Source organism: Ictalurus punctatus, chromosome 16 (genome assembly GCF_001660625.3).
Source record: "Ictalurus punctatus breed USDA103 chromosome 16, Coco_2.0, whole genome shotgun sequence".
NCBI lineage: Eukaryota > Metazoa > Chordata > Actinopteri > Siluriformes > Ictaluridae > Ictalurus > Ictalurus punctatus.
This window is the reverse complement of record NC_030431.2, coordinates 25,550,012-25,823,082: the sequence shown is the minus strand read 5'-3', so window position 1 is coordinate 25,823,082 and position 273,071 is coordinate 25,550,012. Positions and strand designations below refer to the sequence as shown.

General features: G+C 41.7%; 13 protein-coding genes and 1 long non-coding RNA gene across 24 annotated transcripts in view; 6 read left to right on the top strand and 8 right to left on the bottom strand.

The window, feature by feature from the left end:
* Window positions 1-31,082: 31,082 nt before the first annotated feature.
* On the bottom strand, window positions 31,083-37,081 carry LOC128635245 (uncharacterized). Its single transcript, XR_008398168.1, has 3 exons — window positions 36,934-37,081; window positions 36,638-36,703; window positions 31,083-31,436 (listed from the first exon to the last, which is right to left on the bottom strand). It is a non-coding gene; the product is annotated as an uncharacterized LOC128635245 (long non-coding RNA).
* Window positions 37,082-42,358: 5,277 nt separating this feature from the next.
* On the bottom strand, window positions 42,359-47,995 carry ndufa8 (NADH:ubiquinone oxidoreductase subunit A8). Its single transcript, XM_017489225.3, has 4 exons — window positions 47,826-47,995; window positions 46,857-47,020; window positions 43,414-43,579; window positions 42,359-42,684 (listed from the first exon to the last, which is right to left on the bottom strand). The coding sequence occupies exons 1-4, from the start codon at window positions 47,874-47,876 to the stop codon at window positions 42,547-42,549; spliced, it is 519 nt and encodes a 172-aa protein (XP_017344714.1). The 5' UTR covers window positions 47,877-47,995; the 3' UTR covers window positions 42,359-42,546.
* Window positions 47,996-48,261: 266 nt separating this feature from the next.
* morn5 (MORN repeat containing 5) lies at window positions 48,262-63,608 on the top strand. Its single transcript, XM_017489223.3, has 6 exons — window positions 48,262-48,522; window positions 48,788-48,935; window positions 49,222-49,333; window positions 49,553-49,684; window positions 60,162-60,246; window positions 63,241-63,608. The coding sequence occupies exons 1-6, from the start codon at window positions 48,476-48,478 to the stop codon at window positions 63,266-63,268; spliced, it is 552 nt and encodes a 183-aa protein (XP_017344712.1). The 5' UTR covers window positions 48,262-48,475; the 3' UTR covers window positions 63,269-63,608.
* Window positions 63,609-63,718: 110 nt separating this feature from the next.
* lhx6a (LIM homeobox 6a) lies at window positions 63,719-85,279 on the bottom strand. Of its 3 annotated transcripts, none has more exons than XM_017489216.3 (8): window positions 84,993-85,279; window positions 81,121-81,309; window positions 78,115-78,236; window positions 66,488-66,705; window positions 66,240-66,340; window positions 66,042-66,137; window positions 65,599-65,773; window positions 63,719-65,485 (listed from the first exon to the last, which is right to left on the bottom strand). In XM_017489216.3, the coding sequence occupies exons 1-8, from the start codon at window positions 85,068-85,070 to the stop codon at window positions 65,406-65,408; spliced, it is 1,059 nt and encodes a 352-aa protein (XP_017344705.1). In that variant the 5' UTR covers window positions 85,071-85,279; the 3' UTR covers window positions 63,719-65,405. The 3 variants fall into 3 exon arrangements, with proteins under 3 accessions (XP_017344705.1, XP_017344704.1, XP_017344707.1); XM_017489215.3 differs by having other exon boundaries at window positions 66,488-66,708; window positions 84,993-85,278; XM_017489218.3 differs by lacking the exon at window positions 84,993-85,279 and adding an exon at window positions 83,987-84,330 and having other exon boundaries at window positions 66,488-66,708.
* A 2,438-nt stretch (window positions 85,280-87,717) lies between these two features.
* On the bottom strand, window positions 87,718-104,294 carry rbm18 (RNA binding motif protein 18). Of its 2 annotated transcripts, none has more exons than XM_017489224.3 (6): window positions 104,155-104,294; window positions 102,496-102,609; window positions 96,683-96,809; window positions 95,686-95,766; window positions 91,888-91,976; window positions 87,718-89,151 (listed from the first exon to the last, which is right to left on the bottom strand). In XM_017489224.3, the coding sequence occupies exons 2-6, from the start codon at window positions 102,600-102,602 to the stop codon at window positions 88,986-88,988; spliced, it is 570 nt and encodes a 189-aa protein (XP_017344713.1). In that variant the 5' UTR covers window positions 102,603-102,609; window positions 104,155-104,294; the 3' UTR covers window positions 87,718-88,985. The 2 variants fall into 2 exon arrangements, with proteins under 2 accessions (XP_017344713.1, XP_053542684.1); XM_053686709.1 differs by lacking the exon at window positions 104,155-104,294 and adding an exon at window positions 103,063-103,382.
* Window positions 104,295-104,334: 40 nt separating this feature from the next.
* On the top strand, window positions 104,335-122,232 carry mrrf (mitochondrial ribosome recycling factor). Its single transcript, XM_053686708.1, has 7 exons — window positions 104,335-104,474; window positions 110,165-110,329; window positions 110,650-110,802; window positions 114,652-114,770; window positions 119,805-119,896; window positions 120,960-121,119; window positions 121,617-122,232. Exons 2-7 carry the CDS (start codon window positions 110,167-110,169, stop codon window positions 121,692-121,694), a joined length of 765 nt encoding a protein of 254 aa, XP_053542683.1. The 5' UTR covers window positions 104,335-104,474; window positions 110,165-110,166; the 3' UTR covers window positions 121,695-122,232.
* A 13,379-nt stretch (window positions 122,233-135,611) lies between these two features.
* On the top strand, window positions 135,612-143,919 carry anxa3b (annexin A3b). Of its 2 annotated transcripts, none has more exons than XM_053686565.1 (13): window positions 135,612-135,699; window positions 135,943-136,064; window positions 137,655-137,736; window positions 137,863-137,957; window positions 138,312-138,425; window positions 138,705-138,795; window positions 138,884-138,963; window positions 139,057-139,113; window positions 141,618-141,711; window positions 141,820-141,915; window positions 142,116-142,174; window positions 143,066-143,188; window positions 143,635-143,919. In XM_053686565.1, exons 2-13 carry the CDS (start codon window positions 136,050-136,052, stop codon window positions 143,692-143,694), a joined length of 966 nt encoding a protein of 321 aa, XP_053542540.1. In that variant the 5' UTR covers window positions 135,612-135,699; window positions 135,943-136,049; the 3' UTR covers window positions 143,695-143,919.
* Window positions 135,681-155,454, top strand: LOC124629034 (annexin A3). Of its 3 annotated transcripts, none has more exons than XM_047160981.1 (14): window positions 135,681-135,699; window positions 148,513-148,553; window positions 149,507-149,554; window positions 149,654-149,735; window positions 149,910-150,004; window positions 150,468-150,581; window positions 151,233-151,323; window positions 151,412-151,491; window positions 151,585-151,641; window positions 152,276-152,369; window positions 152,476-152,571; window positions 152,763-152,821; window positions 153,249-153,371; window positions 155,053-155,454. In XM_047160981.1, the coding sequence occupies exons 2-14, from the start codon at window positions 148,539-148,541 to the stop codon at window positions 155,116-155,118; spliced, it is 1,020 nt and encodes a 339-aa protein (XP_047016937.1). In that variant the 5' UTR covers window positions 135,681-135,699; window positions 148,513-148,538; the 3' UTR covers window positions 155,119-155,454. The 3 variants fall into 3 exon arrangements, with proteins under 3 accessions (XP_047016937.1, XP_047016936.1, XP_047016938.1); XM_047160980.1 differs by lacking the exon at window positions 135,681-135,699 and adding an exon at window positions 147,964-148,119; XM_047160982.2 differs by lacking the exons at window positions 135,681-135,699; window positions 150,468-150,581 and adding an exon at window positions 147,965-148,119.
* A 1,095-nt stretch (window positions 155,455-156,549) lies between these two features.
* On the bottom strand, window positions 156,550-163,471 carry paqr3b (progestin and adipoQ receptor family member IIIb). The gene is made up of 7 exons (XM_017488925.3): window positions 163,084-163,471; window positions 162,135-162,346; window positions 161,847-162,009; window positions 160,798-160,953; window positions 160,397-160,594; window positions 160,212-160,302; window positions 156,550-159,034 (listed from the first exon to the last, which is right to left on the bottom strand). Exons 2-7 carry the CDS (start codon window positions 162,317-162,319, stop codon window positions 158,901-158,903), a joined length of 927 nt encoding a protein of 308 aa, XP_017344414.1. The 5' UTR covers window positions 162,320-162,346; window positions 163,084-163,471; the 3' UTR covers window positions 156,550-158,900.
* A 130-nt stretch (window positions 163,472-163,601) lies between these two features.
* On the bottom strand, window positions 163,602-183,369 carry antxr2b (ANTXR cell adhesion molecule 2b). Its single transcript, XM_017488924.3, has 17 exons — window positions 182,826-183,369; window positions 179,468-179,539; window positions 179,013-179,084; window positions 177,548-177,629; window positions 176,895-176,999; window positions 175,891-175,959; window positions 172,947-173,027; window positions 172,636-172,696; window positions 172,447-172,545; window positions 170,438-170,507; window positions 169,387-169,465; window positions 168,299-168,394; window positions 168,151-168,207; window positions 167,444-167,539; window positions 166,829-167,005; window positions 166,410-166,490; window positions 163,602-164,149 (listed from the first exon to the last, which is right to left on the bottom strand). Exons 1-17 carry the CDS (start codon window positions 182,954-182,956, stop codon window positions 164,111-164,113), a joined length of 1,467 nt encoding a protein of 488 aa, XP_017344413.1. The 5' UTR covers window positions 182,957-183,369; the 3' UTR covers window positions 163,602-164,110.
* Window positions 183,370-183,869: 500 nt separating this feature from the next.
* Window positions 183,870-196,010, bottom strand: rasgef1bb (RasGEF domain family, member 1Bb). 4 transcript variants are annotated; one of them, XM_017488922.3, is made up of 14 exons: window positions 195,730-196,010; window positions 193,859-194,050; window positions 192,795-192,917; window positions 191,844-191,981; window positions 190,719-190,955; window positions 190,336-190,410; window positions 189,568-189,660; window positions 189,282-189,384; window positions 189,101-189,180; window positions 188,889-188,984; window positions 187,269-187,364; window positions 187,039-187,162; window positions 186,682-186,754; window positions 183,870-186,358 (listed from the first exon to the last, which is right to left on the bottom strand). In XM_017488922.3, exons 2-14 carry the CDS (start codon window positions 194,039-194,041, stop codon window positions 186,337-186,339), a joined length of 1,443 nt encoding a protein of 480 aa, XP_017344411.1. In that variant the 5' UTR covers window positions 194,042-194,050; window positions 195,730-196,010; the 3' UTR covers window positions 183,870-186,336. The 4 variants fall into 4 exon arrangements, with proteins under 4 accessions (XP_017344411.1, XP_017344412.3, XP_017344410.1 ...); XM_017488923.3 differs by having other exon boundaries at window positions 195,975-195,993; XM_017488921.3 differs by lacking the exon at window positions 195,730-196,010 and adding an exon at window positions 194,541-195,013.
* Window positions 196,011-215,068: 19,058 nt separating this feature from the next.
* LOC108276592 (chondroitin sulfate proteoglycan 4) lies at window positions 215,069-234,461 on the top strand. Its single transcript, XM_017488379.3, has 10 exons — window positions 215,069-215,144; window positions 217,484-217,647; window positions 219,557-223,039; window positions 223,900-224,364; window positions 224,959-225,135; window positions 227,754-227,952; window positions 228,051-228,182; window positions 228,367-228,548; window positions 229,361-229,538; window positions 230,070-234,461. The coding sequence occupies exons 1-10, from the start codon at window positions 215,120-215,122 to the stop codon at window positions 232,169-232,171; spliced, it is 7,107 nt and encodes a 2,368-aa protein (XP_017343868.2). The 5' UTR covers window positions 215,069-215,119; the 3' UTR covers window positions 232,172-234,461.
* Window positions 234,462-238,550: 4,089 nt separating this feature from the next.
* Window positions 238,551-248,202, bottom strand: snx18b (sorting nexin 18b). Its single transcript, XM_017488881.3, has 2 exons — window positions 246,517-248,202; window positions 238,551-241,246 (listed from the first exon to the last, which is right to left on the bottom strand). Exons 1-2 carry the CDS (start codon window positions 247,949-247,951, stop codon window positions 241,008-241,010), a joined length of 1,674 nt encoding a protein of 557 aa, XP_017344370.1. The 5' UTR covers window positions 247,952-248,202; the 3' UTR covers window positions 238,551-241,007.
* A 2,545-nt stretch (window positions 248,203-250,747) lies between these two features.
* Window positions 250,748-273,071, top strand: part of arl15b (ADP-ribosylation factor-like 15b) — a 72,695-nt gene continuing 50,371 nt past the window's right edge. Inside the window, exons 1-4 of one of the 2 annotated variants that reach the window (XM_017488882.3) lie at window positions 250,748-251,174; window positions 251,260-251,432; window positions 267,356-267,500; window positions 268,157-268,216. In XM_017488882.3, coding sequence (XP_017344371.1) covers window positions 251,325-251,432; window positions 267,356-267,500; window positions 268,157-268,216 — 313 coding nt within the window. In that variant the 5' untranslated portion in view covers window positions 250,748-251,174; window positions 251,260-251,324. Of the gene's footprint in view, window positions 251,433-267,355; window positions 267,501-268,156; window positions 268,217-273,071 lie in introns of both variants that reach the window. The other variant, XM_047160788.2, reaches the window with a different exon arrangement.

The window sequence follows — 273,071 nt, the reverse complement described above, 5'->3', positions numbered from 1 at the left end:
AAAAAAAAAATCCATCTCCATAAACCGTTGCTGAACCGGAAGCCATAAACACGCTCTGAGTGTCTTCCTGCTTTTGTCTCATGCTTTAGCTTTTTTTTTTTTTTTTTTTTTTTTTCTCTTAATGCGTTCCCTTTTTAATCTCCTTTATCTAAAGTCATTCTTTCCTGTTTGAGCAGCTGTGCTTCATCCAGATGCTGCCAGGCTGTTTACTGTTTGCGCACCAAAGTGACCACTTTGCGCAATTACGCACAGGCGCGCGGGCTTATCTTAAGAGAGGAAGTGTACGTTCAGCCACGTAGGGACCGAGTGGAGTGCACTAGCGCGCAATCTGTAAAGACCTCAGTCCTGTGCAGATCAGATGGATGATAAGGATCTGGTGGAGCTGCAAGCAAATACAGACAGATGTGTGTGTGTGTGTGTGTGTGTGTGTGTGTGTGTGTGTGTGTGTGTGTATTATACACTGGAGGAGGTCAGCACCTGCATTTGCATTTCTCTTCACCACAATCTCTTTTTTTGGGATGGAAGAGATTATCATCCCCCCCCCCCACCCCCCACCCCCCACCCCACGCACACACACATACACAACGCAGGTTCCTTAAGCCTCAAATGTCCACTTGGTGGACCACGAGTAAATGTGTTCGAGTAGTGAGTAAGAGATCTGTATCGCAGGTTCTGGTACCACATTTGGAGCGGTAAGTGTGTGTGTGTGTGTGTGTGTGTGTGTGAGTTTCTGCTCGATTCATCTTCCATCGCCTGAACAAAAGCTCAAAGCTATTCTGCAATTCACAATCAGCCTAGGCTCAAGCGAAGTACGTCGCCGATGCACATTCGCGCCATAGCGAGCTGCAAATATATCCTAATAATCACAAAACGTTTTCATTTTAGCGCGATACTGAAATCACGTGATCCTCACACAGAGGTGGTCTACAACGACGCGAAACGTTAACAGGTCCGAGTCCGACACGGCCAGGTATACAGCCTTCCGTCACGTCACACAACAAACACAACACACAGAGCAGGAAGAATTCAATCCAGCTTTATTTCTAGAGCGCTTTGAACAACGGGCAAGAAATATATCAATTTAGGATCAATTTTAAATCGATAAATGTATGAATTTATCCTTAATGGGCGAGCCACGGTGAGGCGACGGCGGTGAGGGAGGGAAAGAAAAACCCCCTGAGATGATCCGAGGAAGAAACCTCGAGAGGAACCGGACTCGGAAGGGAACCCGTCCTCATCTGGGTCACGACGGAGAGTGTGAGAGTAAAAGAAGGTTCATTATGGTTTAATATGAAGTCTGTGTGTTGAACTAGTCCACTGTTCACTAAAGGAGACCCGAGTGTAAAACTGCACGCGGTCATCGCAGTCCCGAGGCCATCGCGGCGACCGTCGTCCCGGCGACCACAGCGAGAACGTCCGTGTGTGATTAGTGAGTAGTGTGTTTTTTAATCTTATCAACTTCAAGAGAGGGAAAATTGAGAGGCTGGTGAGGGAACGAGCGTTTACAGCTGCTATAACGTACGTGAGAACACGAACTGACATGTTTCACAGACAGTAAATGTAACTTAAATGTATATTTAGAAAAGAAAAAAAAAGCATGACGTGACGTTCTTTGGAAGATTGCTGTGGTATAAAAGGAATAAAACATCTCAGACTGTGCTGTTGTAGGAAAGTAATCAACTTCAGCGTGGCAGCTGTGACTCCGCTTCATCACGCCACCCTGCCGTCGATTATTTTCCTCTAACAGCGCCTCTCTTCCTCTTTATTGCACACGATGGTTTCATCGAATCACACAATAAAACGCCAGTTTAACCACCCAAGGAAACGTGGAACCTATGTTCATTACAGAACTCAAAGAGTTATTAAAGCGCACCTGTAATGGATTTGAAACGGGCCTAATTTTGTCTTAAAGCTCTCATACGATAGATTTACGCACATCCGAGATCAAAAAACACTTCTACGTGCTCGTCATTTAAACTGCAGCGTTATCTTCTTTCCCCCCAGTGTCACAAACGACTCGTTAAATGATCCGTTCTAAAGGATTCGTTCTAAACTCCTCCTTTCAGAGAGCATACTCTGCTCTGATTGGTCAGACGTCCCAGTCTGTCGTGATCGGTCTACCGCTGTCAGCGTGTTTCAAAAAGGAAACGCCCATTATGGTGAAGAGTTTAAGCTCCGGCGGGGCTGTTTATTACGAACCTACGTAGGTTAGTACAGGAAGGAAGTCTGGAGTCACTAACGACTCGATTCAGCTGTTCAGAATCGATTCCTGTCTGTCGTGCGCTTTCGTTTTTGAAACTCTGCAGACGTTTTACGTCCACAAACAGCTACGTATATAACTCACTACATGAAAGGGAACATCTGAAAAACCCTAATAGGCGCACCTTAAAATCGTTCTATGCAGCTTTGTGTAATTTATAGCGCCACCTATTAACACAGGACTGAAGCGCAGGTCATATTCTCTCTCTGACGCCTTAAAAACCCAAACTGAATATATTTATCTTTGAGTCTTTGCTGATTTAACCTGAGATGAACCTTCACTGTAATTACAGCGTCCTCATATCATAGCGCCTGTCCCATAATGACATAAAAAAAAATGGACTTTCTTTAACCACCATTCAATTTAGCAGTCTGGGTTGAAAACACATACAGAGAGAGAGAAAACATCGCAGGAAAAGCCTCCAAAAGCCAGCAGGACTGACAATTAAACGAACAGAAAGCCTTTGATCGAGTGAGTTTTTATATATATAGCCCTTAATAACTGTGATTGCATGTCAGCTGAGTTAAACCGCAGCCTTCACAATGACACCGTGAGCTAATTAGCCTTCACATGTGAGCTGGGATTATATTTAGCTGCTGTAAATGTAGGCCAGTTTCACTCAACGGACCTCTTCGGGAAAGATAAATACAAGATTAAAGTTTGCTAGTTTAGTTTAGCACTGGAGCGATGTGGCTAATACTGGATAGCTAGCAAGGAATGAAAAAAAACTTGTTCTTTCAGTGATGTCACGCTGACGTGCTGTAATCTGTAAACGTGAACCGAACGTCAGCGTTGCACACGATGGCGGCCATCTTGGATCGGTTTTGATTCACTTTGTCCCCTCGGCGAAATTCATGGCATTCGTTACTGTACTTAAGTACAGTTTTTAAGTATCAGGTAACTTTATTGGAGTATTTGCGTGTTTGCGGACTTTTACGCCACTACGGTTCAATCCAAAATATCCTACTTTACTTTCTGCGGTATGTCAATCAAATCAAAGCTCACCCATCACGGAGAAAGAGCTGTAGTGCTGCCTTCGACTAAAGGTCCTAACTCGTTAGATCCGACCTCTGGCTTGGAAGAAGCAAAGGATACGCTCCCTCAAATGCCCGAATTCCTACTCAGGAACTTCGTGCCCGAGTGCCCTGGGATCAGCTCCAGGATTAGCGGTATGGAAAATGGATTTATGGATGGAATAAATATATTAAAGTAAATAAAATCAATAAATCAGTACAGGCATTACATACAAGCTACACATTCCAGGCCAACCGTATAACCAATTGATGCTAGATAATTAACTTACTTTTAAAAAAAAAACCCCAAAAAACCCCAAGGCATTAAGAGCTCCATATTACATTACAAGACCACTGAGTGAAAAATAACAAATAAATAAATAGGGAAATAAAAAAATAACTTCAAGGATGAAGAAAATGATCAATATATTCAGGTAAATGATATCAATAAATCAGTTCTGATATATTATATTATATACAAGCTACATATTACAGGCTAACAACACGATGCTAGACGCTAGGTAAAATAAATCGGCAAATTAATAAAGAATAAACCTAATAGACTAAAACGTTTACGTCTCGGTCAGGGTGTGTTTTGATTTCTTCACAGTCTCATAATTCTGTATTTTTCAGTGATGAAGCTACACATAAATCCAGATTTACAGTTTAACGTTCTTTTAAATGTATATGTCACATGCTTAGATTGGGCTCTTTAAATCTATAACTCTATAACTCTATACCTATAAATCTATAACTCTATAATTCAATACATCTATAACTCTATATCTCTATGACTCTAAAACTATACCTCTATAACTCTATATATCTATAACTCTATAACTATTAATCTATAACTCTATAACTATAAATCTATAACTCTATAATTCAATACATCTATAACTCTATATCTCTATGACTCTAAAACTATATCTCTATAACTCTATAAATCTATGACTCTATATCTCTCTAAATCTATAACTATAAATTTATAACTCTATATATCTATGGCTCTAAAACTATATCTCTATAACTCTATATATCTATAACTCTATAACTATTAATCTATAACTCTATATATCTATATCTCTATATCTCTATAAATCTATGACTCTATATATCTATAACTCTATATCTATAAATCTATATCTATAAATCTATAACTCTATAACTCTATAACTATAAATCTATAACTCTATAATTCAATACACCTATAACTCTATATCTCTATGACTCTAAAACTATATCTCTATAACTATATAACTATAAATTTATAACTCTATATCTCTATAAATCTATAACTCTATATCTCTACATGTCTATAACTCTATAACAATATAACCCTATATCTCTATATCTCTATAACTATAAATCTATAACTCTATATATGTATAACTCTGAATCTCTACATCTCTATAACTCTATAACTACAAATCTATAACTCTATAACTCTAAATCTATTACTCTATATCTCTATAAATCTATAACTCTATAACTCTAAATCTATTACTCTATATCTCTATAAATCTATAACTCTATAACTCTAAATCTATTACTCTATATCTCTATAAATCTATAACTCTATAACTATAAATCTATTTCTCTATAACTCTATAACTACAACTCTATAACTCTATAAATCTATTACTCTATATCTCTATAACTCTATAAATCTATAACTCTATAACTATTACTCTATATCCCTATAATTCTATAACTCTATAACTATAAATCTATAACTCTATAACTATAAATCTATAACTCTATAACTATAAATCTATAACTCTATAACTATAAATCTATAACTCTATAACTATAACTCTATAACTCTAGGACAGTTGCAAATAAACTCCTCGGGTTCTGGATGTAATCGAGTTCATGCCTCACACTCGACTCCTGACCATTTCCATCTTTACATTTCCATCTTTACATTTCCATCTTTACATCGTCCAGAAGCTTTTTCACTTGTTATTTACCACGAGATGAAATCCTCGTCCCTGCTCCGAGTTTGAGAAGTGAGAAGATTATGAGAAGTGTGTGTGTGTGTGTGTGTGTGTGTGTGTGTGTGTGTGTGTGTGTGTGTGTGTGTGTGTGTGTGTTTCTGCATCATTCTCTTTCCTCTCTAACCCTCCTGCTTTGTTTCTGAGAAGTGTTTACAGGAACGTTCACCACAGGAATGCAGTCTGCTGGAAGATGCACTGGATTCTCTATTTATATCTCTATTTATATCTCTATTTATATCTCTATTTAGATCTCTATTTAGATCTCTATCTCCATTTACCACACGCATTTTATTTTCTACCCAATGCCAAAAAATTGTTGGTTTCGGATTTTTTTTTTTTCCCGCAGTAAAATATTTGCTACCCGTCATCATCATCATCATCATCATCATCATCATCATCATCATCATCGTGCATTCTGGGAGTAATCTTGGCTGTGGATTTTTTCTCCGTTTTTTCTTTTCTTCATGGTTGTAATGATGTTTTCACGTCGGCAAATGAGCCATTGTTGGACATGAAGTGGCTCTTTTTGAGGCTGCCACTGGATTCTGGCAGGCGATTAGCCTCGTCCTGGAACAAACACACACACACACACACACACAGTTTGTATTCCTCATGCCACATTTCCTTTTACAAAACTCTCACAGATTTCTTTCTTAATTGCCTGCATTATTTATCTCCTTTCTATAATTTTATATTTATTTAAACTCCCTGTAATTACGCTTACGATCTAAAGCTGTGCAGTTTCCTGTTTTACTTCAAACACAGCCGATCGGCCAAAACCGGTTCGGTGTCCAACGTTTGCTTCTTTGTTTTTATACCCAAGCTTCAATAACACAGTAATGCAGTTCTATAATCTCAGGCAAAATCTCTCCTATAAGTCCCGCTCAGAAATGTTTATATACGCAGACGTTTGCGCATGCTTAAATTTATTCCCAATTGATATGCATGTACATTTCTTTCTAAATTAATTGCATTACTGGTCCTGGTTTGGATTTTTACAGATATGTATTAATCATTAATAGTTTTTCATGAATTCTTTTTTTGTTTTGTTTTGTTTTGTTTTGTTTTACGCCAAATCCCTGATTAAAAAATAAACGGCAGCTCGTCATGTCCCGAGGAATCGCAAAAAACTTCAACTCCTCTGTCCTGAAGATGCGAAAAATAAACCGTTACAGCTTTACCTCTGACCGTTACAAAGCGCTGACACTGGAGACTCCTTCCATGAATGTTACATAAACGTCTACTAAAACATCAACGTTTTATTATCTGTGTTATTATTATTATTATTATTATTATTATTATTATTATTATTATTATTATTATATGGGGTGGGGATGTCAACTCATCACAGGGCACAATCACACACTCACACACTCACACACACTCACACACTCACACACACTCACACACTCACACACACTCACACTACGGACAATTTGGAATACGCTAGTCAGTGTTTGGATCGGGGGAGGAAAGCGGAGTACCCGGAGGAAACTGCCGAAGCATGGGGGCGCATGCAATATACCGGGAGAGCAATAAATATAGACTACATATTTATCAATGTAATTATTTATGTTTTTTTTATTTATTTATTTGTTATTTTTCACCATTTATTGAATTATTTATTGGTCATGTAATATGTCGCCTGTATGTAATGTCTCTTCTGATTAATTGATTGTATTATTCATTTACTATATCATTTTAAAATGATTTAGATATAATTAATATATTGTAGGCTATATATTTTTTTATCCTTTATTGGTTTATTCGTGTTGTTATTTATTTATACTTTTTAATTATTACTTTTAATTTATTATTATTATTACTATTATTTGTCACTTAGTGGATCCATGTCATATGGATCTATCTATCGATCGATCTATCTATCTGTCTATCTCTCTGTCTGTCTGTCTGCCTGCCTGTCTGTCTGTCTATCTCTCTGTCTGTCTGTCTGCCTGTCTGTCTATCTATCTCTCTGTCTGTCTGTCTGCCTGTCTGTCTGTCTATCTATCTCTCTGTCTGTCTGCCTGTCTGTCTATCTATCTCTCTGTCTGTCTGTCTATCTATCTCTCTGTCTGTCTGCCTGTCTGTCTATCTATCTCTCTGTCTGTCTGTCTGCCTGCCTGTCTGTCTGTCTGTCTATCTATCTCTCTGTCTGTCTGCCTGTCTATCTATCTATCTCTCTGTCTGTCTGTCTGCCTGCCTGTCTGTCTGTCTATCTATCTCTCTGTCTGTCTGCCTGTCTATCTATCTATCTCTCTGTCTGTCTGTCTGCCTGTCTGTCTGCTTGTCTATCTATCTATCTCTCTGTCTGTCTGTCTACCTGTCTATCTATCTCTCTGTCTGTCTGCCTGCCTGCCTGTCTGTCTCTCTGTCTGTCTGTCTATCTATCTCTCTGTCTGTCTGCCTGTCTGTCTATTTATCTCTCTGTCTGTCTATCTATCTCTCTGTCTGTCTGTCTATCTATCTCTCTGTCTCTCTGTCTGTCTGTCTATCTATCTCTCTGTCTGTCTGCCTGTCTGTCTATCTATCTCTCTGTCTGTCTGCCTGTCTGTCTATCTATCTCTCTGTCTGTCTGCCTGTCTGTCTATCTATCTCTCTGTCTGTCTGCCTGTCTGTCTATCTATCTCTCTGTCTGTCTGCCTGTCTGTCTATCTATCTCTCTGTCTGTCTGCCTGTCTGTCTATCTATCTCTCTGTCTGTCTGCCTGTCTGTCTATCTATCTCTCTGTCTGTCTGCCTGTCTGTCTATCTATCTCTCTGTCTGTCTGCTTGTCTGTCTATCTATCTCTCTGTCTGTCTGCCTGTCTGTCTATCTATCTCTCTGTCTGTCTGCCTGTCTGTCTATCTATCTCTCTGTCTGTCTGCCTGTCTGTCTATCTATCTCTCTCTGTCTGTCTGCCTGTCTGTCTATCTATCTCTCTGTCTGTCTGCTTGTCTGTCTATCTATCTCTCTGTCTGTCTGCCTGTCTGTCTATCTGTCTCTCTGTCTGTCTGCCTGTCTGTCTCTCTGTCTCTCTGTCTGTCTGCCTGTCTGTCTCTCTAGCTATCTCATGGTCATATAGTAATATGTAGTTTGTATGTAATGTCTTTATTGATTGATTGTTCATGTTTATTTTAAGTATTATTTTATTGCTGAATATTGTTCACCTGGTGGTCATGTGGTTGCTGTAACATACAGCCTGTCAGTAATATCTGTCCGTTTAATGTAAGCTATTTGGCATTAATATATAATGTCTAACACATAAAAAAGGAGAACATGTATTAAATATGATTTTTAATAAGACCTGATGCGGCCTAATCATGTTTTTAATTCTATTACGTAAGAAGAAAGTACAGAGTTACGGCTGCTGAAGTAGTTTCGTGTGATTCTTTTTTTTTTTCACGCAGAAAATCACAATGAAATGGAAAGATTATATTAGAATAAAGAATAATACTACTAATAAAAACACGAGCTCTTTCCTGAATGGAGCCGAGAGAGTGACTGAGTGACAGAAACAGAAACACAAAAACTAATCTAATGATAAGTGTGTGTGAGAACAGTAATTATAATCATACTCTTTTAAATCCAGAGCTGCTACGAGCACTCTTTACACCGCCGAGCCCTGATTACACAAAACCGCAGCAACTGGAGTTATTTTTCCCTTTTTGGTTACTGGATTTTCATTGTTACTCATATTCCTGCACATGGCCTCAAGTTCGAGTTGAACGCACGCCGTAAGTGTGTGTGTGTGTGTGTGTGTGTGTGTGAGAGAGAGAGATAGAGCTCAGCTTCATAAAGCAAGCAGAATAATGTAATCATGGGATGAATGGCTGCACTTAATTGCTTGATTTGATGCGTCTTTAGCTGAGCTCTTTAAGGTGATGACTAAATGAGTGGATCAGGGTGTGTGTGTGTGTGTGTGTGTGTGTGTGTGTGTGTGTGTGTGTGTAGAGAGAGAGAGAGAGAGAGAGAGAGAGAGAGAGAGAGAGAGAGACGGGTGAAAAAACGAGACATAAGAAGAATGGGAAAAATCTCCTGTTTGTGTAGACAGCATGTGAAATGTGTGTGTGTGTGTGTGTGTGTGTGTGTGTGTGAGATAGAGAGAGAGAGCGAGACAGAGAGAGAGAAAGATTTGAGATAAGCTCCATTATGCATGTCGTGTTTTGAAGAATGATCATTTATTCCTGATTTAATTTTTTCCCCCTTAAATCGTCTGCATTTAGAGAACGTACTCCTAAAATAATAAATAAATAAATAAATAAATAAATAAATAACACACCACGCTTTATTTGTTTAAATATTGTACATCAAATACAGTATTATTATTATTATTATTATTATTATTATTATTATTATTATTATTACTACTATATTTTCGTACCATAATACGCACTATATTATACTTCTTTAAAAGTAAATACAAATTAGATACAAATTCCTAATCGCAATAATTACAATAATTACAACAGATGCTGGTTGGAATTACAATATTATAATTATATAATACATATTGTTGTAGTCAAACAATTGGGGAAATTTTTTTTTTTTTTTTTAATCTTAGAAGCTTGGGATTTCATAAAGCGGCTGCTGAGAGGATTGTTACAAAAAGCACAAAAAGAACTTTTTTTTTTGATGCGAATCGTAATCTGGGTAAATAGACTGCAACATTTTCACTGAATAAATTGTCACATGTTGCTGTTGATTTTTAATAATAATAATAATAATAATAATAATAATAATGATAATAATAATAATAATAATTACCATCATCATCATCATCATTACCATCATCATCATCATCATCATCTACTATGAACTCGAACTCCAGATCGAGGTTAAAGAATAGGACGCAACATGTGTACAGTATATGATATTTTATTATGGTAATATACAGATGTAGTGTAATACCGTGTGTGTATTTAACAAACACTCTTAGGGAAAAAGGTTCAATCGAGAACCCTTTTTAAAAAAAAAAAAAAAAATACCATTCAGAGAACGAGACTGAAGATTATATTCAATGTCAAATCTAGAACCCTTGATGTTTTTGTTAAGTGAGGCGCATTTAACAATTCGAGCTAGAACCCTACTGCATGTGTTCTTATCAAAGAAGGTTCAAAATAGAACCCTTTTTGGAAGCTAAGAACCTTTAACTATTCAGATATAGTGCTATTTGTGTGTGTGTGTGTGTGTGTGTGTGTAATAGACAGTCTTAAGGGGGAAATGTGAAACCCGATGTCCCTTTGAAGGAACACTTGACGGTTCTACAACAGAGTGCTCAGAAGCAGAACTCTTAGCTATTCATATAGTGTAATGTGTTTGTAACCTGCGGTCCCCTCCGAAACTATTGGAACGGCGAGGCCGATTCTTTTGTTTGTGCTGTACACTAAAGACATTTGGGTTCGAGATCGAAAGACGAATGTGAATATTTGATTTCCTGGTATTTACACCTTTGGTGGCAGACCACTCAGTTTTTAGGTGAGCAAAAGTATAGGAACAGATCGGTCTTTGAAGAAAATAACACTTAATATTTCGTTGCGTATCCCTCGCTTGTAAGAACTGCGTCAATCCTGCGACTCACTGACACCAAACTGTTGGTTTCTTCTTCTGCGTTGCTGTTCCGGGATTTTACTGCAGCTTCTTTCAGCTGTGGTTTGTTTCTCTCTTCAGTCTCCTCTTCAGGAGGTGAGGTGTTGATCAGTTGTGGTTTATTTCTCTCTTCAGTCTCCTCTTCAGGAGGTGAGGTGCTGATCAGTCGGGTGAAGGTCTGGTGATGGACGTGTCCAGTCTAAAACCGTCCACTTTCCCCCGATGAAGTCCTGTGTCGAGGTGGAAGTGCGTTTCGGATCACTGCGTGATGAAGTTCCTCCTGATTCATTCGGATGCATTTCTCTGTAAAGTTCCTGTAAACTCCTGAGTTCGTTCTGCTGCTACCATCATGAGTTCCATCATCAATAACGATTGGTGAGAATGTTCCAGAAGCGGCCGTGCGAGCCCGAGCCATGACGCTACCTCCACCATGTTCCACAGATCAGCTTGTATGTTCTGGATCATGAGCAGATCCTTTCTTTCTCCACACTTTGTCCTTTCCTGGTTCCTTATCTTGGTTCCAGAATGTTTGTGGATCGTCTCTGTATTATTACGAGTGGTCTGCATCTTGTGGTGAGGCCTCTATATTTCTGCTCTCTAAGTCTTCTTCAAACAGTGGATTGTGGTACCTTCACCCCGCCCTGTGGAGGTTGTTGGTGATGTCACTGACTGTTGTTTCTGGGTGTTTCTTCACAGCTCTCACAATGCTTCTGTCATCAACTGCTGCTGTTGTTTTCCTTGGACGTCCTGTTCCATGTCTGGTTGTTAGTATACCAGTGTTTTCTTTCTTTTTCAGGACATTCCAAACTGTTGTATTGGCCAAGCTCAGTGTTTATGCAGTGCCTCTGATTGATTTTCCCTCTTATCTCAGCTTCAGAATGGCTTGGATTTTCTCCCACAGACAGCTCTCTGGTCTTCATGTTGGTTTATCCTTTTTAACAACAAATGCAGTCTTCACAAGTGAAACCCAGGGCGCAAACCAAGAGTAGACCGTCAGAGCTATTCATTGTTTAAACAATCATTTTAACACTGCACACCTGGACAACAACAAAAACTTATCAGTCACATGTTCCAATATTTGTGATCACTTGGAAAAATGGGTGGCTTCAGACAAAAGGTGCTGTGTTCTGATGTAAATATCAGGAAACTAAAGCTGAAATTCGGATCTGTCGTCTCATATCCATCTTTTGATCTCAAACCCAGATGTCTTCAGTGTATAGAAAAAACGAAAGAATTGGCCTTGTTGTTCCAATACTTTCGTAGGCGACTGTATATAACACACTTAGCAGGTAGAATCTAAAACCCTTAATGTTCTTAATGGTCTCTCTAGGGAAACATTTAAAGGTTCTGTGTAGAACCCTGCAGCGGTGTGTATGTTTATCAGAGAAGGATTGATGAAGAACCCTTTTAGGAAGGTAAGAACACTGTAGATTGCTACAGTCAAATAGATGTTACTTACAGATGTTCTATACGTATGTTATGCACAGATGTTAGCCTATATGCAGATGTTGTACAGGCTACAGATGTTGTTGTGCATCGATTCTTTAAAGGAGATGTAAAAATAAATACACCGCCTTGTGACATTGTGACAATTCTGCACCCCGGGGAAGGAATACCTTCGACTTCCCACAAAGACTTTTTAAAAAAGTCTCCTCGGCACGAGCGGCGGAGTTGCTGATCGATATGCAAATCAGTGTGATGAATATGCATGAGCGGGCGCCGGTAATTGCACGTCAGCGCGGCGGCGCGCGGTAATTTCGGCGGCTCGGGGATCCTGCAATCAGCGCTCTATTCATTAACACCGGAGCCATTTCATCACACGGCCACTTGAGTCTGCCAATCACCCCCCACCCTGCACACACACACACGCGCGCGCACGCACACACGCGCGCGCGCACACACACACAAGCAAGTCACCGCGTGCAGAAAGCGACGTGGAAATAGTTTCAATTAGCAGAACGAGCCAGGGGCGCGTGGCGTGGTGTTAACGACTCTAAACACCGTATTTACGGAGCCTTTGAAGCCATGAATGATCCGTTAACACACCGCTGGGGTGGGGGGGGGGGGCGGCGGTGTTAACGCAAAACTTAACGAAACGGCATCATTTCACGTGCGGCGCTCGTGTCACCTTTTTGCCCCCGCGCGAGGCTGTTGGCCCCGGTTGCCTGCAAGCTCGCGCTCGTTAGATGCTTGTTTCGGTGGAGAGCAACAATTACCTCCGAACACAAAAGGAATAATGTGGACAAAAATTTAATGTCCAATTGAGTGACGCGTGCGCGAGGCTCTTCTGGCGTCTTTGTCCCGCAGGCAATCTGGAGACTGGGCACGCGCCAGTAGTGAGACGGTTTTCTTTTGTTTTTATAAAAGCTTCACAGACTTATAAGAACTGGGTTTTTCTTCTAGACTGCGATTTAACACTGATATTAATCATCTGAAGAGAAACGTGTAGTTTAAAACACTGACCTTTATTCATCTCTCTCTCTCTCTCTCTCTCTCTCTCTCTCTCTCTCTCTCTCTCCCCGTCTCTGAGGGAGGCCCTTTCAGAAAAATCACACACTTCACATATGAATAATTTCTAGACATGCAGTGCATGCGTTTCTCTCTCTCTCTCTCTCTCTCTCTCTCTCTCTCTCTCTCTCCAATGATTCATTTATTCTCACATACTGTCACAGGTGTACTTGTGCTCGCGCGTGCAATTTGAAGGTACTTGAACCTGTAGGCATATAACGCGTGTGTAGAACCCTTTCAGGACACTAAAGAACCCTTAACTCTTCACATACAGATATAATATAATGTGTGTGCATTACTTGCAGTAGTCTAAAGGATATATATATATATATATATATATATATATATATATATATATATATATATATATATATAAAGCAATGTATAAAATGCATTGGAGAGATAACCAAAAAGGGCAAGATAAAGGATGATAGCTTAAGGGGGGGGGGTGGGGGGTGGGGGGGGGGGGGGGGGGTGGACAGATCAGCCAGATTCAAAATCAATAGTGAAAAGGTGTATATTTGAAGCAGGTTTAGCGTCCAGGTGTGGGGAGGTCCTCACACTAAGTGTACCAATCAGAGGTGAAGCTGTAACTTTGTAAGTTTGACAGCTTCAGGACGCAGGGGCTTACGCTTCTTTGTGTTTTTCTCAGCAACATGAGCTTACGCTGTGTTTTCTGCGTTGTCTTATTAACTTCAAAGACAGAGCGAGAGAGAGAGAGAGAGAGAGAAAAGCTGGTGAGGGAACACCTGTTTAACATAAGTGAGAACTTCTTTCATGGATATTCCACAACATTATGTAAGTGTAAATGGATTTTTTTTTTTTTTTTTTTAAAGTATGATACATTTTTAATAAATAAAAATTGTAATCGGCACATTTCTGTGGAATAAGAGTGGTAAAACACTTCGGGATGTGCTGTTATAGGACAGTAATCACCTTCAGTGTTGTAACAGTAACTAATATAGCTTCATCACACTGACTAATTTCCTAGAACAGCATGACATGCAGAGTGTTTAATTCCTGGACAGATTTCTGCCTAACGGTCTTGACAGGCTGCAGTTCCTGTTCTGTGACGGTAGGGGCGCTGTTGCAGTTGTTCAGGTTTGGAGGTTTGGGTGGAACACATGGCTTAGGACCAGAACCCATCCGGCTCCACATGGCTCTCAGTGAAACCTCTCATCCTCTCTCCGCCCGCTTGCCGCCTGCCGCATTCTTCGCTGTTTATGTTTGTTTCCATACAGATTCCACAAGTACAGCTGTCCGTTTTCCAGCCAATCATCAAGCTCCGTAAATATATCCTCATGATGTCATCGGTAATGGCTTTCGATTTTCAGTTACACCCAACATGTTTGCTTTTTCTCACAGTGTTTAGCTTTGCAAATATGCGCACACGCATGCAGCTACCAGTCAATCAGACACGGGCCGCTTCACCGTACCCTCCATCCCGCCGTCTCTTATTTGACGAGGAGCTAAAAAACGTCTTCAGGATTAAACCACGTCCATTTGTTTTTTCTCATGTCTAGCTCACCCTCTGAGGGATTTGCATGACTGCACACCTCGTTCCTTCTCACATATCAGAACCCTGTGTTCAAATTCCACTAAAACGTCAAACCCCGGGGTTCTGCTACCTGTGCTGGATTATGGTCACGCTATCGTTAGATGTTCTACCATAGCACCTTACATTTTATTACCAGTAATAAATGCGGAACTGATAAAGTACCAGTATATCCTATGTAAAAATGTAGTTATCTACCAGACTGGAACTGTGCTATGCTCTCTTTTGTTTACTTACAAGGAAGTTTGAGGTATTTTTACTCTTATCTCTCCTTTATAATCACTTTTAAACACAGTTCTGTTAATACTAGGTCTCAGGGTGACCTACTTTTAAATCCTCCCCATGTTAACATAGACCTCGCTAATCATATATCAGACTCTATGCTCCTCTGAAATGGAAGAGTCCCCGAAACACGATCAATTCATCACATTGAATGATTTTAAATCTAAAGTTTATCTCCGTAACGACGTCCGTAGATGTTTTCAAGCTAAAACGTCTCAGCTTTTATTCGCTCTTGCCATGTAGAGTGTATGCCGTAACGTCTGTTTATTCGATCGGTTTTATTCGGATTCGTTACATTTTGGTGGACAATTTGTTGCTAGTTTTTCTTCATCACTTGACAGACACCACACCCGAGAACGCGAAGATTCACACAGGCTTCCTCGGAGATCTATGAAGCCCTTACATCTTCTCAAACTGGAGCTGATCTCAGAGAAACAAGTTCTTCACGGGTTCTTTCGGTGAGAATGGAGTTTTGCTTCTTGAAGGACTTCTACCTGGTACATTTTTTTCGGATAGTGAAACACTGAATCCTTAAGGGTTCCCATCAGAGAGACCAACCGAAGAACCCCTCAGCTTCATAGGCTACGCTCCTAGAAAAAAGACCCTGAGGGTAGCTTGGACGGTTATGGATTTGTAGCTTCCTATATATGACATGGGCCTTTTTGTGATAAGGAATATTCTGGGCTACTCTGTAGGTTGTTTTTTTTTTTTGTTTTTTTTTTACATTGAATCTTTAAGGGTTTTTCCCAGAGTGACAAACTGAAGCACCTTTTATGGTTCTAGAGTTGGCGCTGTTTTCCACAGAGTGTAAAGTGGCTGTACACATTTGGAGAAGACTTTCACTGTCCAGTTCTGTATAACTGTGTTGAGGGACACTCACGATCGGACAGCATCACTCTGACTGAATTGGAAAACCGACTGAATTTCCAATCCCATTATAGAAACAAAAATTGGAATCTGGAACCCTTCATGGTTCTTAAGCTGGTCTCTACGATGAAGCCCTAAATGTGTTCTGTGTAGAACCCTACAAAGGAACGTTCCATATAAACCGTTAAAGAAGCCACAGACCATGAAATATCCAAAGAACCCTAGAAAAAAACGTATGAAGGTTTCTTTTATTCAAGAGTTTTAGCTTCCTAAAGAGATTTTATTTGGAAGTATTTCAAATGGATTTCTAGTTGTAGTAGGGTTCTATGTAGATCCCTCAAAGGTTCTCCCAGAGGGACAAAGAAAATATGTGTTTTTCTTCTTTGGGAAAAATCGAGGGTGCACTGTTGAAAGTGTTCATTGGATGGTTAAATTCTACGTAGGACAGTTAAGAATTCCCTAGAGGGACGTACCAAATAGCCCCTTAAGGCTCCATATTAAACTAGTTTTCTAAGCTACACTGGGAGAAAAAGGGTTCCTTGAGGCTTTTTGAATGACAAATGACTCTAGAGGTTATACTTGGAACCTTTTCAAAAAGGGAAACACTCTGTTGAAAGGTTATACATAGAACCTTCAAAGGTGTTTCCCAGAGTATACCAACAGGGTATTGGTATACACTGTCATAAGAGGATTCCTCATGGGTTCTTTGGATGGTAAAGTGTTCTAGATTCCTGTACAGATCCTACTTGGAACCTTTTCTGAAAGGGAACCAATCTGTTTTATGGTTCTATGTGGAACATTTAAGGGATACTCAGAGGGGCAAACCCAATAACCCCAATAATATTCCCGATTTAACTTCTTTCTAGCATATATAGGCTACATTCTGGGGATGTTCTTTGATGGGCTTTGATTGGCAAAGGACTCTAGCTCCTAAAGAGATAACACTTTTATACAGGGGCGGAGTCTAAAGCAAAAACAACAACGAAACATGAGGAAGCCAAGAAAAACAAGACACGAGAACCGTAACGCGTGCTAAGAGGGGGAATTCGTGACACACACTGTGAGAAAAGGTTCTTATAAGGTTCTTTAAGGGTTAATTGGATAATTAGGGGGTTCTTAGCTTCCAAAGAATGGTTCTACTTGGAACCTTTTCTAATAGGACAACACTTTGTTGCAGGATTTCCCATAGAACCTTTAAGGTTTTCCCAGGGACACCATTTTAAATATGTAGAAACAATGATATAGTAGTTTAATCATTTTATGCTTTGATAATTTAGTAATTGAGAATTTTATTTTAGCACCCAAAATGGTTCTCTAAATGTTCTGGGATTTAGCCCTTCTGCTCAGCATAGGTTCCACTCTCTCCTTCCGTAGCGCATTCATTTCTCTCTCTTAAGAGGTATCTGTCCTCGTTGTCTGTTCTTCAGGAAGGGACTTCCCAGTGGTAGGAAAAAGGGGGTCTGGGGAAGAGAAAGCGTTTGTCCCGGGAAGACCAGCGCTCCGTGGATCCTCCATTGTTTACTCTGAGACTGACTGCAGTTTCCTCAGCAATAAATCTGCCCCGTCAGGGGGCAGGATCGTCCCCGTGTTGCCCCTTCCATTGTCTCTCACAGGAAACCTTGGCGAGGAGGAGACCGGCGTGTGTCTTTGGTTCTGTGAGAGGGCAGGAGGGCAGCAGGAGAGAGTGGACTGGAGTGGAGACCGCCCGGTTAGGTAAACAGCAGCCATGCTTCCTCAAGTTCAAATGCGTGAAGGACGGGATTTTGCCGATCATTACACGGAGGGTTCCGTATTCCCTTTTAAGATTATGACAGATCTTTATCATTTCTCATCAGAACTACAAGTGAAGATTACTAAAGTTATTCATGGAGCTTAAGTGCAAAACAAAGACCAGTAGGTTCTTCAAGAGTTCCTTAAGGATTCAGTGGAAAACTAAGGGTTCTTCCTGGTACCGTTCTGATCGGGAAGCTCCGTCACAGGAAAGTTAAAGTGAAAATGCTCAGTGCAATGCGAAAATGCTTCCGGATGCTTGAACCACGTGACATTTTCCACATTTTTTCTCCTTTCTCTGCTAATTGATTTGAACGCATGAAGCGGAGAGGCATGCGGCGAACATGCGGATTTCAGAAGGAGTTTAACGTTGGCACGGAGGAGCGACGAACTGGAGCGCCATCGTCTCCGTTCTACTCTCTCGCTCCAAAGAAGGAGACTTTGACTTTGAGATTTGACGGACAACCAGAAGAAACGAGAACGCACGCGCGCTGCCCCGGCCTTCGGGAGTCTTTGGGAATCGGCCAGTGGAGCGACCCATCGACGTCTCGCTGACTCAAAACCCTGACACGCGCTTGTCTTTTCCTGAGGCTCAGTGGGTGGCATGTGAGGAGGGATGATTTCATTTGACAGCAGTTATTGCGCTAATCCAAAACAACGGCTGAAATGCAGGAGAAAGTGTGCGTGTCTGTCTGTGCATGTGCGTGTCTGAGGGGAGGTGGGGGTGAAATTAAATCCCGATGTCAACAGAAATGCAAAGGAACACTAATGTAGAATAACGACAAGGAAAAGGGAACAGGGGGAAAAAAAAAAGAGGTGGTGTGAGTGACAGGATTGACTTGGCTGCCTTGTAATGGAGGCGTAGCTCAGGGCCAATAAGCAACACGGAAATGAGAGGCGAGCCGGGAAGGTCCGCGGGGTCTCTGTAAGACAGCCGAGGTCTACGTTAGGGCTGCACGCATTAGCATTTACATGTAGCCTGTCACGAGACAGGTGAAAATAATTACTACTACTACCGGCCTCATTACACATCTGGTTAAGTTTTGGGGGAGAACTTGGTGCTAGGGTGGTCCTCTCACCGCAAGCAGAATGTCCTTTTAATGCAACGCACTCCGGTCTCCTAAAAAAAAAAAAAGTGAACATTTCTTTCATGCAGGTCCACGCGATAGCGATATCCATTGGTCCCGCTCCAATTATTGATCAGTGAAGGCTAGTTCAAAGGAGGCATCTTTGGAGTTGACTGCGTGCCTGTCAAATTGATTAATTGGTTCATTAACCGTCAACAGGATACGGCGAGGGGCTCGGGCCAAGAAGGGGAGCGCAGATGTGCGTCCTCGAGACGGGCTCGGCTGCCAAAACCGATCTCTCGGGCCGGGAAGCTCCCTTGGTGACAGCGTTGGCAGAGGCCAGAAGGCTTTCCTCAGTGGAAGTGCATAAATGTGTACTCATGCTCAAGAGCTGAGATAAAAGAGCAGGGAGGGGAGCGCTGTCGCTGGAGTTAAACATCAAGCAAAATTACGCCTGCTCAATTCGGCAACGGTGCGTGGAGACTTCTTATTCGGTAGGCCGAGAAACGGCTTCTTTTTTTTTTTATCTTCGCTTCTGAGAGAAGTATCTTCAGATGGCTCCGTATCAATGAGTAAACCGCGACTAGCAACGTCTCAATGCAAGATCGACATCCGGTCAAACGTTCGTCGCGCTGAACCGCAGTGCTGTTGAGTTCCGGATTGCGATTGGTCAGGAGGTGTTGATTCATTTTCCATAACAGCAGCTCTGACCGTAGCGCATCTATACGTCACAGGTTTGTATGAATTCACGCGTTCTAAAACCTTATCGTTTCTATAGTAACAGCTCGATCGCAGCGACTTGGCTGACACGGTCGATGAGTTCTCTGTAAAGATGCATTTATTTAACATTTCTGGAAGGAGTCTCCAGTATCAGCCATTCGTAACAGTCCGTCACAGAGGAGTTCACGTAGCATGACAAGCTGCAACAGAGGCTGTTTGTAGCTGCTAGAACGTAAGCGAGAACGGGAACTGACTCGTTCTGCCGACGTCCTACAACATTAAACGTAACTATAAATGGATAAAAAGTATGACTTGTCACTCTTTAATAAAAAATGATAATCGTAAATGGTATTTTCTAGCAGATTGCCGTGTTATAGGAGGAATAAAACACCAGGGGACGTGCTGTTAGAAGAAAATAATCCACTTTTGGGGTAATGACAAGAACTCGGCTTCATACCTATGTTTATCCTGGTAGCTATAAATTTATCCTCAGGCACTTGAAGGTTTATAAGAGTTTTGTGAAGCCAGTGACCTCCTTATTTGGTCAGATATTTGGTGTGTTCATTCTGACTGATACTCACTTTTAATTATTGCGCATAAAGGATGATATCTGGCACACAGCAAGACAGTCTTGCGTACGTACATGGCTCAAACCGAAAGGTCATAGGAATTACACACACACACACACACACACACATACATACACATACACACGTACATACACGCTCATGTTTTGCGAGGCCTTTGAAGATGCTGTCTTTCAGATCTGATTGCGAGGTCTTGTTCGCCATGGCAACACACACAAAGCAGCGCTTGCATCTTGGACATAAGTAGCAACAGATGCTGAGCTGACCTCAGCTGCTTCCTGGAAACGCAAATTTGTCAAAATACAAAAAGTTAAGTTAATGTGGACGGGCTCGTTCTTCCAAAGGAACGCGAAAGAAGGTGGCGGGGGATGGGCAGGTTCTTATTCGAGTAACTGTTTAGACGCTGACGAAACTGAAAACAGGGACCGCTCTGCTTAAAAAACGACGGTGTTTAATTCATCGTGTCGTCCCTGCGAAGCTTTCCGAGCACTTATTATTACCTCGCCCGGAAGCAGTCGTCTTCGACTTCCATAAACGAATCCTAAGTAAATCTTCTCAGGTGTGACGGAAGCCGAATTTCCAGAACAGAACCGGAGTCCATCATACTTGCGGTCTGTGATTACGGCGCTTGCTCGATGCGATCGAGAATCGCGGATCTCCAGCACCATGCGGTAATACCGTGCAGTCCTCCTTCTCCAGGGCCGGCCGCGGCTGGCGGAAGCAATCACCGTATCAGAGGAACACTCTTGACCGCGTGATACCACCTCCTATAATAGAGGAAAGCACACCGGCCGTGTCCACATGCAATCAATTATTTCTTAAAGAAAGAAAGAAAGAAAGAAAAAAACATGTGCACAGGGGGAATTTCGGCCATTAGCTGCATGGTGGGATCATATCCAGGGTAATGGTGGCTCCCAGAACAAACACATTTAAGCAGTAGGTCACAGGGAACAAGCCTGTAGCGGAGGAGATCGCCATTTTCAGTCTGCTGGACCTCCGATCGTGTGGCAGAGTGAGAGTTTAAGCAGCACTAATTGCACCATTTCCAATAATCCCATGACCCTTGACCTTGTTTTCTGGCTCCTCCTGCTTCCCGAAATCCCGAAAGTTTTTCCAATCCAGGAACGTGCCAAAGAAGACAAAGAGCAAATGCAAGGAGAATCAACCTAGCTTCGATGTCTGGGAAAACATTAGAATGGTACAATGGTGTATTTGAGAGTGTGTGTGTGTGTGTGTGTGGGTGTGTCTTTTGTTTAAATGTTTAGTTTGAGAGATATTGCACGGATACACGTTTTTGTTTTTAAAAAATGATCAAAATCATCCTGTTTGTAAAACTTCCACCGGGGGTTTCCATTATATCTTGACATACAACAATTTATCGTGAAATCTTTCTGCAATAAATTAATTCTGTACTTAAGATTTACTTTAATGATGCTGACTCGGTAATTATTACAGAAATGTCCATAGTTAACAAAAGCTTATAATGTTGGGAAATACGTATAAATATAATAATCACGTCATTAATTAAACATTAATACAGTTATATAATGGCGTCCAGCAGAATTCTGGACTGTGATTGGTCAGAAGGTGTTGATTAATTCTCTATAACAGCAGCTCTGACAGTAGCGCAGCTGCACGTCGCAGGTTTATATGGACATTAACGCGTTCGTTCTAATACGTTATTGTTTCTACGGTAACAGCTCATGCACAGGGACTTGTACGGTGGATGATCCACATAAACGGTGAAACTGTTAAAGTGCACCTATTACGGTATTTCAGATATTCCCTTCCATGTAGTGTGTGATATACGGAGCTGTTTGTGAATGCAAAAAGTCTGCAGAATTTAAAAAATCAAAGCGCACGACAGACGGAGTTATCGACTCCCAAAAGAACGAATCGATTCTGAACAACCGAATCGAGTCGTTAGTGATTCCAGACTTTACTTCCTGTACTAACCTACGTAGGTTTGTAATAAAAAGCCCCGCCTCTGGTCTTCATCGTCTGCTCGCTGACGGGCGGAGCTGAAACTCGGTACGGTAGTGGGCGTTAACTTTTTGAAACACGCTGACAGATGAGACGTCTGACCAATCGGAGCAGAGCATGCTCTCTGTAAGGAGGAATTTCGAACGAATCCTTTAAAACGGATCATTTAACGAGTCGTTTGTGACACTGGGGGGAAACAATGTAACGCTGCAGTTTAAATGATGAGCACGTTAAAGTGTTTTTTAACCTTAAATTAGACACGTTTCAAAACCATAACAGGTGCGCTTTAATATGTTTTTTTCCCCCCGGTATTTTCTGTATGGAAATGTTTATTTAACACGTATGGAAGGAGTCTCCAGTGTCAGAAGTACAGCTGTAACTTGACATTTTCTGACATTTTCAGGACAGAGGAGTTTACGCTTTGGAGTTTCTTGGTAACATGACAAACTGCTGGGTTTTTTTTTTTTGTCTTCCTGACGTCAGGAGAGAGGGAATGACTGTTTATAGCCGCTATAACACAAGTGAGAACTTCTCTCATGGATATTTCACATCATTAAATGGAACGATATACAGATACAGAATGGAGATTCCTTTCTCCAAACATAACGCTTCTCATTTAAAGCAAAAGGTTCTATTTTGGTCTCATCGGTCCACAAAACATTTTTCCATCAGTCTTCTGGCTCGTCCACGTGATCTTTAGCAAACTGCAGAAGGGCAGAAATGTTCTTTTCGGAGAGCAGAGGCTTTCTCCTTGCAGCCCTGCCACGCACACCATTGCTGTTCAGTTTTCTCCTGATGGTGGACTCAAGAACATCAACATTAGACAATGTGAGAGAGGCCTTTAGATGCTTAGAAGTTACTGTAGGTTCCTTTGTGACCTCGTGGACTATTATACGTCTCGCCCTTGGAGAGATCTTTCTTGGTCTGCATCCAGGGGAGAAAAACAATGGTCTCGAATTCCCTCCATTTGTACACAATCTGTCTGACTGTGGATCGGTGGAGTCCAAACTCTTTAGAGATGGTTTTGTGACCTTTTCCAGCCTGATGAGCTTCAACGACTCTTTTTTTTTTTTTCCCCGAGGTCCTCAGAAATCTCCTCCGTCCGTGCCGCGATACACTTCCTCAAGCACGTGTCGTGAAGATCAGACTCTGATAGATCCCTGTTCTTTCAATAAAACAGGATCTCTCACTCACTCACTCACACCTGATCATCATGCCACTGACTGAAAACACCCGAGTCTAATCTCGCCATCAGATTAAACTGATGTATGTAACATCGGATCATTTTCCTCACTGAATAAATGACCGAGTGTAATAGTTGTTTTTCTCGTTTGTTTTCTCTTGATCTCTTTCTACTTTGAGGACTTTGGAAAGACTTCCCAAGCTTTCAAGCACCACTGTAAAAGTGTCTTCGTTTAACTAATGAGAAAGTGTCACTGTTATCAAACTGCTGTGGTGGAAGAGGAATAAAACACTACAAAATAATCAACTTACAAAAACATGTATAGTCTGGACTCGATTTCAGGGCAGATGCACTGGTTTTTTTTTTTTTTACTTCCCTGCCTGTCAGATTAACATTCCTCTCCCGTGAAATGGGTTTTAGGGCATTTTCCAGAGCAATTTAATGACATTTGGGAAAAGTCTTTCTAGCTACGCCAAAAATAAGCATTTAAATGTGGTTATAACTCTAACCGAACACCACCCCTCAGTGTTTTTTTGTTTTACAAACGGACCAATGTGTACATCGTATATTACGTCCTATTGAGTACAATGGAAAAGCCAGATAAAGATATAAGTATTACTGCTATGTGACTGTGCACTGGGTGACGTGTCGGTTCTTGGGCCGCTGTGGGCCAAGTCTGTCGTTGTGTTTATTCTTGTTGCAGCGCAGCCAGGCTCTGGAGCCCAGAGGAGCTTGTTTCTCAGGCACAGGCCAGCTCTCCTCAGAGCCCATATCAACACAGTGTAAAAAGAACTGGGCTGATATTTCCCAGTGCGCAAAGCCGCCAAACGCTTCCAGACTCCCACCGCCGGCAATGTAAACAAGGCCATAGTGGGAACCGGATTTTTCGTGCGTGCCGTGAACCTGTTGTGCTCCGACACGGGCTCGGTGATAGCACAAACCAGCCGCCTCACCTGCGGCTCGCCGAGTCCCAGAACTCTGCAGAAAAAAACAGAACAGAAATCCATCTCAAGATCTGAAGCCAACACGGTGATCGGCTCCAAATGTGCACGGAACTCAGAGGCGGCGCCTCGGCCCGAAACACGGCCTTGGCCGCAATAGAGGGATGAAAGTGGGTTTTTCAGACCACGCCAGCCAGAGCAGATGTGTTCGGGGTTTGGGAAGAGTGTTAGCCGTGTGCCGAGGCCAAAAGAATCAGAGCGTTCCACCGAGGCCGGCTTGGACCGTATGAAAAATGTTCTTAATTCTATTAAGACACATTACTGTGGTTCAGGCCAAGACATTACAGATCCTACACACACACACACACACACACACACATAATCCTACACTCCTAGAAAAAACAAAAAGGTTTCATCTAACATCCTTGAGTGTAGAACCCTACAACTGAGGGTTGTCCTTCAAAAATAATTCCAAAGAGAACCTCTGTACACAGCTGGACCTGCAAATGCAAAAGAACCACTAAGGAACACTACACTCTTTAAAATAAGGTAAATTCTTCAGCGTATCCTATTTCGGGAACCCTTAAAAGGTTCTATGTAGAATCCTGCAACAAACGGTTTCCTTCTCAGAAAATCAACAACTATTAACTATCCAAAGAACCCTTTGTGAAGCCTTTTATCGCAGAGTGCTACGCTGTAGGGTTCTTTGGCTCGTCCATCTGGGAGAACTCCTAGAGCATCTAAGAAGAATGGGTTCTATGTAGAACTCTGTGACGGAGTGTTTCCCTTTTAGAAAGGGTTCCGAGCAGAACCTTTAGAAAGGTAGAACATTAACTATCCAAAGAACCCTTAAGGAAAATGTTTTTCTGTGAGCGCAAGTGAATAATCTGGAACCGTGAAGGTTTCTTTGGCATGTCCTTGCTGAGGAACCCATAAAGCTTTGTTGAAGAACAGATCGTGCCTCTTTTTCATAGAGTTCCATGTAGAACCCCTTTAGGAAGCTAAGAACTTTAGAAAGAACCCTATTGGAAACCCTTTTTTTTTTTTTTTCTTCTTCCTATGAATGTAAAAGCAAGTTCTGGGTTCTTTAAGAAAATCCTTAAAATCTCAAGATTTTCGTAAAAGGTTTTTTAGACAATTTTATAATCCTATGTAGAACCCTGCATCGGAGGGTTTCCCTTTTAGAAAAGGTTCCATGGGAACAAAAAGCTAGAACCGAGAATATCAACAACAACAAAAAAACAAGCCTTAAGAAAACATTTTATCCCCATTGGGAATTTAAGAGCCCTTAAGTATCTAAAGAACCTGAAAGAAACCATTTTTATTCTAAGAGTCAAAGAGTGTACACTTTTAGAAAACCACGTTAAATCTAAAAGCCAATGAAAAAGGTTCTGTGTAGAACCCTGCAACAGAAGGTCTTCCTTTTAGAGAAGATTCCATGAAGAACCCCTCTAGAAGGCTAGAACCATAACTGTGTGTAGAACCCTTAAAAACGTTATATTAAAAATAATAATAATCTAGAACACTATAGGATGTTTCAAGTTACTCACCTGGGAGAATCCATGAAGCTGCTGTGTAGAACTCTTCAACAGAGCTGAGAACCCTTAACTATCTAAAGAACTTGAGAGGAACCTTTTTTTTTTTCCAAACAGTGTAAACATGAACATGATCGGAACGCAAGCAATCTTTGGGGAAACCCTTAAAGGTTCTATGTAGAACCCTGCATGAGAGGGTTTCCCTTTCAAGAGAGAGTTCAACCACAGAGTAGAACCACAATTGGAAGCTAAGAACCCTTCACTATCTAAAGAACCATAGAGGAAATCTTTTATCTAAAAGTGTTTTACACGAGACATTTAGAAATCAAGCTTCGGTAATGAGGTAAAAACCCTGAAATGAAGCATTTTCCTTTCCGAAGAAAAGGTTCCACGTAGAACCCTTTATGAAGCTAGAAGAATTAACCCTGACAAGCAATACGTGACTATTATTTATGTCAGCTTGCTATCTAACTGGTGTAGTTAATAACGTTTTAATGTTGTAATATCGGCTCAGCTTTCGGCTCACCAAGAACACTTGAGAACTTTTCGGAGAACATGTCTTTTATTTTTATACCTGTGAAGTCGTAGAACCAAGATGAAGAACCAAGTTCCTGCCGTAACTCATTTTTCATCTACATCTTTTTGGTGGAACTTAAGAAGGATGAACCTGACTTTCCTGACGCTGCTATTCATGACTGGACCGAAATCCACCCTCCGAGTCCTGATTGGTCCACTTTACACAGCTGTTTTTTCTTCATTTGCATAAAGTAAAAAGTGGACCCATCTTTATTCCCCTCGCTATCCCACAATTCCTTGCAGACTAATTAACAGCAGAAATTTCGCCTAGCGACTTCCTATTCCGTGCGCGGGAACCCGAAGAACCGATGAGGAGCCCTCTGTCTAAGACGCACCGCGTTTTCTTTTGTTTCGAGGAAAAGCAGTAGCTGGAGTGCTTTTGTGCTGATATGAAAGTTGTGCGCACTGTAACCATGGCAACGCTCGTAGTATTGGCGAACTAACTCGCCTATATAACCTCTACCGGTGTGTTATCGTCAGAAATAAAGCTCGGCGTAAGTCTAATTATTGAATTCTTTTGACGCTCTATTTATTCTTATGCTTCTGTTCAATGGTTTCATTCAGACCCGAGTGCAGTTATTCCACGTGCGATGCTAAAATAAACACCGCTTTCACACATTTCAGATTATGGCCATAATTAAAACAAATGGCTGAAATAAACGACTGAAATGGATGGATGGATGGATAAAATCAGGTCAGGTCTAACAGAGGATATGGCTGTTGTGTTTTTTCTAACAGGTCTGCGATGGTGATGGATGGAAGCGTGTCAGAACGGAGCAGACACGCCGCCTGCACCACCCGATGTCAAGAAACGGTGGTTGTTGGGTTTTTTTTTTTTTTAAATATGGCGGTATGAGTGAAAAATGGAGAATTAAAATGTCGCAGTCACGTTTTTCAGCTCACGAAGACTCTTTGACTGATGGTCTGATGTATAGGCTATTGATTCTGACATTATATATATATATATATATATATATATATATATATATATATATATATATATATATAGAGAGAGAGAGAGAGAGAGAGAGAGAGAGAGAGAGAGAGTAAACATTGTCATTGCTATGCTGTTAAAATGTGCAGTGTCCAGGCTGTATACAGTCAGCTCCAGAATTATTGGCACCCTTCATGAAAATAACGAAAAATGCCAATACATCGTTTTAAAAAGCAGCTACACGAATTTTATTTTTGTTAGATTTTTAAAGCATTTTTGAAAAATGATTTCTTCTTTTAATTTTTGCTTTACAACTAGACAACTCTATTTGATATATTTTTAGCGCTTTCTGATAATAATAATAATAATAATAATAAAAAAACACCCCTCAATTTTTATATGATTTCTTCTGTTTTTATTTTTCTCATTTTTGTTTTTCTAAATGATTTATGTCTATGATGCATTACTATTTATTACCGATTTATTATTATTATTATTATTATTATTGCTGCTCATATTATGTCTGTGCTTGATACTTATGCTAATGTCTTTTTAATCTGAGCTGCATTTTGTGTAGGAAAGTCGCTCCAGACGTTAAAAATAGCTTACTTCATGTATTTACTAATGTTTACCAAGGCATGAACAGAATTTTTTAAGCAATTTGTAGTTATTAATTATATAGTACTTTATAATTATGAATAAAGTTTTGTCACCAAAGCTCAAATTAAAGAGACATGAAAACGACGAACACGATGACGTATGATGATTCACCGACTTATAAAACGGCACTTGATCCAGCACGTCCTATTATTTTGCTCTGCCACGAGACACTTAACTGATGTCATGAAATTGTAATGTGTGCTGTGCGTGGGAGGGAGGGAGGGAGGGAGGTTATTTTATCGGGCTTTTAATTTGCTATTTTGATTTAACGAGCAGGATTAGGAAGAAAGAAAAAAATACCCCTAAATGCTGGACATTTGCGCATGACATCATGATTGTGTGCGTGAGCCTGGGCTGTGCTTCAGGGGTCTGAGAGGTGAAGGCCGAGCACCAGCAGAGGGACTTTCAGCCATTTCCTCTCGTCCTTATTTATTTTTTGCTGCGTTGTTTTCTCAGTATCGCAATGCATCACTTGACATTACCCAAGCAAGCTGGAGCTGCGCAGCATCAGCTGAAAGCAATTTGGCTCCGGAGCAGCACAGCTGCCAGGCGGATAAGACTCTCACTCTTTCGTTTACTTTGAAATGCTTTTCTTTTTTTTTTTCTCTCTCTCTCTCTCTCCCCAACATCCAAAATACACAAGGCAGCCAAATTGCTGACATGTGTGCGAGAGCCTGGTGAAATCCTGCATTCTTTCATGCCCTTCTATGCAAAACTCCCTGTTGTTTATTTAAAGAACACAGAACACTTTAGCACTATTAAGAAACATGTTATATAGTAAACTGAAGGTTTCCTCGCAGGAAAAATCCTCCGCTGTTTATTTTCCTATGCCACCAAAAAAGTTCGTTTTGATTAGGGAAAAAAAAATCTATCTATCTATATATATATATATATTGGCCACGTTCACAGTTAAAAGGACAAAAGGAGCTGGAGGGAGGTGGACGGTGCGTTGTTGGTAGTGGGTGGTGGGCCGGGAATGAGGGGTGGGTGGGGATTTGTACCGAGGCTGTGCAGCGTCTGACATTAACAGGCAAGGCAAACGTGGAAGTGAGCTGTTTATTTGTGCTCGGGGAGCTGGACAGCTCGGCTGGGTTCCTTCTCTCAATGAGTCCACACATCACTTCATATCTCGGTGTTCAGCCAGCTGCTGGCCACCGCAGACCTCCTGACAAGGTGCAGCTCTGTTCCTAACCTCCAGCTACTGCCCGTGACACTCCGCTCCACTCGACGGTTAACTAATGTTTCCTCTGGAAGTGGTCTGAAAGCTTAAGAGTGAGTCAGTCAAAATGTTCCCCGTCCTGAAAAACGTGCTCTGATGATAAAGATCTTATTGCGTTTGCTAACCCTTATAGAAAACTTCATTACACGTCAGACAAACGTCCGGCAAAACGGGTGGATCCAGGAGGAGTTGTTATTGACCTCCGATGAAAACTCGATTAAATTGTGATGTAACAATAATGCACTTCCATTCAAAGGCATCATTTGGCTCCTGAGTGCCTCAAAAGAAAAGCATTCGACCCTATCTTTGGGAGATCGCAAGTTCGTATCAAGATGATGCCACGGCTGTCTGTGACCGCGGGCTAAACTGGTCGGGCGCTCTGGGTGGGAGGGGCATACTCTCTCTTCTGTCATTCACGGCCAATCGTGTGCGTCTGGGAGCTCATGTATGGAGAAGAGGGTGGATAGCTCTTTCCTCTGATCATTTTACGCTCGTAGGAGATTGCTTTAAGACCACGCCTGGCTGCGTCCGCATTATTCATGACTCTTGGTGGAATTCAGTATTTTAGCGAATCACATATCTCACTGCAATATCGCACCGCTTGTTCGTTTGATTCAAACTGTTTTCGGCGGACAGCGCGGCCTGCGTCAAATAAGTCCGTCGAAGCCCCTGGTACAGCACTGGGAGATGCCACACTTCTCTTGCGTTCAAGTACACTGTGTTTTAATGGGAAGAAATGGCTTTTAACACGCCGTTCTGAGATGCCTTGCCTCTCTGGGCCTGAAGGCAAGTGCGTGTAGGTGGGCTCTGTACAGAAAAAAAAAACATCCCGGCGTTTATTAGACAGTGCGCTCGTCACATGTCCCACCTGGACGCACGCCTTCTCGTCATGTTGACCGAGAGAGCTCTCAAAGGGGCGGAACCTCATAAGCGATTGCCAATCACTGACACGGTAATGAACACGACTGACACCTCAAACTTATCGGCACCAGTCTGAATCGCTTGGACCTGCAGTACTGGTTGGTTGAGAAGCTTAATCCACTAGTATACGTTGTCATTTTTTAAATCTGAGTTTAAGTTATATAGATTATTATTATTATATACGTAACGTACGGCATATTGCTAACGACGTTTCATGGTCACTGAGATACTGAGATAGGTTTGAGGCAAAAACATTTATTAAACTAAAAACAAATGGTACGATAACCTTCCTGTAAATATTGCATAACAAATACTACTTTTTCTTTGAAATGAATTTGTCTTTTTTTCCTTGCGTACTCACAAAGTACTCATGTAGTATTTCTTAATAAAAACTAAACCAAACAGTCCAAATCTACCTGGACCCTTGAATGTTTTGCTTCCAAATATGGTTTCATTATTAGTGAAAAGTCATTAAATCGTTAAAATGGCTAGACAAGTAAACTTCATTTAATTCTCAGTAAATTCTTTAGACTTTCTCGAAGTTAATAAGACACAACAAAACACAGCTTGTCACGTTACAGAGAAACCACGGAGAAGCGTAAACTGTCGCGGGTTCGTGCGTTCACAACATCACGACTTGATTACTGCAATTGTTTGTGTTTTGGCCTCCCGTCTAAGTTGATTACCAAATTACAATGCATTCAAAACTCTGCAGCACGGCGTCATCACCCGTACAAACGCTTCAAACATGTTACTCCCACTATGGCTGGTTTGCACTGGATGCCTGTCTCCTGTCGCATTAAATTCAACCTTCTCCTCGCCTTCGGAGACTTAAATGTTCTCGCGCCGCAATGCCATGTGACTTACTGCACATATACACACCGACACGCTGCCTTCGCTCAGCAAGCCTAGGACTTGTAGCTTCAGTGTAGCTGCCCCCAAGTTATTGAACTCACACCCCTAAAATCTCCGGAACATATCCTCCACATCCTTATTCAATCACAGATTAAATTCTTGCTCTTTTTCCAACACTACCTCTCTACTTCTGACGCCTCACTTTTTTTTTTCTTTCTCGTCTATATGTTCGGTTGTTCTTTGTTCCTGATTGTAAAGCGTCCTTGAGCTACGGAAAGGCGCTATATAAATAAAACTTATTATTATTATTATTACACTCCGCCGTCTTGAGGATGTCGGAAAACTTTCCAAGTTCCAGCTTCACCTCTGTGTGTTACAAAGTGCTGACACTGGAGACTCCTTCCATAAACGGTACATAGACATCTCCTTACCCTGGAGAAAAAAAAAAACGTCACCATATCAGTTTATCCATATAGGTTTATGTGGAGCGTCCACTGTACAAGTCCCTGTGAAGGAGCCGTTACTATAGTAACGAGACGTTAGTGATCCTAGACTTTACTTCCTGTACTAACCTACGTAGGTTCGTAATAAAAACCCTCGCCTCTGGTCTTCATCGTCTGCTCGCTGACAGACGGAGGTTACGGTGGTGGGCGTTTCCTTTTCAACACACATTGACAGAGGTGGACCGATCACACAACAGACTGGGACGTGTGACCAATCAGAGCAGAGTATGCTCTCTGAAAGGAGGAGTTTAGAATGAATCCTTTAGAACGAATCATTTAACGAGTCATTTGTGACACTGGGGGGAAAAGGTAGTGCTGTGATTTGAATTAGGAGCACGTTAAAATGTCTTTTGACCTTTTATCGTATGAGACCTTTAAAACAAAATTAGGCGCCTTTCAAATCCATAATGAGTGCGCTTTAAGCGTTGGTGATGATGTAAGCTCACAATCCTTACATACGATGTCAGAATCAAACTTTGTTGGTCACCTTTAGCACGTTAAACTGGCAGGATGATGAAATCCACACATCCTCCTTGGAACAAAAGAATGCAGGAATTTCCACACAAGACGGAGGAAGGTCCGTGACTAAGCTCTCTTCACTTCCTCAGACGAGCTGTTGACCCTGCAGGTGCTCCGAGCGGGCGATGAGGAGTAAACAGGAACGTGTTAACGTCTTTCAAGTGCTTTAATGAAATCTAATTCATGAAATAAAACCACTAGGTAAAAACATCACAAGTGCCTCTGTTATCAGAACATCAGAGCTGAACGCAAAAGTTTGCGCGCCCTGAGTGAGATTGATTTTACGGATATTCCTTTGTTCCTCTGGGCACAAAGTATCTGTTAAAAACATTAACAGTGAAACTGTGATTTTGGACCAACTTTCTTTGCTCCTCTGCGAACGTTTCATATCATTCGACTTTATGTTTTAAAAGTTTTGTGATGCTTTCCAGCAGTTTTTTTTTTTTGGACATCGCTCATGTCTGTGTCTTTCATGATTCTTCCAATTCTAGCTCTGTGAAAAATCGATGATTTCAGGTTAAGATCCGTTTTCATGAATCCAATTTAGTCCAATTTAGTCCAATTTAGGAAGGGCGGGGGGCGGGGTTGGGAGGCACAAACTTTTGCACTCGGTTACATAAACACCCCAGTGTCTTTGTGGAAGGTGGATTACAAATAAGTTTAAACAGGAAACGGATCAAACCTTTTCGACTATGAACGTAGTCGGTGTGTGTGTGTTTTGGGGGTGCACTCAGGGTGAAAGTGGGGTCCTGGCCCACAGTGACTGATAAACCCACCGCAGTCTCAGAAACCCGAGCTGCAGGAAAAGACTAACACACCTTGACATGTTCAGGAAACTGCAGCATGATGCTGAGCTCGGTGAGATCCGCTCGCCACCGAACACGCCGCGCAGGACCACTTTTAAACTCGCTGTGCTTAGATGAACACAGTGGCGAGGAATGTCTTCATCACACACCTCCTCCTCCTCTTCTTTCACTCTGTCTGTCTAAACTGTGGCGTCCTCCATCTCCGTCAGCTTTGCCTTATATGGAGTTTCGTGGGCGTGGCTGAACGAGCTAGGTCATTTTTCTTTTTTTTCTTCAGTTTTGGCTACGAAGTCATTTACACACAACTTTACTGTCTCAAGGCCCACTTTGCGAGTGAGAATAAAAACGGTGATGTATACAGAAAGAAATGTGACGTGTAAAGAAAGCCTTGGAGGAAAGGAAAGACGAAAGAGGAAAGGAGGTGTAGAGAGACGGCAGACGAAGGTCGTGCAGAGAGCCATGGCCTGGCCTTCTTTCTTTTCCGCGAAGCAAAAGTCATCCGTCAGAGCTAAAATTTCAACAAACACCCTGTATATGAGCCAGACAGAGGAAAAGATAGAGTGAGAGAAAGAAAGACAGAGAAAAAGATTTGCAGCTCGCACGAATACCGAAAGCAGAGCGTGTAAATAGTGCTTTGCTCTGTATCTCAGGAGGAGTAATGAAGGCCTGGGTACGAGCCAAGACAAACAGAGCCGGCTGTGCACCCTCTTTCCTCCTTTTCAAACCCACACCCCGGTTCTCTCCGTCATCTGCATCCCCCCTTCCAGCTGTCAGCAGCTGGACCTGTCACTCACTGCAACCTCTTCGACCAGCAATCAATCACTCCCTCTGTTTGTTTACGTATCTATCTACAGTATGGCACGAAGCGAGCCCCGGCCCTGGTCCAGCCAGAGATGCGTGCGAGACAACAAAACGCGTCGCCAAGCGTTCAGGAAAATAAACACGCCGCAAACTTACAAACATATCGGCAAAAAATAGAACCTGTTTAGGACAAAACCAAACAGAGGACTCGCGTTAAAGCAGCGATACAGTACAGTGCTAAATCATTTTTACTCGATCTCTCTCGATCTCTCGATGTTCTCCAGTGATTTTGGTGTCAGTTAAGCACACAGTGGAATCTATAAACAGGAACGAAAGTTCACCGTGTAGCTCAACACTGCGATATTCTTTATGAGGGCGGCCATCTTAGATCATCGACATCCTTTTTTTTTCCCCTCCTTTCACTGTGCAAATTTTTTTTCCAGACGTATTTTGCGGTCACAGGCAAAATCGCACAAGAATTCATCGGTCGTCGGTCGAAAGCCGATTTGGTTTCACTCCAACCTGAGAAAGTCTTTCTGCAGTGTTGGAATAACGATAAACGGAACACACTAATGGACAGAAAAACTCACTCTGAAGAATGTTTTTGTTTACGCAAGATTTCCGAATCACTTTGACTGATGACGTAAGCATACTGTGCGTTCAAGTCCTCCTGGAAAGTTCATATTTACGGGTTGGGAAGTCGTAATTACGACGTAAGGTGCGCTCATGTCACTTTGTTAGGAGCGAGATGGCGGTGTACCTTCTCACAGCAAGGTTTTTAAACTCTACTTCTAGAAAACGAAGAACAAAGAATGCGCATCAGGTGCGCTTTGACTTTTTTAGATTTTAAATCAATTCACGAAGCCGCTGTAAACTTTAGCGTTATATATTATATCCTGTTATATTGCAAATAAAAACGAAATAAATAATAACTGAAATCAGCTTCTGAGACGAGCCCATAGAGTCCACCATGTTTTTTTTTTTTACTGACACGCCCCCAACTCGGAAGCTCTGAGCTCAAAGAAAATCCAGAGTTTCCCACCTGTAATTACGACTTTGTGGTGGCGTTCATGTGCGTTCAACTCGTAAATACGATCTTTCCGACACGAACGCACCAGTAGTCATTTTCTTTAATCGTAGATCTATCGTTAGAGGATCTCACATCATCACACGGTCTGTTATAGAACTTTTATTGGAATCTTGTACATTTTTACTGAGTAAAAATCTCTAGCGCGATTTGGCGTCGCATCTTAAAGTTTAAAAGTTCTACTTTAACCTTAAATTAGTCAATAAAACATCCTTAATATTTCACTTAAAAAATGACATTCTGTCGCTTGATAATACTGTATAAAGTGGTGAGTATTGATGGACACTGAGTAAAATTATTTGTACGCTAATGTCAGACCACGCCCACTAGGCGACGCCGCCCAACGTTTGAATGCAAGCGGGTTACGAATTGAACAATGTCGGATGAGGTACACTTAACAATGAACCACAATATCCACAATTAGCTTTGTAGCTCTCAGGCTAATAGTTAGCTTCATATTAGCTAGCTAGCATGATGCTGCCGAGCAATGTTTAACAATAACTGTAATGCCAATGGTACGCCTTACAACTTCGTGTAATATGAAATGTATTGGCACATTTTGCCAATTTTGATAATTGGTTGAACATTAGCATGCTTCCTAGCAAACATGGGCGATGGTTTTAGCGTTAGCTAGCTGTCTACCAATATAAAAGGTAGCCTATTGCTTGCCAGCTTGCTAGGATAACGGTTTTTAATAACACAGATTAACGACAAAAAAAAAAAAAAAAACTGTAGTATTGTTTTAACTAGCTTGTTAGCAATGTTTTAAATAACAAGATATGATAGTTGGTCTAATGTTAGCTCGCTTGCTAAGAAAATTAGCCATTGGTTTTAAAAGATTAGTCACATTAGCAGCACCAAACACGTCTTGTCTGATGGACTGCGTTTGTGATAAACGTTACGTCAATGTCTTTAATATTGCGAAATGACCTCAGAGCTAGCGCATGCGTTAAGGCCCGGGGATCCGTCAGCGCATATTCAGTGGCATGACGACCCCCACAGTCGCTCACACACTGTTTAGACGGCTCATGTCATAACACACGAGCGCACGGCGGTTTGCTCAGACTGCTGGTGCGGCTTCTTTTTTTCTTAAGTTCAGTTTTGAAATTTTTACAAATGATATTTGAAAAGTAGGACAAAGCGTTTTCTGGATCCACAGCCAAAGAACACAAACACTCGGCAAGCTTGGACACATTACGCATACACGCGGTACCAGGTTCCCCAACAAGCGCTAAGATCACACCTCTCAGAGTCACTCAGGTGCTTCAGAGCGCTGCTCTCGACGCCCCGGCGTTAACACTTCACTCCAAAACATACCGGCCATACAGCGAACCTTTCACGCACCTCCTCGAGCACAAAAGAGCTTTACAGTAGTAGCCATCAGCTGCCAGATGCTCGACATTCTCGCTTCAGTGAGGAGCAGAACAGTGTAAATACGGGGGAATATGGCCGACATTCCGGCATATAACATTCCCTAGTTGGTAAAACACTCAGAAAAGTCATATAACCCCACACACACTCAACACTCTTTCTAAATGTAGAAATGTTTGGTCAAAAACATATCAACAAACCATGTTTACTGCTGACCAGCTGATACTGTAGATCAAGACACGCCCCTTGGGGTGGGACATATACACTCTAGAGAGCATTCAATTGGACGAACACAAGACTAGTACAGGACGAGTCGTCAAAATTTTTAAATTATTTCCCCGGCAGTGATGAACTATAAAAAATTCAACCGTGAATATCACCAAAACTATATATTTTTTTATTTTTTTTATAAACATGTTTTCCTAGATATAATATAGTTTCGGTGTCCATAACAATATGAGGAAAGTACAGAACACTCGGAAACACCTATTTTGATTTCAGGGCCACTTTAAAATCATTTTACATCATCCGCAATTTTCCACTTACCCCAGATGTAGTTGGTCAGCCACAACATGGTTTGCTTCTTCATGGTTCTGCACTGGAGCCTCGATGCTAGCGAACAAATAAACAAAATTTATCTCACTCAAAATAGCATTTTTCATAAAATACATACCTTCAAATTCTTCATAAAGTTAAGAGGCAAACAACGTTGTATTGTCATTTCAGTTTAGTTATTACCAATTTCACTTGCTAGTTAGGTCTCACTCTAATACGAATACTAATACTCTATAATATTAGCTAGCTGTCATGTATGGGCTAATATTTGTAATAACAAGACCTACCCTTAATGTTTTAGCTAGCTTGCGTACTAATTTTGACAGCAGTTGTAATAACAATATATAATTAGCTTTTCTGTAAAGCTGCTTTTGGACAATGTCCTTTGCTTTACAAATAAAATTGAATCGAATTTTGTTGTATTAATAGTTTGTTTGAAATTAGCTAGCTTGCTAGCAAACGGGTTTTTAGTGATAGCTACAGTAGCTTGCTAGCTAGCAAACATGGCTACTGATTTGAATTGCACAATATAAAAGTTGTTTGTTAGCTTGTAATCACGGGTTTTGGGCTATATTACACACAATAGCACGATGGCTTCGCATTATGTTAGCTTGCGTGTTAGCGATGTTTTTATAACCTGCTAACAAACTTGGCTAATAGGTTTAATGCTTGCTAGCTTGTTAGCTAGCCAACTTGGCTACTACTATGTTCATGTATTAATTGCATCTATAAATGTTAGCCTTTTGATGGCTAGCTTGCTCGTAAAGATATATAATGTTTTTTTTAATAACACGGGCTCGCCTATTAACACCGTTAACACGATGTAGCTAGCTTGTTAGGGATATTTTAATAACCATACGATGGTTAGCCTAATATGGCTAAACGTCAGCTAGCTTACTAGTAAACTTGTAACCTTTATGATTTTAATAGAGCTAGCTCGATAGCTAGTGAACTTAGCCCATTGCTCGTTAGCTTACTAACAATTTTGGCCGCTTGTATAGTATTAGAAATAGATTTTATATTTAATATATGGAGCTACTATCTTGGAAAATCTAACATTATTTATATATATGAAATGCATTACATTTATTTTTCAGTATATTCTTAAATGTGGGGATATTTGTGTGTGTGTGTGTGTGTGGAGGGGGGGGGGGGTCATTTAAATTATTTTTTAAAAATATATTGCTTTTCAATATGGATAATTATATTCTAATTTTAAAACACTACACAACTTGTCAATATCTGTGAATATTAGGAGCAGTTTATTCACACTCGTTGTACTTGGAGCTTGATTCTTCTGATTGCCTGGGAATCTGTGGTTTAGTGGTTTTGTGTGTGTGTGTGTGTGTGTGTGTGTGTGTGGATTCAGTCATTCCCTTCTGTCAAACACCTGACACTAATCTCATTAAAAATGCTAGCTTCATTATACATATGGTATGGATCAGACGTCGCAGTATCCCGGAACGTCCCGTGCATTGTTCGGTTGCGAGGAGAACCATCTGGGAGGTTTAGGGTTTTCAGCTCGACCTGCAGGAAAGTTCAAAGTCACTCTTGTGACAGGACGTTTTAAAAGGAAACATGAAAGCACCCCTCGAAACTGTGGATCAGAGCGAAGGAGAAGCGAGAAGGTAAACAGTCGCGGCTTTTCTTTCAGCGGCGACGGAACCCTCAGGAACGTTCGGGTTTTGTTCGTGTGAAAAGACCACGCCGCACCTCCACTCGGAGTACCGGTGGATGGGCTGAACACGCCGCTCTTCCTGCACCGAGGTCTCTGATACATACAGCACTCGTGACCTTATGACCTGCAGGGCCGAGCGCTGGTCCACGAGATGTTTTGCGTTCATATGTTTATCTTAAAGCTCTCGATAGTGGGAGCGAACAATAGGAATATTGACAGTATAGTTCTGCGAATGAGGCGGTGTGTCTGAATGTTTCAGCACCGCTTTTTTGAGACTTTGAGACTGTATTGTATTTCTTTCCGCTGCCAGACTTGGCTTCCTGCGCTGGGGCGGCAGTGTCAGGTTCTGACCCCATTTTCCTGTGTTAGGGTCTGAGCTGAAAGGCTGCCACGAGCCCTCAGGCCCTGCCCACAGCCTCCAGACCTCAATCTCCCCCAAAAAAACCCTCCACCCCTGCTGTCATGGTGTGGTCGAGGTCACAGCCAGAGCTGTCAGCAGCTTCCTGCACGAGCTGCTAGCCTGCACCACACCTTGGGAATTCGGGGAAATGTAGCGTGTGTGTGTGTATGTAAGTGAGAGGGGGATTTCAGATACACACATCAGGGTCAATAACAACTCTAGGAGTTTTCACAAGAAGCTCCTTGTATAAACAGGAGAGCAGATCAGAGCAAGGCGACACCTGTGGAACAAACAATACAGGCTAACAATATACTCTATGTAACATAACCCAAAGGAAGTTCAGTATCATGGTGTAAGTTTAATTCGTTAGGCTGCTCGATATATAAAATGAAAATATATCTAGAGTTGTCCTAACAGCTATGTATCCTGTAGACCATATCTGGTTATGCTAGCGATAGATGTGTAAAGAATAACACAGTAAGTGTCGTGCTGTTTGAGGAAAATTCGATGGGTCTCTTTCCTAGCGTTCTTCAAGTCCTGTCCTGAAGACAACTATATAAATCTAACAATACAGCTTCAGTCGTCCTTCCCTTAAAAAAATAACTCTCATTTGCACAGCGCTTTTAATTATAGACAAGGTCGCCTGGAAGCGTTACAGAAATCTGGATGTCGTTTCAGATCTATAATAGACAATCCAGAGGCGATAGCGGCGAGGAAAAACTTCCTGAGAGGACACGAGACTCGAAATGGAACCTGGATAGTGCGATTATAAATCAAGACTAATAGTACCGAGTGTGATTACAGGATGTTCAGTATGAGCAGATTATGAATAAGAGTCCTGGGATGAACAGCAGGACGGTGTTTATGATTACAGGAGCAGTTCCTTGCTACATGTCTACGGTATCCAGGTGAGATCAAACACTGAAGCGCGGGTGAAACTTGGACTTGAACTGTTTTTGAGAATTTTTTTTTTTTTTTTTTTTTTGGTCAATATTGGGCCATCTACATGAGCAGGAAGTGAGACAGATGTGCAGAAGCAGATGTTTAAATTAAATATAAAAATACATTAATGATAACTGCAAAGAAATCTGGTTTAGGAGTTCAGGCATGACGAGTGTATTTTGGACCAAAAGTGGTCTAATGGCATGAAGAACGGTCCGAGACAACAAACGACTGTGCTTCATTAAAAATGTCAGATGACCAGATGTGGTAAGTTTAGGTGAAGTTGAGTCAACTTACTCTCTCTCTATCTCTCTCTCTCTCTCTCTCTCTCTCTCACACACACACACACACACACACACACACACACACACACACACACACACACACACACACACACACACACACTATAACGCATTATAAGATCTTTTCCTAGTCTTTAATTCGCCTTTTAGAGCTGCCGGAGAATCCCTGATCCCTATTAACAGTGAAACTTGATCCACCACAATCTGCTCTCTTAAAAAAAAAAAAAAAAAAAAGCCAGCAAGGTTCTTGCCTATTTTCTATATATTAATCAAGAGTGGTGAAAAACAGAGCTTTGCCCATTAGTTTTATTTATATTGGGCCATATAGTCGTGCATCGTCTGTGGGGCCGCTTGACCCAAGGTGGTCTGGAGAGGTGCAGTTGAACAGAAGGGCACTGCAGACCTGCTCTCCTGCTCTCGCGCTTTGAACTGGAGTTGTGTTGCACAGACACTCCTGCTGCCGAGCTCGAAACAGGAAGTCAGAGCCGAGCGCTGGAGGAAATTGGCCTCGGCCCGAAGGGACCGAACCTCCAACCTCGAGGTCTCTGACATTACACAGCCTCAGTCTGGTTTTACACTCACTCACACACACACACACACGTATATATATATATACACACACATCTAGTACTCGGAGCTTGGAGAAGGAGTAAATTTGCACTTGATTTGTAGCTGAGTGCAGCCATTTACTCTGGAGGCACAATGCCGGATGAATCGGTGTATTCTCTGACAAACGCGCCCCTCAAACCCCCGTACGTATAATTTCATAAAGGCTTATTACGTCCTTTGTTATCGAGGTTTTCACGTGCGTCTGGTTGATTGCAGTCATTCTTAACTGCATTGTTTCATACACAACCCCAGAGAGACCACACATTACCGTATCGTCGTCCCCACCCCCCAAATTGTTTGCTCTGTTCCGTCTTTAAAACTTGAATGATTTTCTTTGTATCTTGTGAAATTTCTTTCTTTATCGATTATTTAACAAATACGACAAAGCTTATGAGCCAGCTTGTTCTTTTAACTAACTAACTAGCATTTGTTTTCCTTTTACCTTGAGATCCCAATAAAAATTAAAAAAAAAAAAAAAGCTTTCAGTGAAGAAGTAGGATGTGGAGGTCACAGTCTCTGAATAATTCTTTGAATGGCGAGATAAATAATTCATGTTCTGGATCGTTCTTCTTTAAATTGGCTGGTTGTGGAATGAGCCTCATGATGGATGCTGGCTAATCAATATATCCCTTTTTTTTTTAACCTTCCAAAAAAAAGAAAGAAAAAAGAAAAAAACCAACTAAAGCTGATCATGTGATCCTGAGAAATCATGACATAATGAAATAAATAAATATAAATATATAAACTGTAATGAAGCAAGGTCTCTGTTTGGATTATAAACTGTACGTTGTTTTCTTCGTCTTATACCTCAGCAATCTGCAAATGATTCCAGATTTTTATTTTTTTAAATTATTAAACAATGGCACGTCATCCATTTTTATCCGTTCCTAGTTACATTTAAAGTATTTAAGTTAAGTGAGCTCCTGTTCTCACGTACGTTATAGCAGCTATAAACAGCCGTTCCCTCACCAGCATCTCTTTTAGCTAATGAGGAAATGAAAATAAAGCATAAACTCCATTGTCCTGAAGATGTCAGAATGCCGCTAGAAAGCGCCGACACTGGAGACTCCTTCCGTTAATACCACGTAAACATTTTACTTCTCATTACAGAAAACTTTACCATGTCGACTATTTAAAAAAATCTGGATATGTGGAGAGTACGCTGTACCGATCCCTGTGATCGGGCGGTTACTATAGAAACGACAACGTATTAGAACGAGCGCGTTAATATAAACCTGCGCAAGAATCCAGAATTCATCCATGTGAGCACTCTGTTATGTATTATCCTTAAAACCCATTACGAAGCATCAACATTCAAGCCATAATAATAATAATAATAATAATAATAATAATAATAATAATAAGGTTCTTCTCCGTGCAGATGTTGTAATTTCTCCAGAATTGCTTGATCAAGGTGCTAAGCACTGCTGATGAACGTGTTATAAATGCATAGTCACTATATAGAAGCAGTGTTTATATATATATATAAAAAATATATAATATATATATATAAAATATCTAAAAATAATATATATAAAAATTATATACATATATAAAAATTATATATATATATATATATATATATATATATATATATATATATATATATATATATATATATATATATATATATATATATAAACAGCTATAGTGTATTAATTACATTTCTGTGTAAAAAATATGAATTATGAAAAGAAAAAAGTGTATAAAAATATACACTCATATCTGTGGTAAAGATGTTTGCCTGGAAAATGTGACACAAAATAAAAGCACAAGCCCAGTGTGAATGAAATTATTTAATCCACAACACATGAATAACTGTGTTTATTTAATACATTTCTACACGTAGGAAGGCGGACCGATGCCGTGGGTGAAACACCGGGTCCGCTACGGTCAGTCTGTCGGGTTCTGGAAATGTCTGAGAGGAGCGTCGACGGGTTCAGTGGGAAAAAAATGAAAACGTCTCTCTTCACCAGTTCCAGAAAAACAGGCGGCTGCCGTGCTTGGCGGGCTCGAGCGGGGCGTCGATCACAGGGTTGGCCTCGGGTCTCGCTCTCGAGTGGTACGGGTTCTCGGGGAGAGGCCGAGAGGTCGCCACCTTGGTCACCTGACACGACACGACACGGAGAGAGAGAGAGAGAGAGAGAGAGAGAGAGAGAGAGAGAGAGAGAGAGAGAGAGAGAGAGAGAGAGAGAGAGAGGGTGTAATGAGGAAAGAGAATGACAGACATCTGTATGTGGTTCCTAACAGTTCAGATCTCATGTATAGCTCTAGATAACTTCACGATCTTGTCCTTATTCCAGAAAGCAAAAAAAAAAAAAAAACACAAGTCGTTTAGAACTTATTAATATCCTAAAACTCTGTCTGAGTGTTTATTTTATATTTTAAATTTAAAGATAAAATGCTTGATTCAGCACTTGGACATGGCATCACAGGTCAATGTTAACGCGCTTGTTTGAATTCGTTTCTATAGCAACAACTCATTCACAGGAAGTCTCCGGTGTCAGAGGTAACAGGAGCTGTAACAGGATCTTCGGGACAAGAGGAGTGCACGCTTTCCTAAAACATGCTGCTGGAGGAAAATAATCGGCCTCACAGTGGTAGCGGCGAGTCCGCTTCATCGCAACACGCCGTCGTTGATTATTTTCTCCAAACAGCAGGCGGAGTGTTGCGTTCGATTCGAACTTTAACCCAGAAAGACTCCTGTTTAACCAGGCAATCAGCAACAGGTGGAAAAGGAGTTTTAGCGATGTGGAGAAGGTTAATGGTGGGAGAAAAGAGATGTGTGTGTGTGTGTGTGTGTGTGTGTGTGTGTGTGTGTGTAAAAGTGTCTGACCTTGGACAGGTCTCCCAGTTCTGGTCTCTCCCAGCCAAGCTTCTCCAACACACAGTTGTCAAACTCCTTCTGCTGCTTACGGCAGTGACGGAGCTCAGCCAGGTTCGAATAGTCCAGACAGGTCCAGTACTCGGTGAACGACTCGGCACAGTTCCCCTTAATCTGCCTGCACAAGCACACGCGTGTAGGGAAGAGAACATTATTTACAACTTTGTAAATCCTTCTGAATTTACTCAATACGTCACACAACAGGTTTTTATTGCTTTTTTTTAGCTATTATAAAACATGTTCTAAACACGTTTATCAGTCCGTACAGGACTTCTCAGGTTTTTTTCCTGATCGATGCGGCCAAAAACGCTGGATTTTGCTGCGGCTTAAAAAAAAAAAAAATTTATTTGATGTTTTACTTTGGGAATTTTATTTATTTTTGAAAATATACACTTATTTTTGAAAAAAAAAAAAAGCCATTTAAATACAAGTCAAAGTACATTTACACATTAATCCTCTTTGTTTTTATTAATATTTTCCGCACTGTTCCAATTTTTCCAGAATTGGGGTCGTACCTGAATTGGCAAAATCGCAATCGGACGAAATAGTTCTGAACGGTCTTCTCAGTGATGTTTGTTGGTAAATGAGAATTTTCAGCTGTACTCATGATCGACGCACGTGAATCTAAGAGGGTTTTTGGCTGAATGCTCGTGGTGATGACGTCACATGGCGCGTCCTGGCCCAAATCTGTGGTTCTGAAAAATTGCACGCGTCTCCGAATATCGCGGAGTTTGCTCGATTTCGGTTTCGTTTCTGCGATCGCAAAATCCGAGAGGGGCTGCTTTGTTTAGACTTTTTTTAAATTAACGAGCAGTTTATCCAGGGCCGTGTCAAAGGGGTGGGCGAAACCGACCCTGGGGTTAGGGGGCTCGTACTCCTTACACACTATGTACTGGACGTCTGTGTGTAATGGACTCAAAATGAGGCGGTCCTTAATGCGGATTATCTTCAGTTTGGTATTTTTAATTCATACTTGGTCTACTATTAAACGGTACACAAGTACAGGGGGGACATGATAGCCGTCGAATACGAGTCTAACGTTTTTATAAAATGGACTGCGATCACCACTTTGCAGCCAAACAGAAAGGGTTCAGCGAAAGCCCTTAGAGAGAGAGGATTTTTCCAAATCAATAACAGATACACCCATTTCTTTTACCGTTTAAGCCTGAATCAGAGATGGGCCTTATTTAATTTGCCAAGTGCCTGGTGTTTACGCAGGTTTCGAAGGCCAGCCGGCTGGGACGCTTTTTTTTTTTTTTTTTTAAGATGCTGTGCAGACTCGGGTTCTTTTTCGCTACATTTTTCACAAAATTGCATTCCTGGTGTCCGCAAACCTGCGGGCTCCGAAGATGCTCAAAAGATACTGGGATCACCACCCCATATTTTTTCCATATACATCACCGCTAAACCCAATGAGAACTACTTTAGCTGCATATTGACCGGTTTTGATCGTACGCCAGTTAATAATTAAATCCATGGCTCTATTTAGTTCCCTTCTCTCGGCTCACGCAGGTCCCTTTCCGCTCTGTTTACGCTTAGTCCCGCTTGTTTACACTGCGGACAGAATGGTTTATTCCACCCTCCTCAGCCAGCGGTTAGATCTGTACGCGTCCCCGCCTTAAAAAAAAAAAAAAAACGAAGCTGTTTTGTGTTTTAATGACAGACACCAGTCACGGTGCAGAGGCGTCGCTGTGTTATTAGAGCCGAGCGCCTGCCATTAGCCAGACTGAGACGAAGCAGACCACTTCCTACACATAATCGAGCAGGGGGCAAAGCTCTCTGCTCCGCGCCGCTCAGGATGTACACACAGCCACCAGACAATGCAGACTCGACACGTAATTACGGGATTTAGTCACGCGTCATGATAATGTCACAGCGCCACGGCTGAGGACCGTGTGGGCCAGGCTACACACACACACATCGCAACTTTTAATTACGTTTACTCACTATATTACAACACAAGCGTTGTGTCTTTATATCCACACTAGAAAACAAAAACGACTACAAATAATGTGCGAAGGTAAGTTGTAGAATGGTTTGCTTCTGATTACGTTCTTTTTGATCGACTTTGTGAATTATATCTGATGAATTTTATACATGGAAAAAGACTCGGTGAAGTTTTTCTCCCCTAATCTCCGGCTGTCCAGTCTGGGCGAGTCTGTGCTCACGATAGCCTCGGATTCCCGTTCTTGGCTGACAGGACGGAACCCGATCTCTTCAGCTCTTCTGCTGTCGTAGTTCATCTGCCTCAAAGGTTCAACGTGCCGTGCGTGTCGAGATGCTTTTCTGCTCGCCACGGATGTACAGACTGATCACACCTAGAGTTACTGTATCCTTCCTGGCAGCTTGAACCGGTGTGGTCGTTTTCCGTAATGACAAGGTGTCTCCACCTACAGAGCTGTCGCTCACTCGATGTTTTCCGCACCGTTCTGTGTAAATGCCAGAGGGTGTGGTGTGCCAAAATCCCAGGAGATCAGTTTCTGGAATACTCAAACCAGCCCATCTGGTACCAACAACCATGCCAGGGATAAAGTCACACTTTCTTCACGTTTGATGTGAACAGTAACTGAAGCGCTTGAACTGTATCTGTATGATTTTATGCCTTGTGCTGCTGCCACACGATTGGCTGATAAGATTGCGCTGATAAACAACTACGCAATAAAGCAAAATTGGCAAAATCTAGCTAGAATTTTGGCCCTCTTTTGGTACCACGCTTCAAAATGAAGTCAAATATCATTAACAAAACAATTAATAAAAAGTTTTTAAATAATTTTAAAAAATAAATCTATATCTGCAATTCAACTGTATTTATCTTTCAAAAGTACTTCCTTCGCTTTAGTATATATATTTATTTCATTTTATAATGTGTGTGTTCTTGTCTTATTCATGTATTCTTACATCTTATTTTATTAATCAGATTTTTAAAAAATTATTTTAACTACTTTTGCTTTTTTAATGACATTTCATTGCCTTTTTGTCTCCGTTTAACGTTTATACTATTTGATCCTACACGACGTTGGATATGAATAAGACGAATAAAACAAACTTATTCATTAGTTTATTTATTGACTGTGGGATTGGGACGTGCATGATTAATTCTGTTCCTTGGAGAACAGTGCATTTGGGGTGAAGAATCTGAAAGAGCATCTCGTTATGTTTCTCAGAGAGTTTTACGCGAGTTTTAAAAACCACGACAGACGACGCGGCTCCAACCCGAGACCTTACGATCCTACGAAATCGAAAGAACAAAAAAGTTCATCGGAACGGCAACTTTGTACGTAGCGTGACGCCAGAGTGGAACTGTGGTACGTTATCGTGTTATTTTCTGTGAAACACGCAGCCTTCAGATGTAAAAACAAATGTAAAATTGTCGTCTTGTGATCGCGTGAGAGTACCTGAAGAAATTAAGTGCGCACTCGTTGACTTTCCTCCCTTCGTTCAGACACTTCCTAGGGTCCTTCTCCTCCCACCTGCACAGCATGAACTCCTTGTTGGGTTTGTCACACTGCGAGCCGAAGTGATGTGCGGCCGCCTTCAGGACTGCTGACGAGACGTTTACCTTTATAAAAATATATATATATATTAACAGGTGCTTTCACTTTACCCTGGTGTGTTCTCAGTTCTTCACTAAGGTGAGAGCACTCGCATCCGAGAGCGTCTGTCTGATCGACAGGGTCTCCATCCGCTTCCATGTGACCTCTAGTCAGAAAGTGATTCGAATCGACTCCCTGAACAAAGTGAATCAAAAACACGCTGCACTGCTGTCAGAGGAAAACTAATCAACACCTTCTGACCAATCAGAGCGCTGTATTATACAGTAACGTGTGTGTATAACGAGTGTATATGGTGTCAACATTGATAAAGTAATTCTGAATGAAATGCATTAGTCGTGATATGCAAATTACAACATGTTTAATATGCATCGCCTCATTTGCATATCGAATTCAGCAATTCTCCTGCTGTATACTTTCACCAGGTTAAGCTTTCTCCTAATATGAGTGAAAGACAAAGTCAAGCCCTTTAGAAGACGCTTAAATGGTATTTATGAATAATTCGTATTTATGAATGATTAAGAAAATGTTGCCCGTCTTCTTGCAGAATGGACAGTGACTATATTTGTCTCGGTTAATAACAGCTGGCTAGCAAAGGTGGAGCAGGACATTTATCCACTCAGCTTATAAAAGGGGCACATGTTACATAACGTATGCAATATAACATAATATATTATATTATATTATACGTTATTAGACATATAAGCTAGCTAACTAGCTATCTCAGCCCAAACTTCATTTCTATGCAGCTAGCTAGCACCAGTTTGCTTTCAACTTTAAACCTAAAAATGGTTTCAGCTTTTATAAACATACCTCTTCGACGCTCAAATCCGCCAACGTCGGAACATCAACCGGACCGGGCATTATTCTGATTTACAAACACGCCAAACTTAATTAAAAACAAGACTAACAGCCCACTCGCTGCTAACCGTTTTAACGTCCCGGTCAGCGGCGTTATTTTTCTCCGCACCCGTATTACTGAGGAAAGCCCGCCTCCTGCGTTAGGATTGGCTAATCGGTGACACTGAGACGAGAAGTCAGCCAATCACGTCAAAATTTTCACGTGCGCGTGAACTGCAACCTCGAGGCGTAAGTTGTCTGAATACAGGCGGGAAAACAACTCCGCTGTAGGAGGACAGTGGGACTCAATGGAAGGTCAGGAAGATGCGCATGCGCGAAATTTTTTTTTTCATTTATTTTAGTTTATTTATTCAGGCGCTAGTGCATGACGCAGTTATTGTGCGACGATGTGTATTTCGGGGCTGGAAACAAACAATAAAAAAACCCTAGATATTTTTTCAGGTTTTTAAAAAATGTATATATTTTTTTAAACTTTGAAAACTTTATAAAGTCCTTCTTAGCGAGTTAATTTGTAGAAATGCTCACGCTCATTGAAAGGCTAAACAACGCTCGTGATTGGCCGAGTGTTTCCATGGTAACGTCAATGCGTTTGCATCGGCAAAATGGAGTTTACAGGTAGCAGTTACAGTGGAACTTATCAAAGTGGCAGGTAAAAGAATTAAAACGTATTTTTACACGTCTAAAGCACTTAATCGTGTTTTTTTGAGAAATGAATAAAAGATATGGTTTATTGATTTAAAGCTTTTACATTATTATACGTTTGAAAAAGGATTTATAGCTCAAATATTTGCGTCTGTTCGTGTTTCTCATAGTTCTCAAGTCATTCCTCACTGCTTTTGTTGTTATAGTATTCAAACTATTATTTTGAGAATTTTATAGTCTTATTTAAAAAAAAAAATGATTTTCCGTTTTAGGATGGAGGGCAGAGGAGAGTACACACTCCCCACACATACCAGATATGAAGGAGAGATGAAGGACGGCATGTTTCATGGAAAAGGAGTCTTGCACTTTCCTAATGGAGGGAAATATGAGGGAGTCTGGGAAAATGGGATATGCAAACAGGTTCGTGTGTGTTGTTTCTCAATCAGTAGCTCAATAACACAGTAACATTTGGACCAATCTGTCAGACATTTCATAAACGAGGTTTAAATGACAATTCATTAGCCTTTAGGATCCTAACCCTGGTCCTGGAGACCCAACCCCCGGGCAGTTTAATGTTTTCCTGCTCCCACACACCTGATGTGATTAATCGTCTCATTAACAACCCTTCCTACCAATCAGGATCCAGAACTCAGCAGCACTGTGGTATAAAATGAGATAATATACTAATTGATAGATGCACTTACAGGGTCACTACATCTTCTCCGATGGACTGGAGTATGAGGAGACAGACTGGGATTACTGTGACGGCTACGATCGACGTTTCTACACCGAGAGATGTTACGGACTCAAACCTGCAGGTACATACCTGACCCACCTGATCTGTTATTTCTCTGCTAATACTTAATTTCAGCTCTAATTTACAATAAAGTAAAAAAAACAAACAAAAAACAACAGAACAAACCTATTTTAACTTACAGCGGTCATTTTTCATCCTAAGGCAACTTTTCGTTATAGGAATACTTTTCTGTTCTTCAGAAAGTTGCTTTTGATAAACAGCCGTTGTTTTGTGATGTCAGGAGAATCCCAGCTGACTAACGGCGACCCTCCTCCTGTCATCCCTGACGGCTGCTACGACTGCGGAGACGGATTCTACGATCCCAACAGCAGAGTCGTCACGGCCCACGCAGGCGGTTTTCTCAGGAACGCCGGTAAAAATATTAACGATAGAATAGTTAATAGTGTTAGTACGTAAGACTGAATCCCCGTGCACGTGTCGTACACTCATACGGGATATGTAAATGACAAAAAGTCCAAGAAAAACACTTTTACAGTCGTTTTAAATCCTTTTCTAAGGGTTTTCCTTTCCAACCTGCCTAGTTAACCAGTCCAAGAACGCTTAAAAAATCTTCTTTTTTATTTTTCACCTAAAAATGTAATATATCAAAATAACAGATGCATATACAGTACACGTCGCGCTTCTCCGGCCTCGAGAGGACATTCTTGCATCAAATCCCCAACTCTTTGTATTTTAGCGTTTCTTCAGCCACTACAAGAGGAAGTCTGCGATGCATTTTAGCCACGTTATATGCTATAATGTTGGTATGTTATTAAGTCCAAATTCCTCTGCCTGTCTGAAAAACCAAAAACGCTTCCTAGTGCGTTCTCGTCACTGGCGGCTTACGAACGTTAGCCAGGTTTAGAAAAACGGCAGACAAATATCCCCGTTGTCGATATTTATAAAACAGCTAAAAATTCCAAAACTTATTAGATGACCAGGTGTAAACAGATCCGGTGTGTTTTCGCGCGATTACGCAACAACGCCGTCAGAGTCGGGATTTAAACTCGCAGGCGTCCGGTGAGCAGCGCAGGAGCGTGACCGCAGAGCCACCGCCGTCTCACTGACTCATTTCAGAGTGAAAGCGCGGGCAGGAAGATTGCGATCACACGATAACTCCAGGGTAGGTCCTTTCTCTCGGCCTGCCATGCTGACGTGCTTCTCCGTAGCAGTCATTTGAGCCGTGTCTCCAAAAAAGCCAAATGTAAAACACATTTTTTTGTCCCCACCGTGTACGATGCCCGGTTTGTGATTTGAAGGGAATTTGGGATGTCGGGATCGCAGATAGCAACTCCGCTCCCTGTGCCAGAGTTTCAGATCGGCACACCACCAGGCAATGTCGTGGATTAGGGAAAGGTTGGGAATTAAATATGATACACACACACACACACACACATAGTCTGGGTCTGTGTATGCTATATGTGTCTGTGGTTAGACGCTTTTGTATATATGAAGCCAACATGTGCTTTTAATAAACCGTATCTGAGATTTTAGTTCGATTTACACTGACAGAATATGTCAGGGTTTTATAGACTACTTCAGTAAAAGATAATATGATACTCATTCGTCATCACTTTGATCAATGTGTGTGTGTTCAGGTGTGTGTGTGTGTGTGTGTGTGGGGATGGTTCTGACGTTCCATTTGCAACCACTTGGCAGTTAGATGTGTTTTCCACTGTATTTTGGTAAAACGCCGTCTGAAGTAACTACACGTAACTCGAGACGGATTACCCGACGATCTCGGGCTGATTCACAGCGTGCGCGTATCCGAGAGACTCGAGCACATCTCGAGCACGTGCGTCGTCAAACGTTTCAGGAAAACACGTACAGAAATCCCCACGCCACGTCGGGGCCATCGTGGACGTTTGTCGGAGTCGTGTCGATCCCTCGGTTTTGTCAGGAAATACGTCAGCTCAGCTCGGCAGTAGGACACGTTCAGCTGTTAGCTGTGGACGGATTACTGACGTGTTTATATTTTGCGAAACAGAACCAGTGTGGTTTGTTAGGAAATAACGCAGGTATGCGCGAGCAAAATGATAACTGCAGGAGTGGGTGGGATTGAGCGGAATTCCTTCAGAAGCAGGTGCGATTGGTCCGAATTCTTTGGCGAGCAAGGAGAGTTTGGTCAGAATTCCTCCAGGAGAAGGTGGGATTGGACAGTATTCCACCTGGAGTGCGGGGGTATTGGTCAAAATTCATTAGGAAGCGGACAGGATTTGTTAGAATTCCTTCAGGAGTGGGAGGATTTGCTAGAATTCCTGAAGAAGGTGATTGGTCGATATTCCCCCAGGAATAGAGGGTCCTGGACAGAATTCCTCAGGAGTGGATGGAATTGAACAGAATTCCTCGGTGAGCAAATACGATTGGGCAGAATTCCTCAGGAGAGGGTGGGATTGGTTAGAATTCCTTTAGGAGTAGGGGGATTAATCAGAATTCCTTGTGGGTGGATGGGATCGGGCAGAATTAATTCAGAAGCGATCGGGATTGGTCAGAATTCCTCGGTGAACGAATAGAATTGGGCGGGATTCCCCCAGGAGTGGGCAGGAGCGAGATAAAACACAGTCTCGTTCATAGAACTAACAGCAGGATTTATACTATCATCTATAAACATTAACTAGTCTTCACCTCCCCTAAGCCCCGCCTCTGCCTCCCCTAAGCCCCGCCTCCCAGTCTTAAAGATGAAATTATCCAGGAACACTGCAAGTTACTCTGAATGTGAATGAGTTTCATTTTAAATTTGTAAATGAAAACTCTCCCTCTTATCGAACAACTTTTTAACAACGTCACGGAGCTTAACCGTGACATTCGAAGCAGAATTTTGGGCGAGAGAGACTTTCATTGCTTGTTAGCTACATTAGCATTGTAAAGATTGAAACACTAAACATTGCTGTTAGGTGGAAAACCCTTTCTTTTCCTTTTTTTTTTTTTTTTTTAGCAGAGACATTTTATTAAGCTTCTAATCACAGAAACAGCTGGAAATTCCCAAAGATCAGAAACCTCACATGCAATAAAATGCTAATGACCATCAATTTAAACTGAGATCACTATGAGAAAGATGACTTTTGCGTATCAGACCCCTTTATCTCTTATTTTCGGGTATTCCTCTCTGCTGGTCGTGGTTCTTTGTGCGAGAGAGTACAGCACAGCGAAGTGATATTTTTATCACTCAGAGGTGAAGGTCTATTTGTCAAAATGGGTGTGAAGACGGAATTTATTGCCGGTGGCTTCCCTCCAGGATGAGGGATGGTCGAGGGGAGGCACACACACTGAGCCACTGCTGAAGAGGAACCCCCGGTCCCAGCACGGGGGGGGACCATCAGGGAAGGACGGGAAAGACGGACAAACTCAGGGATGACAGGAGGCAGCCGGCACAGGGAGCAGCAGCACGAACCGGGGCAGGAAGCCTCGAGGAAATGCCCCGGCTCGGGGCCAAACACTGGAGCAGGACGGAGGAAACCCTGGGGGATCTTCGCACAGAGCCGAGCGTCGGATGGACGCAGAAGAATGTGTTTTTTCTGTATGGGAACATGAGTCACCCGCATACCTGCTGCTGCATCACGTACAGCTTCCCTGTCACACTGCCAGATCTCTCCTGTCCATTAGCAGTGCTTCAGCAGCATGACCCCCAAGCTTGTGAGGTCAAACCCCGGTTTGTTTAATAACTTAATCCTACGGTGCGACCTTTCTTCAGTCCCTCACTCACGACTTAACTCGGTTCCTACCCACGATCAGATCCCATTTTGTGTTTGACACACGAAAATAAAATAAAAACTTCTACTCATGGTTTCCACTCGTCATATCATACGCAATTTCTTGTTTAATGCGTACAGGGATGTTATCTCAGAAGGAAATAGCAGAGGTCGTCGGAGCCTCCGGTGAGCGTACAGACAGTAGGTAGTACAGCTAGTACAAAGCCGAGCGCGCAACGTACGTAAATCGTACAACTGATTCGCTTTCCACACGGGTTAGTGCTTTATTTCGTTTGTGTTTACCTCGTTAGCTTTAGAAGATATACTGTATATAGCTGCTATGGTTTATCATCAAAATAAAATTTAAAAAAAAAATGAGATTGCATTAAATTTACATAGGCTTAAATTTACATGTGTCAAATCACATGAACGACGGCGATTTCAGCCCGACGTCTCCTCCTTCGTGATCACCGCAGCGTGAAATCTATCCTGATCACTCCACGGCGAGCCAATTACGTGTTTGCGCCCTAGAGAACTTCGAAACACGCGATTCTGAATAACAGCATCATAGTGTGTGTGAACGGTCCGTCAACAAACAAGGCCTTGTTACGGTGCACAGCCGCAAACGCTCACACGCACTCACACACACTCACACGCTGGCACTGCTCTTCAGGTTTCTGGATGTTCCTCTGAAACGAGAGGTGTTTTCCTGCGTGCCAGGGAAGCGTTTAGAGGAAGGACGGATGATTACTGCGGTTCCTCCCTGAGCAGAGACGCTCTGTAGCGCGAGGAGGGTTTCCAAGATCCCGTCATTAGAGCACGACGGTGCGATAAAGCAAAAAAAAAAAAAAAGTGTGCAGGAGCTTCACATCGCCGTTAAGCACTCTCAGATTGCTTTTAGACAGCCAGGCTCACGGTCCTCTGGAAAATACACTGTGCAGAATCGTCCGTCCACCTCAAATATATACGTCCCGTGTCTAACGTCAGTTTCTTTCGTTTTTAAATCGAATTATATTAATAAGTAATGGACGTCGATGCCAAACAAAATGTTTCGTTTTACATTTCTTCCTCAAACCACAAGATTCCGTCTCAGAGATGTGCCGGTGTGGTTCAGGACACAACGTGACCTGTAAATATGATCTAAACCTCACCGTGTAGCTGGAATGTTAGCTATAGCGGCGGCCATCTTGAGCTAAGTTTACGGCGTGTTATTCCGAGCGTGCCTTTGCCGAACGTTTCGACGCGACGAGCGAGTAATAAGCTTAAGAGACGGCGTACGTCGCACGAATATTTTTAACGTATTATTATACCCCCCCCGCCAAAGTTTGAAAGCTGTATCCTACGATTGTTCCGTACGTCTCGGATTACCGTGTGAGCCGGATCGTTGTCGACTCGACACGATCGTTCCTTTTCGGGGCTGCTCTTGGCTTTGTCACCGAGACGACAAGTCCGTGATCGCGAACCTGCTCGAGAGCAGCTTGCTCGGCGCGAACAAGATGATACGACGACGTGAAATGCATTTGCGTAAGTGCCGGCGCGAGTCCTCGGAGTCTGCGCTTTCGGCGCGTTTAAAGGGAAAAGCGTATAAGAATATAGCAGCTGAAAGTTTATTGGTCAGGATTTCCTGAGTCGGATTTATTATCCCACAGCCACTCAATTGCGAGAAAGAGAGAACGTTTAACGGTCTTTCCGGGTCTGCGTACCGATGCGTCGCATCAGCTAACTGGGGCTAATCGGATGTCGAGTCTACACGCGGTAGCGGTTCTTTCCTGGACAAAACGTTCCGAGGCGCGTTCGGGGAACTGAATTGTCCCGATATAACGATGAGGAAATCTGCCCTTCGTCGACTGCGATTTGTCAAACGACGTACAAGATACCGGGCCCCGATACGGACGAAATTTTCCCTTAAACGCGCGAATATAATATAGTGCAAAGCGGCTGACGTTGCAAACTCCTTTACTCTCATCGCTCCGAAGACGCGAGCTGTACACTCCGAGCACTTCTCTTCCAGAGGACGCCGCTGAAGGGAAACTGCTGGGAAACGGTGCGTCTGTGGCAGTAGGACTGGATTCGTTAGCGTATAAAAGAGAAAAACAGATCCTCTAGCGTCCTGAATTTTATTCGGTGATAGTTAAAAAGTTCAGTTAAAAAACCAGGATGGTGAAAAGTTGACTGTAAAAAGCCCATTAGGAGATTGGTGTGTGTGTGTGTGTGTGTGTGTGTGTTGTGTTGCTAGGCTAGATATCGTTTGTGTAAGAGCGTAATATTTTCGTGGACATTTTTAGTAATAACGGAATTGATTTATGTATCATGAAACCGTGTTCCGAGTCTCAGAGTCGCTGGCTCTTTTCCCGACGCTCTGCTGCCGAACTGTTTGTCCAGGTTTCCTGCTTGTAAAGTAATTTTTCCTGTGAAATAAGCGAAAGGTTCCCGCTCGCCCTCGCTGCCAGTGAAAACAGGACGAGCCCGAGGTCCTTCTCCACAACCCGCAGACTACGAACAGGCTTTGTTACCCCGCGTTCACGCTAGCGAGTGAGAAGTCGCTCGTGAGAGGTCGCCCGTGTCTGTCGCCTCTTGGCTCGGATAATATCGAACATCGTACTCATTCCGTCGAACATATTGTGCTTCGTACTCAGATTAGATTACTGAAGAAAGCTACGTACACGCACCGGAGGCACCAGCGATCTCCTTCCGAGCTCTATTTTCGTCCTAACGTCTCTATACACGTTTAATCAAAGCTCGGATGGTTAGAAGATGTTCTGCCGCTGTCGTGAGTCAAACTCACGCAATGGGAATTGATTGCTGTGTAGGAACTAAAGTCATGTGAGGGGGAAACAGAGAAACATCAGAACACACACACACCCACCCACACACACACACACCATAGGACCGCTCCAATCGTTTGGATTTGTCGCTTTACTGCAATCAAAGCTGATTCGCACGGACTCGAGAAAATCTCGGTATTTTTAGCGTGGTAAGTGCCGCTCGGTGTAGAAAATGAAGGGCCGCTTTGTAGCTTGCTGTGGCCTAGCGTGAGGATCTCTCGCTTCTTCGACCACAAGATCGCTGTGATCTCCCGGCCATTAATGCAAGTGCAGCTCTGTTTGGAAGGAAACACTTTTCCTTCTGAGTGTATTTTAGGGATTAAGATAAACACCTTTTAACAAGGTGCCATTAGAGCTTCCCGTCTCGCCGGAGGGCTCCAGCGCAGAGGCCGAGTGACGAATTATTACCAGCGCTAAGCAGAGAAAGGAGACACGCCGGAGGACAGCGAGCCCCGCTTCTTCTAATCACCGAAACGCGGGCTGGAAATAAAACAACAGGGCAGGCACGTTTTTATCGGCGTTCGACTTCCCGGCGGTTTTAGAAATAAAGTTAGCACGAGTCAAAGGTCAAAGGTCAAAGGTTTCGTACGGAGCGAAGAATAGAAGGTCTTCCCGAGATGTACTAGCCGTTCAGAGAACCCTTTAGGAACCCTTCATCGTATTTATACACGGTCATCAAAATGTTGTGTATGCTGAATTTAGAAAGCGTAAATGTCTTTTTGATGCAGTATGGATATGACAAGTCCGAGTACCAGGGAATATCCGATACCGAACCTTTTACAGATTTCTGATCCCTTTACGGAAGTTGTTTTAAAGGGGAAGAACACAAACAATCGAGATCTTTCTGCTTTTACGCTACGATGTGTTTCAGTAAGCCTGTTATGAAAGGCCGGAGTGCAAAGGTCTGCATACTCGTACTACAAAACCAAACAACGGAACCTACAAGACGTTTGACGCGAGTTTGGCTTCCGAGGCACAACAACGGCGAAGATATTAATAGTTAAACAACCGAGATGATTTTTCCGAATGTGTCCCCCCCCCCGACACACACACACTTACACTGCTCCTCGACTCTTTGCTGGAGTTTCTGTGTGTTTCTGCGTTTTAATCCTCTTCTCACTTATTTTTTGACGACTCCATGAGTCTGAGCTCTAATATGCTTTCTTTCACCCGGTAATACCCGGATATAGAGACGTTTAAAAACAGATTTAAGGTAACCATCGTTGGACCGTAACGACCTTTTGGAGATAAATAAAACAAACGTACACGCACAATATATGGATACAGTGTAATGGTGCAAGGTCTTGGTGGTACCGTCCGTGCAATAAGGAAAAGTCCAGTTTAGAGGATGTAAAAGGGGACACAAACTTCTGAGCTCGATAAAAGTCGTTGTAGGCTCGGCTGCGGCAATCAATAAACACGGGGTTATTCGTTCAATTATTAAAATAAAAAAGGAGGTACATTTTTCTTTGCATTTTTAACCAGAATCCAGGGGAGATGCAAACTTTTGCACTCAGTTATTACTACAGAGTGAATATTGATCGAGTTTGATCCTCACGTGTATATACTTTTTTTTTTCTTTTTTAGTGTTTTTGGATTTTCTTATAAAATAATAATGACCTGATAATTTTTTATTACATATTTCCAATTTTTAAGTTCACACACACACACACACACACACACACACACACACACACACACACACACACACACACACGTTCTACCCCTAGGCCTATTTTTGTATTTCTTCATTCTTACTATTGAACATGATCACGTGAGTAATATTTGATCGAAACACGTGAACACGGTCCGTTTCACCATTTCATACCCTGCAACTGCACGTGTGAATTCGTAAGTAAACACGTCTGACGTCACGTGGACTCTGTGTGTGTGTGTGTGTGTGTGTGTGTGTGTGTGATAATTAAACCACTTGTGGGAAAATGAACGTGAAAATAAATGAAAATAAAAATACGCACACGTGACAAGTCGTGTTTAAAAGCCACGTGACTGCTCACGCGTGGAGTTCGCGTGCTAAATGGCATTATTGAGCATTATTCAGCTCTTAACTTGTACATTATGATATTTTTGCTGTGCACTAACGCTTCTGCAGCAACACGCAGTGAGTGTGTTACTCTGCATTCTTCCTGTCTTCCTTTCTTCCCGTCTTCCTTTCTTTAAGGCAGAAACACGGCGCGTGTTAACTCCTCCGCTTTCACAAAGCACTATTGATATTGAAATTGATGTCACCAGGTGACTCTTTGCGGGCCGTTAAATACAGCGGATTAAAAAAAACCAACAACTCAACAACCGTGAAGTCCATCCGGGGCTCCTCCTCGGCTTCACCGTGAGCCGCGCGAGGCCACCTGTGCTCAGAAACAGAGCCAGATTAGCCTGTGAATTATAGCGCGTCGGTAAACGCCTGGGAAACGATCAGCCTCAAGAGGGCAATTTGGCCGCAAATATGAAAATGCGCAAATTTCTGGACCCATTAACGTATACAGGCGCGCTCGAGCGCCGGGGTGTAATTGCGGCGCGACCCCCGGCGCACATTCAGCCGCTTGCGCGAGCCTATTAATTGCGTTAAAATAGTAATGAAATGGCGCGGCGTTTGCACGCGCGCGGGCTGGCAGCGCACTGTATAAGCATCACGGAGGCCTATAGGCAGGTAGAAGTGGCGCGCGGGGCGCGTTGGAGAGGCAGTTTTTAGGGGCCATCGCGCGCAATTACGGACAATCAGAGGAGGGCTCGAGACCCCGCGCTCTCCACAATGGGGCCCGGTGCGCTCCGTTTTTTGTTTTTTTTTTGTTTTTTTTGTTTTTTTTTGCTGGGTTTTTGAGCGAGTGAGTGAGAGAGAAAGGGATGGAGGGATGCGGGGTGTTAGGGTGGGGGTGTGGCGCTCAAGTGCGTGCAGCTGCGCGAGCGCGATTCAGCTCCGGCATCGGCGGCCACCTCTCGCGCCGCAATTAGCAACTCCTTTCACTTTTTTTCCCCCCTCCTCTATTTAAAGAAAACGAGGAGGAGGAGGAGGAGAAGGAGAGAGAAAAAACCCCGCAGCAGCGCCACTGTTAGCCACTGTTTTCCACCCGCGGAATCATCTCTGGCAGAAAAGCAAGCGATTGATTGTTGCCTCGAGTGGCTCGTGAAGAGCGTATTTTCATAATGGAGCTCTTAATCCTTCGCTTAAAAAATGGAAATTGCCTTAACTGCGCGTGAATGATGAGATTGACACATGGCCTCCTGTTTTGTTTTGGGGTTTTCCTTTTTTTTTTTTCTTTTTTTTTTATCGGGGGGAGGCTATAATTCCTGACCAAGACCTGCATCACTGACAATATCTCTAGGTAAAAGTCTAAAAGTGAGGATATTTATTTATATGTTCGGTGCTTTATGCTTTACGCGAATAAGCCTGTGTTGTAATTTTCTACAAACTTTACGGATAACATAAAGCATCGACAGACAACATTTCCTGGATTATCCAATATTTCCATCTAAACAGATCAAAAATCAATAACTGGGACTTTCTGCCTTACTAATAATGCATTAAAACCGATTATGACGTCAATAAATACGATCAACCAATCACGTCGGATATGTAAATGATGTACGGAATAAAGCACAAAGGGCCACGCTGTTATACACACAGAGTTGATTATTTTCCCATAGCAGAACGCCACGACGTGTTCGATTCCTCTTCTGCCATTTTAAATCGATAAACAAACATCATGCCATACGTTTATCCGTTTATAGTTACATTTCACGTTTGGAGCATCGACGAGACGAGTGAGATCCCGTTCCCGCTTACGTCATAGCGGCCCGTTCCCTCGCCAGACGCTCTTTATTTATAGAAATCACGTAAAGAGTAAACCCCACTGTCCTGTGAAGATGACGGAAGACCTTTCGTAAAAACCTACAGCTTTACTTCTGACTGTCACAGAGCACCGACACTGGAGACTCCTTCCGTACACGTCGAATAAAGATTTACTCACCTTACTGAAAACTTCGGCGTCGAGCTGTTACTATGGAAACGATAACGTGTTACCGTGCCGTCAGAAGCTGTGCTGCTGCGATTCCAGAAATCAGAGCTGTGGGATAAATGAGAATCGACATGTTTTGACTGGTGTAAAGGAAATCAGGGATGAATTGAGGACGTGAACGGAGGGTATTTGCGATGGCGTGAGGACTTTCTCCGTGTAAAAGTCTAGAGAGGTTCCCGTGCCGATTTTAAATAGCTCTTGGGTTAAAAAGCAGAGTTCATCGTGTAGAGATTAGTCTGAGTGAGCGATAATGACACGCCCGGGCTACTCTAACATTATAACTTTACACTGACTTTCTTTTGCAGACGATCAGGAGCACGAGTGGATCACACGGACATGCCGGAAGGGCTGGGATGAGTTCGTTGGATGTAGTCCCAGGAACAGCACAAAGTTTGTATAGTATAACTATCTTTAATGTACGTTTGAATAAACATGCCGAGATAACTGGTTGTCTAGAATGTAAGAGCCTTTGCAGTATATCAAGCAGTCGGAGAGTAACCTGCTGCATTTATGGTTTGTCATATATGTTTTTTTTTTTTATCTCTTCCGAATCCGCGGGTTCGAAAGTGGAGTCCCGGCGAAGCCTGATCCACTTTCTGGATCTACGTTTTATCGGTTTCATTTTTAATGGCATTACGGTGGTGGAGATCAAAATTAACCACGATCAGATCCGACTGGCCGCTTTAAAAAAACAACAAAAAACAAACAAACAAAAAAATACTTTAAAAACAGCATGACATTTAAAAAAAAAAAAAAAATACAGTACAAAATGCAAAAAATTCTGTTCCAGCATGTTTTGACATTTTAGTAAGTGGTGGAAAGTAAAGAAAGAAAACAAATCTCTAATAGTGTAATAATTAAATAATGATTAAGAAATAAGATCATGTGTGTACAATCTAAATGATGGGATTCTCTTTATAAAATAAATCTGCTGGGATTATTATTATTATTCTTATTATTTTTTAACTAGAAGATGCAATAAGTTCGAGAAGCCATGGGTTAAATGATGAAACGTGTATGTGTGTGTGTGTGTGTGTATGTTTTAATATTTTTGTGGGGTCCTATAATGACCGGAATATCGGACAGTATTAACCTTGTAGGGACGATGATTTTTACAAACCCTGCAGCTTTTAATTCACAGTACACCCAAAATGTTAAAAGTCCTCACAAGGTGCGTAAGACGCATTTGTGTGTGTGTGTGTGTGTGTGTGTGAGAGAGAGAGAGAGAGGGAGAGAGTGTGTGTGTGTTGGTGTGTGTTTGTGTGTGTGTGTGTGTGTGTGAGTGCTCCAGGCTGAGCTGTACCTCAGATCCATGTGGTAAAAAAAGGAAATAATAATAATAATAATAATAATAATAATAATAATAATAATAATAATAATAATAATAATGGCTGATTGAAAATATGCAACTGAAACCAGAAAGCATTTTTTTTTTAAACCCAGCAAAGCCAAAAATCCAGCTCTGTTCAGATCGCACACTGTCTGTAGGCGTTTCAGTCTCGTGCTTCTGCACAATACAGATTTGTTTCAGTTAGCATTTAGTCCTACTTTGGGAGATATCGGCTGAGCAAATGTATTCGATGCCCTGCGATGGATTTGCACCCTGTCCAGGGTGTACCCCGCCTTGTGCCCCATGCTCCCTGGGACAGGCTCCAGGTTTCCCCGTGACCCTGAAAAGCATAAAGCGGTATAGAAGATGGATGGATGGATGGAAATGTATTCGAATAGGACAATTTATTCTTTTTCTTTTAGAAAAAAAACAAAATGCGGTAGATATCCTAAAAGAACAAAATCAGAAGTCACTCCACATCAGTCTGTCAGTTATCGGACGGATACGAGCGTCAAATTCAATTCAGTTCAAATATTTGTACAGCGCGTTCAACAGCGGGCGATTGTCACAAAGCAGCTTTAAAGACATCTGTACAGTTTAAACGTGTGAATTTATCCCTGACGGGCGAGCCACGGCGAGGCGACGGAGGAAGAACTCCCTGAGACCATACGAGGAAGAAACCTCGAGAGGAACCGGACTCAAAAGGGAACCCGTCCTCGTCTGGGTGACCCCGGAGAGTGCGATGAGAAATCATAAGCCAGTATAAAAATGGCGGATATCAGAGTGAAAAAAGAATTCATTTGATCCGATCCGGTAAGATTGGAATTGGGTTTGGATGGGATGGTTTTGGAACCGTAAATGTTTTGCTAGGATCGATTATTATTATTATATTAATACTATTTGTTATATTTATATCGTTCTTGCAATGCAAATGATTTCCGTGAGAAAGCTGCAGTTTTGTGGAAGTCGTGGACTTTTAGAAAGTGCTCCAGTTAAAAAAAAATAAAAAATCATCTTAACGCTTAGTGGTTTATAAAGAAAAAACATCATATGTATGTCGATGTGGTCTGATTATCTGATATGGTTAAATCTGGAGTGCAAAAGTTTGCACCCCCTCTTGTTTTTTGTTTGTTTGGTTGGTTGTTGTTTTTTTTGTGGAACAAAGAAACGTATCTTTATTTTAAAGTAAAGGTCTCCAAAAAAAAAAAAAAAAAAAAAAGAAAAGTTCAGTAATAAATGTTACCGTGAGTCTTTGTGTCTTCCGGCACTGCAATTAAAGGAGGCAAGCTTTAAAAACAATCGATCACTATAATTATAACGAAGGATCATCTCTGAAAACAACCGCGTCTCTTTGCTGTTCCATTTCTTCATCTTCTTCTTTTTTTTTTTTACGAGGGTGTACAAACTTTTAGACTTTCTGTAAATGAGGTAACTATATATATATATATATATATATATATATATGTATTGTACTCTGTGTCTTTGAATATGTATTCAGAGCAGAGCTTCCAACCTTGCTGTGTTTTGTTCCTGTTATAAACGACAGGAGTCTTTCGTTTTATTAATGAACACGTCGTACGTTTTTTTGTTTTGTTTTTTTAATCCGTTTAATGTCTGCGAAACAAGTGAGTCCCGGTTCTCGATAAACAGTCGCTGTGTAAACCCCTCCGTCCCGAAGAAAACTTAACGTCGCAGCTTTAACCTCTGACTGTTACAAAGCGCCGACACTGGAGACTCCTTCCGTAAACGTTACACAACCGTGTCAACAAGGACACGTTTTGGAGTCGTACGTTTTAACATGCAGTGTATAGAGTGACGGATAGAAAGATTATCACGCACACATAGAGAGGAGCTACAGAGGAATAAGTGTGTGTGTGTGTGTGTGTGTGTGTGTGTGTGTGTGTGTGTGTAATTCATGCCCACCTATTGCAGCTGCTTCTCCAAAATTTTCCATCCAACTAATGATCCTTTTGGGAAAATAGACCTAAACTCTCCTTTAGATTTAAGTGTGTGTGTGTGTGTGTGTGTGTGTGTGTGTGTGTGCTTTGAAACAGTACCCGGGACAGGAGATCAGCCCCGTGATGCAGCCTGACAGTGACTTCCTGTGTGTGATGGTGCTGGAATCAGTGAGTGAGTCATTACTGCACACGCTGACCCGTGAAGGGCCTGGCAGCTCCGCCATCGGCCTGTGATTGCTTCCTGCTTTACGCCGTACACACACACACACACACACACACACACACACACACACACACACACACACAGACAGAACTAAATAATACAGTACGGAAAGATCCACTAGATTTTCTCCCGTTAGTATTCGACAGTACATTCTCACATAAACATATCGACTGTTAAACACATATATTCAGCTCTTTTTGTTTGTTTTTTCCCTCCACCGACCGAGCGAGCGAGCGAAGCTGTTTTTAATTTAGCTCGTGGTAAATCAGCGTCCGAGAGCCTGACGAGCTCCGGATCGTCCGTCTCTGCTCTCCGTACGGATACCGCTCGCGTTCAAGGAACACTCGAAGACCACGTCATTCATCCACTTTATTTATTTCAATTTTACAAAACAGACAACGGGACAAGGGGAAAAAAAGTGCTTTACAGGCTAATATCAGTTTCAATAAATACAAGAACGTCGAGGCGTCATCCTCATCCTCATCCTCATCCTCCCCCACGACCGAGCTCAGAACACACAAGCGTACTCCGCAATACAAATATACAGTTTAGTGACAGCGATAGCTTTTCTTTTTTTCTTTTTCTTTTTTTTTTCTTTCCCCAAATCATTCCCACGCCACGTCAGAGTCCGGGCCGAGCCGCGCGCTCGCGTTTTACACCGCAGGAACCGAGGCACAAGCTAACATGGCAGACACAAAATCAGCGAAGAAACAGAGAAACACACACACACACACACACACACACACATATTCTGCTCCCATTTCACGTCAGGACACGACTTAAATAAAAAAAAATACGTGTACGTGTTTTTGTCTTTTTTTTTTTTTTTTTTTTTTTTTTTTTTTTTACATGTACTCGGTTTTCCGTTCATCTCTTCCTGCTCTCTGGGTACAACATTGAGAATTTGATCATAAAAAAATAAACAACAAAAAAAAGCCAAAGCATGTTGCAATCAGGGAAGTATGGGTTGTTGTTTTTTTTTTCTTCTTCTTCTTCTTCTTCTTAGATATTGTGAGTATGGTGAGTTTTTATAACACTGACTGACTCCAGTATTACTTACAGTAACAAGTAAGATTGCTATTCTATACCAATTTAATACCATTTTTTAAATAATTCGACTAGTTTTTCCATCCTGTGGCACTGCAGTTCACTTCAACCTCTACATACGATGGTGCATCTTTGTTTACTCTGAAAAGCGTCTTCAAGTATTGAGATATTTTCCCCCTCCACATCGTATCGCCCGTCCTCGGTCAGGACGGCGATACGAGATGTGTGTTTTGTGAAGCCGTTCGGCTCAGCCGCCGTCTCCGGGCGGTAATCGGGCTCCGTGGGTTGTTGTACGCCTGACGGAGCAGAGACGCAGATGTTCGCAGGCGATGAAAGTGGCTTTTCGCTGATAAATCCATCCGAAGGAGTCAGACACAGAGAGAGGGAGAGAGAGAGAGGGAGAGAGAGAGGTGGCACATGCAGGCTGTGCTATAGATCCATGTAAACACTCGGGAACAAACGCACAGATCCAGCGCCATACTCGACAAATCACCACTGATCGGTTTTATTTATTTATTTTATTTCTGTTATTGTTTTTCTCAAAAAAAAATTTTTTTTTTCTCGGAGCGAGAGACGGAACCTTCCCGCTACGTCCCACGTCTCGCTCCGTGGGTCTCACGTCTTTATCGCGTTTTAATCCTGCAGTAATAACCGGGAATGTTTCGAGCGGTCAAACTCAAACCGCTCTTCAGTGCGTGCATTCGAGGTCCAAATCCTGGTCCCGGTTCTCGTTAACGAGGTCCCGGGCCGACGCTAACGGCTCACGGGTGTGTGAGACTCGCCTGCAGGTGAGGAAAATCCTGTCCACTGAAAGGCAGGAGGAAACACCCCCCGCCTCCCCCCCCCCTCTCTCCTGGCGAGGTCGGAGGTCAAGAGCACGCGGGGACGGTGACCCTGTCCTTCAGCCGGAGGCGACCTCTGAAGAGCGGACGGACGGAAGTCAGGAGCGGGAGGTCAGGGTTGAGGGGTCGGGGTCAATGTGGCGGGGTCGTTAGCGGCTGAGGGGCAGCTGCGGCAGAGACATTGCCTGGTGAGGGAGACTCTGTGTAGTCAGCACCGAGAACGGATGACCTGCAGACGTAAAAAACGGCGGATTAATACACACACACACACACACACACTCACACACAAGCACAAATTCTGTGCTTGTGGTTCTATCCGTGTTATAGGATTGCGTCACTCACTGTCGATGTAGCCGCGCAGCGCCACCATGCGCGCTCTCTCCGGGCTGCCGAAGGGCGAGTAATGCAGCTCGTCAGGCAGCGACGGGGGCATGCGTGCCTGCGGGTGGGCCTGAGGAGGGCCGCCGTGCTGCGGCGTGTGCTTTTTGTGTCTCGCTCGACAGTTCTGAAACCAGACCTGCAAACAAAAACAGGACAGGAGTTACAGCTATCTCAGCTCCTCCTCCTACTAATAAGAACACTCCATAACCTGCTGTTAAAGGACAATAATCAACACCAGCGACGTGTGATGAAGCGGACTTACTGTCACCGTGCCATTTCCCTATAACGGAGCGTTTTATTCCTCTTATACGCGACGTTTTATCCGTTAAAGAATGAGACGACTCATTCCGAGCAAAACAGAATAAACGGGAGAGTAAGAGAGATCTCATTTCAGCATCTCTCACCTGTATGACTCGTCTGCTCAGCCCCGTCATGTCCGCAAGCTTCTGCAGCGTCTGCGCATCAGGGTTGTTATCCTGCGCGAACTGAGCCTGCATCACCTGCACACGAAGCGTCGCGAAACAATTACAAACCCAAAGCGAACACGACTCACTCGCTAAGCAATAAAAGGTCCTCGTGTCGTCAGAGTCAGGGTTTTGTACCTGCAGCTGCTCAGCGGTGAAGGACGTGCGAGCGCGTTTAGCCGGTTTGGGCTGGCTGTCCTGCTCCGACGGCACGGCTCCTTCCAGCGTCAGGCCACTTCCTGTACGGAGAGAGACGGAGAGCGGGAGGGAGAGAGAGAGAGAGAGAGAGCGGAGACAACAGCAAGCTGTCAGTACATGCCAGGTACAGGGAGCTACACAGACAGCACACAGGAGTAAAGTGACTATAGAGTACTCCAGACACACACCGCTCTCAGCAGCCCGCTTCAGGTTCTCCACCATGGTGTCGTAGTGGATCCTGCACAGCACCTTCTCCTCGACCAGGCCGAACTCCTCTCCGGTGGAAAGCTGGCGTTTGCAGGAGAAGCAGGCGAAGCAGGCCAGGTGGTAAGCGTTACCGCGAGCTCGCCTCACCCAGTCGCTGGCGTAGATCTGGCGCCCACAGCGGGCACACTTAGTACCAAACCTACTGTGAGAGAGACAAGGCCCGGCGCATCAATACTCTGCTGCGACTCATTAAAGTACCGAGCACTCAGTAGATTACGGCATCATTGCAGTCTGGGAAAACTAGACTTTCCTGAACTCAAATGTGTGGGGGTTTTTTTATACAGGTATCTCAACCATAAGTGTACCAGCCAGCCCGACGTTATTCTACATCCAACTGGCGAGGGTGAAGCTTAACACGTGCTTCCTCTCAGACGTGAAGCCAAACACCACGTTTGTTCCTAACTGCTGCTTCACGCGGAGTTGCAACACACTTGTAAAACTGCTATCTGCCCTCTTCCGCATACATGAACTCACAGACGCCTAGGATCGGCTAGTGTCACTACGACTGACAGGCAAAAGTCCCTCCTACCCAGAGAGCACGGCTAATTTCGCTCCGTTCGACTGGCTTGTGCGTCACCTGATTCCAACTCATGATCTCTCGACAAGAGAGCAAACGCTTTTCTGTTCTGTACTGACTTTCCAGAGCTTGATTAGATCCTGACACTGACTGTGTGAGGAAATCACACTCGGAGCTTTCGTTGTTGAAAGAAAATTACGTTACGTCAAATCTGCGGCATCCGTGCAGTGCAATTCGATCTGTTATGATTGAAAAACGTTTCAAAAAAGACATCACCGTACCAGCGATATCGCCGAAAAGTGTATCGCGTAATCATTTTCACAATATCTGGATTATATCGATATATCGCCCAGCCCTGATTTCCACGCTTAGTCATTTGACCTCACGTTCTTATATCGAAGAACCTACAGTACAAACCATGATGGGAAGTCTGCATCTAGGAAACACTGTAGGATAATGCCGATGTACTAAATGATGTGCTACAGTGATATAACTGCTAATAAAAAGGACAAACAGTAGTACAAATTCACAAAACATCAAATAACGACGGTGCGGAAATCCACAGAAGAATAACAGACATGCAGAGTAACGTACAGGAACCCTGACGCGATTCCTAGATATATTATAATCGTATCATTTTTAAAAACCTATATTGCTATATAATAAACGTTTCTGGCTTCTGTTTGCATTTTTACAGCCCTGAAATAAGCCCCGCCCCCATTTGTAACAGCTCAGCTGTCGTTTTAGCGGAGGACATGGGGATTATTAGAGAGAAAGTTACGGCTCATGAAGTTCATGCGATAACTGTAATACATCTGTCACACAGCAGACGGCGCTGGAAATTGCGAACCGCACCTTTAATTTGATATACAGCAGCTCGGTGTGTGTGTGTGTGTGTGTGTGTGTGTGTGTGTGTGAGCGAGCTCAGCACTCGTTCATTAACAAGTTCATCTACATGCTCGCTCCGTGTATCAGCTCTGAATGTCCTTCATGTTGTTTTTCAGTCGTGTTATATGAAGAACAGGGTTTTGGAGGTGTGTCGGTATAACCTTACCTTCGTGTATGAATATGAATAAGTGCACGGTGTTGACGGAGGTTGTGGAGCAACCAGGATCTCTGTTTGCCAGCTTTAATACATTTTTCTTTTTTTTTTCTTTTTTTTTTACAGTGTTGAAATGAAATTTTTATTTCCCGGCAGTATTTACACCCTCACCCAATATGCATTTAAAGAAAGAGAAATGTCTTCCTATCCTGTTTTTTTTTTTTTTCTTTTCCTTTTAATTAAAGACAGAAAATTCGGTCATTTCAAGACCTGAAATAATGATACGATCTTAAAGAAACCTTACAGAGACTTTATTTACAAAATTGCCATCCGATGAATGTTTCAGACGTTGATGTTTTTTACAGCCCTAAAATAAGCCTATCTATACCTGTATAGCTAGTGTTGGAAATGATTTACATGTTATTATTATTATTATTATTATTATTATTATTATTATTATTATTATTATATAAACATTTAATGATTGCTTTGTATACTTGTACCAGTGTGCACTTATACTTGAAGAAAGCTCTAGGACCATAAGCACAGAAGCTCTGAAGTCATGTTATCAGGTGTTATTTTGACGGAACCGGACCGAACACATAACAACGCGGTTCTGCTGCGGAGAAGGTCAGTGCGGCTTGGCGCAGCGGCTGAGACTAATGCTGTGCAGATGGCGGCGGCTTGCATGGGAGCCCCAAAGCCTAGACCCCCTCACACACACACACACACACACACACACACACATGGACCCATCCACCACCACACCTCTGGCACATGGAGCGCTTGTGTAAACAACGTGTCGTACACCACCTCCTCCGACCACAGAGAAATGTGGGATATCAAAATGACTGATTTGGCTGCGGTTCCCCTTTCCCTTCGTCCCAAGAATGATGACACCAGGCTTGCACGCCGGATCGTGGGGCCGAGGGGCCCAGGTTTGGAGTCGGTGGTGGTGGGGGGGTGGTCTGATGAGCGGGTGGTTGGGGTGAGTTTTTTGTCCACTGAAAATGACATCATTGCAGTCTAGAGAGGCTCGCAGATAGCCTAACAACTCTCGACTGAAACGTTCCTGGCGAGACGATTTTTCCCATTTTTGATCTGCACCCAGGTTCCCGAAAACACCATAAACTAGTTTCCCTGCATGATTCATGCGATGCTTTTCTCTTTAACACTGATTTCAGAGCAGCGACACTTAGTTCTGGGCCATAAATAGAAACATAACATTAGCAGGAAAAGTGATACGTTTAAATGGAACCTGTGAATTTGTGCTTTAGACTTCGGAATGCGAACACACAATACGTCTTCTGTTTAACTGGTTGAAGTCATTAGAACGCTGTTGCTAGGCAACTGGAAAACACAGACACCGAGTATACGCTAGTTAACGATTGATTTGGATGCTTGCATGTAGACGTCCTTTTTTAAGGACAACGTGAAGTGGAAACGAGACACAACCCTGAGGAACATCGACCTTTCCCACATATGTGTAGAAATGACAGATTATAGCCTCAGGACCGCCGTGATTACACTGTTATTACACTGAGCATCCACCGCTAACGGAACCGCCGTGGGTCCTGCCATGGTGAGAAATTTCAGAAATGGGTCACAACTCATCCACCTTGACTTCTGAAGGTCTAATAATATAAGACAAACAAAATAGTGTAACAAACAAACAAACAAACAAACAAACAGAATCAGTAAACACGAACCCATGTGAATGTGGCTTGAGTTGAAATTGATCTCTTTCCTAAAACCTAATAATCGAAGGAATGGGAATTCTGGAACCCCAAGAACATTGGAATGGGGATTCTAGAACCCCACGCGCAAAGCAACTCTAGAATTACATGCTCGGCAGAATAGAAATTCTAGAATTGCACAAATGAATTCTAGAGCCTCATCCACAAAGAATTTCGAAATCTAGAAACGGAAAAGAAAGAATTCTACAACCAAAGACGCTAAAGTTTCCTAGACCGCCCAGGCTCAAAGGAATTCTAATCATTTTAGAATTGCACGCACAAAGGAATTTTAGTGTCTTTCCTTAACTGGATAACAATTCTGAAGATATGTGGCAAAACAAAAACTGAAAACCTATGCACAAATAAATTCTAAAATCCCCAACACAATATCGTTCCAGATTCCCATGCTCAAAGGAATGATAATATTCCATGCACAAAGGAATGGGAATTATATAATCTAGAATATTAAAATCCAATGTGGGTGTCTTGCTTAATCTAATCGAATAAGAATCCTGAATATTCCTGAAAAACATTGTTCCACCACACAGTTTGCCGAACGCTTCAGCTCAAGCACAGAGCCACTGAATGAGGTTTGATGTAACTTCGTCTTTTTGCTTGTTTTTCCGTTAAAAAATGTCTGAAATCATCGAGCAGGAGTCAAAACCATTCAGTTGGATTTTGTGTACTTTACTAAACCCGTGTTCTGACAGAACCGAACCGCACAAACAACACAGCGTCGTAATGGTGCATTTCAGAGGACTGTTTGGAAAAAAATTGGAACCCTGATGGAATTTTGACACTACCACCAGCACTATCAACACCCCCACCCACCACTATCACCCCCACCACCTGTATCACCACCACCAGCACTATCAACACCCCCACCCACCACTATCAACACTCCCACCACTATCACCCCCACCACCTCTATTACCCCCACCACCACAATCAACACTCCCACCCACCACTATCACCCCCACCCACAACTATCACCCCCACCACCACTATCACCCCCACCACCTCTATCACCACCACCAGCACTATCACCCCCACCACCACTATCACCACCATCAGCACTATCAACATCACCCCCACCACCACTATCAACACTCCCACCACCATTACCAACACCCTCCTCACCACTATCACCACCACCACCACCACTATCAACACCCCCACCACCCCCACCACCACTATTACCACCACCACCACTATCAACAACCCCACCACCCCCACCACCACTATTACCACCACCACCACTATCAACACCCCCACCACTATCAACACCCCCACCACCCCCACCACCACTATCAACACCACCACCACTATCAACACCCCCACCACCCCCACCACCACTATCAACACCACCACCACTATCAACACCCCCACCACCCCCACCACCACTATTACCACCACCACCACTATCAACACCCCCACCACTATCAACACCACCACCACCACCACCACTAGCAAGACCCCCACCACCACTATCAACACTCCCACTACCATCAACACCCCACCACCACTAGTATGACCACCACCACCACTATCAACACCACCCCCACCACCACTATCAACACCACCCCCACCATCACTATCATTAACACCACCACCACCACCACTATCAATACCCCCACCACCACTATCAACACCACTATCAACACCCCCACCACTATCAACACCACCACCACCACTATCAACACCACTATCAACACCCCCACCACTATCAACACCACCACCACCACTATCAATACCCCCACCACCACTATCATCACCACCACCACTATCAACACCACCTCCACCATCACTATCATTAACACCATCACCACCACCACTATCAACACCACCACCACCACTATCAATACCCCCACCACCACTATCATCACCCCCACCACTATCAACACCACCCCCACCATCACTATCATTAACACCATCACCACCACCACTTTCAACATCACCACCACCACTATCAACACCCCCACCACTATCAACACCACCACCACCACTATCAATAACCCCACCACCACTATCAACACCACCCCCACCACCACTATCATTAACACCACCACTATCATCACCACCACCACTATCAACACCACCCCCACCATCACTATCATTAACACCATCACCACCACCACTTTCAACATCACCACCACCACTATCAACACCCCCACCACTATCAACACCACCACCACCACTATCAATAACCCCACCACCACTATCAACACCACCCCCACCACCACTATCATTAACACCACCACTATCATCACCACCACCACTATCAACACCACCCCCACCATCACTATCATTAACACCATCACCACCACCACTATCAACACCCCCACCACTATCACCACCCCCATCACCACTATCAACACCACCACCACCACTATCACCACCACCACCACTATCACCACCCCCACCATCACTATCAACGCCGCCCCCCCCACCACTATCAACACCACCACCACTATCAACATCACACTACTCCAGGAACAAAAATCAGCAATACGGTTTTGAAACTGAACGGTGAGAGCGGTGTTTTGTGCAGCAGGTATAACTGCGGTTGTGTTCTGGGTTTGCGTCTGTCGTTCAGAGAAATAACTCGCAACAGGAAACTCTTACATTTTCAGAGTATTTCTGAGAGCATCTGAACTAATTCACATACCGGGATAAAATAACAGAAAAACCCCAACCTGAGGAAGTACAAGCCCGGAGGATTAATCCTGATGTGCTGTTCTCTAATTTCCAGAAACAGAACTGTTTACTTTAAGGGGGAGTTTTGACTGTGCTCAAAAGTCTGCGGTGCACCAGGGACGCAGAGCCACCTGAAATTTACTTAACACATTCTACAAATGTTCCATATATATATATATATATATATTTATGGGGGAAAAAATCTTTCTCCACATTTAATACTACGGCAGCAGGTGTTGTTCACATTTCATCACTTCATCACTCGTGTAGAATAAGAAAGAAATTCTCTAAAATGGAAAATTTTATCTGATAGTATCCGATCCTTTTGTGTGCTTCCAATAAAGATAGTTATCGGTGAAAATGCCAAGGTGTAGATCGGATTGGACTCGACATGAAGGGACGGTGAAACCTGAGAGGCACTGAGACTCATGGAGGAGAGGAGAAGAGAGAAGATGTGAGGGGCTGAGCCGAGTCTTTCCTACAGGAGTCTCAGATTCCGCCGTCCCTTCTCCCTGTCTGATTAGCAGCCGTCTCCATCTTCCTGTGTGGCCCTCCGCTCACGCTCCTTGGCCTGTTTAGTTGTTTTTTTTCCCTCCTTAGGTACAGCCTCTGCTGTGTCCTGCCTCCCCTGCTGCTGAGAGTAAACCCACTCTGATTTCCTGCAATTACGCCCGATTAGAGCAGCTGTCAGTCCGGCGCAGATGAGAGGCCGACACGTCCACGTCTCCGTCTCCTTCCAGACGCTGACGTTCGGCTCAGACAAGTAAAAAACACACTGCTGCGCCCCACAGAAAATCAGATTATAGCTTCTATCTCTCCAAACCTGCAATGTGGAACGCTGCGGAGTCTGCAATCTGTAGAGTAGCTGTTCATTTACCTCCAGGGATCAATAAGGAGTTGGACAAATCAATGAGGCTATTATGGACAATATTCTGCCTGCTGCATCCTGCCGTAGCTCAGAGTCACTTCGAGATTAACAACAGATGAGGTTCGTCTGTCTGTCTGTCTGTCTGTCTGTCTGTCTGTCTCTCGGGTTCTGTGTGGGAACGGAACGGCTCGAAAAGGAATTCTGCAGCACCGCACAGCGCACACGCCGTTTCCAATCCACGCAGTCAGTCAAGATGACGGACGTGTAAACGATTCTCACACTGTAGAACCGTTCCCTACCCTATCACGACAGAGGTTCCTCAATTTGACATGCAAAAAAAAAAAAGTCCTCACGTGCACCAAGGAATTCTAGAACCCTACACACAAAGGAATAGAAATTCTAGAATAACAGTGATTTTACACAGCTATGATTTTACACACAAGAAGCCCTTAATCTTAAGAAGAAAAGAAATGCTGGAACTGCACAGAACCCCAGGCACAAAGGAATTTTAAAACATTGTAGAATCTCGAACCCCACGAACAAAGGAAAAGAAACTCTAGAATTGCACGCACAGAGGAATTCTAGACACAGAGGAAGAGAAATTCTAGAATCACGTGTACGAGGTAGTTCTAGAAACTCGAGGAACTTTATGATCACACGTGCAAAGGAAATCTAGAACCACACACCCAAACGAAATATAAAATGTAATCACGTGTACAAAGCAATAGAAGTTGTAGAAAAATCAACAACCCCACGCACAAAGGAATAGAAACTCTAGAACCCTACACAAAAAATAATAGATAGTCTAGAACCCTGCACAAAAATGAATAGAAAGTCTAGAACCAAACGCACAAAGGAATAGAAACTCTAGAACCCGACACAAAAATTAATAGAACGTCTAGAACCCCACACAGAAAAGAATAGGAACTCTAGAACCCCACGCAGAAAGGAATATAACGTCTAGAACCCCACGCACAAAGGATTAGAAACTCTAGAACCCGACACAAAAATGAATAGAAAGTCTACAACCAAACACACAAAGGAATAGAAACTCTAGAACCCGACACAAAAATTAATAGAAAGTCTAGAACCCCACACAGAAAAGAATAGGAACTCTAGAACCCGACACAAAAATTAATAGAAAGTCTAGAACCCCACACAGAAAAGAATAGGAACTCTAGAACCCCACGCAGAAAGGAATATAACGTCTAGAACCCCATGCACAAAGGATTAGAAACTCTAGAACCCGACACAAAAATGAATAGAAAGACTAGAACCCCAGGAACAAAGGAATCAACAGCTAGGGCTCTCTATTAAAATGAACTCTGCCTAACAGAAACATTCTTTCAATAATATTCAGATGTTTCGGGAACTTTTACGGCAGCCGTCCTGGACGAGCACAAGAGATCTCTAACAGCTTGCTCTTTAGAAATATAAACACCGACACCTCTGTAACATTCGTAAAAAGAGTTTTCACCAGAAATAAGTGAGGTTTGAGCTCAACAAGCTGAGAGTACCAGCTTCACCCCCTGCCTACTGCAGTCATGATCTCAGCAGGTATCAGCTCAGGAAATAGGGTTCTAATCTGGACCGTTCCCTGTGGCACGGGAGGTGCTCTTATCTTTTTTCTTTTTTTAACCTTTGTAAATCTATTATCTAGAAAGGTGCATGTAGAGTATATTTAAAACTTTACTTGGAACAAAAGTAAATATTGGACTATTATGCATCTTAAATCGTTTTAAAGGTCACTGAATCATGTCTCCAGGTGAAGGACACGTGTTAAAGGTACAACAGGTACAAAAGTGAGAAGGACAGATATGCTTTAGAACCTTTTTTTTTTTCTGAAAGGGATTTAAAATCGAATTGAATTAAAGCATTTCCCGTATTGTTTAATCTCCTGGCATGTCAGACACTCAGGGTAAAATCATGTAGTGTTGTTTTTTTTTTTGTTTTGTTTTGTTTTTTTGTTGTTGTTTTTTTGACAGTGTCTTGGATAAACGCCAGTCCATCTCCTATCACAGAACAGCCTGGAGAACAGAGAGAAGGTTTCAGAGGTTCGATCTTCACAGAGAGCTTCACTCACTTACTCCTGACTGCTTGACAACTTGAAACCATTACAGCCGGCTTTTTACTTGTCTGCACGAATCTCTAACACAGTCAATCACTGCATGGCCTCCGGTAATGTTCCCATGATGCCTTGATATATAAGGGCCTCCACAGAAATAATAGTAATTTAAAAAAAAAAGAAAAAAAAAGAGCAACTTAATACATACATAAAGGGCTGAAACCCGGCAGCTGACGTGTCTGTGGGAACCAGACTTTTTTATTTTTAATTTCGGTAATTAGGAAAAAAAAAAAATTGCATGTCCCAGTGGTTGCTTATGCCTTAAGGACACGACTGAGATTTTTTTTTTTTTTTTTTTTTTTTTTTTTAAAGAAAAAGAAAAAGAAAAGATGAATGCGTGGTGTGTAAAATGTTTTATATTGTAATACAGCCTCGCGCGTAAACATGTGGCGTGAAAACGAGACAGTGGCGGTGAGATCTATCAACAAATCACACGGCGAAGGTCCAAATAAGAAAAAAAAAATAATTCGTATTTCAATCCTGGATGATTTGTCAGTTTAGACCGAGACACGCTGATATCTCTGCATGCTGATTTGAATCTGATCTATCTCCAGTCTGATTGCATTCAGAATGGAGAGGAAACACACACGCGCGCGCGCACACACACACACACACGTGACACAAATCTGGCACACACACACACAAAACATTCCCTATGAAAACTAACGCTCTACACCCAGCACTTCTGCCTTTCTCCAACAAAACTGCTGCACAGATGTGTGTGTGTGTGTGTGTGTGTGTGTGTGTGTGTGTGTGTGTGCCCAGCCCCAACACGGCCCGTGAAGAGCCAGCGGCATTCACAGCCTATCATGTGAAGCATCACTTCAGATTATTGGCCCTAACACAGAAAACAAATGTTCTCCTAAAAACACCGTATCAGCTTTAAAGGGGCCAGTCACTTCACCCGGCCCGGGAACGAGCGGGGAAGGCAGGCCAACATCCTGCACGCTCTGCAATCACCGCATCTCACACACCCCTCACATCCCCTCACATCCTGAACACCATCTCCCAGCAGCTCGTATCTCGTATATTCACTCCGCACTCCGAGACCCGCGTGCGGATCAAAAACACCCCCCGCGCGCCGCCGCCATTACATCACGAGTACACCGCCGGTGTGGACCGCGCGCGCACTGCTAGATTACACAGTGTCGTGCGGTCAAATGATTACTGTTCGGTGGATCGTCTCAATGTCACGGTTCCTCCTCACACCAACTCCCCACCGCACGAGAAAATATCATTATTATAGGGAAGCAAAAAAATAGGGGGGGAAAAAAAAAAAATACGGCACGACTGTAATAACATCACGCGCGGGAAATGTTCATCTTCTTCTTCATCTCACACTCAGCTGTAATGCAAGGGAACTCCTAGCAGACAAACTGGCACTAAAGAGGACCTCACCTCGTTACTGTCGTTCAGAAGGCTAGAGAAATATAACATCAAAAGAGAAAGCAGAAATGATGGACTCGCACGACATTTCGTAAAGCGCTCAAATGTCTTTGTTTGTTTGTTCTTTAAAGGTGCAGTCTCAGGGCTTCCTGCGTCATAAGCACTGAGACGGTACAGCTTACCTGTCACTGTACCATGTCATGGCCGTTTAATTAATTAATTAACTAACTAACTAACGGGAAAACATAAACACACCTTTAAAAATGACCGAGTGTTCGAGTCCTTTAAATGCACACTGCATGCATCTTTCCACGTGTAAGATACAGGAGCAACAGAGGGTGATAAGGAGCAAGGGACAAGGTACTGTTCAGTACCCTTTTAGCACCCTTCATGTCATCCTGCATGTGTAGAAATTAAACGAGGAAGCACAGAAATATTCCACTTTCGGATTAAGAAGCATATAAATAAACAGAAACAGAAGGGGGGGGGGAAAACAAGTTACGCTTGATTTGTTTTTTTTTTTTGTTGTTGTTGTTATTTTTTACTAAATGTAACACACATCCTTATTTTCCCTTTACCTTCTTAATGTTAGAATGAATATTAATATTCAGCTTGCGATCAACCATACGCGATTAAACAAAAATGATATGCCGTGTAAAAATCATTTAGTAGATTAGTTTCTCAAAGTGCACTCTGTGGTTTGTTTGTTTATTTATTTATATTTTTGTCACGACGCACCGCTACATATCAAAGTGATCCTATTTATTTGTGTTGCCTGATTATTCGTTTGTTTCTCTGCACACTTGGACTTGAATTTCTCCTGTACACGATGCCAACATGGACCTGTAGATGACCTCGTGCAGTGGGATCAGTAAGAAGCTCTACAGCCCCAATAAACCTCCAGGGTGTTACTCTAAGCTTTCAGGGGTGAGGATATTGAGCCTCGTGGTTATGTTCTGTTCAGAAAATAAACCTGTGCTGTTTTCTTTTGAACAGTTTAAAGGACCGCAAGCAGGTTGAGAACTCGTGCTTTAGAGCTTGCTGGAAAACTGCAGCCTCCTTTTCTTTTTCTTTTTTTTTCTTTTCTTTTTTTTTTTTTTTTTTTTTTTTTAAAAAAAAAGAAGGAAAAGCAGACTACTTCCGGGATGAAGTGCATGGGGAAAAAAACTTACCCTACCTGAAATAATCCATTTTGCAGAAGATCTCCTTGTTTTTGATGTAGCAGCTGCTGTGTTGGCGCAGTGACGTCCTGCACACTGAGCACTCCAGGCAGCGCACGTGCCACATCAGATTGTTCACCTGCCAATAATAATAATAATAATAATAATAATAATAATAATAATAATAATAATAATAATAATACACTTATCTCTTTAGCTTGTGTAGGTTGTAATGCATTAATGATTATTGTTGTTGTGACATTTGAGCCGCATTTTAAGCGCGTGCGTTTGCGTTCACGCGATAAACAGGCTATATTAACACTGTGCACTACAGCCAGCTCGAGACACTGTACTTCTGAAGCTACATTTACACTTGTGCACAATAATCCGGTTTATTGCACTCGTCTTTTTGCTCATATTACTGTCCTTCAATAGGCTATATGTGACGCTTAAGTGACTTTGTTTGTTTGTTTTTTATTTATTTTGTTGCACATGGACACAATTCCCCGATATGTTACACTCAGCACATTTTCTAATATTCGTTGCACTACACAGGTATCATTCACAACTTTTGTCAGAACATTATCTTATGGTATTCATGTCACTCTCACACTCGTCCCTGTCATCACTGCACACGCTGCATGCTCATTATCGCTTTCATTTCCCCACGAGGGATTAACACTCTCAGTTTATCTCGTTTTTATCTTATATTATCTCGTCTTGTGAAATAGAATTTCTGGAAACTTCTTTTGGTTTTATTTTAACGCGGGGGGGGGGGGGGGGACAATCTGTGACATAAATAAATGAAGTTCAACACAAACTCGTCTTCTAATAATACTGAACTGTGAAGAAGATACAAATAAAGTAAACATGAAAGGATTTATTTCAATAACTAATTTAGACACTGAATGATTTTATTTACATATAAGCCTCATCGTGTATTATTATATAAACATTACAGCCGTGCTTTAAATTCGAACTTTTGGAGTTGTGTTTAGGGAAAGTTTGCCCAGAAATAAAAAGAATTCTACCTACATGCCATGCAGCAATTATTATTTTAATTTTTTTTTTTATGGAGCAATTAAAGTGATAAAAATGTGTAAAATATTATGCTGATATTAGCCTGCTTGTATAACTGTACGGTTTAGATTCTTCAGGTTAAATTACAAATTGCATTTTTTTTTTTGTGTCATGTATTTTTTTTTTCCAATTAAGACTTTAAGGCTTTTTCTTTTCTTTTCTTTTTTTTTTGGCGAATCTGAAAACGTCACAAAGTCGTTTTTGTTCTTCCGACTTCGCTCTCTGTAGATTTCTCAGAAACGGATCAAATTATAGACACGGCTCGTGCCACGACAAACTACGATTCAAATAATAATAATAATAATAATAATAATAATAATAATAATAATAATAATAATATATTAAAATAACATTTTTTTTTAAAGAAAGGGGGAAAAAATCCTGACGTTTGTTTTTAAATAAAAAGGAATCAATCCAAAACCAGGGAAGCGCGCGCATAATAATAACGACGCCGCCTGATTTGTCACTAACAAGTTTATGAGAACAAATGGTTTGTTAAACAGAAACAGAAGTCGCTTCTGCTGCACGCGCTGCTCTCTCGCGTCATCAGATGGGTTCTGTAACACCCCACGTGCACGCTGAGCTTTTTATTTTTTAATTCTATATAACAACAACAACAACCACAACAGCAAAAAGACATTTTCATTTACATTTTAAAAATGATTTAGACTGCTGCACCGTAATCATAATTACAGCCAGTCATAACACTAGACATGCACGCGCAGCTGTATTCCTACAACTCAGTAATTCTGCTCTCCACAGTAAGAACTTGCCTCACGTGCATCTGTACACACAGTGTGTTATATCTCTGATGCAAGATCAGAACACACCGCATGCATGCTTAACTCTTGTTTATTTATTTATTATTATTTTTTTTACGAGTGCACGAGAGCACGTTTGTAATTTATTAGATCGCTGCTCCGTAATTCTAACCATAGCACCATATATGCACGCGCAACTGCTCTGTTATAGCCTATTGCTAACGCATAGCCTAATCAGAGCACACTTTAGCCTATGCATGCTCATTTTTTTTCCTCACATTTTTTTTTTGCTCTAAATAAACATTTTGAGTAAATAAAGACACGCTATGTGACGTGCATCTACACTATAGCTTCCTTATATTGATTTCCCTCCTATTTTCGTGCGATTATATTATTATTACTGCTCCATATTAATAATCACAACAATAGCACAACATATACATGCTTAACGCTCTTTTTTTTTTCTTCTTCTTTTTTTGCTTTATGAGACGTTTTTGTCCAAAAAACAATGACACGCTCTGTCGCGTGCACCTACACTGCGAGTGGTTATATCACATTTAAATCGCTTTTTGGTTAATTAAATTGATGCCGCATAATTATAATCATAACACACTCACACACACACTTGCATGCTAATCCCATTTCCCTTCTACACGTTTTTCTACGGATCGCATTTTTTTTTCTTTCTTTCTTTGGTTAGATTGCTGCCTCATAATCATGCACGCGCAATATTCTTATAATATTCTTATGTGAGACTAATCCTGCTTTCCAAAAACAAAACAAAAAAAAAAAACACACACACACAAAAAAAAACAAAACCCAAAGAAACCCCGTGCCTTATGCGTGATAGTACCACACCGCGTGCACAGTAGGACACGGCGCATGCTCAACTTTATTCCCATAACAATATGCAACTCTGCTCACGTGCATCCGCACAGTTAACGTGCTATAGCGATTGCTGATGCGTGACCACAGTGATCGCAGCACACCTCATGCATGCACAGGTTCAATTCCTATAAAAACCAAAATGCTACATCACACATTGCGCGTGCACATCCTGAACATCCCGGGCACGGTAAACATCGTGCAGGGTTTAAAACAAACACACACACACACACACACACACACAAAAAAAAAAACGTACACAGAGCCGACGTCCTGTACGCGCCGTGACTGTCCTACCTTGAGCAGGTACCTGTCCAGGATCTCGAGGCCGCAGCTCGCGCACACGTTCTTGCCGGTGGAGGGGACGGACGAGGCGGAGGCGCTGGATGTGGGCGAGCAGATGGACGGCGTGGACGGAGGACTGGGGGAGCAGCGCGGCTCCTCTTTCTCCATCACCGACCTCTGAGACTCGCCGTCGGAGTGGGACTGTACCGGCCCGGGGTTAGAGAGGAAACACACACAGATATTTCTTCAGCAAACCAAACAACATACAAAGCAACACCCATCTGACTTGCCTAAAGGCCTACATCACCACGTGAAGCTGAATTAAATAACTTTCAGAAATTATTTTTTGCCTTTTTATTCACTAAATATGACGCTGTATGTTTGGATATAAATATCTCCGGTCCTGTGCAGGTTCACTTCATATTACAGACACAGCGACATTTCAGCTATAACGCGCAATAACACTGCACAAGCGGAGATTTATCAAGGTTTTATATATTTATTAATAATAATAATACAATACAAACCCAAAGTAGCCGAGAGAGCGCGCGCGCGCGCGCGCGAGAGAGAGAGAGAGAGAGAGAGAGAGAGAGAGAGAGAGAGCAGTACAGTTAGGCTTTATGCTGTCATTCATATTCATCCACAGCTCTATCACTAACATGTAATCACACTCAGCCTGTCACACCGCACACACTTTAGAGTAAACACTCAATGAGTTAGTCCAGTGTTTAAAATGTCACATGAATATATATATATAGATATATAGATATACATGAGCGGATTTACTCTTTAATGCGCTGCGAGAGACTGAAGAAGTGAAAATGAAAAGGTTCATCAGTTCGTCCCGGTATTTTTCTGTCTCCCTGCAAGATTTTGTTTTTGTTTTTGCAAGGTCTTACACTGCATGCATCATTTGGCTCAAAGCACAAAACTGATCAAACTCGCGGTCTATATGTAGTGTAGAGAGACGACGGGCTCAGAATTCGCGTTTAGTGACGTCAGAGTAGTGGAAACGAGCCCGAGAGAGAGAGAGAGAGAGAGAGAGAGAGAGAGAGAGAGAGAGAGAGAGAAGTTCAGAACATGCAATACGATTTTTAAATCAAGGTTTCAGCTCGTTAGAAAAGAACACAAGCACAGAGAGAGAGAGAGAGAGAGAGAGAGAGAGAGAGAGAGAGAGAGAGAGAGAGAGAAAGTGTGTGTGTGTGTGTGAGTGTGTGTGTGAGAGAGAGAGAGAGAGAGAGAGAGAGAGAGAGAGAGAGAGTTTTTCTTTTTCAAAGCAAGCAGCACATACCTAAACTATTGCACGGGAATCTGTATTATTATGAATATTATTATTGTGATTATTATATATTTTTTTAATAAGCTAGCTCAGGATGGACGAGATGTCTTATGTATGAGTTATTTATGTTTGTTATTTATGTTTGTTATTTATGTTCGTTATGTCCGGTCTCTGAATGGATACTGTGTTGTCTTTTTGAGCAAGACTCGCATGTCAAAGATTTCGGTCTGAGTGTGACCAACCCGGATTAATCAAAGATACAAAGAAAGAAAGAAAACAAAAAATAAATAAATAAGTAAAAGAGAGATAAATTCAACACACTTCTAAAGCCACGCGACAAGATAGGACCCTGTGTGTGTGTGTGTGTGTGTGTGTGTGTGTGTGTGCGTGTGCGTGTGCGTGTGTGTGCGTGCGTGCGCGCGCTTGTGTGTGAATGTAAAAAGTACAAAACGTGCACAAATAACCGATCTATAAATAATTACGAATAAATAATGCTGTGTGCAGCTACGCCAGCATACCGAGCGGCACGTGCGCAAAATGGAAGTGGAGTGCAGCAGCGCTTTAGCGTGGTGTAAAAACAGATTGTGTGTCTGTTTTTTTACATTTATTTATTTATCTATCTATTTTAAATTTAGCGTCTAAGATCATTTTGTTGTAGAGGTGCTGCAAACTATCATTTATGTTTATATTTATATATGTATATATGCGTGGATATATCACGTATTAAGTATCCATGTTATTATATATCTATTATGTATTATCATAGGCATTTTACAAGTGCATAATCCTAGTCTATAATTGAATATTTTTGGTGATCGGTGAGTTGTTTATAACTCTGAAAAGCAAATAGCATGATCATTTAGATATTTAAAAGTTTATTCATCGGTAAAGAAATAAGGTGTCGAGCTGTAGGATACTCTTCCCTGTCGCTCGTCTTACTATCAAGAGTATTGCATTCTGATGGTTTTGTGGCTTTACTATAAAATATATATATATATATATATATATATATATATATATATATATATATATATATATATATATATATATATATATATAGAGAGAGAGAGAGAGAGAGAGAGAGAGAGAGAGAGAGAGAGAGAGAGAGAGACTATGTTTATATATTTAACCTGGAAAACTTTAGAAATCATTTACTTTGAAGCTAAAACATGTCCACTTGATGGTAAAAGACCAGAGACAAGCAAAAGTAGAGTTTATGTCACTAGCAGAAACATAAATTAATGTCACAAACGCGACAAAGATTCAGTTTAATAACAAACACATTTTCCAATTCATTTCGTCTGACTGTTTAAAGCTGAAAGGATCCTTTCGCTGAAGCGACTTGAGAAAGTTCAGTAACATTAAAAGCGACTCGAAACTTCCAGTCAGTTTCTCCTTTGAAGCCGCGGTGAGATTTTGGAGAAGCATCTACACTTGAGACTGAGTAAACTAGGACTGAGTAATCTCACAGAGGAAAATAAAAAGAGAATAAACCCGGGTTTAGTATTTCACTACAGCCTCCATCAGCACTGAGTTAGTTTCCTAGACATTTTTTTTTTTTTTTTTAAATGTGTGTGAAGTCGATAAGAAGCCGCTTACCATGTCGGCGTGTCGGCGTGTCGGTGTCGGGTGTCCACGCGGCGTGACGCTCCCGGTATACCGCGCGTGTGCGTGTGCGTGCGTGCGTGTGTGTGTGTGTGTGTGTGTGCGTGCGAGCGCGCGTGTGTGCGTGTGCACGAATCACCTACAAAGACACAATTCAACGGCGAGGCGACGTCAACTTGCGGCATCTCTCTCTCTCTCTCTCTCTCTCTCTCTCTCTCTCTCTCTCTCTCTCTTACACACACGCGCGCACACATACTGTGTCTCTCTATTCGCCCTATATATGCGCTTAAAAACAATAAAAACACCGACATAAACGCGCGTCTACAAATCCCCCCCTCCCTATTTTTTTTAATGGAGCTATATTCAAACTGGACACCAACCCCCCCCCTCCACCCCCACCCCCCCCGCCTTCAAACAACACTTAACCCATTACCTCTTTGGATAATCGCGTGTTTCGACGCTGAGAAAGAAAGAAAGAGAGTGAGAGAGAGAGAGTGAGTGAGAGAGAGAGAGTGAGAGAGAGAGAGAGAGAGAGAGAGAGAGAGAGAGAGAAGGGGAAAAAAACTATAATAACAAACTACCTGCAATTACAAATGGCTTGAAATGCTGAGGGTCCAGGAGTGTCAATTTCAGCTGTCAATCAGAGAGGAAGAAGAGGAGGAAGAGGAAGAGGAAAACCACCAAAAGAATTGCAAATTAGATTTTTTTAATTGCGGTAATTAAAATCTAATCTCTCTCTCTCTCTGCAGACGTGTGAAGAGGACGAGTCAGGACTCTTCATGGTGTAGCCTATATAGGGGCTGATGTTCTTCCTCACAGCACTTTTATAAGGTTGAAAGTTTAGTTTTAATCTCAGCCGAGTGAAGACGCGACTCGAGGTGCAGGACTAAGCCCCTGAGCGCGCGGCTGGCGTTGGGGAAGAAAACAACAAGCCCCAGTCGTGCACTTTTCCTGCACTCCGTGACACTGGGTTTAAACCCTGCATGCCGAGTCTACGTACCTGTTTCGAGTTAATTCCTTCGGAGAAAAATCGATTTCCCTCTGACAGAGGGGCCAAAATCTCATTTTTCCAATACATGAAAGAAATGCGGGGGAAACAGACGTGAGCGCGCTTTCGGACGTCCCTCGGGCGTGAGCAGGCGCCTTGTGGAGCTCTCTCCCATAAGATCCGCGTCTCAAATCCGCCTCACAAAGTTGTGTAAAGTCGCTGAGGTCCGGGCGCGCGCTCAGTTCAGCCTGCTGCACTGCGTTATTTAGGACTGTTAGTGAAATTCTTCCTTCACTTCAACCCCCCAGCACCCCCCACGCCCTCACCCCCTCCTCCTCCTCCTCCTCCTGTTTTTTCTTTTGGGATGGATGGAGTTGCTGACTGCAGGAAGTGGAGAGAAATTGAGGGGCTGGCTGGCAGGTTTTTTAATCCTCTCCCGGTCCGAGAGCCGCCTGTATTAAAGCTTCACCTTTTTCCCCCTCTTCTTCTTCTTCTTCTTCTTCTTCTGAGGCTTCTGAAAAGCCGCACGCACTAAACATCCAAATAGTATAACGGGTTGCCATGGTTACCCTCCGTCTCGGCGTGATGTTTAACACGGAAGTGTGTTGTTTCATTTTTTGACAGGTTTGGTGCGAGTTTGTTGAGGAATTTTTTTTTTTTTTTAATTTTTTTTCGCATCATAAAAGATGATGAAAGAAGAAGCAGAGGTTTAGCACACAAGTTTGCAGGGTCTTTGTTTGATTGCGTAATAACACGCGTCATGCGTCGTTTGAAAACTGTAGCTACATATTTCATACGATATCATCGTAATATTAAAACCTTTATTTAAACAGAACAGTGTGAGATTTATCATCTTATGTACTGTTGTTTATATACGGCTGCAGTAACTATAGCATTGTTATAGCCTACATATATATATATATATATATATATATATATATATATATATATATATATATATATATATATATATATAAAATAACAAACAACTAAATAGACACCAACTCGAAATCGCATACTAATATATATATATATATATATATATATATATATATAAGAATAAGAAATAAGTGTGTGTATATATATATATATATATATATATATATATATATATATATATATATATATAAGAATAAGAAATAAGTGTGTATATATATATATATATATATATATATATATATATATATATATATATATATATATAAATCATAAATATGTTTGTTATTCTTTATATAACCTATGTTAGTATGCGATTTCGAGTTGGTGTCTATTTAGTTTTTTGTTGTTTTTTTTAATAAATATTTTTTAAAAAAAAATTTTGGGTTTTTTTTTTTTTAATAAAAATTTTTTAAATAGAAATTTTTTATTTATTATTATATTATTAATAATATATTATTTATTTTAACTGGTTAAATCTTATAAAATGATGATTCATTTTTCATTAATATTAGCCGCTGTGGCTCCTGCTGTTCGTCTGCTGATGTATTATCTGTTTTATTAACGGCACATGGCTGAATTTGGTTTTTTTTTTTTTTAAAGAGGTTTATTGGATAATCCGCATATCTGCAAATGAAATGTAAAAAAAAAAATACATAAATAATAATAATAAAAAAATCAGTCTAAAAAAAAAAGCACAGAACAAACATCACTGAAACTCCTCTTTAATTCGAATTAAATCGCACTTTTTTTTCTTCTTCTTGTGTTTTCTGTACTTGTATTCGATGATTTTGAGAGTGATCTACTGTATAACACTCCAATCCAATCGCACCTATCACGTTAGGGCAAAATGAAATGTTTACTCTGCTGTCATTTGTCAAGATTATTATTTTTTTGCATATTAAAATATACACTTTGATCATTTCTAACCGCAGTGCAGAAGCTTCAAGTCCCAGTATGATGAGTAGTGCTGTACACCTCCACAAAATACCACCACTAATAATAAGTCTAGTATGAGGAAATCATTATATTTGTAGTAAATACGCCCCATTTACTCTTTTAATTTCCTCTAGTACCTTTTAAACTTATTATAAAATCACATACAGTACAAAATTATAACATCATTTAGATTATAACATTAGAAGAACTAAAATATAATATACATATACTGTATATAATATAATATATATATATATATATATATATATATATATATATATATATATATATATATATATATGTATATAATATACATATACTCTTTGTCTCATATTGTAAGCACAGTTTCCTTTGGAAAGGGAAATTATATATATGTATATATAATACACACACACACACACACACGCGATACATGTTTATATACGCATTCCGGACCGGAAGGTGTGTGTGTGTGTGTGTGTGTGTGTGCGTGTAGAAATAATAGACAAAGAGGGAGGAATAAATATTAGACTGAAGCTGAAAGGACTCACCTATCAACATTTCTTTTCCTTTTCCTATTTATTTCCCAAAGCCTAAAGCATCACTCACTGAAACACTTGAGTGTAGAGCCATGTTAAAGTCTTTCTCTAGGTAATGTACAGGAAGTAATAAGAACAATAGCAATAATAATAATAATAATAATAATAATAATAATAATAACAATTTCACTTGTATTAAATATCAAACTCACAAAAATGCACGTGATGGGCCACTCCTGAGATCTTCAGAATCCGAGGGGACGTTACCTCATTATGAGGCACAAAATGGAGGCTATACACCTCATGAGGAAATTGGAGTCGCATTAAATAAACGTAAAAGAAGCTTTTAACATGACCAGTTTATTGAACCGTGTACGTGTATGACTGGACATGTCTCAGGAAAAAAAAAAATATTTACAAAAGCATTATTGAAGTATTTAAGCACAGAAGCGCCTACATGCTAAAACACAAAAAATGACAGATGATTTGAATATGCAAATCGGGAACGCCTTCTAACCACACCCTTTCTTGAATAAAGACGTGTTGCATATACAGGGGGCTGGATTTGCATTTTATAAAAATACAAAATAAAAAAAAAAAGAATAAACTGGTTTTGAGTTTTATGACGTAACAACACACACACACACACACACACACACACACACACACACACAATTGAATTTCACACCATAAAAGCGTGTGTATATTTTTATAAGTTAACATAATAATAATAATAATAATAATAATAATAATAATAATAATAAAAAAAACAGCCATCATTTCTCTGAAATTACTGAAAAGATGATCATTGATATTTTTATTTCAGGACCAAAAAAAAAAAAAAAAAAAAAAAAGGAAATCATTATATGAAATTATTAAAATAATAATGAACACGTTCCATGTATTATAGAGGTTTAGACGGCGGTCAGATGGCGAATTTCTCTGAAATACAAGTGAAAAGACGAGCATTTCTATTTCTAGTTCAGGGTTAAAACATAAACCTAATTATTATTTAAAAGTTTTTTCTTGAGATTAATAAAACAATGAAATCACAGCTACAGCTCGAACTCAATTCCAACGGTGCTCGGACATTATCGTCATGATGGATGTAAAACAGCGAGCCGAACGTCACATCGCGTCACGTCGCTCCTCGTCATCAGTGTGGATCACGTGATTGAAGTCGGGTGGGTGGGGGGGTGGGGGGTGGGGGTCGACAGTGGAGTGACTCCTGGAGCTCAGGTCCAGTTCTGTGCTTTCAGACTTACAATGTTCTCAAAATACAGCCAAATAAAACAACAGACGCGACGCAGGATCACGACGGAGTTCATAACTGAACACGCAAGACGTTTCAAGCACGAGTAAAAGGTTTCAGTTAGAGAACGAGAAAGGAAATCGTCAAAAAATGGAAAGTTACAAAAATGTACAAAACCTTAAAATATTCATTAAAAAAAAAAAAATCCACAGGGAAAGAGAGAAGTGTTCCACACGAAGGTCTTCCTCCTCCTCCGGTCCTGACAGAACAGCGCATTAAAGAGTGTGTGTTTTTATTAACCAGAAGTCCTCAGTGTGCCTGCGTGCGTGTGTGTGTGTGTGCGCGCGTGTGAGGATGAGGTCATCTCTTGAACCTGCGGAACTGTTTGTTATAAGGCTGAGATCTCTTGTCCTTCTTCTCGGGAGGTTTGTTGTAAAGGTACGGCGACGGGCCCGAGTACTCCTCGTCCACGTTCTCCTCCATCATCTGCAGCTTGGCTTCGATCGCTTTAATCTTCGCACTCACACTGTAAATCAGAGCCACACACACACACACGGACAGAGTTAACACACTACTGCACTACTTTTGTGATGGAAAGGACAAAAAAATAACAATATTCAAATATTTAAGAATCGCAAGTTTTTTTTCTTTCCCACTAAACACAGACATCTGAACATTTTTACTCTAAACTCGCAGTCGGAAGGAAGGACGCAGACTTTATGTTCACACACATAACTGCTGTCATTATCTTCTAATTAATTACTATATACATTTTTAAAACTGAACTTATTAAACCTTGCTATTCATTCACAACGCCAATTCCAAAAAAGTTGGGACGCTGTGTGAAATGTAAATGAAAACAGAATCTCATAACCCCGTACGTTCTTCACAACGGAACATGGAAAACATATCGTAGGGTTAAACTGAGGAAATGGACCGTTTTAAGAAAAAAAAAATAAGGAGATTTTGAATTCGGTGGCAGCGACATCTCAAAAAAGCTGGGACGGGGGGGGGGGGGGGGGCAACATAACAGCTGGAGGTTCATCGGGATCAGGTCGGTCAGATGATTGGGGATAAAGAGAGGATCTTCGAAAGGCGGAGTCTTTCAGAAGTAAAGGTAGGATGAGATCTGGATGTTGCTCTAAAACCTGTATATACCTGTCAGCAATGATGTCGCCTTTCCAGATGTGCATGCCGCGCATTCCATAGGCACTGACGCCCCCCCCATACCATCAGAGACGCAGGCTTTTGAACCGAGCGCTGATAAAAATCTGGACAGTCCCTCTCCTCTTTAGTTTAGAGGACATGGTGTCCATGCTTTCCAAAAAGAATTTCACATTTGGATTCGTCTGACCACAGAACAGTTTTCCACGTCACCTCGGTCCATTTTAAATGAGCTTTGTCCCAGAGAAGACGGCGGCGTTTCTGGATCATGTTCACATACGGCTTCTTCTGTGCCTGATGGAGCTTTAACCAGCGTTCGTGGACGGCTCGGTGAACCGTGTTCACAGACGATGGGTTCTGGAGGTGTTTCCGAGCCCATGCAGTGATTTCCATTACAGAATCATGTCTGTTTTTAATACAGTGGCTCCTGAGGGCCCGAAGATCACAGGGCATGCAGTATTGATTTTCACCCTCGTCCCTTTCTCCAGATTCTCAGAATCTTTTGACGATATAATGTTTTGTAGATGATGAGATATTCATAGTCTTCACAATTTTACGTTGAGGAACATTGTTCTGAAATTGTTCCACAAATTGCAAATGCAGTTTTTTTTTTTTTACAGATCACTGAAACTCTGTCCATCTTTACTTCTGAAAGACTCCGCCTCTCCAAGATCCTCTTTTTATCCCCGATCATCTGACTGACCCGCTCCCACTGAACCTCCAGCTCTTTCTTTCTACTAACACTTACCTTTCCAGCCTTTTGTTGCCCCCCGTCCCAACTTTTTTGAGACGCCAATTTCAAAATCTCCTTATTTGTTTTCTTAAAACGGTACAGTTACTCAGTTCAAACATTCGAGATGTTTTCCGTGTTCTGTTGTGAAGAACATACGGGTTTATGAGAGTCGCAGATCATTGCATTCTCTTCCCATTTACATTTTACACAGCGTCCCAACTGTTTTGGAATTGGGGTTGTACTTATTACTCTGTAAAGTGTCCTTGGATGCTAAAAAGGCTCCAAATAAATAAATAAATAAACAAACAAACAAACAAACAAACAAACAAACAAACAGCTGTTAAATGCATTTTTTCTTCTTCTTCTTTGGAGCCTTTCTAATACTTACAAATGTGTAACATGAAGTAACACAACAAACAAACAAACAAACAAACAAACAAACAAACAAATACATAAACATCCAAAACTGTTAAGTATTTCAAATGTATTTAGACCACGGGTGTTAGAAAGGCTCGGGGGGAAAAAAGAAAGAAAGAAAGAAATGATTTAAAATTACTTAGTTTTGTAAAATCGGGATTTGTTTATTCACATATTTGTTTGCTCGTTTATTTATTTATTAATTACTGTGTCGCATAAATAAAAGCGCAATTTTGGGTGTTACAAAATAAACAAACAAACAATTGAATAAATAAAGAAATAAAAAAACAAACACACAAATAAAACTTACCTGTTTGTCAGTGTTCATCTAGATCTTTGTTTGTTTATTTATTTGTGTTACTTGGTGTTATATCACTTTCTAAAGTGACCGTGGGTGTCTTTTTATTCAGACATATTTATTTACTCCTTTCTTTAGAGAGGGTGTTAGAAAGGTGCACAACAAACAATCAAACAAACAAACAAACAAAAACAACTCGATACTTAGCTATAAAATAAATACAGATTTCAATAAATACAGAATATAAAATTAAGCAAATAAACAGTTCTATAATATCGCACATATGTAGTGATAATGCAGCTTTAACAACTACACATTTTTCTTCTTCAATGGTTTATGCCACTGCGCGCACGTCTCTCACACACACACACACACACACACACACACACACACACACACACACACACACACGGCTTGAGGAAATCACGGCGGTCGGCGATACAGCACTAATGACATAAGAGTTAGAATACACTGCGGGCGTTTCTACTCTGCTGGAATGTTTTTTTGTGAAGCGGTGAGAGAAAGCTGAGCAGCAGGAGAGGGGGAGAGGGGGAGAAACAAAAAAATACCTCCATCACGGAGACAGAAAAAAAAAAAAAAAGGGAGGGAAAGGAGGAGAAGAAGGAAAAGTCAAGTACAATATCACAAACCTCAGCGAGGTCGGCTGCTCTTCTGCTTCGCTGCACGACGGCTCCAAGCTAGCAGGCAGGTTCTTATCTCCTCTGTAGGGCTCAAACCTCTGACACACACACACACACACACACACACACACACACACACACACAGGGAAGATCCTATTAAGACACTACGGTTGTAAATCTCATATCACGAAGCTCTGGATACACAGATGGAAATTTTTTTCACGTTATTGAATCAGTTTAATAAAAGTCACGTGAAACCGAGTCGTTTCGTATTAATGACTCGTTCTTGTCGAACATCCTTCGAAAGTATTGGTACCCTATAAAAAGTGGCGGGTGGAGTTAGTGTGTCTATGGTAGCGGAGCTGCGTTATTGGAGGATTTAACGCTACACTTCAGGAGGCACTCGTTCACCGTTTAGTCGCCATCTTCCGCTCCCTTTGCCGTTTACGGGGGTTTGTGGGCGTGGCTAAACGTTAAACAACCATGTCGTGAATGTGCTTGGTAATATAAAGCCAATTGAGTAGGACGTAAACCTGGATAACGTTTGTAAAATATTCAGTTTATCTGAAAACGTTTACACAACTTTACTAAAAGACTAGCCAGACAGAGCAGAGATGCCATGACGGGTCCGGGTCCGGGTCTGTGTGTTCGTTCCTTATTCCCGTTAGTGAGGAGAGAACCTGCGGAGAACGGGAACAAGAAGCACAATGATCAGAAACACTAAACACAAACGGCAAATTTTCACACAGCATTAAGAACTCCGAACATCACACGTGCTTTTAAAATCATTAACCCCTCTGAGATGCTGATTCTGATTACACATCATTAGGAGTTGACTATTTAGGGAACACGTTCTTGCTAAATTCACCCCCCACCCACCATAATTCGATTCGGGGGCGGGTCTACACCTTAGCACAATTGGTGACGTCACTAAATGAGCGTCACAGCTTTGGAGCGATCACGTCCACAGCATCAGAGGAAACGTTTACCAGCCGAACATGCCTGCTAGGTTCAAGTTAGTCGGCTGACGTAGCTAATATTCGTGTCGAGTAGCCGCTGGTTGCCATGGTAACGTGGGTGTGCGTGTGTGGAGGGGGACGGGGTTGGGATACCCAGACAAATTGAAACTGAAACTAAAATCTCCTCATATTCATCTGTGAATATTTTTGCATAATTTTTGCATATTTATGTATAGTCAAATAACGAAATCAAGCCACTTTGGCATTAAAAATGCGTATTTTTTATCAAAACATCCCGCATAGATCATTTTTTGAGTTAAAATGACCATTTTAAATTCTAATACCGTGAAAAATCGAACATTACGGACTGATTTATTACTGCGGCTTTGTAAAAGCGGTGGTTTTGGCGTGAAAGCATTATCCCGGGACTCACCGAGCCACTCGGGTCTAAACAAGACCGACTCTTTGAGACGTTAATTACTTGGATTGATCAAACGGATTTAAAATCCGTGAAGCTGCTTTGAGACGGTGCCCGTTGTAAAAATGACTATTGAAACAATAGTCATTGGATTCTTCAATTCAACCCGAGATAAAAATGCTCCCTTATAGCTATTTACGCCAAAGCAGCTGGTTTCCTGTAGCGACTCATCAAACCTACGAGACTGACAAAGAATCCCGTGCCCATACCATGTGTAAATAATTATCCAAACTAAACAGCACATCTCTGATGGCTTCAATATGGCGCTGTACATTGTCCTGTAACATCACTCCACATGTAGTTCTAACGAGGTGCTTTCAGCTCAAAAAAAATAAAGGAAGAAGAAGAAGGGGGGGGGGGGGGGGGAGCCGATGACATGTCTATGGAAACGCTCGAGACTGATGCCGATCGTTAAAGCCAAAAAAATACACTTTAAAGGAACGGTCGGAAAATTAACCGTACACGATGTACTTATTACACCGGATGTGGCTGGTTTGATTTCCCAAGTTTGCGTATTTCGTTTCTGGAGCTACAACGCTAACAAGTAACACAAGCTAAGAATTCTGGTTCAGTTCCAGCTTCACACTCTAGGGGGCGTGGTCTCAGGACAGAACAATCGCAATCTGCTTATTATCCTCAGAAGTTAGAAACACAGACTTTACATTTTCAAGCTTTCCGCGTTGAAGCTACAAAACAAGAAACAAAATGGACGCGTCCATGAAAGCACGTGCATTTCCAGCTACAGGCGAGGCAGCGAACATCAGCCATCAGAAGTTTCGGATTTATTTCAACCTCTCTCAAAATGGTGATCGACCAGAGATATAGAATGAACCTAGTGACATGTCTGTAAACTGAAATTTGAAGCCGTGAAGTCGTATGTTATTCACTGCTGACAGTGTGAGCGGCCATTTTGTCATGACGATGAACTTGGGATTAAACATTTCCAACTTTCACAAAACAGGAACTCTAAGTTGATGAAGCGTTTTCTTTGTTTTATCCCCCTAGTCAGCGGTTGGAAAGTCGGAATTATGAGCCTTCACTGAATGCTGTGCTTTAAAAACAAACAAACAAACAAACAAACAAAAAAAAGCGAGATTTGGCTTTCCAAGATGGCCGCCCCATGGTGAAGTTTAAATTGTGATGGCAGATTCTGAAGAAACCGTTTACATGCATCTCAAAATCAAATACAAGCCCGTGCACGTTATTCATAATCCGATCTAAAAGGCACGCAAATGCAGAGAGAGGGGACTGGCGTCGATGTTTCCATGACGACAAAAGGTCAAGGAGTCACATCAGCACGTTCAGCATTTTAATCATGTTGTTATGAATGAAGTATCAATAATTTCAGATCCGATCAGCTCCTGCTTCTTGTTATTGTTGTTGTCAACAGCTCTGCTCCTTGACCTTGACCCCAGCCTGGTGTCCCGTTCCCCTCTGAGGGAGCGACCGGGACGGGGTGAGGGGGGGGGGGGCGTCATTCTCGACCATACAGGATTTCCTCTTTCTCAGAGGCAGCTGCCTATTGTTAAAGACCAGCTTCTCTGAACGAGTCCTTCAGCTGCCCTCAACACTGCTTCTGTCTCACCGAGCCGCTGCCGGAAAATTCCAACCCGGAATTCTGTCCTGCTTCTGTTCTAACGTTCACCTTAACTACAGACGGCACGGTACCACTTCTACTACGAATACCGAAACCTCGAGTAGGATGTGACTGTATTTATTTCCTTTAAAAATAAACTACTAGGCTATAAAATGAAGCACTTAAAAAATACAGAAACTTTTTTTTTCCCAGCTACAAACATGGCTTACATAAAAACTCAACTTTTTAAAACTCAGTACTCAGAAAAAAAACAACCAAAAAAACATTTACACTGTAAATATAAATAAAGTACAAATAAAACAAAATCAAACAAAAACTACAATCAGGTCTCTTTATAAACTTTGTAAACATTGTCCATTCCAATTTCCAGAAATGTGGAATATTTCCACACAGATGATACAAGAGCAACTCCCAGCATTTGCTTTGCTGAATAGCTCACTGTTTGTTGTTGTTGTTGCGTTTGTTGTTGCTGACTTTAAGTAACACGGTTACTGTTGTTATTGTGTGACCTACTTCACCCTACTTTATGCTTCTACACTGCAGCAATTCTGATATTTCAGGCTAGATTTGTTACAGGATCCCGTTAAATTCAATATCTGATCCGGGTTATCAAATGGAGGTCATTTCTAACTTTACCTGATCATGCTGCTTTCATAGTTTGGGTTTAGAGTTTAGATTTAAAGCTTAGGCCCAAAGTTTGGGTTTAGAGTTCCAGCTCAGGGTTTTTGCCTAGAGTTCGGGCTCAGAATTTGGGTTTAGACACTTACCTTTACCTGTGCATGGGCCCAACGCACCACCAGTTTCTTGGACAACGCCAGCTTTCCATTGAGACACTGTATGGCCCGTTCAGCCTCCTGAGCATGGAGAAGAATCTCAGTTAAGAAACTAAAACCACACAGCATTCCCTAACATATCATTTCTCGGACACACACACACACACACACACACACACACACACACACACACACTCCAACAATGAATTTACCAGGACATCATACCGCCAAGACGCTCTTTTTCTTTTTTGAAGAGCCCTTTCACATATACAGTATTAAATCCATTGAAATGAAACCATGGTGTGTTTCGGGCAGGTGAACACACAGCCATCACGTTCAGGTGTGACGTAACACTGTATTCAACTGTAGTGAGAACAGAATTCAACCCTGACCATGATTTGTGTGAATAAAAACTCTTTACTTTATTTATTTATTTATTTATCGAATGTGTATTTAAGGACAATACACATTGAATCAATTTCAGTATTAAAAGGATCAGGATCATATCGTGATCTCGATTTCATCAGGAATCGTTCAACGCACATCAGAACTAAAAACTGAGGACCGTTTGAAGATTTCCCTCGGCGCCTGCTCAGTAACAACACAAAGCAGCAATAGTGGTGGTGATGGATCACTGGGGCCCCCAAGATGCTTGTTGAGCGTGTGTGCATGTGTGTGTGTGTATAAAGCGTTTAAATGCTTCTCCAGCTTACACCACTCATGGGAATCACAACTGCTAGACAGATGAAAGAGCCTATGTTTAGAATATGAATATCGTTTCTTTACTGCTAACGATCAGCGATATCGGCGTTTTCTACCAAATCCGATAACAATAATCCAACAAAAAGCAAACGCGTCATACGCACGTACTGTGATCGACAGGCAAACTTAATCCTTTACAAGTGTTACAGCTCTTATATAATTAATTAATCGTACAGGTTAATACCAGAAGTAGCATCAAACATGGACACTTCTGAATCAGACATGTGAGAGGAACCTCTTTGGTGTGGAAGTTGACGAAGCAGTATCCTCTCGGCTGACCCTCCAGCGGTCCGGACTTGTGGAACAGGAAATCAAACTGCTCCACCTGTCCGAATTTCTCCAGGAGCTTCACCAGGTGATACCTGCAAAGCAGTGAAATAAATAAATAAATACATAAAAATCCACCTTGAAATCCACGGCCAGGGTGTGGAATAAAACGCTCCGTGTGCCATGCAGTTACAGTAAAATCATCAACCACGGGGTGGAGTGATGAAGCGGAGATACTGGTACCGCCCGCAAGTTGATTATTTTCCTATAACAGCGCGTCCTGAAGTGTTTTATTCCTCTTATACAACGGCAATATGCCTACGATTACAGTTTTTACTTATTAAAGAATGACACATCGCACTTTTTATATAGTCACGCTTGCAAAACAAGTCAGTTCCTGTTGAAGTTGAAGTAGTAGAAGAAGAAGGTTTACCGAGAAACCCCGAAAGTACAGCTTTACCTCTGTCTGCTACAAAGCACTGACACTGGAGACTCCTTCCATAAATGTTAAACAAACATTTCTTCTTACGGAAAACTTGAGCGAACGAGCCGTTACCATAGAAACGATGACGTCTCAAAACGAGCGCATTAACATAAACCTGCGCTACCGTCAGAGCTGCTGTTCTGGAAAATGAATCAACACCTTCTGACCAATCAGAATCCAGAATTCCACGCAAACCGTATACGCAACCAACTAGTGTTTGTGTTAACCCATTACGCCCCATGAGAGGTTCTGTTTACGTATTTGCGAGCGCTTGCATGTGAAAAGAGCAATAAAACCCCGACACGTATCCGTGGTATGACATCACACTCCCGCCGCAGATGGGCTTGATTAGAATGACAGGTCACTTTACACCTTTTTAGCTGCCGTAAATCTGTTATTCACACAATACAGAGGATACAGCAAGAGGACAATGAAAATATCAAAACGAGGAAGTCTGAATTCCCTCCAGAGCTCAATTCAGAACAAACATCTACGACTGTGCGCAGACCCGACCCCCCCGAAAACGCTGACCGACACGCCGAGAGCCAATCAGGGACAAGAAAAAACACCGAAGTCCCGCCCTCGGTTTCCGGTTCCGCTTGAACGAGGGCAATAGATTACGCTCGCTTCAACAATCCTTAAAGCCATTACCACCAGGAATGACTTCTCCATGCCCGGGCTGTGAGCTGTACACCACCCGAGGATGTGTGACTTTCCTCACATGCCGCCAAGAAAGAATAGAACAGAACAACACGCGAGAGCGGCATTAGCCTGCGTGCGTCTGTACGGCGCTCTACGCCTATGAAGAACTGCACCGCCTGCGGGTTGTGACCATGCCGAAAAATATCCAGTAACATTCAACGTACACCAGTCTGGACAATTAAACATCAACTAAACGAAGAAGTAAAGAATGAAATAAAGCCCGCGGGTCAAAAATCTACACGCTGGTTATACTTTGGTTGTTTTATTTGTGAAAGACCAAAATAATGAACTTGATTTTTTTATGTAAATATTTATTTGTGGGTCTTCCTTATTCTTAAAGGTTCCATGTAGAACCCGAAAACAGATACAACTCATTCCCGATCACCAGAAACCCTTTTCAGATCCCTTTTAGGAGGTTAACAACCCTCAATCCTACAAAAAAACCTTTTTTTTTTTTTTTTTTTTTTTAAATAAGAGCACACCAAGTACCAAGAGCTGACAGGTTCTAGATATTAGGAAGAAAAAAAGAAGAAAAAAAAAAGAAGAGCAATCATTTCCCAGTTAGTACAAACACTCCTAATAAAAAATGTTCTTTAAGGGTTCATCAGGTGGATCATTAAGGGCTCTGCAAAAAAGAAAAAGAAAAAAAAAAGTTTTACTTGGAGCCCTCAACTTTTTTTTTTAAGGGCACATAAAGTTTTGTTTTTTTTTTAAATGCAAAAATATAAAAAATATAATAATATAAATAAAGGTAAAAGGGGAAATCGACAAAGCTCCACATCTACAACGTGGCACAAGGTGACCGTTTCATTTTCTCATTTCCACGTCATGTTCCCGTATTATTAAATAATTAACTGGCATTATTTTTCTTTCCTGGACCAATCGAGTGTACTGCCATGTACACCTGAACACTTCAGAAAAGTGAGGAGTTTGTGTTTGTTATTACGGACGCTGCACTAACACCACGTCACTTGTAGCCGGGGTATTTCTGCGTAAACAATCGGAGCGGTCTGGGAACGGCGGGTCTCGGGCCGAGCTGCGGACCCGACTCGGGGTCTGCGTTATTGTTGTGGGGTTATTTTTAATCCTGGGCCAGAATCGGGGTCCTGGCCACTGTCTTAATGTCTTCCCCTTCTCTCCCAGGAGCTTTATCCCTGCTGAGCATTTCGCACTTTCCCAGACTCCACCCACTCGGCCCTGGCCACCAGATCTTCCTGATTGAGAAACGGGCCGAGACGTGATGCACGGGGGACAACCACAATGCACCTCTCCGGGGGGCAATAAAACGGAGTGGCTGGGAGGAAAAAGAAGTGGGTTCTGGATTCAGAACTTGTTCTCTGACTGTAGAAACCAGAGCCGAGAGAGAGAAAGAGAGAGAGAGAGAGAGAGAGAGAGAGAGAGAGAGAGAGAGAGAGAGAGAGAGAGAGAGAGATCGGTGTGAGCCAATGAAACGAGAGCACTGTTTCTTTTCTTCTCCACCCACCTCTCATACTGAGGTTTCGGGGATCTGAGTGCGTGAAAGGCAGGAAGATGTAAACGGAAAAGAAAAAAAAAAAATCCGAAAACAACACGGCAGTGTTTCCCAGTTAAACAACAGGCGTATTATACAGATATACATCTGCGTGTTCTGATGAGCTGAGCACATGGCAGGAGGTCCCTTTCTCCTCCCCTCGTCTCATTGGAACCGGATTTGTGTACACTTTATCTGTCTACGTTACAGAGGACGAGGAGTGTAAACACCACGGGCAGGGAGTACACCTCGGGCTTCCACGCGACACGATGGAATCAGTAGTGAATTCGTGAATGAGTGATGAAGTACAAAAGGACTATTCGACATCGCCTCACTAGCACGTTAAACCGTTTACGCACCACTTCTACTTAGGAATTATTTTTCACACACACACACACACACACACACACACACACACACACCAGTTACATGTCAAATTTAATTTGCAATAACTGATTTAGAATGGTTGCCTCTCTTAAATCGATGCGTCGGCTCAAATCGTTAAACCTCGTGGTAATTATGAAACGTTGCGTATATTTGAAAGAACTGTCCCACTGGTGAGGTGTTTATTTTGGAAGATTTGATTAATCCGGATTTGTTGGAAATATTTCCAAAGCCAAAACCGGTTCGGTTCGGGTGAAAGCAAGAATGGATTGGTTGACGGCTAAGGGACTTTTATTTATTTAAGTTTTTTTTTTTATTTTTTATTTTAAGTGGAACCATTTTATCGCCATGACGACAACCCAATGACGCTCCACTCTGAAAGCTCAATTGATTATTAAGTGGACTCTAGTGCGAGGGAAAATGCTTCTAGTTTGCGTTGTTTTCACATTTGTTCCCCCCATTACAAATGATTGGGGTGGCTGGCCAAATAATAAACAAACAAACAAACAAATAAAATAAACACACAAACAGCACAGGAGGTTTGAAACATAACAACAATAAAAAACCAACAATAAATCACCAGCTTGAGGAAGAATCAGCACTTCTGATCTAAAGAGGAGCTACATCATGCTCCGGAACACTAACGCTAGCTTAGCTAATCTTCCTGCTGTGACAGGATCCGATTTAAGAAATTTCGACGTATTATCGTGCGACTTATTTTTGCGCCGTTCGTTAGTAAACTGCCAGAAACGGTTAAAAAAAAATAAAAAATCCTGGAGGGAAAGCAGTAGCGATAATGAAGGAGCTCATGGGCTTTCTCACACTCCACCGCATCCTCAGGTCAGCGATGTCACAACCTCACGCTTAAATAAATCTCAAGTTCAAGTGCAAACACAGAAAGTGTTAAAGCTCTCGTGGAAAGTCTGTCTCGCCGGTTTTCTTTTTTAGTTTCTCCCTCAGTGAATTTCTCTGAGCTGCCAAGCAATGATGTGATGCAGTACAGAGAGAGAGAGAGAGAGAGAGGTGGTGAAGTGTGAGTGGTTTCAGCAGGGTGGCTCGTCACACTGCCCTGATGCTGACCTTCTACAGCAGAGGTTCTCAACCTTTTGTAACCAAAGATCCCGACCCCTGCCTCCTCCATCATGTCGCACCCCCCCCACCCCCCCATATTGGAGGAGACCAGGTATAATGATTATCTTTTCTATATAAAATCTATCTATCTATCTCTCATTCACACACACACACACACACACACATATACATATACATACACACATACATACACATACATACATATATATACATAGAGAGAGAGAGAGAGAGAGATGGAAAATGTTTCAAAATGACCGCAGATTTGAGACGAGACGCGTCACATGACGTCATCACGACACGTGTTCAGCCAAAGCCTTCTTCGATTCACGTGCGTCAAACATGAGTACAGCTAAAAGCTCTCATTTACCAACAAAGTGAATATTTTTAATAATAAATAAAGTGATTTTTCGAACGCCTGCTGGATTTGATCATATTTCTGTCGCTGTTTAATAAGAGCTACTCGTTAGAACATTACAAACAAACAAAAAAAAAAGAAGCAAGAAATCAAGCCTAGCGTAGGAAAAGAAGGAACGTTTTGGGAGAAGAAAAAAATAAGTACTTTGTAAAGTTGACATATTGTTCTGTTCGTCTTTCTAAACTTTCCCGATGACATGACAGCCTTCATACAGAAGAGGAGATGGATTTTTACTATACATGATATAAAAGGTTTCCTAATAAACTGACAACAATACAAGAAAGGAAAAATCTAAACTATTCTTATTTAACGTCTAGAATTTTTTTTTTTTTTAAACCAGTTACCATGAAATCACTGCTTCCAGTTAAAGTTTTAATAGTTATTAAAAGAAAAAAAACAACAATATGGATGTTAATGCATGATCTTGCACACAGGCTGTATACTGATCTTTTACTCAACTGTCTTTTCCTTCCTTCTGATTCTAATCCACACCGTTACAGCAAAATATTCACATAATGATTCCTCTACCACTAATAAACACGTTGTGCAGATGTAATATTTATTTACAGGTCACGTCAGTGCATTAGCGAACACTCTCTCCTGTATCCTGATAGCTTTTCTGTGGCTTGGTTTACTTTCGCAGGATTAGCACCGCATCTTCTCTCGGACTCGCTCGGTCATCCTGACTCACAGACACAGACACATGAGCTACAAGATTTGGAAACTTCGGGGAAGGGGAAAAAAACCCCCAAAAAACCGAGCGCTGATGTCACACCGCTGGCTTTTCACTGTGAAGTGGACCCTGATACAACAAACAGTGCCGGCATGTGAACTAATTAATCTTCCCCGAACACCAGCCCGTGGGCACCCAGGCTGTTTTCAATCCAGCAGGTTATTTAAGAGAAACAGCAGATGGAGGGGACGGAGGGGGAAGGAAACGCCTGTCTAGACACCAGCCTGAGTGAGCTGTACATTTTCCAGCAGCTCTTTCTCTTTCTCTCGCTCTCTCTCTGCAGGTTGACATAGTAAACATGCCAGGTGAGTAAGAGAGGACGGCCGAGCGAACAAGCAGGTCTCCACGGCTCTTTTCTCACACGCCCCTGTGGTCATCTGCACATTCTCCAGCCTCACACACGCACGTCTAATCCATCATCCGAACAGGTCAAGACCGTATCGTGGCCTCCGGGTACTCACTCTGTGATTTTAGCGTCGATGTTGCCGATCCACAGGCGGTGGCCTTCTTGCGACGAGCCGCTTGAAAGGATGGAGGCGTTCTCCACCGTCTCCGTAGCCGACTGCATTGGACTCCTCGAATACAGACAGAGGAGGTACACGTTACGTGATGAGTAAAACACTGCGTGCTGTAACAGTAAAATAATCAACGACGAGGTCCTACGATGTAGCCGACGTACTGTTACCATGACAACGTTGATTATTACAATACCCTATAATAACAGCACAACATGGTGTGTTTTATTACACCCCTTGCACCATATTTATTACACTATGGCATCATACTTAAAAAAATTTTTTATCCGTTTACAGCTACATTTAAAGTTGTGGAGCATCCAAACCAGTTACTTCCTGTTCTCACAGACACTGGCGAATCCTTCCGTAAATGTTAAACCAACGCGTCCTTACTTTTAATCCGAGCGTCTGCCGCCCTGAAAGTCCCTGTGAATGATCTGTTACTATAGAAACGATAACGTATTAATATAAACCTGCATTGGGGCAGTGGTGGCTTAGCTCTGGGTTACTGACCGGAAGGTTGGGGGTTCAGCACTGCCAAGCTGCCACTGTTGGGCCCTTGAGCAAGGCCCTTAACCCTCTCTGCTCCAGGGGGCACTGTATCATAGCTGACCCCAACCTCCTAACATGCTGGGGTATGCGAAGAAAAGAATCACTGTGCATATGTGACCAATAAAGACTCATTACTCATTGCTCTCAGAGCTGCTGTTAGAGAAAATGAATGGACACCTTCTGACCAATCAGAATCCAGGATTCAGTAGGGCTCTGGGATAATCCTCTACAAACTGACATGCCGATCTATTCACCTCAGTGTTTCCTCATCCTCGTGTCATCTGGTTACAAACATATTTTAAACGGATATAATGTATGAAAAAGTGAACACACATCTCTTTTATCCAAAGTAAGAATGCTCCAGTCCTACTTCTTTCCATTTTAGATACTAGTTCTAAATCAAATCACTGGGTCAGATCCATTATTTCAGGCACCAGTAGCCTAGACGTTTGGTAGATCCCAACCCCAAATAAAACACTCACACACTCTCTCTCTCTCCTTATTCATTTTCTCATTAATAAGCCCCAAAACTTTTAGAAATAAGATTTAAACTGAATGTTTTCCCCCCTTCCTCTTCTTTTTATTCTTTTCCTTCTTCTTCTTCCGTAATGAGAATAACACGCAGGACTAACTAAATAATGCTCTTGTGCTTCACACTAAACATTTAGACTACACGAATTATAATTCCAGTTTTAAACACATTTTAACTTAATCTTTCACTGTTTCACTAAACGCTTGCCGAAGCTACCATGACAACCTTAACTGTAATACAACACAAACCTTACACGTAATATTATACAACACAACAGCTAAGCTAGCTAGCTAACTAACTAACTAACTAACTCGAATCGCCAACCGCGAACATTTCGCGCTTTCAACCCAGCAAGCACTTTAATATCCGACAACAAAGAGTTCACTAACATCTAACAAACAACCGATAGATAACGTTATACTTCGGTAGGATGTTTATTTTTCCATACTAAACCGTTTAGCTCGCTAAAGCTAGCTAGGTTAGCGTCGCGTTTTCCTCGAAAGAAATCGTTATTTACTTACCGTACTGTTCAAGCTCGCGACTAAAAGCAAGAAATAAAGTCGCGGTGATTAGAAATGATTTAAACACAAACCATATCGTAAACTAAATCGCTAAATTTCTTTCTGCCAGCCGTTATTTAGCGTCTGTGCTAGCAATACTAGCAAGACGTCAAGAAACGCCGCGCCCGAATGACGTTTTCGGCAGGTCTTAATTTTAGTTTGGGGGACAGGGCCGCCATTTTTGATGACGTAGAACACACGATGCTGCATCGCGTTGACCCGTGTTTGAAGTGAAGTACACTGTAAAGCGGTGCAGAGTGTGAGTTTAACCTGCGTGTGAGGTATGTTTTCATATTAATGTTACACAATAACAAAGCTAACAGTTTTTTTATTTGATAAATTGTTCATTACTTGTTTTAAAAACCGAGTTTTAGCGAACTGAGAGCTCTCATAACAGAGTGTCCCACATGTCCTCTTCAGCTGCGGTGCCATCAAAGAGTGAAGCTTGGTTTGCTTGTTAGTGCATGATTATTATAATTATTATTCAGACAGATGATTTTTCATGTACTTAATTCAGCGATGCTGAATATCACCGCGATGTTTTGCGTCAGATTCCTAAATGACATGTTTGGTAATGCTTGTTTTGTCATGTAGAAATATTAAACTGCTCAAAGGCAAAATAAATGTGTGTTTATAGTGACAACTGTAATACAGCAGCTTATATTCTGTAGATTCTGTAACTGAATCGTGTCTTTCAGAGCTGTTTATTGTCGTTTGGACGGTTTTGAAGATAGAAGAAAGATGCAGCCGCCCGTGAAAACCTTCCACATGGCCAACATTTTAATGATAATAATAATAATAACAACATATTTTTAAGTGACGAATAAAATTTCACTCAAAGCGATGACGAATTAAGTAGGAAGAATAAAAAAAAAAAAGCGTAATAGAATGCGCAAGGATAAAATAAAAGCAAGAATAAACATTTTTTTCAATTAAACTACACAAAAATCGAATACGTTAAACGCAATAAAAATAATTCAAGGATTTTTCAAATATTTCAGTGAAAAATATAAATAAATAAATAAATGAATACCCAAGCACCTTCATTTCAATGCCTGGTAAAATAAATATCAAATATATATTTTGAATAGAGTGTACGGAGCATGATTGCGTAATACAAAGAGAAGCACAGTAACAAAAGGAGGCCTGTTCATTTCTAGCCTTTTTTAAAGTCTCCCGAAAGTAAAAAATAAAATAAATAAATAAATAAAAGAGGAGAGAATCACGTTTGGAGATTTAATTCCACTGAAAGGCACAGCGCTTTCGTCTACATTTTAATCTTAGCCTCTTCTAGTGATGGAAAAACACTATTACTGACCGATTGGAAGGAAAGACTTCGAAGTTTATAACAGGAAATGAGTTCTCACGTCGATCGTCATCGTCGTCCGCACCAGTCTCCGTCTCGTCTCCTCGCGGCGTTTAAACACGAGCCTCGTCGTCGTCTCTTCGCTCCACTGTTCGTTATAACATCGCCATGGAAACTAATCGCAGATTCATTCCCTCACTTCTGTTCTCTCGGATCGGATTCGTGTTATTGTTTATTATTCGTCCATTTAAACGCTTTACCGAAGAATGTGTAAGCGCTCTTCTCCGTTTTGATGACGACGATGACGGTACAGGAGCACGGCGGACATTTTGATTTTGACAGTCGCTATAGTAACGGCGTGTTCCACAGGGACTCGTACGCTCCATGTGAACGGATTAAAAGCCACGTGTAGTCACTGATGTGGTGAAACGTGTCTGGAAGGAGTCTCCAGTGTCAGCGCTACGTAACGCTCAGAGCTGTTCAAGCTGTAACTTTAGGTTTCGTTTCTGTAAGTAATCTTCAGGACAGAGACTTGAGTTGATTCTTGAGTCTTATTAACTTAGAGAGAGAGAGCAGGTTTATAGCTGTCTATATCTGCTAGCACAGGAAGTAACTTGTTTCGTGGACGTTCCGCGACATTAAGCGTAACTATAAACGGATAAAACGTATTTGTCGTTCTTTACTAAGTTAAAAATCGTCCGAGGGATAAAACCCTTCAGGGTGCAGTATCTCGGCTTCACCACAACATTATTTTATCATGGTTCATTATTTTCCTATAAGGCGCTACATCCTGTAATATCTCTCAGATTCTCCGTGACTTTTTATTACTCTTACAGTCGCGTCGGCTGCTGATGGACGGCATTGTTCCGTCTTTTCCGATAAGGATTTAAGCTACAGACGCTTCTTTCATGAGCTGAAATGTTCCATAAAGGGAGCAGCAGCTGCCCTCGGCGGTGGTCAGAGGTGCGTCGAGGTCCACGTGGCACCTGTCGTGCACTTTTCCGCTCGGGTTGCTCTGTTAAAATCTGCCATCGCCCTCTCAGCCCGCGTCCTCTCCTCCTCTCTCGCCAGATGACTGAGGTTGTCGGAGTCTCTCTTGTCAGCTTTGCCTTTAAACTGCACCAGCTGTGGGCTTTTATTGAAGCTGCCACACGCCGACGCCGGGGTCTGATAATAATCACAGTTGTGGCGTGAGGGCAGGAATCGGAGCGGGGTGGGGGGTGGGGGGGTTTAAAGCCTGTGTGTCGTGAAGCTTTATCGCTGACGAGCAACTGTGAAAAGACACGGAGCCTGCGCCGCCTCAGCGCCCAGCACTTCAGAGACAATAAGCAAGGCCTTGTTTTGGCTACAGCGATACCTCGCACCTAAACGCAAAGCCGGGGCTCGGCACACGAGCGGAGGCGCTTTGTAAACATCTGGAACAGCGGCACTCTTCATGCTTCTGTAGAAGAATGGGCCTTTTTTTTTTTTTTTTTTTTTTTTTTTTTTTTTAAGTCCGCGTGCAAATTTGTTTATAACTACAGAGCCATGAAGGCACCACGGAAAACTTTGTATTCGTTTAATATTTCCACACCATACTACTTTAAAGTCAGAAGCATGTACGCAGGATGGGGGCGGGCGATACGACACGACACTAACATCACGTCACAAAGTTTCAGGACGTTTGCCTTGCAAAATAAACCTCTAAAATGTATGAGTGTGACGACGCTTTTATATAACGTGTCCGAACGTATGTGAGAAATTGTACTGTAACGGATTTAAGGTCCGAAGTAGAAAACCCGATCAAATCTGCGTCTAAACCGTCGGAGCGGCGAGGGCAAGTCCGTTTATTTCGGTGTAGACTGAAGACATTTGGGTTGGAGATCAAGAGATGAATACGAGACGAGGTTTTCAGCTTTCATTTCCTGGTATTTATACGCAGACGTGTTAAACGGCATAGCACACGGCACGTTTTGTATCAGACCTGGTCTCCGTCTGTGTTTGTGTAGATCTCCTACTAAATAGTTTCAGAAATTAGAACAGAATCTGACATACAGCAAAGGTGATCTGAGTAGACACACAATACAGTTTTTAAATGATAATGTTGTTTATTGAAGCAAAAAAAGTTATCCGGTACCAACTGGGCCTGTGTGAAAATGTATTTGCCCCCGTCGTTACTAATTCCCCAGATCTATGAAACTGCATTAATAATGGGGTTCAGCTGGACTAGACACAACCAGACCTGATTACTGCAAACCCTGTTCCATCACATCTACACTTACATAGAACTTTTTCAACAGCGTGACGTTGGTTAAAAGGTCTTGCGGAGTAACACGCTATGCCAAAGGTGAAAGAAATTCCAGAAATGATGAGGAAGAAGGTGATTGAAGTACATCAGTCTGGGAAGGGTTACAACGCTATTTCAAAGGCTCTGGGACTCCAAAGAACCACAGCGAGAGGCGTTATCTCCAAACGGAAAAGCTCAGCACAGGAGTGAACCTTCCCAGAAGTGTCCGACCTACTAAAATTCCTCCAAGAGCACAGCGACGACTCATCCAGGAAGTCACAAAAGAGCCAAAGACAACATCAAAGGACCTACAGGACTCTCTTGCATCAATAAAGGTCACTGTTCATGACTCCACTATCAGAAAGACGCTGGGGGAAAATGTCCTCCATGGAAGAGTGGCGAGGTGAAAACCACTGCTGACCCAGAAGAACATTAAGACTCGTGTGAATTTCACCAAAACACACCTTGATGATCCTCAAACCTTTTGGGAGAATGTTCTGTGGACTGATGAGGGGAAAGTGGAACTGATTGGAAGACAGGAGTCCCGTCACATCTGGCGTAAACCAGACACAGAATTCCACAAAAAGATCATCGTACCTACAGTCAAGCATGGTGGAGGCAGTGTGATGGTGTGGGGATGCTCTGCTGCTTCAGGGTCTCGGCATCTTACTGTAATTGAGGGAAACATGAATTCTGCTCTCTCTACTAGAAAATCCTAAAGGAGAACGTCCGCTCTTCAGTCCGTAAGTTGAAACTCGAGCGCGACTGGATTATGCAGCAAGACAACGATCCAAAGCGTAGGAGTAAAAATCTAAATTAAAGTTTTTGAGTGGCCTATACAAAGTCTTGACTTGAAACACTTGAGATGCTGTTGAAGAACCTTAAACGGGCGGTTCATGCTCGTAACCCCTCCAGTGTGGATGAACTACAGCAGTTCTGCGAAGAAGAGTGAGCTAAAATTCCACCACAGCGCCGTGAAGGACTGATCTCCAGTTATCGGAAGCGTCTGGTTGTTTGAAAATCTAAAACTATTTACTATGAGATTTACACAAAAAACAGAAGAAATACTTTTTCACAGCTCTGTACTCTTGGTTTGAGCCTTCAGTTTCACCTGTGAACGCAGGATAAACCAGCATGAAGATCAGAGAGCTGTCTGTGGATCTTTTTTTTTTTTTTTTTCCTTTTTCATCTCGGGTCTGATCCGAGCCTAAAGAATCAGATCTGAAGATCTTAAGGTCAAATTGGAGTTAATTTTTTCCCCGTGTTGTATTATTTTTGCGTTTAAACTATTGTTAAGCAGTAGTCTCTGAGTAATACTTGGCTCTGCTATACCGTATATTCCAGTAAAACTTCAGATGATCAGATGTGTGTGTGTGTGTGTGTGGGGGGGGGGGGTTAGGAGTTGTGTATTGTTGATGTTAACGTTAAGGATGTGGATTGATGTGAGTCAGTCTGCGACGCGCCTTCTATCAGTAACAGCTGTCCTGTTTATAACTTACGGAAAGATCCTACAAAGAATCCGTGGGAACTCCATTACCCGCAGTGAGTCATGTCAGAACCCATAAGGAGAGGAGATCGCTCAATTGGCCGTCTTGGCCACGCCTCCTCGCCGGCAAGACCAGGCCCTTTGCTACTTTCCGTGGGAAGAGACGCACGTATCCCGAACCGAGAACCAAAACGACGCCTCGCTGTTAAAATCCGTCCGTCAGTCATTTGTAGTCTTCCGACATACAGCCGTTTCCATGGTAACAGCGATCCTGAGATCACTAGGGGCGAGCGATGTGACAGAAACACCGTATCAAGATCATCATTTCCGTGTACAGAGTTTTGCACATCAAGTGAGCTGCTTCCGATTAGATTCTTGTAATTAGATATATTTTTAAAAAGCAAATGAGAACGATATCACGATACCTCAGAAAAGCGAATCGCGACATATCGCAATATCGATATTACCACCCAGTCCCAGGGTAGACCAGATTTTTTTTCCTGATACACTTTTCCGACAAGTTAAATCGAATTGGCCCGCGTTTATGAATATTTTATTATGAAATGTCGAAATAATGTAAAAAAAAAAAGTCATGTATTTGCTTAAATCTTGATGTAGATTAGAAGCTTTAGATTATGATCCATGATATTCGCCCCCTTGTGGTGAAAGGGAATCGTTACTGTAGTACATTGAAAAGATCCGATAGTTTATCCGTTCTCGAGTAAACGAATTCGTAAATGAATTCATGAAGGTTAGGAAAAGTTTTGTGTCTGATATAGATTCAGACCTTCATGAGCCTACGTAAGCCGAAAAGAAAAAAACGTTTATAACCATCGCACTGTATAGTGAATGTGGCGTCTCGGACAAACGCTAAATCTGTTCCCTTTCCTCTTGTGTGTGTTCTTATGTACAGACATGACGTCTAGTCGTCTAGGCTTCCTGCGTCCGTTGCTCTACTACATCAGAAGCCCTGTTGTGAGCAGCGCGCGAGTGCCTCCTCTCACTCAACATCTCTGCCCCCATGTTGTCGTCTCTCCACCTTGTTACGCCCGCCATTACGCTACGAAGAAAAGTAAAGGTAAGTGTAGCGCCCGCACGGCTCGGCTCGCCACGCAGAGCATTTCAAAGAGCCGTCTGTGAGGGTGAGCTCGGGGTCGGGCCTTTGTTCCGGGAGAAAATCTCCGCTCTTCAGTTCTAGTGCTTGCTTAGGTTGAGTGGAGTGGCCACATGAGAGGATGGAGAATTCCTCTCGTCTTGCTTTCATATGTAATGGCACTGATGATCTACCAGCATGCAGGCGACTCCTTTCATTTCTCCATCAGAAATCTGTAGAATAGCTTTAAACCCTCTCATCTGTCCTCTTGTGTCTCCTCTCGTCCACACCGCCCCTCTGTGAAGCCAAAGCGAAGAGCCAGACTGGTAAAGTGAGCATCAACGCCGCCCTGGTGGAGAATATCATCAGCCTGGACGAGGTGAAGGAAGACATGGCTGCCGTGCTGGCTACGCTGAAGGATGACTTCAGCCGAAACCTGGGCATCAGAACCTCGCCAGGTCAGCGTCATTATCCCCCCCACCCCTTCTCTCTCTCTCTCTCTCTCTCTCTCTGTCTCTCACGCACAGACAATCTTATGCTAAAGTTCCTGTACTGTAAGGTAGGAACCATGACGGTGCAAGAAATTATATACCTTTGACTGTATAAGCAGCACCTATTCATTTGTCCACCAGTCCACCATACTGACTCACCGATGCCAGTCTGAAACTACGAGAAGATAAGAATCTGTTCTTCTACTTTTTCTGTTTTTATATCATCCCAATTAAAGGAAAAATATATCCCAGGTACCTGAAAGATTTTCCTGCTTTTCCTTGTTTCTAGTTTACTAAAAGCAGACAAAATTTCCTGGTTTTCCTGACAAGGTTTCAGAATGAGTTCCTAAAAATGTTCCCGAATGGGTTTCTGGGTTCTTCAAAAAGCTGTCTGTTCCTAAAAAGGTTCCTGAGTTGCCATCAGGTTTCTAGGTTCCTACAAGCACTTTCTGGGGTTTGGAAAAAGTTCCTGAATGGATTCCCTGTCTCCCTGGAAAGCTTTCTGTGCTACTGAAACAGATCCTGGGTCTCAAAAAGGTTCCTAGGGTTCTGAAAGGGCTCCTGGACGGGTTCCTAAAAAGCTTCCAAGGTTCTCTCGAAGGTTCCTGGGTTGCCAAAAAAGTCTCTAGGTTCCCGATTGGGTTCCCAAGAAATGTTTCCATGGTTCCTGGGTTCCTTAAAAAGCTTTATGGATTCCTTAATGGGCTCTTACAGGGAAGGGGCTCCTGGGTTCCTAAATGGTCCATGGTTTAAAAAAAAAAAAAAAAAAAAAAAGTTTTCAATGTTCATGTAAAGGTTTCCTAGAGGGAAGGGGTTCTAAAAAGTTCTTAGTGTTCCTGAGAAGGTTCCCGAGGCCCTCCGGCTCCTAAAAGAGCTTCTGAGTTTCTTTAATTCCTGAATTGTCAAAGGGGCCAGAAGTTTCTAAAAGTTCCTGGGTTCCCATATGGGTTTCGAGAGATCTCTCCGTGAAAAGAGGGTTTCTGCAAGGTTTCTGCAGGGTTTCTACAGGGTGATCAGAGGCGTCTTTATATTTGTTGTGGAGGTTATGTCAGGGTAAAGCAGCATTGTTTTACCTCCTGCTCCCCAAGGGATTACTCCACAAGCATCCATTCACCGATCCATTCTGTTGTGGACTATTGTTCCCCGAGGTGGGAACGTTCACTGTGTTTATGGTCATTCAGGGTCAAATCTGATCACCTCAAACCAGCCCAAGCGCTATAACGGCAAGGTGGATGTTCCCTGACCTTTTGGCCTTCTTGTTTACCCCTCTCTCTTGCTTTCGCGCTCTCTCTCCGGCCATCATTTGGGAAAGCAGGCCGGAGGACTTGAGTCTGTCTGGCATCTGAGCTGGAGGAGAAACCGGTTCATGCATGACATCATTTCTTTAAGAGGGACTGATGGTCATCTGGGGCTCATTACCGAGTGATTTTGTTGTGGAGGAGGGGCGGAGAGAGACACCTTAACTATGGGAAGGACGTGACGAGGCGCACGATTAATGCACTGACCCAGTGTCTGGTCGCAGTGCCACTCTGGAAGCCTCACCATGCCATGCTCTTTATCTCCACAGCACCTTCTTCCTTTCCAGCAGAAAGTTGGACGAGTGCTTCGAGTTGAGGACGCATTAGCTTTAGTGTAGCATTACCTGCTAATCCGAGAACACACAGCTTCAGTTCAATCACGCAATGCAGCACAGTGTTCCAGAAAAGGTTCCTGAATGTTCCCCTGGTCCCCTCAAAAAAAAAATTCCAGTTTGCCAAAAGGTTCCTGCATGGGTTCTTTGGCTCTCGAAGAAGTTTCCTTAAATCCCGAGTTCCTACAAAGCTTTCTGTGTTCCTAAAACGATTCCTCAGTGGGTTCCCGGGCTGCCAGATGGTTTCTGGGCTTCTGAAGAAAAGTTTTCCGGGTTCCTCGGTTGCCAAAACGGTTCCCGGACCGCCACAAATCATTCCTAGGTACCTGAAAAGGTTCCCGCAACGAATAAGCGCCTATACAAAGGTCAGCCGTGTGTGTGTGAGATAAAACAGCAGCTCTGGGTGAATCGGGGTTCAAAAGCGTCTCCGATTGAACTCGTTAGCCAATCGTCACACTCCGGGCGTCGGAGGAAGTGAGATAAAAAATGTTAGGGCTTTCACATATAACTGAAATGAGTTTTAATTACGGCTGGGTGATCTGATGATGATCAAATATTGCGAGTGATTCAGTACACTTTTCCGGGATATCGCGAGTACCTTAATTTCTTTTTAATAACGATTACAAAATACGACATAAAGCAAAATACGGCAGGAACTAACGAAGCGTCCTGAGGATAACGTCGTGAGGTTACGGCTTTCTCTCTAACGCTGGAGACTCCTTCCACGGCTGTTAAACTAACGTCTCCTTACGGAGCTAATATCGGAGTTTCTGGTATAATAAATTAGACACATTCTGACCAATCAGAATTGAGATCTCACCAGTGCTGTGTGTGTGTAAGAATATTTAAACGTAGTGATCCAAGAAGGGAATGTGTGGTTTTGAGAGTGTTTATCGGTGAATATGTTCTTTATCTGAGTGCTGCGTGACCTCTGGGTGTTTCCGCTGGAGAGGGCGCGAGGTGGTGGCGCGACCAGGAAGAGCTCAATTGGTTAATAGCCTCCCCGTCGATCCTCATCGTTTTTGTAATGGAGGAAACGGCGGTCTGAGTCGGCGGGGGGAAACGTTAGCAGATGTGAGACGGACCAGGTAACACACACAAGCGCACACACACACACACACACACACACGAGACAGGGACCTGAGACACACTCATCTAGGCCATGACCAATCATTATCCACAAGCGGCAGCCAGCGCTGTTGCTCATAGTCGAGGCACGCGCTGTTCCTAATGACAAAATGGAAGTTCGGTTCTCTTTAAAATCACATCTGTGATTAGGACTGGCTCGGATTCCGAGGGCAGTTTCGCAAATGGTGTAATTTTTTTTTCCAGGTACAGCCTGGAAGATCGAGACACAGGGGTTATGCAAGAAAATGGTATAAATATGGAGTTTCTGGCGCGCGCCCGGGCCGAGCGAGCGGGAAAGGAAATAAATCAGAGCGCAGAAAAAAACGACGGTAGATTGTGGCGTGTCTCGAGTGAGACGGTTAGTGAGGTAAGACAGGAGAGACAGCGAGACGAGGCGCAGTGGCGTGTGAGGCAACGCAGATGAGTGGAGGAGACGTGCTGGCGTGAAGCTCTCGGTTCTCCGGCTTGAGAAGGAGCAGAGCGAGGAGGTGGAACTGCTCACTTTCAGAACGAGTCAGGCCTCGCTCTCTGTTTCCTGATCTTACGCTCAAATTAAAGAGGAAGGAAGAAAGAGTGCAGAGAAAATATCCCCGAGCCAAAAATACTTCCCTTTACACATTAAAATGAACACTGCTGTCGGTCTGTCTGCTCTGATCATGTCCTGTTCACGAGGCGCGATTCCTTTCTATATGCACTTTTAATGTTGCCCGTCGAATCCTGCGTTCTGATTGGTCGGGGCTTGTTCTGCGGCTCTGACAGTAGCGCAGGTTTCCGTTAGCGCGCTCGTTCGAACGCGTTCCCGTCTCTATAGCAACCGCTCGTCCACAGGGACGCGCGCAGATGTTTTATGTAGCGTTTATATGGAGGGAGTCTCCTTTTCCAGCATCTTCAGGACAGAGGAGTTTGTGGTTTCGCGCCAACACGGCGAGCCGCGTCAAATTTTCGAGAAGCTTTTTAGATTTTTGGCCCAATTCGGGTACTTTTAAAGTCGAATAAAAATCCAGCAGAATTGACGCGCGATGCGTGCTCTGTGTGTTTTATTTCGTCTGTGTAAACAGGTGCGCTGGACCACATCACCGTGAGCACCAAGGACGGTAAATTCCCTCTGAACCAACTCGGACAGATCTCCATGAAATCTCCACAGCTCATCATCATCAACATGGCCAGCTACCCCGAGGTACACAGGGGACCTAAAAGGGGTTGAGGGTATTTAATTGCTCTCGGCTTCTCCCAGAGGTTCCTGTAGTTAGAGTGTATGGAGAACCGTAAAGAGGGACAGACGTGTTCTCCCATTATAGCTGCTGTAATGGAAGTAGGGAATGCATGTAGGAGTTCCTTTAGGGTTGTTAAAGGAATAAAGATGTATGTTACGCAAGTGAGTGATTGTGTTTTAAAATGGCTGCCTTCCCAGGTGTTGATTTGTTTCCGATTGGTCGATGTGCACATCATCTGGAACCTTCCATTCCGAGTCGGTGTTCCGAGGGATAGAGCGAGTCGGTGTTCAGAGGGATGGTCCGAGTCAGTTCTGAAAGCGTAGATCGACTGAGTCGGTTTCCTGAATGAGCAGAGGGACGGAGCGAGTCAGTGTTGTGAACTATGGGGCGAGTCAGTCTTCGTCGGGTGTCGTGAGCGGCGGGGAGAGGGTCGGGGTCGTGTGTGGCGGGTCGGTGTCATGAGTGGTGGGCGGCGGGTCGGTGTCGTGGGCAGCGGGGAGCGGGTCGGTGTCGTGAGCGGCGGGTCGGTGTCATGAGTGGTGGGCGGCGGGTCGGTGTCGTGGGCGGCGGGTCGGTGTCGTGGGCGGCGGGTCGGTGTCGTGGGCAGCGGGGGCGGGTCGGTGTCGTGAGCGGCGGACAGCGGGGAGCGGGTCGGTGTCGTGAGCGGCGGGGAGCGAGTCAGAGAGTCAGTCCTACTGTCTGGGACTCTGATGGATAGTCGGGGTTGAAGTTCTTTGATCTTTCAGAGCGATTGAAGCAGAAGCCAGGACTCTGTCAGTGATCAGGAAATGACCGCACACTGCCCTCTGCAGCACAGACCTGCATTCTAACACACACACACACACACACACACACACACACACACAATCTCTATCTCCCTCTGGTTTTCTCTCTCTTTTTGTCCTGTATTTCTCTCCTTTGCCTGCTCACTTCCTGTTCATCTCTCTCTCTCTCTCTCTCTCTCTCTCTCGTTTTCCTATCTTTTATTTCTCTCCTTTACCCGCTCAGTTTTGGTAAAATCTTTCTCTCTTTCTGTCTCTCTCCCTCTGTCTCTCACTCTACACTCTCTCTCTCTCTCTCTCTCTCTCTCCCTCTCTCGCTGTCTCCTGTTTGTCTCTGTCTCTTGCCATCTCTCTCTATCCATCTCATTCTCTCCTCTCTCTCTCTCTATCCATCTCTCTTTCTCAGACCATGTCTGTCTCCCCATGTCTCTGTCTGTCTCTCTCCTTCTCTTCTCGCCTCGCAGCCTCTCTCTCTCCTCCCCCCGTCCGTCTCTCTCTCTAGCTCTGTCTCTATCTCTCTCTGTCTTTCTTTATATTTGTCATTTTCTGTTTTGTTCGTTTGCTCGTCGTTCCCTCTCTCTCTTAACCCCCCCCCCCTCTGATGGATGACTTTTCCTCTTGGATTAAAGGTTCCTGAATGTTTCAGGGTTTAGTTTCAGGCTGTGGCTCGCCCTGACAGAGCAGGATTACACTAAAGCTGGTGGTTTTTTTTTTATTTATTTATTTATTTATTAAAAACTCGGTGTTGTGTAATAACAGAACTTAATAGAATCTGCAGTACTTTTGAACAAGATATGATTTTTAAAAAAAATATTCTTTATTTTCATTAATACACGTAAGGATCCTTTCCTCGGCGTGAGAAGTGGGCGTGAGAAGACCCCGGACACGCGGACGTGTCTTAGCCGGTTCCACTTTGGTACAGATATTAAATTACACTCTAGCTGTATAACATTTCCTAAAACGTTTTAGCGTGGAATCCCAACGCCCCGTCGTTGATTATTTTCCCTTAACATCACTGCACGGAGTGTTTAAATCCGTGCTCGGGTGCGTGTGTGTGTGTGTGAGCGATTACGCACCAGACCCGCACAAAACTAACACAGAGGTGACTGGCCCGGCTCGAAGGCAAACAGCTTTATAATGATCCTAATCCATTACACAAGCCCGCGCCAGAGACGACGACGACGACGTTGTTTTCCCGTCATTCATTACAGCGGCACTGCAGTTGCAGGAAGAAAAAAAACACACAAAAAAACCCCTCCGTCTGTCCGTCGTGTGAGAGTTCATCAAAGAGCAGCGGTTAAACGCTTAAGCCTTCTCTCGTCATTAGGGGTGTGTTTACTTTAGCTCCACTTTACTCCACTTTGCTTTGAACTCTGCTCACATTTTTTTTTTTTTCTTCATCTTTCTTGCTTATAAGGCATTACCTAAACCCAGAGTGTTATTTGCCATTAGAGGCAGAACTGCCCGGGGAAATAATGATAAATGAAATTCAGAGAGCAATCAAACACACACACACTCCGTATCGATCATTCGGCGTGAGAGGCGGAGGGCTCGGGGAAAAAAACCCCAGCGCTTTTGAATCCGTTTGGGGAAAGAAACCACAAAAAGATCCACCTTTTCTGAGAGCTGTGCGCCAAAATATGGGGAAAAAACCCTCCCGTTGTTCACGTTGCACGGCTGCACGGGTCGGAGCTCTGCCAGACATCACCAGATGTTTTAGTGTAGAAAGTCCAAATATGTCGAACATCACAATTCTATCCGCGGTCGTTTCGATTGTAGAAATAACTTCCTCATGGCCGCATGGGATCTGTTCGGATTCTGTGCCTGGTTTAAAAAGTTTGCGCAATTAATACATCTTTAATCCGTTACCGCGTTACTGGCGGTTTCATAAATAAATAAATAAATAAATAAATAAATAAAACCGTCAGCTGCAGTATGCAAATGAGCGCCATAAAAGCATTAGGTCTCGGCCGTTCTGGATATGATTTCATCGGCGGTTTGGCGAAACATCGATTTGCAGTAGCGTGATCTGTAGCAAATGGCAGATTCTATAGACGCGAGAACGGGCAGATTAACAGGCACCAAGATACACTGTTTTAGTGTGAACATAAAAGTGAGAAAAAAAAGAAGGTGAAATTCTTGGAAGTGGATTAGAGCAGTGAGGCGGAGTTGGAGCGGAGTGTGTAGTGAGAGTGTAGTGAGAGTGTAGTGAGAGTGTAGTGAGAGTGTAGTGAGTGTAGTAGTGAGTGTAGTAGTGAGAGTGTAGTGAGCGAGTAGTGAGCGAGTAGTGAGCGTGTAGTGAGCGTGTAGTGAGTGAGTAGTGAGTGTAGTAGTGAGTGTAGTAGTGAGCGAGTAGTGAGCGTGTAGTGAGCGAGTAGTGAGCGGTGTAGTGAGCGTGTAGTGAGAGTGTAGTGAGAGTGTAGTGAGCGTGTAGTGAGAGTGTAGTGAGCGTGTAGTGAGCGTGTAGTGAGCGAGTAGTGAGCGTGTAGTGAGAGTGTAGTGAGCGTGTAGTGAGCGTGTAGTGAGCGTGTAGTGAGAGTGTAGTGAGAGTGTAGTGAGCGTGTAGTGAGCGTGTAGTGAGCGTGTAGTGAGAGTGTAGTGAGCGTGTAGTGAGCGTGTAGTGAGCGAGTAGTGAGCGTGTAGTGAGAGTGTAGTGAGAGTGTAGTGAGCGAGTAGTGAGCGAGTAGTGAGGGTGTAGTGAGGGTGTAGTGAGCGTGTAGTGAGCGTGTAGTGAGCGTGTAGTGAGAGTGTAGTGAGAGTGTAGTGAGCGAGTAGTGAGCGAGTAGTGAGCGTGTAGTGAGAGTGTAGTGAGAGTGTAGTGAGAGTGTAGTGAGTGTGTAGTGAGCGTGTAGTGAGAGTGTAGTGAGCGAGTAGTGAGAGTGTAGTGAGCGAGTAGTGAGCGAGTAGTGAGAGTGTAGTGAGCGAGTAGTGAGCGAGTAGTGAGAGTGTAGTGAGCGAGTAGTGAGAGTGTAGTGAGAGTGTAGTGAGAGTGTAGTGAGCGAGTAGTGAGTGTGTAGTGAGCGAGTAGTGAGTGTGTAGTGAGAGTGTAGTGAGCGAGTAGTGAGCGTGTAGTGAGAGTGTAGTGAGCGAGTAGTGAGCGTGTAGTGAGCGTGTAGTGAGCGTGTAGTGAGCGTGTAGTGAGCGTGTAGTGAGCGTGTAGTGAGCGTGTAGTGAGCGTGTAGTGAGAGAGTAGTGAGTGTGTAGTGAGCGTGTAGTGAGCGTGTAGTGAGAGTGTAGTGAGAGTGTAGTGAGAGTGTAGTGAGAGTGTAGTGAGAGTGTAGTGAGAGTGTAGTGAGCGAGTAGTGAGCGTGTAGTGAGCGTGTAGTGAGCGTGTAGTGAGCGTGTAGTGAGCGTGTAGTGAGAGAGTAGTGAGTGTGTAGTGAGCGTGTAGTGAGCGTGTAGTGAGAGTGTAGTGAGAGTGTAGTGAGAGTGTAGTGAGAGTGTAGTGAGAGTGTAGTGAGCGAGTAGTGAGCGTGTAGTGAGCGTGTAGTGAGCGTGTAGTGAGCGATTAGTGAGAGTGTAGTGAGAGTGTAGTGAGCGAGTAGTGAGAGTGTAGTGAGAGTGTAGTGAGAGTGTAGTGAGAGTGTAGTGAGAGTGTAGTGAGCGAGTAGTGAGCGTGTAGTGAGCGTGTAGTGAGCGTGTAGTGAGCGATTAGTGAGAGTGTAGTGAGAGTGTAGTGAGCGAGTAGTGAGAGTGTAGTGAGAGTGTAGTGAGCGAGTAGTGAGTGTGTAGTGAGTGTAGTAGTGATTGGGTGGGCTGGCAGGACCCCGAGCCTGGTCAGGGTCACTAAAGGTCAGCAGGCTGTACTGCAGCCCCTCAGCTGTCTCCCAGAGGAGTGTGTGTGCTGACAGTGCCCTGTGGCGCTTCTGCGACACACACACACACACACACACACACACACACACACACACAAAACCCTGCTGTAGCTTCACTACAACAAGATGGTGTGCAGTTCACCTCTGATCAAAGGCTTGTGCGTGTGTGTCTGAGCATGTGTGTGTGAAAGTGTTTGTGAGTCAGTGTGAGAATCTTTGTGTGTGTGTGAGAGGTAGTAGTTGGCGGTCATTAAAACCCATCCTGATATGTGTGTATGTGTGTGTGTGTGTGTGTGAGAGGTAGTAGTTGGCGGTCATTAAAACCCATCCTGATATGTGTGTATGTATGTGTGTATGTATGTGTGTGTGTGTGTGTGTGTGTGTTTGTGTGTGTTCTCAGGCCACAGCAGCAGCCACCCGTGCTCTACAGGAGAGCAGCATGAAGCTGAACCCAGAGGTGGATGGAACCATCATCAAGGTCCCCATTCCCAAGTAAGACAGTGTGTGTGTGTGTGTGTGTGTGTGTGTGTGTGTGTGTGTGTGTGTGTGTGTGTGTTTGTCAGTGTGTCAAGACTTAGCAAACCACTTTCACCTTCCAGTGGCCTCTGTCTGTCTGTCTGTCTGTCTGTCTGTCTCTCTCTCGGTTCAGAATAAATCATTGCAGTGTCTCAGTCCCTCTCCTCGTCTCCTCTCTCCCGTCGTCCTGCCTCACCTCTCTGTAGTAATGTTCCGTGTCGAGTCCTCGGCGCCGGCTGCGTCTGCTCGGCGTGGCAGCTGCTCGTCTGGCGGCGGATTGCGAACGGGCCGGACGAGGCGTCCGCAATCAGCGCGGCCTCCTCACACACATTTGCATGTATAAAATACAGAGTGCGTGGCTTGATTGGATCCCGATCACTAATTACACACATTGTTTGCAGTAAACACACGCCGCTCTCGGACTGTTTGCAAAACGGCTCGTATCGAAGCACTAATTAAGGAGGAGCGGCAGAAGAAACATTCCTACACCTACCAGAATTTAGACACACACTGTGTTGCTCGGGTTCTTGAAGTGTCTTTCTTTCCTTTGCCGGGATGTTTTATTTCAGCACGGTATGAAAGGGGTTTCGATCTGGTGTCTTACGTGGCACACTTGGGGGAAAACCCTCCGCGTGGTCAGATTCTGTACTACATCTGTGTACGTAGTTCCGAAAACGTTCCTCGAGTCAAACGTTTCTCGTTTGCACATATCTCAGTCACACGTAAAGTTCCATCATACACACACCGATCAGCCTTAACATTAAAACCACCGGCCTCACATTGTGTAGGTCCCCTTCCCCTTGTGCCACCAAACACGTCAGTAGTGTTGTGTGATGATTTCAGGAGATCGCCGTAGTGGAAGCGTCATTAGGAGAGATGGGATAACGTTTCCGGTCAACGTTCTGTTTTATTACTCTAAATTGTCTTCTTTTTGGCCGTTTTCTACAATTCATGGAGTAAAATTGTGGTGCGGGCTATATAAAACAGTCTACTCGTTATAGGTTGTGTGTGTGTGTGTGTGTGTGTGTGTGATCGGCAGGGTGACTCGGGAACACAGGGAGAACCTAACCAAGCTGGCAAAGCAGTTTAGCAACAAGGCCAAGGAGTCGGTGAGGAGGGTCCGCTCCAACGCCCTGGCGCAGGTGAAGAGGAGTAAAGAGGGCGTGTCCGAGGACACCATCCACCTGATAGAAAAGCAGGTGAGAGGTTTCTGTATTGCTTATTCGGATCACAGCAGCGGGGCGAGGCGGAGCCGAATGTGATGCGAGCGTGTCGTGTGTAGCGAGGGTGTTGCGAGAGCGTAGTGCGCCGCGAGAGCGTCGCGTGTAGTGAAAGTGATTAACTTCATTACTTTAAACCCGGATTTAAATTCCAGCCACGGATTCAATCTTAATCTGGAGTTAATCTTAATATTCACGTCAGACCTTTACTCTCGGCGTTAATGCGACGCTGTTTATTACCCGTTCGGAGCGAAAGGATGCATTACGCTGTCTGGATGAACCCCGGCTTTTTTATCGCTTCTAATCCGTTTTACAAAATAAAACTCGCGTCAACAAATCCCTGATTACTTCAGAACTGTTTCATTTAATCCTTCCTGGCGCAAACCACTCGGGATTTAAAACCGGGACGTGCTTTAAACCAGAGACGCCATAATACGGGGTGTGTGTTTATTTGTGATTTGTGATTTGTTTCCCAGGTTCAGCAGATGGCGGACGCTTTCGCAGCAGACATCGACAAACAACTCGCCTCGAAAACCAAAGAGCTCCTGGGCTGACACGGACTCCGTAACGAAGCTCTCCAACGTCGTTTATTTCGGGTGTCATTTCAGGAGTCGGAAGCCGGACATCCTGAAAAAATCGAGCGGAACTTTTTTTTTTTTTTTTTTTTTTTTTTTTTTATATAACACACCCCACCCCCCCACCCCACCCCCCCCGTCAAACTAAACATCCCGTAACCGGCGCGGTGATTAAACCGGACTGTAGAAGGCAGCGATTGGGGCGTTGTTTGTTTGTGTGTTTTTTAATCGCGTGTAAACAAACGTCGCCATGGCACGGCAGCGGCTGTCGGAGGCCACGCCCATCCTCTCATCCTCACATCCTCAAACAAACAGCCGGGAGGACAGATGAAGTTTTAATGTGGTTCTGGGGTTCCTCCCTGCTAATCAGAGCGATGCCACACGGCCGCGTTTACGTAAGAAAGTGTAAACTCGTCAGTCTTTACAGGACGGCGCTCGTAATAAACCGTTTGTTTCCCTACATAGCTGCTGTTTTGTTTTTGTTTTTTAAATAAAATACGGAGATTTTTTGCTACCAGTTCAGTCGTGTTTTGTTTTTTTTGTTTTTTTGTTTTTTCTAAAGGTGACATTTATCTCGCACGTGCACCAAACCTGAGCTATTACACTGTGTACTTACATTTCGAGAGGTACACGGTGCAAGGGAAACATCAGGGTGACTGAATAAACAGGCGTTTAGACGAGGCAGTCCACAGGCGGGTTTTCTCCGAGGCCAGGTCCATATGTCAGTAATTTGGGGGCATTGTGTATCTTGGCCTGGACTGGAGGCTCATGATCGATGAAAGGGGTGAAAATCCCGAGTCGCTGGCTCCGTGCACCGGCTTGAAAATTGCTTTCAGCTGATAGCTTCACTTCGTTTTACATTTATCACGCGGATTGCGGTGCGTCTCTCCCTCTCTCTCTGTTTACAGCCGCCCTGACGGAGGCGATCGGGAAGGCGGGAGCCGGGGCCGAATGTTTTTCCTTCTGTGTCGCTGAAAATATACACGCGTAAATTGACACTAAACTTTCGGGATCGTAAAAGTCTCGCCGTCGATTACCCGCTCGTCTCGGGCACGTCTTGATATTCTAAAACCGCGTGGGGAAACGAAATGGCCGCTCCCTTTTTTTGGCAGCTCGAGCTGAGAAACCGGGACGAAAGCGATGGAGCGGTGTGGACCCGGTTCAGTTATTTAGATGACTGTTTATACTACAGAAAGTGTTGACGATTCATCTTCTCTACAGCAGCTCTGGAAGTAGTTCTGACCGTTACGCCGATCGCAGGTTCATATCAAGGCGCTCGTCGCAACGTGTTGGCGTTTCTATAGTAACGGCTCGTTCACGGAGACTCGTAAAGCAGACGCGCCACCGGGACCGGTTTTGCTGCAGCTTTTTTCACGCGCCTTCCGAAATCGGCGGAATTGTTCCGCGCACGCTTTCGCGGTGATGCTCGTCCGTCGGCGAGACCTTTCGGCCGCACTCGTGTTCGACGCACGTGAATCGAAGGGCGCGTCACGTGACGCGTCTCGGCACGGCTCTGCGCTAATCCCGGAAAAAAATCGCGCGCTCCTCCGAATATTGCGGAGTTTCCTCGACGTTGTGTCCGTTTCCACGCTGAAAAAAAAAAACAATCGCGTAATCCTGTAGGGACCGGACGCAAAAACGTCTACCGAAATGTTTACGGAAGGAGTCTCCAGTTTCAGTGTTTTCTGAACAGACAGGAAGTGAGAACGGGAACGAACTCGTCCCGTGGACGTGTTCTGCAACGTTTAAAACGAGATTATTTTCCTATAACCGCACCGGTTATACGACATAGTGATTAAGGACTCGAGGACGCGTCATGAAGGATCGACGACGATTAGACCGTAGACGCCTTGCCGAATGGCCTCCTGTTGCTTTAATTACTCGTTGCATTTGAACATTAACCAGCAGTAGCTCTACATCTCGTCGCGTCAAAGTCAAGGAAACCTTCGCCTTCGTAACTTTTCCTTACGAATCGATTCGAAGACCCCACGACGCGTCTGTCGTGTCGCCTGCTGATCTAGGGCGTGTGTAGAGATATGGGAGAGTGATGTCTGACCATAAAGCATCTTCTTCCTGGAAGTATAACCGTGAAAAACATCACACTGTGTGTCTGTCTCGGGCCCCCCCCCCTTTTTTTTTTCTTTCTTCTTTTCTTTCCCGTCTGGTTTATATGCAGATTATTTACGCTCGAGCTGCATCACTCATCCTGGCGTGCAGTCTCGGAAGCGCCGATATCCCGGTTTCAGTGGAGAGCACGAGCACTTGTGGAAACGGCAGGGTCTCCAGCGCAGAAGAAGCGCTCTATTATTCTCATCCCGGGCCGCGCTGATTACGCTCTGTGCGCTCTGCTGTGGATGGGTGGGTGAGGCGCGAGGAGGACGCTGGAGCTCGAGAGCGCGTTTAATCACTTCAGCGGCGCTCTGAATTGGCTCGCCGCGTCTTCGCCTGTCTCTCAAGTGTACGAGGCCACCCGACGGCCTCATCAAGGATCCAATCAGCTTAACTGCGGAACGCACTTCGGAAAGCAATGGCGCTTTTTTTCTTTTCTTTTCTTTTTTTTCTTCCCTCTCCCCTATTTTCCACCGGTGCCTTTAAAAAGAGGGCACGCGGCCTCACTGCATATGCAAATTGCACCGTGGAAAATTAACACGATTTTCCTCTTTCTTTTTTTTTTCTTTTTCTTTTTTGGTCAGATTTAAAAAAATAAAAAAAATAAAAAATTCTGTCACACTTCTGATAGCGGCTCGTGTTTCAAAAGCGTACAATTATTCCAAGGTGCGTCGTTTCCGTTTTTGACTCCGACTTGTGTTTTTCTTTTGTTGTCTTTTTTTTTTCTTTTTTAAAAAGACATCTGAGGGACCAATCGAGAGCTTTAAACGAATTACGCACTTTAATCAGCTCTTCTGTTTCCCGACAAAATGACAGCCGAGTCGTCTGCGCCGTGAGCGTTCGATTCGAGACGGCTCTTGGATGCGCACCGCGCGCGGGATGTAGAAGTCATCACGTCATACCCGTGCTTCATACACGGCGCACTCATAACGAGCGATCCTTTTGGGGGGTGTTTTTTTTTTTTTACTTCCAAACATTCGATCTACAGACCTTGTAGGAGCGTGTCAGCGGAGTGAAACCCTCGATGTCTTTTATACGTTTATCCGAGAGAGATAAATAATGTAATGCACCTTTAAATGTCTATGTGCTCAGCGCTGATTGATGTACCCTAAAGAACACTGACACGTTTACACCCCAACTCCCCCTCCCCCCTTTTTCTGAATTGGTACGGGTTTGGTGATGCGCCGGAAATATCATATCACGACACCCGAAGGCACGACATGTAGAAACAGTAGCGTTACACTTCAAATTAAATTAAAATGTGACGTGTATATGATATCAGGATATCCGCACGATACGTTTATTACGTCATGACGTCTCCTGATATTGGTATTCTTACGTCATCGTAACGCCCAGATACCTTTAGGTATCTTTTAGCTAGAGAGGAACCCGTACTGCGACGTTTAAAGCTTTAAAAGGGATTCAGTTTTGTACCTAAATTGTCGCTATGAACACATTTCACCAGATAAAGGTACTACAGATTAGTACTCAAGAGTCTACGCGAGTGAAACACTTGGTCAAGCGAAGACTCGCGCTCAGGTGAGTCGTCTGATCCAGGTTCAGCGCAGTCACTTCCTGTAGAGTAGACGTGAACCCGTCTCCGGGAGGAGCGTCGCTTTAAGGTCGGAGTGCTTAAGTCTGTCATTTCGAATCGTCCGGACATCGTGATTACCGACACGGGAGGAATTATACGTTTAGCTTTTTACATCCGAGACGATTTCCTGTCCACGTCTTGATCCTAAGTGAGTAGACACCCAGCCCCGCACCCCCTCGCCCCCACACCCCCTCGCCCCGCCGTCTCCGAGGGAGCGCGCTCTTGTCTCAGGGGAAGGCTGTAATCAGCGCCCGAGGAGAACGGGATGAGGAGCGGCGTGCGGGTGGGGCTGTGTGTCTACCACATGTTCGTTATATGTTATCAAAACCACACACAGGTCCTCCTGCAGGAGAACCTCTGGTTCTCATCTCTTCCGGGATCAATATCAGTGATCCGCTTGTCCAAATCTCAGTGCTCTGGCCATTATGGAAACGTACATGAATAACGTGCGTTACTCCATCCCTGCTGGAACAAACAACAGCAAACCCTCATAGACTTTATAATGGTTTTAATGGTTATAATGGGAATTGTATTGGTTTTAGTGGAAACTGTAATGGTCCCTGTGGGTCTCTACTGGTAATTTGTTGCTTTCTATTGGTAGCATGTTGTGTCTAGTGGATACCATTAAGGACGTACATTATTAAGACTTTCTACTATGTAATGGAAACCATTTAGTAATGGTTATAATGGGAATTGTATTGGTTTTAATGGAAACTGTGATGGTCCCTGTGGGTCTCTGCTGGTAATTTTTTAGCTTTCCATTGGTAGCATGTTGTTTCTAGTGGATACCAGTAAGGACCTACGTCCTTAATACTTTCTACTACATAATAGATACCATTTGGTAATGGTTTTAATGGTTAACAGCTGATGGTTTGTAATGGAATTTCACGATGGTGCGTGTTTGATCCGAGCTGGAGCATCGTCATCATTGATGGAGACGGAGAGCCGAGTGGTTTATAGCTACACAATCATCATCATCGTTATTATTGCTTGTGTAGACTTTTGTCTAGATTGTTACACAGGGTTAGGAAATTGCTACTCTAGAGCGAGACACACCCACATGGGCGGGGCTTAAAGTACAAAGTGAGGCGTAAAATAATTTCTGATATGTTACCTGAAGGTGACGCAACAGGAACATGTCCAAATGAAGGAAAAAAGATTCTATAGTGGTGTTATAGCTCTGAAAGGCCGGGTTTGATCGCTTTAAAGCTGTACAGATCTGTCAATCAAAGGTCTGGAGGTGGGTAAGGACGTGAACGCAGGATGATCAGGGCGGGTCCTGACGTTCAGATAAAGACGTGAGGGTTCAGTCAGGAGTCAGCGGTTCGATTTATCATCCGAACAACTGCACCGGCATTCCGAGGTTTTAAAATACGTCTCGTATTACACACGCCACCCGTATTTATTACATCAGTGTGACACACCACTCAAGTGTACCATATGTTCCACTCTCTCTCTCTCTCTCTCTCTCTCTCTCTCACTCACTCTCTCCCTCACTCTCGCTCACTCTCTTTATCTCTCTCTCTCTCTCTTTATCTCTCTCTCTTTATCTCTCTCTCTCTCTCTCTCCCTCACTCTCGCTCACTCTCTTTATCTCTCTCTCTCTCTCTTTATCTCTCTCTCTTTATCTCTCTCTCTCTCACTCACTCTCTCTCTCTCTCACTCTCTTTATCTCTCTCTCTTTATCTCTCTCTCACTCACTCTCTCTCTCTGTCACTCTCTCACTCACTCTCTCTCTCTCTCACTCTCTTTATCTCTCTCTCACTCACTCTCTCTCTCTCTCTCTCTCTCACTCACTCTCTCTCTCTCTCACTCTCTTTATCTCTCTCTCTCTCTCACTCTCTTTATCTCTCTCTCTCACTCTCTTTCTCTCTCTCTCTTTATCTCTCTCTCTTTATCTCTCTCTCTTTATCTCTCTTTATCTCTCTCTCTCACTCTCTTTATCTCTCTCTCTCTCTTTATCTCTCTCTCTTTATCTCTCTTTATCTCTCTCTCTCTCTCACTCACTCTCTCTCTCTCTCACTCTCTTTATCTCTCTCTCTCACTCTCTTTATCTCTCTCTCTCTCTCACTCTCTTTATCTCTCATGCTCTCTCTCTCTTTATCTCTCTCTCTCTCTCTCACTCTATCTCTCATGCTCTCTCTCTCTATCTCTCTCTCTTTATCTCTCTCTCTCTCTTTATCTCTCTCTCTTTATCTCTCTCACTCTCCCTCTTTATCTCTCTCTCACTCTCTCAATCTCTCTTTATCTCTATCTCTCTCACTCTCTCTATCTCTCTCTCTTTATCTCTCTCTTTATCTGTCTCTCTCTCTCTCACTCTCTCTCTTTATCTCTCTCTTTATCTCTCTCTTTATCTGTCTCTCTCTTTATCTCTCTCACACTCTCTCTTAATCTCTCTCTCTGTCTATTTCTCTCTCTCTCACTCTCACTCTCTATATATCTCTCTCACTCTCTCTCTTTATCTCTCTCTCTCTCTCGATTTCTCTCTCTTTCTTTCTCACTCACTCTCTCACTATCTCTCTCTCTTTATCTCACTCGCTTTCTCTCTCTCTCTCTTTATCTCTCACTCTCTTTCTCTCTCTCTCTCTCACTCTCTCACTCTCTCTTTATCTCTCACTCTCTCTCCTTCTCTTTCTCTCTCTCTTTATCTCACTCTCTTTCTCTCTCACTCTCTCTCTTTCTCACTCTCTCTCTGTCTTTCTCTCACTCTCTCTCTCTTTCTCACTCCCACTCACTCTCTCTCTTTCTCTCACTCTCTCGCTCACTCTCACTCTCTTTCTCTCACTCTTTCTCTCACACTCTCTGTCTGTCTTTCTCTCTCTCTCACTCTTTCTTTCTCACTCAGTCTCTCTCACCCTCCCTCTCTCAGTCGCGCTCTCTCTCTGTGTGTCTTTCTCTCTCCTCTCTCTTCTCTCTCTCTCTCTTCTCTCTCTTCTCTCTCTCTTCTCTCTCTCTCTCTCTCTCTCTCTCTTTGAGCTATCGGATTAATAACAGTCGCCTGGTACCACTTTGTAGAAACTTTGTAAAGATTTAGCGTAAGACTTGCTGCGCTGCTTATTGCTAATCCTCCTCCATCAGGAAAAGTCAGGGGGTAAAATGGCAGTTGCGTTACAAACTAATACATGATAACCTTTGTAATAAAGAAGTATCATTTGGAGCACAAATGCGGCGAGCGGACAGGAAGTCTGCTAATCTGAAACCCGATGCGAGAGGAAGGAAGGACTCAGGAACCAGCCTTCAGAGCTTTCACCGATCATATTCATCACAGGGCTGAGGGCCCAGACTCATTAGGCCACAGCACTGCACTTAACTAAACATCTTTTCCATAAAATAAATGCTTCCAGGTTAGGCCTCAGCGTCAGCCGTGCTCGCATCTGATCCCAATTAGCTGCGCGAGATGGCTACGGCCTGAGCACAAGCAGTGGCCATGATCATGATCATGGTGATGGTGATGATGATGGTAGTGGAACTCTTTCTCTCCAAGCTGTTGTGTTCCGCTGATGTGTTTGACATCGTTCTTGTTTTTTAACAGGGTGAGAATCGTGTGTAATACGGATGCATATGAACACGTTATAAAGAATGAACAGATGAGCACGTTATTCTTTCGTTTGGACAATAATTTGAAAAAAAAAAAGAAAAGATTTTTACTCCCCTGCTAGTGTAAGACGGCGAATTAAACACCACGTTGACGTTCATGAACATTCAGCCGTCATTGGAAGCGTCCTGATTTAAATCGCGCTACGAGTTTGTTTATAGTTTGGAAATCGAACCAGCTAGATTCGTTATAAAACCCTTCAGCGGGTGCAAACCGGAATTACGCTGCGTTTGTCTCGTGATACTCGAACTTCCAAGCAGGAAAAAAAACCCCAGAGAAAACGCCCTCTCGGCTCAGGAACCCCGCGCGGTCTGCTCGCCTCCGCGTTCCCGCGAGTCCGGCGAGTGACGTCAAATCAAGATGGCCGCCGTCAAATCAGCATGAGACGTGAACGCGGCAGCACTTCTTACCCGTGAATGCGTTCGCGTCAGATCGATCGACATACAGACGCATGCGCTTGTTAAATCTATAACCGAGGAGGAAAATACGCATCACTCGTCACAATTAGCTGGCTAGCTTGTTGCTAACATGGAGTTGCGTCCATGTCGACATTTTTCTGCACGGAGGACAGAACATTCTGGTTTAGGTCACACCCACTTCTGGATTTATACTGCATTCGATTAACCTCAGAATGATGTCATTTTCGATCCCTGCGTTCAAGCAACGAAGCGCGGATCAAACGGACGCCTCCGTGTTCGTCTTGTATTAGCAACAAGCTAACCAGCTGGCCGTGTTGGGTGACCGGTGACCTGTAGAGTCTGCGGTATAGATTTAAGTGAAAATGTCTGTACGTGGATTGATCTGAGGCGAATACTTACAGTATATACGGCGTAACTCATTGACAGGTATGAAGCGCCGCTGTGCTTACCGTTCCTGCTTCGAGCGGCCATTTTGATTTATCGTCACTTGATGAAATCGGCGTTGAGAAGACCATCGGTTTCCAAGCGGGACGTCTCCGTCGTTTTGGAACGATGTAGTGGAGGATGGAAAGTTTGAGTTCTAGTTGAACTCTAGGATATTTGAGATCCTGAAACACTGAAGGTGTGTATGACGCTGAAACCTGAAGTGAACGCTGTCCCATGGCGTGACTCCAGGTACCGTTCCTTGTCATCAGGAGCCGTGTCGTTTTAGTAGCTTCAGTACGTATCTGTTCCCTAGTGTAGCTTTAAATCTACCCAAAGATGGTTCTGATCCTGTCGTGAACATTAAATCTGTTTTTTTAAAGGTACCGTATTTACATTTACAAGTTCCGACATCAAAAAGTACCAAGGAACAGGTATAGTACTCTTTAGTTTTGTGAGACTGCAAGGCTTTTTGGGATCGTTACGGGTTTCGAGAGTTCTGAAGAGTTTCTGTTTGGAAACGGTTCTGAAACGGAAGTTTGTTGTGGGGTCTTTACATGGAACCTTTTAAGGTACTAGATGGAACCTAGGCTCTGTATTGTAGTCTATTTTTGAATATACTTGAACGTATTTTCTAAACGTCTTTTCCTCCCTCGCTCAAAGAATAAAAGGGTTTTTCTGAAAAGGGGAGAAAAAACCCCGCATGCCTAATTTTTTATTTTCTTTTTTTTAAATTTGATTTTATCGAATGTTTTTATGGATCAAAAAAAATAAAAGAAACCCCTAAAACCTTCTCATTTTTTGCCTTTGTTTTTAATTTTTTTATTTAGCTATGTAGTTCATTAATTAGTGAGTTAAAATGCGCTTTATTTTCCTTTCATATTGATGGTCATTTTTCTTGGTCTTAACCATATTTAAAAAAAAATATTAATATTTTCTGTCGATTTAAAAAAACAAAAAAAACAAACCTAAATTCGTTGATTTGTTTGTTTGTTTATTTATTTGCACTTTATAACTTTAATTCTCCCTTCATATCCCTGGTAATTTTTCCTCTAAACATTCTTTAAAGTGTTTTCTAAAGTTTTTTGTTTTTTTTGCATAATTCTAGTCATTTCCTATAAAAACAGACAGACGCGGTGAGGACGCGGTGAGGACGAGGTGAGGACGTGTGAGGATGAGGACGCGGTGAGGACGCGGTGAGGACGCATGAGGATGAGGTGAGGGCGCGGTGAGGACACAGTGAGGGTGAGGACACAGTGAGGGTGAGGACGTGGTGAGGATGAGGTGAGGACGAGGAGGGTGAGGACGCGGTGAGGACACAGTGAGGGTGAGGACGAGGTGAGGACACAGTGAGGGTGAGGACACAGTGAGGGTGAGGACGAGGTGAGGGTGAGGACGCGGTGAGGACACAGTGAGGGTGAGGACGAGGTGAGGGTGAGGATGCGGTGAGGACACAGTGAGGGTGAGGACGTGGTGAGGACGAGGTGAGAGTGAGGGCGCGGTGAGGACGCGGTGAGGGTGAGGACACAGTGAGGGTGAGGACGAGGTGAGGGTGAGGACGCGGTGAGGACGCGGTGAGGGTGAGGACACGGTGAGGGTGAGGACACAGTGAGGGTGAGGACGAGGTGAGGACGCGGTGAGGGTGAGGACACAGTGAGGGTGAGGACGAGGTGAGGACACAGTGAGGGTGAGGACGAGGTGAGGCTGAGGATGTGGTGAGGACACAGTGAGGGTGAGGACGCGGTGAGGACGTGGTGAGGACACGGTGAGGACGAGGTGAGGCTGAGGATGCGGTGAGGACGCGGTGAGGGTGAGGACACAGTGAGGGTGAGGACGCGGTGAGGACGTGGTGAGGACACGGTGAGGACGAGGTGAGGGTGAGGACGTGGTGAGGACACGGTGAGGACGGGGTGAGGACTATGTCCCGTGTCTTCACCCCACGTCACACCGAGGTAAGTTTTGAGATCTTGCAGGATGTGTGTGGTGTTGAGTGGTGAAGGTTCGGAGGTGGAGGCGGTAGCGATGGTTCGCTGTGCTGTAACAGAAACTCGCTGGAACGCTGTGGTAAATAAAGTCCGAAGAGAGAATTCTGTGTGATGCAGACGCACACGTTGAGCGACATGTGAAGACGAAGGAGCTCGGTCAATAATTGCTTCCTGATGTGTTCTCAGCCTCAGAGTTATTAATTACATGTTGATTGAGATCTTTCCCTGGTCTTGGGGTTGAAGCAGCGGGAGGGGGCGAGGCCCGCCGGACACCCGCGTCTCGTCTGAAGGCTTTAACTCTCATCGCAGCTCAGGATCCAGCGTTCGGTCTGAAAGAGCGGTTTGAGGTGGACAGAGATGTTTGGCAGGGTTTCACACATTAAATAGAGTTCATTTATTCTTCACAGGTCACAAAAAAGCTGCAGAGCATCTGTGTGTGTGTGTGTGTGTGTGTGTGTGTGTGTGTGTGTGTGTGTGTGTGTGTGTGTGTGTGTGTGTGAAACAGGACGGATCAGAAGGAAAGAGGACAGAACAGAATGGAAAAGTTCAAAAGAGGACAAAGAGACAAAGCAGAACAACGAGGATAAAAGAACATGGCACAGAAGAAAAGGACAGGACAGATTGAAAGAGGACATAAGAGGACAAGACAGAGAAAAAGAGGACAATCAGGATGAAAGAGGACAAAAGCAGGCAAATGAGGACAGAACAAACTAAGAACAAAGAAAAGAACAACAAAAAACTGAAAGAGGACAGGACAAAGGAAGAAGGAAGAGGACCGAACAGAAAAAAAGAGGACAAAAGTAAAGACAAAAAAAACGAAAAAACAGGGAAAAAGAAGACACAGAGAGAGAGAGAGAGAGAGAGAGAGAGAGAGAGAGAGAGAGAGCGCAGAACAGGACGAATGAAGACCGAGAAGGACAGGAGAGGATGGGACAGAAAACACCAGAACAGAGTCGTCAGGATCGATATTTTAGGAGTAATCAGCAGGACATGGCCATCGTCTCCATCCAGTCTTCTGCTGCTTCTCCATGGCAACAGAGGAAAAGTTGATCCCGTGTTGGAAAATGTGAAGAAGACGCCATCATGTGGTGGAAAACAGAACAGAACAGAATTCGTTTCGAATTGCGCATGGATTAAATCCCAGCTGAATGTTGGTCATGCAGGTAGCTGCAGTATTGTGTGTGTGTGTGTGTGTGTGTGTGTGTGTGTGTGTGTGAGTGACCGTCGATGAGCATGTCACCTTGATGCAATCCTACAACTTTTTAGGAGGACAGATCTTTCATGTTAAATGCCAGGATGAATTGAAGTAGAGATTTGTGAGGTTGAGGAAGGAACTGAGGAACGCAGGCTGGCACGAGCTTCAGCAACACAAGCGCATAAAACTGTCATATTAAATAACAACCACGAGAGGGAGACACATGTATGTATTCATTTATACATGTCATTTATTTATTATTTCATTTATTACACACGTTTAGTTTAGACTGTAGCGGCTATTGTCGTAAGCGAGAACAGGCACTGACTTGTCAGCATTAAATGTATCTATAAAAGGATCAAATGTACGACAATTTGCTGTGGTATAAGAGGAATAAAACACTGTGTAGTGCTGTTATAGGAAAATAATCCATGACAGGGTGGCATTTTAGAACAAACAAACAAACAAAAACAATTGAGGAAGTAATCCACCCCACTCGTGTTTATTACATTTCACATCTTTCCTTCCTCCCTCCCTCCTTCCCTTCTTTCTTTCTTTCCTTCTTTCCTCCTTTCTTTCTCTCTTTCCTCCCTCCCTCCTTCCCTTCTTTCTTTCTTTCTTTCCTTCTTTCTTTCTCTCTTTCCTCCCTCCCTCCTTCCCTTCTTTCTTTCTTTCTTTCCTTCTTTCTTTCCTCCTTTCTTTCTCTCTTTCCTCCCTCTCTCCTTCCATTCTACCTTTTTCTTTCTTTCCTCCTTTCTTTCTCTCTTTCCTCCCTCTCTCCTTCCATTCTTTCTTTCTTTCTTTCCTCCTTTCTTTCTCTCTTTCCTCCCTCCCTCCTTCCCTTCTTTCTTTCTTTCTTTCTTTCTTTCTTTCTTTCTTTCTTTCTTTCCTCCCTCCCTCCTTCCCTTCTTTCTTTCTTTCTTTCTTTCTTTCCTTCTTTCTGTCTCTCTTTCCTCCCTCCCTCCCTCCTTTCTTTCTTTCTTTCCTTCTTTCTTTCCTCCTTTCTTTCTCTCTTTCCTCCTTTCTTTCTCTCTTTCCTCCCTCTCTCCTTCCCTTCTTTCTCTTTCTTTCTTTCTTTCTTTCTTTCTTTCTTTCTTTCTTTCTTTCTTTCTTTCTTTCCTCCCACCCTCCTTCCCTTCTTCCCTTCTTTCTTTCTTTCTTTCTTTCTTTCCTCCCTCCTTCCCTTCTTTCTTTCTTTCTCTCTTTCCTCCCTCCCTCCTTCCCTCCTTCCCTTCTTTCTTTCTTTCTTTCTTTCCTTCTTTCTTTCTCTCTTTCCTCCCTCCCTCCCTCCTTTCTTTCTTTCTTTCTTTCCTCCCTTCCCTTCTTTCTTTCTTTCTTTCTTTCTCTCTTTCCTCCCTCCCTCCTTCCCTCCTTCCCTTCTTTCTTTCTTTCTTTCTTTCTTTTTTCTTTCCTCCCTCCCTTCTTTCTTTCTTTCTTTCCTTCTTTCTTTCTTTCTTTCTTTCCTTCTTTCTTTCTCTCTTTCCTCCCTCCCTCCCTCCTTTCTTTCTTTCTTTCTTTCCTCCCTTCCCTTCTTTCTTTCTTTCTTTCTTTCTTTCTTTCCTCCTTCCCATCTTTCTTTCTTTCTTTCCTTCTTTCTTTCCTCCTTTCTTTCTCTTTCCTCCCTCTCTCCTTTCCTTCTTTCTCTCTTTCCTTCTTTCTTTCCTTCTTTCTTTCTCTCTTTCCTCCCTTCCTCCTTCCCTTCTTTCTTTCTTTCTTTCTCTCTCTCTTTCCACCCTCCCTCCTTCCCTCCTTCCCTTCTTTCTTTCCTTCTTTCTTTCTTTCTTTCTTTCTTTCTTTCTTTCTTTTCCCCCTCCTTTCTTTCTTTCTTCCTCCTTTCTTTCTCCCCTCAGAGTTCATATCTGTGTTGGAAAATACACAAAAAGAAAGAAAAAAGCCGAAGTCATGCTAATTCATGCTAATTAATAAATATGTATTTAGTCAGTTAGCTTTCTTGCTACTCCTTGTTGATGTAATTGAAATGGAAAAGGTTAGTGGCTAGCTAGTGTCTAGAGTAAGAAGATATTAGAGACGGCGCGCCAGTGGTCAAAACGTCAATCACATGCAGTTTTGTTCAGAACCATAGAAACGTAGACGATCACAACCAGTGAAAAAACATCAGTCCTTTCACCATGGTCCGAGTGGGGTAACGCTCATTTTTCATGTGCTATAAGGAAATATTTTTAAGGCGTTGTAAACATTACATGTAATACTTACAGTTTTAAGCTAACTTGACTATAGTATATACTGTATAACTAGATCATTTCCCTCAGTTATGTCTACATTGTGTTAGCTAACAGCACCACACACACACACACACACACACACACACACACACACACACAGGGGATTGTTAGCATAGCAAATGAAAGTTAGTAAGCTAGGGGTGTCAAAACTTATGCAAAACCGCTGTATGTTAAAACCATAATTTGGGGAATTAGTCGGAGGAAAGCTTTTATTTATCATGGAGTCTGCGTGGTGAATCAAACGAATCAAAATCCCGCGAGTCTATTCTAAAGAATCGATTCAGTGAAGTGACTCGTAACGCCCATCGCTATTAAACAAGGTGCGCTGATTTCGGGAAAGGTGATTCACTTCCTGCATTAGTCGAGTGTTTGCCTGCTCTAAACACCACCGTGTGTTAGGGGACATTATCATCGAGACAAGGTAATAAAACAGACTTTTATTATCCCTTTATTGAGAAAATAAAGCAAACAGAGACTCGTGCAGATGTCCGGATAAACCCTGCGTTCTCTCGGTGCGTATTCGGATAAACTTTGGATCCATTTTGAGTCAGTTTTCAGGGTATAGAGTGTACTATAACCTCCAGTGCATTATATCTTTTCTGCAGGGTTTAGTCCTTATTGTGCAGTTAGTGTTTAGAATACTTACTATAGGGTGATTATACAGGTGATCTAATGAAGGTCTTGGATTGAAGAGAGGAGGAGGAGGAAAGCATCAGATAACACAGTGTATAATCTCTCACTGCAGGGTTACAACCCATCCTAACATCTGGAATGGCTTCTCCTGGGGTGAGTAAAGTAATTTTGAGGTTTATCTTTTCTGCATTAACACACAGAAGTATATATCAGGCGTATTCAGTCTTATCCAGAGAGAGAGAGAGAGAGAGAGAGAGCCGGTGTGGCTGCATCCTTTCATTCCAGCCGAACAGGTGCCACACCTGGCTTCTCTCGTTTGATCAGATCATCCAGTCAGCCATCAAGTTTGCCTCCAGTTTGGCTGGAATGAAAACCTGCAGCCGTGTGTGGATCGGACTGAAGATCTCCGGTACAGATGTTTCACATGTGTGTGAAGCTGTAAACAAGACGACCGTGTAATAAACTGAAGAGAAATCACATTATGCCTGACTTAAAGGATCTTTCCACCTGTTAGTGGCTGGAGATTCCTTTCAAAACCCATCACCGGAGCAAGATTCAGATATTTGAAGAAATACAACGCGCCATGTTGTTGTCTCGTGAATAACAGGTTCTTCTAGTTATAGTCCTGTAGTTAAAATGCAATACTTTACACACCCTTAAGAGGCGATGATGTTGGGCTCGCAGATGTTACTTCATGATCACTAGGTTTAGTACTCGGACTTCTACGTAGGACTTGTGGTGCGTTTTACGTCCAGTATAGTTTCACAGCCAGGTGTACTGTACGTCCAGCTGGTGCAACCGGTCCCACAGGTAGCAAAAACGCCGAAGACAGCTTTGAGATCCTCTCGGGATTTTGCCTTCATTCTACACGCACGTTTCTAACCTCGGTTACGGTCTTGGCCGTGTTAATGTTTTTTTCCGCTCGAACACACCTGATCCGGTTAATCAGCTAATTAACGTTCCTTCCCGAGTGTGTTCCAGTAAACGAATGAATGTACAGTGATTGTATCAGGTGTAAAAACTTTTGCATGCGATGTTTTTACTATTTTAGTATTTGATACAAAAGCTGTATGTATTTTTTAAAAATAAATAAAAATGTATACCACTTTGTTATTTGTGATAATAAAGAAGCATCTATGAACGTAAACACGCTAAACATATTGCTGCCATAAACCTGTTTGACTTCTTTGCCATTGTTTTTTTTTTTTTTTTTTTTTTTTTTTTTAAATTTAAAAAAAGGGTTGGGAACCTGTGACGCAACTAAACGATATTTGAGGTGTGGTGTGGGGTGTAGCCGACTCTGAGCGTTAACTAAACTCTGCGTTTAGAAGTGTTGTGTCTTAGCGAAAGCGAAAAACGGATTCCTATTTGTTTACATGAGACACCCCGCCATGTTTATCAGCCAGATCACCGTAGCGATAGAGGTTTCATTTCAAAGTCAGAAATTTTTTTTAAATAAAAAGACAAAGGCATAATGAGAAAGTAGAAAAAATATATTTGGTGCGACACTGAAGTGATATAATAATGTTTTACAAACCGAGGACATGAGTGTGTAAACATGACTGTTTAACTGCATCGCTGTGTATTGGACGCGCATTCGCGTTGGACGATTAGTCTCGTGTCTCAGAATGATTTTAAGCCTCCTTCAGGACTCACTGGACTCGCAGTCTGTCTCTGTAAGTCCGTCCTTGCGCATTCTTCATCTTCGTCTTCATCTCCGTGTCGTTCTGTTCTGTCTCTCAGGGTCGAGGAACCATTAAAGATAAAGCGGGTTTTAACGCAGGTGAAGACGCTGCTGCTTTACGGAAGGCCATCGAAGGATTCGGTGAGAGGAGCGCTTCAAACCTCCATCATCATCATCATCATTATTATTATTATTATTATGTTTGAACACCCACATTGTCTGAAAGATTATGTGTGTGTGTGTGTGTGTGTGTGTTGGCATCTTAAGGCACCAATGAGAAGACTCTGATCGACATTCTGACTAAGAGGAGCAGCGCTCAGCGTCAGCAGATCTGTAAAGCGTACCAGGACGCGACTGGAAAGGTAAAAACTCCACCGCTCCATCATCTCCTCAAAATAAACAAACAAACAAACAAAAAAAAAAAAACCACAAACCCTTCAGTTAGCTCATGAAGAGCTCCATAGTTCAGACTAAGAAACACCAGAGACAGCCGGTTATCATCATGTCCTGCTCGTATGCCCACGCTTACATTCGGGGTGGTCAGAAGGTGTTGACGAACCAGGTCATTCTCTAGAACGGCAGCTCGGACAGGAGCGCAGGTTTACGAGCTTGATGAGAAGGGGAATAAGACACTCGGTATCGTCCTGTAGCAGTGTTCGTGCAGGACTGTACGTTTACTCGGTGATTCGGGTTTAGTCTGCGTGTTGATTTTGCAGTCTCTCGTGGACGCTCTGAAGGGAGACACTAAAGGAAACTTTGAGGACATCCTGGTGGCTCTCGTCACCCCGCCGGGGCAGTTCGACATGAAGGCGATTAAAAAAGCAATTAAAGTAAGAGCTTTACACTTTTATATTCTGTGTGTCGTCTTGTTTTATCCTGGTGATTAAAAAGGATCAAATACATGTACTCTAATTTAATCAGGACTTCAATTAAAAACGTACTTTTTATGAATCGCACAAAGCAGTAAAAGTGTAATCACACACACACACACACAAACACACACATTTACGCTCAAGTGTAAATATGATTTATTTTATTTTTTTTAATAAATGTGTGTGTGTGTGATAAATGATGTATTTGGTTAAAAGTCTCCGTCTGTGGCGTCTCAGGGAGCCGGAACTACAGAGAGCACGCTGATCGAGATCCTCGCCTCCCGATCCAACCATCAGATCAAAGCTCTGTCTGACGCATACTTACAGGGTTTGTAGTTTTATTATTCTGGATTAGAAGATCATGTGACTGTCACACGCTGTGAAGTTGATGTAATGTGACTGACGGTGTGTTACAGAGACGGGGAAAGCGCTGACTAACGATCTGAAGTCGGAGGTGGGGGGAAATTTTGGGAAAACTCTGACCACCCTGGCTGAGGTCGGTGCATTATGGGAGGTTTTGCATCTCTGGCTGATGGATGAAAACGTGTAACGTGTGTAACGTGAGCCGCTCGCTTTGTTTAACTCACAGGGCAGAAGGGACGAGAGTAACAATGTGGACGCTGCTAAAGCCAAAGCCGACGCGAAGGTAAAGTCAGACACAAACTGCAGATTTCCGTTTAAAAGCTCTTTTCATGCAAATGTTTGGAACTAGGAAATGATTAGGGGTGTGAACAGGAGTGCAGGGGGTGGAGCGTTTACACCTTAATGAATGTAATTGAACTATTTAATGTGATAAATTCTGCTGAAATAATCTTTAACAGCTACATTTGAGCAATGCTAATGCCCCACCTCTCCCCTTCTAATGGTTCAGGGTGAAGTAGGTGTGGCCCCGATGCCTATTCCTAACAAAAGAGGTGTAGCCTCTGCGTCTCAGACCTAATGAGGGAGTTGTGGCGTCTGTGCTTATTATTTCTATAGAAAGAGGCGTGGCCTTTGTGCCTATTTCTGTTAATATTATTAATGAGGGAGGTGAGGCCTCTGTGCTTATTATTTCTACTGAAAGTGGTGTGGCCTTTGTGCCTATTATTATTAATGAGGAAGATGTGGCTTTTGTGCCTATTTTTATTAATCAGGGAGGTGAGGTATCGGTGCCTATTATTATTATTATTATTATTATTATTAATGAGGGAGGCGTGGCCTCTGTGCTTATTATTTCTACTGAAAGAGATGTGGCCTTTATGTATGCCTATTATTATTATTAATATTAATATTAATATTATTAATTAAGGAAATGCAGACCCTGAAGGAAGCGTGGCTTCAGTGGCTGTTAGTCCTAATGAAGGAGGTGTGGCTTCAGTGGCTGTTAGTCCTAATGAAGGAGGTGTGGCCTCAGTACATGTTAGTCCTAATGAAGGAGGTGTGGCCCCAGTACATGTTAGTCCTAATGAAGGAGGTGTGGCCTCAGTACATGTTAGTCCTGATGAAGGAGGTGTGGCTTCAGTGGCTGTTAGTCCTAATGAAGGAGGTGTGGCTTCAGTGGCTGTTAGTCCTAATGAAGGAGGTGTGGCTTCAGTGGCTGTTAGTCCTAATGAAGGAGGTGTGGCCTCAGTACATGTTAGTCCTAATGAAGGAGGTGTGGCCTCAGTACATGTTAGTCCTAATGAAGGAGGTGTGGCCTCAGTACATGTTAGTCCTAATGAAGGAGGTGTGGCCCCAGTAAATGTTAGTCCTAATGAAGGAGGTGTGGCCTAAGTACATGTTAGTCCTAATGAAGGAGATGTGGCCTCAGTACATGTTAGTCCTAATGAAGGAGGTGTGGCCTCAGTACATGTTAGTCCTAATGAAGGAGGTGTGGCCTCAGTACATGTTAGTCCTAATGAAGGAGGTGTGGCCCCAGTAAATGTTAGTCCTAATGAAGGAGGTGTGGCCTCAGTAGATGTTAGTCCTAATGAAGGAGGTGTGGCCTCAGTACATGTTAGTCCTAATGAAGGAGGTGTGGCCCCAGTAAATGTTAATCCTAATGAAGGAGGTGTGGCCTCAGTACATGTTAGTCCTAATGAAGGAGGTGTGGCCTCAGTACATGTTAGTCCTAATGAAGGAGGTGTGGCCCCAGTACATGTTAGTCCTAATGAAGGAGGTGTGGCCTCAGTACATGTTAGTCCTAATGAAGGAGGTGTGGCCCCAGTAAATGTTAGTCCTAATGAAGGAGGTGTGGCCTAAGTACATGTTAGTCCTAATGAAGGAGGTGTGGCCTCAGTACATGTTAGTCCTAATGAAGGGGGTGTGGCCTCAGTACATGTTAGTCCTAATGAAGGAGGTGTGGCCTCAGTACATGTTAGTCCTAATGAAGGAGGTGTGGCCCCAGTAAATGTTAGTCCTAATGAAGGAGGTGTGGCCTCAGTAGATGTTAGTCCTAATGAAGGAGGTGTGGCCTCAGTACATGTTAGTCCTAATGAAGGAGGTGTGGCCCCAGTAAATGTTAATCCTAATGAAGGAGGTGTGGCCTCAGTACATGTTAGTCCTAATGAAGGAGGTGTGGCCTCAGTACATGTTAGTCCTAATGAAGGAGGTGTGGCCTCAGTACATGTTAGTCCTAATGAAGGAGGTGTGGCCTCAGTACATGTTAGTCCTAATGAAGGAGGTGTGGCCTCAGTACATGTTAGTCCTAATGAAGGAGGTGTGGCCTCAGTACATGTTAGTCCTAATGAAGGAGGTGTGGCCTCAGTACATGTTAGTCCTAATGAAGGAGGTGTGGCCTCAGTACATGTTAGTCCTAATGAAGGAGGTGTGGCCTCAGTACATGTTAGTCCTAATGAAGGAGGTGTGGCCTCAGTACATGTTAGTCCTAATGAAGGAGGTGTGGCCTCAGTACATGTTAGTCCTAATGAAGGAGGTGTGGCCTCAGTACATGTTAGTCCTAATGAAGCAGGTGTGGCGTCAGTACATGTTAGTCCTAATGAAGGAGGCGTGGCCTCAGTGGCTGTTAGTCCTAATGAAGGAGGCGTGGCCTCCCACTTCTCAACGCCAACATCCTTTTTTTTCTGGATGAAATGTATAATTTGCACAATATTAAACCACATGTGTATTGTTTTGCATCATAAACCTGCATCTGTGCATTTTCCACACTTACCGTGGGGCTCGACTGCGCAGGTCCTGTACGAGGCCGGAGAGAAGAAATGGGGGACGGACGAGAGCAAGTTCATCGATATCCTCTGCCAGAGGAGCGTTCCTCAGCTCCGACAAAGTGAGAGTCAGACTGGAGACTGAAATAAAAATTCTGTACTGTATCAGAACTTGTACAGAAATCTGAATGCTCCGTGTGTGTGTGTGTGTGTGTGTGTGTTATTTAAAGCCCTGGTGGAATATAAGAACCTGAGCGGGAAAACCCTGCAGCAGAGCATCGAGAGCGAGATGTCCGGGAATTTAGAGGAATTGTTAGTAGCCATAGGTACCACACGTTTGAATCTTTTCGGAAATGTTAGATTCTGTGTTGATCTTGCACTGATTTATAAAAAATTCATTTTATTAAACAGGGGTTTTATTGTTAATTGTTTTTTCTGTAGCACTGATGAACGTGTGTGTGTGTGTGTGTGTGTGTGTGTGTGTGTGTGTGTGTGTGTGTGTGTGTGTGTGTGTGTGTCCTTACAGTGAAATGTGTGAACAGCGTCCCGGCGTACATGGCAGAGCTTCTCCATAAGAGTTTGAAGGTAAAGACAGCAAACGGATCACACAGCGGATATACAGGAAGAAAAAGAAAGAAATGGAGGGAAAAAATTATACAAAGTAATGAGAGAAAATAATAAAATAGAATAAAACGGAGAGAAAGTATGAAAAGAAAGAATGAAAGAATAAGTGAGAAAGGTGAGCACACCCGTCTGTCCGGCTTGCGGACACGCCCGTCTGTCCGGCTCGCGGACACGCCCGTCTGTCCGGCTCGCGGACACGCCCTTCTGTTCGGCTTGCAGACGCCCGTCTGTCCGGCTCGCGGACACGCCCGTCTGTCCGGCTCGCGGACACGCCCGTCTGTCCGGCTCGCGGACACGCCCGTCTGTCCGGCTCGCGGACACGCCCGTCTGTCCGGCTCGCGGACACGCCCGTCTGTCTGGCTCGCGGACACGCCCGTCTGTCCGGCTCGCGGACACGCCCGTCTTTTTAAAAATAAAAATATATAAATGTTGGAAATATCACAGCTGAGCACTGAAGCTTAAATATTTTTGCCTCTCCCTCCATTTACACGTGTTTTTTAAGCAGGAAGTAACGCTTTGTAGTAAACCCGTGTAGTAAACCCGTGTAGTAAACCCGTGTAGTAAACCCGTGCACCTGGTTGAGCCTGTATTTCTACTTGTATTATGTTCACGTTATACTGAGCTGGTGTTCAGGTGCTGTCCTGTACAGCTATCTTGCACGTCTGCTTTCACGCTTGGGTTCTTCTCCGGCTCGGTTCTCCGTGCCTTTTGTTTAAAAGGTTGTGAAATGACTGACAGGAATGTGATGAGGGTGAAAGTGTGTGAGGTGAATCCTGCCGCCAGCAGTGTATCTGTACAGCAGGTTCAGTCTTGTTCACTTCTCCTGGTTCGTTTTTAATTTTTTTCCTGCAGGGTGCGGGCACTAACGAGGCCGTGCTGACTCGGGTCATGGTGAGCCGCTCCGAGATCGACATGATGGACATCAAGGCCGAGTATAAAAAACTGTTCGGCCGCTCCTTATACTCCGATATCAAGGTATGTAAGAGCAGCGTGTTTACACAAATACTCCCATCATTCACCCTGACACTGACCGAGAGCTTCCTACTTTCTGTGTGTGTGTGTGTGTGTGTGTGTGTGTTCATTTCTGTGTCAGTAGTTATTGTGATGCATCTGAGCGTTTGTACTCGATTGTAAATGACTTCCTCTTCGCGATTAAATTACAATTGCCACACGGTGGATTAGTGGTTCGCACGTTCGCCTCACACCTCCAGGGTCCGGGGTTCGATTCCTGCCGCTGCCCTGTGTGTGTGTGTGTGTGTGTGTGTGTGCGGAGTTTGTGCGTTCTCCCCATGCTGCGGGGGTTTCCTCTGGGTACTCCGGTTTCCTCCCCCAGTCCAGAAACATTTCTCCACTATCTAATTTTTTTCTTTTGATTAAAAGTGTGTGTTGTTTTAAAAGCTGTATAAACCCGTGTGTTCCAGTCCGACACAGCAGGAGATTATGAGAAAACACTGCTGGGGATCTGTGGAGCGGAGGCCTGAGCTGGAGATCCTCCTCATCACCCTGAGAAACACAACACGCAGGAGCCGAGATGATCAAACCAGAACACGCCGCTGCTTCCTCGATGCTCACGACTGCATTCATTTCTTTGTATTTTTACTCACAGAGATATGAAAACTTTCGACGTCGATAATTACAGATACTGTATGAAGTATGAAGTATGATCTAACACACTAATTCCGAGAAATAAAACGTATCAAACCTAATTATTTGCTCTGAATTTGTGTTTACAGCAAAAAAAAACTTTAAAAATCAGAAAATCAAAATGACAGAAAATGTATTTCTTACTCACATTAATAACCTTTTAATCAGCGAATAAGCAGCACTTTATTTACCTGTTATTACAGCGTTAATGGATTCTTTGGTAACGGGCAGAAAAATACAGAATTATCAGAAGAGGAATGTTTGTGTTTCCGGATGTGTGCACGCACGCCTGTGTGTGTGTGTGTGTGTGTGTTTCTGACCGTTCCTGAGCATGGATGTGAAGTATCAAATATGATAATATTAATAAGAGTTTAAAAAAAAAGATTTCTCTTTGCACCTCAACCTTGAATAAATGTTAAAACTCTTAGGAGGACAAATCTTTCATTTTCAATGCTAAGATCAAATGAACCGGAGATTAGCTCAAAGTTTGCAAAAGAAACTGAGAGCCACAGGTATGTTCTATATAACAAAAATAAGCTTTAGCAGTACAAAGAATGAAAGAAGAAAGCCCTGAACTCATGTTGGATTAAGAGCCGTAGTTGTAATACTAAGCGAAATCCAGCAGAGGGAGACAAATCACACATTGAATAAACACTTGTTTATAGATACTGTTTACTTCAGTGAGAAAAAGAACGGACTTGTGTAACTATAAAAGGATAAAAAAAAAAAAGTAAGGTGTGTCATTCTTTAATAAATAAAAACATTTCAATCGTTGACAAATTGCTATGATTTAAGAGAAATAAAACCGTGTGGTGCTGTTTTAGGAAAATAACCAATGACAGGGAGGTATGATGAAGCAGAGTTACTGTTACCACCATGAATTTGATTATTTCCCCTTAACAGCACAGTATGGAAACAAATCAACCTTAATCTTTACGTCATATGTGTTTGTTTGTTTGTTTGTTTGTGGGGGAAAAGTGGAACCTTTCTTTCTTTGGGTCGTTATCATGCTGGAAGGTCGTCAGCTGTATAACTGAAGCCTGCAGGTTTTGTGCCAGACCTGATTGGGATTTGGAGCTATCCATGATTCCTTCTATCACAGGGGTGTCCAATCTTATCCTCAAAGGTCGGTGTGGGTGCAGGTTTTCGTTCTAATCAAGCAGGAGCCACAACTCATTCCAGCTGTTTAATCAGTTGAGCTTGTCTCAGACTCAGGTGTGTCTTCTACTTGGTTGGAGTGAAAACCTGCACTCACACCGGCCCTTTCCGGATATGATTGGACACCCCTGCTCTATCTTGGCTAGAGCCCCAATCCTAGCTGAAGAGACACAAACCCATAGCATGATGCTGCCACTACCGTGCTTCACCGTGGCTTTGATGTTCTTTGAGTGATAAGTTGTCTTGTTTTTGCACCAAACATATCATTTAGAATTCTGCCCAAAAAGTTCTACCTTGGTCTCATCAGAACATATCACATTTTGTCACATGGTTTGGGGTAATTTAGTTGGGCTTGGATGTTTTTTGTTCTTCTTCCATGTAGCTGCAATACCCCATAGCCCAGACATGTGAAGAATAGGAGAGATTGTTGTTACATGTGTAATCAGTACTCGTCAGATGTTCCTGCAGCTCCTTTAATGTTGCCGTAGGTCTCTTGGCAGCCTCCCTGGTAAGCTTTTATCTTATCCTTATGTCAATTTTGGAGGGACGTCCTGTTCTTGGTGATGTCACTGCGGTACTCCTTTTTTCTCCACTTCCATGGTACGTCTAACATTTTGGAAATTCTTCTGTACCCCTCTCCTGATCTAAACCTTTCGACGGTGAGACCCTGTACAGGCTTTGTGAGGTCTTTGTGGACCACGGCTTCAGCAGTGGTCTATCTGTGTTTCTATCTGTTTTTCACTTGAATTTGTTTGGTTGCTGCGTCTCATGAAAAGTGGAAAACGACCTGACGTGACTTTATCTTCGTTTTATTTTTGTATTATGTCACAAAAACCTGCCATTTTAAAAGGGGCGTGTAAACTTTTCATACCGTCATTGTAGAGTACAGCTACAGAGATTCATCTACAGTATGAAGGCTGTATCTTGTATCCTTTCTTTTTTTTATGGCCTTGTTCTCTTTTCATTTCCTGTTCCTGACTCAGCCGAGGCGACCGAAGGCCGTTACCCACAATTCCACTCTGATTGCCTTCACACAGGAGACACTAAATTATATTTTGATGTTTGCACAGAACGCCGTCATATATACGTTTACTTTAGTGTACAAACTGTACAAACACGTCTGTGCTGTCTCTGTCTCCGTGCGTACGTGTGTGTGTGTGTGTGTGTGTGTTTGTGCGTTGGTGCTCAGTAGAGATGGACGAGAACCTGCTGTGCTTCGCCGTGTTCAGCGCCGTGGTGTGGCTCGTCGTGGCTCTCTATCTGCTCGTCTGCACCTACCTGCTGTGCACCATGTGTAAGAGGATGAAGAGGAGCGAGGAAGAGATGGAGAGCTCCACAACTGAAGTAGCAGACGTCTTATAACACACTTCTATATCTCGTGAAGAACCGGAGCGCTGACTTCCTGTCGTTTCTGCTTCCAAGATCAAGGTGAGCCCTATAAAAGATTTTATTTATTATGTACTCTGTTACTTCAATAAAAAAAAAAAAATAGGATGGTTGAGAGAATCATCATCATCATCATCATCATCATCCCTAATAGTAAAACATGTTTTTTGCAAAATACATTTTATATCTACTAACTTTACAGTCATTGCAATCATGAGCATAGTAAAGTAAGTGCCATCAGGTTTCTTATAAAATGCAATCATTTTACAAATGATATTAAACAATTCCAAACAGTTATATAAAAAAGAACCATTTTCCCACAACAGATGGGATCGCACGTCAATAAGTATAAAAGACTGTGTGTCATGCTGTTTGAGGAAAATAATCAATCACAGGATGGTGTGATCATGTTACTACTGAATTGCTCTTACTGTACGACAGATCTGTCACGTCAGTAAAACTTCAAGGGAATCGAGACGAACAAGAGGCTTGAGTTGATGTCGAGAGGTTAAAAAGTTCTAAGCAAATTTACGCACCGATGACTGACTTATAGCGCCATCTAGAGTTGAAATGATATCAACTTCTTTGAGACCCCAGGATGGAATATTTCACTAGAAAGTTTAGTCAAAATCCATCTACGAGGTTGCTAAGAGACGCCCAAGTTTGCTTTACTATCAAATTTCTTTGCGTGTTATTCACGAACCATCCTGTATATCGAAAATCAGAGAAACAATTTTTTATTGGGGCTGGTCTCATGATGCTACATGCTAAATTTGGCATCTTTAATTCAATTCAATTCGATTTCATTTAGCGCTTTTTTTCTTTAGTGCTTGGCCCCCTAATTAAACCCTTTTGTGGTCTTTGCAATTCCCCTAGGAGGCAAAATAGAGTAATAAACCCAGGGCCATAAACTCAGCTACTGACAAAATGCGTTAATGATTTAGCATTCATTCATTCATTCATCTTCAGTAAGCATTTTATCCTAGCCAAAGCACCTACTAGCATGTTTTAAAGTTTGTGTTGGTTTTTAACTGCTATATATGTTTGTACATTCATAAGGTGCCTTTCAGATCAAAATGGGGTTAAACATGAACACTTTATTTAAGATGAGGTGTTGGTGTGTTATCGCTCATTAAACTAGTTGTTTTGGTCCAGTTCAGTGTGATGTAGCCCATTAGCTAAAATGACTCTGACTCCCCTGGATCGCTTAAGTAAATGAGTTTAAAGTGAAACCAAATGTGATTCTTTCTTCTTCTTCTTTATTTTTTAGGAAACTGTTCATCTGAGTAACTTTTAAAAGACATGAATAAATCCAACCTGAAACTAGATTAGCTAGATAGCACTGGAAAAGTGCTCTGAAATGACGTTCAATATTTCCAAACTTGTATAAATGGATAAAAAGTGTTTTTTTTTTTTAAATAAATAAATACAAATAAAGATATAATAGTGCTTATCTACCTAATGTACGGCATAATTAAATACTACGAGGGATTACTTTACAGAATAAAGTCTGCGCGGTGAATCAAACGAATCCACGTCTCGTGATTCAATTCCAAAGAGTCGACTCAGTGAAGTGACTCGCACCGCCCATGGCTAATAAAGCAGATCGTTGACTTCGGAAGTTGATTCATTTCCTGCGTTGCTCGGGCGTCTCCTTGGTCTAAACGCAAGCCTGGAAAGGTCTATCGAGTGTTCAAGAAGATTATCATCGAGATAAGGTAATAAAACGGACTATTATTATCACTTTATTGAGAAAATAAAGCAAACAGAGACTCGTGTAGCTGTCCGGATAAACCCTGCGTTCTCTCGGTGCGTATTCGGATAAACTTTGGATCCATTTTGAGTCCGTTTTCAGGGTATAGAGTGTACTATAACCTCCAGTGCATGATATGTTTTGTCCAGTGTTAGTGGTCAGAAGACTCACTATAGTGAGCTAGAGATGATGTAATAAGTGAGGAATGTGCAGAGCTTGGTGTTTGGGGCACACTCAGGATCAGGATCAGGAAAGTCTTCATTATTATTAGTAGTATTCTGTAGTGTTAGAAATGTGAAGCATTGTAGAGAGGAGGAGGAGAACATCAGATAACACAGTGTATAATCTCTCACTGCAGGGTTACAACCCATCCTAACATCTGGAATGGCTTCTCAGTGGGTGAGTCAGGAAATTGTTGCATTTTGTTTTCTGCGTTAACACAGAAGCGTACAGATGTTTAAACTGCAAGCGTACAGATGTTTAAACTGTAAACCAAGTCAGTAGTGTAATAAACTGAAGGGACTGTGTGACAGAGTTTCTGTTCTTTTTGATGCTCGTTATATTCATACTGTTCAAATGCAAAAGTTTACACACCCTCAAGACAAGAAGGTGTCATTCAGATTCGAACAACATTTAGTGTGTTTGGTTTCACAGAGCTTCCTATTTTATATTATATTATATTATATTATAACAAATAACAAAACACACACAGCTTTTGGATCATCTCAGCTGTAAACCCAGATCTTTCCAGATGTAATCAACAAGTACAGTAACACTGAAACGGTTTTTTTTCTTGAGTGCAAAAGTTTTCACCCCCCCTCATAGCTTCTTGTCAAGTTTATTCACATTTGATGGCTAATTGTATTTATGTATGTATTTATTAATAACAATTTACACTACTCATCCTGCTCAAAAGTTTACACCCCCTGGCTCTTAATGTGTCATGGTACCATCTGTTTTCGGAGGACAGGAGGTTTTCTGGGTGTCTGGGGTGTGCGTGGTATTATGTATTAATGAATGTAATACAGTAAAACATTGCTTATTTTTTTTCCCCCTAAAGTTGAATGCAAAACTGTAAATCATGCAAATGATAAATGAAGCTTGCACTCATTTCTAGAAAACTTTTACTGTATTACTTTCGTTCGATTAAAGAAAAGATATTCCAAAAAAGAAATCTAAAAAGCTGTGTGTTTTTTTGTTTCTGCATTTTTCATCACAATTTGGTAACCTGCCAACGGATATCAGATTTCGACACTGTTTTTGGCACGGAGACGTGCATGGAGACGTGCATGGAGAAGTGCACGGCCATTGAAGCGTTAGGATTATACACTCTTGTGTCTCCTTTGTTTCAGGATGATTTGAGCCTCCTTCTGGATTCACCGGACTCTCTGTCCTTCTCTGTAAGCCCGTCCTTGTGTCTTCTTCGTCTTCTTCATCTTCCTTCCTTCTTCGTGAGCACCTTATTAACGTGCTCCGTGTCGTTCTGTTCTGTCTCTCAGGGTCGAGGAACCATTAAAGATAAAGTGGGTTTTAACGCAGGTGAAGACGCTGCTGCTTTACGGAAGGCCATCGAGGGAATCGGTGAGAGGAGCGCTCCAGAAAACCTCCATCATCATTATTATTATTATGTTTGCATTCCCGCCCTGAGTAAATTTACCTAACACCAGTGTGGAGGTGAAGAACACCCACATTGTCTCAAAGATTATGTGTGTGTGTGTGTGTGTGTGTGTGTGTGTGTGTGTGTGTTGTCTTAAGGCACTACCGAGAAGACTCTGATCGACATTCTGACTCAGAGAAGCAGCGCTCAGCGTCAGCAGATCTGTAAAGCGTACAAGGACGTGACCGGAAAGGTAAAAACTCCCCTCGAAACCATTCCTTTACCACACACAGCACTGTCCTTTATCTCCTCTTAGCGCTGATGAATTCTGCATTCTGATTGGTCACAAGCTGTTGATTTAACTTTCTATAACAGTAGCTCTGACTGCAGTGCCCATACTGTACTGTATCGTTTCCATAGTAACAGCTCGTTCACAGGGGCTCGTCCAGTGGACGCACCACAATAAATGCATTTAAAAAAAAAAAAAAAAAAGGTTGATTCTTTAAGGAGATGTTTATTTCAAAATGAATTATGGAAGGAGTCTCCAGTGTCAGCGCTTTTGTATAACAGTCAGAGATAACGCCGTAACTTAACGTTTTCCGCCATTTTCAGGACAGGAGGTTAGGATCGAGTGATATTACCAACAAACCCTGTAGCGGCTGTAAGTTTTCTCCACCGCTCAGTGATTCAGGTTTAGTCTGCATGTTGATTTGCAGTCTCTCGTGGACGCTCTGGAGGGAGACACTCATGGACAATTTGAGGACATCCTGGTGGCTCTCGTCACCCCGCCGGCTCAGTTCGACATGCAGGAGATTAGAAAGGCAATGAAAGTAAGAGGTTTACACTTGTTATATTCTGTGTGTCGTCTTGTTTTACCGTGGTGATCGAAAACAACTCGGATTAGGTCTTTTAAATCGTTAAAGCTACAGCGTGTGTACAGTTTCTGGTTAAAAATAACGTTTTTTTTTTTTAAAAAAAGGCATTACTGAGTCGGATAAGACCGGGTTGATTGTAATAGCAGCTCAGAGTGATTCACAATCCGAGCTGTTTGGTTGAAGTCGGAGTGAAATTTAAATTTTGAACTCCAGCTCATATACACCCTCACGTCAACGTCCCTGAACGTTGCAGTGTGCCGATGGATCATAACTCGGAGAAACCTTCCTCTTTCAGACGTTCTCCAGTTTGAGCTAGTGCGCTAGTGATATGTTTGTGTCGTGGCAGGCGATTGCATCTCCGATTCACAAACGCAGTGCTGCAGAAAGCACGAAACAGCAGATGTTAGCAAAATAACTGCTTGACGTTAACATTAACATGCTAGCTAAAAACAAGCTCGTTTTTTTTTTTGTTTTTTTTGTTTTTTTGCTTCGTTGCTGTACGATAAAGTTTTTAATCTCGTGACACTTCTAATATCGACGAGGCAATGATTATCACAGCAGATATTATAATGTCCGGTATAAAAGTCTCTGTCTGTGGCGTCTCAGGGAGCCGGAACTACAGAGAGCACGCTGATCGAGATCCTCGCCTCCCGATCCAACCATCAGATCAAAGCTCTGTCTGACGCATACTTACAGGGTTTGTAGTTTTATTATTCTGGTTTAGAAGATCATGTGACTGTCACACGCTGTGAAGTTGATGTAATGTGACTGACGGTGTGTTACAGAGACGGGGAAAGCGCTGACTTACGATCTGAAGTCGGAGGTGTCGGGGGATTTTGGGAAAACTCTGATCACCCTGGCTGAGGTCGGTGCATTATGGGAGGTTTTGCATCTCTGGCTGATGGATGAAAACGTGTAACGTGTGTAACGTGAGCCGCTTGTTTTGTTTAACTCACAGGGCAAAAGGGACGAGAGTAAAAATGTGGACGCTGCTAAAGCCAAAGCCGACGCGAAGGTAAAGTCAAACAGAAACTCTTTTCGTGCAAATGTTTGTTTCAGCAAAAATCCACTGAAAAAAAGAGGCGTGACCTTTTTGCTTGTTATTCCTAAGAAAGGAAGCGTGGCCTCGGCGCTTGTCATTCCTAAGGAAGGAAGCGTGGCCTCGGCGCTTGTCATTCTTAAGGAAGGAAGCGTGGCCTCGGCGCTTGTCATTCCTAAGAAAGGAAGCGTGGCCTCGGCGCTTGTCATTCCTAAGAAAGGAAGCGTGGCCTCGGCGCTTGTCATTCCTAAGAAAGGAAGCGTGGCCTCGGTGCTTGTTATTCCTAAGAAAGGAAGCGTGGCCTCGGCGCTTGTCATTCCTAAGGAAGGAAGCGTGGCCTCGGTGTTATTCCTAAGGAAAGAGACGTGTCCTCGGTGCTTGTTATTCCTAAGGAGGGAGGCCTGGCCTCTGTGTTTATTATTCACGTTCCTTTGTAGGAGAAACATCAGATTTTTATAATCATTATAAATTTTTCTTTCTAGAACAGACTGTATGTTCACCGTATTTTCATTTGTAATCAAGTAAACATTAGATTACATTTTATTAAACAACAAAGTTTTGTACCGTGATTTACCATGTTCCGCACTTACCGTGGGGCTCGACTGCGCAGGTCCTGTACGAGGCCGGAGAGAAGAAATGGGGGACGGACGAGAGCAAGTTCATCGATATCCTCTGCCACAGGAGCGTTCCTCAGCTCCGACAAAGTGAGAGTCAGACTGGAGACTGAAATAAAAATTCTGTACTGTATCAGAACTTGTACAGAAATCTGAATGCTCCGTGTGTGTGTGTGTGTGTGTGTGTTATTTAAAGCCCTGGTGGAATATAAGAACCTGAGCGGGAAAACCCTGCAGCAGAGCATCGAGAGCGAGATGTCCGGGAATTTAGAGGAAGTTTTAGTAGCCATAGGTATGTTGAATGCTTGGGACAATTTTGAATTTGTCTGTGTACAGGCCCTGCATGATGTTGTGTGTTTGTGTTTATTTTAAAATATTGAAATATAGTTTTGTTCAAATCAATTTCTTTTAAATTAATGATCTCGTTTAGGGCTGATTAATGTGTGTGTGTGTGTGTGTGTGTGTGTGTGTGTGTCCTTGCAGTGAAATGTGTGAAGAGCGTCCCGGCGTACATGGCAGAGCTTCTCCATAAGAGTATGAAGGTAAAGACAGCAAACAGATCAGACAGAAAGAAAGAGACGAATAAGCAGAGAGAGAAGATCAATCAGAGAAAGTGAAAAAGAAAGAAAAATAAGATTAAGTAAGTTGAATTAGTAGAAAGAAGAAAGTAAAAGAAAGTGAAATTAGATCGATTAGGGAAAAGAAAATAAGTAGAGAATGTAAAAAGGAAAGAAAACAAGAAACTATAGAAGAAGAATAAAGTACAAGAAAGGAAAAAGAATTATACCGATAGAGAGAGAGAGATATAAAGGAAAGGAAAAACAAATATAAATAAAGTAAAAAATGATTGACACGCCCACCTCTACCGCTCAGGTCACTGTTCTGTGCCGCTCTCTTCCGTACGTCAGCTAGCCGATGTTTCCTGGTTAATTATTTATTAATGATCTAATATTTCTGATTATTTTGCAGGGCGCGGGCACTAACGAGGCCGTGCTGACTCGGATCATGGTGAGCCGCTCCGAGATCGACATGATGGACATCAAGGCCGAGTATAAAAAACTGTTCGGCCGCTCCTTGTACTCCGATATCGAGGTACGTAAGAGCAGAGTGTTTACACAAATACTCCCATCATTCACCCTGACACTGACTGAGAACTTGTGTGTGTGTGTGTGTGTGTGTGTGTGTGTGTGGGGGATTTTCTGCCATTGCTTCCTACTTTCTCTTCATCTCTGTGTCAGTAGTTACTGTGATGCATCTGAGCGTTTATACTCGATTGTAAACGACTTCCTCTTCGCGATTAAAATACAACTGCCACACGGTGGATTAGCGGATTAGCCGCTGCCCTGTGTGTGTTTGGATGTTCTCCCCGTGCTGCGGGGGTTTCCTCCGGGTACTCCGGTTTCCTCCCCCAGTCCAGAGACATGCACAGAAGGATGATTGGCGTATCCAAAGTGTCCGTAGTGTGTGAACGTGTGTGTGATTGTGCCCTGTGATGGATTGGGTGTACCCCGTCTTCTGCCCCACGCTCCCTGCAATAGTCTCCAGGTTTCTCTAAGCGGTTTAGAAAATCGTTCACCCTGACAATGACCGAGAACTTCCTACTACTCTCTGTGAACCGGTTACTGTGATACCGCCGACCGTTTATACTCGGTTCTGAACAACTTCCTCGTCTCACTCGAGTTTTGAAGAAAGGAGACACTTTAGGATAAATGAGAATGTAGGATTAGCCTTCAGTAAGGCAAGGAGAGCAAACAGATCATGCAGCTGAAAGAAAGAAAGACAATTAAAGAAGGAAAGCAAAAGAGAAAAGAGAGGGCAGGAAAAGGAAATAAAAGGAACACGGTAATATACAAGAAATAAGAACGCAAGAAATGATGTGAGAGAAAGAAACAAATGAATAAAACAACAAAAAAGGGAAAGAAAGAAAGCTGTAAAGAGAAACAAAGAAGAGTGTAAAAAGAATGAAAGAAAAACTAAGAAAAGAAATGTTGAAGAAAGAGACTAGAGGAAACAGAAAGAAAAGAAAAAAAAAAAGGTAAAACAATTTAAAAGGTGAAAAATCTTTTGAAGAAAGAAAGTAAGGAACATGTAAGAAAAAGACAGGATGGAAATAAAGAAAGAAGAAAAAAGGTCATAAAAAAAACAACAAAAAAAGAGAAAGAAAGGAAAAATGTAAGATATGAAAGAAAATGTAAGAACGGTAATACAAAGAAAGTAAGAAAGAAAGGATTGTCAGTTTAAGTGAATCGAATGTCCGATGTAAGTGAATCAGTTTCACCCGGATGAATCGTTTCCATTATCTGAACACGGTCAGTGATGATGGTGTTGGGTTTTTAAAAAAAAATAAAATTTTTTTACTTCTATTTGAAATTTGATTCAGAATTGATCAAATCAGACGAACCTGTGAACCGGTTTGACCCATTCGTTAAAAAGAAACGACTCTCATACAAACGATTCGTTTACAGAGAGCATCAGTTTCTTTTCTTTTGGTCCTCCAGCCTCCGCTTTGCATCAGAAATTCAGCAGCACGACGCGTCCATGCTGTTTTTCTTACAGATTCAAATCGTTTCATTTGCATCGGCACGTGAGAATGAACGATCGGCAGTAGATCAGGGAGGAGAAAACTCTTATTTACACTGAAACTGCGGAGCTGAAACGGCACCTGCACTTTATTCCTAACCCGGACGCATTTCTAAACCGTAACCCGAGCTTCATTCACACTTAATTCCGACATTCAGTGTAATTAAAAGCTGTGTAAACCTGTGTGTTCCAGTCTGACACAGGGGGGGATTATCGGAAAACTCTGCTGGGGATCTGCGGAGCGGACGATAAGGCCTGAGCTAAAAATCCACCTCGTCGCCCCGAGAAACACGCGGAGGAGCCCGGATGAAGTGATGAGGGAGCAGCGGAGTGTTCTTGTTTCAACGTTCACTACATTTCTTTACATTTTTACTTACAAACATATAAAACCTTTCGATGTTAATCCTTACAGATACTGTATGAAGTATGACGTGTGAATGTAACCGATGGATTTATATTACTCTAGAGCGTAAACAGAATTGTATGTGTGTGTGTTCATGGTATGTCACACCGGGAAGATTTAGAGAAATAAAACTTGCTAAAACTAATTTTTTGCTGTGAATCTAAATCTAAATAAATTTCTTATTCTAATGAACCGTATTAATCGCCTTTCACTCAGCAAATACGCTGCACTTTAGACTCGGTTCATTTACATGTTATGACGTTAATGGACTCTTTGGTGATGGACAGAATAAATTAGATTAATCAAACAAACGTTTTAAGATGAGATAAACATCAACTCCACCAGACGAGAAAGTGGGTAAAGGGTGAAGGACACTTCCTGATAACCTGAAGCTTTTATTTATTTATTTAAACCAAATAAAAAGTTTTTAAATAATACATTGTAAAAAAAAAAAAAAAAAAAAAATTTGTTTAAATAATTAAATAAAGCGCTGCTCATGTATTTATTTAGAGGTTGAAATTAATTATTGCATAATCGGGTAACAAGACGTTCGGGATAAATAAATAACTAAATAAATCAAATGAATTTTTTAAAATGAATTTAAAGTCTGCAGAGTTTCAAAAATCAAAGCGCACGACAGACGGAGTTATCGACTCCCAAAAAGAAGGAATCGATTCTGAACAGCTGAATCGAGTCGTTAGTGATTCCAGACTTTACTTCCTGTACTAACCTAGGTAGGTTTGTAATAAAAAGCCCCGCCTCTGGTCTTCATCGTCTGCTCGCTGACAGCGGTAGACCGATCACAACAGACTGGGACATCTGACCAATCAGAGCAGAGTATGCTCTCTGAAAGGAGGAGTTTAGAACGAATCCTTTAGAACGGATCATTTAACGAGTCGTCTGTGACACTGGAGAAAACGGTAATGCTGCAGTTTAAATGATGAGCACGTTGACGTGTGTTTTTGACCTCGGATGCGCGTAAAAATCGATCGTATGAGACCTTTAAAACAAAATTAGGCACGTTTCAAAACAGTAATAGGTGCACTTTAAGACATGTATAAACAATATTAATATCATTAATATCAACAAGACTAACCTTAATATTTCTGTTTTGTCTACTTTGGTGCTCCATGGTGCCATCATCATGATCATCATCATCCTCCTCCTCCATCACAACTATGCTGAAAGAACTACATCAGATCTTAAAAAACACCACAAATTAACGTTTGACGTCTTCAAGTCCTTTCACGTGACTGACGCTTTAAGAAGGAAAACACGTTCAAAGGATGCAGTCAACTCATTCCTGAACACGGTATGCTGACGACACGCTGCTGTACGCATCGACCAATCCAAATCCATGTGCAGAAAGTATTTTAATTCAGTTTCAGCATTCAGATATTTTAGTTCATCATTTCAAACTCTTAAAAACATTAAACAGGAAGTAAGGCCAGTAGCAATATATATATATATATATATATATATATATATATATATATATATATATATATATATATATATATATATATATATATATATACATATATATATATATATATATATACATATAATATATATATATATTTGAAAGAAAAGGCAGAAGTGAAGAAACACCAATGTTAATACAGTTTTGGTTGCGATGAATCAAATATATACACCATGCTAAATGTCCACGGTCACATTCAAAGGGTAAATCGAGGACTGTTTAAATGTATTTGCCCCTTACCAAGGATTTGTTCGCATGCACACTGTTCCTACGATCTCTATAAGAATAATGAAGGAACCCAATACCCAATATACAGCAGTTACAGTACAATACAATCCAGAACTATTGTTCATGAGCACTTATAACTCAAAAAGCCTTCCAGCACGAGGTGAATATCTGAATGTCCAGCGAAAGTGATGGGAACATCACGTACAGCACCCGGACGCAGACTCAGTGCTTTGTGTGAAAGGCTCAGTGGAAAAAATTAAGTTTACGTAACAAACTCCAAACAGTTAAAAAAAAAAAAACCAAACAGTTTTGACCTTTTTGAAATATTCACAGTGAACGACCATGTGGTGTGTTCAAAGGCAAATATGCAATAGGCTACGAGGTACTCTCGGGGACGACGACAATGACAATACTAACAAAATATTATAAATGCACTGCTCTACCTAAACCTTTTCTCTCAAATCGCATTCTGATTGGTCAGAAAGCGTTGATTCGTGTTCTACAAAACACAGGTTCGATTATTCAATACGTGGTCGTTTCTATAGTAACAGCTCGTTCAGGGGGATTTGTACGGCGGGCGCTCCACGCAAACAATAAACAGATTTCTAAAGAATCGTTGACGTGGTGAAGTTTTCCGTAAAGAGGATAAATGTTTACTTGACATCTGTGGAAGGAGTCTCCAGTGTCAGCACTTTGTAACAGTCCGATGTAAAGATGTAAAATTTTTCGGTAACGTGGCGTGCGTTTTTTTTTTCCTTTTCTTTTTGGTAACAATAACCAGGTTGTTTTGTGGACGCTCTACAATGTTAAACGCAACTATAAACGGATAAAAAAAAAAAAAAAAAAGAGTATGACGTGTTGTTATTGTATAAATCAACATACGTCATCGTACAAAGACGCCTCTTTGTTCTGATTGGTCAACTGTTGACCGATGGTTTAGAGCTGCTAAGTGAGAACAGGAAATGGCCACATCGCTGTAGTATAAGAGGAATAAAACACACAACATGTTGGAATAGTAGAGACGCCTCTTTGTTCTGATTGGTCCTCATCACGCGTTGTTGTTTTTTCTCGTTGACACCTTGCGGTGTCACGGAGATCGCGGTTTCTCTTCTACACAATAATATTTTTGAACACGTGATCTTTGACAAATATTTCAAAAAGTTAAAAATCACTGATTGCACCTTTAATAGCGCACTACGTCATGTTGTGCAATTGCGTAATCGATTGTGTACTACGTATCGAATGTCCGATTAAACGTCGGCCCAGGTGTATTCTTTTCTTTAGAGTTTTAGATTGCCGACGGACCGACGATGTAAAATAAACAATAACGCCGCTATTATAATAGACGCGTACGATCGAAGGTTTCACATTCAGGTCAGCTTACGTTAAGTTTTTCAGGCAGATTTACAGTATACTGGCTCGTTTACTTTAACAATCAAGTCCTTAATGCGCAAAAGTGTTGGGTTCTGAGTGGAAGGTAGGTTTCTGAATCGTTGCGACACGACTTACATTTTCCACGTCATCCGAAACGACACACGCCCGACAAAGACGTCTAAAGTTTGCTTCTGTAGTCTCGCACTTCCCAGCTGCAAAGGTAATGTAGCTAACACATAGGTACCCGGTTTATCGTTTAAAAAAAAAAAAAAATTCAACGAATCATTAAATGTGAACTTCAATCTTTAGGCCACGCCCCCTACTCGAGTCTGTTGAAAGCAACATCAGTTTTGTATCTCCAGTGCAAAAAGACAAAAGAAGGAAACATCAAACGTAAATCACGTCCCGGCTGATCGAGTACGTTACGTTTGCGCTAAAGAGGGAGATACCTAAAATCCAGTTTCTCCAGGCACACTTTATAGCATGTTAAGAGATGAGCTAGAACGTTGTTTCGCGTCTTCGTGGGTTGTAAGTTCCTGCAGCGAGAGCGGAACTAGCTGAACCTCGGACACGGCTCGCTGTGCCTGTAGTGTGTGATGTAGACGGCGGTCTGGTGCCACCAGTAGAACATCAGCACCACCAGAACGTGCCACAGCTGGTGACTGGCACCGAGGTAGTTCAGCTGGCCTGTGACAAACAAACAGACAGCGTTAGGAGGCACGCTCGTAGCGCTAAAACTGAAGCGCCGTTAAAGGTGCGATCAGCGATTTTTATCTTTTGTAATATTTGACAAAGTTCACGTCTCTGGAAGGAGTCTCCAGTGTTAGGGCTTTGTAAAAGTCAGATATAAAGCTGTAAAAATTTCTCTGTAACACGACGTGCCGTTTTTTCTTTTTGGTAACCGAGGGTTTTTTTTTTTGTTTGTTTTTTTTGCAGATGTTCCACAATTATTAAATGTAACTATAAACGGATAAAAAGAGTACGACGTGTTGTTATTTAATAAATCAAAATACATCATCGTACAAAGACGCCTCTTTGTTCTGACTGGTCAAATGTTGACCGATGGTTTAGAGCTGCCAAATTGCTGTAGCATAAGAGGACTGAAACACGACGTGATGGAATATTGTGTTCTGATTGGTCCTTATCTTGTGCTGTCGTGGTTCCGCCCCGTCTCATTTACAGCCTACAGTACCACAGAGATCAGAGTTTCTCCTCTAAACAATAATATTTACTAACAGTGATGTGATTTTGCCAAATATTTCAAGAGTTCTAAATCACTGATCGCTCCTTTAATAACGCTGGTAGTGCTGAAACTCAACACGACGTAGAGCGCCGTTAAAAGGTGCGATCGGAAGATTTTTCATTTTTATTTTTTTATAAGGTCATGTCTCTATGAATAAAATTATCGTTTTAAAGAATCTCTGTGACGCTGCAGGGTGTAAACAAGAAAAAAAAAAACCCCACACACGATCAGGACTGATCAAAACATAGAGGCGTCTCTGCTACAACAGCATGTCCTGAAGTGTTTTATTCCTCTTATACTACAGCAATTTGGCTAGTGTTGTTTCCTGTTCTCACTTAGCTGTTCTTTTCGCTTTCTCTTGATGTTAATAAGACGACAAGAACAAAAACAAAACAACACCACAAAGCTTGTCGTGTTACAGAGTAAGCGCAAAGTCTGGGAAGACTTCACCCCTGGAGACTCCTTCATAACTGTTAAATAAAACATCTCCTTATCGAACATATTTGTAGCTGCACTACTAGAAAATTAAATCACCATCTTCTGACCAGATCTGATCAGAATCCAATCAGGTATAAAAAGGTATAAACACACACACACACACACGGAGAGCCGAGCGGTTACCTGGGAAGTAGCGCTCGGGGACTTTACTGATGTAGAACAGGAAGGCTGAGGCAGCGATCACGTACATGACCATGACTCGTGGAAAAAACGCCTACAAAGACAAGGTGAAGTCCAACATCGCTTTCATAAAGCGTACAATTTCTGCTGAAACCCGACCCAGAGTGGATTAAAGCGTCCATACGGACCTGCACGATCTCGGAGTGGAAGCCTCCGTTGAGCCACACCCAGTGGCAGGCGGGGATGATGCCGTACACCGCCACAGAGCAGAAAATAACCGAGCGCAGCGTCTTCCATTCCCGAGTGTGGTACAGAGGGTGGATCTGAACCGAAAACACGGCCAGGATCAGAGCCAGGACCGTGATGAGGTACACCTGCCTCCAGAACTGAGGTGGAAAAAAAACCAAAACAAATGCAATGCTAGGAATTCAATTTGCTTCTGCTATATACACTACCGGGCAAAAGTTTAGACACACGCATCCTTTATTTTCCACATTTTAGAATAATAATAAAGTCATCAAAACTATCGAGGAACTATGGGAATTATGTTGTGATAAAGAATGTGATTAACGTGATTAATGTGTCGTACACCATCGCAGTAGAAGGCGTAGAACACTCCCGGGACGTAGCATCCCAGAATTCCCACCGAGATCCCGGCGTAGTCCAGGGCCAGCCAGCGGCGGCTCGTCTTCTCCGAGCGATGGCAGCAGAACAGGTGATAACCCACCGAGCACAGCATACACACCTGAACACAACAGCACAGGAGCGCGGATCCATCAACAAACACGCCACACCGGCTCGCTCGTCATCTTCTCAGGGAGTTTCATCTGATGTATTTATTTATTTATAGAAATAATCTCCTGTGGAATGAAACCAAACACGTGATGTGACGCAGAAATTTAGATTTGAAAACCTGCACCCGGAAACACGAACTAGTCACGACGCTGTTCTTTCAGGACAAACAAACCGTTCCTGTTTGAGTTCCGCACACTGCTCAATCATCGTTCTGTTTCAAATGATTCAGTTCTGTTACGTTTGGGGACAAAGCCGGTCTTTTATAACCGAACTCTCCTCAGAACAAAACTATCAGAGGGACTTGTCTAAACTCTCTTCTGTTATCCACTGCAGTTATTTATCAAATTTATAAAAACGTATAAAAATGTCAATCTCAGGCAGCCCCTGTATTATAAACAGAATGATATATTTTAATTGTATAGAATTATTAATTGTAGTTCATTGCTGTATGAAAGGTGGATCATAAATTAAATCCAGTATTTTTGATTTATTTATATTTTATTCTTTTCTTTTTTGCTGTGGCGTCTTGATCAAAATGTTTATGGAAGACGAATTACAAATAAAATCCAATGTCCTTCTTTATTTGTTTGTTTATTTTGATTTGTTTATTGTAGCATCTACAGAATAAATTGTTTATGAAACGGTGGATCATAAATAAAACCCGTTATTATTTTTCTTTCTTTCTAATTTTATTATTTTCCTTTTTCCTGTAGCATCTTCTGATTTAAGTTTTAATGAAAGGTGGATTATAAATTAACCCAATTATTATGATTATTATTGTTACATATGTGTGTGTGTGTGTGTGTGTGTGTGTGTGTGTGTGTGTGTGTGATGTGCATTCACCTGAAAGCAAAACAGCCCTATGGAGTAGATGACGTAGTCCTCTCTGGAGGCTCCTGCAGCCGGTAACACTGTGGACATGTCGTTCACCCCCAACAAGAAGAAGAAAACGAAGCCCAGCAGATGGCTCCAGATGTTCACCGTCTCGTTGGACAGAATGAATATGCTTAAAAGATAAAGAAAAAAATATATATATATATAATATATATAACCACAAACATATCATGCAATAAACACATCACAAGTATTTCACTATAAACATATTTAACGTGTTCCGGGTTGGATACACACCTTTTCAGACATAACCGAGAAGGCAGATGTGCTCGGTACCCGTCCGTAATGTACGGGTTCTCCTTCAGGAACATGGGGATCTGTTCATAAGTGTAGAGCCGGATGCCTCTGGGCACGAGAACCGGCCAGTACTGATAGCTGCCCAGCTCTATGTAATGAGCGCTCTTCAGGATCTTCTGAGGCATTGTGGTTCATCAAGTTCTGCTTCAGCACTGTGGAGAAAAGCATCAACCAACAAACAAACAGTCTATAATCTGGCAGTTTTGAGGCATAACCTTACACTGCAGCAAGTGTAACAACAACAACAACAACAACAATAATTATTATGATTATTGTTTTAAAGTGATTTACAATGTGCAAGCACTTGTTTTTTGAAAGGTAGTCAAAAACAAAACAGTAAAATGGCCAAGAAACAATAAGCAGTGACAAGGAGCTGAAAATAACAATGTGAAATGTAAAACAATATGTAATAATAAAAAAATAATAATAAGTACAATAATTAAAATTATATCAATGATTAAAATAAATAGTAAACTAGGCTAAGAAAAATAATGAAAAATAATATAAAGAAGAAAATTACATATATATATATAATAAATATATATAATAAAACGTGTAATAATTAGAATAATTCCTCTAATACTGATTACGACATTAAATAAAAGGAAGTTAAAATAATGAGCATACATAAAAGTTAATTTTATGAACATATAATAGACTTTTCATTGGTTCCTTAACATGTCTTTTAGAAAAAATATATATATAACCGTTTACGTTATTTTTAATAAATTATTGCAGATGTTTGTCTCTTTATAACTGTTACCGACTATGCGGCTAGCTAACGGTAGCCGCACAGCTAGCAAGCTAACAACGACAAATGCATCTTAATGCGCGTGCTACAGAAATGTCTGACAATACAACATTTGAACAATAAAAGATAAATTTTTACTTGAAGGTGCAGGTTTGTCCGAGTGGCTTTATTTGTCCGCCGCAACTGTTTTTATTAATACATTATTAACGGTCGCCATATTAGCGGCCGTTTTTATATGACGTGTAAAATCCTGCGACAATAAGCGATGACGTAAACGCTCCGCGACACCCAACAATGCATAGCTGCTGTGTACTCGCCGTTTTAATGTACAACGCTTGGGGATGGGCATCGCTTAGTTTTAGGATTTATTTAGCAAAATCTGTGTAATAAATTAATTCATTTATTGATTAATAAACGGCTGTAGCCTCCGTCTATGTTTTTTTTATCGAATTTTCTAAATTCAACTAAATCCTCGTTTTTCCATTATTTCTACTATCTATTCTATTCAACGTGTATAATTCTATTATTAGATTTTTTTTTTATATATATAGATGTTTACTCACCAGACAGCCTACAAATTATATATAACATACTTAATATAATTATACGGCATATTATATACATACATAAGGAACATTTTCATTAATCCAGACACCTTAAAAAAAAAACACAACTCTTTTATTTTCTTTACAGTCAGCAGTGGTCAGAAGATGCCATTATGCTACTAAACATGTGCAGTCAGATTAAAATAATGAGATTAGTGCTGAAAAGGTCTGTGTAGAGTTTTTCATTGCTATTGGAGCATCAACTTATGTAGTTGCACTTTGTGAATGATTACCTGGTCTGGGATGGTGACATGTCAGATTGTAGTTTCTGTCATTTCAAAAATCTAACCGCAAGTGATCTAAAAATCCGTTTTCATTTTACTAATAAATACTGATATATTGCTGTATATAATAATAATATTGCTATAGAGAAACTCCACACAAAGAGTGCATAAGTGCATACAATCAGCAGAATTGACCAATAAAAATTAGAACTTTTCTGTATTTAGAAACATATCACACAAATATATAGAAGGAAATCATGTACAGTAATGTAAATGCGGCGCATAGCTTATACAAAATTGTGTACAAAACAACAACAAAAAGACACAGTGAGTGAACTAGTGACTCTGAATCCTTGTGAACTTGATGCAGCGACCCTGCAACACAAACAACATGCCAGTTAAAGTCACACACAGATAATGAACCACAAATTAAAGTCCTTTCTCATGTCTCACTGTTTATCTTTGAGATTAGCACTGAATATGGGAAAATATTTCGATTGATGGAGGCTGAATAATGAAGAGAAAATGTCACTGACGCCCTCTAGTGGCAGTACAATTTCTAACCCCACCCAAATCCTTAGAAACAAATGCAGCACTGTTCAAGATTTTATTTATTTATTATGTTGGATTGTGGTCTTTTTATTCTGTCAGGCCTGATAAAAATATTTTATTGACATCTCTATGTTATATACATATATTTTATAGAAGGTGTTGGATTATACTGATCAAAATGTGGTGGAAGATTCAAAGCAAGAATGAACCAATTTTCTGTCACTTTTACAACTTTGAACAAAGCACAAAGATCTTCTCTATCATTTCATAGTAAACGGCACACGCCATGGTTCCTCAGTCTTATCCATAAAGATCCGGTGGATTTTTAGGTTTTCATTCCGAATAAATAATCACTGCTCTTTGAGTCGACTCTTCTGTTTGAACGATGAAAGCTGACTCATGTACATACGAGTCTTTTTTTCTGCTTCTTTCCTTTTTTAACAGATGTAGCCGTTGTTTGCTGTGAATTTAATCAAAACGCTTCAACACATGAGCTGTTTGTTAGTGTAATTTCTGAGCCATGTGTTTGACTCTCAGCTGTGATTCAGCATGACAGGTAGGATTTTTATTTTTGTTATTTTGCTATGACAAAACATTTCACAAAACAGTCTATTCTGATATGTTCTGTCACACTGACCTTTACCGATCATTTGGAATAATTGCACTCAGCTGAGTGATCTTTCACTGTAATCTTATTTTCACTGTAATCATTTTGCGTGCACAGGAAGCTGCCCTGATACAAATAAAGGAAAGTCTGTCTAATGAAAAAGCCAAAAACAACAACAAAATCTGTTGATTTGTGTGTTTGCCTTTCTGACATACTGAACTGGCATGAGGGTGTGTAATGTCCCTAGAGCATGTAATAAATGCTGTGAATATAAAAACACAGCTGTAAACAACAACAACAAATCCAAGTAACGGAGACTAAAAACCTTTCATGAACAAAAGTACAGAATCGTCTAAAAAAATCTGTTTTGCCATCTCAGACAAAAGGATCCATACTGTCTGGTCTGGTTTCACTACACTTCCCATTCTAGACCCCGCCCACCGGGCTAGGCTCCACCCCTAAAGATTAAAAGTGGAATTAAATCAGAAAGCTGAATGTGATGTGGATGATAATAAAGTTTCAGTTTAAACATAAATATGTAAATATATACCATCAGTGCTGCCTTTCTATCTATCTATCTATCCATCTATCTATCCATCTATCGCTCTCTACCTATATATATACATATTTTTATTTAAGTTTAAATAAGTGGTCTGTAGTAGGTGTGTTGTGATATAATATCACAACAGTGGAAGGCTGTGGATCAGGTGGTAGAGCGGGTTGTCCACTAATCGTAGGGTTGGCGCTTCGATTCCCGGCCCACACGACTGCACGTGACTCCACATGACTCTACGTGACTCCACATGACTCCACATACCGAAGCGTCCTTGGGCAAGACACTGAACCCCAAGTTGCTCCCGATGGCAAGTTAGCGCCTAGCATGGCAGCAGCTCTGCTCCCATTAATGTATGAGTGTGTGTGTGAATGAGAACCAGTGTAAAGCGCTTTGGATAAAAGTGCTATATAAGTGCAGACCATTTACCATTTAATATATTCGGACTTAAGGAAAGCGTTTGGTTAGGATAGACTTCCATTAAGAGGCAAAGTAAACATGTCTCTTTAGCATAGGAGAGGTCAAAGGCCACCAACCACACTGAGCTGGATGGTGTAACAGAGTCTCGTCACTGATGTTTATGTGTCTAGTAATGTCCAGTTTAATGACCCACCTAGCCTAAATGTGTGTGTGTGTGTGTGTGTGTGTGTGTCTATTAGTCCTGATATAGCTTTCCTCCTGTGTAGCCAAACTTCATTTTAATTAGCATAATGACAAGCTCCACCAAACCTTTCCTTCACTTCTCCTTCCTGTTATCCCAGCGGCTCGGGGAGAGAAATGGAAATCTGTTTCAATAGCTGCATTGTCAGTAGAGCCGTGATCTCATTCCTGCCGGATTCCTGCCTTTAGTTCAATTTGCTCTGCTGTCAATCATGTCGCAGGCTTCGTACATTTCACGTGAGAAAGTCCGAACAGAAACGTACCTTGTCGTGTGCTGTAGGTCTCATCACGGCGACTCGGTCGTACTGTCTCCGTAGTAAAGCTGACAGAGCGTCGAAACGGCCCTGAACACGCAAACAGGAGCACGACGTTACAGTATAGACTCTACACCTAATCACGACAAGGTGACGTGCACAGCTGGGTAATTAACACTAAACGACCATGTTATTAGAACAATAGCGACTCCTGAGTGTTCATAGAGAGACCCAGGATTTATCCAGAACCAACACTGCTGTGGTATAAGAGGAATAAGACACTTGGAAAAGTGCTGTTATGGGAAAATAATCACATGTATTATTTTATATATGATTTTCCTTTAACAGCACAACACTGAGTGTTTTATTCCTTCATGCTTCCCTGAGTGATCACGGGGATTTCTACGCGAAACGAACTCTGGACTCACCTTAATCGGGGTGTACCATTTAGATGGAGGTGGGGGAGGATGAGGAGGTGGTGGTCTGCGAGGAGCTTTTACAATGGGCTCCTCCAGTTCCTCCTCCTCGGGCATTGTGACCACAGCGTTTTTGGCTTTCTCCAGTCGCGCTCCTTCCTCAGTGGAGCCTTTTCCTCCCCAACGAACCTGTCATGAGAGCAGAGCAGCATTTAGTCTTTCCTCACGCCGGCGTTTCCAGTGCTCCAGAACACGCTGGGATTTTATGTATTCTTTCACTGAAAATGTTTCAAACAAAGAAGGTAAATGTGTGATATTGACCACGTTAACTACTTTTTACAAAAGGTCCGATTTTCCTATTGAAACGTGCGATCAGACATGCCACTGGATTTGATCTAAAAAGGGTCATAAGGTTTAGCACAAACATGTGGAGGCATAATGTTTTATACTCATGGTCTTCCTACACATGGACAGTCTGACGTGCGCTGATGTTTACCGATGTTCATGACGTCACATGACGTTCATATTGAATAAATAAAAAAAGCATCTGAAGAATCTGAATATGTTCTTATATAATTCATGCATGACAGAGTTCAACGAAGAAGCCATAAATGTTGACGTCGTTACCTCCATGCGTTTGATCCCACCGACTCCTCGGCCTCCGTAGTACGACGCGTCCACGGTGGGCCATTTCTTCTTCTGTAGGGGGTCTTCCTCCGGCTCCTGAAACACACACACACACACAAGTAATTTTTTTTACAAGTACCCATATAAAAGATAGATGGTGCTGTTTCGAAAAGCTCTAGAGATGCTTTCTGAACTTCGACTGAATTCTGGATTCTGATTGGTCAGAAAGTGTCGATTAATTTCCTGACGGTAGCACAGGTTTATATTGAAGTACCCGTTCTGATACGTTATGGTTTCTATAGTAACAGCTAACTCACAGGGAATTGTACGGCGAACGCTCCACATAAACGGAATAAAAAGCGTGTGTACAAGTTGATATGGTGAAGTTTTCTTCAAGGCGACGTTTCTGTAACGTTTACGGAAGGAGTCTCCAGTGTCGGCTGTAACTTTATGTTTTCCGACATCTTCAGGACAGAGGAGTTTACGCTTTTTGTGGTTTAACAGTAACGTTTAAAGAGAGACTTGTGATGGAACGACTGTTCATAGCTGCTGTAACGTAAGTGAGAACAGGAGCGAACTTGTTTTCAGAATAGAGGTAGTCCAGAGCGCTTTCTAGGCATACAAGCATACAGAATCTGTCCTGACAAATCTCCGAGTTGGACAGAAAGACATGCGGAATAGCTGAATAGCGGGTTTTGGGTACTTACGATAAGTGGAGGAGGTGGAGGAGGAGGAGGTCGAGAGGGCGGAGGATCTTTAATGACCTGTCAGGTCGACAAAATTGAACCGTGATTACGTAATATTCATCTGCTGCTGTCACTGAGAGAGACAAGGGATGTTTACTGTGTTTCTCACCACGGTACAGCAGAGCGGCCAGAACCACCAAAGCAGAACCAGAGCCACGAGCACCAGCAGAACCAGGAGAACCACAACCACCACCACGCCATTGGACTGCCATAGCGCGTACACAAACACACACACACAGGGAGCTCACACACATTTCAGATATTAAACATATTGATTCTTGTTCTTTTGTCTCTATTGCCACAGTGTACATCAGTGATGCAGAATTATTACAACCCCACAAGTAAAATAAATTGCAGGAAAAGAAAGAAAAATTTCTGATGTTTTAAATGAAAAAAACAATTAAATAAATAAAATAAATCTTTTCTGGCAAGGATGCACCAAGTATAAGGAGTGAGGGTGCCAATACTTTTGAAAGCAACTAATTTCATAACTTATGCTCTAAAAAGTATTTGAGTTTTATGAGAGTCAATTAGACATCTCATAAATTCATTCTCATCCATTTGTGACTTTTGCTATAGTTTAACATCAATGATCCATAATTATTGGCACCCCTTTTTCAAACAGAATAGAGATTTAATGTTTGTTTTGTTTTGTTGTTTTTTTTTACCTGTAGCATGTACAGTATGCGCCAAATTCTAATTGCAAGGGTGCCGATACTTTTGAAATCAGTGCTTTTCTGTCAAATTAAGAAAACAATAAACTATATAAACAAGAATAAACTATAGTCACGGACAGGGAGCGCACCCACGTTTCACACATTCTTCTGTGATGTTTATATTAATATGTTCTTAAATATGTTTACATTGCATTTCAAATATTCATTCTCATCCATCTGTGACTTTTGCGCCACAATTATTGGCACCCCCATTCATGTAGAATGGGGCAGTGTGCCAATACTTTTGAAACCAAAATTTTTTGCTTAAGAAAATGTTTAATGTTTGAATAAACATTATATGTACGAATCTGTGAAGTGATCAGAAACGGATACGGGAACTTGCCCGCAGTACCGATGGTTCCAGAGTTGGTTTAATAATCGTACCGTACTATCTGGTGGAAAAGCGCTGTTATTATTAACACACTGAAAACACGCAGGAGTAACTCAATAATCTGTGATGACACTGTAGTGTTGTACTCACACATGTGGTGGCGTAGATCGTAATAGGGCTTGTAATGAAGGAGTGGCCATGATTAAAGCTAATCAGCACTTCAACGGAGCTGTGGAGAGACAAACAGCCTGGAATCAGACGTCTCCCAGCTGAAGATCGGACACGGATCCCGTCACGTGATATCTTACATACAGTAACGCCACAGCAGTAATGCCAAAGAGCTTTCAAGTCACTTATTCTGGATGCTGATTGATGTAGAAAAAAAACAAAACGATCAAAAATCATGCCAATTCATCACCGACTTCACACTACTCAATGTACTGAGCGCTATAGCTATCCTTTGCTAACATTAACTGGCTATTTTTTAACAAAGCTAGCTTGTTTTCTTTGCTAATGCCACATTAGACTAGATCAGGGCGGGGCTATGTTTGCGCTTTCACAAATTTGGACCAAACCAGAGATTAAAGGCTAACGATGTGGAAATAATTACGTCTACTAATGCGAGCTAGTTTACTAGCACTTAGCTAACTTTTCATCTAGTTAAGATAAGCATGCTAAGGTTAGGTAATTAGGGATAGCAGGAGGACACATAGGGCTTTCATGTGTTGTACTTTGCATATCATGCATATCCATAGGGAACTTTAGGTCATTTCCTTTTCATTATCTGGGACGTGTTTATTGAAAACGAGTAGCAGACGGCTGTTTAGCTTTCTGTATAGAGAATAAATCTTTATGTAACATTTAAGGAAGGAGTCTCCAGTGTCAGAGCTTTTAAGAGTCAGAGGTAAAGCTGTAACTTTAGGTTTTTTGGTGAAAAATAAGAGAAAGGAGCAGAAAAGTTGATCTCAGGCATCATGCCAGGGTAAACACAAAATGCAGTACACACACACACACACACACACACACACACACACACACACTGTTTCTGGGTGCAACCTCTCCTTATCAGTGCTCTCAAGGCTGCACACTGAAACCCAAACAGAGCACAGAGGATTTTTTTCTATCCCGGTGTGAGTGCCAGCTCCGAATCTGTACAGCTGCTGTTTGCTAAAACGGGAGCAGGAAGAAGAATGTAACTCACTGTCCAACTTCGGTCAACAGCGGAGCCGGACACAGCACATAAGTGTCCTTCACAACGCTCGGCTTTTCATCTAAGAGGAAAAGATATCAGCGTGAGATCACTGCAGCCCCGGCGGGTGAAACTTAATAACATGACGCCATTAAGTCTCTCAAACAATGACGCGATTCACTTAAAACAGGGCAGAGTTTCCCAAAATAGAACACATTAACATAAGCGAGGATAATACATTAAAGTGGTACCCTAGCAACGTAATCTCTATCAACTGTGTGTAGCGTGTGTGTATATAGTGTGTGTGTAGAGTCTGTGTGTGTAGAGTGTGTGTGTGTGTGATTACTACAGGTGACCATTTGGACTCTTTCCCTTGAGTAAAGAAGCCTGTCTCTTCCAAAACTCACTTATAATGCAGGTCTAAGGGCAGATGTTAAACTGAATAAATATTACACTTTACACATTTTTCTAAAACAGTTTCATAAATTCTACAGTCAAATGTGTGTGTGTGTGTGTGTGTGTGTGCATATATAAAGCTATACATTTGTAAAATTGCTCTTTTCTGAGATGGAACTCGTTTTTCAGAGGGAGTCACATGGCTCTGATGGTGTATGAATATCATTAAAAACGTACATAAAAAACGTATAAAGTATCATAACGTATAAAACATAACTTATAAACGTATAAAGTATCCAGGAGTATTATTTTTTTTATTACTATACACCGATCAGCCAGAACATTAAAACCAGCTGAGCAACATCGTGCTGGTCCTCCTCCTCTTGTGCTACGAAAACAGCTCGGACCCGTCGAGGCACGGACTCCACGAGACCTCTGAAGGTGTGTGTGGGATCTGGCACCGAGACGTGTAAGTCCTTTAAGTCCTGTAAGTCGTGAGGTCAGGCCTACGTGGACGTTTATCCAGAACGTCCAACAGACACTCGATCGGATTGAGATCTGGGGAATGTGGAGGCCGAATCAACACCTTGAACTCAGCTTGACCGGGACACCTTCTTCCATCGCCCCATGGTCCAGTTCTGGTGCTTACGTGCTCATTGTAGGAGATTCGGGAGGTGTACGGGGGGTCAGCATGGGCGCTCTGACCGCTCTGCAGCTACGCAGCTCCATACGCAGCGAGCTGCGATGCTCTGTGTGTTCCGACTCCTTTCCTTCACAGCCAGCGTGAACTTTTACAGCAGTTTGTGCCGCAGTGGCTCTTCTGTCGGATCGGACCAGACGGGTTAGCCTTCTCTCCACATGCGCATCCGTGAGCCTTCTGCGCCCATGACCCGGTCAGCGGTTCACCGGTTGTCCTTCCATGGACCACTTTTGGTAGGTACTAACCACTGCGTACCGGGAACACCCCACACCACCTGCCTGACCCGGTCGTCCAGCTATCACAATCTGGCGCTTGTCAGAGTCGCACAGATCCTTACACTCGCCCATTTTTCCTGCTTCCAACACGTCAACTTCCAGAACTGACTGTTCACTTGCGGGTGAATAAATCCCACCCCCTGACAGCTGCCACGGTAACGCCGTAATCACCGTTATTCACGTCACCTCTCAGTGGTTTTAATGTTATGGCTGATTGGTGTATATGTCTATCTATCTATCTATCTATCTATCTATCTATCTATCTATCTACACAAAATGGAAGAGAGAGAGAGAATTAAAATATTGTAGTTATTTTAGTTTAAAAATATACTTTATATATATAAGTCGAATTAATTTGTTTAAAAATGTGTTTAATATTTATTCATTTATTTTTGTCAGCATTTTTGATTGGCAAAAATCATAAGCATAAGCCTCAACATAAAATGAAATGTTTGTGTGTTGATGCGAATTTGTACAGGAGAGAATCGGACATAATGCGTCCGATCCTTGTTATCCAATTGCACGTTTGACCAGTTTACCGACAACATCATCAGGTATCTTTATCATAAGTTGTTTTTTTTTTTTTCTCAGCGCAGGGAAACACACTACATACACAGCGGATGGATTTTGCACTAGTAGGTTGAGCTTACTGTAAGCTTCCCGTTGATTCACAGACAGCGTACAGACCACGCCCTCTGAGCTCCGCCCCTGAGTAAAGCCCCTCCCTCTTAGAACGATGTTGAAGGATTCTGAAACAGAATATTTGATTTCAATTTTCAAGTATCAACGCTGAATTGATTCATTTTTCTTTTGTCCAGAACTTCCTCCAGTGTACCTACCGTTCACACAAACGCCGGAAGGCTCGACGTTAAAGATCTCTACGCAGGACTTCTGTAAAATCTGCAAATAAGCAGTGTCCGATTGGTGTTCAGACGGCAGTATGCGTACATGCTCGCGTCGTAGCTCGATGTGTTGTGAGGAATGCGCGATGTGAATCAATATCGTAACAGAAACTGAAATATTATTAAAACACTGATATTTTCCTGATGTTTCTTGTGCAAACCTGAATAACATGCAATAGCGCGATACGATATTTGTGACGCGTCACCCGGCTTTCGCAGGTTTTACTGTTAAAAATATTGTTCCTTACAGAATTCACGATCGATTTGAGCGCCTGGAATCCGTCCAGCACAGGAAACACCTGCTCTCTGCTGTCTGCAATATCAACAAGCTGGAGAAAACACACAAGAAACAGACAAATATCATCATTAAGAACTCTCTCAACACACACACACACACACACACACACACACACAGTTATTTCCACAGCCTCAGTGCATTACAGGACTGCTGCCTTTAGAGTCGAGTCTTAAATCGGTCTTAATGATGTGACATCCGCTCGTTGATGCACAACAGTCGGGAAGTGCACGGCTGCTGCAATCCAATTACAGCCTCGGATCAAATTTCGCAAATTTACAGTCGAGTGCGAAAGTTTGTACACCCTTCGGGACAAGACGATGGACACAAAGAACTTTATTTTAATGTACAGCAACAGGTGTAAATTAGTGTGTTTGGTTTTCATAGAAGTTTCTCTGTTGTCAACAAAAATATCAAAAATAAAAGTAACAAAGCGGAAAAAAATATTCAAATAATATACTGTAGTATAATAATATAATATAAATAATATACTGTAGTATAATAATATAATATAAATAATATACTGTAGTATAATAATATAATATAAATAATATACTGTAGTATAATAATATACTATAAATAATATACTGTAATATAATAATATAATATAAATAATATACTGTAGTATAATAATATCTATAAATAATATACTGTAGTACAATAATATAATATAAATAATATACTGTAGTATAATAATATAATATAAATAATATACTGTAATATAATAATATAATATAAATAATATACTGTAATATAATAATATACTATAAATAATATACTGTAGTATAATAATATAATATAAATAATATACTGTAATATAATAATATACTATAAATAATATACTGTAGTATAATAATATACTATAATAATATAATATAAATAATATCCTATAAATAATATACTGTAGTATAATAATATAATATAAATAATATACTGTAATATAATAATATCTATAAATAATATACTGTAGTATAATAATATACTATAATAATATACTGTAATATAATATCCTATAAATAATATACTGTAGTATAATAATATACTGTAGTATAATAATATCCTATAAATAATATACTGTAGTATAATAATATACTGTAGTATAATAATATCCTATAAATAATATACTGTAATATAATAATATACTATAAATAATATACTGTAGTATAATAATATACTATAAATAATATACTGTAGTATAATAATATACTATAAATAATATACTGTAGTATAATAATATCCTATAAATAATATACTGTAGTATAATAATATACTGTAGTATAATAATATACTATAAATAATATACTGTAGTATAATAATATACTATAAATAATATACTGTAGTATAATAATATCCTATAAATAATATACTGTAGTATAATAATATACTGTAGTATAATAATATCCTATAAATAATATACTGTAGTATAATAATATACTATAAATAATATACTGTAATATAATAATATACTATAAATAATATACTGTAGTATAATAATATCCTATAAATAATATACTGTAGTATAATAATATACTATAAATAATATACTGTAGTATAATAATATAATATAAATAATATACTGTAGTATAATAATATACTATAAATAATATACTGTAGTATAATAATATACTATAAATAATATACTGTAGTATAATAATATCCTATAAATAATATACTGTAGTATAATAATATACTATAAATAATATACTGTAATATAATAATATACTATAAATAATATACTGTAGTATAATAATATCCTATAAATAATATACTGTAATATAATAATATACTATAAATAATATACTGTAGTATAATAATATCCTATAAATAATATACTGTAATATAATAATATACTATAAATAATATACTGTAGTATAATAATATACTATAAATAATATACTGTAATATAATAATATACTATAAATAATATACTGTAGTATAATAATATCCTATAAATAATATACTGTAGTATAATAATATACTATAAATAATATACTGTAATATAATAATATACTATAAATAATATACTGTAGTATAATAATATCCTATAAATAATATACTGTAGTATAATAATATACTATAAATAATATACTGTAATATAATAATATACTATAAATAATATACTGTAGTATAATAATATACTATAAATAATATACTGTAATATAATAATATACTATAAATAATATACTGTAGTATAATAATATCTATAAATAATATACTGTAGTATAATAATATCCTATAAATAATATATTATAAATAATATACTATAATAACAATTAACATTGTTTCATTTGTAAAAACAAACCTGAATGCGATCTAAAAATAATCTGATAACTCATTTGTCCTGGAAATGTATTTTTAAGCGAACTTTACACACAACTGTGCATTAAACATCTTCTAAAATATCAGCAACAATCCCAGTAACAATGTCCGCTTCTAATTTATCATGAGCACTAATCTAATTGAGTCAATTCGGGATTTACACGTATACACATGACGTAAATGTTTTACATTAAAGTGAGTGAATTGTGGATATTTGATATTTGTATTGTCTATGCCGCTGTTCTATTGACTGTTACTGTAAAAAAAAAAAAAAAAAAAAAAAATCCATTTAAGGAATCAATAATCTGACCGTAGTGTAACGGAGCTACAGAGTCTCATGTTACATGGATAACTGTTTACATCAGAGTTTGCAAACTGACTACATTTATTCACTTATTAAGCAAAGAAACAAAATACTAGAATTTCAAAAGATCGAATTATTTGAAAATAAAAGATCTGGGAAACATCCAAGAGATTATTTGAAATGAGGAAATAATACTTATATGACACAAATCATACTTAATAATGAAATATCATCATCATCATCATCATCATCATCATCATCATGCGTCACGCACTTGTAGGACATCGAAGTCAGTCACTCCTACACAGTAAACACGGGCTCCGTACTGTCTCGCCAGATCAGCCTGCACACACACACACACACACACACACACACACACACACACACACACACACGTCAATATTTCCATGAGGAGAGCTCCTCGTATTCAGCGTCGCAGCTTTTCTGAGCTCTTTATCCTTTATCTTTACGAGCAGATTATTAAAGTAACTCGCGTATAACTCATGCCTCCGAGGTTGCCAGATCTTAAGTAGTACTGTCTGACAATTATTTTTCTTCCCGTAGCGTCAACATCTAGACATCTCGACCACCGCCTTTAAACACGAGCGCTCACCTTTAACCCCGAGAAAAAAAAAAACAGGTATAGAAAATGCGGACCGAAGACGAAAATCACATTATCACACTGACAGCTCGTGTAGTTCGTCGTTTTATCCACACCTCGAGATAAAGAACGTCTCTGATTAAGAACTGTAGACTTTAAAATGGAGATATTATTAACGATATATAATTAATTCATGAATACAGTCGTATTTATGCGTTTTATATTATCCTCGAATGGCATTTCATACGGTTTTTGAGCGTTACAGCCGAAACAGTACATTTCAGAGTGACGCATTGTAGTTACATCAAACTGCCAGAGAGTGGCGCTGGACTTGATACTGCTCCTGACTTAAAGTTTAAAGGTCAGAATTGCGAAATCGTAACTGAGACTGAGACGCACGTCTTGTTTCGCTCAAACTCCACCCTGCATTCTTACGTAACGTCCCGAATAGCGCCGTAGCTACGTAGCTCGTTTCTGTACTAAATCCTCACTACGCACTTTAACCCGACTCTGATTACGACCCATAAACTATACCAGCTCGCACAGCATCACGGAAACGCCTCTTCAGCTTTCCTCACTGAGCCAATTACAGAGTTCACTCACTTAACCTTCACAAAACAGACACTCGCGTGGGAAATTCGGGGCTTGTAAAATCATTTTTTGAACTAAACGCTCACCTGCTGCACTGCGAGCTCATGTGGGTAGATGCCCAGTTTCCCATCAGTCAGTGCGATAACGATGCTCGATGCTCTCGCGCTCTGAGCTTCCATCTGCTCTATAACCTGAACACATCCACACTGAGAGCGTGAACACACTCCAAGTACAAGCATGCACTCGGCGAGTACTGTTACAGGAAAACAATAATGAAATCAAACGTCACTACTGACCCGTAACATCGCATCCTGGTGTGTTTTATTCCTCTTATACCACAGCGATTTGCCAGTGATTACATTATTTACTGTATGATTTTATTTCTTAATAGACGTGTTTATGTTGTGGAACACCCTTGAAGCAAGTTAGTTCCTGTTCTCACTTATGCTATAGCAGCTATAGCTATGAGTCGTTCCCTCACCTGACACTTTTAAAGTTAGTATGACCAAAAAAAAAAAAAAAAAAAGAGAGACTCCTTCTATAAATGCTACATAAATTACAGGAAATTTACCATTACCATAAAGTCTGTTTATGTGGGAAGTCCCAGTGAATGAGTTTGTTACTATAGAAACAATAATTACTACAAATAATTGAGTGCATTAATATAAACCTGCACTACTTGTAGGAAACGAATCAACACCGGACATCTGACCAATCACGATCCGGAATCCAGCCTTACCGCTTTCAGTCCCTCGTGCATGTAGGTGTCACCAGCAGGTCTGATTTTACTCAACAGCTCCAAACCTCTGTCTATAGCAGTCCTGCGAGGACAGACACAAGAAGCGTCACGTGACTTGTGTTAGTTGCAAAGACACGTGGGTTTTGCTGAGGAAACACGTGTCGTGCTTTATCTTTACAATGAGATCAAGCGTTTTCGCCGTGCAGGAGCGGAACAAGCGCCTGTACACACTGTGTTCCTCTTAAAAACGCGCTGAACGACTACACGGGATGCAATTACACCAACCTTTCGTCCACCAGCCAACGGAGTTTGGACTGCAGCCCGAGCGAGCCTCAGCGCAGGAGCGGAAAATAAAGATATAACCTCGTATCAGGGTTTATCTCACGATCAGCGTCGCCGCTTTCTGCTTTGCAAAACCTTACCCGCGTTGCCAAAACTACACATGTATTACTTGCCTCAAAAGGTGCCCTTTTAAAGGAAACTAGGCGGAGCTAAACATGGGAACAGGGCTAATTTCAGGGCCAGAAAAAAAAAACAAAAAAAACAGAAAACGGAAGCCTGAAATGAAGAAACTAGCCAGATACATCACTTGGCAAAATGCGAATGACTTGATTAAATGAATATTTATGAATTAAAAGTTATATGATTATTATAGGAGAAAACCTTTTATTTTAAATGACAAATTGCACCTTTAAAAATTTCACAGCCTCCTTGTTTAAACAAATAAAATAACAGTAATAAGCATCATCATAATCTATGACAAATACTACACATAAATATAATAAAATTAATTAAATAGTAAAAAAAAAAAACATCACTGTTTTTAAAAAAAAATAAAAATAAAAATAAATAAATATATATATATATATATTAGTAAACAGGCACACATTTTCCGAATATATAGATTCGATTTTGGTGAGAATCTAATTTCATTTTTATTAATTGATTATTAGTTAATACTTCTGAAATGTTGATTGTTTCATTGCTGCCGGCAGCCAATCAGAGCAGGCCTAAAAAGGGGCCTAAACGATTGATAAAGCACAGCAGCCAATAGAAATAGAGAGGAGGCGGAGCATACAGCAGCAAAGTAATGGTGCAAGTCTGGTAAAGCGTCAAAGCTCCGCAAAAACTAAATAAAGTGAGCCTGTAAATAGATTACCAGCAAATATGTACCACTGTTGCTTATTTCATAAAAGATAAATGAGCCTCATTTATAAAAACCGTTATAAATCGTTCACTGGAGCGTTTTTATGTACATAAGAAATATATATTATATATATATATATATATATATATATATATATATATATATATATATATAGTTGACGAAAAGTATATCTCTGTGAGCTTTGCCTTTTATGGAGCTTTGTGGGCGTGGCTAAGTGCAAACAAAGTTGTGTAACTTTATTAATAAGACTGCTAAATGAAGCACAGTGTGAGCGTGTGTGCGAGTGTGAACACACACCTGTCTCCGGTGAGGGCGAGAATGACTTCTGCGCTCGAGGAGAACACGATAAACGAAACCCTCATCTTCGGGCTGCGAAATAAAACCACGTGGACATTAGAGAGGATACACACATCGGCGTTGAACTCGGACTGACCTCCACCCTGCAGCGTGTATACAGATCATATTCATAACTATAACAATACGCTAGCGTGCACTGAAGCCGGATGAATGGCTACTGCGGTCATGTGGGGTTGAAGGCTTCACGTAGAGTCTGCACACACACACACACACACACACACACACACCATAAAACGTCTGATGTTAAACATAGTAATCCGTGATTAGGCGTATATTTAGTGCGCACATGTTCTCGGTGTGGTTTTTGCTCCGTGGCTCTGAAGCTCTGGTCTGTTTTCATTAAAGAGAACTCTCTGGAAAAAAAAAGAAAGCAGTGAGGCTCTGAGCCTTCTTACCTTACAAAGCGATTGGTTAGCTGCTCCACAAATTCATATATCTCCCGCCAGTTGGTGGACACGCTGCCGGACCTGGAACCACACACACACACACACACACACACACACTGTGTTTGGACTGGGAAGTAAACAGGTCCATAAAAGGGCCCCAGAATGCATCAGGAGGCTACAGGAGGCCCGAGCCTCAACAAAAGAAATGTGAAATAGATATATAGAGACGAGTGTGTGTGTGAGAGAGAGAGCAGGAAAAGGAAAAAGAGAGAGAATCTGCGTGACATCGATGAAGAGAAAGAGAGAAACATGACACAAGGGAAGAAAAGGTCCTTGAAGATTCTTTGGATAGTTAGAGGGCTCACTGCCTCCTAAATTGCTTCAGAGACAAAGAGAGATAAAGAATAAGACAGAGATGGAGACGAAGAAAACATGCCTGACAGAAAGAGAGTGTGTGTGTATGTGTGTGTGTGTGAGTGTGTGTGAGAGAGAGAGAGCGAGAGAGAGAGAGAGAGAGAATAAAGGAAAAAGTTTTTTTTTTTAAAGAGAAAAGGGCAGAACAAGACAGAGAGACGTTTACTGAGAGAGCAGAGTAGAGATAAACAGAGAGGGAGAAAGTGAGACAAAGAGTGAGATGGGTAAGGAGAGAGACCCCAAGAGAGAGACAGACAGGTAGTAAGACAGATACAGAGAGACAGGGAGAGACAGGAAGTTGTAAGACAGAGTTCAACAGAAAGAGTGAGACAGACAGACAGTTAGTGAGACAGAGATAGACAGAGACATGCAGATATGTAGTGAACAAGAGACGGACGAATAGTGAGACAGGAGGATGTGTACAGTATGGAGGAGGATGGACAGGAGGATGTGTACAGTGTGGAGGAGGATGGAGCAGGAGGATGTGTACAGTATGGAGGAGGATGGACAGGAGGATGTGTACAGTATGGAGGAGGATGGACAGGAGGATGTGTACAGTGTGGAGGAGGATGGAGCAGGAGGATGTGTACAGTATGGAGGAGGATGGAGCAGGAGGATGTGTACAGTATGGAGGAGGATGGAGCAGGAGGATGTGTACAGTATGGAGGAGGATGGACAGGAGGATGTGTACAGTATGGAGGAGGATGGACAGGAGGATGTGTACAGTATGGAGGAGGATGGACAGGAGGATGTGTACAGTATGGAGGAGGATGGACAGGAGGATGTGTACAGTATGGAGGAGGATGGACAGGAGGATGTGTACAGTATGGAGGAGGATGGACAGGAGGATGTGTACAGTATGGAGGAGGATGGACAGGAGGATGTGTACAGTATGGTGGAGGATGGAGCAGGAGGATGTGTACAGTATGGAGGAGGATGGACAGGAGGATGTGTACAGTATGGAGGAGGATGGAGAAGGAAGGATGGAGCAGCCACTCATAATCTCATCATACCACACTGTTATATGAGGAACCCAAACTCCTCCTGGACTCTCCACACCCTGATAAGCATCTGTTTAAAGCAGCACACTGACGAGCCTGAAATACCACATGCCCCATCTGTTTAATAACACTAACACGTCAACCTTAAACCACACGGCCCCTGGATACACCAAACAATAATACAATTCATAACACTATCACTATTAACTCTTAATTCTTCTATTACTCTAACAGGACACAGATCTCCCTAACACTATTCAAACCCATACGTCAATTTCAGTTGGGCTTGTAATATGCATAAATATAAAAACATATCATTTATAGTTACACAGTTAAATAATGAAAAGAAACTTAAAAACTTGCCAAGGATTATCTCGGTAAGGAATTTCAGTCACTGGAGTATATCGCTTCTGATCTTATCCACACGCTAAAGAATGCTGGGTTAGTTTTTCTACCCAAACACTGGATTGAACCTTTTGGGTCATTTCACTGGGTCATTCTCTCAGTCTTGGGTAGTTTTTGGGTAGTTTTTTTGCAACTCAAGAGCTGGGTTGGATTAGATTTATTTGGAGAAACAGGAATCGTATCAATATATTTACCCATAAAACCGTTACTGAACACTAGAAAAAAGCAAAACTGTGTGATACCAGTCCAGTTTACACAACGTTAAATAAACCCCACTTTAGCAGCTCTGGCAACACACTTCTGAACACCTTCTCGTGTATAAATAAAGGAGACGCCATGTCGACGTATTTGTTTATAATGAGGTATATTTGACATTTCCAAAGGGTAAAAATACCCCTGAAAATATTCACCTGTTTATGAAATAAAATTAACCCAGAGTTTTTGTAAAAATGAAACCGTCCTTTGGGTTGAAAAACAACCCGTTTGCTGGGTTAAAATTAACACCCCGACGTGACGGGTTAGTTTAACCCAAAATGTGTTCTGTACGATATTTACCCAGCCGTTGGTCTAAAACTAACCCAATCTGGGGTGTTTTTATCCCAGTTAAAGAGTGCAGTATTCACCCTTTATTTATATTTTATAATAATAATAATAATAATAATAATAATACTATTATTCTATTATATTAATAATACTATTATAATAACTACTATTAAAATATTATTATTATTATTATTATTATTATTATTATTATTATCATTATTATTTGAAGAAGAAGAAACACATTAACACGTCATTATCATTTGGCTTATAATATGGGTAAATATTAAAATAATTTATGCAACACAGGTGGGAAATTGGTTTTTTTTTTTTTTTTTAAAGAATACAATCTTCTTTTTTTCAATTAATGCTTAAAACAGTAAGAAATTTCAATCACTGGAGTACAGAGCTTACGTGTCCAATTTTAACCAATATTCAACCTGTATTTAATATTAATATTATTATTATTATTATTATTAAGAAGAAGAACAATAATAATTATGACACTAAATGAAACAATAATAATCATGATAAGTATTCTTCTTCTTATTATTATTAATAACAATAAATTACCCATAAAAAGTTTAAATAAGTTAATAATTTAACTAAAGTTATAATAATAATAATAATAATTATTATTATTATTATTATTAGTAGTAGTAGTAGTAATAGTAGTAGTAATAATAGTAGTCGTATTTAATATTATTGCTATTATTATTATCACTTAACAAATGTAATAAACATATTTCATTATCATATTTCATTATCATTTGAATTGTAATATGCATAAATATATTACAAAAATAATTGACGCAGCATAGATCTGAATGTTAATCAGTTTAATATTATTATTATTTTTTATTATTATTATTATTATTATTATTATTATAAGTGGTGGTAGGGATAATATTATTTGTATTACAGAAAATGTATCAATTGTCTATGTAAATATTGTATTATAATAATAATAATGATTATTATTGTGAGGTGGGCGTGGTTGAACTCACCTGTCCAGCACAAAGTATAGATCAAAGGCTCCATGGCAGGACCCGTCCTCTCCTGTACACACACACACACACACGGCGAGCGCGCACAGGCGGAGGAACCGAACCGCGGCCGCGTCCGCGTGCGCGCGCATTTCTCCGACCGGGACACACCGGACGTGCACGTGCACTTTGCAACGGAGTTATTTAAAAAAAAAACAACAACAACAACAAAAAAAAGCCGGAAGAAGAACACTATGGCACTAAACAGCTCGTCGCAATAAACCACATGCTCTCTCCGAACTCAGTAATAACGTCAGAACTGCACCGAGCTACGCTCCAACAGCGCGCGCTTCCATACTAACCCGGCTGGCATAGTTACATTAATAAACAAATATAGAAACATATAAATATATATATGTTTTTAAAGTAAAAAAAGAGTCAGAAAAATCTCTCAAGCATGAATCCTTTAATCCATTCTGGTTTTCTGAGTCCGACCGTGGAGGCCTGAGATCCACCCAGCCGTGATTTCTGTGTGCGTGTGTGTGTGTGTGTGAAACCACGAGAGCGGCGAGCGCTTACAAATGTACGAGGGCACCCATGGACGCACTGCGCATGCGTGAAAACAGCGCCCTCTGCCGTACTGCTAAGCGTTTAGCTTGAAATCTGTCGACGTTTCCACAGTTTCTCTTAATAATAACACAAAAAGGGCCAGGGGTTATGAATATGCACTCCTCTTTCTCAAATAGTCCCATATCAGTAACGTTAAACTTAAACTTCACCCTGAAACACATTAAATATGCTTCTATTGAAATATTTCTGCTGTGTTTCTGTGTGATTCTGCTGCTAATTTGTTGGTTGGTGGGGTACCTACGTTATTCCTGTCAGAAGTGTGAGATGTTTTGTACAAAAAATAAATCTTTTGTACAATTGATGATGACACATTGATTATAATTATTATTAATATGCAAGTCGTTCAGGGTGGATTTTTCCAATAACAAAAACAAACCATTCGGCTGCTAGTAAACGACCGAGATTAACTGTGTATTAATCACAAGTCGACAAAAATTGGATTTTTATAGATTTATTTATAGAACAGCGTCTGTATGTCAAAATACAGATTAACATTAGCTAAGTTAATCGGATAGCTAGCCCAGCACACAGGTTCACAGTTTCCGGGTAGCAAAAAAATACAACCCTCTACTCTGTTACATGATTGGTCCAATGCTATTTACTTCGTGATATCACAAAGCCATATGAAGCCCCACCCCCGAACCAGTTTTTATAGACTTTTATAAAGAAGTTTTGAGAAATTCTTTGTTTTAAAAGGAAACTGTACATTTAGTAAATGTAGTAAAATTTACTACTATGATAAAATATTTGACCCAAACAACTAAATGCATCCAGTGAGCGTCTAAATGTAGTTAAATGCTTAAAAATCAGGTTTTTGTGTTCAAGCACGCTTTAAGGATTTCAGTCGACTCAGCACAACACAAGAGAGGAGTGAGAAAGGAAGAAAAAAAAAACTTGGCTTCGTCAAGCATGTGCAAACGTGTCCTCGATTTAAAAAAGGGGGGAAACTGAGGAAAGTGAGCTGAACAGTTCATTCTGTTCTGGATGTGCACCTACGCTTTATCTTTGATACCGTCAATCCAAGGTCATACTAAGATCTAGAACTGCTCAGGAATTGGTGCTGGTGTTCATTCTTTATCATAAAGGTTTGAATTTACGCATTTTGTATCCTTAAAGTATCTTTATACAACACCTACAAGATTGTTATGTCTGTATTTCTGCTGACAGACATTTTTGTTTGAATTCCACTTTGAGTTTCAGCACATGGCAGGCAGTTAAAGAAAAGCCCAAAAAAAAACTAGTCCAAAAACAAGTGCAGCACTGCTCAAATGAAACACTCTTTACAATCTAAAACAGGTGGACGTGAAAGACGGATTCTCTTTGTGGTGTTAATTCTCTTTTCACATTCCCACAAGAGTCCAAGATGGATCAGTGAAAAGACTGACGTGGTGACAGCAGCGTGACCAGAATGATCAATGAGCACGGACATTCTTGGTACCACTGAACACATTGCCATGACAACCCTGTTCCTGACCTGGTTCTGGACTTGAATTTGAGTCCATCCTGTGTAAATCTATGCCATTTGTGTACCTTCTGGTAATCTATGGAAGTAGATTTTATGCATTATGATCTAATAATCTAGTAATTGGCGAGCCAGCCAGGACCTGAAAATAGCAAGCCAAGTAGGTCCTGGAAAAATGGCAAGGTAGTCAGAGTCTGGGGAAAATGGTAAACCAGCCATGAACTGCAAAAACTGGTGAGCCAGCCAGGATATGCAAAAAAATTTCAAAAATGGCAAGAGAGATAGGGGATGAAAAAAATGGTGAGCCAGTCAGAGCCTGTAAAAAAAAAAAATGCAAGCAAGACAGAGCCTGAACAAAATGGCAATGGCAAGCCAGTTAGGACATTGATTCAGTGATTCAGCAGTGATTCAGCCAGGGACTGTAAAAGAAATGGCAAGCCAGACATGACCTATAAAAAAAAAAAATGGTAAGCCAGTTAGGAAATGGTGAGCCAGCCAGGGTCTGCATAATTAGCTGGTCAGTCATGGCCTTCAAAATGGCAACCCAGACAGGACTGTAAAAATGTTGACCCAGCCAAGCCCAGCGAAACAGTGGGCCAAGCAGTGCCTATAAAATAAAAATAGCGAGCCAGCCAGTAGCTAACTGACAAACAAGACCGAATGACATCACACACATTGGGTATCCTTTAAAAGATGATCTAAATCGAATGACTGATCAGAGTTAGCTGAATGATTTAGCCTAAGACCTGTTTTGGGACATTCCTAAAATATCTTCAAAGGTTTACACAGTTGACTTAAGTAAAATGGGTGGGGCTAATTTCCTGAAATAAATCAACTAGACCTAGCAATACCCATTACATGGCAATATTTCAGATCACTCCATCAGGTACTACTGTATCTACACTTAGACACACAACCGAAACGTCACCTTTCACAAAGTAAATACCTTCATTTAAATCACTGAAAAAAATCGACTTCTGATGCACAATTATATGTTTAGATTTTCTTTATAAAGCAACGTTCAGTTTATATACACGAGGCCACCAAATCCATACAAACCCCCCCCCCCCCCCCCAAAACATTTAAAATGGCATACAAAACATACACACAAAACATAGGAATAGATTTTACAGCTTACACGGTGTAACAGAAGAGGTCAGCCAGCGACGGGCTCTTCGTTTATCCAGAAGATTACAACGCTTATAACACTTCACTAAGCTTACACAAACTGCTTAACATGAGGTACATGAGATGAGATGAATATGCTTCTCTAATACGGAGATGACGCTGTGATGAGAATCCGGTCTCATTATTCAGCAGAGGCGGAAAATAATGATATGAATATATTTTTTTCATATAAACAAAAACGCTTTGAGCAGTGTTTCACTTTATTTCATTTCGGTCAGGACCGGCTCTTCCGACGCTCCCAGAAATCGGCATCTACATCCTGCTGAGAGACGATCTGCAACACAGACCAAACACATCGATATCCAGCGAAAGTTCTTTTTACACCAAAACGAAATCAATCAGGACGACGTTCAGAGGCTAACGTAGCTAACAAATAATGAAAGATCATGGCCAGCAGTTTAGCATTGTACTCAGTAGTCTTCGTAACACCACTTGCACATGAAATACTTCTGTATTTAATAACGATAGCAAACATTTCCACCTTTAAGATTTAAGCCACGCCTCCTACCCAAATCAGAAGTAATCTGCCATCAAGACAGAGCTATGCCTCTTTTTTAATTTTTTAAAAAAGTTTTTAAAAGGTACGAGAGTCCTCACCTGAGGGAGCGGCGTGTATCTCTCTCCCGGTTGTTCTCTGGTCCTTCACTCTCGTAAGAGGCCAACTGGAGCTCTGGAACGGTCAGAATCGTTACGTTAACGCGCTCATTCGAATACGTTATCGTTTCTATAGTAACAGCGCATTCACGGGGACCTGTACGGTGGACGTTCTACAACAAAATATTTAAAAAATTTGTTGTATGAGAAGAATAAAACAGTACGGAAGACGTGCTGTTATAAGAAAATACAATCAGCTGCGTGGTAGGGAGAGTAACAGCGCTTCATCATCATTTTTTTCTTTTGTTGATGACACACAGAGTGCTTTACTCTTTCCTTCTTTATCTCTGGAACTCTCACCGTCTTCTGTGAAGACGGTCACGCTGATGAGGTACTGCAGAGTTTTCCTGTCTCTCTCAAACGGACAGATCACCTGCCTCCATGCCAGAAACTCACTCACTTGCTTGGCCAGCTCCCAGAATTTCTGTCAAAGAAAATTAAAACAGGTCATGAACTGCTCAAATCAGACAATAAAACAATTATTTAAAAAAAAAAAAAAAAATTATTATATAAAGGATTTGTGGACTCACCTCAAAGTTGATGTGCCCATTGGGCAGTCGACTGGCGCAGCCCTCGTTAAGGAAGTAGAGGTCCTTAATGAACAAGCTGAAGAATGGAATAACGATCTGAAAATGTAAAAAAAAAAAAAAAAAAAAGAGAGAGAGCGAGAGATGACAGGAAGTAGATTAAGATACATGCTTCAACACTTATTCGCAATATTAACCGAGTACTGGTCTTGGTAAATATGGTCATGGTCCTGACCAGAAGTTTGTAATAAATAATATTTGTGTCGTCTTTTCTCACTTTAAAAAAACAACCTAATCGACGGGAACGCCAACGAATAAAGCCAGCTAGGCGGCAACACGAGCAGCATTGTCCATCTCATGTACATCTCGAGTATTTAAAGCAACGCCCACTAGATGGCATGTGAGAGCCAAAACATCTCTGACCATCTGGATTCATAGCTGAACCGTAAAATCGAAAACTCTGTCCTTACCTTCAAAAGTGTTTAGAATTTCGAGAAAATCCAGAAGACTGGTACGCAAAACAGCGCTTTCGTTGATTTTATTCAGTAGCGAAGACGGTGTCGTGGTGCTATAGTGCCTCTATTATTTATCTCGGTGCTTTTGGACGTTCCAAAAGTGCGCAGGAGAACGGAGAGTAAACGCTTGGACCCAAAAAAGGATTCAGTGCTTCCTGTCGCGATCTCAACTCAATCTTACTTTAATTTGGACTCAGTACTGACTTGGCCTTGACCCCCTTAAGACTCGGTTGTGACTCGTTCTTGGCTAATCTCGGCTGGTCTCATTATTATTATTATTATTATTATTATTATTATACGTAATTAATAGAGGCATTTGTATGATAAACGAAAATTGAAATCTTGTCAGAGATTTCCCCTCGCTGAGCGAGCAGCGCGCTCACCGGCCCGTAGCGCCACAGCGTGCATTTCTGAGTTTTCGCTTTGTTTCGTTTTGACGTGTGTTTTGTTTTGGTTCCTGTCCCGTCACCGCCCTTGTAACGTTACTGCTTGTCCCTTGTGTCTCAGCCGTTCTGCGTTATTCCCGGTGATTCCCGGTGGTGATGTTTCATCGTCACGTCGTGACGTATCGAACTTCAGTATTTGCCGCCTGAGCCATACCAAGCCTTTGATCTTGGTTCCTCACTTCATGTTTTTGATCCTGCCCCCGTTTCCTCGTCTACGCCCGGTTTACGTCCGTCTGTACATCCCCCGACCCACGCCTGTTCTCGACTGTTTTTTGCATATTGATTTGGATTTTGTCTGCCTGTCTCTTTAAATAAAGCTTTGAACGGCACTTGCATCCGTCACCACCCTCAGCGATACGGTAGTGCTTCCCTTTTATATTAAAAAAAAAAAAAAAAAACGCACCTTTTTATTCATTAAACAAATATTTAACACTGAAAGGTGGAAGAAAAAAAAAAAATCACGACATCCACAATGACATCATTTATCACAATATTGATATTATATCATAATATCGCCCAGCCCTAAATGCCATTCCCATTGAAACACCTCTGCAGTATTCCTCATTTCGAAACCTGTCCCCGAAACTCCACTAGTAATCCTGAGTGTGTGTGTGTGTGTGTGTGTGTGTATTAGTTAAACCCTGTTTAATGAGTAACCCTACCTTTTCTCTGGCGGTGTGAGCCGTAGCTGACCTCTGAGTGGCTCCTCGCAGTGCAGTACGGTAGCTGTAGAAGTTGTTGGACGGATCCATTTGATGCTACAATAACAAAAACACACCAAATGTAAGATTAATAAAAAAACAACAACAACAACAACAACAACAACAATGATCCAATCTGTACTTGCAATTCAGAACACAAAATGGCGTCTCACCTCCAGGATCTCGAACTTGTCCATGTTGACTTTGCCCCAGGTTTTCTTCAGCCTGGACACGGGACTCACGTTCATCCCGGCTGTGAGAATAAATCCAGTCGAATATAGTTTTTTTTTTTTACACAGGTTTTATTGCATGTTTATAAGCTTCAAAAGAATAACGTAATATAGCATCACTCACTGATTATAGCCATTAAGGAGTTAAAGTTGCCGATGTTGAAGCATTCCCGAGCCACGTCGATGAAAAACTCCAACACTCGAGCTCGGTGCTTCTTCTTCACTGGCTAAACCATGCACACGCGCATATATACACACACACACAGCAGGGGGCGCCACAGCGTCAATAACAGCGGAGACAAAAAAAAGGAGGTGGAGATTTCTGAGAAATGATGCCGTGAACTCATTTCGGCGAAAACCAGATTAACACCACGTCTTATTCGTGATGTTTTTCACACAAAAATGCTCACCAAGCAGATTTCTGTGGCCACCAGGTAACTCAGCCGGTTAAACCACTCAACGTAGGCTTCAAGATTACTGACTCTCCTTTTGCTGAAAAAACTCTGGGGGAGGAGGGGGGGAAAAAATAAACAAACAAACAAACAACAATTTCAGTTTGTTTCACAGTAATATCACAATCACGTCAGGAGACACTGTCTAAAACGAAGGGACGAATCGATCGAATAAATAAATAAATAAATAAATACTGAACAGAAGAAAGAAAATGAAATACAAACACATAAAATTATCATCCGACTCGCATCACTACGCAGTAAAGTGATATCTCCGTCATTTTCACTCGGATGCGGTCGCGACTTGGCGGACATCGTTAATTTGATTCCAGATAACTTGTTTATCCGCAAAACTAAAAAAAAAAAAAAGAAAAAGGTTATACCGAGATTTATAAAGAAACCCCAGGTGGATAGAGTTAAGCTAAGAATGTACTCCGGAGGTTTCTATTTAATATCCGCATGACAAATGTTTCACACACAAATCTGCACGCATCCAAAATTCCCATAATGACGCACCTCTGATTAAATAACCTAAACAACTACGTTAATTTGTTGTTTACGCCCCTTGTTTTCGCTCCTTCTGGAGCCGAGTCACCTGATCTAAAAAGTCACGCCGAGATCGTTAAAGACTCGCTGAGTCACTCGCGCTCGTTTAGAGGTTTGTTTTGTTGTTGTTTTTTACTGAATCCATGTGCGGAGAGGGAAAAAAAAAAAAAAACCCCTCACCTTATGGTTATCAGCAGGTCTTTTCTGAACGAATGCCTGGACGAACTCCTCGGGGCCGATGTATCCCAGTCTCTCCTGTACGCCAAACACAACAGAACCATCAGAATCCTTCGTTCTGATTGGTCAGAAAGTCGCAAATCTTTGTTATCTTCTAATACGCTACGGTTTCTATAGTAACTTTGTAAACCTTTTTACAGCGCAATGTAGATTTTGTCCCGTTAGTGTTACCGCTGTATAGTATAGCTCGATTATGCAGGTTTGCATCAATATTAAGCGAACGTTAGCATGCCATCCCATAATACCTGCATGAGTATCAGTATCTGACACTATGTGAATACACCCCCCCCCCCCCCCCACACACACACACACACACACACACTCACCATCTCGATATGCGTGAGCTGCTGAGCGAGGATGAACGGGTCGTCGCACACGTTCAGAATACACTCCTCCCTCCGCACGTGCTGCTTCGCCTTCAGAGCGGACGGTTTCTCCGCCGCCGTCGCCGATGACGCCGTGACCGCCGTGCTGGACGTCACCAGAGACTCCTCGTACTGTCCCAGGATGGTGAGTTTGCGCAGGAGTCGCTGGATCAGACGCTGCATCGCTCTCCGAGACAACTACGAAACATCGGGAGCGACATCGAAGTGAGGAGCTTCATTTATGTGAGTGAGGACGCTTGATCCGAGAGTTCTGATATGACAGGAGTACGAAATAAAACACCTGGGGCCTGACTGTTACAGGAAAATAATCGTTAGCACCCTAACGCCGATCATTTCCCTTTAACGCCACGTCCCGAGGTATTTTATTCCTCTTATACCGCGGCAGTTCTGCAACAATGACAATTTTCTGTTTAGAGCTACATTTAATGTTACAGAACGTCCGTAAGACGCGTCAGTTCCTGTTCTCGCTTACGTTATAGCAGCTATAAACGCTCGTTCCCTCACCAGCATCTCTTCATTCTCTCTCTCGATGTTTATAAACAAACAAAAACAAAAAGCTGCTTGCCATGTTAGAGGCGTTAAATGTAAAATAAACCTTTATTCTCCTTGTAGAAAACTTCACCACATCAACGGTTACTATAGAAACGATAACGTACGAGAACATTTTTCGTATCGGGAAAATACCGCGATATATTTGATATTTTTGCCGTACCGCCCACCCTTACAACATTACACTTCCGAAACGTTTCCTGCGTTTTATCCCCCAGCTCGCATGCGACCAAACCCTCGTGTCCACCAGCACCAGCGTCATCTCTTCACACCACTGTTCGTGCGTCTCGTTCGCTCTCAGATAAAACCGCTGTCCTCTCGAGTCTAACGCACGAGAACACAGACGTCTGACTGGCTGCGTTGCTAAGCAACAGTCTTAGAAAGAAAGAAAGAAAGAAAGAAAGAAAGAGAGAGTGCTGGATTTCACGTCTGCTTAAAAAGGCAACGATGTCATCATTCTCCTGCAATGATGACATCATCTTTAGAAGTTTTAGAAATGAAAGAGGCGGTGCTGACCTCATCCCCGAACGCCAGCCGGTGCGTCATCTCTTTCAGGCTGCGCATCATGCGCTCGTCCCGGAAGTCGTACGGAAACGTCTCCGTCCACTCGGTGAGAAGCTGCACGATCTTCGGCGCGATGTCACGGATCCGTTTCTGTTACGAGCAAAACAGGAAGTGGTTTTATAAACAGAACATAGAAAAGAAAGTTTAAAAAAACAACAACAACAACAAAAAAAAACACACCCCTGAAATGTGTTATAAAGTGGCGTTAGATTAGCTTTATTCCTCTTATACCTCCCAACAATGGGAAAACTGCCAGTGATTACGGTTTTTTTAGTTTTTATTTAACGGACAACGCATAATACTTTTTATCCATTTATAGCTACGATTAATGCTTTGGAATGTCCGAGAAAATATATATTTTTTTTTTCCATTATTATATAAATATACTATATTTTTTTAGTTGTTATTATAAGCCGTAAGCCAATCAAATTCTGACAAACAAAGCCAAAGCCCCGCCCACATAATTATGCCGTTACCACTCGGAAACACGCTTTACATTTCACGCCGTCTTTAGTGTGTACGTAAATCAAGGGTTTGTGTCCAGGAACGCTTTTTCATACAATCTGAATATTAAAATATTAGACAATCTAGTTTAATAACGTCATTTCTGGATATTATTCACAATATTTAATGCTTCATGAACAGAAATTTCCCTCATTTCTTTCGAATGAATCTGCAGTTAGATCGAGGTCGATATTATATATAATTGCCATCAAATTACGCTCAAAATATTACTATAATAATTATTATATCGATGATGATTTCAACAGAAATTCTCACGGGCACATTCGTCAGTGGAAGAGTGTGGAAATAAACATGCGCATATTTATGCACCGGTTATATTTATGTAATAACACCGATAGCGGCTTGTTGTGGATAGCGCGAGCGCGCGATATTTTTTACCTTATCGACCTGAGGGTCGCCGACTCGGTGGTGCTCCACACACAAGTAACACACTCTGGACATGAGCTCGAACGGATGCAGGAAGAGACGGGAATTCAGCAGGAAGGTGAAGATGTACGACCTCTGAAATACGGCAAGAATTGTGCAACGTGTTAAACACGTAAGGTTAAAGATAGCAACAACAACAACAACAACAACAACAACAACAACCTGAAATCGTAACTGTGCTTAACTATAAATATGTTAAGCACTACAATACACTAATAAAAGGTAAAGTAGCAAAAACTATTAAAAAAAAAAAATCAATGCTTTGTAATCAATAATGAAAACAAGGTAAATAATAAAAAAAATATATATATATATATATATATCAACAAACAAAAATAAAAACGGATTTCCCTGTCCAATCAGTGACTTGTTTTTCGGCGTAATAATGATATTTGAAACCGTTTCGAAAAGTTCGTTCATGCTTTCATGATCACGCTGTAAAAAAAAATAAATAAATTACCGTAAGACATAAATTTGTTAGAATATATAAGCATTAAGAACCGATTTTTAACCGCATCGTAATCATAACAAATAGTTTTTCCGCTTACCCCACAGCGCTGTTGAATTCTCTATTCTGATTGGTCAGAACGTGTTGATTAGTTCTCAGCGGATAACAGAGGCTCTGACGGTTTATATTCATTCTGATATCGTTTCTATAGTAACGGCTCGTTCACAGCGGGCGTGTGCGGCGGATTTAAAAAAAACAGTCTGTAAGGAGAGTAAATGTTTGTGTACAACGCTGATGGAAGGAGTCTCCAGTGTCAGCGCTACGTAAAGCTGTAACTTTAAGCGTGCAGACATCTTCAGGACAGAGGAGGTCACGCTTTTCGCGGTTTCTCCGTAACGACAAGATGCGGGGTTTTTTTGGCCTTATGTTTAGTTTATAGCCGCGATGACATAAACGGGAACAGGAACTATATTCAAATATTAAATGTAGCTATGGTGGATAAAATCTTTAATAAGTGAAAACTGTATCATAGGAAAATTGCTGTGGTATAAAAGAAATAAAGGTTTACATCAGGTGAATAATCCACAGTGGGGACGAGGTGCTGTATGAGAGCCTCGAGTGATCCGGATACGAGGTTGTTGTCGTGATATCTCAGCCCGCCGTAGCTCTCTTCCACAGGTTTGCAGCGAGTATGACCTCCTCCGTACGGGTTCTGAGGAAACTTCGCTGCGAGCGGCGTCGTCTGGGGCATCCTGGAGTCCTGAGGGACAAATTAACATCGGTCAATACACGTTCTATTCTAGCATGCTGAGGTTGTGTTAAAGCCTGAGCTTCCTGTACGTGCTAGCACGTCTCTTAATGCAGGCACGGGATTAGAATAAAGCCCAGCAAGGATTCGGTACGTCAATGTATTCGCTTTCGAAGCAGGAAGTCAGACACGGCGAGCCAGTGGTGTTCGAGATATGCATGACCTCACACCGAATCTAAGTAGCTAGATAAGATGATTGTTGTTGGGGAATGAACACACACACACACACACACACACACTCACACACACACGTATTCAATTTCCAAGGAGTAAGAAGGAGAATAACAACATACGTTTGATGCTAACTAGCTGCTACTTTTGAGAGGTAAGTATGGGCGGGACCAACCGAGCATTTGATTGATTGGCAAAAAAACTTTTTCCTGGAAACGATTTACAAAATAAGAATGTCGACAAACCGCTGTCGCTGTTCAGATATACACACCACTTTATTAGGAACACCTGTACACCTGTCCATGTGTGAAATCACGCAGGTGTCAAGTCAAACATCAGAATGGGGGTGGGGGTTGTTTTTGGTGACTTCTTGTGGTGGGTTGTATTTCCTGGGATTTTTCAGGGAGTGCTGCGAAAGACAAAAAAAAAACACCCAGTTCCGAAAGTGAAAGCGCGTTGTTGACGTGACAGAGAGGAACAGGAACACTTCTTAGAGCTGACAGGAAGCTGACGGTAAACTCAGTCAAACACTCTTTACACCCGTGGTGAGCAGAAAAGCATCTCGGAACGCACGGCGTCGAGGCGGACGGGCTACCACACCAGAAGGGTTGCGCTCCTGTCAGTTAAGAACGAGAATTCGAGGCTACGCTCGGAAGAGGCTCACGGAATCAGGACACTTGATGATCACCCGTTGTTTTTCCCGATGTAGGAAGACCTTAAGGGTGTGTGTGTGTGTGTGTGTGTGGAAGGGTGGACTGCTTGCCATTTACATTCAGTATCAAGACGCACACCTTTATTAGTACTTCCCTGTCGATTATTAACCATCTCCGTCTCCTTCATGACCGCCTTCACATAGTAAAACCATTTCACAACCTCGAAAATACACCTGCCCTGGTTTACCCAGGTAGGACTGACCGACGCTGAGCGACTCGTATCCTTACAGCACACACGTCAATCACCACGGTGCCACCACACTGCTTTCTGATCTCGAAACAAGTTGATAGAAAAGACGTGTGAAAGGACGAAGGGGTATTTAGGATAGGGGGACGGGACGGGTTTTAAAAAACAAAGCCAGGGTAAATATTTCCCATCATGACTGACTGATGACTGACTCATCCGGCTGGGCTGGAAATCATCTGCAGCAAAACAGCTTTGAGAAGAAAAACAAATCCAAAAAAAAAAAAAAACACCATGGATGAACCCCTTATCAAAGCAAAGAACTGTTTACTAAAATACAGGAGCTAGGAATGTTGTATAAAGCATATTAAAATGGTCAATAAACCCCAGGATGACATGAGTTAGGTTAAAGGTGCTTTACTCGACATTATGGCATTGCATAAGGACCCTAGGATAACCAGTACTACTATTACTACTACTTCTTAAAATGAACTTTATATCATGAGTAGAGTATTTCAAATGTATAATATCAACCCAAGGTGAGATTAAAGCTGTAAACTTACCTAGAAACTTAAAAAAAAAAAAATAATAAAAAATAAATAAATAAAAGAGCAAAGTACAGAAAAATCCTTGACTGTAAAAGTAACCCGAAACAGACAAAAAATACACGCAGCTCCGGTTAAAACTCGCAAAATCTTCGAGTTGTTTTCAACCTCCGACTTGAAACAAATCAAATCCCGACTTTATATCCAGAAGTTCTGAGTTTATAAAGTTAAAACCGGTGTTTTTTCAACTTCCATTGTCTCACCTTCGCAGGATAAATATCCAGTTTCAGTCCAGCAGAGCGACTGCGGGAAGCATTAAGAGGAAAACCGGGCAACAAAGTCCCGCCCATCATGCAGAAGCAGACCAATCAGCTTAGAGAATAGAGAAGCTGGGACGTGTCCAGCGATCTGATTGGTCCGCAGGACGTCTGTCATTGTTCAAAACACTCGAGTGGGAGTTTGTCGCGAGGTTGTTGTTGTGTTGTTGTTGTTGTTGTTGTTGTTGTTGTTTTTACGCACAAGGTCGCAAAAAGAAGTGTTTTGTTTTGATGAGACATTTCGTTCTCATTCGAGTGTAGAACATAATCATGTACACGTTATTCGTTATTCATTTAAATCCATCAACATGGTGTTGTTAGGGAAACAATCAGCCATCTTCCAAACAACAGTGTACAAGTTTACTGAGAGCACTTTCCATATCTGAGGTGCTTTTTTTTTTTAAAATCAGTTATCAGTTCAGTGAGTCATATAAACACAAACGTTTCCTTTATGTTCTTATCTAAAAAAAATAATAGGATATAATATATAATCCCGTGGGAGAGTAAACGCAATCGCACAAACACTTTTGTGTGAAAAACGATACCCTTAGGACAAAATGTCAACAAAGATTTAGCAGTAAGATCTTTTATTGTAGATTACGGTATGTGTAAGGTTTCACAGACGTTCTTGCATTAGGACAAGTCATAAAATGATCAAATGTAGGCTACACAATAAAACAGTCAGTGTCGTGATGTTATAGGGAAATAATCAACGACGGGATGGAGTGATCGAGCAAGTCCTGCTGAAAAAACAACTACAGAGACCCTCACAGAATTTATAATGGTTTTAATGGTTTTTATGGAAACTCCAAGAGTCCCTGTGGATCTCTACTGGTGATTTGCCTTCTATTGGTGGCATGTTATGTCTAATGGATACCACTAAGGACCAGTAATGGTAATGATCATGATTTTAATGGTTAGCTGATGGTTTGTAACGGTATTTTTTAGTGGAAACCATTAGCATTTCTGTCATTTTTTTCAGCAAGGAACGTTACGAAAGGTCACTAAGTGTTTAATTCTATCAAATTATTATTATTTTATTTATTGAAGAATGGCGTGTCAGTGTTGTGGAACATCCATGAAACAAGTTCGTTCTTGTTCTCGCTTCCGTTACCGTTCCTTCACCAGCCTCTCTTTATTCTCTCTCTTAAATTTAATCACACACACACACACACACACACACACACACACACACACAAACCTTGCAAAAACCGGAACACGTAAACTCCACAGTCCTGAGAACTTTCTCATGAGAGAAGAACCCTTACAGCTGCAGCTTTACCTCAGACTGTTACAAAGCATTGACACTGGAGACTCCTTCCGTAGAGAGCATCTCAGAAAACATAGATTATGTTGAGCATCCGTCTCAGACATCCCTGTGAATGAGCCGTTACTATAGAAACGATAACGTATTAGAGCGAGCGCTTTGATATAAACTTGTGATTTGAATTACTGCCAGAATTATTGTCATAGCTGTGCTTTTATAGAAAATGAATCAACACCTTCTGACCAATCAGAATCCAGAATCAACGGTGCTGTGGTATAACCAGATATTAATAGTGACAAAATATATTTCCCTCACTCTTTCTGAATGTGATATAAATATTCTCTAATAACTGACCCGCCTATCATCAGGATGCAAATCTTTGCACTCAACTCTACGTCCAGTGATCGCAGTTAAACTGCTATAAGGGAAGGATATTGTTCTTCACGTTTTTTCTTTGACGCTAATCTCGTAAACAGGATGCTCCAAAATCCCCGCAGACTAGACCTGGGCTTAATACATGAGTAAAGAACATGAAGCACCTCTCAAAATTGGGTTGCATTTTGTTCATGGGGTCTTTTTATTTGGATATTAATAGCATAAAAATCCTTTTGGGGTTAAAAAGCATGGTTTTTGTTGTACATATTTAAAAATATGAAAGTTCAATATCCGCTGGTTTTGCAAAAGAATCCGTTCAAGGTTTCTACTGTGGTTTCGTAGCCAAGTATTTTGAGTTTATTTCTAAGTATCTGGGTAGATTAAACTCATGCTAGAAGATTTGAAGGTTGAGGTGTGATGGTGAACTTAAAGGACTTCGGTCACGTTCGTACAGTATCTTTGATCATTCTGAATTTTCTCTGGTCTGCATGCTATACTATTAATAGATCCATCCAGCCATCCATCTTCTATAGTGCTTATCCTAAAGGGTCACGGGGGAACCTGGAGCCTATCCCAGGGAGCATGGGGCGCAAGGCGGGGTACACCCTGGACAGGGTGCCAATCCACAATCACATACACATTCACACACCCATTCATACACTATAGACACTTTGGACACGCCCATCAGCCTACCATGCATGTCTTTGGACTGGGGGAGGAAACCGGAGTACCCGGAGGAAACCCCCCACATCACGGGGAGGTGTGAGGCGAACATGCTAACCATTAAGCCACCGTGCGCCGACTGTTAATAGATAGAGGTAAATATTCCGTTAACCACCATTACAACACAACATTCCAATCTCATTATAAACCGTCAAACACCATTAACACCATTAATTGTGATATTAATGCAAAAACCAGTAAGACATAACACATTACCGACTGACCAGTTCCTGGACCTGGAACTGAACTAGAAATGGTTCAGAACAGATTAAAACCATCAGGTCCTGGTACATGGAAACCATTCTGCAGTGCTGGTTCGGACCAGTGCTAACCAGTATAGACCGGCAGGAGATTTTCTGCCAGGTTGCACTTTTTTTTTTCTTTCTTTCCGCAGAGAAGCTCAAAATCATCATCAGAACCATCAACACTCCCTCGTTTTAACCCGTGATGTTTTATTTTTTTCAACAGCAGTAGGTGTGGTCATTATATCTGTGGAATAGTGGGAGTTTTTATTACATAAACCCTGAATCATGTAAACACCAGCGAGCGTTTTGGAAAAGCGATGCTGACACAGTCAGTGGGTGGACTGCGTTTTGAGCCGGAGCCTCTTCAGCTCCTCCGCAAGAATAAATCTCCCCCTGAGAGGCCGTTATTGAACGATGCACAACTCGCCCACACCAGCCAGAAGGCACCTGAATGATGCTATAAGAGGATTCCGGTTTGAGCTGGAGCTCAGTAACAGTCCTCATGGATGAACTCCAGCCGGATCCCACCCTCAGATGCAATCTCATGTATGTCCGTGTGATTATGACTTGTTTCATATATAAATAAATAAAACGTTGCGTAACTATCAGCTAACTCAGTTACAGAAGTATAGTTTTTGGTGGCCTTTAAATGAGTAATGTGAGGAATAAAGGGAAAAAAAAAAAAAACACTTATTCACTATCCGACGCCATTTTATAGTATAAATAGTGCGATTAGTGTGTTCACACTGAAAGAAAAAAAAAAACCCCAAAAAAACACTTTAAGTTCGGCACTTCAAGTTCCCGGATGATGCGCTCATACGACCGAAAAAACACAAGTGTGGAACCATGGACGCTCTTCATGCGCTCAACGGTCGCAGCTTTCCTTACGTAACGGATGGGGAGGAGCTATATCAGGCTCAGACGCTGAACGAAAAGAAATAATAAGATGTTCACATTGCCAGCAGCCACAACCACAGCTTACTATGTTGATTTTAAATTGTGCGTGCAAAAACAGCATGTACTTCCTGGTTAGTACAATACCGAAAGTGTGCCATCTGAGACGATACTACCCTTCTACAGTTCGTACACCAGACGTCAGAGTGTATAGTGCATAGTATAAGTGTATCCTGTAGTGTATAGTATGTCACTTGGGACACCACTACTGTTACAAAGCACTGACACTGGAGACTCTTTCCTTAAATGCTCAGTAAACGTTTCCGCGCAGAAAATTTCACCGTATCGACAATCGATACTGTTCATTGTTGACACAAGTCCGCGTGGAAGTCGTTGCTATAGAAACGATAACGTATCGGAAGTCACGCTTTTGAGTCGGATCTGAGACGTGGTTTAGTTGCGTTATTCAGTGAATTAAGAAGAACGCGTCACGTTTGAAGCCACGGTTTAAGTTTCGAGTCTCGGCTGAGTGTTATTCAAGTGCCGTCTTGTTCAGGTGTATAGGATGTATTGTTCCTATATATACACACACACACACACACATGCACAAACAAACAAGAATGTAAAAATCCCAAAAATGCACAACAAGGAAATTCCACGGAACAGTGCAAACAAAACCTGCAGCTCATTAGCTGCGAGCGCTACCCCATCTGTGGCACTGACAATGGATAAGCCTGGAGAAGGGGGTGACACTGAGTCACTGCTTTCCAGTAAGTGTGTGTGACTCAGACTCCCCCAGACTCCCCCTAAGTCCTTTGACCTTCAGACACAGAGTCCCTCTGTGCACAAATCTGCATCTTCCCTCGTCCTGAACACTTACGACGTACACGCCAGACCCCAGACCGCTGCTGAAAACACCAGATCAACGTGAACAACATCCTGATTTTAATATTTCCAGCTGTGCAGCTGTCATCTGGTGTGAAGTAGTCGGTGTTTGGTAAATCGCTCAAAATAGCACTTTCCATTGAAATGTCATTCCAAGGAACAGTCTCACAAAAGACTGTGAGTCATTATGATCCTAGGCCTGCTAGTGACCTCATACTGTACATCAGCGACTACACAGAGAACGATTTAAACACTCCGAGTCATGCTGTTACAGGAAAATAAACAACAACAGGGTGGTGTGATGAAGCTGCCGACCGTCACCATCAAGAAGTTGATTATTTTCCGATAACGACACGTCCCGGAGTGTTACATTCCTTCTAACGAACGGCCTGTCATGCGTTTGATCCATTTCATGGCTACATTTAGTGTTCATGTCGCTAGGCTCGGCGTTCGATTGATTAAGAAATATTATTTATCCTCTCCGTTGCTGTAGTAAAAGATTTCTGTATCGCACGTGAAGCTGCTCTTCGTTCAGTATTCCGACTGTAGAGTTGCTTTCTTTCTTTCTCTCTGTTTGCAATAGAGAGAAAGGTGAGGGAACGACTGTTCATGGCCGCCGTAACGTAAGTGAGAGCGTATTTCACAGAGGATCTTAAATGTAACTAGAAACAGACAAAAACAAAACGATGACCTGTCGTTTTTGAATCCATTAATTACCGGGACCAGCAATTATTGGAAAATGTGAGCGGCATATGAAGAATAAAACGCTTATTAATAATCAAATCAAGTCTGGGGAGTCACATCATATTGCAAAGATTATACTGCCTTAAATAATTCCGTTTTAAAGGTTTGAACTCCAACATTTTCAGAACGTTTCCAGTAAGCACGTACGTTTTTATGATCATCAAATACGGGAGATTCTGCGTCTGTGTTATAATACATGTTTATCTGCTCATGTACCCACCACAGCACGGTCGAGTTCTCGAATCTGATCGGTCCAAATGTGCGCATTTGGATTTGTGCCTTGTACGTTATCGTTTCCATAGCGACGGCCCGTTCACGGTGGGCTTGGACAGCAGACGCCCCGCATGATACACTCTAACACTAATAATACAAGGATTGAAAAAATAGCGCGCTGTCTAGCTAAGACAAATGTACCGGATCATCACCGGTGCGGTGAAGCCTTTTGTAAGGAGACGTTTATTTAACGTTCGGGGAAGGAGTCTCCAGTGTCAGCGCTTTGTAACGGTCAGAGGTAAAGCTGTGACTTTAAGTGCTTTAGAAGGAAAGAGCTGACGTCCGAATAAGAGTCCCTACTTATGGAGGAAGTAAACAGGTCAGGTCACATGACCAGTTATGACTCAGATGAAAAGGTTTATATGTAATTTAAGTCAACTGGTAATATGATCTACTCTACTCTCCAGCCACAAACACATCATGATGTCGTTTAGAGCTTCATAAGTAGAGAATAAAAACGTCCATTACATTAGTTTCAGGATTAAACAGGTCGAAGTGTTACAGGAGTTTACTCGTGTCAGTGAAGCTCAGCGATGTTTAATTAACTGCACACAGCGAGGCCTGGTATATAAACTCTGCAGGGGTTAATTTAACACTGTACGATTTTTGGCTGGAGTTTTAGGCAAAGCCCGAGCGCTGAGAGGAGCGTGTTAGAGTTTCACTGCAGGTGCTGGAACACGCTGAACATGCAAACAGGAAGGACGCGAAACCGCTTTCCTCCTTCGCCAGCTGACACGAGAAGCCACGCTTTCACCCTCAGCCTTGTAGGAAATTAATCAATAGCAGGGTGGAGGGATGAAGTTACTGTTACTACCCTGAAGATGATTCTCCCCCTGTAAGTGCATGTCCTGAGGTGCGTTTTAAATTCGTCTTAGACCACGGCCGTCCCCTAATAATGGATGAACGAATTAACAAACCACACGGCATACTTTTTATCTATTTACAGCTACATTTTTAAACTTCCTTGTTACATGACAAGCTGTTTGTTTATTATTATTATTATTATTATCATTATTTTTTTTTTACTTTCGTGTAAATAACTTTAATGGAAAGGCAGATGAGGGAGCCGATTTATTATTTATTTTTGAGGTGTTATGACTTGATTGACAGGCACTCCGCAACATGAAATCGAACTGTAACAGGATAAAAAGTTGATTTTTAATGAATAAAAATGCTAATCAGTTTCTGTACGGAATAAAAAAAACATTTCATGGTGTGATATCATTGAAAATAAATCCATCTCCAGGACATGAAGCCTTATTATATTAACTTTATATATATATATATATATATACATAACCTTTTAAAATTGGGAATTTTGGAGATTAAATATAAAAAAATGTTCCCATCTTTTACAGCTTGAAGTTTTTAAAGCAGGACAGTTTCACCCTGCACTGCACTCGGCCTCGTGCGTATTTCTGTGGTAGACCGAGTTACTGTAAATGCAGTCCATTTGCTCTGAAGTCCAAGCAGATGTCTAAATTGTCTGTGTGTGTGTGAGAGAGAGACAGAGTGCGCTTAGGAAAGGGAGGGAACGGCTCTGCGAGGGCTCTGACACTCATATTAAGCGCGCAGGAACAGTACGTCCAGCTGCCAGGGAAAAAAACAATGGGAGGGGGCTCTTTCAGGAAAAGAGGGAAACTGGAGGAGAAACACCCTCCACCAGACACGACCTTTCATTCCCACAACCCCTCTCTCTCTCTCTCTCTCTCTGGGTCTCTCTCTGTGTTTTTTGATATAACTGTACAAACAACGCCTGCATCTCTCTCTCTCTCTCACACACACACACACACACACATACACAGTGTATCACAAGCAAACCTGCGTCAGGCCACGTTGCAGGAAACACGCGGCCAGAACACGGCCTTCGGGATGTGGCTGCGTTTAAAAAAAGAGCGTTTTGGACAGAGGAAAGTCGTAGTGTGTGGGTGTTTTTTTTTTTGTGTGTGTGTGTGTTTTGTTTTGTTTTGCTCCAAGTCTCTCCGTGTACAAAAATATCACGTGTAGTTTCTGATGATTGTTATAGACTTTTTCGATCCAGGCCAAACTCCGTAAACCATACGCTTCAAACGTCCAAACAAATTATGGATGCTCTGGATGGAGGTTGGAATTGAAAAACACGGGGCAGTTTTCCGGCTGATTTTGCTTTTTGCAGACGAAAGAGTTCCTAAACTCGTAAAACAAAAAAGAATTCTCCGGTTGCGAGTTAAGATCGGAGGTCTCGGAGCCGCCGTCGTGGCGGCGACGGGGTTGCGTCGGTGTGAGAAATGTTTGATGAAAATCTAATCGGAAAGCCACCGACAGATGGACAGTAGCTATAGGATGACGCCAAACTCACAGGACAGCTCCAAATACGCTAGTAGCAAAGATGAAACGTAAACAAAACCTGCTCTGAAAAAATAAACATCTCCTTATTACCGAGGGCTCGCTTTGTTTGTGTTGATGCAAGACTGTTTTCGATCCCGAGGCCCTGTTTACACTGGTGCCTTTTCGTTCTAAAACGAAAACGTCCCTCGTCCACGCTGGCGTTTCCGCCGCGTTTCGGAAACGATCTCCGTCCACGCTACACGACCGTAAACGCATGTCACGTGACCAGTCGTGAACACTGGGCATGCGCGTACGAGCGTAAACAGGAAGTCGGTTGCTAGTCCAAACCGTTCCGGCGTTCCGTGTAGGGCTTACGTCGCTCGAAATGAGATTTGTTGGCGATCGCTCTAATCGTAGCTCGCCTCTTGCGCGTGTAGCAGCCGCAGTGTTATAAAATACAGAATCGAACCGCACGACGGCGGCTGAGAATGACGAGAAAGCCGGCGAAGCTCGCGGTTCAGTCTCCGTGTTGTTGTGTATATGATTATGATTAAGGTAACGTAACGGTCATGTAGTGGGGGCTTGACGAATCAGGGAAGGATACGCGACGATCCAGAAGACCCAATCAGGGAGCGAATGTGGGCGGAGCCACGCCTTCGTTTTCGAAACGTTTTGGTCTGTTTACACTGAAACGCGAGGGTCGAAAACGCCGGAGTAGTGTAGACGACAGGCGTAACCGTAGCGACAGTTATGCGTCTTAAAACGCGGTCGGACCGCGGAGAACGTGCGGTCCGTGTGGAAAGTGTATTTTAAATATGAGCCACGTGATTTGTGGCTACCGTTGTTGAAAATTCATCGACACCTTCTGACCAATCAGAGGCGAGATTTTATTTCAATGTCATTTACTGTCTATAGCTGCACTATTATTGTTATTTTGATCTCTAAGACTCAGAGTCAGGTACTACTGTACATAGGTGCGTGTTTATTTGCACTGGTCTGTTTATCTTTACTAGATATTCTAATCATTATGCTGACTTTGTGTTACTGTAGCACTTAAATTTACTTGTGGGATAAAGTAAGGGTTATCTTATCTTGTTCATTTTTTCATATCAGACCGGCATTTTGTCTCTAATGTGCTTAAAGTCCGATTGCACGACTGGTATCAATCTCTAGCATTGTTTCGCTATCATACTGTACTTTCTCAGCAGGAGAAAAACAGTTTTTGAGCCTTATGTGGGCCTCCGTGGCACGGTTTCAGGAGCTGTGAGAAAGCCTACCGCAGAGACAGAATGCCAGCCAACTTTCTGGAAAAACAAAACCACCTCCAGAGCAGGCCTGGGAGCCGGCGGCCGAGCCAGAACCTGACAACCGAGAGAAACCGAGCTTCCTTCAGGCCTGCTGATGTGGACAGATTTGATACATGGCTTTGTTATGGTGGTACAGTGATACAGGCTACTTCAAAATGGTTAGCACTTACTGTCAACAGGAAGCTCGGCGTGTCCTGGCGAGAGTTAAGTGTATCTGCGTGTGATTGGCTGTCGTGATTGTGTTTTTTTTAAAAAAAAAAAAAAACTTTCTGAAGGGCAGCCTAGCAGGAGATTGGAGGTGCGGTAAACACAGCTGGGGCTATTGTCTTAAATACTCGAGTCAAAGAAGAAAAGGAAAACAGCAGAGAGTGAACTCACAGGCTAATGTTTGCTTTGCTTGGGTTAAAGTAGTGTACAAGATTTATCCATGTGTTTGGAATATGATAATATTTTAGCTGGCGTGACGTTGGGTTTCCCAGTGTGCGCCCTATTCAGAGTCAGGTACTTAAGATGGTTTTCTGAGCTCCTAAATTCAGATTAGGATTCAGATGTTTTTGTTTTTTTTTTTAAAATCAAAAGCGTCGAGACTATTGCCTTTAAACACAAGTTTTTAAACCAGAAAAAAAAAAATCCGGGATAGAAAATACAGCCCGAAAAAAGAAGCAGCACCGATTTAAAAACGCTGATACGAAAAGGCGAGTATCGATCTACATCTAATAGGGGTCTAATTTGGTTTGCAAACTTGGTTTCATTTAGCAATATGGCTTCCACTCTCATTAGTCAGCAGCTTATAAAATAGCACTTGATCCAGCAAAAATGACCCCCGCCCCCCGTGTAACTGAGACACGCCTTTGTTGTAGTCGAATTAAATGGCGTTTCTCCAGGACCATGGTGCAACACGGAACGGTACTCAAGACTGCAGTGCAGTGCAGCCTGGAGATCGCTGAGGATGGTGCCACTTGAAGTATCATGTACCACACGGACGTTCTCGCCGTGGTCGCCGGGACGACGGTCGCAGCGATGGCCTCGGGACTGCGATGACCGCGTGCAGTTTTACACTCGGGTCTCCTTTAGTGAACAGTGGACTAGCTCAACACACAGACTTCATATTAAACCATAATGAACTTTCCTTTACTCTCACACTCTCCGTCGTGACCCAGATGAGGACGGGTTCCCTTCCGAGTCCGGTTCCTCTCGAGGTTTCTTCCTCGTATCATCTCAGGGGGTTTTTCCTCTCCACCTCTCAGCTGTACGAATGAGACAAATGTAAGTCGCTCTGGATAAGTGCGTCTGCCAAATGCCGTAAATGTAAATGTATGTCAGGCGTTCAACAAAGTTAATTCATAAAGTCCTCGTTCACAACTCTGGATACTTTTTAACACTAATTACCTCATTTGAGCGACCAATGCTAAAACAGTGCTGCTATTCGACAGATATGTGCTCGCTTTTCGCCGTGCTGGATGTCGCACAATCGTGGTGTAGTAAAAAGTGCTAATAGAGGCCCACCGGGGCAGGAGTCAGGCTGCCCCGCACTCGATCTCTGTGAACGTTTTCAGGACGGATAAAGTGATGCACAGTCCCATTTCTATTGAAAGATAGAGTATATTGCAAAGATTGGGCGAGGGAAAGCGGGATTATGGAGTGGATTTGTTTCCCGATGGAAAGGCTGAGAAATGAAAGATGTCTTTCTTTTTCCAATACCCAGATGTTTTGTGCTAGTTTCAGGTTTGTGTGTGTGCGCGCGCGTGTGTGTGTGTGTGTGTGTGGTTTTTGAGAAATAATCGGAAACTTAGCTGAAATATGTCAACCCTGGTAAATGATATTACTTCAAACATAGTTGAAGGAACGTTTTACATTTCATGGATACAATTTTTTTTTTAACATTCAGCTGCTAGACTGGACGCTGGGTGACGGTATGTTGGCTAGTAATCGAAGAATTCACAAGATTGTAGCTTATAGCACACGTCAAACATGGTTATAATTTACAGCCACGAGAAACTTCTGGAAGTATCTGTAGTTGTGTGTGTCTCCGATGGTGTACGGATCACCAAAAACTTTCAGGGAAGTGTAAAGAAACTACTTTCTACTGTATTCCTCAAGGGTTGGAAAGTTCTAGCGTTATAATTAACATTATCTGCCCTTAGACTTGTACTCTAAGTCATTTGTAGTTGTTTTGTTCTTCATGATGAAAATGTTCGCTGTGTTAATCACTCATGCGCACTACAGATACACCCGATCGAGTACTTTTGACCGGCAGGTTGTCAGTTCAGATCTCAGGACTTCCACCTTTAACCCTTTAAACCCTTTATTTGAGATATTCTCTTTACGGATTTTATTCGTCTTTACTTCAGAAAACACCGTCCTCCGCACGAATGAGGAAAAAGCTCGATGTTAGGAGAAGGTAGCGTGTTGAGAAGAGCGGTATGGGAAAAGGTGTCGCTTATCACGGCTTCCCGGTTCCTCTCTGAGCCTCGGACCCGCCCTTCCAGATTTTCCTTCCTGCCTGAAAACTGTGTGTTCGGGTCAGCAGAGAGTCTGGGCCGTGATCTCAGGAAGACCTGCAGCGTCAATCGGCACGTGACCTGATTTCTGTGAATGAGAGGCACACACACACACACACACACACACACCGACAGATAAGGATATATATACAAACATTCTGAAACGTGCTTATGTTTGTCGATTTGTTTACGGTCCGGATTCTAACTCCTCACCATGTGCGTAACTCTCGGTACGGCCCGATAATCACTAACCGCCTACTGATTTCTTCTTCTAAGTTGTATACAGTTGTTAATTCCTAAAATATCCACATTAAATATTCATGGTATTGTTTGATTCCTGTTCCGATGCATCACTTTATTGTTTTGCGAAATTTCTGTGAGTTTTAAAGCGTACACACATTTGAGAATTAGCCATTAGAATCAAGACTGGCATCAAGATGCATCCCTTCGCCGAGCTGCTCGGCCGAGAGGAGTGTAAGATCTTCCACGTGTAAAACAGAAGCGTGAGATGCCAGGCTTGAATTCATGCAACAACAAACAAGCAGAAAAATTGCATGGAATTAAACATGCTAGGAAAATAATCCACGGTGTGGTTGCACCGCTGAAGTGCTGTTACGTTGATTCATTTCCTTTAACAGCACACCCTTAAGTGTTGAATTCCTCTTATACTACGGCAGTTTTGATGATTTATTAACGAACGACATATTCTTTATCAATACGTCTGATCTGTTTATAGTTACAAACGCCTAGCTCCTGTTCTCACGTACGTTCTAGCAGCTATAAACAGTCGCAGCTTTACCTCGGAGTGTTACGAAGTGCTGACACCGGAGACTCATTCCATAAATCTCCTCACAGTGCGATAGCTGTCCCTGTGAACGAGCCGTTACTGTAGAAGCGGTAACGAATCAGAACGAGCGCATTGATATAAACCTGCGCGACCGTCAGAGCCGCTGTTCCAGAGAGTTAATCGACACCTTCCGACCAATCACAATCCAGAACTCGACAACGCTAGTGCTAACTAGCTGCGGTATTTCATTTCCAGCCCTACTGTTGTTACACGTCCGAACCTGGCTTTTCTTTCTTTCTTTTTTTTTTTAAGGAGAACTTTTGAAACATTGACAAACCCTGTCCTCTGACTTTATGTTTTAATTCCTGACGAGGATCTGCACTGATCTTCTCCCTCCAGAGCAGCACTTTACAGACTGAACACTCCACTCATCAGGGATGTTGGAGAGACACCAGCTGGCGTTTCCCCACCACCGCACACTCTGATGTGGATGGAGATCGAATGTCAAAGGAATTCCTTCAAGCACACATGCCTCGGAAAAGTAAAAAAAAACAAAACAAAACGGGTTTAATCCTCTTTCTGGCACTCAGCACGCACGGGATTGTACCGTACCTGACGCCTTTCGGGGCAAAGGTTTGTGGGTTTTTAGGTGATCAAAGTAAAGTGGTATCTCTTTTTTAAAAAATCAAACAAACAAACAAACCAAAAACAAGCAAAAAAATAGTTAAAGACAGGAAATGTAAGCAGCTGAAATGAAAAAGTTAGACATAAATAGGAGGAAAGAAATAACAAAAATAAAGCAAGAGAGAAGATATAAAAGAGGTGCAAACTTTACGTTCGGAACATTAACAGAAGCGGAAAGAGGTGTGAAAAATCGAGATTTATTACTCATACTAGTTCTACTAGCTATACTAGTTATACTAGATAAAATATTAATATTTAATAAAAAAATATCAAAACAAAATTTGAACATTAGATCAACCGCTTCCAATCAGTTTGTAACTGCTATAGTTTTTTTTTTTTTTAAATGTCGGAAAATAAATAAATAAATAAATAAATACATAAATAAATATCAGCATCTATGAAGTGTATTGTAACATAATTTATGTCGCCAGTTAAAAAGCTTAGCGGAAGAACTCATGGATTATTTTTTATTTGCAACACAATAACAGATGTGTTGACTGTAAACTTTACTGTTTATCTTTAAAAAAAAAAAAAAAGAACAAAAGAAAAAGAAAGAAAGAAAGATACGTGACGCTGCAAATTTAAAAGTCTTGCAAAACTTACAGAAAAAAAAAGAGCAAAAAATCAAGAGGTCGAAGACAAACGCTGACAAAAACAAACAAACCTGATACTAATATTATTGAATATTTTCCTGACCGTAGTGCGTGCACACACACTAAATTTCTCGTTACTATGCGTTACTTTTCTTCAAACTTTTGTCATACATCAAACGGGACTTAAAAAATAAAAATAAATAATAAATAAATAATAAAAAATGATTCAGAATCGTTTACATTTCATTAACAAAACATATGAAACATAAAGTGTGTGAAGTTTCGGTATTTCAGCATTGATTTGATTGAAGAGTGTGTGTGTGTGTGTGTGTGTGTGTGTGTGTGTGTGTGTGTGTGTAAAGTTCTATGAATGATCTCGCTCTGTGTTTTAGCTCCTTCTCTCTTCTTGGCCTGTTGCGTAACCTCGTATTGATTCCAGAGGTTGCTCCGCCCACGAACATTCCTGACAGGGGGCACGGTGCTGGCGTACATATGGAAAATATAAACGCTCTGAGCCTGGATGTGGCTCTGTTCCACTTTTCCTAAAGGCCAGCATGTTACGTAACACACCCAGGACCCAGAAGTTGCCCACACCCGCATGTGCAGATAAAGCGTGCATTCATCAGTCGTCCAAATTTATCCGTCCGACACTGCAGCTCTCCATTTTTCCATCTGCTGCACACTGAAACAATTACAGGAGGAACTGGAGAGAAATGACACCGATTCATAAAAATCAGCGAAATACACCATCCGGGAAGCCATTACATCTCGGAAGACGACGGCGGCGACGACGACGACGAAGAAGATGGATTTGTTTTATTCTTGGAAGACCATCTGACCTTTATCATGAAATGTCAGAGGTTCACTTGAGTTGAACTTCAGAGCATTAACCCCTTTCACTCGTGCCTGTTATTATGAATTATTTAGTAATTACAGTAAAGCGAAGAAGTAAAAATCGATTCCATTTCTGCAAAAATACAGAGAGCTAATTTATACCAAAACAACCCAGTGCAGAGAAGAACAGATACTGCAAATAAAAGCAGAATTGATGGATGCAGTAAATGTGTCACGCCGAATCATATCCAAAGCGCTAGACGTGGCGGTTATTCCTCCCGCGAGATTCATATCTAACCGCATTTTGCCCCGCCCATCGTCTAGCTCGGCCTTATCACACGCTAGCTACCGACCAGGGAAGTCAAAGGTTAACACGTGCTTCCTCCGAGACACACGAAGCCCACACTCGGAGGAAAGCTATCCACCCTCTACCGCATACACGGCGGCCGTGATCGGCCAGCGTCACTGTGATTGACAGTGAAGAGGTTCTTCCGGCGAAAACGCTTTTCTGTTCTTGTGCGTCAGGGCACACGCTTTCCTAAAATTTTCCAGATATGATGAAGTCATACGTGTGATCAGGCGTAAGAAGTGAAGGTGAATTTCACTGTAATACGCACATCAAATATGAAAACTGCGTCTAAACAAATCCCAGCACTGTTAATAATAGGGGCTAACTCCGCCCCTAAACCATGATGGACCAATTATAGCCTTACAACCGGATGATCAAAAGTTTTCTTTCAGCTTCAGTAAGATTTTCAGAGTGTAATCTTTATTGCTGTTGTTTTGCTGTCGACCACACCCCTTTACACGCCCTTGACGACGCCCCTTTTCATTCCTCCTGACCCCCTGACTCCACCTCCTACCCTTTATTTTCATCTTTTCATCCACACTTCTGCACACACACTACACCGGTGTATTCGGCTACTGCACTCGAGTCTCATTCATTCCTATTTATTTATATTTTTATAGTATTTATATTGTATTGATATTTATTATCATATAAAAGGGGAAATAAAGCAGCGTTTTTTGATAGTACACTATTTGAATGGATTAAATTCTAGATTTTAGATTAACAGCATCTGGAAACACAGTGGACACGGCATACAATTTGATAAAATACTGAATACACACCAGGTGCACGACATTCTGAATAATAACACACACACACACACACACACACGCAGTGTTTGACCTCCCGTTTCCACACCTCACTGGGCTGACAGACATGCTGATGAAAAGCGTTTCCTCTCAGAGCATAAACATGTTAGCGTGGTGTTTACAGACAGCTGCTGAATGCCGCTCGTGTTCGGACGCATCATTAATTTCCACATCAGCTGCTGTTTTCTTCACAGCTGTTGTACATTATTGTAAGTCTGCGCCATGCTACGATAAGCAGATGTTGTTGTTCTGTACGCTCGGCAAACAGCGGACGCTATCGAAACATTCAGCGAACTCTTCGACAGGTTCCAAGAAGCTTCTGATCTGATCTGGTCTGATCTGATCCGAAGGTTGTCGATTAGTTTTCTATAACAGCAGCTTCGACGGTAGTGTAGCTGCTATATCACGGGTTTATATTAATGCGCTCGTTCTAATACTGTACGTTATCGTTTCTATAGTGACAGATCTATAGTGAGTTCTATAGTGCTCTGTGAGGAGATGTTTATCGAATATTTATGGAAGGAGTCTCCGGTGTCAGCACTTTGTATCGGTTTGGAGTTAAAACCGTGAATTGAAGTTTTCCAACATCTTCAGGACAGAGGAGTTTAAGCTTTTGTGGTTTCTTTGTAACATGTATATGGATGTTACTTTCACACGTACCACCTACCTAGACATTGTCACAGACCAAGTACACACCCTCATGCCAACGGTGTTCCCTATGACAGAATAACGCTCCATGATACACTGCAAAAATTGCTCAGGAACGGTTTGAGGAACATGACAAAGAGTTCAAGGGCTCCAAATTCCCCCAGATCTCAATCCGATCCAGCGTCTGTTGGACGTTCTGGACAAACAGGTCCGATCCTCGAAGGCCTCACCTCGCATCTTACAGGACTTAAAGGATCTGCTGCTAACGTCTCGGTGCCAGATCCCACACACACCTTCAGAGATCTCGTGGAGTCCGTGCCTCGACGGGTCCGAGCTGTTTCGGTGGCACAAGAAGAGGACGACCTACACGATATTAAGCAGCTGGTTTTAATGTTCTGGCTGATCGGTCTAAGTCAGAACAGGAACTAACTCATTTTACGGATGTTCCACAACATTTGTTATACATAAATGTAACTATATAAACGGATAAAAGTATGATGTACCATTCTTTAATAAACAAAACATGTCATTGCTGTGGTAAAAGAGGAATAAAATACTTTAAGACGGGCTGTTATAGGAAAATAATCTACCTCAGTGTGGGAACAGCACTTCATCTCACCACACTGTTCATTTTCCTAAAACCGTTCGACATGGAGTATTTTATTCCTAATGTTATTCATTTGTTCCTCACACACCAATCTCAGACAAATACTAAGATTATGGAACATGACTGCTTTATAAACACTGACTTAAAGTGTTTAAAAAGTGTAGAAAACCTGACTTCTGGAACACGACCTCTGGATATGACAGACAGAATTCGCCCCCTAGTGGCAGTCGTGTTGTGTTTACATTTTGTTTGCAGATGAACTTAATATATTTTTGACAAAAGGCCACAAGTTTATTCGAATCTGTAGCCTAAACAAAGCATATAATTTAAAATAGAAAAATGTTGATATTTTTCTTCATGAATATATTTAGACAGTTATTAGACAGTTATTGGATATGTGTGTAACATTTACCACATAGCTAGCCTGCTAGCTAAGAAAGGTTTTAAAGAACAATGCCACAGAGGAACCCTTTCTGGTCCCATAAACATCCATTTTTGGTTCCCTAAACAACATTTCGGACCGGGATTTTTTCTCAGCCGGTTTTTGTTGGTGCCACATTCACCAAAATAATCATTTCCAGCTATCAAGATCCTTCTGCATCATGATAGAAACTCCAAAACTCCAACAAAAATGGTTAGAGATCCATCAACCAAATGGCTCTTTTAGGTGATGGAGACTTTAATCAAATTATCTTGAGTTGTAAGAAAAGAAAGACATTTCTAGAACGTCAGCAGGGTGTAAGACCTGCATCCTGACAAACTGAACTCGATATGAAGGCCACCAGAAGGAAATAAAACCCAATAAAGTTCCTTAATATACAGTATCTTTAAAGTGTGTGTTTTACCATCAGAATCTTTTAGGATTGGACATGTTTAAATCACAAAAATGAGTCCATTAGTGAAGACTTTTTAAGTCTCACGCAAGACTTGCTGACTTGATTTCTGATGCAGATGCTCAAAAAGTAGTTACAAGCATGTCTTACTTGTCTACAAGATTAGCCTCACAGCTCTTGTGCAAAGCCAAAGAAGCAAATTATGGACCGTATAATGAGAGGTTAAAACTGTGAATATTTGAGTTTTAACTGAGTTTTTCTTGTGGTTTATCTTCTGGAGATTTCCCTTTTGTTATTGGCTTGCACAGATGTTTTGTGTGGATAAAAACTGTACCAGGAGTGTGTGTGTGTGTGTGTGTGTGTGTGTGTGTGTGTGTGTGTGTGTGTGTGTGTGTGTGTGTGTGTGTGTGTTGGTGTGTGTGTTATTCACTGTTCTGATGTCAAGGTGTTAAAGCTGAAGATAGTCATCAATAAAAAGCTTGTTGTAGAGTTGCATTGTGTGTTGAACAGCACCCTCAAGTGGCTGCTTGTGGAAACTGCACACTGAAATATAAAAAATATTTAAAGCTAATAAAATTACTGCAAGCACGTGACCATTACTTTATTGCACATCCAGGTAACATGATTGCACAGGTCGCATTTATGAAAGGAATATGAACACTATAATAGACTGTGGTTAATTCTACAAATACATTTTATTTACATTCGCAGGGTCATGCAGGATATAATCGATTTGTGGTTCTTAATCAGGAGGCATCCGCCCACTAGGGGGCCTCAGTGAGCATTTAAATGAGCGAGCTATATAATTGAAAATGATTAAAATGCGGATAATTATATTCGGTGAATGAGTGAGTGGATGGTGCAGTGTTGGGGATAGACTCTGGATCCACCAAGACCCTGTCAAGTCCAGGCCAGGATCAAGCGTTTACTGAAGATGAATGAATGAATGAATGAATGAATATGTAGTACCTGTATATAACACCTGTATATTTATTTAAAAACAAGTTAATCATTTCAACTAAAATAAAAAGTAAAACATATTAAAATAGAGTCGGTATTACACATTTATTACATGGATCATGTTCATTTTCTGACCACACGGACCTAGAGATGGACTGAACTGGATCTGGACCTGTTTTATAACTCATCAGTAGTACTGAACGGGTGCGCGCATGTGGGCGGGGCTTTTCGGCAGGACGTGCTGACGCCGCGGGCGCGCGCAGGCAGGTACTCTGATTTACTCTTAGCGCTGAGGTGAAGTTGAGGATGTGTGTCTGTGGCTCGCACCGTCGGAGAAAAGCACGTTATTATTGTTGTTTTCCCCCCAAATAAATACTTTATAAACCGAGTTTACAGACTATGAAAGATGCGGCAGTGTTTCCTGAGCGCCACGAGCCTGCTGTGGAAGTGGCTTTTACTTTCTGTCATGATCAACCGAACTGAGAGCGGAGGTGAGTTCTTTACTAAACACTTCATATCTGTTCCTCTATTCCTTTATTCCTCATTCCTCCTCTCCATTCCTCCTCTCCATTCCTCCTCTCCATTCCTCATTCCTCCTCTATTCCTCCTCTCTATTCCTCATTCCTCCTCTCTATTCCTTATTCCTCCTCTATTCCTCCTCTCTATCCCTCTACTCCTCCTCTCTATTCCTCCTCTCTATTCCTCATTTCTCCTCTATTCCTCCTCTCTATCCCTCTACTCGTCCTCTCTATTCCTCCTCTCTATTCCTCCTCTCTATTCCTCCTCTCCATTCCTCCTCTCCATTTCTCATTTCTCCTCTATTCCTCCTCTCTATTCCTCCTCTCTATTCCTCATTCCTCCTCTCTATTCCTCCTCTCTATTCCTCCTCTCTATTCCTCATTCCTCCTCTCTATTCCTCCTCTCTATTCCTCCTCTCTATTCCTCATTCCTCCTCTCTATTCCTCCTCTCTATTCCTCCTCTCTATTCCTCATTCCTCCTCTCTATTCCTCCTCTCTATTCCTCCTCTCTATTCCTCATTCCTCCTCTCTATTCCTCCTCTCTATTCCTCCTCTCTATTCCTCCTCTCTATTCCTCCTCTCTATTCCTCCTCTATTCCTCATTCCTCCTCTCTATTCCTCCTCTCTATTCCTCCTCTCTATTCCTCATTCCTCCTCTCTATTCCTCATTCCTCCTCTCTATTCCTCCTCTCTATTCCTCATTCCTCCTCTCGATTCCTCCTCTCGATTCCTCCTCTATTCCTCATTCCTCCGCTCTATTGCCCTATTTCCCACAAGCTCTCGCATTTACCTCGCACCTCCAGGGTTGGGGGTTCGATTCCCTCCTCCGTCCTGCCTGTAGTAAAATAATCAATAACGGACTGGTGTGATGAAGCAGACATACTGTTACCATCCTGAAGTTGATTATTTTCCTCTAACGGCATGTCACAAAGTGTTTGATTCCTCTCACACCAGTGATTCCAATTTTTTTTTAAATTTATCAAAGAACGACAAGACAAACTTTTTTTTTTTTTTTTTAAATGATCCATTTATGGTTGCAAACTGTAGCACAAATCCTTCGCTTTTCTGTCCTGAAGCTGTTGGAACGTTACAGCTTCACCACTGGTTGTTACAAAGCGCTGACACTGGAGACTCCTTCCATATTCCAATGTTAAATAAACATCTCCTTTTTAAAAGGAAATAGTTTTAATAGAAAGCAATACCCTATCGCGTTACACTCCGGAGCAGATGTATAATATGAGATAATACAGCGTGTTCGTTCACACAGCTCATCTCCCGGCTTATCCTCTTCCACAGATAACGTGTAATCCTGAGTGACACGCCGGTCCAGAAACGCTGCCTGACTCGTCCTCGTGCTTTTAAAAGACACATTAACGTGCATTCATTGAATTCTGATAACGCATTAAGCACAGTTGGACCACTTAGTCTGTGTAATAGGCTGTAGGGCATCAGTGCGGTTGTATGTGTGTGTGTGTGTGTGTGTGTGTGTTCCTGTCTAGCGGCCTGGTATTAATAAGTACTAATTATTAGAATTCCATATATCTTATTTGTCATTGTCACAGGAATTTCATGCTCTCCGGTATCGTACGGAAAGGAATATGGAAAGACTGCGGTTACATTCCTTGCCCCTAGAGCTACAAATCGTTGACCTTGTTTCTGTTGTTTTGTTGTCGTTTGTTTTTACATCGATATTGATTTTAGCCTCAGGTCTCAGAGGTCAGATACTTTAGTGCAAATCAGACAATGAATGAGTACTAAAGGCATGAACCTCAGCGTGTGGCGCTGTTTTAGGAAAATAATCAACGACGGGTTTGGTGTGATGAAGTCGCCGTTAGCGACCCGAAGTTGATTGTTTTCCGATGACAGCGTCCCTATAAAAGTGCTCCAGTCCTCGTATACCACAGCAATGTGCCAAGGATTTAAGTTAAAAAGCGCCCCTTTATACTTTTGTCCGTTTATAGTTACGTTCAATGTTGCGGAAACTAGTTTGTTCCCGTTCTTACTTATGTTACAGCAGCTATAAACAGTCGTTTTTAGCGCACCGGGAACTGCAATAAACTCCAAACTCCTCTGTCTTGAAGACGTCACACAACTTAATGTTATTGCTTTACCTCTGACTGTTACAGAGCTCCGACACTGGAGACTCCTTCCGTGAATCCTAAAGATAAACGTTTATTCTCCACGTGCGTCAGGTAAACCCGTGATTTGCCCTTCAGACCAATCATAATCCTGTATTCGACAGAGCTGTGGTATAAAACAGAACTCTACACCAAACGCAACCTGCTGATAAAATCTTGTCCTCACTTTACAGCCTCTTTCTACGGAGACGGTTTTGTGCGTCTGAAAACCGTGGAGTCGTCCAGTAAAAACACCCTCCACGTGCGATTTCGGACCTCCAGCGGAGACGGGCTGCTCTTCCTGGCTGCCGGGGAGACAGATTTCCTGTGGGTGGCGCTACAGGCAGGACGTATTCAGGTGCGGGGTTTAGATAACTAAACTAGCGGATCGCGACGAGCTAGTTTTTCCGTAAGACGTTAGCACTAGACAGCAATATTTTGTAGTAAAGCTAGGATCGTGTATATAATTACGTTTACAGTCGAGTATAAAAGTTAAGACAGATTAGCGGCTGATATTATAAACTAGTTGGAAAATTCTACTGTCATTTGAAAAATATGTTATCCATCCATCCATCTTCTATACCGCTTATCCTACTGGGTCACGGGGAACCTGGAGCCTATCCCAGGGAGCCTGGGTCGCAAGATGAGGTACACCCTGGACAGGGGTGCCAATACATCTCACACACACACATCCACACACTACAGACAATTCGGACTTGCCAGTCATCCTACCGTGCATGTCTCTGGACTGGCGGAGGAAACCGGAGTACCTGGAGGAATCCCTCCAGAGCAATGCCGTGCGTGCGTAAACGTTTGTACTTTTATACACAAACTTTATAAACTTTATACACAAACCATATGTCTTTATTAAAAAAAAAAAAAACTTTTTTCTTTTGTAGTTTTTTAAATCGACCATTAATTGACCCCCCTCCCCCCCACCCCGGTAATAAACCCACACAACGTAGCCCTGCACCGTAACGAATGAACCCACGGTATGCCGTGAAAAATCCTGAAGATCCTGTGAATCTCAGACTTTATCTAGAGATGTTTCCTACACTAGGTTAAACACCATCCTGACATAAATGTCTCATAAATCCTGGATTAGTTATTTTCTTCAGGATGCCCAGGAGGGGATCCTGCGTAAAAAGTCGACTCGTAGACTGAATTCCTGCCGATGTCATTTTACAGCAAGTCCTGGCTTGTTTTCGCTGAGTTGAGATGCCAGACGGTGAATATATCGTCCGGTGATTCTACTAAATGTAGAAGGAAATTTTAGAAAATGCAACACTGATAGCCAGATTTTGTGTATTATTGTACGAGTATTCATAAGTGATGAACATACATTCAGCACAGGTGATTATATTATACATATGTCATTGTGTTACAGGGTAATTACACCACAGGCCGACTTTCATAAAAGATCTTAATGTGGCACTAGGGGAAGTAATGGCTTGGCGGTTAAGGCTCTGGGTTACTGACCGGAAGGTCGGGGGTTCAAGCCCCAGTGCTGCCAAGCTGTCACTGTTGGGCCCTTGAGCGAGGCCCTTAACTCTCTCCACTCCAGGGTTGCATCATGGCTGACCCCTCCTGACAGGCCGGGGTATGCAAAGAAAACAATTTCACTGCGCTCTACTCTATATGTGACCAATAAAGACTCATACTCACTATCTACAAAGTCATCCTTACGATTCCCTAAGTGTCAAATGAACGCATCTGTTAGTTTAATTTAGATACACTTTTTTTGTGTACCCGCTGCTGTGCTGAGAAACAGGATCAACCGACCGAAGGATTAACTGTACCATGTCAGAGCCAAGACATTCCCTGTCCGTCAGGTTTCCAATTTGAACTGAAAATATCTTAACAGTTTCCTGCAAGGCGACATTAACACATTGAAGAGCTCTGGTAGAACGTTGCGCTGTCGTCGTGATTGTTGTCATGAACTGTGTCTCAGAACAAAAAACCCAGAAGGCTGGTACACTAGACAGACCTTTGAGTAGGTTTGGAAGCTACATGAGAGGTTTTTAAAATTCCAATACTTACTGTAATAGGCAAAGCGGTTAGCGTTAGTGCTCATTAAATTACAAATAAACTACAGTGAGAGGTGCCAGAGAGGTGCCGTTACCTCTCCAACTGCTGTCTTGTGTTGATTTTATTTAGTGTATTTCCTCACTTCCGTTCTTGAAATGAATTCCTGGCTTTATGTTACTAACATCAGATTGATTTATTTTATGCTCTCACAGCTGAATCTTTTCTTTTATCATACGCAGGTGCAGGTCGAACTCGGATCAGGGGAACGCACCCTTCGCTCAGAGAAAGCAGCTCCGCTGAACGACCTTACCTGGCACGCCATTGAACTCCAACACAATGGCCAGAATATCACCCTGACTGTCGACAAAAGCTCATGGAGCAGTCTGAGGATGCCTGGGCCTGACCTGGAGCTCAGCGTTCAGGACGGACTTTACGTCGGCGGTCTTGAGAATTCGGACAAGCTCTACCTTTTCAACGATATATCTCACATGGGCTTTCGTGGCTGTCTGGATGAAGTGCTGTTTAACGAACACAATTTGCTTTCATCCTTAAGGCCTTACTCTGGTTATAAAATGGTCCACGAGGTGTCTTTGGGCTGTAGCCCACAGTTTTCAGCCTCCGTGAATGACTCGATCAGTTTCTTCAGTTCCAAAGCGTACATGTCTCTGCCGATGTGGGAGGTTCCGCAGGAAGGTGTATTTGAGTGTGAGTTTTATACCTCAGCTGAAGATGGGCTTCTCTTGTACAGCTCTGCAGGGAAGGGGGACTACGTGGCTTTGGAGATACGACACAAGCGCCTCGTCGCTGTCGTTAGAGTAGATGGTAGTAAGACAGCTTTAAGCTCCATAACAGTCGTGAGTGAAGGTTGGCACTCAGTGAGGCTCTATGTAGCACCTAGGGCTCTTCAGTTAACTGTTGGAGAGGAGATCTTGAACTCCAGCTTTGGAGCCAAATCCAGGGCTCTCCAGCTTAACGGACCCCTCTTCTTGGGCGGGGTGGATGCAAACACATTTTCAGAAGTACGGAGAAATGGTTTGCTCTCTGTAGTATCGAAGCACCTCAGTGGTGGCTCCTTTAAAGGCTGTCTTAGAAATATCCGAGTCAATGACCAAAACATGGGCCTGCCCAATGCTGTGGTGACAAAAGACGTTTCTGTCGGTTGTGAGCCCGTGAAACACGTCAAACCCATCACCACGACAAATCCAGAGACGCTTCAACCAGAAACTCCTCAATTAGACAAGACAGACTCTCAGACCTTCTTAATTCTCAAAGATCTAGAGGTCCCCGAGGGTGGACGAGCACCACTCGAGTCCAAGCACATTAAGTTGAACCTGGATTTCCGCAAGCTTGGGATCCGTCAATCCCAGATCATGTTCCGCATCGAGGAGCAGCCGGTCCACGGGCAGCTGAGGCTAGATGTTGATCCTGATCAACTGGAAAATGCCTTCAGTATTCTGGCTCTATGGCATGGTCAGGTCATGTATGTTCACGGAGGCTCAGAGGATCCTCAGGACTTCTTCATGTTTTCTGTTTTCACCACCAGCACCAATAAAGAGGTGCCTGGTTATCTGAAGGGGAGCCACTTGCACAGGTTTAACATCACTGTCACGCCTATTAACGATGCCCCAGAACTCAGCCTCCCAGAGGGAAACCTTTTCATTCTCCTAGAGAACTCTAAGCGGCATTTGAGCATGGACATGCTAAGAGCTACTGACCCTGATAGCAACTACACAGAACTGGTATTCTCTCTACTCGGTAATCTAATTGCAAACGCTGGATTCCTGGAACTTGCGGATAATCCAGGAAAGCCAGTGACCTCGTTCTCCTACTCGGACTTGGAAGGGGGCAAGGTGAGTTTCGTCCACAAAGGCATCAAGAACTCTAGGATGGCCATCAGAGTGAGCGATGGAGAAAAAGTGAGCAATACGGTCGTGCTGAGAATCATGGCCGTTACCTTGGAGTACAAAGTCGTAAATAACTCCGGCGTGGACGTGATCCAGGGTCGATCTTCTCACATCGGTAGTAAACATTTAGCTGTGCAAGTGAACGTGGCCAAGCAAGTGATGGATATCCGGTATGACGTACTAGACCCGCCTTTCTACGGTGAGCTGCAACGGCTACATTCCAGTGGTGAGTGGAAGCAGACTGGTACCTTTACGCAGAAACTTCTAGAAAAGGATCGGCTCCGGTATCTTAGCACCTTCCATGGTCCCCAGTTCAAAAATGTAACCGATGGCTTCAAATGCAAAATCAGCGTTGGCTCGGCGTCTACAGGCGAGGTTCTCGTTCGTGTAAGGGTCCGATGGATTCAGTACAAAGTCACCAGGAGTAAAATGGAGGTGAAAGATGATCGTAAAGTCACGTTGACACCTCAGGAATTTAGAATAGTCTCCAAAAACGTGAAACTCTCTGAGAACGATCTTCACGTCTGCTTGTTGACTTTACCGAGGAGAGGCGTCTTGCTTTTCAACGACAAGCCCCTAAAAAAGAACTCTACTTTCAGCCAGAGGAACATCACTGATCAAAAAGTGCAGTATAAACTTTTTGAAAAGCCAAACAAAAACCTGAGGGACATGTTCAGCTTTCAGGTGTTTTCAGAATACTCCTATTCTGGGAGACATGACTTCAGGATCAGCATCAAGCCCAATGTTCCCAGCGTAGTTCTGAGAAACCACGGACTTTCCCTCTTGGAAGGGGAGAGTAAGATCATAACCAAGGACAATCTTTTCTTCGAGACTTTCGGCTCCGGGGCCGTACGTTACACCGTCGTGAGCAGTCCTCAACATGGGAAACTACTCCGAATCAACAACTCCAGACACAATATAGCGGAGTTCACAAATCAGGACATTCTGGAGGAGCGCGTCTTGTACGTTCATGATGATAGTGAAACGACACGCGACGCGTTTACGTTCTGGGCTTCGGCATCGTCTCCGAACGACGTCGAAGGCGTTTTCAACATCTCCATCCAGTTAGTGAACGACCAAAAACCTGTCCGTGTTGTCGATAAAGTCTTTCACGTTGCACGGGACAGTCAGAGGCTCCTGACGTCAGAGGATCTCCGTTACCATGACCCTGATTCAGACTACGATGATGGGCAGCTACTGTATACCAGACGGGGAATCTCGGTTGGCGAACTAGTCTCGGTAAACGATACCTCGCACAAGCTTTATCGGTTCCATCAAAGAGATCTGGAGGAAAAGAGAGTGCTGTTTGTCCACAGTGGCGCGAACTTTGGACGCTTTGTACTCTTCGTATCCGACGGGAAGCATTATACGTCGACGCTGCTGGAAGTAAGTGCCCAGGAACCTTATTTAAAGGTAGCCAACAACACTGGCCTACTAGTCCAAAAGGGACAGGAAGTCATGTTACAATCAGTCAACTTCAGCGTCACTACCAACACCGATGTCCGAAGTGACGAGGACGTCCTTTTTGAGATATTTCATCCTCCGAGTCATGGCGTTCTACTCTGTGAAGGCGTCGAGGCTGACGCTTTCACGCAGTATGACTTAAAAGCGGGTCATCTAGTCTATCGCCATGACGACGGCAGAAACCTTATGGACTCCTTTAGCCTCACGGCTACGGTAAACAGGCTGCGCTTAGACGTGACCGTGCCGGTGAAGGTGTACCTCGAGAGCCATCAGAAACCTCCGCAAGTCATCCACAACCACTCTGTCGTCGTGGAAGAAGGAAAACACGTTCAAATCCACAAAACGCAGCTCGAGGTTTGTATCACGTGGAAAAAAAAAAAAAATATATATATATATATATATATATATGACTATATTTTGACAATTGTGAACACTTTTACCTGCGTTCAGGTGTGTAAGAACAGCTGAACCGAAAATCGCGGACTCATGGCTCAGTGAGTAACAGATGTGAACGCGGTAAAAGAGACAATGCGTTCAGTATTTAGCGTCTCAAAGCTGATCGGTCAGAAGGTGTTGATTCGTTTTCTATAACAACAGCTGTGTTCTAATGCGGTATCGTTTCTATAGTAACGGCTCGTTCGTAGGGTCTTAATGCGTGAGGCGAACTCCGCACATGAACGTATTGATATGGCGACGTTTTCCGTATGATGTTTATTTAAGATGAACATTTATGGAAGGAGTCTCCAGTGTCAGTGCTTTGTAACAGTCAGTGGTAAAGGTTGTTTTTTTTTTTTTGTTTTTTTTTTTAAGCACAGACTGTTTTATTCCTAAATTATATCATCTCAATGACCAATAAGAACGACTCAATAGAAAATTTTTTTTTATTTATGTATATATTTTTAAAAAAACAGTTAATGGCCTTATTACCTGATAGCTAGTATTTACAGTACTGTATGTTTTCTCAAATAAACATGCAAGTACGTGACCTACATTAGGAAAACACCCTGAGAACCAATACTAAGTGTCCTTCAAAACTCATTCTGATCAATCATGCGAGTAAACAATTTGGTGACCAAGCAAACCCAATTAAAAGCTAAAGCCTCACAGAAAATTGAGCTCTGGTCCAGAATTGATCAATCGAGCTTGGAGAAATGTGTTACTTTTGGGACGACTGGTTAATTAACGGATCTTTTTGCGTATGCGTTTTGCTCCAGGTAGTTCACGAGGATAACACACCAGATGAGATCATGTACACCATGAGAACACCTCCATCGCACGGCTTCCTGATGCGCTCTCGCGTGGACGGACAGGACCGTCACGATGGGACCGTCGAAACGTTCTCACAGTGGGACATTAACGCGGGTCACATCCGGTACGTCCAGGAGAAACACGGACGCACCGACGACTCTTTCTCACTGGACGTCACTAACGGGATCGGGACCGTCAGCGATCTGGTGGTGTTCGTAGAAATCGTTCCTTCCTTCCTACCGCTCGAAGTGTCCAATATAACCTTGAAAGAAGGATCTTCGACAGCTCTAACCGAGGACGTAATCAAGGTCACGGGCCGACACTTTACAGAACTTCACGTCCAGTACCACGTGATCGACGGTCCACGTCACGGCCGTATAGAGCACTCCAGGATCCCCGGGGTTCCCATCCCATCTTTCACCAGGGTGCAGGTCTGGTTCTTCGTTTTAATAGTAATAACGCGCACTTAATCATCTTTTAATCATTATTTTCTTTTCTTAGGTAATTCCATTTTTAAAAGACAGTTTATAAACATAAATAGATAGCTAGCTGTCGTTCGATAACAGTTGCATAAGTAGGTGGCTCATTAATACGGATTATGTATGGACATGAAAGCATGAACGAATTACTGAATTAATGAATTGTTTGATTGATTAATTGACCGATCGAGACGTGCGATCATTCACTCGTTTATCCATTCAATAACTCATGCATTTATAGTTATATTTCAAGTGGAGCACTTGCTTTGATTGACAGATTTATGCATTTGAAGGAATACAGGAGTGTAACGCCTGAATTGTTGGCTGAATAATCGTAACGTTTTTTTTTTATATTAAACAGAATAATTGTCATTAATATTGCAAACGTGTAATAGTTTTTCCGTTAACAAATTAGCCAGATAACACCAAAACAAAGGTGGTGGTGGTGGGAGGGGTCCGATGTATTGTAGAATTTAATGCCTTTGCATATGCGCCTAAGACTTTTGCGCTGAACTGTAAATATAACGGTATTTATTTACCGCACAGGTCGAACACGCGTTCATATCGTACGTCCATGATGGCAGTGAGACGATAGGAGATAATTTCACGCTGGTGGCGAACGACACGGACGTCCGTAAGCAGAGCGAGCCTCGTGTCATACACGTGACCGTCACGCCTGTAAACGACGAGGCCCCGGTTATAACCATCAACAGGATCCTGAGGGTGAGAGGAGCATCATAAACCATTCACATACTGCCATATTATTAACATCATATCATCCATAAAATCTTTATCTTTTGTTAAAACAATTCACAAAAATTCTCTGCTCTCATGGATATCAAACAACTGCAAACAACACAGGTTTATGCAAAAAAATAATCTTTGTTAAATATAGGTGTGCAACAATTATTGGCACCCTTTTAGTCAGTACTTTGTGCTAGCTCCCTTTGCCGAGATAACAGCTCTGAGTCTTCTCCTATAACGCCTGATGAGGTTGGAGAATACATGGCGAGGGATCTGAGAGCGTTCCTCCGTACAGAATCTCTCCACATCCTTCACATTTCGAGGTCCACGCTGGTGGACTCTCCTCTTCAGTTCACCCCACAGGTTTTCTATGGGGTTCAGGTCAGGGGACTGGGATGGTCAGGGCAGGACCTTGATGTTGTGGTCAGTGAACCATTTTTGTGTTGATGTTGATGATGGTTTGGATCATCGTCCTGCTGGAAGATCCAACCACGGCCCATTTGAATCTTTCTGTCAGAGGCAGTCAGGTTTTCATTTAATATCTGTTGATATTTGATAGAGTCCATGATGCCATGTATCCTAACAAAATGTCCAGGTCCTCTGGCAGAAAAACAGCCCAAAACATTAAAGATCCTCCTCCATATTTAACCGTGGACATGAGGTACTTCTCCATATGGCTACCTCTCTGTGTGCTCCAAAACCACCTCTGTGTTTATTACCAAAAAAAGCTCTATTCTGTTTTCATCTGACCATAGAACCCGGTCCCATTTGAAGTTCCAGTAGTGTCGGCACGCTGAAGACGCTCGAGTTTGTGTTTGGATGAGAGTAGAGGCTTTTTTCTTGAAACCCTTCCAAACAGCTTGTGGTGATGTCGGTGACTTCAGATTGTAGTTTTGGAGACTTTCTGACCCCAAGACACAACTAACTCCTGCAGTTCTCCAGCTGTGATCCTTGGAGATGTTTTATCCACTCGAACCGTCCTCTTCACAGTGCGTTGAGACGATATAGACACACGTCCAATTCCAGGTCCATTCATAACATTTCCAGTTGACTGGAACTTCTTAATTATTGCCCTGATGGTGGAAATGCGCATTTTCAATGCTTGTGCTATTTTCTTATAGACACGCCCCATTGTGTGAAGCTCAACAACCTTTTGCCGCACATCACAGCTATATTCCTCGCTCTTACCCACTGTTATGAATGGCGAAGGGAATTTGGCTTATTAGTGGAGGGCACTGTATAATAATAGAAAATCTCAGATCTAGAAAAAAACAGAAGAATCACTGACTTTTCAGAATTTAAATACTCAGTTTCTCCACCAGGAGGCTCAAAACCTCTGACTTAACATTTCTGCTGCTAGGATTTGGATCTGAAACAGATTTTTTTTTCTGCTTTATTTTAAATTAGAATTAAAAAAAATATACTATGTAAAAAGTGTGTGTAAGGCTTTAAAACTGAACTCAGTGTAAGTCAGTCTTAAAATATCCAGATTGATGGCACAAAGCTTTTCATTTTTACACACACACACACACACACACACACACACACACACACACACACACACACACACACACATATTCAGGAATCCCATTAGCATTTTTTTCTTACAGTAGATTGTGTTTTAGTTGAAATTTGTTTATGATCTTTTGTGAAAATGTGAACTCTGACCTTCAGTGCACTCTCTTTGGTAGACTAAAGCTTTCCCTATTTTCACACGCCATTCAAACTTGCAGACATTAACCACGTCACCGCAGACATTTATTTGCATTTCCACCTCGATCATCGTACAGTGCGTAAGAAACTCAGCGTCACTCTGGAGAAATGAGCTAATCCTTCCCCAACATAGAAAATAAATCCTTACACTAATTCTCCAAAAAAAAATATATATATATATATATATATATGGAAGCTTTTTCTGCCATGTATAAGGAAATATAAAGTGAAAATCACTCAACTGCGATTTTTTTAAACTCCCAATCGTGAGGAAACTTTTTAAACCTCGTAAATGCGAGTTATTTTCACGCAACTATGACTTGTGTCATGCCAACAAATTTAGAATTTTGTGCACCTGGTTTATTTTGTGAAGAATGCTATTAGCTAGCGAATTTACTGGAGTAAACTAACATTACGAAACAGCAAATCGCTATCGTCGCTGTCCAAGTTGTCTAACAAACTAGCTCAGATTAGACTAGCTGTTATATTATGATATTAAAACCAAACTGTAGCAAGCTAGTTAACGATAACGTCATTATTATATTTGTACATGAAATTATTAGCCAGCAAACGCTAAGCTAACGAATATGTCTGTTGTGTAATTAAAACTGTAGGCACATTCTCCCGCTAACGTTAAGCTAACTATTTGTCGGCAAGCTAGCTAACATTGCAAACACTAACCAAGTGCTAGAATGTTGGATAATAATCGTTTATCTATTATACTGCGTGATTAAAACTACTAGCGAGGTTCACAAACAGTTCTTAGTCCTTTGGCCTTCCAGATTGTTGGCTATTGTGTGATTCGAAGGGAACTAGCAGGTGGTAATGAGCAAGAAATAGTTTTGTAGACGCATTCACTTTTGAAAACAAAATGCCCCCAACAGGTATGGGTGGACTCCGTTACCGAAATCACCAGCGATGACCTCAGTGCCAGTGACCTCGACTCTGCCCCTGAGAACCTGGAGTTTATCATCACTCCCCCAAGTAACGGACACCTTGCTTTGAAGAGCGCCCCCTCCAGGCCAGTCCTGAACTTCACCCAGGCTCACATCCACCGCCGTCAGCTGGTGTTCCTACACAGGGGTGAGAGCTGATAAGGTCACGTCAATCTTTAATAATTATCATAGACTTTAAATGAACTTGAGCTTAAATTCGGACGCGTATTGTTTCCCCCTCCAAAGGTGCCTTGTTTGGCGGATTTCATTTCCAGGTGAACGACGGAGTCAATTTTGCACCGAGGCAAATTTTCAGCATCGCCGCCCGATCTCTGGAGCTCAGCCTGGAGAGGAACCGTGAGCTCAAAGTCTTCCCAGGTTATTCAAGTTATAACACATGTGTTTAGTTTCACTTTCACTGTTGTACTAGTATATTTATTTTAGATGCTGTAAATTGGGGAATAGAGCTTTATTTTTTTTCTTCATTCATTCCTAGTTTTTATTAAATTGGCCATTGTATTTATATATTTATTATTATTATTATTATTATTATTATTTTCAGGTTCCTCAAAAGTAATTTCCGTAGAAGATTTGTTCATTGCCACTAATGACTATGATGACATTCACGAGAATCGCACCGTCGTCTATTCCGTTACCTCACCTCCGAGACTGGGCAGGCTGATCAGGCCCCAGGACGACAGTTCCACAGAGACGAAGCCGATATCCACGTTCACTCAAAACATGGTGCGGTTTAAATTTAATTCTCGGTTAGGAAATCTAATGAGGTACAACTCATTTTGATGCAAGGTAGTGGCTCTATAATGGAATTAATATTATAATGGAATAATCCAATCCTTCCCGCTCCTGCCCGTTTTGTACGTGCCTTGTGACATTTTCTAACGAACTTAATCGGTTATATTTCTGGAAAAAAAAAAATGAATTAAGCATTTAACCTCCTAAACTCTTGAATATGATGATTCAAAGCGTCGATTAATTTTCAACAGCTGCAGAAATAAATGCACCTGGTGTACGTGCGTAATCGTTAATAACGCGTATACGTTTTCTTTGAGGAGACGCTTCTTCAACACTTATGGAAGGAGTCTCCAGTGTCAGCATTAAAACTGTAACTTTAAGTTTTTCTGACTTCTTCAGGATAGAGGAGTTTACACTTTGTGGTTTCTTGCTAACATGATAAATTGTGTGTTTTTTGTGTGTGTGTGTGTGTGTGTGTTTTTTTTTTTACATTATTAACTTCACGAGAGAGAAAAAAAATAGAGGCTGATGTGGGACCGAGTGTTTCACAACATTAGACGTAACTCTAAATGAATAAAACAGATATGTTGTTCTTTAATTCAAAGAAATTGTTAGGTTTGGCAAATTGGATAATATTAGATTGACCGTTTAGCATTGATTAGCATCCCAGGGGGCTACCGAATAATAATAATAATAATAATAAAAATAATAAATAAGCCTTTGGAAATGTAAAGATGCAAAAGTTGTTAACAAACGTGTTTTAAATCTGTGTTAAATGATTTTTTTTTTTTTCTGTTTCGCAGTTAAAGGCCGGTTTGGTCGTATACGAACACACTGAGCCAATATCATGGACAGCGACAGACTACTTCATCTTTACTGCATCGTCTCCTCCTGCTTCCTTCCCACCTCACACGTTTAACATCCGCATCTCCTACGATAACACAAGTCCGGAACACGGGAGCGTCCTACTCGCCAACACAGGTACTCTGATTTCAGGTCGGCTAACTTCAAGGCATGTAGTATCAGGAGCTAACATTATTTAACTTCTTAAAGGTTGAAAGTGTAAACACCTTTATCAGAATATTGCCTTATTCAGAAGAAGGTCACTAATTAGATTATTGCTGTCCATGTAAACGTAGTCAGTGTTGATTAGGAAGTGAGAGTGCACAAAGGAACAGTGCAAATCAATATCTATCCTTGAAGATGATTAGCGACAGTCACCTGACCAGGAAATAAAAACGTCAGGCACGTGACGTAGATGTGAGTAGAATACAGTGCTGAGTAAGAAACCAGAGGACGATGATATAATCAATGCAGTCAGGACCCATTACCCGAAGAAATAAACAAACAGCAAGCATACAGTAAACGTAGAGGGAATTGTCTGTCAGTTAAAGTTCGAACCTACAATACAAAAAAAAAGAAGATTTATATACACTCCATCACCTTAATGAATTTAATTCCACTTTAGAAATACTGTACAGTCTGCTCATTTGTATTTATTTGGAATATCAGGTGCTGTAGTGGTGGAAGGCAGTCGGATTATGATTGATAAGTCGAAGTTGGATGCCTCGAATCTTTTGGGAAAGCTACCTGAAGAAGAACGAGACTCCTACGAGATCTGGTACCGGGTCACCACGCTGCCACGCTTCGGGACGATCGTCGTAGGTGAACGTAACCTGACCCGTGAGAAACCCGTCTTCCCCCAGCTCATCCTCAACAAATATGGCATCAGTTACGTGCACGATGACTCAGAGACCATCTGTGACAGTTTCAGTTTTGACGTGTGGTTAAATCCTATAGGGAGGCCTGCTCAGCAACCCCAAGAGGAAGACTTTATGGTCTCAGAGTCTTTTAATATCACTGTAACGCCTGTGAACGATCTGCCTCCTTTACTCAAAACTCAAGCCCCAAGTCTCTTGGTGGTCAAAGGAGACACTGTAGCCTTAGGTCCTGAAAACCTTCACGTGGAAGACCTGGACACTTTACCCGAGGACATCCACTACACTGTGATCAGCAAGCCGAACAACGGCTTCCTGGCCCTGGAAGGTAGGCTAAACGAATCTACTGTCACGTTTACCCAGGCTGATGTGAACGAGGGAAGGGTGCACTTTGTTCAAGAAGGGCGTCCCACCTCAGGAATATTCTACTTCAGTGTAACCGATGGCTTCCATCGTCCACTCTACAAGCTCTTCAACCTTGAAGTTCACAACGTCACAGTCGACGTTGTAAATAATACGGGATTGACTCTGGTGCAAGGGCGGACTACAGGGAGCCTGACACTTCAGCACTTGGCTGCGGTGACCAACAAGAAAAACGCTACCATAAAGTATTACATTACAACACCACCGAGTCATGGTAGGCTCGTGATTAAGGAAGACCAGATCACACACTTTGACCAGGAGGAACTTCGGCTGGGGAGGGTTTTGTATCAAATGGCAGACTTGTCCTCGTCTCAAGACAGCTTCGAGTTCACTGTCGTCGCCTCTGAGAGCAACCTGACCAATCAGGTGTTCAATATCACAGTGAAGCCGCTTATCCACCTTGGAAAACAAGTCCGGATCCCTGATGGTATTCCCGTTAAAATAAGAAAGGATGTTTTAGACGCCACCGAGCTGGCATCCATCAGTGGCAGCGACCCGATCTTTGAAATTATTATTCCTCCAAAATACGGCAAGTTAGTAAAGGTAACGGTGAACCTAGGTGGTGCATCAGAGTCTATAGAATCCTTTACCTTTAGGGATGTCGAACAAGGCAGAATTGCCATACAGGAGCACCTTAACTTTCTAGCTGTATACGGTAACACAACAGCTGTTGTGCATAACAAAACCGCACCTGCACTTGAAGACTCGTTTGTGTTTCTTTTAAAAGCAGCAAACGTTCAGCCTGCCCGAGGAGAGTTTGTTTTCATGGTTGTACCATACGACCCAATGACAGGAAAGCATGTTGTTTCAGCAGCTCCAGTGTATCCAACCGTACATCCTGCTTTTAACAGAACAAGCAATGTTGTTTCACACGTGAACAGGCCAGCACACATGCACCCAACCAAAACACCACATTGGGTACCTCCGAAGACCAAGACACGAAACCGTTCGGGGAACCACACACGAGGAAAAGCCACAGTTTCTAATGCACCCAAGACCACATCAGGCAGACACAACGATCCTCCCAGGAACACACCGATCAGGGTAGAGTCTTTGCCAAGACCTGCATCTGATCCTTTGCTTATTATTCTACCCTTCCTGGCCTGCCTGTTTCTTATAATCATCCTAGTTGTTTTAATCCTGGTTTTCAGGCACAGGCAAGAGAAGCGGGCTCAGCCTTCCATGCTCCAAGACCTGCCAGAGAACTCTGTCGAGGACATTGTATCTCCAAGCCCTTACCTGGGACAGCCTGAGAGAAGTCTAACCGTTCCCTCTGTTGTAGTGACCCCACTTTTGCCTAGGTGTCCTAGAAGCCCTGTTTTAGAGGCAGTGCATAATGGGGCAGTGGTTCCAGCAATAGTACTCCCTGACTCTTCAATGCTTGTCTGTCCATGGACTCCCATGGATCCTGACGGAACACCGCAGTCCTCGCCGGGTTCACCGACTCTGAGACAAAATCAGTACTGGGTTTGAAACCATGGAATCATCTGGCACACTGGACGGGATGTCAGTCCGCTTAGTGGCAATTTAGAGTAGCCAGTTTGTTTTCCTCCATGTTTTGGGGAGGTGGAAAGAATCCCATGGAAAGAAATCTCGGTCCATGGACACCTTTGGAACCTGAGCAGTTCTCTTCTGGTACACTGAACATGACACAAAATCAGTACTGGGTTTGATACAATATGTGATCATAGACTCATCTGTAACTACAGACAGCATGGTTCAGACCATCATTCATTCCTCATTAGGAACCACTTTATCCCGGATTTTAGGGAACATTGGAGCAAGGCAGGAATACATCCTGGATGGGATGCCGATCCGACTGGGGGCAATTCGGGGTCGCCAGTTCACCACGTTTAGAGGACAGAGGCAGAATGGTTAATTCCATCTTTCATTCATCTTTAGAAAACACTTTATCCTGGTCAGTGTTGAGTTGGAGCTTGGGAATACTAGGCGAGGGCAGGAGTATACCCTGAATAGGATGCTTGTCCATTAGGGGTAATTTAATGTAGTGTAGCCAACCCACTTACCATGCAATGTACATGTTTTGGAGAGGTGTGAGGACACCAGAGTACCCAAAGAAAACCCATGTGACACTCTGAAAAGAGAGCAACCGGATCTCAGGATCGGACCTTGTACCCTGGACTTTATGAGGCAGTTCAAATATATTTACAATTTGCACTTTTGTCAAGCAGGTATAGTTTTTAAACACTCATACCTTCCCTCTTGTGTGAAAGTATTACCCAACCCTTAGGAGTTTTATTTTTTATTTATTTATTTTTTGTATGGAGAATTTCTGGTATGCGTTCGCCAAATCCTGTGCAAGAGTTTTCTTGTTATACCCAAAGAATTTGAGCTAAGTGAGCTTGTTTAATCTTTCTGCAGCTCCATTTTGTGATGACGCAGCGTGTTATTATAAAGAATGTTATAATGTTTCGGAGACGTACAGTAATCTGATTACAGAAACGTTAACAGGTAGAGGACAGTACCCTTCCTATATTCCGTTAATGTGGCTATAATCTCACGTTTGATTAAATATAACATGTTTATTCTCAGTCTCAGTGGTGGATCAGTGGTTAAAGGGTCTGGATGACTGCTCAGAAGGTCAGAAGTTCAAGCCCCAAGACTGCCAAGCTACCACTGTTGGGCCCTTGGGCAAGGCCCTTAACCCTCAGTTGTGTAAATGAGATAAATGTAAGGGCGTCTGCCAAATGCCATAAATGTAGACTAATTTCCTTCCCAATAACCTTTTTGAGTAAAGTGTAAAATTATATTTATGTGCAAAAGTGTGAATTCACAACCCCCATGTTCTGAGTTTTGATACCGCTGAGGAATAAAACGTGACCGGTTTGTTGTTACAGGAAACTAATCAGCGCCACGATGGTGAGATACGACCCCATTGCAAAGCTTAGAAGAGTATGTGTGTGTTTTATTCCTCTTATACCACAGCAGTTAGCCCAGATCGATATTTTTTTTTATTTGGTAATGAACAAGATGTCAAGCTTTTATCTGTTTATAGTTGCATTTAATGTTGTCTGTCGTGTCACCGCAAACTGGAGACTCCATTTCCCAGAAAGCACCGCAAACTACAAACATGGCCACTGTGTACAACTCCCAATGGAACACACAGACACACACACCTGTTCCCAATCACACCACAGTATATAAGAGCCGGCTCTTTCACCATGCATGTGTGAAGTATACGCTCAATTGGTATTTTCTCTGTTGTTTACCGAGCGTTGATCTCTGGTTGTTATTCTGGTTCCGACTTTGTTTCTAGTTTCTCGTTTCGTGCTTTGTTTTCCCTACTTCATACCCGTTTGTCGATCACCTGACCTTTGCCCGTCTTTCTTTATGCCTTTTGCCTTGCCCTTTGGATTACCCGTTCTTAATAAAACTCTAAACTGCACCGATATCCGTCTCAGCCTGACATTATCCACGTAAGCAGATAAGTCCTGTTAAGCTACGGCAGTTATAAACAGTCATTCCGTCACCAGCCTCACTTCTTAAAATTAATAAAACAAACAAACAAGTAATACGACAAAAACCCAGCTTGCCATATTACCAAGAAACAGAAAAGATCTCTGTCCTGAAGACTTCCTGTGCCTGTTACGGCACTGACACTGGAGACTCCTTCCGAAAATGTTTGTTGTGTACTCTCTTATTGATGGTACTGTTGCATTGCCATACCATTCGTGTCCTGTAGATGTGGTACAACGTATATACTGTACATGTTAAATTGAGTCAGAACAAAAAAACCAGTTGAGTAAAGTAATAGCGGTTAAGAATCTACGTGTCTCATTCCCTGTCTGTCCGTTTCATTTTCTGCACTACATAACAACGTTGTATAAACATCTTCTTCGTTTGTTTATCCGTTTATTATCAGGCTTAGATCATGTGGCGCGTCCACCATACAGGTCCGCCGTGAAAGAGCCGTATCTATGGAAACGGGAACGTATTAGGACGAACCTGTGATTCGAATCGTCGAAAATGGACCAATCGGGTTAGAGAATTCTACAGCCATGTGCTGTACAATCACGTGACCCCGAAGCACAGAGAAGCGTAGACTGAAGATCTGCTCAATCGAAAGCAGTCTTTATAAATCCGTTATCTAGGCATTTCTAAAACAGCTTTGTGAGAAAGTCTTGGGAATGTTTGGCTCTGAAACTGTTTCTCCATGTGTTTTGGGTGTTCCCATGGATATTATTCATGCTTCTCTGATGTTTGGAATCGATGACCAGAGACCTCCACACCCAAATATGCACGCAGTTCTTCGCTCCATTCATGGGTTATGTGTTGCATCTTTGACTTTGATGTGTGAGCCACACCTCAATAGATGAAGGCGTTAAATGTTGTTTATTTGTGTGAGTAGGGAATGTTTGTGTGTGTGTGTGTGTGTGTGTGTATGCATATAAATGTATCCGTGAGTTCGAGTAAAATATTATGGCTGTATTATAAGTATCTGTTTAGGTCCTACTGATAAGATGTGTCCGTTATGATTAAATACTTTCGGAGTAGTTATTTCGAGAGCAAAGACTGTTCAGAGTACGTGTGTTTTAAGAAACAATCGAGTTAGTATTGACAGGCAAGTACTATTGCGTCATAACTCATAACAGCCAATCATATTTCAGTATGCAAATACAGACCATGTAACAGTGGTGTACTGGAGAAAAGGACACGGATCCGATTTGCATATTTGTATCGTGTAGATTCGTTTCTGAGGCTGAAAGTGAGGTCTAAAGACATTATTGTTGTGGATCATGCAAATATGTTATTCAATATTTTAAAAAAAATTTTGTTCTGGCTGGCTTTGGCATGACTTTAGCGTTTTGATGAATTGAATCACGTGTGACGTATCGTACTTTAATCAACACAGATATTATATAATCGACAAATTGCTGAGTAGTTCTAAAATGTTGCCTCGTAGTTCCTCGGTGTTGCTGAGTAGTTCTAGAATGTTGTTGCATAGTTCTAGAATGGTGCCATATAGTTCTAATATCCCTTGTCTATGTCTTTTCACAGAACCTACCTATTCACGTTCAAAACAAAACGACACAGTTATGTTCCTCTGAATTACTTCATGACCAATTTGCTATTTTTACTTGAACATGAGAGGGGCGGTGCCGAATTCTTCAGCACTTGAGTGCCGGTCTGTTGGTGTGTATCTGTGCAGAAAGAAAGAGAAACATTAGCTCTAGTAAATAATTCAGTTGCAGTGTGTGAGGAGGAGCTCAGTGGCCCTCCCGGCAGTCGGCATGGCAACGGACAACGGCCTTCTTTCCTGACACGTCTGCTCTCGCTCAGAGTCACTTTGAAGAACTACGTGTCGGTTCTGGCGTGCAGTTCTAGAGTGGTGCTGAGTAGTTCTAGAATGCTGTCACACAGTTCTAGAATGGTATCATATACTGTAGTAGGAGGTTGTGTCGTTTTAGAATGTTGTTGAGTAGTTCTAGAATCTAGATCATCCTCGAGTAGCTCTAGAATGCTGTCGCATAACTCAAAATGTTGTCACGTAGTTCTAGTATGTTGTTGCAAAGTTCTTGAATGTTGTCATGGATGCACGTTACTGCAAAGCTCTGGAACGCCGTTTCATAGTTCTAGAGTGTTGTTGCACAGGTATAGAGTGGTGTCGTATACAGTTCTAGAATGTGGTTCAGTGGTTCAGGAATGTTTGTCACATAGTTCTAGAATGTTGTCATATAGTTCCTCGGTGTTGCTGAGCAGTTCTAGAATGCTGTTTCAGAGTTCTGTGTAGAATGGGATCATATACTGTAGTAGGTCGTGTAGTTCTAGAATGCTGTTGAGTAGTTCTTGAATGTTGTCATACAGTTGCACGTTGCCGCAAAGCTCTAGAATACTGTTTCATAGTTCTAGAGCGTTGCATAGATTTAGAATGTTGTCACATCGTTCAAAAATGTAATTTAGTTCTAGAGTGTTGTTGCACAGGATTAGAGTGGTGTCATATATAGTTCTAGAATGTGGTTCAGTAGTTCTAGAATGTTGTCATATAGTTCCTCGGTGTTGCTGAGCAGTTCTAGAATGCTGTTTCAGAGTTCTGTGTAGAATGGGATCATATACTGTAGTAGGTTGTGTAGTTCTAGAATGCTGTTGAGTAGTTCTTGAATGTTGTCATACAGTTGCACGTTGCCGCAAAGCTCTAGAATACTGTTTCATAGTTCTAGAGCGTTGCATAGATTTAGAATGTTGTCACATCGTTCAAAAATGTAATTTAGTTCTAGAGTGTTGTTGCACAGGATTAGAGTGGTGTCATATATAGTTCTAGAATGTGGTTCAGTAGTTCTAGAATGTTGTCATATAGTTCCTCGGTGTTGCTGAGTAGTTCTAGAATGCTGTTTCAGAGTTCTGTGTAGAATGGGATCATATACTGTAGTAGGTTGTGTAGTATTAAAATGTTATTGAGTAGTTCTAGAACAATGCCCACATTGTTCTAGAATGCTGTTGAGTAGTTCTTGAATGTTGTCATACAGTTGCACGTTGCCGCAAAGCTCTAGAATGTGGTTCAGTAGTTCTAAAATGTTGTCATATAGTTCCTCGGTGTTGCTGAGGAGTTCTAGAATGCTGTTCCAGAGTTCTAGAGTGTTGTTGCATAGGTTTCAAATGTTGTCACCCAGTTCTAGAATGTTGTTGCATAGTTCTAGGATGGTGTCATATAGTTCTAGGATGTTGTCGGGCAGTCCTAGAATGATGTCATGTAGTTCTAGAATGCTGTGCAGTTTGAGAACGTTGTCATACGGTTCTAGAATGTCGTCGAGCAATTCTAGAATGTTCTCGAAAAGCTCCAGAGCAATGTCACATTGTTCTGGAATGCTGGCGAGTAGTTCTAGAACTGTCTTGAAAGCCGTTCTTGCATTAATAAATGGAACTCACATTTACAATGTTCCAAACGATCTGTGATTGGTCCGTATGCCCTGTCAGTCAAACTGTCACGTCTTGTGAAAGTAGGCGGGTCTTGGAAACGTTTATGGACAAACTCTAGGAGAATAGTGCTTAATGGAAATATTAGTGACTAGGGCTGTGCGATATGAAGATATGATATCGATATCATGATAAATTAGGTCGCAGTACAATTATATCGTGATATATACACCCCCCCCCCCCCCCCCCCACGATAATTTAATTTAATTTGCTAGACATTTAAAAGTAAGTAAAGTATAATGACTTTCGTAAATCTTTCTCTTTAAGCTCGACACTGCTGTACTTCAAGTACCTTCACGTCTTCAGGTATCGAGATGCTGATATTTTTGTCATGTCGCTCATCCCCTTTTTAAACTTTATTTAAGCCGACGTTACACTGTTCGGACATCCAATCAAATCCGATCTAAACGTTTTTCAGACAGCTGTTCGCATCTTATTCTTCGTTCAAATCAGCAAAATATTCCCTTCTAGCCATCTTTAATGTTTTAGGAATCTCTGTTAAAGTCCAAACAAACAAAAGGTCACAGCAAACCAGATTTTTTTTTTTTTTTTCCCCCAGCGCTAATTCAGAGCACGTTCGTATTCCAGCATCACAATCTGAGCAAAAGCTTCTGGCACGAGCACGCTAAAAAGGATTTCATCCTCAATATTACATTAATCTCATAAATAATAAACGCTGTGGTAAACCGAGCTCGAGCCACAACCCGAGCCTCACCGCCTCGGCTGGAATGTCCTCTAGATAACACAATTTGGGTCCACGGGGTTTTTTTTTTTCTAGGTCGCACTTCTCTCGAGTTACTCCTCGAGCTCCTCGCTCTCTCTCTCTCTCTCTCTCTCTCTCTCTCTGTCAGCCCTTAATCTAAACCAGACGCAGCTCAGTTATTCACACTGCATTAAAACAGAAAACACGAGATCAGCATATGAATAATAATTTTTAAAAAAAACATCACTAAAACATCTGAGTTTCATAAATACAGATCTGTATTTAAAACATGACTCAGGAAATAAGAAGGGAGTTGAACTAAGGCACAAATTCCAGCTGTTAGGGAAAAGATTATTGTCCGAAAGCAGGGTGAGCACTGTACACGTACACAGATACAGGAAACGGGTTACGAGGTTTCAAGCCGATGAGGCCTGCGTTTCTCCGACAGGTTAAAAAACGCTTTAAAATGTAAATGCACGCTTTAGTTTTCTGGTTTCTGCTTAACGGAAACCAAACGTGGTTAGATCGTAAAAGTTACTGAATTAAAAAAAAATGCTTTCAAAGAGTGTACATGTGCACGTTGAAAAAAAAAATGATATATATCCGCTAAAGAATATCCACTAAATAAAATCTTAATTAAAATCTTTTTGTCAGTGACTTTAAATCTCAAAACACAAACCTTAAAAAAAATTTTTTTTTTAATTTAAATATAATTTTTTCTTATTTTAACGTGAATATTAATACATTCCTTAATCTATTTATTCTTTAGATTTATAGAACACGAAATACATTTATATTACAAATAAAAACCACAAACAAACCTATTATTATTATCATTAATATTATTATTATTATTTAGTTATATATTTTTCTAAGTAACTTTCTCATGTAAATTTTTGTAAGTGAATTTTAAATAAAAATTATTATTATTATTATTATTATTAATTTATTTCTTATGTTGAAGTGAAAATTAATACCTTTTTTTGTTTGATGTTCTTACTCTCTAATTACCCTGAATTTAGACGTATTGAACACTAAAATATTTATATTTATATTATATAATAAGTTTTTTAAGCCAGTTTCAAACAAAATATTATAGCAAATTTACAAACAAAAATGTTTATTTTACTATTGTTATTATTTATATAAGTTTTTTTTTTTTTTTAAATAACTGCCCTTATAACTTAGTTATATCCATAAGTATTTGGACAGTGACACATTTTGTTATTTCCTGACAAATTAAGAGGAATTCTTTCCTTGCTGAAGAAAAAAAAAACCCTTCACGAGCTCTAGCCGTCAGGAAGACTCTGGAGGAGGTGGGTCTCCAATCAAGAGACGCCTTCGTGAGTGTAAATACAGACGGTTTAACTCAAGATGCAAACCAGTGGGAACACTCGAGAACAGAAAGGCCAGATTAGACATTGCTAAAAAAAAAAAAAAAGCCTGACTGGTTCTGATGCGAGATGAACTTGTACCAGAATGATGGCACGAGAAGAGAATGGAGAAGGAAAGGAAGAGCTCATGATCCAGAACCTCCCACATCGTCTGTCCTGGTGGAGGCAGTGTTATGGCATGGGCACGTACGCAGCCGATGGAACTGGTTCACTGGTGTTTATTGATGATGTGACTGCTGATAGAAGCAGCGGGATGAATTCTGACGTGTATAGAGCTATAGTTTCGGCTCAGATTCAGCCAAACGCTGCAGGACGGCGCTTCACTGTACAGACGGATAACGACCCAAAACATACCGTGAAAGCAACCCAAGGCCTTCTTAAGAACAAGAAATGAAATGTTCTTAAATGTCCGATAATCTCAACCCAACTGAGCTGCTTTTCACTTACTGAAGAAGAAACTGAAGGCAGAAAGACCCGCAAATACGCAGCAGCTGAAGACAGCTTCGGTAAAGACCTGGCAGAGCATCTCAAGGGAGAAACGCTGCATCTGATGATGTCCGTGGGTTCCAGATTTCAAGCAGCCGTCGACTGCAAAGGATTTGCATCCAAGTATTACAAATAATCCTAACATTTATGCTTATGTTGGTTTGTCCAATTACTTTTGAGCCTGTGAATATGGAGGGAAAATGTCTGTAATTCCTAAACGGTTAAAGCGATAGTTTTGTTAAACCGACTGAATTTCAATCACATCTTGATCGCTTCATTTCAAACCCACTGTACCGGCATACAGAGGCAGAATTATGAAAATGATGTCACCGTCCAAATCCAACAAAAATATTTTAATAACATTTATTTAGTGGATATTCGGAACGGCAGTTGTATATTATTGATCCTTCTGCACTATTATTTTGATGTTAATATTAATTGTTTCTGCTTGATGTTATTACTCAGTAAATTATTCTGATTTCAGGTTTAGTGAACACTAAACACCCATATTAAAAAAGAAGAAGAAGAAGAAAAAAAAACCAAACAAAGACAAAAAGGATGTCTTTATTGTTTTTTTTTTTTCTTACAAAAACGGAAAATACGAGCGAGACGTACTGCGTTTTTTCGGGGCCCCTGTTCTGTCTACATATTATGTCCTACACGTACGCGTGTTCCGGATCTTTCCTGATTAAGAGACGTGACGAGAACGTCTACAGCGTGCAGTATTAAAATGTCCTGATTGTACACGTTCTTTCAGGATTGCAGAGTTTAAGGCTTGCTGTCTGTTTCTTTTTCAAGCCTGGTCGTACATGTGCAGCGCTTCCTCCAGTTTGGCTGTAATCCTCTGGAAGAAGGAGATCTGCTGCAGGAGGTAGTGCTGCATCTGGGCCTTGAAGTCGCGTACTCGGGTGCGGTGGAAGTGCTGGATCTCGGCCAGCGTGGCACAGGAAATGATGTTGCAGCGCTCGTGGATGTCGTGCGCCGCCGGGACGTCTCTGTCCTTCTGGCTCTCCTTCGCTTTGGTCAGAGCACCTGGGGGGGGGGGCACAAACAAGAGGTCAGAGGGAAGTCGGAAACTTCCCAGTTCCCACATAAAACCCGTGACTCGTATTTCCGACCACTGACTAGGACAAACCAGAGAAAACATTCCTCGACTCGGGAACTCGAAAGAAAGTAGCTCCTTTTTTATTTTAATGAGTCGTACTGTATATACACGTATTCGCTTTAGAGCAAACAGATTTGCCTGTTTAATCTACTCTACACTGCTTGTGTAGATCTGAATAGTTTCAGAAATGAAAACAAAATCTTTGAGAAAACAAAGGCGACCTGAGTAAACACACAATACAGTTTTTAAATGACGTGAAAATGTATTTGCCCCCGTCGTTACTAATTCCCCAGATCTATGAAACTGCATTAATAATGGGGTTCAGCTGGACTAGACACAACCAGACCTGATTACTGCAAGCCCTGTTCCATCACATCTACACTTACATAGAACTTTTTCAACAGCGTGACGTTGGTTAAAAGGTCTTACGGAGTAACACGCTATGCCAAAGGTGAAAGAAATTCCAGAAATGATGAGGAAGAAGGTGATTGAAGTACATCAGTCTGGGAAGGGTTACAACGCTATTTCAAAGGCTCTGGGACTCCAAAGAACCACAGCGAGAGCCGTTATCTCCAAACGGAAAAACTCAGCACGGTAGCGAACCTTCCCAGAAGTGTCCGACGTACTAAAATTCCTCCAAGAGCACAGCGACGACTCATCCAGGAAGTCACAAAAGAGCCAAAGACAGCATCAAAGGACCTACAGGCCTCTCTTGCATCAGTAAAGGTCACTGTTCATGACTCCACTATCAGAAAGACTGGGGGAAAATGTCCTCCATGGAAGAGTGGCGAGGTGAAAACCACTGCTGACCCAGAAGAACATTAAGACTCGTGTGAATTTTACCAAAACACACCTTGATGATCCTCAAACCTTTTGGGAGAATGTTCTGTGGACTGATGAGGGGAAAGTGGAACTGTTTGGAAGACAGGGGTGCCGTTACATCTGGCGTAAACCAAACACAGAATTCCACAAAAAGATCATCGTACCTACAGTCAAGCATGGTGGAGGAAGTGTGATGGTGTGGGGATGCTCTGCTGCTTCAGGGTCTGGACAACGTGCAGTAATTGAGGGAAACATGAATCCTGCTCTCTCTAGCAGAAAATCCTAAAGGAGAATGTCCGCTCTTCAGTCCGTAAGTTGAAACTCGAGCGCGGCTGGATTATGCAGCAAGACAACGATCCAAAGCGTAGGAGTAAGTCCTAGTCCTAGAAGTAAGTGAAAGACTGATCTCTGTTATCGGAAGCGTGTGGTTGCAGTTATCGCTGCTAAAGGTGGCGCAAGCAGATTTTACGTTTAAGGGGGAAATTAGTTTTTCACATTTCCAGTTCCAAACAAACAAACAAACAAACAAACAAATAAATAAATAAAAGCTGTAGTGTGTGTTTACTCAGGTTGCCTTTGTTTTATGTTACATTTCGTTTGAAGATCTAAAAACTGTTTAATACGAGATATACACAACAACAGAAGAAATCAAATGCTTTTTCACAGCACTGTATAGAAACGGTGTTACGAAGAAAAATTCAGCTTGGAAGGAAGTAGCGGAGAGTGGCTAAGAAAAAGGAAATGGCTCAGTTCTAATGTCCTCATGCGATGCGTTTCAGACTGGAACAACGATCCAGTACGATCCAGATACGATATTACTGGTCAGTATTATTTTTGCATGCACGACGATGTAGTTATAAAGATATTGTAAACATACGACGTCATCCAAAGATATCGCAAGAAATGAGAAGAACTGTTTTATCGATAACATCGATATTATGTCATCATATCGTCTGGTCCTAGTTACTAAGATCTCAATTTACCACAACGAGCTGACAGGTTTCATTTAAAAGCACGTTTTGGTGGCTAAGTGAATCTTTTCTGAAAGAAAGGGACGCGGTGAAACGTTTTTCTCATTCCGTGGGCACACGAACGCATCGCTAGCGTTGTGGGTTTTGTCGTGCTAGTTATGCGCTAGCAAACATATACATATATATATTTTTTCCTTTAGAGTTCAGCGTGACAAAATAAAACTGACGGAAAAGAATTTTTACACCAGCTCTATCTGGCAGCGGATCTGTGTTTAACGTGATTTTAACATTTTTATTTGGCCAAAATCTGTTCCAAGATAATCTCCGAGATATTCTCATCAATTTCAAAAGCAACTTTGAGAATAAATCTCACAAAACGATCATCTGATAAACACAGACCCGAGTCTTCATTGAGAAGAATGCTGATATTTGAATTGTCTGCCTAGGCATGAGCTGATAAATCTGGAGATTAAAGCCAAGTAGTTTGCATTTCTTTGTTGTGAAAGGTTCGAATGCCGAGGTTATTATCCGTCTCAGCCGGAGACGCTGGGCTTTAAAGCAGCTGATGCTTTAGGACTCATTTAAATGTGAGCTGGTGAAAGAAAACCCGATGTGGACAAACTAGACGTGAATAAAATTCTCAGACAAAACATCCTTTTCCACTGCACAAAGAGCTGGAATGTTTGGCAACCGAAATCTGGAGCTGTGCTTTTTTTTTTTTTCCCGTTAGCCACTTGGTCAGTACCAAAGGTTCCACTTGAATGGTTTTTTATGGCCTGCTCAAAATAGGCGCTCGAGGGCGGGGCTAGCAGCTCTGTTTATTGCTGATTGGTTACACGTCCAACAACAACAACAAAAAATCAGCGATAGAAAGCGCAGACTGAAGACAAAAATAGCGTTTCTTTTAACCTCTGCTGTAAAATGCATATTATGATATGATAGAAATTAGTAAGCATTGAAATTTATAGTGTCACTACGTGAATAGTGGTATTTGTAATGATCAGATTCATCAGATTTTGGTTAAATCGAAGTAAACACTCATCACTCAGCAGAATCTTTGTAGAATAGCGCTTGATCCAGCACATCCTTGTATTTGGCATCTTGCTCCCTCATGATACTTAAGCTACTAAATCGTGGTCATGAAATATTAACGTGTGCAGGATGTAGGCGAATTTATCACTCTTTTAATAGTAGCCACTATTTTTATTTTCAAATTAATCAGTACGTACAGGATTTCGGATTTCTCCCCGCGCCCCCCCCCAAAATTTTTTTTTTATTATGTAACTTTTTTTTTTAAATCGGCGGAACTGCGATCGCACAAAATTTGTCTTTTGCAGTGATGTTTGTTGGTAAACGAGACCTTTTAGCTGTACTCGTTTGACTCGGAGAGGGACTCGAACGCGCCGTCGTGATGACGCCACGACACGTCTCTGCCCGAATCTGCGTAAAATCCGCTGCGATGCTGAAAAACCGCGAGCTCTCCTGAATATCACACGGTTCGCTTGATTTCCATCAGATGAACAACGTTTGTGTTCATTCCACGCGCTCTCCCGCAAAGAAAACGCGCCCGCGGTTTGAAGGATAAGCTGACCAAACACTCATCCGCTACTGTTACAGCTGATAATAAATTCGTCTAACGTTTTCTCCGTTAAAAATTCGCTCCTCAAAATAATCGGGATGATCTTGAAGCACCTCTGATGTCCTTTAAAAAAACAAAACAAACAAACAAAAAAAAAAACTTTATGTAGGCTTTAAAAGGACGACGTTATCAATTAACGAATGGCGTCACGGATATGTATTTAACACTGTCCAAGACGGTAGTGCTGGACTTAGACAGACTCCGCCCCCTGTGCGTAACGTTCGTGTAACTTGTGAATAGCCTGTAGTATTTATTATACGCGTGCAACTTCTGCGTTAAATCCTCACTGGACATTGTGAACTCTGGAGAGCATTACAAACACGAAGAAAAGTTGCAGATCGTCCATGTTGGAGACCTGATATTTAATCAGCCGTTGTTTGGTGCGGATTCAGACTTTCACTTTAAATATCGGTGAATAAATGAGCTGGTCTTATCCGGGTAACTCTAAAGAAAAAGAAAGACGCTGGTACACAGATGTAGAAATGTGTAATCCAGGTAGCATCTAGAAATCCTACTAACATGCTAATATGATCACTGTCCGCGTTATGGAGTGTTTAAACAAACACGAACGAATCCCCGTCGCGTTCGAGTCAGTCATGATGAAGCAGTGATGGAGAACAGACGGCATGATGATGAGTCATGACACAGCTCGCACGATGAGTCAATTCAACCGGGATGTTGTTTTCTTTCTTCTCTTTCTTTCTTGACTTTTTCCTTTGTTCTACACAAACCTGCACCGCTCCGCTCCACTCGAGGCACACTTTCATCCAAACTTGGACCGGATAAGAAACTCTGATTTATGGCTTACGGAATTCTTAGGAATTCAGGCTAAGGCGCTCTCAGAACTGCGGCCTCCAATTCGCCTGGATGTTAGTACACCCTCATCAAAGAAGAAGAAGAAGAAGGGACGTCGATGTTAAACTAAACATGGCTATGTCAAGGCTAGAAAAAAAAAGTTATTAATCAATCTGTCATGGTATGAGGATTTTATCCAGTACACTTTTTTTTCCCCTTCTAAATCACACACCCAAACGAACTCAAGGTCTTGGAATTGTGGACGTTTTCACTTTTTACTCGCAGTGAACTGAGAGGGCTAATTTGTTCGAATTCGTTCAATTTGAGTCAAATTCCAAGTAAAGGGACAATGGAGGGCTCTTCATCCGAAAAAAACCCTCGGATAATAAATGTATTGTACGTGTGAGGCGAATCTTTTTCAGTCCATGGACTCTCTAAGTTTTCAATGGAATCAGGGAATCAGGGAATCGACTCTTTTTGTGATCGACTCACAGCACCTTCGATGTGGACCCAAAGCAAGATGGTGGCTTGATAACCTGGGTGCTTGATGACTCCCAACGTGCACGAATCCATCTTACGATGATCAACGCTGCTAGATTAATATAAATAATTAAATAAATAAAAGGCTAAACAGCTTTGACAGTCTTCGTAGACTTATAACGATAACTATAATGAAATTCACTGTCGACTATTTTTATCGACGCTAGAAAAAAAAAACAGTAAGAATTTCTTTGATGAAACCACGTAGACGTTCGGTAGATGTTATATACAGCGCGACGTACAAAATTTGCACCGTTCTGGCATGCGTTACGGCTGCAGAATTGATGTATTTTGAACCATTTGGCCCTTCATATTCACAGAAGGTCTAATGAAAACCATTGCAGCCATGGCAACTAGACATCATTCATGCAACTAGTAAAAAAAACAACAAAAAAAACACAACCATGCAACTTCCAAAAATTCCCCCAACCTTTCTGAACGTGGATGATGTCTGGGAAGTTTGCTAGATGTCCCTGGTAAATCGCTAAAAGATCCGACACCGGATCCAGGTCCTGGCGAGGTTGTTCGGCAAAATAGTCCCCGATGGTCTCGTAGGCGGCCCCGGTGAATGCCATCGCTTGGTTCAGCTCGACCGAATACACCTGCTGGTCCAATTCGAAGGCCTGCCCGAGCAACCGAAAGGCCTGTCCAACTTTTTGATACTCCTTTTTAAACCCGGTCATCTGCTTCCTGGCGAACTCGCCGATGGTGACGTTGACTTGCACGATGTTCTCGTCCATCTTTTTGGTGAACGTCTTGAAGCCGTCCACTTTGCTTTCCACGTCTTGGAGGTCGAGCGGGGTGGCCGGCGGGACGATGGTGAGGAAGAAGTTGGCGCCCACCAAGTGATCTTTCTCGGCCTTGCGCTTCCCCTGCTTCCAGGCTTTCTCGTCGCTGCTACTGCAGGTCAGGAAGTGCTGGAAGACGTCGCACCTGGATAAAACCGGGTGGCTCGTCATGTGGTTCATCCACCAGATCAGACCCTTCCTGCGCTTGCAAATGAAGTCCTCCTCGAAGCGACCCGTGGCCTGCTTCTCGGGAAGGTGGGGAACGGAGATGACCGGGAAGCGTTCTACGAGACGCGCGTACAGCCAGTCAAAATGTTTGTAGCGGCGGTTCACGGGGTTTTGCGTGTGGCTGGGCGTAAGGCCGTACGACATGTAACTCTTCATCCCCTTGAATTTGGTCTGTTTGGTCGGATCGTCGATGGTGCACGTGAAAGGACGCGGGCTCTCTTGCCACTCGGGACCGAACGGACCCATGACCACGCAGATTTGATCGCTATCCCTGACCAATCCGGACGCCTCGCCCAAAACAAACGCCTCGCCTCCTGATTTCACGAAGGTGGAAAACCTGTTGAGGTTTTTCCCAACCGTCGCTGAGCTTCGGGCTTGCTGACCACCGCTGCCACGTGAAGACACCGAGTTGGCGCGACTGGGTTGATGTTTGTGCTGATGTACACTGGAGTCGTGAGTCGTCATCGCCGTCGTGGTCGCCGTCGGGTTGTCGTCCCAGTCGTCGTCCCAGTCGTCATCGCTGCCTTGGCTTGTAGGATAACCGTGTCTCTGAGGGGTGGACTCGCTTGACGTGTCCCCTCTCACTTGGTAGGCATACTCACTTCCGGTTCTGGGGTTGTAGATGTTTCCAGCAGTCCCGTTGCCTTGTACTGAAAATCCTTCTTCGGTTCTTAAGATCTCGACGTACGACGCGGGGAAGAGTCCCGACTCTCCTCGGCTGTTTGTACCTTCTAACCATCCGTCCACTACAGCTTCGCTGTATAAAGTTAAAATCTCGTTTTCCACCACACAAATCTCTCCTGGATTTTCAGAAACGAAGTCGTATAAAGCTCTCGCTCTGAGCGCCATAGTTTTCTTCTTCTTCTTCTTCTTTTTTGTGTGGTTTCTGGTACAAGCGCAGCTTCTCAAAGTTCCTTCGCCTTCTTCCAAACTTCTGCTTAAGTCCTTAAATTCCACAGAAGTGCCTCGAAATGATAGCGACTGGACTATTTTAACATGATAAAGATTTGAAAGTTATTTTGTGGACAGGATTAAAGTCGGGGGTTTGTTAGTCCCCTGCCTCCTCCTCCCTCCGCTTGCGGTCTATGGCCGCAGCTAGTGATGGACGATTCAGGAGTCATGATTCACGAACGAATCGACTCTTTTGAACGAATCCCTTAAAATAGTCATCTGAAGGCTTTTGTTTTGGTGCGTTTTTTTTTAATTTACAGAGAACTAACTTTCACATATAATTATATTGCATTATACTGAATGTTTGACACTTTCTTGCATTATGAATTATAAAATGTGCTCTTAAACGTGCCAGTTGTACAGTTTTATATTGACACTAATACAAAAAAAAAAAAAAAAGATTGTTATATGGACAAAATCTTAAAGACGTGAGCGTGTTTTGCAAAATACAAAATATTTCCACGGCGTAATAAGTCTAACAAATTGAGTTTGATTCGCTTAAACAAGTTTATACAAAAGAATCGAATCGATAAAATGACTCGTGGAGCCCGTCGCTTTCCTGTAATCGAGGGTGGAGCTAATCTTGAAATAAGGCTATATATCCCGAATAAATTTACAAGTTATTTGATATTTTTCTCATTTAAAAAAAAAAAAATATATATATATATTTATTTATTTATAAATCAAGCAGGTGATAAACATTCACGCAGTTTGATTCGCTTAAACGAGTTTATACAAGAGAATCGAATCGGTCAAATGACTCGTGATGCCCATCGCAAGAATATAATCGAGGGTGGAGCTAACATCGAAATAATGGGATATAAACCTAATCAACCTAAATGTTCTTTACGTTCTCGTAGTTCGTTTTACACGAATAAGCCTGGAATAACGTTTAAAAATAAAACAAGTTGCTGTAAGAACGAAAACATACTTGTTTCCCAACGATTTACTAATACACAGATACATAATGCATATTTATCCATAAACTAAATGATAAATTATTATTTTTGCAATAAATTATTTGTTATGAATAAATAGTATACACAACTGATAATTATATAATCAGCATAACATTTATTATATATAGACTATAATTTATTTACTGTATATTTAGGAATTCCACCCTTGTGATTGTTTTCTCACCTTCTTCTTCTTCTTCTTCTTCTTCTTCTTCTTTATATTCAATGATTAAAGGACGTTAATAATATGTTTGTGCGTAAAACTGGACAAATACCTTATTAATAATACTGAAAAACACTGAAATTATATTGTTAGACTGTTAGATTGAAAATATATGTTAGACTGAAGGTTGTGCTCTGACATGGATAATGATGCAGTCACAAAATTATATTGACATTTGTTTAATGTCTTGAATACGCTTTATCATACACAAAATGTCCGGGAATGCCCCCCCCCCGCAATTACATGACTTGAAGATTACAGGACAAGCATGCTTTTGATTGCACTAAATGATCTTTTGACACATTAGTTATGATTAATGATGCGGTCTAAGCAATATAATCACTCATAATCAGCTTTATTGCACCTTTATGACACTGAATAAGACTTTTCATACACACTGCCATGTGTTAAAAGATTTTATAACCTTTAAAATATAACCAGGGAATACTGATTGCACTGTTTGACTTGGAATTCATCTTAGACTTACACACCTTAGATATTAATATATTAAACTTAATGAATAAAATGCAAGTTATCGTAAAACAAACTTTTATTCAATTATGTTGTTTGGCATTTGCTTTTAAATAACGTTTTTTAGTTATTTTGACCAATAGATGGCGCCACAACAATAAATATATTTAATTGAACCTCCTGTCACACATTCTAGCATACATTAGCTAAATCGTCAACAGCTCCGCCATCTTAGAAAGGGCAACTTTTCACTATATGAACCTAATATACAGCATCAACTAAGGTTTTCTCTCAAAATGCCGATATGGATGTAAGAATTGCCGATATCTCACACCAAGAAAGCAAAAAAGCACTTTGCAAATATTAAAGCTGAGACAAAATGTGTATTTAATTTATTATTATTATTTTTTAGACAGGATTAGGATCTTTTACTTCACATCAGTAATTTATTCCCAAACATTTCTTAATATTTGTTAAATGTCAAGTTCTTGTCTGGTGTATTTAACATGATGTAACTTATTTCTGTCACATATGTTAACTTTACTGACATTGTTATTTGATTAACTTACAGATCAACATATCGCTGAAAAGATAATCCAATGTACATTTAATGCAGTTTAGATGTTATGATTGTCAGCTTGTTAATGCTGGTTATATGTCAGTTATTGTGTTGTATGAATAACAACAACAACTCTAATTTGATTTACAATTTGATTTACAATCAAATTGATTTACAATTTGAAAACAATTTGATTTAAATTAGTGTGTAGTAAATATAAATATGTCTAAAAAATGGTAGGTTCTATCTTGGTAATCATTTAAGCTTATATTTATCAGCTTATACCTTTTTTTTTGCAACACAGTTTATGGGAATTGGGTTCAATAACACTGCGTAGTGTTTGTGTATGTACAATTACACCACATCTAAAATTTATTTTAAGCTTGATTTACACCTGATTTAATCAGGATTTCTACATAAACTCCATGTATTACAATATGGACCTTTCCAAAATGGCGGATTTCTTCCCGCGTCATAGGTGCTAGCAACACCCTCCTAGCAACAGTTTTCTGTGAGGCGAATGGGAAGCGACTTTGATCACGCGACCAACACAGAGCTCGTTCCGAAAGTGACATTTAGGAGCCAGATTGACACCAGGAAACAGTTCGGTTTTATACAACTGATATAATATTACCTCAAATTTTATGTTTTAAACCACACTCGATCGAGTTTTATCGAGTTTTTGTACTAGATTTAGCTTGATTAGCTCGCGTGACGTCAGGTTGAAGTCTCGCGACAGAGCATCGACGTGAACTCGTGCTAGCAGTTTTTTTTTTAGCCTGCCCAAAACCTTAAACACACTGACACTCACTGGAGTTTTGTTAATTGTTTATTTTTAAGGATTAATAATAAAGAGAAGTGCTACGAAGCTATGTTTATGAATGTGTAACAAGACATCTTAAAACATTCGTAAGTCTAATATAGAGAGAAAAGGCGGCTTATTGTTGCTATTGTGAGGTATTTGATAGCTAACGTTCATGTTTTTCTAACGCAGGGAGAGGCGGGGAACATAACACATACACACACACACACACACACACACACTGCCTTAGTTTTTGGATGCAGTCGCGTTACACGGACAATTCTTTGGGAAATCTGATACTTCAGCCTGGATTTCACTTTCCTGAGGACGACAGAGAGATTTCGAGGCATTACATGGATTATCTGGTAAAGTAATAAAACACTTTTCCCTCAGATTGTAGGTTGGAAGCTAGCTGCTTTAGCTCGACGCCCTCTTCCAACGGTCCTCATCTGCCTTAAATGAACAATTTCACTTGAACTACAATATTCATTTGCATGAATTTATTAAATATCTGTTTATTGCATTGTACTGTATATGATTAAAATCACTTTTATTTAAAAAATCACTATTTATCAATACTTTACGCGAGGTTGCGTTTCACTGACAGGTCTCATACATGGCTTGAAAATCCGGGTTTTATTTTATTTATTTTTCTGTTGTTGTAAAAAAATAGTGTCCCAATGAGACATTTTCTTTTTTCTTTTCTAAAGGAAAACAGTCTAACTATTGTTATTACACATGCAAACAAAGGCACAGTGCACCCAACTTTTGTTCCTTATGTCAGTTGCAAAATTATTGGCACCCTTCACGAACATGAGCAATAAGTGTTGTTTACTATATTGATGAGAGTATGAATATTTATTTTCTGAAAAAAATCTATAATTAAAATATTTGAGTATTAAACAATTCCAATGTTTGATGTAATGTATTAGTTTTAGATGTCTCGAATATAAAAGGTAAAATTTGAAGGTGAAACAAGCTGGATTAAAGTAATCTAATATAAGGTAGTATTTATTTATTTATTTATTTATTTAAAAGCTAAACAAATGGCAAAACGCTGCTATTCAAAATGTTTAAAAAAAACAAACAAATTTAACGATTAAGATTTTGGAAGGAATAAAGTCCTGTCTCTAATTTTTTTACACGCATGTTTTCGGGGGTCAACTGTGAAATCGTAACCTCCTCGCAGATGCAGCCAGGGTTTATGATGAAGCAGTCCATCTTCACAAGAAACGTCTCTTGACGCTGATGCTATTAATCTTTCCTCTTGCTGAAAAGTTGCGTATGCAACCTTTTTTTTTCGTGTAAATTAAACGCGTAGCTTATTTAATCCTTTGCCACATTGTAGTACTGAACGTTCAGTACGTCGCGCCTTTGTTTTTGTTATTAATGTACATAAAAACGAGGTTTAGCTCGTTTTCGGTTTTGTTTTGATTGCAAACGGACCTCTTGAATGCAACACGGTCGCTATACTAAGCTGCATCATAAACAATTCACGCTTGAATTAATATTACAGTTCGATGGAAATTATCCGACCCCCATTGCAAATCAGGTTTATTGTAAAAATTTACAGAGGTTCAGGTTTTTCATGTGTTCCAGCTCAAGCACACCTGCTGTAACTAATGAAGCCCTTGATTAGTTTAGTATCAAGTGTGCTTGAGACAACACCTGCTCTGCATATTTGTGCCATTGTGAGGGATTCTATTCAGGGGGGTGAATAATTTTGAAACTGGGGAAATCATTATAAGTTGCATTTTCAGTTGAATTTGGGGAAACCACTTGAAGCATTCGTCGTGTCGAACTATTTCAATCGCTTTTTGTTTGATTTGTTCATCGCTAACATTTGAAAGTCTGTACATTAAGCCTGATTTGCACTGGGGGTTGAATAATTTTGATTGCGACTGTAATACTATACAACATCACTATGAGTGAAAAACTTTATTGAATTTGTGCTTACGTCGTATTTTTGTACAGAGTACAGCAGTAAGTGCTATATAACACCGCAGAGCCAGGGCAGGTATTAAATTACGTGCTTATGGAAACTGCTTGAATAGTTTTTAAATGAAGTGCTCTTATTCCAGAGCTTATTGTTCCTGTCCCGTAGTGTCACTAACAACAATATGGTACTTTATCTAGCAGAAAAAATACAACAAACCGCAATAATATTTAGAATAATATTTCTAGAAAAAAGTTTCGGTCGCTGTTCTGGTTTTAGTTTAACTATAGATCCTCACTTCATGGAAAAAAAACAATGAACGTTTTTTTTTTTTTTTTGGGGGGGGTGGGTGGGTCTGATTTGTAATCACGCTCCAGAACGTTTAGGTTGGGCAGGGCGTGTAGCATGGCATATCTGGAACGCTATTGGCCAACTTCAACACACCATCACACTGACTTCTTGTTTCAGAGGGAAACACGTCAAACATTCGGAATCGTATCACCGCTTTTGAAGCGATATCGTATAATCTGAACGACAGACCTACGATTAAAGAAAATGATCACGCTCTGTTTACGTCATCGATCAGATGGCGTCGGGCGATATTGCAAAAAAAAAAAAAAAAATCACGTTTTTTTTTTCCAATTTAATGAATGATTCTGGAGTACGATGTCGTTTTTTTGCCCTGTTTTTTACATTTCAAAAATTGCGCGATTTATTTATAAAGTTTTCAGGAGGTGTTTGAACTTTTAAATAGTGTTTATGGAGGTTTTTCGAACAGTAATTCAAATTAATCGGTCAAATCGCCCAGCACTACAATCATCAACGTTTCAGTTATCAGCTTGAGCTGAAAACGAGGTTGCGTAAACACAAACAGGGTGAGCTTGATGTAGTAAGGAGAGATTTACGTCCATGTTTCAGACCGGTGTATTTGTAGCCGTCTCGTACGTTTGCCTTCATCCTGTTGGTGGGTTTTAGACCGAACTTCCACAACGGGACTAAACCGGCTGCTGAATGAAGACGTGAGGACGGCGTCACCATATTGTTTGAGTATATCATAAAGAAAAAAGTGTAATTGTGTAATCATATAATCAAACTTGGCTACACTGGAAACATACGTATTGTTGTTGTTGTTGTTATTATTATTATTATTATTATTACTATTATTATTATTTTTAACCATTTAAATTTGCTCTTAGTCAATAGGGTGGGGACCCCCCCCCAAACAGTAGCCTTGTGGCGTCTTTACTTCAGCACATTGTGACCAGCGTTCTCAAAATAGAAGCGTTTCCTCCAGGAAGTCAACCTGGACGTTCTGGCCTTTAGGATCATAGCACGCTCGAGTGTCCACGTCTGCAGAAATTTCTCTTTTGGTTTGGGATTTTCTCTGGTTAACGTCACGTGTCCTCCTGGCCGGTGAAATCTAGTAAATAAATCGTTTATTTATTTATTGTTGTTGTTGATGTTGCAGGCTGAAAAATCTCAGGATGTCACCTTGTGTCACAGAACTCATTTCCAAGTTGCTTAACATTGAGCGTAAACGTGACATGTACAAGAGGTCATATTTCTCCACTGCGTCACCTACAGCTGATTATTTGTGTGTATTTTTCTTATAATTCGTTCATTTTATTTTTAAACAGATGAAATACTTGAGAGATAAAACGAACGCGTCCCAAATAATAATCACGATTTTATCTAAAGCCTCTTGTTTGTGCTTTTAAACATTACGACATAAAGTGTTTCATAACACACGCTGTGTCTCTCTCATGTCTTTGTTTTTACTCTGGAGCACTAAAAAGAAGTCAAGACATGCAAATTTTTTTTGGGGAAAAAAACGCTCGATGTGAACACCAAATGTCTCAAAAACGCATAAAAACCCCGTACGTGCTCATTTGAGGCGGATAATTTTTTTTGTTTGATAAAAAGACATGTATAAACTACGACGGAAACACGTTTACCGAATAAATTCCTCGACGTGCGTAAAAAAAAAAGTCATGTGACTTTGCCTCAACAAGTCATGTGATTGGATGATTGGCTCAGAAAAGAAAAATGGCGGAGCGCGAGATGCGCCGGTTTCCCCAGAAGTGACGTTTTTCTTGTTCTCTTGAACACACGGGATAGAAACGGTGCTGTATTTGCAGATGTCTTATGCGATATTCAAATTTTTTCGCATAAGTTAAGTTTGCAACGTGGATGGAAGCATAGTTACTAAGATTCACAGACCATGTGGTTATTTTCCACGGCTAATAAAATGGTCTAATGCAGCTTGCACGACTGTTTTTAATTTTTTTTTTTTGCTTGATTACCTTTACATATGTATTGGCTTTGAAAAATCACCAGATTTTTATTATTTATTTATATTTTACTTGGTTTAATTACGATGGCCATCTTTGTGTCATGGCAGACAACACATTTTGGTCATTCAGCCATTTACTGAAGCCTCAGGATGGTCCTAGATTCTTGGAACAAAAAAGGACAGAAAAATATCAGTTCTTCAGCGGCGTTTTCTCCATGGAGACATTTCCACGATTCGACCTCATCGCATTTGATTTTACTGCTTTTACTATTTGAACTTGTACGCCTTGTTTTCATGATACGATCGATGGGATAATGAGGGTCTCCACGTTTTATTTATTTTTCCCCTCCCGTCCTACGTCACCGTTGACTTATGTGGACTTTCCCACGTATTTCCAGCCATTGCCGTGTTCCCGATGCTCATCTTCGTTACAGGTGGATGGAAAAATGTCCCGTGGTGTTCAGCGGGGTCTCGGCGTGAGTTTCCTTTCCACTCGGGTGGACTATAAGCCTCAGCCTGCATTGTTGGCACGGAGATGACTTCTGTTTTCTCAGACTCTCTGAGTTTCCTTCACACCGCTAGCCATGTCAGTTTAACGATAATGATATTTAACATGGATTGGGTTATTATCCTGAACAGCTAGCTTTTGTAGATTTTCCATAAAGCTTTATTCATGGGTAAGTTTAGCTGATTATTGCTAGGAAAATGTTTGGGATGCGCCTAAAATAACGTAAAGTGGTGCGAACGGTGTTGGATGATGGATCGGTGCTCTGGGTAAGTTTGTCACGTGATCACTGTTTGTTTTATTATGGTACATTTGTGACTTTTGTCTTAATATTCTTAATATAAATATAGAAAGAAATTGAGCCAACACAAACCTGTAAATTAAGAAAATAATTATTCGATTACGATAAAAGAAACGACGGCATGTAATCGGAGGACGGACCCATAAGCCATAAACAAACGCCTCAGCCGATGGAAGATTTCACATATTATTCGTTCCGTACAGGATTTCGCAGTTTTTTTGAGACCCGTGTGTGTGCGTGAGGAAATACCTTCCGACCAATCCGATTCGAGAATTCAGCTTCATCGACAAATAATCGATTAACCGGCCTGACGTTTTTCTGTCGTTACCGATTTCCTTCTACTAGCTGCCCGTTGTTGTTAAGCGTTCCCAGCACGCTTTCCGTTTTCACAGCTGTTAATCCATCCACGCGTTAATGCCAAATCCACGTCTAGCTAACGTTTTTAAAACGAATTAACCGCGGTAAAATCGCGACGTTCTATAAACTTCCGAAAATCCCCGTTTCTCAACGTCTTCGTTTCTTTCCATCCGTATTTCCCTCGTGGAGCCGTAAACATCTTCCATGAAATGGAAAAAGACTAGGGGTGGGGCGATATGACGAAAATATCATGTCACTATTCTCAAAGAAATTTCTAGAATACGCGATATGTGTTAAGATTTATTGTGTTGGATGGTAACTGTTTAATGCCTACAAAAAAAGTTGTTTTTTAAAATGTATTTAAATTGGATATATTTATTATTGCGGTGCAGCAACTTGTGAACATGTAGTCTCTTAATGGGTTGAGTTTCAGTCACCGTTTCATACTCGTTCCGTCGAAAAATATGTAAATGAGAACAGCTTTATTGGGAAAGAAATAGTAGCAAAGATGCTCAGATGCAAATTCGACATGATGATATAATGAATATGCTAATTGGCGCATGACGACATCTAGCCACATTTTAGCGAAAGTTGTTGGCAGCGTGTCAATCACGTGGAGTACACTGACATCTCATGTATAGTCTTGGAAAAGCAAAAATTAAAAAAAAAAAAAAATCGTGCGTTGAAAGTCCTGGAATTTCATTATGGCGCATCTGTACGATCCCTGATATCGTATTATCATATCGCCCAGCCCTGCTTTCGAGTTCACCTTTAAATAAAAGGAGATTTGATTATACTGTTGTTCTAAACTCTTCTTGGATTATATTCCATTTTTTGTTGTAATTTTAGCCGCGTAATGTTTTGTCAGGTTTGTGACCCCCTTCGTCCTCCAAACCTCCCACTGATAAAATCAAATAAACACCAGTGAGCGTCGTACGAGTACCAAAACCAGTTCTCCTTTCGTGTGTGTGTGTGTTGTTTGTTCTCAGAGCCGTTGGTTTACGGTGTCTATTTATTTCTGAGCCACGTGGGTCGAGGTACTCGGTGGGTGGCGAGTGCAGGACGTTCTGCTCGAGAAGCTCTGTAGTAGCTGCTGAGAGCCCGGGGGTTAATGTGGGTCATTAGTGCCCTGTGTGAGATTCGTGAGTTGCTCTTAGTGCTAATGGTGTGTTTAAAAAGCCACGTAATCAGCTCGATCTCTTTAATAGATGCGTTGAGCCTTGGGACTTTGGGTTTTATTTAGACGACAAGGCTCCTAAGTCAGGAGAAACGAGTCGGTGTTGGAAAAACCATTTTATAAACAAGAACTGTTACGTTAAACACCACTGGAGCAGTCACAGTGACGCATTGTATTTACAGTTAAGACCAACCTGTTGTCTGATTAGCTGAGATCAAATAATTAATTTCATAGATTTTTTTTACTTTCTTTCTTTTTCCAGTGCAAGAAAGGAAGTGTTGAAGGACCTGAAACGAATGGCCTCCTAAAGTCCTGGGGCAGTTAAAATTGGCCCAGGAGCAGTAGAAATAGGCACAGGGGTGGTAAAAATTGCCTGGGGGAAGTGGAAATAGGCCTGGGGATGGTAAATATTTGGCCTCGGATGGTAAAATTGCCCCAGGAGCAGTAAAAAAAGGGCCTGGGTCAGTAGAAATAAGACCAGAGGATGGTAAAGATTGGCAGTGAAAATGGGCCTGGGGTGGTGAAAATTGCCCTGGGAATACTAGAAATTGGTCTGGGACAGTAAAAATTGGCCTGGGATGGTCAAATTTCCCGGGGCAGTAAAAAAAAAAAAGGTCCTGGGTCAGTAGAAATAAACCCAGAGGATAGTAAAAAGTGGCCTTGGGGCAGCAGAAATAGGCCTGGAATGGTAAAATTTAACCTGAGGGTAGATTTCCAACAGCGTTTCACAACCTGTATTAACTGGGGTGGTGTGATGAAGTGAAGTTACTCGGAAGTGGATGAATTTCCTGTAACAGCACTTCCACAGTGTGTTATTACATCCATACCGCAGTAGTTTATTGTTTTATAATCCACGTGTAGTTGCATTAAGCATTAAAAAAAAGTCAGTTCCTGTTCTCACTTACTTTAAAGCGTTAAATTCTGACCAATCAGAATCCAGAATTCATCAGCGCCGTGGTATAAATTCGCATGATTTGAGACAGGTCTGTTTATAATGTGATGTGTGTCCAGGTCTCTTCAGGCAAAAAAAAAAAAAAAGAAGTAGGAGTAGGCCGAAGTAGGAGTGGGAACCTGAACCACGTTATTCCACACACTTCCGTGCTTTGATAAAGCAGGATATAGCCATCAGGTCTCGGTCTGGGTGGTGGTGGAGGAGTTTGGATTGGAGAGCGCTCCCTGTGGCCTTGACCAGCTCGCTCAAGGGCATGCTGGGAAACGGGGATCGCCTAAGCGCCCAAACAGGATGTCATTGAAAAAACGGCCTCTGTTGTGAAAGGTGGGAACAGGGTGGGAATAGGTCACGAATTAGGAAAACAAAAGAGCCGCTTCCTCTGCCTCTGTGAGCTCCCAGTCGACGAGATTTATTGGGTCCCACGGTGACGGGCCGACTCCGGTCGGTCCACGTATTGTTATGATGAAAAATGGGTTCTATTTTTACAGAAACAGTCCGACTTCAGGGAGTTAAAAAAAACCTTCAGAATTCGAGCATTCTCCGATAAGCTTACAAACCTAGATCTGATTAAAAGCTCCACTCTTCTGAGAAGGCTTACCACTCGATTTTAGAGCGTAGCCATGGGGATTTGTGATCGTTCACACTTTCTGCATGAGAATTAGTGATGATGGGATGTCGAGGAGGCCTGAGGTGCAGTCAGGGTTCCAGTTCATCCCAAAGGGGTTCAGTGGGGTAGAGGTCACAGCAAGGTCACATATCTGCATGAGTTTTCTACCTGTTTGATATTTCTGGCATACATGTTAGTAACAAAGACTAGATTTCAGTCCGTACAGGATTGATTTTGCCGCGTTTGTTTTCCAAACTTTGCGATGCAACTTGCAAAGTTTGTTGTGTTTTTTCCCCCCAGAAAATGACTAGAATTGGCGAAATTGCAGTTGTGCAGAATTGTCTTTCACAGTGATGTTTGTTGGTAAATGAGACCTTTTCGTTGTACTCATGTTCAACGCACGTGAATCGACCTGGGCTTTGGCTGAATGCCTGTCGCGATGACGTCACATGACGCGTCTCAGGCCAAATCTGGAAAATCTACGGTGATTTTGATCAATTGCGAGCTCCTCCAAATATAATATATCGATCTTGCGTTAATTTCGGAGAACGCAGAATTCCGGAGGGAGTGACTTGCAACAGGTTTCACTCATCAGTCTTTTCGTAAAGTCGTGTCAAAATGTTTGTATGTTCGCACACTTCTTCAACCAGGAAAGCTCCACCAGTTGTTTACTGGATGTGCGGAGAAGCTGTAGAGGAGCAAACCGAGTCCAAACCCTCCTGAGGTTCCTCCTCCTTGGAGTAGGCTTTTAACATTTACTTAAAAAAAAAAACAAAAATTCCCCATCCGGAACGGGTTGAAATGTTGCGTTCCTGCATTATGTTCTTCATCAAAGCTTTAACGTGGCGTTCTGTCATTTTGTATATCATCCACAAGGGTATTATTCCACTCTTAATCTTGCGTGACCTGAAAACCTTTATTCTTACAGGGTAGCTGTTTGTGACTGCTGAATTCTGGATTCTGATTGGTCAGTAGGTGTCGATGCGGTTTGATTTTTCCATAACGCTGGCTCTGACGCCGTCTCTTCACCGGTAGTTTTCCTGTAACGGCACGACATGGAAGATTTTCAGGAAAACTGTAGAGAAATATGTGATAATGGGTTGAAAATTTCTTTATCAATAACTTCCTTTATTATATAGTTTAAAATTCCATACTAGATTTGTTTGGTTTATGAAATCTCACACAGCCCCTGTGGTTTTCTGTCTGATTGGAAGCGAGACAGTCCGAGTGTTTGCTCCGTCCGCATCGCAGTCAGACAGCAGTGTTGTTTGTCTCTAAGGCGCTCTGGCGATTGCAGTCTCAGACTGTAAACTTGGCACACGATGCCGTCTGGATGGCACACAGGCGGCGATAATCACCACCTTTCCCGCTCTCGTTGTGTGAATGAATGGAATCTGTTCATTCTTTAGCATTGTCTTTTGTAAACTATTAAGGGGGGTCGGGGCTTCCTACAAATCCTATAATCCGTTTTGGGACCTTCCTGTTGTTGCTTCGAAGCGGTCTGGCGAGCGTCCCAGCTCTCAGTGGAAATGCCACCCAGTGCCAACACGACACGAAATGCAGAATAAATAGAAATCAGATTAGACGCACAGACAGTTTCACGTTACGCGGTATGCATCAGAACGCTTACGTTTGCTAGCGGCGTATACTCGCAAACGGTTCAAGCTTTCTGAAGAGGTTCTACTTTCGAACTTTTCTGAAAGGGAAGCGCTTTGTATTTATTTTATGAATAAAACCTTTAAGGGTTTCATGAGAATGGAAATGCTTTTAAAGTGTTTGATGGACCTGGAGCTGCAGAAGAAAACTGTGTTAAAACTTTGAATTTATTAATTTATTAAGATTTTGCGATAATTACTTAAAACTTTGACATGATAAGTCAGAATCTTGAGATCAGTCGAAAGTTTAAGAAAATAAGGTGAAACCTTGAAGTGGGAATTTTGAGAGATTTTTTTTCAAGTCAGAAAATTTGAACGGTGTCGGTTATGAGATGATAAATCTGAATATTTGAGATGCATTGAAATTGTGAGAGAAGTCAAGATTTGGAGAGAAGTCGTCATCTCGAGGTGACGTTTGAGATGATAATTGAATGTCTACAGAAATATTATTCCCAACCACATGTAATTTGGGGAATGTCAAGACAAACGTGATTTCTGTTTGTATAAAAGCTCAGAACTCATCACAGAAGGTCAGTTTTTTTTCTTATCGGGTCTTCAAAATGGAGTAAAAGTGCAGAATCTCTAAGCCTGAGTGACATTAGAGGTTTATAGACCCAACTTTAATAGGAACAGATGCTAAAAGTCAGAATTTGTGCTTAAACCATATTTCATTAAAGAACAACACTATATACTTTTTTATTTATTTTTTATTTATTTATTTTTTTTAAATAAACGTTGTTAAAATCCAATCCCTGTTTAGTCGTTTATATTCATGAAGATGGAACAAAGAAGGAAATGAGTTCTGCTTACCGAAAGAAAGACTGAAGGAGAGAGAAGATTAGGATCCAAAATTATATTTAGGCTTCTATAAATAACAACAACCAAAAAAAGGTTTTCGATTTGATTGAAGTCTCACTGTGAATCTGATTGATGTGAAAACATCAGACGTTATGACCTACGCTTATAAATGATCACGATAAGAAATGATAAGTTATGTAATCCTTTTTCAGAAGAAAAATCTTTTCCATTTTCCGTCTTAAAACAAATATAACGCAAAACAAAAACCTTGTTTCCGACGTCATGGCAGGGAAGTAATCTCACAGGCATGCGTTTCCTTTTGTTTAATTTTTTAATTTTTTTTTTAATTTAAGGAAATGATATTTTCCAGGTCAAACTTACTCCATCCTCAGCCTTCTTATCAAATTCCTTCCTTTCGTGCTGATGTTTTGGTCACGCCGGTTACAGGCGAGGGCAGGATACCAAACGAAAAAAACAGCCATGGCGCTATATTTAGCTTTTTATTTGTATTTATTAAAATTTTTAAAAATATATTATATCTCGATACTTGAAGACGATTTTATGATAAAAATAAATTGGCCGAGAAATTGTATCGCTGCGTTACAAATCTTTTTAAAAAATAATGAATGAATGAATGAATGAATGAATGAATAAAAAGGAAAAAGTCCAGGGAAATAAATGCTTTAACGCATATGATTATTAGGTTCGGGCGATATATGTCAAAAAATTGTGCTTTGATAATTGAAGACATTTCGCTGACGTGCTCAGTAGTGTTTTAATAAAAAATGGACTTTCAAAAATAAATAAATAAATGATTGAACATTTCAAAACGAGGAGAAAATCTGATATTTTTAAAAAATGCTTTATAATATAGCATTTTATAATATTAAATGTTTTAAATACAGTTTCATGTCTTCAAACGCACGTAATTCCACACCGATACCCAGAGTCACCACGACCTCCGTCACCATCAGACGGAGGCGTAATCGCCGAGTGACCGCAGAGTACCGTGGAGTTCTACTGGTATTGGTACCAACTACTGAAATTTGGGTACCGTGACAACCCTATTCATTATTATTTCTTTCTTTCTTTCTTCCTACATTCTTGATGTTACTAAATCTTTTTCTTTTTCTTTCTTTCTACATTCTTGACATTATTAAATCTTTTTCTTTCTTTTAAGTTCTACATTCTTTATATTACTAAATCTTTCTTTTTCTTTCTTTCTGCATGCTTGACATTACTAAATCTTTTTCTTCCGTTCTTTTTCTTTTTTTTTTCTACATTCTTGATATGACTAAATCTTTCTTTCTTGCTGTGAGTTTGAGTCGCGTATACCCTGCCTTTAGACCCGATATTAGACCCCCAATATTACAAAATAGCAAAGGTTTTTTTTAAAAATATTTATATATTTTCTTTAAAAAAGTGTCTGTTTATTTATAACACTACTTGTTATATTATCCTGCCATTAAATAACAAAAAAAAAAACCCTTCTGCTGAGGGAGTGATGATAAATTCCACAACTTTTTCTCTTCTGATTGCTGTAATCCATCTCTCTTTATATATTTTCCTCTCTTGGGAGGTCATGGGAAGGAAATACTTTTTTTTTCTTTTCTTTTTTTTCTTTCACTGTTCTCATATCTACCTCTAGAGAAGGCTACCCTGTCTAGCATGATCGAAGTGACGTTCAGGTCTTCAAATGTTTCGGAAATGTCTTTAATATGGTATTAAAAAGTATTAAATTTGAAGTTCTGGTACCTGTAGATACACTGTTCTTTCTTTCTTTCTTTCTTTCTTTCTTCTGTCTTTTTTTTCATTGTTTTTTTCCTTTCAGACTCTCTCGTGCTCTCTCTCTCTCTCTCTCTCTCTCTCTCTCTCTCTCTCTCTCTCTCTCTCTGTGTGTGTGTGTGAGTCACACACAGACTGCATGTCCTCTGGCTATAAGATTGAGAGGTACGGTGCAGTTCCACAGGTTGGTCCTGTTCTATAACAGAGAACGACTTCCTGTCTCACTGCCGTATCTTTAACATCCCACGTGTGCTGTTAATCTCTCCCTGAAGGCAGTGTTTGTGAATTTAATAGATGTGTGTGTGTGTGTTTTGTTGAAGCTATCCCAGTGAACATGAACTTGTATCTTGTGACATTTAGATTAATCCTGAAGTTTCCAGAGGTTCTCCTGTGGTTTGAATAGTTCTGAGTGAATCATTTTTACACCTCAGTGAGGTTATCTTCTCCAATCCGCTGCTGGGTCGGAAAGTGTGCAATGGCACTGCTTGGAAATTAGTTCCGGCTGGAACGGATGGTCAGGTTTATATTAATGAGATCGTTGTAATATGTTCTTCGTTTCCATAGTAACGGCTCATTCACATAATGAGTAGATTTTCAAAGCGTGGTGGTGTTTAACAGTGAAATTGGTCATCTGTGTAGTTGGAGCTCAAAGACATAAAAATGAAGTAAACTTTGTTCTTTGGCGCCACCTGGGGGTGACGGTGTCGAATGACTTCTGTTACAGTGCTGAATCCAATAACGAGCTCATCAGTGTTTCATCTGCACTTCCTGTAGAGGTTCCTCATTTCCTGAAAGATACAGGAGATGATTCGGAAAAGGTTCCTATTTCAGGGTTCTCATAAAGTTCCTTCGGCTCATCATATTCTTTCTGTCTTTCTTTTTCTTTCTTTCTTGATTTTTGACAATTGCAGAATCTTTTTCTTTCTTTTTTGACGTACAGAATCCTTCCTTTCATTCTTTCTTTTTTGACGTACAGAATCCTTCCTTTCATTCTTTCTTTTCTGACGTACAGACTCCTTCCCTTCATTCTTTATTTTTTGACATATAGAATACTTTCTTCTTTCTTTCTTTTTTGACATACAGAATGGTTTCTTTCTTTTTTTGACACACAGAATCCTTCCTTCTTTCTTTCCACGTTGTTGACAATTACAGAATCTTTCTTTCCGTCTGATTGTTACAAAGCAGTGACACGAGACTCCTTCCATAAATGTTAAATTAACATGTATTCTCGTTACAAAAAACTTCACCGTATCAACGATTACGAGCAATTTTTAAATCCGTTTACGTGGAGCGTCTGCCGTACACGGCCCTATGATCGAGCCGTTACTATAGAAACGATTACATATTAGAACAAGCGCATTGATATAAAGCTTCACTCCTGTCAGAGCTGCTGTTCTAGAGAATTAATCACCATCTGACCAATTACAATTCAGAAATATTACCCAGAAACCCCTGTGTGTTTCTATATTTGATGAGGATGTCTCTCAGGTGTTACTTCATAAAGCCACTAGAGGGCAGCGTCGTCCTGTGCCTGATTTCATATCACACACCTCCTCACATCAAACGTGTGCGTGTGTGTTTGATTACGAATTAACGATATGAATGTTTGCTAACAAAAAAGCGTGGTGTTCTTGTTCTACAGCTCGCTGCTATATATTTGTAGTGTTCTGTAATAACAATATAATAATGCAACATAGCTATCATATCAATAGATTTATTATTTATTATTATTATCTAGATGCATGTAAATACCTTCTTCAGAAAATCCACTGAAAGGCGATACAGTGGATATAAAATGTCTACACACACCTGTTAAAATGGCAGGTTTTTGTGATGCAAAAAAAAGGAAACCAAGATAAATCACGTCAGAACTTTTTCTAACTCCCATTGGCTAGTGAGATTTGGATCGACGGCTCGAGTGTACAGCTAAGCAGAGGAGGATGATGACGATGACGCTCTGTGCCACTCCTGAGAGCTCGTCTCGAAAAAAAAAATAGTCGTATGAGACTACCCAAACTTCACGAACTAATATACTGATTAAGAAAGAAAGTCTCTAAGACTACAATCTGAAGTCACCGACATCACCACAAGTTGTTTGGAAGGGTTTCAAGAAAAAAAAGCCTCTACTCTCATCCAAAAACAAACTGGAGCGTCTTCAGTTTGCAGACACTACTGGAGCTTCAAATGGGACCGGGTTCTATGGTCAGATGAATCCAGAATAGAGCTTTTTGGTAATAAACACAGAGGTGGTTTTGGAGCACAGAGAGGTAGCCGTATGGAAAAGTTCCTCATGCCCACGGTTAAATATGGAGGAGGATCTTTAATGTTTTGGGGCTGTTTTTCTGCCAGAGGACCTGGACATTTTGTTAGGATACATGGCGTCATGAACTCTATCAAATATCAACAGATTTTAAATGAAAACCTGACTGCCTCTGCCAGAACGCTTCAAATGGGCCGTGGTTGGATCTTCCAGCAGGACAGTGATCCAAACCATCATCAACATCAACACAAAAATGGTTTACTGACCACAAAATCAAGGTCCTGCCATCACCACCCCAGTCCCCTGACCCGAACCCCATAGAAAACCTGTGTGGTGAACTGAAGAGGAGAGTCCACCAGCGTGGACCTCGAAATGTGAAGGATCTGGAGAGGTTTTGTATGGAGGAACGCTCTCAGATCCCTCGCCATGTATTCTCCAACCTCATCAGGCGTTATAGGAGAAGACTCAGAGCTGTTATCATGGAAAAGGGAGCTAGCACAAAGTATTGACTAAAAGGGTGCCAATAATAAATATTTTGAACAAAAGATCAAAAGTTTAAACTATAAAAACAGTTTCACAGTCTTCTTTATAATATAATTTATTAATGGAGGGCATGGTATGTTCAGAGATAATATTGTTTCATTTGTCACTTCTAGGAAAATATGACATCTCATCCTATACTAATTTTGTGTCTCTCTCTTTCTGGAGCATGTATGTGATGCCCCCAGGGGCAGTTTATATTCACCGTCTCCATCAGGAAGAGTCGCTAACATCACTCTAATATCATGATCATTTCTTCCTGTGCTAATATTGAGTGACTATTTACTTTGACCAATAAAAGTTAGTCTTTAGGGTTTTTTTTTCTTCTCTCTCTCTCTCTCTCTCTCTCTCTCTCTCTCTCACACACACGTCATCTGCTCTTATCCACCAGTGTAAGTGTTTTCTAGCTCAACTCTCCATATCATTCACAAACACACGTCTGTTACGGGAAAGGCCCAACCATGATAAATCTGTGTTTCCAGTCCCGGCCCGGTCGGTGACCTCTGTATGAACACACGCACACACACACACACACTCTCTCTCTCACACACACTGTCACACAGACTGACGCACTTCAATAGCAGGTTTTCTGTGAGCTTTGATCTTCGTTTCTGCTGTGTTGTTTGATCTGCCTTATTGGTGCCATATTAAGGGACAAGAAGCAGCATTAAAAGGGCCGTTCTTTAAATGTCTGGCGTCGTCATGACGTTTAATCGCAGGTCTCGAACAGACGAGTTTGGTGGAAGTGTGCAGTGGAGTGGATTTTTTTCTTCTCACAGTATTGTGTTAACAGATGTGAGACAAGTACATCCTGGGATGGGTTGGGGTTTTTAGAAGGGATGCTCTGATACAGGTGTGGGTTTGGGGTGTCAAGCATGGGGTATCAGGGATAGGGTATGGTGTATGAGTCTGGTACCATACTTGTTTAATCACACCTATGGTCAGTGCACTGATACCAGCGTGTCATGCTGTTTCTTTCTTTCTTTTCTCTTTGAGTCTCACACACAATCTCTCCCTCACACACACACACACACACACACACACACTCGTATTTTGATGCCCCCTGTCTTACCATTTATTTCCTTTTTGTTCTTTCTACCCCCCCATCTCTTTCTCTCTCAGTGTTTCAGAGCTCTGTGCTGTAAAGGTCCGCCCCCTCCCAGAGCGGAGTATGATGTAGTGTGTATCGGACTGACGGGTTCCGGAAAGACCAGTCTACTCTCCAGACTGTGCAGCGAAGCCACAGACACTATCGTACCTACTACAGGTCAACACACACACACACACACACACACGCACGCACGCACGCACGCACACATCAAACCACCATCCCAGACACAAACATTTAAGCAGACGTTTTAACAGGAAGTGATTAAGTGTAAATGGGAAGCCTTTAATGGTTGCCAGGGTCGAGTTTTTTTTTTTTTTAAAGCAATATTGGCTTAGTTTTAAAATAAATCAGAAAGGCATGTGCACTACAGTGGACTTGTTTCCAACATGTATACTTAGAAAATTCAGTTTGTAATTTAAAAAAACGATATTTTTCCAATTTCTTTGCGTCAGTTTTTGAGATGTAGTTGAAGTGGGAATTTTGTTGAAACCTGGCAACCCCGGTAAAGGTTAAAAGCCAGTGTTGTGCTACAATGTACGTAGTCACGCTAATCACAAAAAGTCCCATTACACATATGTTTTGTTTTTTTTTCTAATTGGAATTTTCATTTCAAATCACTTACATTTTCTGAAATGCCTTTTTTTTTTCCTTCTCAAAAAACATCTTGGCACGTCTTTCCCAGTAATGCCATCATCGTCTCTTCATGCATGATCATTTCCCAGGAATTGTACTAGGTCTCGGAAGAGAATCTGTATGATTTTGATTTTTTATTATTTTTTTAAAAGTGTGTGATGATTTGATTTCGTTTGCAGGTTTTAGCATTAAAGCAGTGCCGTTCCAGAACGCCATCTTAAATGTCAAAGAGCTGGGAGGTAAGCGGTGTACTCTTTGGGTTTTAGACTTGGGTTTTGTCTCTACTGTCAGATAATTTCTTAAAATGGTACAAAATGTATTAATTTACAGTAAAAATATGTTGCTCTAACACTGTTGGGGGGGGGGGGGGGGCTGCAAAGCATGGTGGCGGGAGCATCATGGTGTACAGTTCTCCCTTACTGTTGTGCAGGACTAGTCATTAATTTCCCCCAAAATAAAAGTGAGTTCTGGGTGATTTTAAGTTTGGTTTAGTTTTAAAAGTTGTTAATAAGTAAAACATTCTGGTTATACATCTCTCTCTTTCTTTCTTTATTTTAAATGATAAAAGTGAAATGTTTTAATGAATTTCTCTAGTAAACCTAAAGCTAACATTCGGAAACGTTTATCAAAGTGTCCAGGAACATGTTAATAATGTTAAGAATTCAAATCACCTTTTTGTTTGTTTGTTTGTATTTGTTTGTTTGTTTTACTAGTTTAAAGGCTGCATTACTACAGCAAATGATTAACCGGCAGATGTGTGAACCATTACTAGTCAGTTTTTTTAAGTCTACTGTAATGAAACAGAACCCCCCCCACACACACACACAGGCTGTAGGGAGCTGGAAACAGAAATGTTTACCAGAGACAGCTGGTGGGATGTCTTGCCCCAAAACTATGCCCGGTCATTTGTTTGGTGAGTCAGAGGTCACCTTTGGTTGAACCTGAAGTGAAACACAACACAAGCGAAGCTTGTCACGTATACTCCGAGGATGTTAACAAATATGAACACAAGACAGACTTACTTTCTTTCTTTCTTTCTTTCTTTATTTTTAAATGAAAGAAAGCTCACCGGAAGTCGTCGTCAACCAAGAGGTTAACACGAACATTTAGCGTTCTTTCATTCATCCTCAGCACCTGCCTGGTCAGGGTCATGGAGAAATTAAACACTAGATGTGCTGCACAGAAACATTGTAAAGCAGTTATTTACATAATTATCTAATTATGTTTTATACCTACACAGACTCCACAAACGGACTAAAAGTGCACAGAGTCCCATTCCTGTACTACATGTTGTCTGGTTTCGGAACCGAGCTTCATTCTAGCATCTGACTTCACCTGTATTTTTATTAACGTGGGCTTATATAAATGCGGAGATGATGAAAATATGCACTTAAATATGTACTCTACTTAGAAAGAACTGTTTAATATAGCCTAGCTTACCAGAGTCCTACTATCAGGGGGCGGGACTATTGAATCGTTATAAACATAAACGGCAACGTGACTCCGTGAATCTTTTCCTTAATCAGTCTGTTTACGCGTCTCTTCGATACGCACCCCGTGCGTTCCACGATGAATCTGTAAGACACATGTCTCCAATGTCTTAACAGGAGTTGATAATTAAAGTCCTGAAATAGGATTTCTTTGAGAAGTATAAACAAAAAGAAATCCTGTAGACTTCCGTCAATAAAATAAAATCTCCCCCAAAGCTTGTTTTTTTTGGAATTTTATTTAACATAACTATTCAAACCCAGAAATTATCCACACCGCCACACAGGGTCGGAAAATAGCAAACAGGCGCGTTTATAAATAATCCTAAAGCCCGTTCTGTATGTTTATTTTGATTTCACACCGTCTCCAAAGCCAAAGAGAAAAACATCAAGCAACCTGATACTCGGGGTTTTGATTTGGGGATTTAGTTGTTGTGAGTAATAAACTGTTTTGTTTGCATACTAATTTTTTAGGACACCATCGTTTTTTAGTGTGTGTGTGAGAAGGAGTGAAAGACAGAACTTTTACTATATTATGTGTGTGTGTATATATGTATGTATGTATGTATGTATATATATATATATATATATATATATATATATATATATATATATATATATATATATATATATATATATATATAATATTTCTACACTGTCCTCCATTAATATTGGCACCCTTGGTAAATATGAGCAAAGAAGGCTGTGAAATTGTCTTTATTGTTTAACTTTTTGATCTTTTGTTCAAAATATTTACATAAATACTATGTTCTCATGGATATCAAACAATTGCAAACACAACACAGGTTTATCCAAAAAAAATCTTTGTTAAATATAGGTGTGCAACAATTATTGGCACCCTTTTAGTCAATACTTTGTGGTAGTTCCCTTTTCCATGATAACAGCTCTGAGTCTTCTCCTATAACGCCTGATGAGGTTGGAGAATACATGGCGAGGGATCTGAGAGCGTTCCTCCATACAAAACCTCTCCAGATCCTTCACATTTCGAGGTCCACGCTGGTGGACTCTCCTCTTCAGTTCACCCCACAGGTTTTCTATGGGGTTTGGGTCAGGGGACTGGGGTGGTGATGGCAGGACCTTGATTTTGTGGTCAGTAAACCATTTTTGTGTTGATGTTGATGATGTTTTGAATCATTGTCCTGCTGGAAGATCCAACCACGGCCCCTTTGAATCTTTCTGTCAGAGGCAGTCAGGTTTTCATTTAATATCTGTTGATATTTGATGGAGTCCATGATGCCATGTATCCTAACAAAATGTCCAGGTCCTCTGGCAGAAAAACAGCCCAAAACATTAAAGATCCTCCTCCATATTTAACCGTGGGCATGAGGTACTTTTCCATACGGCTACCTCTCTGTGTGCTCCAAAACCACCTCTGTGTTTATTACCAAAAAGCTCTATGCTGTTTTCATCTGACCGTAGAACCCGATCCCATTTGAAGCTCCAGTAGTGTCGGCACACTGAAGACGCTCGAGTTTGTTTTTGGATGAGAGTAGAGGCTTTTTTTCTTGAACCCCTTCCAAACAGCTTGTGGTGATGTCACTTCAGATTGAAGTTTTGGAGACTTTCTGACCCCACGACACAACTAACTTCTGCAGTTCTCCAGCTGTGATCCTTGGAGATGTTTTATCCACTCGAACCTTCCTCTTCACAGTGTATTGAGACGGTATAGACACACGTCCAATTCCAGGTCGATTCATAACATTTCCAGTTGACTGGAACTTCTTAATTATTACCCTGATGGTGGAAATGCGCATTTTCAATGCTTGTGCTATTTTCTTATAGACACTTCCCATTGTGTGAAGCTCAACAACCTTTTGCCGCACATCACAGCTATATTCCTCGCTCTTACCCATTGTTATGAATGACGAAGGGAATTTGGCCTATCCAGTACCTCATATTTATACCTCTGTGAAACAGGAAGTCATGGTTGAACAATTTCCTGTTCCTAGTCACCCAGGTGTACTAAAAATATTAATATATCAATGGGAATAAAATTCAAATATATTTTTCACATATGACATTATAAGGATGAACATAATTGTTGCACACCTAGATTTAACAAAGATATATTTTTTGGATAAACCTCTGTGTTTGCAATTGTTTGATATCCATGAGAGCAAAGTATTTTTGTTAACTTTTTGGAAAAAAGATCAAAAGGTTAAACTATAGACACTTTTTTTTTTTTTTTTTTTTTTTTTTTACACACACAGTGATGTTCATCTAGAGTAATCAGCAATGAGGTGGTGTGATGAAGCAGCGTTAATGTTAACATAACGAAGTTATGTTATAATTTTCCTGTATTGTGTTTTATTCCTCTTATACCACAGCAACAAACGGCATGTAATACTTTTTAGCCATTTATAGTTACATTGAATGATTTGGAATGTCCACGAATCAAGTTCCTCGTGTTGGAAAACTTAAAGTTACAGCTTTACCCCTGACACTGGAGCCTCCGCCCATAAAAGTTAAGCAAACATTTATACAGGAAACTTATACCATATCAGTGATGTGTTTTTTACTATAATGTTGCTATACAAATGATATTTAGTTTTATTTATTTAAAGCTTCACAAGGCAGGATATTTCAGCACAGAAAAAAAAGAATGGCGCAGTTACTTTTCCTTTTAGCAGCACAACCTGAAATGCGTCAAACATAAAACATAATCACGCATCATATCTAGGGCATTTCTAAAACAATTTAAATGCACATAAAATAAAAGACCAGTTACCTTTTCTGTTAGTAAACATAACCTGACAAAAATGTATTAAAACATATCATAGTCAATTCATCAGGTACCATATATATGTCACTTATAAAACAGTTTAAGAGCATGAGGAATAAAAGAAAGTTCACGCCTTTCTGTTCTACCTGGGCACAGCATATTCCTAATGTCGACAAAGTAAATAAGTTGGAGCCACGGGCAGGAAACTGTACAGTGGCGACGAACTGTCCTTGAGTATGTTAGTGAGGGTACGTATGGTGGCCTCATCACGCCTCTCACTCAATGATGGGAGAGAAGTCGTCGGAATACCTTCAGTATTATCCGACGGCAGCGTTTTTGAACCCTCTCTAACTCCTCAGAGAGACCTTTTGGTAGTCCACCCCAAGCTGGGCTGGCATACTCAATAACTGGCCGTATATAAAGTCAATATATATTTGCGTTAAAACATTGGGAGACTCGCTTTCTTTGCAACACTGTGATAATAGATCCTTGGGCGTGACTTCGCAATCGTATACTTGATGTGGGCTTCCCATGACTGATGAAATTTGAACTCCGAGCGATTTAAAAATGGAGACTCTACTGATTACATGGCCAGAAATTACAGGAGAAGGAGGAGAGGGGACGTTGTCGTCACTCCTGGCACTAAGTACCATATCCATGCTCCATTCATTCCCAGTGAAAATTCCTGTCCCCAATCTGCCACTGAATCCACGGCCTTCTGAGTTCGGCCAGGTATGGATCCCATTCTGAAGATCAGTGACCGTTAGATCATCAGCATATTTCACAGGAATTACACAGGGAGGCAGACGTGAATCCAAGCTGTTTATACAGATGACAAAAAAGAGAGGGGATAAAAGTCCCCCC

Excerpts from the sequence above, each read along its gene's own strand:
- paqr3b (XM_017488925.3), bottom strand. The coding sequence starts at position 162,319 with ATGCCTCAGAAGATCCTGAAGAGCGCTCATTACATAGAGCTGGGCAGC. Across the intron at positions 160,595-160,797 it reads ACGCCTTCTACTGCGATGGT|TTCTGGAGGCAGGTGTACCT; the intron begins GTACGACACATT and ends TTTCCACCTCAG. Across the intron at positions 159,035-160,211 it reads CCCCGAGCGCTACTTCCCAG|GCCAGCTGAACTACCTCGGT; the intron begins GTAACCGCTCGG and ends TGTTTGTCACAG.
- rbm18 (XM_017489224.3), bottom strand. The coding sequence starts at position 102,602 with ATGCAGTCGGCTACGGAGACGGTGGAGAACGCCTCCATCCTTTCAAGC. Across the intron at positions 91,977-95,685 it reads TGCGTTGGGCCCATGCACAG|AGGTTTGAGCCCTACAGAGG; the intron begins GTAAAGGTAAGT and ends TGTGTGTGTCAG. Across the intron at positions 89,152-91,887 it reads GAGCAGCCGACCTCGCTGAG|TGTGAGTGCGAAGATTAAAG; the intron begins GTTTGTGATATT and ends TCTGATTTACAG.
- LOC124629034 (XM_047160981.1), top strand. Across the intron at positions 152,370-152,475 it reads CGTTCCTCAGCTCCGACAAA|CCCTGGTGGAATATAAGAAC; the intron begins GTGAGAGTCAGA and ends TGTTATTTAAAG. Across the intron at positions 153,372-155,052 it reads CCTTGTACTCCGATATCGAG|TCTGACACAGGGGGGGATTA; the intron begins GTACGTAAGAGC and ends TGTGTGTTCCAG.
- snx18b (XM_017488881.3), bottom strand. The coding sequence starts at position 247,951 with ATGGCGCTCAGAGCGAGAGCTTTATACGACTTCGTTTCTGAAAATCCA. Across the intron at positions 241,247-246,516 it reads CATCATCCACGTTCAGAAAG|GTGCTCTGACCAAAGCGAAG; the intron begins GTTGGGGGAATT and ends CCCCCCCCCCAG.
- antxr2b (XM_017488924.3), bottom strand. The coding sequence starts at position 182,956 with ATGCGCGCGCACGCGGACGCGGCCGCGGTTCGGTTCCTCCGCCTGTGC. Across the intron at positions 177,630-179,012 it reads CTCGCCCTCACCGGAGACAG|GACTGCTATAGACAGAGGTT; the intron begins GTGTGTGTTCAC and ends CTGTCCTCGCAG. Across the intron at positions 177,000-177,547 it reads TGCACGAGGGACTGAAAGCG|GTTATAGAGCAGATGGAAGC; the intron begins GTAAGGCTGGAT and ends GGATGTGTTCAG.
- mrrf (XM_053686708.1), top strand. The coding sequence starts at position 110,167 with ATGACGTCTAGTCGTCTAGGCTTCCTGCGTCCGTTGCTCTACTACATC. Across the intron at positions 110,330-110,649 it reads CGCTACGAAGAAAAGTAAAG|CCAAAGCGAAGAGCCAGACT; the intron begins GTAAGTGTAGCG and ends CCCTCTGTGAAG. Across the intron at positions 121,120-121,616 it reads TCCACCTGATAGAAAAGCAG|GTTCAGCAGATGGCGGACGC; the intron begins GTGAGAGGTTTC and ends TTTGTTTCCCAG.
- anxa3b (XM_053686565.1), top strand. Across the intron at positions 137,737-137,862 it reads GAAGGCCATCGAAGGATTCG|GCACCAATGAGAAGACTCTG; the intron begins GTGAGAGGAGCG and ends TGGCATCTTAAG. Across the intron at positions 143,189-143,634 it reads CCTTATACTCCGATATCAAG|TCCGACACAGCAGGAGATTA; the intron begins GTATGTAAGAGC and ends CGTGTGTTCCAG.
- ndufa8 (XM_017489225.3), bottom strand. The coding sequence starts at position 47,876 with ATGCCCGGTCCGGTTGATGTTCCGACGTTGGCGGATTTGAGCGTCGAA. Across the intron at positions 47,021-47,825 it reads CGGATTTGAGCGTCGAAGAG|GTAAACGTCTCGTCAGCAGT; the intron begins GTATGTTTATAA and ends ATTTTTATAAAG. Across the intron at positions 43,580-46,856 it reads TGCGCACTTAATTTCTTCAG|GCAGATTAAGGGGAACTGTG; the intron begins GTACTCTCACGC and ends GTGCTTGTGCAG.
- lhx6a (XM_017489215.3), bottom strand. The coding sequence starts at position 85,070 with ATGTATTGGAAAAATGAGATTTTGGCCCCTCTGTCAGAGGGAAATCGA. Across the intron at positions 65,774-66,041 it reads TGAGCAGACGAGTCATACAG|GTCTGGTTTCAGAACTGTCG; the intron begins GTGAGAGATGCT and ends TTTTGTTTGCAG. Across the intron at positions 65,486-65,598 it reads GCTGCGCGGCTACATCGACA|GTCATCCGTTCTCGGTGCTG; the intron begins GTGAGTGACGCA and ends TTACGTCTGCAG.
- morn5 (XM_017489223.3), top strand. The coding sequence starts at position 48,476 with ATGGAGTTTACAGGTAGCAGTTACAGTGGAACTTATCAAAGTGGCAG. Across the intron at positions 49,334-49,552 it reads TTACGGACTCAAACCTGCAG|GAGAATCCCAGCTGACTAAC; the intron begins GTACATACCTGA and ends TTGTGATGTCAG. Across the intron at positions 49,685-60,161 it reads CGGTTTTCTCAGGAACGCCG|ACGATCAGGAGCACGAGTGG; the intron begins GTAAAAATATTA and ends TTTCTTTTGCAG.
- LOC108276592 (XM_017488379.3), top strand. The coding sequence starts at position 215,120 with ATGATCAACCGAACTGAGAGCGGAG. Across the intron at positions 223,040-223,899 it reads TCCACAAAACGCAGCTCGAG|GTAGTTCACGAGGATAACAC; the intron begins GTTTGTATCACG and ends GTTTTGCTCCAG. Across the intron at positions 224,365-224,958 it reads CATCTTTCACCAGGGTGCAG|GTCGAACACGCGTTCATATC; the intron begins GTCTGGTTCTTC and ends TTTACCGCACAG.
- rasgef1bb (XM_017488921.3), bottom strand. The coding sequence starts at position 194,573 with ATGGACAGGTGTACAGGTGTTCCTAATAAAGTG. Across the intron at positions 186,755-187,038 it reads GACCGTCTTCACAGAAGACG|AGCTCCAGTTGGCCTCTTAC; the intron begins GTGAGAGTTCCA and ends TGACCGTTCCAG. Across the intron at positions 186,359-186,681 it reads GATACACGCCGCTCCCTCAG|ATCGTCTCTCAGCAGGATGT; the intron begins GTGAGGACTCTC and ends TCTGTGTTGCAG.